The sequence below is a fragment of the Eschrichtius robustus genome, chromosome 1, assembly GCF_028021215.1.
Source record: "Eschrichtius robustus isolate mEscRob2 chromosome 1, mEscRob2.pri, whole genome shotgun sequence".
Classification (NCBI taxonomy): domain Eukaryota; kingdom Metazoa; phylum Chordata; class Mammalia; order Artiodactyla; family Eschrichtiidae; genus Eschrichtius; species Eschrichtius robustus.
In genome coordinates, this window is record NC_090824.1 from 195,776,665 (window position 1) to 196,065,022 (window position 288,358).

The 288,358-nt window shown below is 40.5% G+C and overlaps 2 protein-coding genes and 2 pseudogenes across 2 annotated transcripts; all 4 read right to left on the minus strand.

Annotated features, from left to right (window-relative positions):
* Positions 1-3,128: 3,128 nt before the first annotated feature.
* On the minus strand, positions 3,129-141,175 carry ST8SIA6 (ST8 alpha-N-acetyl-neuraminide alpha-2,8-sialyltransferase 6). The gene is made up of 8 exons (XM_068538990.1): positions 141,075-141,175; positions 140,508-140,606; positions 53,903-53,992; positions 29,532-29,618; positions 10,897-11,041; positions 7,362-7,474; positions 4,844-4,936; positions 3,129-3,597 (listed from the first exon to the last, which is right to left on the minus strand). The coding sequence occupies exons 1-8, from the start codon at positions 141,173-141,175 to the stop codon at positions 3,129-3,131; spliced, it is 1,197 nt and encodes a 398-aa protein (XP_068395091.1).
* Positions 113,138-116,018, minus strand: LOC137769006 (mitochondrial dimethyladenosine transferase 1 pseudogene; annotated as a pseudogene).
* On the minus strand, positions 119,409-119,756 carry LOC137761888 (small ribosomal subunit protein eS26 pseudogene; annotated as a pseudogene).
* A 118,483-nt stretch (positions 141,176-259,658) lies between the features above and the next one.
* Positions 259,659-279,860, minus strand: HACD1 (3-hydroxyacyl-CoA dehydratase 1). Its single transcript, XM_068539005.1, has 7 exons — positions 279,533-279,860; positions 270,194-270,315; positions 269,991-270,005; positions 269,826-269,914; positions 267,068-267,189; positions 262,477-262,655; positions 259,659-259,833 (listed from the first exon to the last, which is right to left on the minus strand). Exons 1-7 carry the CDS (start codon positions 279,787-279,789, stop codon positions 259,751-259,753), a joined length of 867 nt encoding a protein of 288 aa, XP_068395106.1. The 5' UTR covers positions 279,790-279,860; the 3' UTR covers positions 259,659-259,750.
* Between the last annotated feature and the right edge of the window lie 8,498 nt (positions 279,861-288,358).

Below are 288,358 nucleotides of genomic sequence, written 5' to 3' on the forward strand. Positions count from 1 at the left end.
TCCATGGGAAAAGATCTACAAATGTTCTCCACAACTTAAAAGTTTTTCTACTGACATTTAACCGGAACATGGGTATCATTAGGACAATGTTCCTTGCTCTCACACCATTTTGAATATTTCCGAAATCCTTATCAGTGACACTGAAAAGTTTACTGATTTTTTTTTTTTTTTTTTAAATTGTATTTATTTATTTTTGGCTGTGTTGGGTCTTCGTTTCTGTGCGAGGGCTTTCTCTAGTTGTGGCAAGCGGGGGCCACTCTTCATCGCGGTGTGCGGGCCTCTCTTGTTCCGGAGCACAGGCTCCAGACGCGCAGGCTCAGTAATTGTGGCTGACGGGCCCAGTTGCTCCGCGGCATGTGGGATCTTCCCAGACCAGGGCTCGAACCCGTGTCCCCTGCATTGGCAGGCAGACTCTCAACCACTGCACCACCAGGGAAGCCCCTACTGATGTTTTGATACTCTAGACAAAATATCCAAGGTTAAAATGGGAAGTTACATGGGAAAAACTTAAGTAGGCTCTAAATGTCGTAATCATATGTAATCTTTATTAAATAACTTATAAAGTCTCCATATTGTATATCTAATGATTTATTTCACTATATTCTATTATTTTTACTCATCAATCATGTATTTCCCATGTCATCAAAAAGAAAAGTTTATGTCTCTACCCAGCAGAAAACATTTTGAGGGAAACATTTTACTAAACTATAAAATATTAGAGTGTTCTGATCTATTTTTCATAATCATTGCTAGTAACATGATAGAAACATTACCAATCCTGAGAGCAGATTTTCAGAAATTAATTAAACCCATTAGAAGCAGTAGAAAACAGTCATTTATTTGTCACTACACAAAGAAAGAAAAATGAATTAGACTTTATGTAACTAAAAGCACGTTCCTTTTAGAAAATATCTCCATATGAATTTTGCAATCAATTTATGGCAGTAATAGGTTTCATTTGCTATAGAAGAACAAATGAAAATGTAAATTAAGAATGGCATCACAAATGGCAACTACAATCAAATTAAAAATGTACTTTATCAAAATAAACAATTTACAGCAGAGTGTTCCTACAAGTGAACCCTGAATAAAACAATAATCTGGCAAAGGTAAGAATTCAGAATTATATTCATAATTAATTTTTCATGCTGCTCAGTCTGCTCTGCTCCTATTTCTGCTCTTCTCGTGCTGGTACCAAGACGAGCACGAGAGTGTGCACGTAATTACTTATTTAAGTCAAATAACTTATGCAATGGATGCACTTATGACCTGTATTAACATGTATCATCAGGATGTAAGGGAGTTTTGCGAAATGCTAATATTCAATGTCTCCTTAAGCTTTATTTTATATTGATGTCTTATTTCTCATGTAAATGTACACTTTTCCTTATGAGGATTAAGTTTCTCTGTGCTTTAGTTCTTACAACTTTCCTATGAAATCAATCAGCTTGGTATTATTCCCACTTCACAGATGTGGGCCTAAGCCACCACCACCATGTGCTATATCCTACCCTCATGGGGCAGATCTTGGGGCAAAGACCATGATTTACCTTCAAACAGCCTCGTTTTCATGAATCAGAATCAAGTGGACAGGGCTTCCCTGGTGGCACAGTGGTTAAGAATCCGCCTGCCAATGCAGGGGACACGGGTTCGAGCCCTGGTCCGGGAAGATCCCACATGCCGCGGAGCAACTAAGCCCGTGCGCCACAACTACTGAGCCTGCACTCTAGAGCCCGCGAGCCACAACTACTGAAGCCCACACGCCTAGAGCCTGTGCTCCGCAACAAGAGAAGCCACCGCAATGAGAAGCCCGCACACCGCAACGAAGAGTAGCCCCCGCTCACCGCAACTAGAGAAAGCCCACACACAGCAACGAAGACCCAACTCAGCCAAAAAAAAAAAAAAAAAAAAAGAATCAAGGGGACAGCCTTCTCCCCATCATATTCCCTCTACCTAGAATCTTCTTCATTTGGTAAAGCCTTACTCCCTTTCTAGGCTTAATTCAGAAACCAGCTCTTCTCTGAAATAGACTCCACTGAAATTGACCGAATGGTTCCTGCCTCTATTCCCCATAGCTTTTGTGAGAACACTGAGCACACCCTTTCGTTGTTCACAACACCACATCTGTTTCTTCCTGCGCGAGTTAGTCTTTTTTAAATTTTTTAATTTTTGGCCGCACCGCACGGCTTGTGGGATCCTACGTCCCCGAGCAGGGATCGAACCCGTGCCCACTGCAGTGGCAGTGCGGAGTCTTAACCACTGGACCTCCAGGGAAGTCCCCAGGACTTAGTCATTTTTATACCCCTCTCGCGGAGCCTGGGAAAGGGTCTAGCGTGAAGCAGCTGTTCAACAACCTTAGCAAAGTAAATTGTATGAGTGACCGCCACAGACAACAGGTAAGTAGAATTGTAACTATTCCTGCCCTTGAAATAATCCTGTCAGTGAGAGAGGAAAAGGCTTAAGAGTGAGATAGGAAGCTAATATATATATTAAAGAGTGATTTTTAAATGTAGATAAAGGAGGAAAAGGATTGGCCTAAATCCAAACACGACATCAGCACAGCTCAAGACACAAGTGAATGTAATTAAAGGTGTAAGGTGTTCATTCCTGCATAACCACGGGTTTCTTGTTTAATTACACAGTTTTCTTATATGCCCTCTTTAAGACAGGAAGAAAGGTGGGAACGATATTACGGATAATAGAGGCTCCTGCCAGAGAAAGAATTCCAGTGGACACTGGCAGTTCAGCTGTTCTCTTCAGAAAGAGTCTTCAAGACAGCCTGCCTTTTTATTATGTCTGGTGAAGGTGAAAACGGCTGTTAAAAATATCAACGAGGAGATATTCATGGAGTCCCTACCTCATGCTAAATACTTGCAGAAAGTTTTCACAGATTATCAGATTCTCCTAATATGAGTTAGAGATCATGGTCCCCATTTTACAGGAAGAGAACTGAAGATCAGAACAATGAAATGAGTTGCTGAGACTGCAAACCTAGTGCCAGAGCTTTGATCCAACCAAATATTGGGACTCTTCCTACGACACCCTACAACCCCCTCTTTCGGTGTTTGGAACATTGACACTCACCTACTGCATTGTGTGAACATGATTCCCGTTTAAAGACATCAGGTTTAGGCTATTTCACATTTGCTAAATTGTAATCTGAGGATTCCTTTCACGTGAAGCTGGAGAATTTGTCTATACTCCTTGGGCATCTCATGGAAACCGCGCTTAGGTAACTTGTTATCGTAGTAGTGATGGCTGACAGGTGTGTTCTCTCCAGTTTTAGAGAAGGGCCAGAATCCATAGAGTTTCACGTTCTCGCACAGTTCAACTGCCACACTTGTGATCATCAAGCCGGAGGACAGGCGATACTCGGTCACACCTTTAGTCCTCCAGAAGAGGGCAAGGTTTTTCAGGTACTTGGGATGGAAAAATAAAACTCTTTGTCTTGCTTTAGACTCCTTCAGTGTGTAGTACACCTTAAAAGAGGCCGCAGTGTTGGCCCTGAAGGAAAATGCTGGCAGAAGGACGAATGCATCTCCATAGGTTGCAACGTCCTCCAGAAATATTGCTTTCTTTTCCTTTAAGTTCCCATATCTGCCAAATTTTTAAAACATCATGATTTTAACAGTAATCATCAAAGGAGCAGTTTTGGTAACATGAGGCTGAATTCACCATTGGCCAAAAAACAGAACCATTTATATCACTGTATATAAAAGAGACAAACTGCAGACTCAGAGAAAACTCATGTTAAGTAAGCATCTTGTAAATATCAGGGGTGAGGTCTTCATTTCTCCTTCTTGGCATATCTAGGCTTTCATTTCTACCTTCTTTTTTTTTTTTTCATTTCTATATTCTTATGGGGCAATACCCTTACTGGACATACATTTTTTATATTATTTTATCTTCCAACTCAGTAATTTTTTCCTAAGGTTGCTTCTTAATGATGAATTACCTTCCAAACGTATAATGCTGAAATGTTTTCTCAAACATAACACACTCTTAAAATATCTGTACATTAAAAAAAATTCATTGAGCTGTACATTTGTATATACATGTTATTATAAAATAACAGTTTCCTTTAGAAAGCCTAAAATATCTATATGCATACACACACATACACACACACACACACACACACACGCATCTTAAATTTCCTCCATGGATTGTGATAGCTCTATGTGTTTAATTTAAATAATACCTCAGTAAATATACTGGTGTGCATGACTGTGTGTGTTTAGAAAATAAGCCTTGGGGAGACAGGTACAATATTTTATATTCTCTTAAGCCATACTAGAACTATTTGAGGGGTGTATTCTACTAATAACAATTATTAGTCACTTCGGACGAAAATAGTTGAATAAAACTATATACGGGATTTTTATTAAACAGCCAACATTTTGTAGTAGTTACATTGTGGAAAATAAAATACAGGAATTATTTTTTAGTAATAAACTGCCCGAAGTGAAAACTTGATTTTGCCAGGTTCTCCTAAGGGTTACTCTCTGAAGCTTCTAAATAGACTAAGTTTTTTCAAGAAAGCGCTATCAAGACAAGAGTAACACTAAAATTCTGAAAGGAAATCTAAAACAGCAACTTCATTATTGTTTAAAAAGTTCTCATTGGATTAGCAACATTCAGCTTATGACATTAGAAGTACAACTGGACATACCTCTTATGAGCCACAACCTAAATTACCAATATATTCTTATATATTTTCCTAAAAAGCCATTCCAGCTGTATTAGAAGTCAGTCTCAGCAACAAGATTAGTGCTCAGACTAAGAAACAGGTTAAATAATGAGAAAAATGTTCTTGAACAGTTATGCAATTTGAGGTACTTACCTTAGTCTTATGATACTGGGATTTAGCGTCACCAGGTTGGTTTTAGTGCCAACATCACTGGTAAAATTTCCTGTGGTTGGGGGGAGGTTACACCTGAAATTTGGAAGGAAAACTATTCTCAAAATATAACTTGTGAAAAAAAAAAAGTACATCCACATACATACACACGTGATCATTCTCATTTTATTGGAGAAAATTGTTGTTAAGAGGGTCCTCAGAATTCATCTGATTTCCATCGAAAACCATTTAAGAAGTACTGAACTCTTAGTTGGCATTTCAATATTGGATAAAATAAATGAATTTGATAAATGCTTTCAGTATTATGTAAGCCCTTTATAAGTAACAAAACTAGAAATGACAATTACACCTTGCCTAGCTTTTGAAGAGTTCATGATCCTTTTATTAAAATTATTATTTATATTAATTAGATTCCCATGGAGGTATGATCACCAATTTACAGATTTTTAAAAATTGAGGCATTGCGACTAAGGTTATAGTGTCTGTCAGAAGCAAAGGTTATATAAAAAAAATCAAAATTTCCTGATTCCCATATGGACTGTTTTCCCACCAAATTAAGCTGTTAATAAATAAAGCCTTAATGTTCTTATAATGATGTTTTCATATTGATGTTCTCATCCTCTTTTGAGTACTATTTTCCTTTTAAATTGGAAAACAAATTAAGAATTGTAATTTTGAGTAAGTATATTCTTGTCACACAGAAAAGAGAAAGTATCATTTACAGAATTTCAAGTAGACCATTTCTTTAAAGCTATATATACAAAAGGGAGCATCTCTGAGGAAGGCTGTTTAAACTTGATGTGTTCTGTAAGATGAGGTTGAAATATTCTATTCCATGCTCTATGAAATATATGAATAAATGAAACATGTACTTCTCTCACTGATAAAAAAGATACATCAGAAAACAAATACGGCACCTTGGGAAAAATAAATATTAATTTAGATAATAGGCCACAGAAATGTCTTCATTAGTGGGCTTCCTGTAACAAATCTACTTTCTAGAACAGTCTCATATTCTTTTGAAGACTCGAAGATGATTTCCAATATGGTGTCATTGGAGACCCCTAGGGGAAATATTGGGTATTGTATATACACAGTACAGTAAAACCACTCAGCACCTATTTTTGCTCCTTACACACTTAACTGACAGCTCCCAATCTTCTGAAATGAAAAAAAAAAAAATGATAATCAGCTTCCAGATGGTTTTATAAACTATGAAACATGTACGACCAAAATAGACAAAGGCTTAAAAATTAAATAAATTTTAATGCCACCAACCATGTACAGCCCCAATTTGACCTTTCAGTTTGGAAGGCTAACTTCAAAAGGAACTCTATATTCAGAAAAATAGCTGGCCTCAACAAATGCAGAATCTAGAAATATACCTATTTATTTTAGAGTTATAAATTAAGTAGCTGTTGAGTTTTTTGTTTTTGGGTTTTTTTTTCCTGCTTGTTAAACCTAAACTTGTATTTCTTATATCTGCTATAAAGTAAAATGGATGTTTAGGCATAATATTCACCCCAGATGTTTTGGGAATTTTCAGTCTATAAAAAAGTCTATTACAAAAAGAATTATTTATCTTCCTTATGGCTTTTCCATACTGAGTACTTTAACAAAATAGCTAAATCATGCAGGTATTGGCCATTTTCACATTCATCATGAGGAACACATTCAATAATGGTTGGACTGCCAGGTCTGTTGTTCTGCCATTATCTTCAGCATAAAATTCTAAATGAGATTAAAGTGAGGGGGAGCTACTGATTCAGAATCGTGTTTCTTTTTCATGTGCTAAAATGGGCAGCATTAAATCAATAAAGATCAAAGGATCTCCTCTGATTTATGCAATCGGTGCTCCTGAAATAGGAAGAAACGGATTTCAACTGACTTTATAAAAAGGTGCACTTCAATTGACATCCACCCTCACAGGGATGAATCCTCTTTCCATAATATTCTGAAAGTGGAGATGCTCTGTGGCTTGTCTTATTAGTTCAGACACACAGAGAAACCACTTTTGTTTCTCTTTTGGCAAGCTAGCTTGTATTGAGATATAAACATTTTAAAAGATCAGAATTTAGAAGCTGCACATTTTTTAAAAATTTCAGGCCAGAAACCTAAATAAACAACAACGTTGTATGGCTATACAGTATCTAAGTCAGCATTTTCACAAGTATTACCTGAGAACAAAGTGTTCTTGAAATGCTCTGTTTAAAAAAAAAAAAAAAAAAGTATCCTTAATATACTGAAGGCTCTGACAAGTCCTGCAGTGAAGACCCTCTTTGACTATGATTTCATGCGGGGTTTCTGGAAAGTTAAGTGACCATAGCAACAGTCAGAGGAACTCATGATCCGTTTAACACTTTTGGAAACACACTAGATAAACTGTAGGCTTAAGCAACAGAGTTCAAAGGTCAAAATTTACACAGAGCATCTTTAGCCTATTCATTTAAAATATCCAGCTGATCTTGGATGTCAAAGAAACCAATTTGACAGAGCTTACCTAAAAACAAAGTCGGATTTATCGATTTCGGCTCCGCAGAGAGACTGATGCAGAATCCCCCCATTTCCAACCACCGCACACTGATTGTAGGGGTACCCCACAAAAGGCTGAGACTATCAGGAGAAAGGGAAAAACTGCCATAAAATAGCTTTAGTTTTAGAACCATAAACATCATCAGCTTAATTCAAGTAGCTTAATTTTTACACATGCTAAGGAAAGAAAAAGAACAAGAAGCAATACCACAGCATGTTAATCAACTTATGACATCATAAAAAAATCCTGTAAACCTGTTTCATTTCTCTTGAGAGGAATATATAGCATATCATAGACAAACATAATGTAATAATACAAAATATAATACACTTGTTCTTAAAATGTACTTTAATGTATATTACATCACATAATTAAGTAAATAAATTGAGGATGGCAAAATCCCACATGGGCCTTTCCGACAAACAGGACCATTTTCAGCCAAAAACAGAAAAAGCAATTCCAAAGTAGCATTAAATTCTCTATTCTTGGCCAGAAAATTAATAGATAATTTAGTGAAAGTTCTCTGTGCTTCTTAAATAGTTAGACCTTCCGGCTCAGTGATGACACGAGATTTATGCCTGCGATCTCTGTAAATGATCAGCCACGGTGCTTCAGGGAGGCCCAGTAACGCTGTGCTGACTTGTTTCAAATTCATTTCTAAGGCCGGAATCATTTTTGTCTCCTCCAAGGACCCAACTGGCCGACCCCAAAAGACTTCCCACTTTTACCAAATGCTCCGTGGTCTGAAACATAACTTTTCAATTTGACAGTGTACTTTGCCTTTGCTGGTCACTTTTCCGGAAGTAATGATGTGACCTTAACCAGCAGCAAGGGTGTCAGCTCAGAGTTCCGCAATGATGAAGTCCTGATTCACCTGCTTTGTCTCCAGAATGTGAGTGTAGGTCCTCAGGGGCAGAGAGCATGTTTATTACTTTTCATTTCCCCCCTCTTCTACTGCAGACCTCGCCCAGAGGATCACTGCTTTTCGATGGGTGACGACTGGCCCAATGGCCACCTGGGTGCAACCCCTGGTGCCATGTTGGAACCCAGCTGTACCAGCTTATGGGCACCAACTGGTAAATATTCAGGAATTTTGTCAGCCGATTGTGAAACCACTGGTAAATTACAATCGCCACGATGGGGATATTTACACTGCTACGAATCAGGGCACCCTCCTGCCCCGTGTACCAGCCCCACTGGCAACGCCCCAGGACCGGCATGGTTCTGAGCTGCCCAACAGATCCTGAATCACCCTGACTCCCGTTGTGCTCCTGAATCTGCATTGGGAGATGCCAATCGAGTGACGAGAACTCTCTTTCAGCACGTCTGCATTTGTCCATAAAAACGAAAAATCATACTGTGCTTCTGGTGCGAGAAGCACTTTCCCAGGTCGTAACTTGTTAACACATGGAATCCATCCAACAACCTTGTGAGTATTTTACAGATGGGAAAATGGAGGCATGAGTTTAAGGAAGGGCTAGAAAGCAGCAGAGCTGGGATTCAAACCCAGGCAGTCTGGTTCAGAGTCCATGGTCTTAACCACGACACATTATACAGGTGCTGTCTGTCATTCAAGGGGTGAAAGGTTAACTGAAGGATGTGCCTTATTTCCTTGCACAGATGTGACGCCCAGCAGAGTGACTGGCTCTTTAATGAATGGTTCCCACAGACTCTGGGCTCCTTCAAGTCACTGAACTTCTAGCGCAAGATGTTTTCAGACCGTGTTTACTAACCGATACCACAGTAAATTCTGAATTTTACAGACAGGGCAGAATGCAAATAGGCTCTTTATGGTACAATAGAAAAGATTACTGAGGGGAACATATCTCCAATTAAGCACTCAAAATAATGAACATTTTTCTCTGGTTTCTTGGTCAACTGGGAGGAAAAAATCCATATGCTTTGTTATCTTACGTTCAGTAAGAGTTCAAATAAATGACAATTTCAACGTTCCTTAAAATAAGTCTCCTAAGGAAACGCAAACCTGGGCGACTCAACTGCCTGCTTGTTGCTAACTCTGGTTGAAAACCAGCTTCGTGGTTTTCTTTTCAAGTAACTTAGCAAAGCTTTGGAGTAAGTGACTTCACAACATTTCGTCCAAAGCATCTATTGTGATCTGCTTGCTGTGTGCCCCACAGAACAGAGCAGGGTTGGGGTGTGGGAAGCAGCCTCGGATGCTGTGTCTGTGGAAGGGAATGTTGAAGAAACACAGAAAAGTGACCTCGCTTTGCAGCTGTTACCGTATTAACTTCAGAATTTCCTCCCCCTAGTTTTAAAAAGTCAGTATTAATCTGGAAAATGGATGCTGTTAATTGCATCCAGAACTATCAAGCCTATGCTAAGTTATTCTTTTCAAGGTGCCAATCAGAAGCAAAGAAATACCTGCAGCTCCTCTGTTCTGACCAGCCTAAAGCAAGGAGAACACTAGCAAAAATGGCAAGGGTGAAAGAGTTGCTCTCTGTGGAACTCCCCAAGGTCTTCCCTGATAAGGGATATAAATATTCTTTAGTTGCTATCTTTTCAGCTATTGGTAATTTCAGTGCATCACGAGGGGATTTTCAGAATGCCGTATGAGTTATTTTTTTGGTCCCCGTTCCCTTCCGGAAAATGTGCGATATTTTTTCTCTAACATTTTATATTGATTTTTCGTTCATTCCCAGAAAATTATACTTCCTTTGAATTGTAATATTAAAAAAAAAATTGGAACAACTTACATGACAATAAAATAGTTGAAACAAGTCAAAGGTCCAGCAAAATGGAATTAATTGTAAGAAGTGAATATTCTACAGTTGGTAAACTGCAGATATAAAGCGATCCCATTTTGACCACTGACTTGGCCTAATTGCTTTTCATCAAATCATAAAAAGATGCCTGAGAGTGTAGTTCAGCAGCAGTGGGATATTTTCCGGAGAAAAATTCCCCCCAAGTTTGGATTTATATTGTAATGATACAGTATCATTACTCATTAGTTTAAATAACAAATATGTAATGAATGCATCTGTGCACTGGGGAATGTTCTAGGAGCTTGGGATACATAAGAACACAGTAGATAAAAATCCCTGTCTTGTGGAGGTTATGTTTACAGACCGCAAATTCTTATGTATTTACTTCCCAAAGATTAGCCACATAAACCTACAGTTCTTTGTGAAGGAATTGATTTAGTCACTGAAACTGACAACTGGAGGAGTCTTATTGCAGGCGAAAAATGGTCATCTTCCCAAGCCCTGGTAATTACTATGCAGAAAGCCCAAGTACGTCATCTCATTCAAGGATGAGTCATGAAGACTCAAGGGCTGGAAGAGCTTATCATTTAAGATATAAATACCATTCCCCGCAGAGCCACAAGTATTCAAAACTGCCTTCTGAAAAGGGACTGCCATACATATCTTACACAACACAACAGTGTGGCATTTTAATGAATTAACTGCTCCATTCTTATATCTTAATCTGAGCCAAGATTCACCTTAAATGGTGACACAAACCACAAGAAATTCTCACTCACCACTGGCAACATTTCAAAAATGTTCTCTCTGATTTGGATTTTGCTTTTACTTTCCACCTCGTAACTCATGTTAGTCCCGACGGGAGTGTTATTTTGAGAAACAATGAAGTTTTGAACGGCATCACAACACGAAGCAAGTTTCACTCTGCGAAGGATAAGGATAAAAGTGAGTCAAGGAATAAGATTAAGAAACCCAAAACAGAGATGACGATGATAAACGCAGAAGAGGATTTTGCCATACTGACTTTCAGAGAGAAGATACCTCATTCGCAAAGATGACATTTTTATCTCATTCCATTCTAACTGTCCCTGGATGGTGCAAGAGTGCTGTGGTAGGATTAAATAGCAAAGAACATTAACGTACTTACACTCAGGTAGGGACCGAGTCACCCATAGGAAATACTGATTATATAATGGTTTAAATACAAAGACTTCTTTCTCATGATAATGTTGTAACAACAAAGAGAAAATGACAGAATACCTTCTAATTATTTTATTAAACAGTACAGAAACTAAATTAAGACCAGTGTCACAAATCGTCACCAAAGCAATATGTAATCATTTATTATGAGACAAGTTCAATGAAAAGAAGCATCATTCAATACAGTGATTTTTTTTTGAGCTTCACTGAGGTATAATTCACAAATACGAACGGGGAGTTCCCTGGCAGTCCAGTGGTTAGGACTCTGCGCTTCCTAACAGGGGGTCTGGGGTTCGATCCCTGGTCGGGGAACTAAGATCCCACAAGCCTCATGGTGCGGTCAAAAGAAAAAAATATTCACAAATACAAGTTGTTTATGTTCATGGTTTAATATGCATACACACTGTGCAATCATTACCATAACCAAGTTAATCAACATGTCCATCACCTCGCATAGTTATCTTTTTTCTTTTTCTTCTTTTTTTTATAGTAAGAATACTTGAGATTTACCCTCTTAGCAAATTTCAAGTATGCAATACAGTACTGCTAACCATATCTACACTGCTGTACTTTAATAGAGTGAATTTTTAAATGACATGAATTTAAAGCTGCCATTCTTTACAGAAAGCCCAGAAAAGTGTAATTTAGTACTGAGCTATATTTTGAAACTATTCCTATGGAGTGAAACCTTATTGTCAGAATGCAGACCCAGAAAGGTCCTGCCAGGGGTTGTCGGAATTTGCCCCCAACCTCTGGCAGGTGAATCCAGAACCACTCAGAATTTATATTTTGCTTATGTAATTCTCCGGGGATGTAGACTCCGTAGCGTCTCTTGATAATTATTCCACAGCTTAATCAACCCTGAAGTCAAGAGACTCTCTGATTTGCACAACTGAACTCTCTTCACTTAAATCCACCTCCCTGGTTAGTTTTTCACAGAATCTCTCCATAAAAAAACACTTCACGTAATTGAAAATGGTAATCATCAAGCAAAACTTGAACCTTTTCAATTTTGAAGCATTTAGAGAATTGCCTCTTCTCTCAGATTTTCTCCATAAGACCAGTTTTTGCATTAATGTCACCTTGTTCATCTTTAAACCTTTACTAATTTCTCCATTTTACTTAAAAATATTTATTAAAGTTGGACCCCACCATAGCACAAGGAACAGTGACTATTCAGCAGACAGAGCTGACTGTGGTCAGTACTGATACCCTAAATTCTGAACTGGCCCTTTCCCATCGCATATTTTTTTTTTTACTGGTTTTTGGTCCTGAAGGGTATACTTTTATATATGTTCCTACTGAATTTGGTTCTTTTGAAAGAATACAACGCTCTAATCTGTCATAGTCATTTTGAATTATATTCCAGTCTTCGTGAATGCCAGTAATTCTCAGGGTATGAAAAGTCAGTGCTGTGATATTATTTGTACCCTAAAAATCAAGATTTTCAAATTAGTTCGTATCAGTTAGCTGATATTATTAAAATAGTACATTCTTACTTGAATTCTATCACCTGCTTATTATTTCTCTTTGCATTTCAGAACCCACCATTTCTAACAGCTCATGGAGACCAACAAAAGAAAAAATTGAAAATGAAATGATGTGTAGTCAAAAATATGACACTAAGTATTTGTAATTATAAATTTAATTTCATAACAGTTCATGTGACATATTGCAAACTCAGAAATCCTTATGTGTTTATAATTTTAAATGTCTCTTTTATGCGGCATGTTGAGAAAGGCAATGGAATAGATTCTCATTTACCTTTTACAAGTAACTTAATTTCTCTAAGGATATTTGGTGCTTGAAAGAATATTGCATCACACAAAAAAACCACTAAGCAGGGTTTCCCTGGTGGCGCAGGGGTTTAGAATCTGCCTGCCAATGCAGGGGACACAGGTTCAAGCCCTGGTCCGGGGAGATCCCACACGCCGCGGAGCAACTAGGCCCGTGCACCACAACTACTGAGTCTGCGCTCTAGAGCCCACGAGCCACAACTACTGAGCCTGCAAGCCACAACTACTGAGCCCGCGTGCCACAACTACTGAAGCCCGCACGCCTAGAGCCCGCGCTCCGCAACAAGAGAAGCCACAGCAATGAGAAGCCCGCGCACCACAAGGAAGAGTAGCCCCTGCTCGCCGCAACTAGAGAAAGCCCGTGCGAGCAACAAAGACCCAACGCAGCCAAAAATAAATAAATAAAAATTTAAAAATGCAATTATTAAAAAAAAAAAAAAACACCACTAAGCAAAGTACCCTTTGTGGGTTTTTAAATAGTTCTTTTTTCTGGGAGTTCCCTGGTGGTCTAGTGGGTCGGATTCGGTGCTTTCACTGCTGTGGCCCCGGGGTTCAGTCCCTGGGCAGGGAACGGAGATCCTGCAAGCTGTGCAGTGTGGCCAAAATTTTTTTAAAAAATTGTTTTTTTCTGAAACTATGTTTTCAATTATTATATTATAAAACTTTCAAACCCTCAGGAAAGTTGAAAGAATTGGACAATGAGCATGTGAGTAACGACCAGCTAGACTCTACAAGTGATTTTTTACTATATTTGCCTGGTTGTGTATTTATCCATCAATCCATTTTTGTTGTTGTAGTTATTGCAATTCAACGTAAATTACAGGTATCAGTACAGCTCACCCCTAAATACTTCAGCATGTATATCATTATTTTGTATTTTGGGGCAGAATTTACATACAATAAAATCCCAAGTGCATTCAATGAGTTTTGATAAGTGCATATACCCCTGTAACCCAATCCCCTGTCAAGATACAGAATGTTATCAACCCCACTGGATAATTCCCTCAAATTCTTTCCCAGTCCACTTCCAGCCCTCCCCCGCCTCAAGGCAACCACTTTTGTGATTATTTTTTACCAAACATTAGTATTGCCTGTTCCAGAATCTATATAAACATATACATAAATCTATATAAATATAAATCTATATAAATCATATTAAAACAACATTGTAAGTCAACTATACTCCAATAAAAATGTTTTTAAAAAATTAATTAATTTTTTTAAAAAAAGAATCATATTGTATATACGCTTTTGTGTAAGGCTTCTTTCACTTGGCATAAATGTTTTTGCAATTCATGTATGTTGCCACGTATGTCAGTAATTTGTCCCTTTTTATTGCTGGAGTAGTGTTGCACTGTCTGAATGCACCAGAATTGATTTAGCCATCCCCCCTGCACTTTTAAAGAAATCACTATCAAAAATCAATGTTAAATACCTAATCACTCCTAATAACATCCCAGGAAAAACATCGGAATAATTAGCCAAAATGTCATTTCTGCAGCCTGTGTTGGGTCACTGACTAATGGGACATTGTAAGCCTTTATAGTTAGTGGCAGAATTATAAATGTATGCTCTTTGTCATTTCCCAGGTCACCTGCATATGGTAAAGATCCCCATGATAGCCAGTGTTAGTATACAGCTGAGATGCTTAGAACAAACAAAACAAAATGGCATTGTATTTCTATTATTCCATTTCCCATCATCCCTAAAAACAGAGTCAGTTCTAATCCTTGGTGACTCCAAAGTCAACTAGATGTGCTCACAATAATGGGCATGGCAATTTCCCCCTTCCTGTGTAAAAAGAGCAAGAGACATTAAGAAATGAAGGACACTTGGTATTCACTAGATGTGATAGTGAATTTCACCTGTCAACTGAGCCAAGTCAACACCCAGAGAGCTGGTAAAACATCTGTGAGGATGTTTCAGGAAGGATTAGCATTTGAGTTGGTAGATGGAGTCAAAAAGCTCGCCCTTTCCAATGCATAGTAAATATCCAACCAGATCAGCATTCACAAACCTCACCCTGTTAAAGCACTGTACACTCTCCAGAGCATTTTCACACCTATTATGACATCTGATGCCCACAACAACCAGGGAGATAGAAAATATAATTATTACCATTTTATTTATTTTTTAAAGTAGTAAATAGTCTTATTTATTTATTTTTGGGTCTTTGTTGCTGCGCGAGGGCTTTCTCTAGTTGTGGTGAGTGGGGGACTACTCTACATTGCGGGGCTCAGGCTTCTCGTCGCGGTGGTTTCTCTTGTTGCAGAGCACAGGCTCTAGGCGTGCAGGCTTCAGTAGTTGTGGCACACGGGCTCAGCAGTTGTGGCTCATGGGCTCAGTAGCTGTGGCACACGGGCTCAGTAGTTGTGGCTTGCGGGCTCTAGACAGCAGGCTCAGTAGTTGTGGCGCGGGGGCTCAGCTGTGGCACACGGGCTCAGTAGTTGTGGCTCACGGGCTCAGTAGTTGTGGCTCGCAGGCTCTAGAGTGCAGGCTCAGTAGTTGTGGCGCACGGGCTTAGTTGCTCTGCAGCATGTGGGATCTTCCCGGACCAGGGCTCGAACCCATGTCCCCTGCATTGGCAGGCGGATTCTTAGCCACTGCGCCACCAGGGAAGCCCCCATTCCCGTTTTAGAGATGAGAAAACTGGAGTTGAGAGAGTTTACGGGTTAGAAACACGGTGCCCAGGTTGTTCGTGACTCCAGCTTATGTCTTTTGACATTCACTTCTTTGCAGTTTATTTTTTGATTTTTTTTTTTAATTTTTATTTTTTTTAACATCTTTATTGGAGTATAATTGCTTTACAATGGTTAGTTTCTGCTTTATAACAAAGTGAATCAGTTATACATATACATATGTTCCCATAGCTCTTCCCTCTTGCATCTCCCTCCCTCCCCCCCTCCCTATCCCACCCCCTCTAGGTGGTCACAAAGCACCAAGCTCATCTCCCTGTGCTATGCGGTTGCTTCCCACTAGCTAGCTATTTTACGTTTGGTAGTGTATATATGTCCATGCCACTCTCTAACTTTGTCCCAGCTTACCCTTCCCCCTCCCCATATCCTCAAGTCCATTCTCTAGTAGGTCTGTGTCTTTATTCCCGTCTTGCCACTAGGTTCTTCATGACCTTTTTCTTTTTGCCCCTTAGATTCCACATATGTGTGTTAGCATACGGTATTTGTTTTTCTTTTTCTGACTTACTTCACTCTGTATGACAGACTCTAACTCCATCCACCTCACTACAAATAACTCCATTTCGTTTCCTTTTATGGCTGAGTAATATTCCATCGTATATATGTGCCACATCTTCTTTATCCATTCATCCGATGATGGACACTTAGGTTGCTTCCATGTCCTGGCTATTGTAAATAGAGCTGCCATGAACATTGTGGTACATGACTCTTTTTGAATTATGGTTTTCTCAGCGTATATGCCCAGTAGTAGGATTCTGCTTTTTTGGCTTCAGCCCCAAGCTCAGCTTCTGTTTCTGCCTGGCCTCCGGGACCTGGGCACTTATTTTCTTGCTTTTGGCCTCTGGTTTCCCTCCACATCCTGACTTTTCATCTCTGCCCTCAGGCTTTGCCCAACAGATAAGGCATCGTACCCTGAACCTGCCAGGGTAGGATTAAGGTTAGGGTTACGGTTAGGGTTTTGTCCCCATTGAGGGGCTAAGTAATCTGGGGAAAGAACGGGATGCAGAACTCTGTGCTCTGCCTAGAATTAGGCTGGTTAATTTTCAGGCAACTCAAAGTCATTCCTTGTTGGACCTCTGAAGCGTGTTGCCAAACACGATTTGACCAGCCGTCTTGAAAGGGAGGGACAAGCCACAGACAGTTCCTGTAAAGGTAAGTCCTTTTCTACTGCAGATGATGCATAGGAAGACTGCAACCTACTATTTTTAGTAAAATATTCATTGTAAGCTAGGAAAATGATATTAAACTAACAATAATAATAATAATAGTGATCAAGTATTGAGACTTTAACATATAACGGACTCTGTACTGAACATTCTACGTATTGAAAAGTCATAAAAACTCATGAAAGAAGGTATTACTCATCTTTATCAAACTGATAAAGAGACTGGCCGAGAGAAGTGACTTAACCTAATAAGAATGATAATGATGCTACAAATAAACACCTGCCCAGGTGCCTCTTGTCCAAGGTAAAATGGTCCCTAATGGGAACTCAGCATTCATAGGGAGATCAAATATAAAATCAACGACTATGGAAAACAAACAAAATGTCAATAAAATAAGACACATGAAGCCAATGTGAAGCTGAGCCTATGCTCTGAGCCCAGAAACCTGAGTATACTTTCCAGCTCCTGGTTCCTCTACTGAGCCCTGACTCATTTTAGAACCATCTAGAAAGATTCTTGGTTCTTCCTGATGAAGATGTTTTCCCATCAATATTTTGCACTCTACAGAATACATGGATCACAGGTAACCAGGGCTATAAATTAATCCCACACACAAAATTCCAATCCATACTTGTGATCAGTGTTATGAAGGAGAATCTCATCACAGGACAGCAGCAATGACTTCATCAGGGTGTTCAGGGAAGGCCTTCCTGAACAAGAGATGATGGATGTGGGATCTGAAAGGTTAGTGCACATGAACAGGGGCATGGGGGGCAGAAGGGACAGAGCTGTCAAGCCTCCGGGGCTGAAGCAAGTATCAGACATTTGATGAGACAGAAGACCAACGCAAGGGAGCAAAAAGAGCCAGGCGGAGTGTGGTGTGAGGTGAGGTCGGAAAAGTAGGTAGTGGCCAGGAAATATAGGGCCTTAAGGGAGTTTAAGTCTCAGTTTTGAATGCACCCCCCCCCCGGCCCAGTGGATTCCAAACAGGTTGGGGCAGGGGTAGGCTTGGTGGACGTGAGTTGTGACCATCTGTCATCACCCAATTTCCCTTTAAAGAAACCCATCCAAAGAAGATGTGGTACATATATACAACAGAATACTACTCGGCCATAAAAAAGAACGAAATCATGGCATTTGCAGCCACATGGATGGACCAAGAGATTATCATACTAAGTGAGGTAAGTCAGAAAGAGAAAGACAAATATCATATGATATCACTCACATGTGGAATCTAATTTTTAAAAAATGATACAAATGAACTTATTTACAAAACAGACTCACAGATTTCAAAAACAAACATACGGTTACCAAAGGGGAAATGTGGTGGGGAGGGATAAATTAGGAGCTTGGGACTAACATACACACACTACTATATATAAAATAGATAACCAGCAAGGACCTACTGTATAGCACAGGGAGCTCTACTTAATATTCTGTAATAACCTATGTGGGTAAAGAATATATGTATGAATATATGAATATATTCATATATTCAAAGAATGAATATATGTATAACTGAATCATTTTGCTGTACATCCAAAACTAACACAACCTTGTAAATCAACCATACTCCAATAAAATTTTGTAAAAAAGCCACCCAGCTATTGTATAGAGAACGGAGAAGGGTACCAGCATGACGGCTGATGACCATCGTGAAGATCACTGCAGTAATCCAAAGGAGAAATAGTGATGAAGCAAACAGGGGCCCCCAACCATAGTCAGTCATGGAGTGTCTCCTATGCACCAGCAAAGATGCCCATATTCTAGAGAGACACTTCTAAAATACAAACAGGACTCGAGGATGGATTGATATGGGGATGAGGAGGAAGGAGCTAAAAGAACAAATGGAGCAACACAGAAACCAAGGGTGAGAATCTTTCAAGGAGCGAGGAATGGTTTATCATTTCCAAATCCTGGTAAGAGGTGAGAGCTCAAACAAAATGGGAAGGGAAAATGCCTTTTGGATTTAGCACGTGGGGTCACTGCTGACATAGGTCAAATGTCGTTAAAGATGTGGGTGGAAGACAGAACGAGTATAGACAACTCTTTCCAGGGTTCAGTTGTGTAGTGGAGAAGGGTCTTTGGGTAAGAAGTAAAATGAAAATTCAAATCAAGATGGCATGTCAAAATACTGTGATTTTAGAATCAACTGGCTCACAATGAATATATGTTCCACACTAAAAACATAGATTGGTTTTGTTGTTGTTGTTTTTTCCTTTTTTATTTCTTGGCTGCATGCGGCATGTGGGATCTTAGTTCCCCGACCAGGGATCCAATCCACGCCCCCTCCACTGGAAGCACGGAGTCAACCACTGGACCGCCAGGGAAGTCCAAAAAATAGACTGCTTTTAAGAATACAATGATCTAAGAATTCCAGTGGTTCGCAGGGATTCAAAAGGCATGAAAACATTCTGTTTCAGCCCCAACAGATCAGAAGCATTAAGGGCTTCAAATAGACACTACCTCTTTTAGCAATATGCCTATACCTAAATTAAAACAGAACCACCCGTGAGATTGAACTAGCCTCCCAGACCACTGGGAGAAATTCCAGCAACCCAGAGTGGATCTGTTATGAGTTTGTGGGATTATCAGGTTGGCATCACACTGAAAGATAGGATGGGAGAATTGATAATCATCCCTGATTCAGGTTAATTCATGATACTAATCACACAAAGTCTTACCTTCAAATTCTTGGCTCTCTCACAACATTAGGAAGGCAGAATGGCCTAGACATTTAGAATTAGAAAGTCAGACATTGGTGACTGTCCTTAATGAATCCAGTTAGATACAGAATGGGAGGCATGGCATTCAAAAAAGCCACCCATTCATCATTAACATCGTAACATGAATTAGTACGTCCCACGGCAGGGGTGGTCTGGCACAGAGAAAGTGGAGTTTTGAGGAAGGATGAGGGAGAAAACATTTGGGAACATGGAGACTTGACATCCCATTGTGTCTCTGGACCCTGAGGCATCGCATTGAGAAGCAAGAGAGAAATGAGGAAGGAACTGGGATAATTTACAGAAGATGAAAAAGGCGGGGTGGAAGGAAGCCCAGGCACCTGACCCAGAGCTGGATTTCAATACGTTTTGAAATATACAATAAATGGACAGTTTCACACACTTCACAATGTTAGCTTTACCTCAACCCACTCAAAGTTCTGCTTCATAACCTGGCAGCCATAGGAAAATCCAAGAGGGTATATGATTCCCTGTTCAATATGGGATTCACAAAAGTTTCAGGTTAAGGAAGAGAATGAATAAAGACCAAATTCCATCCACATCTCAGATGACTGAGTTTTGCCCTTATATGTGTACACTGATATTCTGACATTTATGAAAGATCAGCTCATCTATCTGAGTGGAATATAAGTAAACCAAGGTAAAGAAAATATGAAAGACTATGACTGTCAAAGCAAAGGACAGGAACTCCACTGAAATGTTAACTCAGAAGTGAAGGAGATAATGTTGAAACACTGGAGACAGATCTCTACGTATACAGGGACATTGCACCAGTGTTTAAAGAATGTAATGTACCAATGAAGATACCCCAAGCAACGTAACAAGGAGAAGAGGGCTTGAAAGGCAGGGTGGTCTAGAAGAAGACTTCTCCGACCTAGGAGCATAAAGAAATATGGTTAATACAGAGTACAACTTGGGAGATAACGTTTTTGAAATAAAATTTAGAAGATCAGTGAATCCCATGTGGTTTGATGCATTTTTATGGCGAAGTTTATATTCTGAAGACTAGGACAGGAACTAGTCCCTAAATGTACAGAGCCAGTTTCTATTATTAAATACAGCGGATGTAATGACATGGTGTGGTTTTTGTTGCTTTTCTAAATGCACAGGCAGGCTGCATGGCATGACAAATAGAAAATGGTATGACAGAATATTAACACTGAAAAATGGTCTCGAGGCAGAGGAAACGAGGGAAAGAAGCTTTTTCAATCTGACAACTGACCCGAAACACCTATCACAAAGTGCAAACATCTTCTTAAATTTTTTTAAAAACATGTATTGCTTTGAGCTGTCACCATAGTCACCCTGCATGAATCGTAAGCAGCAATTTAAAGGGTATGAGGAGGAAGAGAACAGAGGTTCAGAAAAATGAACATGGTTTTGTCTAATCAAAAGCAGCCCCTGATAGAGATGACTTTTGCTTTTCTCCAAGAAATCTGTGCTACAAGACAAAATGTCTGGGACTTAATAATGTTAAGTGTTGACTGAATGAAAAAAAAAAAAAAAAAAAGGGAGTAAGCTCACCACATGCTATCCAAAATCAAACCATAGCTATTGCTTTTGGAGACATACTTTAGAAAATAGTTGCAAACTTTGTTGGTCAAACTACGCTTGGTTGCTCAGTTTTACAACTTCTTGAAAAATACTGATTAACTTAACCATCTATTTATTTGCAGAATTTATATCCTTTCACATGGCTAAACCATCAAACATGTAAGTGTCACATAGTAAAAAATTAACGTATGTGATATGTAGTCTGTAACTTTCTTTTGGTTAACACTGTATTTTGTCCAAGGAGCTCAAATAAAAATGAAAGCAACACATTGGCTGTTATTTTAGAAATATCAAGAAATCTACTAAGACAGCAATGGAATCTTTTCTTTTATATCCAACACAAAGAAAGACAAAGTTACTTTCAAGAAATTTTAATCGAACCAAACCTGAGGGGATAATTTGAGATTTATTAAAATTGCTACCATGTAAATAGGTATCTGTAACAAAGTAATCAGGTACAAAATACCTGTTTTACAAGTAATTTGAAACGCATCTCATTTGCATGAGCCTTAAAATAAACATGTGCCTTTATACAATAGCACCATTTTCTGCCACTATGTTTTCAGTAAATACTGATTATGTTCAGTCATTTTTGTATTCAAACTCACGTCTGTGAAACATAGGGATGTCTCAAGAAATCAAATGGTATTAGAGGTTCCAAAAGAAACCCAAAACAAAATAATCGTGCGACTATTTCTGGAAAAAAAAAAGTGAAAGTAAAATAAAAATTAAGCTCTGTTGCTTGTATACCTGTTAGCTTTCTATAATTGATTACACAAATGAACACAGTTCTTTTAAGTTAGAAAACAATTCATGAAAGCTAATGCAGTAATAACCATGCAAGTTACCAAGGGAATCTAAGACTGATTATTGAAGCTCAAAGATCTTCTGCTGGGATAAAACCTGCTTACCAAAAGTTTCCATACCTTCACAAAAGAGTTTTCAAGGGCGAAGTAGAGGAAGATGAGGAAGAGGAGTCGGGAGCATTTCATAACATGTTTAATTTGAATTTAAGTATTTCAATGTTATTGTAATAGGGAAGAGCACATCTGACTCCATACTGGATCTGTTTCTTTTACTTCAACCTTTGTATTCTATTGCTCTATTGCTTTTGCTAGAGCATCACTAAAGCGTTGTAAAAGATGGCCCATCTCTAGGAACCCTGCCTCGCATGCCTGAGGCTTAAGCTAAAATACCTTTGTTTCGCTCACAGGAAACATCCTGACCAGGCCCACCTGTGAGTGGCTGCAGGAAAAAAGGAATTAACGCAGCCCCTCCCGAGTCTGGCAGGAACCAGAAAATATTTGCAGCAATAACAGGAACTAGCGTCCAAACCCGGGCAAGATGGTTCTTTGGGACACTAGTCCAGCATCCTCTCAGTCTGCTGGCTTTCCAAATAAAGGCGATCGTCCTCGCTCCAACAACTCACCTCTCAATTTACTGGCCTGTTGTATGGCGAGAAGTACAAGCTCGGACTCGGTAACATTATTCTCAAATATCCAAGTGTCCTGCTCAAGCAAATGATTACCTACCCATCTCTAATCGTGACAGGGAGACAGTGTGGAAACCAATACAGACCTTCCTCCACTTACAATGAGATTACACCAGTAAACCCAACAGAAGTGTAAAATATCCTAAGTCGAAAATGCATTTAATACACCTAAACTACCGAACATCACAGCTTAGCCTTGCCTACCTTACACGTGCTCAGAACACTTAGATCAGCCTACAGCTGGGCAAAATCATCTATCACAAAGCCTCTTTTATAACAAAGTGTTGACTATCTCCTGTAATTTATTGAATACTGTACTGAAGATGAAAAGCAGAATGGTGGTCTGGGTCCAGAATGGTTGTCAGTGCGTGGGTTATTCACACTCGTGACCACCAGGCTGCCTGGGAGCTGCCCAGCATCACGAAATGATATCAGGTATGTATCACTATCCTGGTGCGCGGCTGTTAGCATACTGATGCCATCCCAGGCCTCCTGTCCTTCCAATGACCCTACCTAGGACTGTACTGGGGGTAAATCTCTTCTTTGTTGTCAAGGGCTTTGTAGTTCATAGATGTTGTTTAATCATCATTAGGTCCAAGTGGTTTCTGTGCTGTGTTAGTCTCCAAACAGTGATAAAGACCTTCGCGGACATATTCTTGGCACCCATGAGACTAGCTCCCCATCATAAATCTTGACTTAGGAATGCACTTGCTGTCTGCAAACACATACCCCCATACCCTAGGTTAACTATAAAATTGTCCCAACTGTCCCTCGGAGATGCAGAGTACAGCTGCACATGCTCTGGATCAACGTCTGCCTGATCCTACCCTGTATGTAAGTTACCATATAATAAACGGATCCACCGATTATATGGAGCTGCCTGCCTCATTCTTCAACCTCAAGATACCTTCTCAGTTCGGTGGACACTTTTTGTTCCCTCTGTCCTCAGACACTACAGAAAAGATCAAAATTCAAAATGTGAAGTACAGTCTCTAATGAATGCATATTGTTTCTTCACCATTATAAAATAAAGAAACTGTTAAGTAGAACTATCGTAAATGGGGGACCATCTATAATTTCTTAAACTGAAATCCAGGTTAGATTTTCCACAAATTAGTATACGTGTACCAACTTGTGCTTGGGGAAAATAATTGTAATAGGAAAATTAATTAATGATTTTAAAAGCAGAAGGCAGACAGCTTGACATTCTTAACTTTGTACAGTTATACGTAAATGAAATTACACGCCAAGGGAGAAAAAAGGCGGTAGGACATTTTCAACTCTTACTCAAATCCCTCTTTACGATCTCACAGAAATAACAATTCATAACTGAAGTCTAGAATTAATTTAATTAATTAATTTAGAATTACAAGTAGCGATAAATCTGAGCTATAGCCACACCTAAACTTAACGATAATCATGCTTACATGGAAGGTGAAACAAACAATCAATCCCCAAAGCAAACAGAGCTTCAGGTCTGGAAGAGTTCTTAGAAATATTTTAGTCCACTCTGGGGCTCCCAGGCTCCTTGAGAATCTGATGAAGTTAGGGATCTTTTTCCCAGAAACATGTGCAAAGTATCACATACAATTTCAAGGGCTTCATGGAACCACCAATATAGAGCTCAGATGTTTCCAGGTAAAGGTTGAGGGAAGTTAGGGACTCAAACCCCAGGTACAAGTTCTCAGACTCACAATTAAATTACTGAATGACTAAAAGGTTAAGAATCTATGAAAAGCGGACAAACATTGTTAAATGGAAAAAAAATTAAGACTGCTTAGAAGATAGGCTTTTCCAGGGCCATATTTCTTACATAACCTAGCTTTTAAACTTTCTTTTCTGGGAGAGCCCATTTTCTCTCAACACTTACATGTTTATCCCAGACCAAGGAAACAACATCTTCTGCATCTGGTTGTCCCAAAGTCATCTCAAACATAGCCTGCCCCAAACAGGCTTATCTTCTCAAAAGCAGTTTCCCCTTGAAATCTTTCTACTTGTCACTAGCACCACTATTACCCCAATCGACCAGACCCACATTTTCTCATGGTTCTTTGACTCTATTTTTCTTTCTCCTTCAATTAGAAAACTAGGAATCAATAAGCAACCAAGTTCTGCCCCTTTTTCAGTCATGTATACTACAGCTGTTTATTGGGTACCATCTATGTGATGGTCACAGGAGATACAAAGATTAAAAAAAATAAACCATGTCCTCAAGGAGCTCACAGCCAAGTGTCCTTTCCTTGTTATTTCTATAGCTACCAGTGATGTTTTAGATCTTCATCATATTGCAGTCATCTTTCTACCACCAGCCCCTGACTGCTCTGGTTTCCTTCAGTCTATTCACTCCCTCCTAAGACTTTGCTGACTGAATGCATTCGCTAAAATAATAGATTCATCATGTAATTCCCTTGCTGGCAATATCCCTATTGGGTTCCTGGTATCTACAGAAAGCCTGTGGAAGGATTTTACTCTGACAATCAGAGTCCTGTGCATCATAAGGCCGACCCCATCTACCTGTAAGTATCCCCTGCATCCCAAGCACCCTCTAGAACAAGTTCACTGCAACAGTGAAGCTGGTCTTGAAACTTACTCATGTTTATTCCTGGTCCCATCACTCCTGGTCTCTCCCTCTCTTTCCACTTGTCTTCAGAGCTACAGCTCAGTCCTGCCTCTTTCCACAAAACGTTTCAAGAAATTACATCCCACAGTGACCGAGCATTGATATACTACGGTGTTTGTATACGTCACTCATTTTAACATTAAATCATAAATAGTCACACTTTTATTTCTCGTCTCCAAACTGTTTCAATTTCTTTGAAATCAGTAAGAAAACCCTCCATTCCCTTGTTGGTTTTCACGCATCCATTTATTTAATACATATTTACTGAGGTTCTACTTTGTGTCTGAAACTGTAACAGGCTTAAGCCTACTGTGCTTTGACAGAGTAATCCCAAAACAAATATTTATTGATAAATAAAATGTATGCCCTATGCTAGCGAGTAGCATATTTATTTAAGGAAAGCTTTTAAAAGCTCTCTGATTTTGAGATCCTGTGACCACAAAGTCCCATAATCTTCAAATAGCCCCTAGGTGTCAACTTTGGAGAGTTTCAACAATCAGGCTACAGCTGGATTTAGAATATATTCACTTGCTCATATTTTTTAGAATTTAATGTAACTTTTGTTATTCCTGCTAAAAGAATATTACCACCTTTCACTTTTCTTCAATTTGGTATAAATTGCTATAAATAAATAAAATAAAATAGAATACTATTTAGTTACTTGACATCTATAATAATAGGGGACATTTCTATAATGCCAGCTTTATAAATAAGCCAGAAACTCCCCAGATTTGGCCAGCTATATCAGTAAAAACCGAGGAAAGTGAACGGTTTATTACGATTTAATTGCACAGATTTCTGATGAGGGTTTATATAATTTAGTTCACAAATATGCGCATAAAAAGAATGTACCAATATAATAAATATTCAAGTAAATAAATAAATGTCACCATGACTGTTCTCTTGAAAGACAACAAACAATAAGTGTTACGGTCCCAGATGTTTACTTAAATTGGCACTGAAGGGATAGATGATTACCATGGGGTAATCATCACAGTTATGGATGCACTTTTTACACTGAGATGGCTCTAAGGGAAAAATGGCCAGTCAATCTGCATACCAGCCGTCTATACAGCATCTATCCATTATCATTTGCACCAGTGACTTTCATACGGCTTTGGATTCAAAGAGACTCCTGATTTTTAGTGCCTGCATGTGCACACATACACACACACACACACACGAGGGAAAGAAGGAAAAAACCTTTAAAAAGTATTCTCTTTTTAACTGAGCTAGACGTTGTGCGTAAAAACTTGCAGAGATCATTCAAGGCTCAGAAGGAGGTCACCTTCTTCCAGAGAGGATTATTTTTGTAAATATAGCTATGTAGAAAGAACGTTTATTATGCGGGATTGGCTCGCATGATTACGGAGGCTGAGAAGCCCCACGGTACACGGTCTGCAAGCTGGAGGCACAGGAAACCAGTGGTTTAGTTCTCGTCCAAATCCGAAGCCTGGGAACCAAGGGAGCCAACGGTGTAAGTCCCAGTAGGAGTCCAAAGGCTGATGGCCAAGGAGAAGATGAATGTCCCAGCTCAAGCAGAGGAAGCACGTTTGCCCTTCCTCTATTTTTTTGTTCTATTCGGGACCCTCGGTGGATTAAATGATGCCCCAGGATTATTTTGTTTTTATCAGGCATCTAGGCTAAGGGCAGACCTAAATCCAAGGGAGGATGCAAATGACTTCAATTGGGCTTCAGTCTTTTAGAGAACTGGTCTCTTCTAGGGTATGCTGGAAGCCCTGCTCTATGTCTCTACCTCTCCTCCATGCTTCTGCTTTTGCATCCAGCAAGTTCCTTGTGAGGGAAAGCAGCTCCAAAGGCGTCTCTTCTCCTTCAGCTTCTCTCTTCTTCTGGATCTTAGTCCTGGAAATTCCCCCTGCCTTGGTAGCTCTCCATTGTCCTCAAAAGAAGTGTTTCATATACTTCGTTTTGTTTGTATTATTCTCAGAAGGTTGGCCCTAAATCAACTTTACCGCCAGAAGTGGAAGCTCCTTTATCCCGACTTTAGTTGTCGGTGTCACTACTCATCTAGTCCTTCCAGCTAATTATCTGGGATTAATCCTCAATAGTTCAATACCTCCATAGCTCTCTCTTTCTTTTTTTGCCTACTCTGCACTTGTAGAAAGGTCTCTCAAAACCAGACTCTTGGGCTTCCCTGGTGGTGCAGTGGTTGAGAATCTGCCTGCCAATGCAGGGGACACGGGTTCGAGCCCTGGTCTGGGAAGATCCCACATGCCGCGGAGCAACTGGGCCCGTGAGCCACAATTACTGAGCCTGCGCGTCTGGAGCCTGTGCTCCGCAACAAGAGAGGCCACGATAGTGAGAGGCCCGCGCACCGCGATGAAGAGTGGCCCCCGCTTGCCGCAGTTAGAGAAAGCCCTTGCACAGAAACGAAGACCCAACACAGCCAAAAATAAATAAATTAATTAATTAAAAAAAAACAAAAAACCAGACTCTTCTGCTACTCATTGACCCTGTGATCGCTTAGGTTACAATTGCCCGTGCAACTTTCTATCAGGTCTTCCTGTCACGAGAATCTCTCAAATCTAGTCTTCGGTAGGATTGTGTCTAAGTCCATCTGAGCTGGTATCACAGAATGCTATAAACCAGGTGGCTTAGAGACAACAACAATTTATTTTCACAGTTCTGGAGGCTGGGAGTCTAAGACCAAGGTGCTGGCAGATTCGGTGTCTGGTGAAAATCCACTTCTGGGTTCTTAGACAGCTGTCTTCTTGCTGTGTCCTCACATGATGGAAGAGGCGAGACAGCAGTATGTGGTCTCTTTTATAAGGTCATGAATCCCATTCATGAGGGCTCCTCCCTCATAACCCAATCACCTCCCACCGCCCAAAGGCCCCACCTTCAAATACCATCCTGTTGGTGACTAGATTTTTAACTTATGACTTTTGAGGGGACAAGTTCAGTCTATAGTGGACAACCTAGCATAAAATGTCCTGGAGATGAAATAGTTACACAGGAATCCCACACTCTAAACTGCCAGTTAGGAAAGACAATGGAATCCTACAGGAGGTCATGACAACCATGTGTCTACCCAGTGGAGGAAGGATGTTCATTTTCAGCTTTAACCCAATCAGGAAGTTACTCTCTTACCCAATGGGAGTTGCCCACAACCCGTCTCCAGGGGCACCAGAATCAAAGACAGCTGGTCCAATGACTCCAGCATGTACTGACTGAAGGACCCTGCATGCAGAAGAGCTGGCTTCCCACAGCAAACAGAACTGAGCAGCATTAGAGAATCTCAGGGGAAGGCCAAGTCTCTTTAATAAGGTTTTTAGAAGAGTCGATGCTTAACGTAAATTTTAAAAACAGGAACCGGTAAAGATAAAAGCATATTACCGAATTGTAATAACCTGGCACAAGACAAAACCTGTGTTGATGCAAAGCAAAGAATCAGCACGTGGCAAAGAAAAGCAGAGCAAGGTAGCCCAGGCAGGCACAGAGATACCTGGCCTGGCTGCACCCTATGAGCAGATAACGGGAGGAAGCAGTGCCAGAGAACTACCCAGGCACCCCCCGCAGGGTACTGTTTTGACACAATTTATTTCTGTCTGGATGGGCTCCGAGGTATTCAAGCACAAGACAGCTCTGTAATCATTCACTGATAACCTGGTCTTGTCAGGTTGACGGCACCTCCCTGGGTTATTACCTGGAGCATCTCATGCTCCTGAATGTTGCTGAGATTAAAAAGCTAATGAGAAAAATGGGAAGGGAATATGCAGAAAGGAACATAGTTTTTGTTCTAGAGTGTTGGGACCATAGGTGATTTTTTTTCTTTCTATGTTTTCCAAAATTCCTTTACACTGCTACATGTTATTTACAAATAAATGTCAAATACAAATGGTACAAAGAAGCAGCAACATCCTCTAAAATATGATAAAAAGTACAACAAAAACTTTCTTTTTGAAGTTGAGATTTCTGTAATTAATTTCAGCAACATAATACAAATTTCTATCTAAGAGCTGGGGATACAGGGCCTTGTGTCTCATGAGAGGATCTCAGAACGAAAAGTTCCTGATGGTCGCTTGGCCCCTTCTACGTTTCTTTTTAACAACGCATTGCTTATTTTAGCGACAAAGCAAATGTACAAAACATTTTTTATCTCATATTATTTATGAAGAAATTTTTTACCTAAACTTCTCATGTTCTTCTGCTTGTCGCTTCCATGGACAGCTCTGGATATTTGTGATAATCTGAAGATAGTCATCCTCTGAATACCTAAAAGTCAAATGTCAATGAAATTAGAAAATAAAGATCTCACTTATTGCTAAACGAATATATAAGTCTTCTAAAGGACACTTATAATCTACTCACTTTAGCCCTCTAAATCTTTTCTGAAATAAGGTGACGTAGAAATAAGTAAACATCACACCCATTTCAAAACTTCTAGGAGCATGCAATTCACAAAGAATTATTATGTTGATTTAGGAATATGTAATTTTCACATTCATAAGTCAAGTTTAGTATTACAAACCAACCACGACAGCACACTAATTCACATGCATATCTTATGGCTAGTTCACCTTAGCTTCTCATTAACAAATAAATATATTTTTATAGACACTTACCGTAAATATATAGTTTACCATCTTTTTCAGACTCTTAAGTTGATAGATTTACCTTGGGATATATGGATAACACTTCCACAAAATAATCATCTTAAATTTTAATTCTGAACAGTACACTAAAAAACCAGATTGGGCCAGGTTAAAAGAGATGTATATTGGCATAAAAATCTCCAGGCATAGTGGTACAGTTTGGCCGGATCCCAGTCCCTGGTAGATCTCCCTCTACCTGCAATTTCATCATTAAGTAATAATTCCCTGAAATCACAAAATAGCCTCTAGTCTTTAATGGTTATCAATTAAAATGCATGTATCCTTTTGAGTGAAAAAACCCTTAAATTTCCTTTCAGTTAATAGTATAGTCATTAGTTGCCAGCTATTTGAGATCAAGGCTTTGCAATAAAAAGATAGAGTATATGTTGATGAGTGTCTGGGGAAGGCAGTAAAGAATCTTGTCAGAAAAGGACCTTCTCCACCCCCATGCAGTATAATGCAGATCTGTCTCTAAAACGAAGTATTTATTATAGGTGGGGAAGGTAGTCAACCAATCAACTCCTTTGCCCTTGAAATTTACCTACCTTTTGGGTATCTCGCCTGTCAATGTTGCCACCAAGATTAATTGAAAATATTTTCTCTTGGTTCCCATTGGACCAGCTAAGAAAAGCTGAAAATCTTGAAAGACTTTGCAAAATACTAAAGGAGAACAAAGCAAAGAGCTACCACGGGAGAGATTAAAAATAGTTTGACTTGTATACAGGTTTCCAACCTCAACCATTTTACCTCACTCTCAAGGGCCCCAAGTCTTGTCACCAAGGGACTCGAGAGATCTATACTCTAGCCCCAAAGCTTTGTCTAGATGTGGCACTTCCCATATGGAGTGAGGATCACCTGCCTCCACATGGTGAGAGTTAATCTAAAGACCTTCTGCAAAACAGCATTAAGCTAAAAAAAAGAAAAAAAAAGAAGACATGCACATTCAGCAGCCTACTCAAGGCTCTCTCAATTTCTGGCTCTTCAAGAGAGAGACGTGACATTGTGACTATCCTCTCCTGTCTGGAGAAGTCTTATCCACCACCAAGGCGTGGTTTTTAGTCATTTGATCACATTGGAAACAGGACAACCATCAGAGCAATGTGTGTACCAGGGTCCATCATGCAAAGTAACAAAAGAATTGTCATCTCACATTTTTCTAGTTCTCACAGAACTAGAACAAATAATCCTAAAATTTATATGGAATCATAAAAGATCCAGAATTACCAAAGCAATCCTGAGGAAAAAGAACAAAGCAAGAGGCATAACCCTCCCAGACTTCAGACAATACTACAAAGCTACAGTAATCAAAACAGCATGGTATTGGCACAAAAACAGATGTATGTGTCAATGGAACAGAATAGAGAGCCCAGAAATAAACCCACACACCTACAGTCAATTAATCTTCAACAAAGGAGGCAAGAATATACAATGGGAAAAAGACAGTCTCTTCAGCAAGGGGTGTTGGGAAAGTTGGACAGCCTCATGTAAATCAATGAAGTTAGAACACACCCTTTTGCCATACACAAAAGTAAACTTAAAATGGCTTAAAGACTTAAACATAAGACCTGACACCATAAAACTCCTAGAAGAGAACATAGGGAAAACATTCTCTGACATAAATCATACCAAGGTTTTCTTAGGTCAGTCTCCCAAGGCAAGAGAAATAAAAGCAAAAATAAACAAACGGGGACCTAATCAAACTTACAAGCTTTTGCACAGCAAAGGAAACCATAAACAAAATGAACCTAAGACAACCTATGGAATGGTAAAAAATATTTGCAAATGATGCAACTGACAAGGGCTTAATTTCCAAAATATACAAACAGCTCATACAACTCAACAACAAAAAACCAAACAACCCAATCAAAAAATGGGCAGAACTAAATAGACATTTCTCCCAAGAAGACATACAGATGGCCAACAGGCACATGAAAAGATACTCAACATCACTAATTATTAGAGAAATGCAAATTGAGACTACAAAAACTACTATGAGGTACCACCTCACACCAGTCAGAATGGCCATGATTAAAAAGTCTACAAATAACAAATGCTGGAGGAGGTGTGGAGAAAAGGGAACCCTCCTATACTGTTAGTGGGGATGTAAGTTGGTGCAGCCACTATGGAGAACAGTATGGAGGTTCCTCAAAAAACTAAAAATAGAGTTACCATATGATCCAGCAATCCCACTCCTGGGCATATATCCAGAAAAGACAAAAATGCTAATTTGAAAACATACATGCACCCTAGTGTTCATTGCAGCACTATTACAATAGCCAAGACACGGAAGCAACCTAAGTGTCCATCAACAGATGAATGGATAAAAAAGACGTGAGATATATACACACACACACACACACACACACACACACACACACAACGGAATATTACTCAGCCACAAAAGGGAATGAAATAATGCCATTTGCAGCAACATGGATGGACCTAGAGATTATCATACTAAGGGAAGTAAGTCAGATAAAGATGAATATCATATGATATCACTTATATGTGAAATCTAAAAGAATGATACAAATCAACTTACTTACAACACAGAAACAGACTCCCAGACATAGAAAACAAATTTATGGTTACCAAAGGGCAGAGGGGGGGATAAATTAGGAGTTTGTGATTAACAGATACACACTACTTTATATAAAATAGATAAAACACAGGGAACTATATTCAACATCTTGTAATACCTATAATGTAAAAGAATCTGAAAAAGTATATGTATATTGTATATGTATATGTATATATGTATATACCTGAATCACTTTACTGTAAACCTGAAACTAACACAACATTGTAAATCAACTACATTTCAATTAAAAAATTTTTAAAGTTATAAAAGAGTTGTTGTCTCACAAAGCTCAACTAAAGAGAAATGGAAAGGGAAGGGCCAAATACAAATATCTAATTAAACCAGTGAGAACTGCAACTGTATCTTAAGTCATCAAAATAAAACATATGAAAAGTACAGTAAATGAGAAATTATTATCCTATCATAAAAACCAAATGTGTCAGAGTCTAAAGTTTTAAATTTCACTTATTAAATTAAAAAGAAATTAAATTTCTCATGATGTATAGCTAAGAAAATAAGATTAGTGAATTTGAAGACACAGCAACAGAAACCTGAAAATGAAACATAAAGGGGAAAAAAGGTTGAATGAAAAAGCTGTAGAGAATCATTCAGCTGTGAGACAACCTCAAGGGGCCTAAATGAGAAATTATGGTCCTAGAAAGAGAGAAGAGACCAAAAAAATTTTGAAAAAATTATGGTGGCAAATTTTCCAAATTCAAGGAAAACTATAAACCGACAGATCCAAGAGGCTCAACAAACCCAAAGCACAGGAAACATGAAGAAAACTACACCATGGCACATAATACAAAAAAATTCTTTAAACCAGTGATAAAGAGAACATCTTAAAAGTAAACGAGGAAAAAGACACATTATGTACACAGAGATAAAGATAAGAATTACAGCACACTTGTCAGAAACAAGGCAAGTCAGAGGCAGTGGAACAATGTCATTAAAATACAGTACAGGATTTGGCAGGACTGTCGATCTAGGATTCGAGAGTGAGCAAACCTTTCAAAAAATGAAGGTAAAATAAGGACTTTTTCAGGTATAAAAAGGCTAAAGGAATTCATACCAGCAAATCTGCAGTACCAGGAATGCTATCCAGAATATGTAAAGAACTCAAAGTTCAATAAGGCAAACAGCTCAGTTAAAAGCTGGGCCAACGATTTGAACAGACACTTCACCACAGATGGTAAACAGGTCGCAAATCAACCCATGAAAAGATGCTCAACAACATTAGTTACTAGGGAACTGCAAACTAAAATCACAATGATATGCTACTATGCATCCACTAGAATGGCTAAAACTGAAAAGCCAGACCACACTAAGTTTGGCAAGAAGCAGAGTAAGTGGAACTCTCATACACTACTGGTGAGAATGTAAAATCTACAACTATTTCTGAAAACCACTGGGTAACTTCTTCAAAGGGTAAACCTACATATACCCCATGCAACCCAGCTGTTCCATTGTTAGGTATTCCAAGATAAATGCGAACTTACATCCGCAAAAAGACTTGTATGGCAGCTTTATTTGTAACAGCCCCAAATCACTATCATGTGAACATCCATAAGAGGTGAATGGATGAACAGATGGTGGTATCTACTTACAAAGGAATAGTGTTGCTTTTATTTGGTGATGAAAAGAAATGAACCATTGATACCCGCAAAAACATAGATCAATCTCAAAGTAAGTACACTGGATGAAAAAATACAGACAAAAAAAGAGTACACAACGTAGATTCCATTCCAGAAAATGAAAACTAGCCTACAGGGACAGAGAGCCCGTGAGGAGTTGCCTGGAAATGGGGGCTGGCACACGAGGGGCAGCAGTGGTAGAGAGGAACGGATGACAAAAAGCACGAGAAACCTTTGGTGGGGGATGGATGTCTTCCTAATCCTGACTGGAGTAATGGTCCACGCATATGCCAAGACTCCTCACATGGCACGCTTAAGTTACAGTACACTGTACATCATTTACCCCTCAAAAAACTTTTAAAATGTTCATACTGGGCTAAAAAAATTGTATTTTCCACGGTGATATAAATACAGTAATGAGCATTATACATCGGCCATTGTTGAGGACCAAATATCTAAAATTCAAAATTCTAGTCACGCTGAACCTACAGTATATTGAAATGAATATGCTTTTTAAAGAGCTGAGAAGTTGCTACTTCCTATGTGTTCTCAGAGTCCTTAGACCAATACTCCTATAATAGCCTTTCTCACATTGAATTTCATTCCGTGTTTACACACTGGCTGCCCTTCTAGACTATGCCTTTCCCCACAGGACCTCGATGGCTGAGCATTTCTAGACTAACACAATCCCAGGTCAAGCTGATTATTCCGGTTAACCCAGGAAATGCGTGAGTAATTTAATTATAAATACAAAATGTAATGAGGTCATAAACTACTGTAAGTTCAAAGCAATATTTCCTTACTCCATGGATTATGGCTTCTACTCAGTAACATTCCCCAATGCTGACCTGCACTCCCTTGACCTGTTCACAAATCACCCTATATTAAAGCCTACCCCTCCTTCAGCATATTGCCTGAAGAGCCTCAGATTAGAGCTCAGTAGCTAGTCAGTCACTTCATCCAGTCCATTAACCCAACTCGTCCTTCCTACTTTCCCAGTTTCTTTTCTTTTCTTTTTAATAAATTTATTTATTTATTTATTTATGGCTGCCCTGGGTCTTTGTTGCTGTGTGCGGGCTTCCTCTAGTTGCGGTGAGAGGGGTTACTCTTCGTTGTGGTGCACGGGCTTCTCATTGTGGTGGCTTCTCTTGTTGCGGAGCATGGGCTTCAGGCGTGCGGGCTTCAGTAGTTGTGGCACACGGGCTCAGTAGTTGTGGCTCGCGGGCTCTAGAGTGCAGGCTCAGTAGTTGTGGCTTGAGGGCTCAGTAGTTGTGGCATGCGGGCTTCAGTAGTTGTGGCACACAGTCTTAGTTGCTCCGCGGCATGTGGGATCTTCCTGGACCAGGGCTCAAACCCGTGTCCTCTGCATTGGCAGGCGGATTCTTAACCACTGCGCCACCAGGGAAGCCCCCCAATTTCTTAGCATGAAATAAAATGAGTGTGCACGTGTGCGTATCTGGTTACACTTTTACCCTTTTTGCAATGATTAACCCATGACTGCCTCCATCTTCAACTTTGAACTCCCTCAATCGTGATCAATGCAGAATTTGCTGAGATTTCACACAGGAAATAGAGGAAAGGGGTTATGTTGTGAGAGATCTAACCTGTGCAACTTTTAAAAGCAAAAAACACAGTAAATCCCTATCTCATTTTGGCCAACTCTTGGACTTGAGAGTAAGCTCTTTTCTCAACTCTCTTTGCTGCCGCAGGATGGGTGTGGGGAACCTCTCTTCCTAGCTCCATACTTTCTTTCTCATTATTGTGCTAGAGCTGGCTCATACAAGCTTGGAAGAACTGCCTGGTAAATGTCCAGCAACGTTGTGAGCAGGTTGTTAAACCACTGGTAGCTTGAAATTAGCCAAGGTGGGACTATTTACATCACTGGAAGCAGCAAATGTGACAAGTCAGGGCTTTCTCCCCAAGCCAGTTGTTAAACATGAGCGCACCACTGCCCCTATCCTTCTCCACCCCTGTTCCACAACCTGTGAGACTGCTCAGAACTTTCCAGTCTTCCCCCAGTTTGAGCCTTATGGAGGCTGGCCGAGAAGGCCAGGTAAGACTTTGCTGCCACACCTGACTCATCAAGAAAACTGATTCAGAGGGGTTCTAAGCCTCAGTGAAACAAAACTATCATATTAGATCCAAGGAGCAACTACAAGCTTGGGAAATTACAGATGACTTTATTTCTCCAAAGGTTTTAAGCACTCTTATGTATATTATACTTTAACTTTGGCTTACTTGAAAAGCAGAGTTTGTGTCATTTTGACAATCATCCTTCCCATTATATCAAGCTTAGTCTAGAACATTAAAATTATCATCCACTGCCAGTTAGAATAAAAGTACATTGTAAAGTATGTATAGTCTTAAAAACGTTTTGTTTTCATGACATATGTCTCCCAATAAATTGTAGCTGGCTCCAATGTAACTTAATATTGAAAGATGCCAATCATAATGTATCTGATTTTACACGTAAGTTAGCTGCATAGAAGGGCTTTTGACTTTATAGTCCCTGATACTTAAAACCAAGTCAAGCACATTACAGCAGACCTATGTATCAATATTTTAAAAGGAGAAATACTCCTGGCCATTTTATAATCAGAAGACGATACTCAAGCTACTTACTTCCTGGAGTTGCTGTGTTCAAAGAATCTTTTTTTATGTCTAGAAATGAAGCATTATCCTCTGGTATTATAAAGGGGAAGACTAAAGAATAAGGAATGTTAAAGAGAGTTTTTTTCCCTATATGCTGGTCCTTTTCTACTGAACAATAAATCACCAACCAGCCTTTTGAGATAATTAAGACTACCACAGCACCATCATGATTTGTAAGGTGGGAGCATGGCTAGAGAAGGAAAAATCACATGGATGCTACAAGTGTGGGCCAATTTGTGAAACAAATGTGTCTCTATAGAATTTTCCTGTTGCGTAAAATGCTCTAAATCACATCATACTTTCTGCAAATTTACAGTTATAGTTGGTTTTCAATTGCATAGTATGGTCTTCACCCCAAAATTGTGAGAGGCAGCTACCCCTATGATATCACCCCCATTTTTATGGATGACAAAACTAAAAGTTCTGAGAAGATAAACAGCTTGCTCAATGTTGTACTGTAAGGAGATGAACTAAGAATTAAACTAACATCTTTTAATTCACACTCTGGCTCTCTTTCCAATATATCATGCTGCATCTCATCTATTTTCAGAATGAAACTGAAAATCAATCCCATCAGAAGTATTTTCTGGTACCAAGACATACAATAAATCATACTAAATAATGCAGCAAGTTATTTTCAAAAGAATAAATAATGTCTATTTCAGTCATTATTAATAATACTCAAAATGAGATACAGATTATAAATAACATATAAAAATGATACTAGGTAAATATAATATTAAAATTTAAAATATTTTTCTAAGACACATACTGTATGATATCACTTACAGGTGGAATCTAAAAAAAAAAAAAACAACTAGTGAATATAACAAAAAAGAAACAGACTTACAGCTATAGAGAACACACTAGTAGCTACCAGTGAGGAGAGGGAAAGGGGAAAGACAAGACAGGGGTAGAGAATTAAGAGGTACAAACTACTGTGTATAAAATAAATAAGCTATGAAAATATATTGTACAGCACAGGGAATAGAGCCACTATTTTATAATAACTATAAATGGAGCATAACCTTTAAAAATTGTGAACCACTACATTGTACACCTGAAACTAACACAATATTCTAAATCAACTATACCTCAATAAAGAATAATAATAAAATGTTTTTCTAGAGACGTCTCTTTGGAGATGAAGACCCACGTGCTGTGACTAGTTTTATTTCAATTAAGATATAAATAGGACTTTTCAAAAGGCAAAATTTATGGTTAGTTAACTTAATCATTAAATATTTATTGGGTACTTATTAGATGCCTAGACCTTATCTTGAAGGTATTCATTTATTAGTCCTATGTAAACAGCTGAGGTACTGATTTAGTTTCCTATAACATCTCTTCACGGTGAAAGCCAATCTTTTTGTCTACTGAAATGGGTGGAGACACCCCAATAATAAGTCAGTAGGCTTCTAAGTGGTATCCTGTGTAGATCAAATAGTCTTTTGTAGTTAGTTTCTATAAAACCCCTGAAGAGCTCAGGTCTACATGAAAATAAATTCTGCAAGTCAATACAGCGGTATAAGATTTTCAGTCAGTACAGCCAATCATTTCCACTGGGCATTACTTTTTAAAGGAATGGCTGATCTGAGAAAATATTTGAAGAGATTATAGTTGAAAACTTCCCTAATATGGGAAAGGAAATAGTCACTCAGGCCAGGAAGTGCAGAGAATCCCATACAGGATAAATCCAAGGAGAAACATGCCAAGACACATATTAATCAAACTACCAAAAATTAAATACAAAGAAAAAATATTTAAAACAGCAAGGGAAAAGCAACAAATAACATACTAGGGAATCCCCATAAGGTTAACAGCTGATCTTTCAGTAGAAACTCTGCAAGCCAGAAGGGAGTGGCAGGACATATTTAAAGTGATGAAAGGGAAAAACCTACAACCAAGATTACTCTACCCAGCAAGGATCTCATTCAGATTCGACGGAGAAATTAAAACCTTTACAGACAAGCAAAAGCTAAGAGAGTTCAGCACCACCAAACCAGCTTTACAACAAATGCTAAAGGAACTTCTCTAGGCAGGAAACACAAGAGAAGGAAAAGACCTACAAAAACAAACCCAAAACAATTAAGAAAATGGTAATAGGAACATACGTATTGATAATTACCTTAAATGTAAATGTATTAAATGCTTCAACCAAATGACATAGACTGGCTGAATGGATCCCAAAACAAGACCCGTATATATGCTGTCTACAAGACACCCACTTCAGACCTTGGGACACATACAGACTGAAAGTGAGGGGTTGGAAAAAGATATTCCGTGCAAATGGAAATCAAAAGAAAGGTGGAGTAGCAATTCTCATATCAGACAAAATAGACTTTAAAATAAAGACGATTGCAAGAAACAAAGAAGGACACTACATAATGATCAAGGGATAAATCCAAGAAGAAGATACAACAATTGTAAATATTTATGCACCCAACATAGGAGCACCTCAATAGGTAAGGCAAATGCTAAAGGAATGGCTGATGAATGTGTGACAGCTATAAAAGAGAAATATGTAGCAAGCAGACTGAACTGAGCTACACATGGTACTGACATACTGACATTTCAACCACTAAAGGCAAGAGAATTCAATTTACATCGTTTTTAACTCTGCGTGATGGTAACTTCTAATTAGAATGCTGTGATTATTGTCACTTGGCATAGGAGAAAGGGATCCAAACTTTTATTCTCTGCATACCTTTTAGTGTCCCTCACGCAAGTTAAGTATTCCAAAACAGCTTTAGGAATGAATTCCTAAAGATGCCAATGTTCTTCTTCACAGCGCCACTGAAATCTCCAAATTGCCACATTTGAAAAAGTCAGATATTGATTTTTTTTTTTAAAGAACACTTTCTCTGTCCTGGATCATTAACTTTCGGGGTTTGGACAGTAATTGTATGTTTAAGACACGTGCTAGGAAATACTGCCAGCAGTGACTAACTTTAGCCAACCAAGAGGGAAAGGGGTATCCATTTACAAAGGGGTGGGACGTGGTAAAGGAAAGGCTATACGGATTGGTGAAGCACACTAATGCTACAATAGGGGTAGAGTAGGAAAGCTGTTACCACCCTAAGTCCATACACTAGCCAGAAAGAGCTATAGCTAGAGGTGTAGAAGAGGGTCACAGGACTGGAGAGGTGGCCTTTGGTAGAGGATGAAGTCATCCCTAAACCACTCCCACAGAGAGGGATCCAGGGGGATAAATATCCCAAACTTTCTCTCTTCCCATTTTTTACTCTCATACCAATGACTTCCAGAAAGTGACCCTAACCAGAAGCCAAAAGTTATGAGAATCCAACTAAGCTAGCACAAGGAAATCAGCCTCCTGGAGCATACAGCAAGAATGAAAAAGGTAGAGAGTACATCTGCAAGATGAAATAGGAATACATAGCATAAGTGGAAAGCTATTCATGGTGCTATTTATCAGAATTATTTTGGGGTAAAAATTTACTTCACTGGACTCATTTGATATAATGCCAAAGTCAAGCAGTACCTCACAGTCCAAAAAAAAATATCATTTTAAGAAGCAACCTAAATGTCCATCAACAGATGAATGGATAAAGAAGATGTGGTACATATATACAATGGAATATTACTCAGCCATAAAAAGGAACGAAATTGAGTTACGTGTAATGAGGTGGATGGACCTAGAGTCTGTCATACAGAGTGAAGTAAGTCAGAAAGAGAAAAACAAATACTGTATGCTAATGCACATATATGGAATCTAAAAAAAAAAAAAAAAAAACAGTACTGATGAACCTAGTGGCAGGGCAGGAATAAAGATGCAGATGTAGAGAACGGACTTGAGGGCACAGGGAGGGGGAAGGGAAAGCTGGGATGAAGTGAGAGAGTAGCACTGACATATATACACTATCAAATGTAAAACAGATAGCTAGTGGGAAGCAGCCGCGTAGCACAGGGAGATCAGCTCGGTGCTTTGTGACCACCTAGAGGGGTGGGATAGGGAGGGTGGGAGGGAGACGCAAGAGGGAGGGGATATGGGGATATATGTATACACAGAGCTGATTCACACTGTTGTACAGCAGAAACTAACACAACATTGTAAAGCAATTATACTCCAATAAAGATATTTTTTTAAAAAAGTATCCCCTTCACAAATATCTGCAACATGCAGATACATCACCAGGGTGGAAAGAATGAATAAACAAGGACTGAGGCTGCTATTTAAGATTCTTGCATTTTCCCTCACAACACTATTGCTGTATGATTTCTGAAGATGAAAAAAAGATGACCCACTTTTCAAGTTTATGGAAAGAAATCTTCACATATAAGAGGATATCCAGAGTTGAAAATAACAGTTTAGTGATCTTATACTATCAATTTTTAGAACTAGGATCCTACATGTTGCAAGGAATCAGAAAGAACCAATAAACTGAGTGTTTCACCATCTTTTAAAGAGTAACATTATATAGTTAGAGTGAGTTACAAGAGTGAAGAAGCTAGCATGGATATTGCACCTGGTAAGATTTTTAAACCATATATGAATGGCTATGAACCTTTTGCCTTTTAAATTCTTCTGACTCACATAAGCAGAGTTGATCTCTTTCTCCTATGTCCTTTGCACCACCCTAAATCCACTAAATATCTCTATAGCACTTACCTTTTGTTTTCATGTATTTACTCAGTAAGTACTTACTGGGCATCTGTTATGTGCAAGGTATTGTTCTAGAGACCAATAATAAAAATAGTGAACAAAATAAATTTTTGTTAAAAAATGCACATTCTCATGAAATTTATATTGTAATAGGGGATTATGGACAATAAACCCAATGTATGGGCTGAACTGTGTTCCCCCAAATTCATACGTTGAAACCCTAACCCCCAGTACCTCAGAATATGACTATATTTGGAAATAAGGCCTTTAAATAGGGGATTAAATTGAAATGAGACCGTTAGGGTGGCCCGAGTCCAATCTACTGGTGTTCTTATAAGAAAAGGAAGTTTTTATTTACAGAGAGATACCAGGAGGCTGGCCTACATACAGAAAAGACTATACATATGGAAAAGACCATGTATGTATGCTTCATACATACAGCAAGAAGGCAAGGAGAGAGACTTGGTTTTGGCTTCAGAGAAACCAAACCTGCTGACATCTCAGTCTTAGACTTCTAGAACTGTAAGTAAATTTTTGTTGTTTAAGCCACCTAGTCTATGGTAATTTGTTATGGCAGCCCTAACAAACTGTACATCAAATAATACATAAATTAAAGGCATGTTGAAGTATAATGTACTTAGTACTGTGAAGAAAAATAAAGCAGGAAAAGAGGGAAAGAAAGTATGTGAAATAGGGCTGCAATCTAAGTGGAGTGGTCAGGGAAGACCTCCCTGGGAGGTAAGAGTTGGGCAGAGACTTGAAGAAAGGGATTAAGTAAGCGATACACATATGGGGGTTTGGGAATGAGAAGAACATTCTATGCAAAGGGAAGGACAAGTGCGAAGGCCAGAGGTAGAGGCAGGCACGGTATGTTTGAGGAGCAGCAAGATGGTCAGGTTGGTTGGAAATCACACATGAGTCACTCAGGAATCCACTTATGAAGGTGGCGTGAGATGAGGTCAGAAAGGTCACAGGAAATCTGATGGTAGAGGCCTTGCTATTCAAAGTGTGGACCGCAGACTGGCAGTATTGGCATCACATAGAAAGATTATTAGAAATGCAGATTCTCGGGCCCTGCCTCACACCTACAGAATCAGACTCTGTCTTAAAATAAAATCCTCAAAAGATTTGTAGACCTGTTAAATTTTTTAACAGCTTCACTGAGGTATAATTAGTATGCCATACAGCTCACCCATTTAAAGCAGAGAAGTCAGTGGGTTTTAGAGTATTCACAGATATGTGCAACCATCACTACAGTCAATTTTGGAACATTTTTACCACCTCAAAAAGACGTCTTGTACACTTTAGCTATCACCTCCTGCATATCCCATAAACGTTGGCCTATTGTGTCTTCATTTTCATCCGTCTCCAAGTATTTTCTGGTTTCCCTTTCTATTGCGTCTTGGACCCACTGCATAGTTAAGAGTATGTTGTTTAATTTCTACAGATTTGTGAGTTTCTCAATTATTTTTCAATTTCATTAAAATGTGGTCACATAACATACTTTGTATTAGTTCTACTCTTTAAATTTACTGGGGTTTGTTTTATAATCTAGCATATGATTTAGCCCAGACAATGTTTTGTGTGCACTTGAGAAGAATGTATATTCTGTTGATGGGTGGTGTACTCTATAGGTGTCTGTTAAGTCTAGCTGGTTTATAGTGTTGTTCAATTCTACTATTTCCTTGTTGATCTTCTGTCTGGTGTTTTATCCACTACTGAAAATAGAGTATTTAAAATCTCCAATTATCGCTGAATTATTTATTCCCTTCGTCAGTTTTTGCTTTGTGTACTTTGGTGCTCTGTTATTAGATGTATATGTGTTTATAACTGTTATATCTTCCTGCTGGATTGACCCTTTTATGATGATAAGATCTGCTTTATTTCTACTAACACTTTTTGTTTTAAAAGTTTATTTTTTTTAATATCAATATATCCACTCAAGCTTTCTTGTGGTTGCTGTTTGAAAGATATATATTTTTCCATCCTTTCACTTGCAATCTATGTGTGTGTTTGAATCCAAAAATGTGTCTTCTGTAGATAGCATAGTTTGATCATGCTTTTTAATCCAGTCTGACAATCTCTGCCATTTGATTGCATGGTTTAATCCACTCATATTTAATGTTATTACTGATACAGTTAGATTTACCTCTGCCATTTTACTTTTGTTTTTTTATGTCTCATGTATTTTTTGTTCCCCTATTCCTCCTTTACAGCTTTCCTATGCCTTAAGTGAATTTTTCTAATGTAGCATTTTGACATCTTTAATAATTTTAACTATATTTTTAGTGGTTGCTCTAGGGTTTACCATACACATCTTATCAGATTCAGCTTTCAGTTTATACTAGCTTAATTGCTCTAATATATAAAAATATTACTCTTATATCGCTCTCTCCCCTTTTTCTTCTTTTTGTGGAATTTTTGTTATACAATATTATATCTATTAATGTTATAAACCCAATCACACGTTTTTATAATTATTACTTTACCATTTGTAGTCATTTCCTTAGCCTGATGCAACTCTGCTCCCACCCATAACAGCTCCTTTGTGCTGTTACTGGCAAATATATTACATGTATATTTGAGAAGTGCTCTAAGGACCTTGTAGGCTGCTTTAAGAATTTTGTCTTTTATTTTGAGTGAAATGCGAAAACATTAGAACAGAAAAGTGACCTGATCTGACTTACATTTAGAAAGGTTCCCACTGTCTACTTTATTGAGAAGAGTCTCTAGGAGAGCAGGGGTGAAAGCCAGAAGAGCAATTTAGAGATGTTGGCCACAATCCAGGAGTGGAATAAAGATGGCTTGGTCCAGGGTGGAAGTGATAGAGTGAGTAAGAAATTATCAGCTTCTGGTTATGACTTCAAGGTGGCCAGTGAGATTTAATGACAGACAATGGGATGGATAAAAAGAAAGGCGTCAAAAAACTCCAAGCATTTAGATCTGAGCACTGGAAGAACAGACTTGCCATTAACTGAAATGGAGAACAGCGCTGAAGTACAAAGTTCAGGGGGGGTGGATCCAGGAGACCCTGTGAGATTTATAAGGTTTGAGATTCCTTATGAGTACCCCAGGGAGGTGATCACTGGGCAGAGGTAATACAAACCTGGAAAGAGGTCTAGGCAGGAAATACAAACTTGGGAATCATCAGTATGTAGATGGTATTTAAATCCATGAGGCTAAATGAGGTCCCTGAGGTCTGAGGATGAAAAGAAACGAGGTCTGAAGACTGAGTGCTGGAACGCTCCAGTGTCAAAAGTGAGGGGAGATGAGGAGGCATCTACAAAGATCGAGAAGGAGAAACTAAAGTATTGTAACTCTCTGACTTTTTTGTTGTTGGCGTTTTGTTTTTTTTATTGCTTTGTTTTTGTTTTTTTTTTTCTATTTTTCGGCCGCACTGCGTGGCATGCAGGATCTTAGTTCCCCGATCGGGGATCAAACCCGCGGCCCCTGCAGTGGAAGTGCCGTGTCTTAACCACTGGACCGCCAGGGAGGTCCCTGACTTTCTTAATATACTGCAAGCTGCTAAAGAGTAGAAATAATTTCTTTATCATTGTGTTCCTTAAGCAAGAGTTCTCAACCTGTTCTCAACCACGCATCCTTTGAAAAAGCTCCCAGGGAGTATGATACACATCTCCAGGTTGAGAATAACTGTCTCTGTGCCTTTCATCGTGCTGGACACAGAGAAGTTGCTGTGTGTTTCTGAAATTGAAAATTAATATATGACTAGAACATAAAAACACCCAAAGGTTTCAGATATTAGTTTTGAACTATGACAAAAATTAGCCATCCGCCGTGATCTTACCAAGAAAAGCCATACTGGTCCCCGAGTAACCATCAGGGTACAGCGGTTGCTGTACGAGATAAAGCTACCTGTGTATATTTACATTACGGATGCCTAAATAAAATAAGTAACAAAAAGTGAGGAAAGTATATGGTATGTTGGAGGAAGATTGCTTTTAAGTAGCTTCACATTTTAAAGTCAAATGCCTTTCTCTTCCTGTATTTGTGACTTGTAATTCTGTTCTCATTAAGGATGGAACCATACAGTAGTGAGAATAAAACAGTCAGAATTTCATCCAAGCCCTGGCTCTGCCTTTTCTAACTGTCTGATGTTCTGCAAGCCATTTAACCCTCTGATTTCATCTCTTTCACTTGTGGAATTAGAATAACAAAAGCTATTCTGAAGAAATACTGCAAAGACTGTAGATATACTTAAATTATCTTGCATACAGTAGGTCCACAAAAACGGTAGTTGTTATTACCACTACTGATAATTTTGGTAATCATAATAATTGTCATTATGATAAAAATATAGTAACATAAAGATTGTGAATTGAGTAGTCAATTAGTTATTCGTGGTTATGTGAAAAATTACTGCAAAACTTAGCGGTTTAGTTGTTTTACAACAATAAACTATTACTGCACAGTTTCTGTAGGTCAGGAATTCATGAGTAGCTTAGCAGGATAGTTCTGGCCCAGCAGCTCATTAGGATGTAAAGTCAAGATGATGGTCGGGGCCGAAGTATCTACTTCCAAGGAGCTTCACTGACATGGCTGAAAAGGCGGTGCTGCTGTTGGTGGGAGATCTTAGTTCCTTGCCATGTGGACCTCTCAGTGTCCCCATGACATGGTAGCTGGCTTCCCCCAGAGCAAGCAACCCAAGAGCAGGCAAGGCAGAACTATCAAATCCTTTTATGACCTGCCCTTGAAATCCCACATCGTTATTTCTGTGATACCGTACTGGTTACACAGGGCAGCCCTATTCAGTGAGGCAGGGGAAAAGCAAGTAAATACCAGGAGGAAATGATCATTGGGTGCCATCTTGGAAGTCTGGCTACTACAAATAGTAAAGAAACGATACCTTTAACATATTTGAAAGTGGTGAACAAAAGTATCAATGACAGATTTGCTTTCTTTCTCCATCCCACTTCTAAAATTGGAAATAATTCCTAATGTGAATACATAATCAAGATTGCAGTATAACGAGAAAGTCAGTGTTTCAGTTTTCCTCTGAGGGAAAATTCGGTTTTGTTTCCACCGACAAACACTTATAATCAAATAATTCACAATTCCAATCTTCAGCATGGTAACGAATGATACTAAGCAACTCTTGCCACGTATTAACTAAGGAATTCAGACTAGAATTCCTCTAGTTACCTTCTAGCAGCAACAACCACATGCAAAATATTTTATTTCCCACCTTTTCATTAACTGGTTGCCTGACTCTGAACAAGTCATAATCCCACTTTTATCTTTAAACTGAGGCAATTAGATTTTTTAGAAAAACAAAACTTACACATAAAAAAGTATACGGATTAGAAGAATTTAAGAGACTATTCCTTCAAGTTCTTAAATTGTATGATGGTTTACTTCTTATGTATTCTTTGAGGCACAGAATGATGGCTAAACCACCTTTTGATAGACTTGACACAACTGCAAAAAAAAAAAAAACTTTCCAGAGACTTCTATCATAGCCTCGATGTTAGCTCACCCGCCCCAACTTAAAAATTTATACCAGCAAACACAGCCACTCCTCTGGTTACCAAGAGATACATCACAAGATATTAAGAACATACCAAGCTGGTATGAATGGCGGTTTTGTGTTAACTTCTTCTTTCTGACCTCAATACCAAGGAAAGGAAGTAGGGCTAGATTTTAAGGGCTAGTCCTTAAAAGCTGACCACAAAAGGCAAGTTAAAGGGTCAGAGATGAAAAGACAGACAAAAGTGTGGGTATCTCTTTAAGAAGCAAAGAAAGCACCATAGATTTAAAGCTAGATGAACAAGTCGTATATCACTCTATGCCGAGAAAATCTTGTATTATGACCACAAACCGTTTTTCCTGACAGACAAGTGAAAACTTAGGAATACTTGCTTTGTTAACAGGCTGTCAAGTGATATGTTCAGAGTCACGTTTTTTTTTAAACCTGATCTGCCATAATTTATACTTCTTCTTTTCAAGCTGCAATTCAGGTCATGCTGTGCTCTCTGAGATAATAAACAGGAAGAACGCTTGGGGCCAGCCTTCAATTCATTTTGCCTTTCACCCTGCAAAACAGAGCCTTCGAACAGACATCTTCAGGATGCCCCATTAAGATGATCCTTTCAGAAAATTCTCTTGTTCTCAGTAATTTTAAATGGTATGGCATGAAATAGCTCATCAAACATACACACTCACCAAGCAGTGTATGGTTCAAGCCACACCTAGCCTATGCAAGCCTGTGTTCCAAACCTTAATTCTGAGAATCTGAATCTTACCAAGAAAAGCTATTTGAACACGAGCAACTTTTTCATGCCCTGGTGATTGTGCAGGAAGTTACAGGGCAGTGGCTTACACTCTGTGCCTAAGAAGAGCTCTAAATATCTCCTTTCACTAGAAGTATTATTTAAACTACTCAAGTGTTCAGAAGATATAAGAGATTGCTGTTGTTTAAGAAAAATGTTTCCTTCCTTCTTTAAGGAAGACCTGAAGGGCCTAGAGTCAACAGAATGATGGAAACGGCAGAGCTATTTAATACACATGGCGCAGAAATATCTGGTTGACGTCACTGATTGGCGCTCCGTTTCCATAGCACAGCTGTTGCTGTAAGCAGCACCCCAGCCAGGAACTACGTCCCCCACGCCAAGCACGCACCAGCTCCACTCACATTCTATTGGCCAAGCCCAGTCACATGACCCGAAACATCTAGGTGGGCTAGTTCCAGCCAGTGGAACGTGAACGGAAGTGATGTGTGTCCCCTCCAAGCTGGGTGTGCTTTCTCCATAGCACCCTCTCCTTCAGCAGCAACCCTGGGATCACCTGTTGAAGATGTCTGCATCATAGGATGGAAAGAGCCAGAATCCCTGAGTCAGTACTCAGAGGACAGTTGCCTGATCAGGAAGGAATATCTATACTGAATGCTGCATGAGAGAGAATACAAGATTGTGTTATGACACTGCGTTTGGGGAGATTTTGTTGGAGTAGTTCATCTACCCTGACCAGGTGGTGGAAACTGAAGAAACATAGATGTACATTTTCTTGGGATCCAGGATCATCTGGGAAAATGGAAGAGGAACACAGGAAGAAAAAGGCACAGGAACAGAGGCAGCAAAACCTAAGATGGGGAGGAATGAGTTCATTTCCTGGATCAGCCCCTCTGAAGTATCTGCTTTTGAAAACCCAGCTCAGTGGTCTGAAACAATGTGGACTAAGATGGACAACTCAGATATTCATACGGTCAACATTTTAAAATAATATACACATAGCACAAAAGATTACAAATAATCTTTGCCATACTGAAAAATGCAAACTAGCAGTGATAAGATGGCTAGGTAGTATGTTAAAGATTTTTTCTCATAAATTTATTTATTTATTTATTTATTTATTTATTTTTGTTGGCATTGGGTCTTCGCTACTGCATGCAGGCTTTCTCTAGTTGCGGTGAGCTACTCTTCATTGCTGTGCATGGGCTTTCGCTAGTTGCGGTGCATGGGCTTCTCATTGTGGTGGCTTCTCTTGTTGGGAAGCACGGGCTCCAAGCGCATGGCTTCAGCAGTTGTGGCACATGGGCTCAGTAGTTGTGGCTCGTGGGCTTCAGTAGTTGTGGCACATGGGCTCGGTAGCTGTGGCTCACGGGCTCTAGAGCGCAGGCTCAGTAGTTGTGGTGCACGGGCTTAGTTGCTCCGTGACATGTGGGATCTTCCTGGACCAGGGCTCGAATCTGTGTCCCCTGCATTGGCAGGCGGATTCTTAACCACTGCGTTACCAGGGAAGCCCCAGCTAGGTAGCATTTTTTTTTTTTAATAAATTTATTTATTTATTTATTTTTGGCTGCGTTGGGTCTTCGTTGCTGCACGTGGGCTTTCTCTAGTTGTGGCGAGCGGGGGCTACTCTTCGTTGCGGTGTGCGGGCTTCTCATTGCGGTGGCTTCTCTTGTTGCGAGGCATGAGCTCTAGGCGCGTGGGCTCAGTAGTTGTGGTGCACGGGCTTAGTTGCTCCGAGGCATGTGGGATCTTCCCGGACCAGGGCTCGAACCCGTGTCCCCTGCATTGGCAGACGGATTCTTAACCACTGCGCCACCAGGGAAGCCCAAGGTAGCATTTTAGTTCATGATAATGCTTTATCTGGGAGACACCTGGTAAAAAAGGTTTGGGATGGAGAAACCCAGAGGAACATTCAGGGAGAAAGGATGAGATAATAAAAAACAGAAAACTTCAGATTCAAAGTAAGAGACAGAGCCAGAGAAGTGAAAGATAGGTTTCAAAAAGGAGTTGAAGTTTATGGATAATTTTTTAAGAGCTAGAAATTAGAGATGGTAGAGGAAATGCTTTGAGGATCTAAGAAGTATATTTATTCATTCATTAGTCTAATCCCACAAATACTTACTGAGCAACTACTATGTGCTGAGCCCTGTGATAGGCACCATGGACAGACCCACAAACTCATAGTCTTGGAGCTCATAGTCTTAAACAGAAAATAAAGAATTGTGATACATGGTACCCCATCCCAATGGTCTTCCCAATGGCAACTGTTTAACTTCCTTTTATTGAAAAATGTAGTCAAGACCAGTGGGAGACAGAGCACTGTTTCCCTCCCACTCTAGTGCCCTCTTCCTAAATTCTGTTTTAGCATCTGAAATGGACAAATTGGCTGAAGAAAGAGAAAATTCTAACTCTTTAACAGACCATGACAGAAACAGAGCTAAATCATTATTTCTAAGAAAATGAAATTGCCTTTTATCACCATGCACCGAATAGCTTTCCTGACTGTCCCCTGTACGTCTGTAACAGCAGTGGTCGCACAACGCACGGTTCCAGACAATAGACAATACAACTGAACAAATTAGTCTCCTGAGTGCAAAATAACACTTTCATAACAATGGGTAATTCATGCCTACTTTCTCTAGACCTTTGCCGAACAGAATAACAGTGCAGGCTAATTACACGAGCTGGCTCATGTGCAGGTCATGAAAAGGCATCCCTCTAAAGAAGAGCCGAGAAAAGGTCTGAGCGCCAAATCCAAAACAATAGGAAAAAAGTGAGAGAGCAAACATGAGAACATATGCCCAGGCAATCTCATTAGCATGCTGCAGTTAACCATATTTGTGGACGCCCATAGAAGAGTTGTAAAATTCTCTGCCTTGAAAAACAATATCACCTTCCATGATTAAAGAACTTTCCACCACATTATCTCAAGTGCTTTGCTCCAAAGTACAGCTATGGGTCATGGTTACGTTAAGCACTTTTGTCACTTTGTGGAACGAAGACAGTTCGTATCAGAGAGAGAGAGGTGAAGAGAGTCAGTTGAAACTTTCACACGCTGACTCACATGTCGGGCAAGGAATACAACAGGCTTGTCGCAGGGAAAGGGGAGCAAGGACCAATTTTTCCAACTTCTACTCTCATGAGGCGTGGTGCCGCAAGACATTTGGAATTTGAGTCCCTCAGGAAAAGGTTCAGAAAGAGCCCAGCAAACAACAAGCAAAACAATGGCTCCAATATGATCAAAACAGATACGCGGTGGCATCTATATAATGCATGAGCTGCTTTACATCCACCTCAAAATTCAATGTATTTATTCTGCAAGAAAAGCAGCGTTTGCAACTGTTAGTTCTGGCCCATCTACCATAAGCAAGGATCCTGGCAGAAACAGTGGCCTGCTCAAACTGAGTCATTTAAGAAAAGCTTAAAGGAGGCACTTTTCCCAAAGTCCTGGGCTGGATGTAGGAAAATCCAAATACAGTTATCAGGGGATCATTAAGAGCTCACCCCTAGGCTGAAGAGTCCAGTGGAGGGAATGAAGTGAAAAAGGAGAGAGAGAGACACTTAACAAAAGTCATGACCTTCATTAAGGATGGAACACCTTCCTTCGGTCAAGGATGTAATTCGCCTGCAGCAACATCACAAGAGAAAAGCTTCTTTTCATTCCTCCGTCTTCCTGATCCATTTCTAGGCTCTCCCCTGAGTCAAATCCAAAGAAAACCAGCTGACAAAGGAGCCAGGAGCCTGTGGATGAAGCCCCTGTAGGTCGGCCTCCCAGGGCAGAGGGACACAGACCAAACTGTGGCGAAGGGAGAGAAGCGGGTCACATGCAGCAAATGCAAGTACGCAGCACAGTGGATTTCTCTAGGGCACTTAAGCTCCTCAGTTGTAATTTAAGGAAGAGAAAACAAACATTTCCAGAGGACTATCCATTGTAATAAACTGAGCTAACATACAGGAACATACAGGGTTGGATTGTCAAACCAGATTCACTCAAATCAGAAATCTTACTGGGTAGCAGGCTTTCCCACTAACTTCAAGGATCCAGGTTGTCGGCAGGCTCAGACAAAGCAGAGGCACCTGGGACGTCACAGGGGGCCTCCCCGGTCCTGGCTTCCTGCACTGGACGTGCGCCTCTGGCCCAGAAGGGTAGGTGAGGCCTCTAAGTGAGGTCCCTGGGTTCCTTACACAGCAGGAACGTTTAAACTAGGAAACATTTCACCGTACACCTAGAGAGCTGGACAGCCCACGTGCCGCTCTCCAGGGAGACCTGCCTCACGGATCCTGGGTTCCATTTAATGTAAGTAATTCCTCAGGCAGGGAGCAGACTGCTAGGACATTCAGTGGATAACGTCCCTTCCTCCCAGCGAGTATTACTAGTCTATTACCCAAGGTCTAGTTGAAAGGAGATTAGACCAGGCTGCCTACCTCAGTTTCCTTTCCCCCCCGGGTCACCCTCCAGGGATGGAAGTACATGGATTACAGGCAGCTTTAACTGCTTCCTCCCGTAAACCATTTTTAACATTAAAGGAGGAAGAGATGTGTGCGTGTGTGTGTGTGTGTGTGTGTGTGTGAGAGAGAGAGAGAGAGAGAGAGGTGTGGAGGAGGAGGAGGAGAGGAAGACAGAGGAGAGAGAATGACTGATTGCCAGACTGATTATTAGGAAGAAAAAGAGAAGGAAAGGCCGCTGGGTCTCCCTTGCGCAAGACTGCCATGAGGAACCCGCTCTCCCTCTCACCCTGAACAACTTTCCGACTCGGTCAGGCAAGTGCACAGTGACATGCAACTCTGGTAAGTCCCTTCCAGGGAGATTCACAGGTGCCGGCCCAGGCCCCGCCCGAAGGCGCGTCCACCCTGCCCCGCGCCGCCAGACTCTGCCCCTTCCCGGGACGGCCCAGGCAGCGCCTCTACCATCGGACTCTCAGGCCACGAGTAGCTCTTCCTTGCATGTAGCTCGGAGCTTTTCGAACTCCTTTTCCCCAGTTCGGAGAAGATGGTGCTGGAGACTCTCTGAAATACAGGATTGTCAGCAGGTGTGGGAAGCTGGGAGTGAACCACAGCTGGGACTGGGGCGGGGGTCAACCTGTCAACCTTCATGGGACTGTAAGCGGCTCGATACAGGTGTGCGTTGTTCTAGACTAGGGTCTGGAATGCCACGGGGTTCTCAAAAAGAGTGAGGGCCTAGAGAATCTGAGCTGGTAAAACTACACAGAGTGTCTAGTGAATGTGGATTCAGGGACAGATACGTAGAGTCCCCAGTGCCAGGGTCGGACCCTGGTCTGCACAGTTCAGCCCCTCACCCGACGGAGCTTCTCCAAGCCCAAGGTCATGGCCTCCATGTGAAGTCTTTTTTTAAAATTTTTATTGGAGTATGGTTGCTTTACAATGTTGTGTCAGCCTCCACTGCACAACAAAATGAATCAGCCAGACATACAGATACCACCCCCCGTTTGGACTTCCCTCCCATTTAGGTCACCCCAGCGCATTAGGTAGAGTTCCCTGTGCTCTACAGTATGTTCCCATCAGTTGTCTACTTTATACAGAGTATCAATAATGTATATGTGTCAATCCCAGTCTCCCAATTCCTCCCACCCACCCCTTTCCCCCTTGGTATCCATACATTTGTTCTCTACATCTGTGTCTCTATTTCTGCTTTGCAAATAAGATCATCTATACCATTTTTCTAGATTCCACATATATGCGTTATTGTCTGATATTTGCTTTTCTCGTGAACAGTCTTATTTTCCAAATGATTTCAAAGATGCCATGAAACATTTTTTGACACTTACAAAACACCTATTTTAAAATTAAATGAGGGCTTCCCTGGTGGCACAGTGGTTAAGAATCTGCCTGCCAATGCAGGGGACACAGGTTCGAGCCCTGGTCTGGGAAGATCCCACGTGCCGCAGAGCAACTAAGCCCATGCGCCACAACTACTGAGCCTACGCTCTAGAGCCCGCGAGCCACAACTACTGAAGCCCGCACGCCTAGAGCCCGTGCTCCGCAACAAGAGAAGCCACCGCAATGAGAAGCCCACGCACCAAAACGAAGAGTAGCCCCAGCTCACCACAGCTAAAGAAAGCCCGCACAGCAAGGAAGACCCAGTGCAGCCATAAATAAATAAATAAAGTTCCATTAAAAAAAAAATTAAATGCAAAGAGTAGAACTTACTTTCTCGTTTTGTTAGATAAAGTCTCCAAGCCGGCTTGCAGATTTTGGCATCTCTCTGTCGGCGGGAGGAACTTCTCGTTCAGATATGTGCTGTTTTGTGAAAGAGATTAAAAAATAGATTGATTTAAAAGGAGAGCTTATGAGATACGGTTAACAAAAAGCAGATTTAATTGATAAAGTGGGCCCAACTGAGGTCTGATTTTCATCCCTTTATTGGATTTCTCTGTGGAAAAGGAAATTGATATTTTCACCTCGGACAATGGGTCTAAATTAAAAAAGAAAAAAGAAAGTTGACTGACATGATAAAGTCAAACAGAACAGAACACTCCATGGGGGACTGTATTTTCAGGTTCTCATATTTTGAGGTTAGTATGTACAATGAACAAGTTATTGAATAGTTTTAATCATTGTGTATGTAAACAGGCTTTATTTTTAAAAGATGTCTCTGGCTAGGAAGCATGCAGGCACAGGAGATCAGTAATTCTCTCCCAAAAGAAGGCAAGATAAATCTGGCCTTTGATTATTACAGTAGCTGTGATACAGGGTCTGTTGCTATTGTTTTATGAACTTGGAAAAACTGGAGTTGGAACAAAACCAAATCACAAAGCGAATTAAGGAAATGGGTCATGGAGTCGGGCTGCCTAACAAGCCTTGCGGACACATGTGTGCTACTGAACTGATTGAAGCCTCTGTTTCTGCATCTCTAGTCCTTACCCCATAGCGCTATTGTCATGATATATACACGATAGAGGAAACAATGAAAAGCACCTGGTACCACGCCTACCACAGTAAATGCCCAAAAAAATATCAACCACCACGTTCCCTACACTTCAAAAACATACACACACAAAAAACAAAACAAAAAACAAAACAAAAAAAAACATACACACAACTCCAGCTTCCTGGTAGTGCATCTATTTAATCATCCTGAAGGTATTTGCTGAGGACCTAATACGTGCTGGGAGCCAAGCACAGGAGACTTAGGATACGGAGCTGGATAACACAGCAAATAGTCCTTTTCCCTAGTGGAGCTTGCAGTCTGTTTAAAGAGAACGATGTATATCAAACAAACAGCCACAGGAATGAATACCGAATTCTGATCTGTGGTTAGGATCCTGAGGACAGCAGTGGGTGCCATGGAGGACTGTAGTGGGGAGCTGCCTGCATCCTGGGGGCGGGGGGCCTCTGAGAAAGTGTCATTTGAGTGGAGATCCCCAGGGTGATCCAAGGGCGTTACTTTGGGAAGAGGGGGGAACATTCCAGATAGAGGGGAAAGCATGTGCAAAGGCCCCAGAATGTTTGAGGAGCTGAAAGGAGGCCGGTGGGGCTCAAGGCTGAAAGGCTAAAGGGTGTCTGGAGCAGTAAGTAGGGGCCACAGCACACAGGCCTGGTGAACCAGGCTTAGAATGGACCCTAAGAACACGGGGAGCAATAGGAGGTTAGGGGCGGGGAGTGATGGATGGGCCTGGCCTCATGTGTGTTTTAAGTAGTTGACTGAGAAATGAAACGAGAGGAAGCAGGACTACAGAGAAGGTGGGAAAGTTAGGAGGCTTCTGCAGGGCTCCAGGAGAGAGAGGACGGCAACTTGCTTTGCCGGCCAGGACGGAACAGACTATGATGTGCTCGCAGACATCACCCAATGGCAGTGGCTTTGCATCACAAAGGTCTGTTTCTTACTCATGAAATGCCCACTAGACACTGGGTAGCTCTCTAGGGCGGCCGTGCTCCCTGCAATCTAGGAATACTGCGTACTGCACTCTTGGGGCACCTTCCTTTCAACAACCCACTTCCATAATCGCTGTGGCAGGAGAAGAAAGTGCTGGAAGGTCTTACTCTGTATCCGGATGCTTCAGCCTGGCCAGAACTAGCTGCATGCCCGACCTGACTGCACAGTGGTTGTCAGAAAAGGGCAATCATCCTCTGTGCCCAGAGAAAGAGGCGATCGGGATCCAAGAGTGGACCAGAAGCCCACATCCACTTGCCCACTGGCAGGAAGAGAGGATGAGAGATTTGAGATCTATACTGGAGGTAAAACTGACAGGACTTCATAATAAGTTGGATATGGGAGGTGAGGTAGCAGGAGGTATCAAGGTAAAGATATAAACAAGAGAGATGCATAATTAATCCTCCAGAAGTGCTGTCTAAAAAGACAGTGCACAAAATACATATGGGCTCACAAAATCCCTCTTTATCTTTTTTCTTTTTTTTTGGCTGCATTGGGTCTTCGTTGCTGCGCGCGGGTTTTCTCTAGTTGCGGCGAGCGGGGGCTACTTTGTTGCAGTGCGTGGGCTTCTCACTGCCGTGGCTTCTCTTGTTGTGGAGCACAGGCTCTAGGCGCGCAGGCTTCAGGAGCTGTGGCACGTAGGCTCAGTAGATGTGGCTCGCGGGCTCTAGAGTGCAGGCTCAGTAGTTGTGGCGCACGGGCTTAGTTGCTCCGCAGCATGTGGGATCTTCCTGGGTCAGGGCTCAAACCTGTGTCCCCTGCATTGGCAGGCAGATTCTTAACCTCTGCGCCACCAGGGAAGTCCCTCCCTCTTTATCTTGATACGATTTTCTCCCCCTCCCCACTTCCTTCCTCCTTCTGTCTACGTGCCTCACCTTCTGTGCTTTCTGAATGTATTACCATACTTTCCAAGGATTTGTTTATTTCTAATTTGCTGTGTATTTTATTCAGGCAGCACCGTTAATGAAGTGAATTACCGAGCCAGCAGTGCTTTGAATTTTGAAGGCTTCGCAAGACTGAATTGTGAAACTGTGACACACAGGCACCCAGGGTTCGGTGTCAGAGCACTTTCCTTAAATCGGAGAGTATCCTTGTTAATAAAAAGTCCAAACAGCTTTGCCCAACTGAAATCACAGAAGGCCCATGGAAAGCACATGAGGGTACCTGCGGGGAAGTAGAGGTGAGAGAATGAAGCCAGAGGGACAAAAGGGGCCTTAGGTGTCAGCCAGAAGGGCCAGCCTTGAATCTGGGCTCCACTCTCTGACCTTGGCCTTTAAATCCAGGAGTTACCTTTTTAAAATCTTTACTCAATAAGGTAGTTTATAGGGATGCTACAGATTGAATGTTTGTGTCCCCCCAAAATTCATAGGTTGAAACCCTAGCCCCCAAGGTGATGGTATTAGGAGGTGGGGCTTTGGGAGGTGATGAAGTCATGCGGAGGGGGTGATCATGAATGGGATTAGTGCCCTTATAAAATCGGCCCAAGAGGGCTTCCTGGTCCCCTTCCGCCTTGTGAGGTTACAATGAGAGGATGACTGTCTCTGGGAAAGTGGGCTCTCCAGACACCAGACCTGTACATGCTATGATCTTGGACCTCTAGCCTCCAGAACTGTGAGAATTAATTTCTGGTATTTATAAGCCACTCGGTCCAGGTCTAGCAGCCTGAATGGACCAAGACAAGGGATTACATGGGATGGGTATAAAAACAGCTGATACACGGAAGTTACTAAATAAATGTTGTGTTCTTGTTCTCCTAAATGCATTCTGTGTTGTTTCCTCAGTTGTTGTTATTACCATAGGGGACGGTATGGTAATACTTCTCCCACCCACAGAAGTCATTTCACAGTGAAAGGAACAGAAAGAGGAGCCCCTTGAGTTCCCTCTCTCCTGCCCCCTTTTGATTCAAAGGATCTTCCTAGTTTTCTTCCTTTTCATCGAATGTCATTAAAATCTTCCTAGGAAAATGCTAAAATACTGACCTGTGGAACCCATAAACTTCAAATGTTTGTCTACATTAGGCATCTGGCCAATATAGCCCCTTTCAGTGCCTCTTAGACAAGACTCCTAGCTCATGCTGTTTTCAACAATGTTTGTTATTCAAAGTGACAGAAATACAAATTAACAATATAACCGCCATGTTTTAAGATGCTTGAAGACCTGACACCATAAGAGATGCCAGGACCCGTGGAGAAGTGGAAGGCATTAGACCTTCCAGGGAGAGGGCTAGACCATCAGTCCTCTCCGTTGTGGGAATAAATGAGAATTCGACGTTCCTTAGATCTGAGCTCGTGAGGAGAACCACAAGGGAGTTACTCGCTCTTGAGAGAGGAAAAGAAGAAACCTTCCCAGGTCTGAGTTGAGAGAGGTCATGATCCTATTTGAGAAGATGGCATCCACCACAGATAAAGACATTAGAATAAATCCTCCTCAACATCTGATTTGCAGACATCTCTCAGACAAGGCAAAGGGGACAGAGAGAAATACAACGAGATGAAAGTAGGAAATCCAAAGACCTGGGGTCACAAGTAACCTGGCAGAAGATGAGATGGCTACAAGTCGTGTGGGCTGATTTATAACCCGAGGAAGGATGACTGGGGACCAGGTTGGAATGGCCCATCCAAAAGGACTGGATGTTCAGGGAGAACTTGAAATGGTAAAGGAAGCAGCAGAGAAAGCACATCAGAGCCTGCTGCTGCCGGGGATCTCACATTTAGGTAGAAGTCTAGGATATGAATGGAGAGGGACCCCTGCCCCCCACAAACTAACTCAAGTTGGCGGTCTGAGCAGTTGGGTCTGGGAGACAAAAATAAACTCTAAGAACCAAAATCTCTGGGGCCAGACTCTCATGGGTTCAAAATAAGATAATAGATAATTATCTATTATAAAGATAATAATTATCTTTCCATCAACTCTGATAGCTTTTTTTTTTTTTTAATTTCAATTTGCTGGTGAAAGCCCTTTTAAAGAACTTCTTACCAGAATTAGCCAAAGAAGAGAAAAGAATCAGCCTACATACAATTTGCCAAATATACAGTGGAGAGTGCCTCCCAGGACAAGTCATGGAGGGACGGTGGCCATACTCCTGGAGATCTGCTAGAACCTGATGAACCAAGTTAGTGCTTGAGGCGTCCCAGACCAGAGAGCTGAGATGGCTCTAATTGCCCTGCCAATGTCTCTTTAATTGCTCCATTACAAGATCACAATCTCTGCTTGCACGTCACTAGACAAGCTTGCTTGTCTGCTCATTTGTGGCATGGGTAGCATCTCACCAGCATGCCCAAGTTCCTGCTCCTTCAACATTCTGTCACATCCACCTTGCAAATCTGCCATAATGGAGCAATACAGCCTCTGGCCTAATGCATTCCTATACCTGCCCCCTGAGGACTGCTGGGAACAAAATCACCCAGGTAGGTGGGTTGGTGCCTTGATAAGTTCATGGTGTCCAGTACGCTAGGCCCTTTCCCTTCTGCTCCATCCTCACGGTCCCCGAGGTGGGTGGTCCTGCATACACATCTGATCGTGTCATTTCCCTTCCGTGTCCCCCCTCAGCCTCAGAGGGACACACAGAGCCATCCAGGACCTGGTCCTTGACCGTAATTCCAGTCTCATCTTTTACTGACAGTTTGCTAACCATTAAATGGTACAAATTCCTCTTTTTCCTTTCCTTGCGAGTCTTAGATTATGGATTTTGATTGCTTTTATTATTTAATTACAGGATTTATTTTTTTGGTACCGGCAACCAAGCCTTCAGGCACGTTTTCATCACTGCAGTATGTCACGGGGGGAAAAAAAATCTTTAATAAGATTAGGGGAAAGATACACAAAAACAAGCATTTCTGCTATCATTGTTATCTAAGTGGCTGATCTGAAATTCTATCTTCATAAGTCAGACTTGAGTTGAAAACCAACTGGCAAGATTTCACAATATAGCAAGAAGCTTAGAGACTACAATGGGTACTGAAAACTAATAATAATTAAGGCTCTGAAAATGCAAAGAATATCTCTTAACCAGAACAAGTGATTCAGTCCCTACAAAGTAATGTCATCATTATTTAGTCGGTATCCACAAGGACCACTAAAACACAGAGTTAATGACTTTTAATTAATGTAATATGCATTCAGTCCCTGGACAAATAAAACATCCCAAAGAATCATTTGCTTGTAAGTGACTAAGGAGTTTCAAGAACATCCAAATTCTTTTTTTTTTTAATTAATTAATTTATTTTTGGCTGTGTTGGGTCTTAGTTGTGGCACGCAGGCTCTTTGTTGCGGCGCATGGGCTTCTCTCTAGTTGTGGCGCACGGGCTCAGTAGCCCTGTGGCATGTGGGATCTCAGTTCCCCGACCAGGGATTGAACCCATGTCCGCTGCATTGGAAGGCAGATCCTTAACCACTGGACCACCAGGGAAGTCCCAAGTTCTTGGGACATCCAAATTCTATTTACAGTGACCAGAAAGGGGGCAAAAACTGAGTTGTGAATCTAAATGAAAAGCTTAAAACCGAATCAACTTTATTATCTCTGAAGAAAGAATTTCTTAACAGATGGGGAACACAGCCTAAAAATGGAAAATCCAAAGAATAGGAATTGTTCTATCTACGTACCTTGCACACTCCTTCCCCGTTCCTGGGAAGAGATGCTGATGAGCCAGGAGTGCGTCCTGACCATCAGCAGAAACCCCCGTCCACTGGTGTGACAAGTGGCCTGCCAGCTCTAGGACAGAGGGGACAGGGGCCAACTGTGCTCACTTCAAGCTCATCAAGCAAACACCTAATTATCATGTGCACCCCGTGCCATGCAAGTTCCCCGAGGGAGAAAGGCAAGCATCCCAGCCTACCGGGAGAGTTTGATTACTCTCTTTAATTGACAAATTAATATTCTGGCTTATGAGTGTGGTGAACACAAGTCTGCCTTTGAAATCAGACCCAAGAACTGACGAAATCAAGTCTTGGTGTCTACAGAGATGAGGGGAAGACCCTGGCCAACCTCTTTGTTCAGTCACTCACCAGGCATCTGTGCCACAGAGAACTACGGCTACTGGAGAAAGGATGGGGACAAGACCGTGTCCCTGTCGCCTTGGAGCAAAGAGTCTGGTGCAGAGGGCAGACAAGTAAGCACACGCTTACCATGCTGAGTCTGCAGAATGGATGCTGGCTATTTCCCACCATCACGTTACTTTCAAGAAACCATGAATCTGTGTTTCGGTGGATATCATTTAATTCAAAATATTAAGAACTGCTCTGAAAATGGCTACATTAGAATTTCACTTCCTTATACATGAACACTGCAGCCACCTTAACTTGCAGAAATTTCTACAAATAATCTCTGCTAACTTGGTTTTTCACCTTGACTTTTACCTGTCTTTGGTTACCCTTGACAAAGATTAACTAACTCTCTTACTAAATCAGTTACCCTAAGGTATTCTGGTCCCTCCACCACTGTTGAAAGATAGTTTTCAAAAATGGACAATCATAAATATCATACAGATATGAAATGAACATGCATTAAAGATTTTCTTTTATTCCCCATGAGGGAACCAGTTCAAAGCAGAAGCCACAGAACACACAGACTTATAGATCAGAAGTACTGAAATGAATGTGCAAATAGAAGGAAGTCCATTGGACCGCTACCAGATAGGATGTAATTTGCATATTTAGAGATAATTATTTTGTGTTGCTCTGAGTTAACTACATCTTGCAGAGCTGTAAAATTGTTCCCAGGAGGATCAGCACCAGCTAACTCAGAGGTGTGTGATCTGAACAATGCCAGTGTACCCACCGAAGCGCACAACTTCCCCTAAACCATTAACAGTATCACTGCCTACCACTATAAAGTTAAAGGAAGGATCAAGAGTAATGAAGCTAAAAGACTTTCACTCCATCTAACTTGCAGTCTCCTCCACTCCACAGCTTGCCCAAGGGGAACAGGTGGACCTGGTTTAGGTATAAGTCCTCCGAGGCACACAGGGGGCACCGCCTCACCTAAGCAGGTTGAAGTGAGGGTTACCAGAAGGACAAGTCTGATATGGAGATTGATTTAAACTTCAAGTCCAGATGGGCAAGAGGAGGGTCAAAGTAGAGGTAAAATAAAATAGGAGCAGACTGAGAACAAATGGAAGAAAACAAGTGACTAGCACTGGACCATTCGTGCCTCTTTTCACTGGTCCTTGAGTGTGAGATCCTTGGGGCCTTGAGATCAACTCAAAAGTGTAGACAGGATGGAATTGCTCTCAGTACAGTGTTTCCAAGTCTTTTAAAACCCACCTCCAACAATATTTTCTTACTTGATACAGCCAAGATTATTCTGACCTTTCTTTTTTTTTTTTAAAGGATATTATCTATTTATTTATTTTTATTTCTGGCTGTGTTGGGTCTTCGTTTCTGTGCGAGGGCTTTCTCTAGTTGCAGCAAGTGGGGGCCACTCTTCATCGCGGTGCGCGGGCCTCTCACCAGCGCGGCCTCTCTTGTCGTGGAGCACAAGCTCCAGACACGCAGGCTCAGTGGTTGTGGCTCACGGGCCTAGTTGCTCCGCGGCATGTGGGATCTTCCCAGACCAGGGCTCGAACCCGTGTCCCCTGCATTAGCAGGCAGACTCTCAACCACTGTGCCACCAGGGAAGCCCTGACCTTTCTTTAATGTGGTTTGAATTTGCAAACCTTGGATAAACTGAGTATATTTTTGATACTAATATCCAGATTCCTTGATGCAAAAATTCTGATATGCTTTCCTGGTTAAGCATGAAGATGATAACAGCAACATCCATTGGATGGTCATCAGGTGCTATGTATTGTTGTAAACTCTATTCATGTGTCATATACTCCTCACAATGAATATACAAGGTAGGGACTGTGCCCATTTTATAGATGAGAGAAATAAGACACTGGAAGATTAAAGAACATATGTAAAGTCACTCTGTTAGAACTGGAGTAGAGTTTTGAACCCAGACACTACCTGTCTGTGTTCTTAGGCACTGTGCTATTCTACCTCCCCTTATAGAGAAAAATTTGTTCTTCAGTGGAGAGCTATCCATTGTCTACAGCACTCCCCACTCCAGGTTACCTGATTCTGAGTCTACAGGAACTGACAAATGGTCTCTCCTTGACCAAACTCTAGTCAAGCTCCTCTGAGGTCTTTTTCAACTAGGACCCATTTGTGGGTATGTCCTTAAGAGACCAGTTTTAACAAGAACCCTGCTAAGTCAGCTTATCCAGAATCCCCCATCCTCCCGGTGTGATCCCCCTTGCTACCTGACCAAATTCCTCATCCTCCACCATTCCCCAGGCAATATCCAATCACCCTGGTCTGCCTTTGGCAAGATTCCTAGCAGGCTGGTTTGGCGAGAATCATCCCTTACCCCTTGACGTTCCCTCCACTGACCCCCACCTGCTCCTTGGCTATAAATTCCCACATTTCCTTGTTGGATTCAGAGTTGAGTCCAATCTCTCTCCCCTACAGCAAAACTCCACCCATTGCAGTAGTACTGAATAAAATCTGCCTTGCCCGCCTGTCCTTTAACAGAGCTATTTTGCAATTCTATGTATTGAAGTTAAGTGATAGCAACATAAAACAATTCTTATCTACGGGCATGCAAATGGGTTATGTCCAGTGGAGAGACAACCCTTCCCCACAGTGGGAAAATCTGTTTTGTCTCCCTTGCCATGTTCATCTCAATATTCCTGACCTATAAATGCGTCTGTTCCTTTGAACTGGCTGTCACCCCTTACCAGCCTCTTCACCGATGAGTTAAATAAAATTTTAAAAAGTGTTCATTTTCATATCTGTATGAGAGCCACGATTTTACCTTTTTATTAAAATTATCTTTTAACACTCTGAATGAGCGTGCTGGAAGCATCTGCAAATTGAATAAACACGACCTGATAAAGAGGACAAACTTTGGTGGCACACATCACGGTTCAGATGCCTACTCTGCTACATACTCGATGCTTAGCCCCGTAAAAATTATTTAGCCCCTCTATGCTTTCAGCTTCGTGTGCAGAATGAGGTGATTACTATCTCCCTGATAGATCTGATGCAAAGTTTGTAACTGATAATGCATAAAAAACGCTCAGCACGATGACTGGAGCAGAGAGCCCACCTAGGCAGTGCTCAGCCGGAGTCCTCAAGGCGGCCGTCAGGATCACGGAATGCCTCTTGAAGCAGTGCTTCTCAAACTGCAACGTGCCCATGAATCACCTGGGAAATTTACTAAAACGCAGCTCTGGGATGGGGCCTGCTCTTCTGCATTTCTAACCAGCTCCCAGGTGACGCCAATCCTGCCGGACTGAGGATCACACTTTTGACAAAGCATGATAAGCCTCCTGGATCAAGTTCATCTGCTCTGATAGATTTTTCATAATAGGCTAGAGTAAGACCTGCAAGAAATGTGGGCCTGTCCTATGGCCAGAAGCATGAGCGGGGAGAAACAATGAAACACTTGACAGAACTACAAGAGTAAAATGAGCTAAGTTACCATGTCACTAAAGAAGAGGTTTTTTTTTTTTTTCTTTTTCAGATGAAGAGCTCAACCAAGGAAATATTGTAAGAGGAGATGTATGGTACTGAGAATATTTAACATAATTGCTTTCCTGAGTCAGACCCAGGGTTCATCTTCCCGGGAGCTCTGCTACAGAGAACACACACCCACCATCCCTAACACCTTCACTCAGGCTTAACCAGCCCGTCAAACGCACCGCTCCAACGGGCGTTATTCAAGCAAACTGGATGTAGCTGGAGGATGCAGTGTCTTCTGAAAAAAGGCCAATGGACTTGTGTGGGAAACATCTCTAAAATGTCCGTAAAATCCACATTTAAGTGTCCATATCAGCTATGCAACCCCAGTCGAGAAGTTCTTTGTCCCAACCAAAAAACAAATGAGGAAATTCCTCTGGCAACTAAATATCTCTTCAATAAAACTTGGAGAAGTGAATTCTGAGATAAGACCTTTAATGAGAAAATAACTTTTATTTACGTTCCGTACTGACTCTCTGGTGCTGTGTGAGATAGCACTTGATAATTTAAAAATACTTAAATATTAGAACCATAACCACTGTTATAAGTTTAGTCATCAAAGAGCAAAAACCCTCTTATAACCTGTAAGTTCATAGCTCATTTTAATATATTCATATTTCATACTCATTTTCAGGAAAGCATTAGTGAAACCGAGCAGGACCCTGCAGGGCCCTCCTGGGTACAAAAGCCCTTCCTTGCCCCTCCTCCCCATTACTAGTTTGCAGAAAAAGGCTTTAGTCTCCTAGGTCTTCCCTGAGTTCCAAAGAGCAGGCACAAGCAGTTACTAATAAGGAAAGTGAGCGAATGCAGAAACAAAGGAAGAGCAGTTTAACAAGAAAAGTCATGACAAGAGTTCAGTGATAAAACAGAGTCCTAATTCCTCCTCAAGGGATATGCATAATAATCTGATGCATATCTTTGTGGGTTTCTTCAGGAACCTCTCCCCCACCCAGGTGGAAGATGGTGACTACATGCTGTCCACAAGCACTAGACCCCAGACTGCTAAAGCCAGAAGGTCGATGACTGAGATTTTGGAAACGTCACCCTGTTACCTCACCACCAACCAATCAGAAGACAGTCATGCACCCTGCCGCCATCCCCCAAACGTTGCCTTTAAAAACTGTTCCCTGAAAGCCATCTGGGAGTTCAGGTCTTTTGAGCATTACCTGCCCATTCTCCTTGCTGGGCCCTGCAATAAACGCTGTATTTTCCTTCACCACAACCCGGTCTCAGTGGATTGGCTTTGCTGCGTGGTGGGCGAGGAGACCCAAGTTTGGTTTGGTAACATTAGGGTCAAACGCTGGGGACCTCATGTAGAAAACTGAATGGAATCTTCTTTAAAATAACAAAATGAGAATATACAAATCAATTTTCACTGCAAAGTAAAGGAGTTGTTACAGTGGAGGATTACTGGACTGAATGTCAATATTATGACATAGCATGAGTGTGTTTCGTGTTTGGTAATTGCAATCATTGTTGCTTCTGTTGTGGTCATCCATGTACAATGCTTGGTGTCAGTCTATTTATCTCTTGTAAAAAATAAAATACAGGGCTTCCCTGGTGGCGCAGTGGTTGAGAATCTGCCTGCCAATGCAGGGGACACGGGTTCGAGCCCTGGTCTGGGACGATCCCACATGCCATGGAGCAACTGGGCCCATGAGCCATAATTACTGAGCCTGTGCGTCTGGAGCCTGTGCTCCGCAACAAGAGAGGCCTCGATGGTGAGAGGCCCGCGCACCGCGATGAAGAGTGGCCCCCACTTGCCGCAACTAGAGAAAGCCCTCACACAGAAACGAAGACTCAACACAGTCATAAATAAATAAATAAATAAATAAATAAAAGAACGTGAATTTCTAAAAAAAAAACTTAGCAAAACTTTCAAAAAAAATAAAATAAAATAAAATAAAATACAATACAGTGTGTGTGTGTGTGTGAAAAAAAAAACAAAAAACAAAACCCTATCAGTGAGTGGCAAGTGAAAACAAGCTCAGGGTTCCCACTGATTCTGCATTATGGTGAGTTGTATAATTATTTCATTATATATTACAATGTAATAATAATAGAAATAAAGTGCACAATAAATGTAAAAAACAAAAGAATAACAAAATGAACAAAGTTTAATAGGGTGGTACAATGGCTTCTGATCAGCAGAGCAAGGAAACTCTGAAGCAATGAAAACTGATGCCAAGACTGGACTCCAGTATGGAGAAGCTCCCCAGTAAGTGTGGAGACTCCCGGGAAATATATGCTATCAAAACAGAAATACTCCAAAGGCTAGTTGCTGAACACATCTGATCAGCGAGCAAAATCTTAATTTACTGATCTAATCAAGACTGGTGGATCTTACAAAGGCTGTTTGGGCTCACTTGTGGAATTCAGGTTAGTGTCATCAGAATGAAAATCACTGCAAAAAGTCTTTCAGAAACCATGTCCAAACATTCGGGGGCACCTGAGATATGAAATAAAATTATGAGAAGAGTATGTCATAATAAAATAAAAATAGCAAGTGGAATGTCATCTCACTGCGGCAATTTTATAAATGTGAAACGAGGCAGAAGGCCCTATCACAGAATAATGATGATTTTTGAAATTCTGAAATGTAAAGAGGGGAACTACTTCATTCAGTCAACAGAAAGCTCACCGGAATCTTGCTGTCAATAAAGATTTTCTTCTGTGACCCATGTTGTGTAAGGCAATGATGAAAAAACTATAAACTGAGGGAGGCTCCTGGACTATTGGTGGTAATGTAAATTGGTGCAGCCACTATGGAGAACAGTATGGAGGTTCCTTAAAAAACTAAAAATAGAACTACCATATGACCCAGCAATCCCACTCCTGGGCATACACCCAGAGAAAACCGTAATTCAAAAAGATACATGCACCCCAATGTTCACTGCAGCACTATTTACAATAGCCAGGACATGGAAGCAACCTAGGTGTCCATCAACAGACGAATGGATAAAGAAGATGTAGTACATAGATACAACGGAATATTATTTAGCCATAAAAAGGAACAAAACAGTTCCATTTGCAGAGATGTGGGTAGACCTAGAGACTGTCATACAGAATGAAGTACGTCAGAAAGAGAAAAATATTGTACATTAATGCTTATATGTGGAATATAGAAACATAGTACAGATGAACTTATTTGCAAAGCAGAAAGAGAGACACAGATGTAGAGAACAAACTTATGGATACCAAGGGGGTAAGGAGGGGGTGGGATGAATTGGGAGATTGGGATTGACATATATACACTACTACGTATAAAATAGATAACTAATGAGAACCTACGGTATAGCACAGGGAACTCTACTCAATGCTCTGTGACCTAAATGGGAAGGAAATCCAAAAAAGACGGGATATATGTATACATTTAGCTGATTCACTTTGCTGTACAGCAGAAACTAACGCAACACTGTAAAGCAACAATACTCCAATAAAAATTAATTAAAAAATAAAAAAATTAAAGTACCCATTTTGCTGGTTAGGATTTGAGGTAAACAGACATGAAAAGTGCAATAAAGACAGACATCTGGTTGAGAAGTGAAGTTCTGGGTGAAGAGATGAATAGTTAGAATCTTCAAATATAGATTATCAAGCCTTACAAGGGTTACTGTGTTGAATTCTATTTGACCTTTAATCTCAAATGCCATTAAAAGCAACATAAGCAAAAAAAGAATGTTGGAATCTCCACTTCATGTGCTGTCTGACTATTTATACTTTTTATTTGATCTTCTAAAGCTCCCTTTGTTCTCATAAAAAAAACTATAAATTAGAATTTGTTCAAAAAGCAACCTCCAGAATTTTCCCTTGATTCCCTGTGACACGTTTCTATGTCTGCCTTTGACGTGATTGTGTCTTCCTTACCTATTAGTAGCTCCCTAATAAATCTGAGCAAATGGATGAATGAATAAATGATCAATGAACCTGAGATACTTGAAGATTATAATTTATCCAGGGAAAAAGAGATTCCAGAGCTGATCAGACTGAAAAGTAAAATAAAATTCTAGGAAAGGTTTTCCCTGGTGGCGCAGTGGTTGAGAATCTGCCTGCCAATGCAGGGGACACGGGTTCGAGCCCTGGTCTGGGAAGATCCCACGTGCCGCGGAGCAACTAGGCCCGTGAGCCACAACTACTGAGCCTGCGCGTCTGGAGCCTGTGCTCCGCAACAAGAGAGGCCGCGATAGTGAGAGGCCTGCGCGCCGCGATGAAGAGTGGCCCCCGCTTGCCGCAACTAGAGAAAGCCCTCGCACAGAAACGAAGACCCAACACAGCCATAAATAAATATAAATAAATAATTTTTAAAAAAATTCTAGGAAAATAAAAGTCAACAGGAAGAATTAGAACCAAAAGGATCTTCTGATTAACCCCCAGATAATTATAAGATTTAATTAACCAGAAGAACCCAGTCTCTGTTCATTCTCTTTAACTGAGATTTTACTGCAGTTAAAATGATGGCAAAATGCTCTCATTAATAATGAATGAAAGTGTCAGAGAACTGGCTCACCAAATTTACTGTGCTTAGGTAAATCATAACTAGGAAGGGTTATGAGAGTGTCCTAGGAGACCCATCCATCTCAAAATGGAGCAATATAATCACAGATGAAATTCAACAAGGAGGATGGAGGAGAGAAGATGGCGGAAGAGTAAGACGCGGAGATCACCTTCCTTCCCACAGATACAGTAGAAATACATCTACACGTGGAACTGCTCCTACAGAACACCCACTGAACGCTGGCAGAAAACGTCCGACCTCCCAAAAGGCAAGAAACTCCCCCCATACTTGGGTAGGGCAAAAGAAAAAAGAAATAACAGAGACAAAAGAATAGGGACGGCACCTGCACCAGTGGGAGGGAGCTGTGAAGGAGGAAAGATTTCCACGCACTAGGAAACCCCTTCGCGGGCAGAGACTGCGGGTGGCGGAGGGGGGAAGCTTCGGAGCCACGGAGGAGAGCGCAGCCACAGGGGTGCGGAGGGCAAAGCGGAGAGGCTCCCGCACGGAGGAGCGGTGCCGACCAGCACTCACCAGCCCGAGAGGCTTGTCTGCTCCCCCGCCGGGGCGGGCGGGGGCTGGGAGCTGAGGGTCGGGCTTCGGTCGGATCGCAGGGAGAGGACTGGGGTTGGCGGCGTGAACACAGCCTGAAGGGGTTAGCGCACCACAGCTGGCCGGGAGGGAGACCGGGAAAAAGTCTGCAGCTGCCGAAGAGGCAAGAGACTTTTTCTTCCCTCTTTGTTTCCTGGTGCGCGAGGAGAGGGGATTCAGAGCGCCGCCTAAACGAACTTCAGAGACTGGCGCGAGCCGCGGCTATCAGCGCGGACCCCAGAGACGGGCGTGAGACGCTGGGGCTGCTGCTGCCGCCTCCAAAACTCCTGTGTGCGAGCACAGGTCACTCTCCACACCGCCCCTCCCGGGAGCCTGTGCAGCCCGCCACTGCCAGGGTCCCGTGATCCAGGGACAACTTCCCCGGGAGAACGCACTGCGCGACTCAGGCTGGTGCAACGTCACGCCGGCCTCTGACGCCGCAGGCTCGCCCCGCCTCCTCCGTACCCCTCCCTCCCCGCGGCCTGGGTGAGCCAGAGCCCCCGAAGCAGCTGCTCCTTTAACCCCGTCCTGTCTGGGTGGGGAACAGACGCCCTCAGGCGACCTACACGCAGAGGCGGGTCCAAATCCAAAGCTGAACCCCAGGAGCTGTGTGAACAGGGAAGAGAAGGGGAAATCTCTCCCAGCAGCCTCAGAAGCAGCGGATTAAAACTCCACAAACAACTTGATGTGCCTGCATCTGTTGAATACCTGAATAGACAACGAATCATCCCAAATTCAGGAGGTGGACTTTGGGAGCAGGATATATTAATTTTTCCCCTGTTCCTTTTTTTTTGTGAGTGTATATGTATATGCTTCTGGGTGAGATTTTGTCTGTATAGCTTTGCTTTACAATAGCTTTATTTTACTTCACTATATTATAGCCTCTTTCTTTCTTTCTTTCTTTCTATTTTTTCTCCCTTTTACTCTGAGCCGTGTGGACGAAAGGCTCTTGGTGCTCCAGCCAGGCATCAGGGCCGTGCCTCTGAGGTGTGAGAGCCAACTTCAGGACACTGGTCCACAAGAGACCTCCCAGCTCCACGTAATACCAAACGGCAAAAATCTCTCAGAGATCTCCATCTCAACATCAAGACCCAGCATCACTCAATGACCAGCAAGCTACAGTGCTGAACACCCTATGCCAAACAACTAGCAAGACAGGAACACAGCCCCATCCATTAGCAGAGAGGCTGCCTAAAATCATAATAAGGCCACAGACACCCCAAAATACACCACCAGACGTGGATGTGCCCACCAGAAAGACAAGATCCAGCCTCATCCACCAGAGCTCAGGCACTAGTTCCCTACACCAGGAAGCCTACACAACCCACTGAACCAACCTTAGCCACTGGGGACAGATACCAAAAACAACGGGAACTACGAACCTGCAGTCTGTGAAAAGGAGACCCCAAACACAGTAAGATAAGCAAAATGAGACGACAGAAAAACACACAGCAGATGAAGGAGCAGGGTCAAAACACACCAGACTTAACAAATGAAGAGGAAATAGGTAGTCTACCTGAAAAAGAATTCAGAATAATGATAGTAAGGATGATCCAAAATCAATCTTGGAAATAGAATAGACAAAATGCAAGAAACATTTAACAAGGACGTAGAAGAACTAAAGAGGAACCAAGCAATGATGAAAAACACAATAAATGAAATTAAAAATACTCTAGATGGGATCAATAGCAGAATAACTGAGGCAGAAGAAAGGATAAGTGACCTGGAAGATAAAATGGTGGAAATAACTACTGCAGAGCAGGATAAAGAAAAAAGAATGAAAAGAACTGAGGACAGTCTCAGAGACCTCTGGGACAACATTAAACGCACCAACATTCGAATTATAGGGGTCCCAGAAGAAGAAGAGAAAAAGAAAGGGACTGAGAAAATATTTGAAGAGATTATAGTTGAAAACTTCCCTAATATGGGAAAGGAAATAGTTCATCAAGTCCTGGAAGCACAGAGAGTCCCATACAGGATAAACCCAAGGAGAAACACGCCAAGACACATATTAATCAAACTGTCAAAAATTAAATATAAGGAAAACATATTAAAGGCAGCAAGGGAAAAAAAACAAATAACACACAAGGGAATCCCCATAAGGTTAACATCTGATCTTTCAGCAGAAACTCTGCAAGCCAGAAGGGAGTGGCAGGATATACTTAAAGTGATGAAGGAGAAAAACCTACAACCAAGATTACTCTACCCAGCAAGGATCTCATTCAGATTCGATGGAGAAATTAAAACCTTTACAGACAAGCAAAAGCTGAGAGAGTTCAGCACCAGCAAACCAGCTTTACAACAAATGCTAAAGGAACTTCTCTAGGCAAGAAACACAAGAGAAGGAAAACACCTACAATAACAAACCCAAAACATTTAAGAAAATGGGAATAGGAACATACATATCGATAATTACCTTGAATGTAAATGGATTAAATGCTCCCACCAAAAGACACAGGCTGGCTGAATGGATACAAAAACAAGACCCATATATATGCTGTCTACAAGAGACCCACTTCAGACCTAGAGACACATACAGACTGAAAGTGAGGGGATGGAAAAAGATATTCCATGCAAATGGAAATCAAAAGAAAGCTGGAGTAGCAATTCTCCTATCAGACAAAACAGACTTTAAAATAAAGACTATTACAAGAGACAAAGAAGGACACTATATAATGATCAAGGGATCGATCCAAGAGGAAGCTATAACAATTGTAAATATTTATGCACCCAACATAGGAGCACCTCAATACATAAGGCAAATACTAACAGCCATAAAAGGGGAAATCGACAGCAACACAATCATAGTAGGGGACTTTAACACCCCACTTTCACCAATGGACAGATCATCCAAAATGAAAATAAATAAGGAAACACAAGCTTTAAATGATACATTAAACAAGATGGACTTAATTGATATTTATAGGACATTCTACCCAAAAACAACAGAATACACATTTTTCATAAGTGCTCATGGAACATTCTCCAGGATAGATCATATCTTGGGTCATAAATCAAGCCTTGGTAAATTTAAGAAAATTGAAATCGTATCAAGTATCTTTTCCGACCACAACGCTATGAGACTAGATATCAATTACAGGAAAAGATCTGTAAAAAATACAAACACATGGAGGCTACACAATACACTACTTAATAACGAAGTGATTACTGAAGAAATCAAAGGGGAAATCAAAAAATACCTAGAAACAAATGACAATGGAGATACGACGACCCAAAACCTATGGGACGCAGCAAAAGCAGTGCTAAGAGGGAAGTTTATAGCAATACAAGCCTACCTCAAGAAACAGGAAACATCTCGAATAAACAACCTAACCTTGCACCTGAAGCAATTAGAGAAAGAAGAACAAAAAAACCCCAAAGCCAGCAGAAGGAAAGAAATTATAAGGATCAGGTCAGAAATAAATGAAAAAGAAATGAAGGAAACAATAGCAAAAATCAATGAAACTAAAAGCTGGTTCTTTGAGAAGATAAACAAAATTGATAAACCATTAGCCAGACTCATCAAGAGAAAAAGGGAGAAGACTCAGATCAATAGAATTAGAAATGAAAAAGGAGAAGTAACCACTGACACTGCAGAAATACAAAAGATCATGAGAGATTACTACAAGCAACTCTATGCCAATAAAATGGACAACCTGGAAGAAATGGACAGATTCTTAGAAATGCACAAACTGCCGAGACTGAACCAGGAAGAAATAGAAAATATGAACAGACCAATCACAAGCACTGAAATTGAAACTGTGATTAAAAACCTTCCAACAAACAAAAGCCCAGGACCAGATGGCTTCACAGGTGAATTCTATCAAACATTTAGAGACGAGCTAACACCTATCCTTCTCAAACTCTTCCAAAATATTGCAGAGGGAGGAACACTCCCAAACTCATTCTACGAGGCCACCATCACCCTGATACCAAAACCAGACAAAGATGTCACAAAGAAAGAAAACTACAGGCCAATATCACTGATGAACATAGATGCAAAAATCCTCAACAAAATACTAGCAAACAGAATCCAACAGCACATTAAAAGGATCATAACACCATGATCAAGTGGGGTTTATCCCAGGAATGCAAGGATTCTTCAATATACGCAAATCAATCAATGTGATACACCATATTAACAAATTGAAGGAGAAAAACCATATGATCATCTCAATAGATGCAGAGAAAGCTTTCGACAAAATTCAACACCCATTTATGATAAAAGCCCTGCAGAAAGTAGGCATAGAGGGAACTTTCCTCAACATAATAAAGGCCATATATGACAAACCCACAGCCAACATTGTCCTCAATGGTGAAAAACTGAAACCATTTCCACTAAGATCAGGAACAAGACAAGGTTGCCCACTCTCACCACTATTATTCAACATAGTTTTGGAAGTGTTAGCCACAGCAATCAGAGAAGACAAAGAAATAAAAGGAATCCAAATCGGAAAAGAAGAAGTAAAGCTGTCACTATTTGCAGATGACATGATACTATACATAGAGAATCCTAAAGATGCTACCAGAAAACTCCTAGAACTAATCAATGAATTTGGTAAAGTAGCAGGATACAAAATTAATGCACAGAAATCTCTTGCATTTCTATACACTAATGACGAAAAATCTGAAAGTGAAATTAAGAAAACACTCCCATTTACCATTGCAACAAAAAGAATAAAATATCTAGGAATAAACCTACCTAAGGAGACAAAAGACCTGTATGCAGAAAATTATAAGACACTGATGAAAGAAATTAAAGATGATACAAATAGATGGAGAGATATACCATGTTCCTGGATTGGAAGAATCAACATTGTGAAAATGACTCTACTACCCAAGGCAATCTACAGATTCAATGCAATCCCTATCAAACTACCACTGGCATTTTTCACAGAACTAGAACAAAAAATTTCACAATTTGTATGGAAACACAAAAGACCCCGAATAGCCAAAGCAATCTTGAGAACGAAAAACGGAGCTGGGGGAATCAGGCTTCCTGACTTCAGACTATATTACAAAGCTTCAGTAATCAAGACAGTTTGGTACTGGCACAAAAACAGAAATATAGATCAATGGAACAGGATAGAAAGCCCAGAGATAAACCCACACACATATGGTCACCTTATCTTTGATAAAGGAGGCAAGCATATACAGTGGAGAAAAGACAGCCTCTTCAATAAGTGGTGCTGGGAAAATTGGACAGGTACATGTAAAAGTATGAAATTAGAACACTCCCTGACACCATGCACAAAAATAAACTCAAAATGGATTAAAGACCTAAGTGTAAGGGCAGACACTATCAAACTCTTAGAGGAAAACATAGGCAGAACACTCTATGACATACATCACAGCAAGATTCTTTTTGACCCAGCTCCCAGAGAAATGGAAATAAGAACACAAATAAACAAATGGGACCCAAAGAAACTTAAAAGCTTTTGCACAGCAAAGGAAGCCATAAACAAGACCAAAAGACAACCATCAGAATGGGAGAAAATATTTGCAAATGAAGCAACTGACAAAGGATTAATCTCCAAGATTTACAAGCAGCTCATGCAGCTCAATAACAAAAAAACCAACAACCCAATCCAAAAATGGGCAGAAGACCTAAATAGACATTTCTCCAAAGAAGATATACAGATGGCCTACAGACACATGAAAGAATGCTCAACATCATTAATCATTAGAGAAATGCAAATCAAAACTACAATGAGATATCATCTCACACCGGTCAGAATGGCCATCATCAAAAAATCTAGAAACAAGAAATGCTGGAGAGGGTGTGGAGGAAAGGGAACACTCTTGCACTGTTGGTGGGAATGTAAATTGATACAGCCACTATGGAGAACAGTATGGAGGTTCCTGAAAAAACTACAAATAGAACTACCATACGACCCAGCAATCCCAATACTGGGCATATACCCTGAGAAAACCATAGGTCAAAAAGAGTCATGTACCAAAATGTTCATTGCAGCTCTATTTACAATAGCCAGGACATGGAAGCAACCTAAATGTCCATCGACAGATGAATGGATAAAGAAGATGTGGCACATATATACAATGGAATATTACTCAGCCATAAAAAGAAATGAAATGGAGGTATTTGTAATGAGGTGGATGGAGTTAGAGTCTGTCATACAGAGTGAAGTAAGTCAGAAAGAGAAAAACAAATACAGTATGCTAACACATATATACGGAATCTAAGGAAAAAAAAAAAAAAAAAAAAGGCCATGAAGAACCTAGTGGCAAGACGGGAATAAAGACACAGACCTACTAGAGAATGGACTTGAGGATATGGGGAGGGGGTGGGGTGAGATGTGACAGGGTAAGAGAGTGTCATGGACATATATACACTACCAAATGTAAAATAGATAACTAGTGGGAAGCAGCCGCATAGCACAGGGAGATCAGCTTGGTGCTTTGTGACCACCTAGAGGGGTGGGATGGGGAGGGTGGGAGGGAGGGAGATGCAAGAGGGAAGAGAAATGGGAACATATTGTATATGTATAACTGATTCACTTTGTTATAAAGCAGAAGCTAACACACCATTGTAAGGCAATTATACTTCAATAAAGATGTTTAAAAAAAAAAAGAAATTCAACAAGGAAACAGCACAATGTAATAATCCTTGAAAAGAGGAAATACAATTACTCAAATGAGGTGTTGGGTTCTGAGCAGTGCAATCAAGGCTCATTTCACGAAACTCAGGAGCAATACTCAACAAAATGGAACTCTTGATTACATTACAGTGTATTAATCTCATATCTGCATATTCACAATTTCCCAGCTGATAAGATGTCCTGCTGCTATTTTACTGGAGATCTGGAATAATCCGAATCCTGTTAAGTCAGAGCTACTGGGTCTGGTTCTGGATTTTCTGCAACTTAGCAGGGCTCACGCTCTGTGTCTCTGTTTGTCACAGGGCCTCTTTCCTGCAACATCTCATGTCCCCCTTACACACCTTCCCCCTGGAGGATAGTCCTTCTCGCTCTTCGGCTAATTCCTAGTCCCATTTCCTACTCATCTGGAAAACTAGAGTTTGTGAGTAGGCTCATACATGGTAATGAGTTCTAATGAGTTTTTAATGGACCACACTTCACAATGAACATACCTGTGTTAAAAAAAAAAAAAATCTTTAATCGGGGAGGGATGGAGTGGGAGGACGGGGTGTATAGTATATAGAGGATGGATAAACAACAAGGTCCTACTGTATAGCACAGAGAACTATATTCAGTATCCTGTGATAAACCATAAGGGAAAAGAGTATTTAAAAAAAAAAGAATGTATATATATGTATAATTGAATCACTTTGCTGTACAGGAGTAATTAACACAACATTGTAAATCAACGATACTTCAATTAAAAAAAAAATTTTTTTTAAGTCTTTAAGGAATGTTTTTCTGCCCTCATCACCCAACCCTGGTGGCAAAGACAGCCCCCTTCTGGTCTAGACTGAGGACTGAATCACTGAGCCTCTGGAGGTGCTCTGGCCCCTCTTACTCCCCTGGGGGTACCTACAGCTACCCAACTCTCAACTTCCCACCCAATTCCCACTGGACAGATTTGCCTTTCCCTGTTTTCACCTTGGGGATCTCTCCGGGACATGGTGTGCAATCCCTGTGACCGCCCTCACATCACCGAGATTTGGCTTCTATTGCCCTGGATGACACCTGCCCTCTCCCAGCCTCCTCTCTGGCTGCTCAGAGCCTCACCCACACCCCACGGACTGACCGCTGGCCAAGCCAGCCCCAGGAACTCAAAACTGGGATTCAGAGCGGGTGAATCATCCAAGCAGAGGCCCTAAGATAGGGATTCGGCATCCAAAGCAGGCCCCAAGTTTTGGAGAGAAATGGGCTCCTCAAGCCACACCATGCAACACCCCGTTCCTGCATAAGTGTCAGGCCACGTGGGGGGCTGAGGTGTGACCTAAGAAGATCATGCACAGGGATGACCCCGAGTGAAGACCACTTTGCTGTGAATCCTTCATTTGAGCCTAGGAAAATCCAAGCACCGTGACATCAAAACGGCTGCGTCGAGGTATCTTCCTTTGGTCTGAACCTGCATTTTTCTTATATACAGACCTTTTGGGAACATTATCTACAAGAATTTTACAGGAATTAAGTGCATGTGAATACAGGCACACATCAGAGACATGGTGGGTTTGGCCTCAGACCACCGAATAAAGTGAGTATCACAATAAAGCAAGTCACACGAATTTTTTGGCTTCGCAGTGCATATAAAAGTTATGTTGACCCTATACTGTAGTCCATTAAGTGTGCAATAGCATTATGTCTAAAAAAGCAATGTACACTCCTTAACTGAAAATTACTTTACTGTGAAAAAATGCTAACCATCATCTGAGCCTTTGGCGAGTCACAGTAGTAACAGCAAAGATCACTGATCACAGATCAACGTAACAGATATATTAGTGAAAAAAGTTTGAAATATTGCGAGAATTACCAAAATGTGACACAGAGACATGAAGTGATCAGTGGAGGCTGTTGGAAAAATGGCGCTAACAGACTTGCTGGACGCAGAGTTGCCACAAACATTTAATTTGTAATAAATGCAGTACCTGTGAAGCGCAATAAAATGAGGTCTGCCTGATTCAGAGAATCCAGGAAAAGCTGAGATACATGCACACACAGTGCTAGCATTTTACTATCTAACATTCTTCTTTCAATTCTATCAAAACATGAGTGCATTTGTTAATTCAAGAAATATAATATTCAGAATGATTATTTTTCTTATAGCTGTGGGTTTTTCCTTAGGCAATGAATGCTTCCATCTGATTCAACTACTTATTATCATTTTTTTTTCAACTCATCTATTTCTTTCCCAGTAATAATACATATTTTCTCAACTTCTTAAATCTCTTTATTACATACAACTGAATGTAATTTGGAATTTACAAGTCTTATCACATTCTCATTCTGCCTGAGCAATTCTAAGTATAAAAGGTGCCGTCTGCATGTATTTCTTTGGAGTTCCTGCAACTTTTCGCTTAAGATTCCTGAAATTAATATTATGATTCTTTGATATCTTTTCCATCTAGTCATTTCTGGCTTCTGGAAAACACCAAAAAGCCTTACTTATCCAATTTCCCACCTGAAACTTCTTACTTAAGGGTTGCCTGAGACGGAAGTACTGACCATTTTGCCAAGGGAGTTGGCCCAGAGCGAAAAACAAGCAGAATCAAAAATGTTTTTGCAACAGTGCAATTAGTCACTCATCAGTCCAGCTTGTGAGTGACAGCTATAGTGGAGTACCTTAAGGAAATCAAGATATATCTACGATATTACTTTACCAGCCTAATAATTCACTTTATAGCCTACCAAGTATTTGCATTTAATCCTTGGAATAATGCTGTGAAGGATCCATTTTTTTTTTGAATTTTTCAATTTTATTTTATTTTTTTATACAGCAGGTTCTTATTCGTCATCCATTTTATACACATCAGTATATACATGTCAATCCCAATCTCCCAGTTCATCACACCACCACCACCCCCACCGCTTTCCCCCCTTGGTGTCCATACGTTTGTTCTCTACGTCTGTGTCTCTATTTCTGCCCTGCAAACCGGTTCATCTGTATCATTTTCTAGGTTCCACATATATGCGTTAATATACGGTATTTGTTTTTCTCTTTCTGACTTACTTCACTCTGTATGACAGTCTCTAGGTCCATGCACGTCTCTACAAATGACCCAATTTCATTCCTTTTTATGGCTGAGTAATATTCCATTGAGATATGTACCACATCTTCTTTAACCATTCGTCTGTCGATGGGCATTTAGGTTGCTCCCATCACCTGGCTACTGTAACGCTGTGAAGGGTCTTAACCACCAGTTTTGCATAATAAATCAAATTGACTGCTGATAACTTAATACATTCTACTTGTCCAGCTCACTTCCTCCAGTATTTCTCTCTGCAGTGATTCACCTCATTGCGATCTCCCTCCAACACAAACTCCTGCCTTCATTTCCCTCCTTCCCCAGCTCACACCCTCAAAAACACTCTCTCTCTCTGTCGCCCTGGCCCGGGAAATGCGGAGCCCTGGATGCACCCAGCTCTCTGCCATCTGGGCCATCCCTGGACCAGCCAAATACCGCTGGAGAAAAATCACTGAACTCTGCTGAAGGACTTCACTTGAAACGCTGCTCATTACTCTGTAATAACCTAAATGGGAAAAGAATTTGAAAAAGAATACATACATGTATATGAACTGTACATGGATACTCTGCTGTACACCTGAAACTAACACAACAATGTTAATCAACTATACTCCAATATAAAATACAAAATTTTAAAAATTTAAAAAAAAAAGAGGAAAACACTATGCTAAATTAAAAAAAGTCAGGCACAAAAGGCTACATGTTATATGATTTCAAGGACAGGGGATCTCCAGAATAGGTAATCCACTGAACCAAAATGCAAATTAGTTGTCAGCAAGGACTGAGGGACAGGGACTGATTAATGGCTACAGATTTTTCTTTTGAGGCAACGGAAATGTCCTGAAATTATATATAAGTGCCGATGGTTGCACAACATTTTGAATGTACTAGAAGGCCCTCAATTGTACATTTTTAAGTGGTTTATGTGATTATTTTACGGCATGTGAATTTCATGTCAATAAAAAAATGATAAAGTGAAAATAAAATAAATTCAGCTCTGCAAACTTCAAATTGGCATTGAAGTTTGGCAAGCCTACTATGTTTCCCTAATAAGCTTTACTCTCCTCTCTCAAAATCATTACTTCCTTATTTCCCTCTGCCCCAACTTCCCACACTCCCTAACTCCTACGCTCCCACCTCACAGCCTTACCTCATACTCCACTGCAAAAACAGAAACCCACAGAGGGCAACACCTTCGTACATCTTCCACTATATCTAAAACCTCTCGCCTTCTGGGCTTCCATTAGTCTACTCAGCACCACAGACTGGGTGGCTTAAACAACAGACATTTCTTTTCTCATGGTCTGGGAGGCTAAAAATCAAGGGGCCACTGGGATTGGTCTCTGATGAGACCTCTCTTCCTGGCTTGCAGATGGTCACCTTCTCACTGTGCCCTCACGTGGACTTTTTCCTGTGTGCACACGTGGAGAGAGAGCTCTCTGGCATCTCTTCCACTTTTTATAAGGGCATCTGTCCTATTGGATGAGGGCCCCAAGCTTATGACCTCATTTAACCTTAATTAACCCCCTAGAGACCCTGTCTCCAAACACAGTCAAATTGAGGGGTTAGGGCTTCAGCATATGAATTTTGGTGAAGACACAGATCAGTCCTTAACACTGCCCATCTTCTTCAGGTTACCATGAGTCACAACAGAAACAAAGTCCCTGCTCCCATCAAAAGCCGGTAGCCCCCTACCGGCTCTGGGTGCCCAGCCCTTAGCACCTTCTTAAGAAAATCACTGACCCACCCATCTCTTTCTTTTGTGTAACCAGAGCCTCCTGTGGATCCTTCTTCCAAGAATTCAGACGTCCTCCTCCCTTGACTCCACGGTCTTTCTCCACCTCCCAACGCATTTTTCTACCTCCCTTGGAGACAAGAATTCTCGAAAGAATTCTCTAAAATCGCTGCTTGCCCTTCCTCAACAACTTATTCACTCATCAGAGCACTCAAATCTGGCTAAAACTGCTTGCCTCACGCTTTTAAACATCTTCCATGCTCCAAATTCAATGGGCACATCTCTCTTTCCATCTTACTTGACTTTTCAGCAACATGTGACCCAACTGAACACTCTCTGTCCTGAAAACTCTCCTCTTATCGGGTTCATGACATCATACTCTCCCGGTCTCCTTCTGCTGGCCTCGACTCCTCTTGCAAACCTCCAAATACCGGCGTGCCCTAGAACTTGCTGCTGCTGCGAGTTCATCTTCTCTTCTCAGCTATTTCTAATGCTAAATGAGCTCATCCCGTTTCTTGGCTTTGAATCCCGTCTCTCTGGTGGTGACACCCAAATTTATACGTGCAGCTCTGACCTCCCCCTTGAGCTCCAGACTGGTTTATACGCTCCAAATGCCTGGCTGACAGTTCCTCCTGCACATCTAATAGTCTTGTCAAATGTAGCATATCCAAAACATAACCCTTGACTTCCGTTTCCCTTTCCAGGCTTCCCCATCTCAGTGGATGGCAATGAACTGCTCAAGCCCCAAACAGATCATCCTTGATTTCTCCCCTTGGCTCATTTCTCCCATCCAGCCTTTTAGCAGCTCTGCCTCAAATCTATCGACTTCTCTTTACCTCGACTCCTATCACTCAGGTTCCAGGCACACCTTCTCTTGTCTGGACTGGAGCCAGGGCCTCCCCGAGTGGTCCTTGGGCTTCCACCTCGCCCCACCGCCATCCACTCCCTATGCAGCTGCCAGAGGAAGCTTTCAAAGATGTAAATCATATTTTGTCATTCTCTCGCTCAAACCCTTCAGTGATTTCACTTATTAGAATACAACTCAAAACTGTCACCACAGCCCGTGTCCTACAACGTGATCTGACTTACCAGATCGCTCTGATAAATCTCCCCCTTCCTCCCCATGCCCCATTCTTTCTGCTTCTCAAACACGCCAAGCTCAGGGTCTGGTCACTCGCTGTCCCCTCTGCCTGGAACATTATTTCTTGTCCTTCAGGTCTTAACTCAAATGTCAGCCCCTCCAAGTGACTCTTCCTACTCTCATTTCTAGCATCGACTTTCTGTTTTTGCAAACTACTTATCACCACGTATCTGCCCAAGAGGGCAGAGCTTTGGTCTGTTGCCCCCCTGCTATATCTCCAGCACCAAGCACCTGCCTGGCATATACTAAAAACTCACTGAAAGAGTGAAATTGATCACTGACCCTCTCCCTCCGCCAGGCTGCCATAATGGCTTTCCCCAATCCCCCATGTGTCCCTTACCCCGTACATCAGAATCAGAGAGTGACAGAGAATTAATAAAGGGAGATAGATCTGAAAGGCTTCAGAAGGGAAAGACTTGGAGAAATTGGTTGTCAGCCAGAAATAATAAAGAATAGAGGTCTGAGTGAGTAGGTGGGGAGAGAGAGCATTGAAAAGGGGGAAAAAATCCATGTGGTCTAGGTGTAAGCGAGAGAGCTCTCTCAGCACCTGTCAAGTCTGAGTCTCTGGAGCGGGTGAGAGACAAAAAACTGAGCAGAGTAAACGGGATATGAACAGCATGGCTGAGGGTTCTGAATTGGATCCCTTTTTATGTATTCTAAGAAAAAAGGAAAATAAGAATGCAATTTTTATTTATTTTTTGCATGTTGAGCTCTGCTTCCTTTTGGACCAGCCTAAGGTTGACCTCTAGGGGCCCATATGATTCCAAGAGAGTTATTATGTACATAGGAAGAAACTGAAGTTCTGAGAGATTATGTGACATAACCACACTCATTCAGTTAATTGTGACAAAATGATGATTCAGAGGCAGGACTTCTGCCTACAGGGCCTGGGCTTATATTCCTACACACCTGCTTCCCTCCAAAACAAGAAAGGAGGTTAACTGGACATGCCTTGTTTCCAGTAAACAATGCAGCCTTCTATTACCGTTTCCCCTTTTTTTTTTTTTTGCCGCACCTCATGGCCTGTGTGATCTTAGTTCCTGGAACAGGGACTGAATCTGGGCCCCCTGCAGTGAGAGCACTGAGTCCTAACCACTGGACCGCCGGGGGATTTCCTACCATTTCCCTTCTAATTGCTCGGGATAATGTGAGTCAAGCTCACCAATTTATGGTTTCCAAAACATATCTTCATGCTCTCTTCAACTATCAAAATAACATTTGTTCCATTCTTAGTTTTCTATCACCTCTTCTCTGAAATCCCTTAAAGATGACCAGCAGTGGGTATACAATTACATGGGTAAGGAACACTTAGTTCCTGACAGATAAATTGTCTCCATCTGGACAACAGAATTTACTTGAAGTGACAAGGTGATCTCTTACTCCCTCTTCACCTGTCTTGGGTTTCCAGTCTCTTTACTGTGCCAGATGTTTCCTTTTCGAAGATCACTGTTCTTGAAAGGGAAGTTGGAAGCAAAATAGAAATGGAGCAGTTCGATTTCCCCAACTTCAAGGAACAATACCCAATTTGCCCCAAGCAACAAGCATATCCGTTTTTTTTGTTTGTTTTTTGCTTAAAAACATCAGAGGTTCATTCTATTTTTCAGCCTCTTCCACAACATTCTTACATGCCACTCTTTCGCACACATCTTTGTTACACACCCTAACATTAACTTTCCACGCACCTTCTCTGAACCTGAGATCGGCAGTCACACTACTTTACAAGATGCCTCCCAATTCTTCTCATTTGCATCTATATCATCAGCATTTTATTTTTAAAGAGTTTTTCCACCTGGCAAGCCTTAAATAGACGTATGTTTTCCAAACAGATAAAGATGAGGTTATAAAATGATAACCGTGAGACAGATCATTCTTTAAGAATTATCATCTCAAAGACCGAGGACTCTGAAATGCTTTGTAAAGAGGCAGCATGTGACTACTTGAATGAAGTCATGTGACTGCTTGAATCACTTGGGATCATCCCCCAAAACCCTCTACTGAAGGTCACCCCAGGAACAGATACTGATGAATACTTCTTGGAACCAATTTAAATGCTTAAATATTCAGGGATAGGGAGGGTGGGAGGGAGACGCAAGATGGAGGAGATATGGGGATATGTGTATACGTATAGCTGATTCACTTTGTTATAAAGCAGAAACTAACACACCATTGTAAAGCAATTATACTCCAATAAAGGTGTTAAAAAAAAATAAATGCTTAAATATTCAAATGCTACGAAATTAGTGCTCACACGTCTAGAGGAGGCTGTGGCATCCAGACTCCTCCTTCAGAACTAGGACATGCATCCCTCCAGCTGCTGGGACTCTGCTGATGCCCACATGGATCCTTCCCTAGGAACCATCCTCGGGTGAAAAAGCTGCCTTCTCAAAGGTGTGGGCTGCATCCAATGACTGATCAGTGCCTGACCCCTTACCTCAGTTCAGCCCAACTCAGAGGAGACACTCCAGCTTCCCATGCCCTGTGGCCAAGACCTTCGTTGCAGGATCATTAAAGTGTAAGTTCTGCCGTTGCCAATCCTGCTTCCCTCACACCCTCACTGGCATTGTTCCTGGGAGCACTTCCTAATACATTTCCTATACACAAAGCTCCATCCCGGAGTCTATTTCCCAGGGAACCCAACTTCCAACGATCCCTAATAGGATAAAAATTGTATAGTATGTAGTTTAATTCATCTGTGCTTCTAATTGGTATGCACAAAAAATCATGTTTATAAACTGTCCAATTAACTAGACCTGAATGAGCAAGATCCAAGAATTTAAAGGATGCATACAAAGTTAGAACAAGTCTTAAGTTGAATTTTATTTCCTCTTTGGGTACCCAGCCCCTAAAGTAAAAAGGAAACAAGTGGAGAAATATAAAGACTCTGCAAATGTTTGCTTTATACATTCTTTTTCAGAAGCTATTAGTGATTTTATTAATTTTAATATTTCAGAATTTATAATTTCATGCACATCGATAATTTCAATCTTAAATCTATTTACAGAAAGTAAGAGCATCTAACGATGATATTAATCAAGAGAACAACAGTCTTTAAGCCAACAGAAACAGTCTCAAATCATGCCACAAGCGAAGAAACTTGGTATTAAAAATAAAATAAATGGGGAAAAAAAAAAAACCTTTGGGAGAAAGCTCGTATTTGAAAGAGTCAACCACTCTAAACTTTTAGGAAATATCATTTTTAATCTCCAAAATATTGCAAGTATGCTCTGGGTTATCATTTTCCCTAAAGCAGCTCCCCACAAGTAGTAATTAAGAGTTGTTTTATGGGACAGAATTTAGCCAGTCAGAGGCAATTACTGTGAATCACAAAGACAAAATGTATATATCGCCTTCTGTCCTCCCACGATACTGATCTTCTCATTACCAAAGGGTAGCCAACAGCTACTCTCATGATTAACAGAGGATAACTTACTGCTCCATGGCAAACAGAGCCTTAAATAATGCTGTTCCTCCCTTCCTGCCGTGCACAGCTGAACAGGGAACAGGAACATCGACGTCGTTCCATCTTGCAACACATTGATTAATCAGGTAATACACATTCTAAACACTTAGTGAAATGGACTGTAAAAAAGCTATTTTACTCACTCTCAGGGACAACAATTTATCTTCTACTTTAATGGCAGTGCTGTTATCTATGTCTTTACAGCCAAAGGGACTTGAAAATGATCAGAAATGCCTGGGTTTCAGGGATTCGACACCACTTAAATCCACTAAATTTGGCTATAAGTTTCCCCCCCAAAAATAAACAAATATGGGACAAGATTAAGCATGCTAAGAGATAGAGAAAGGAGTGAGAGAAAATATAGAAATTATTTAACAATATGGACCAGACAGGATGATAGACAATTGTAATTTCACATTGAATAGAGCCAACTGGAAAGTGATGAAAATCTCTTCCGACACAACAGAAAATAAATGTGCACGGGCGCAATTGTTAATAGAATATTGTTGCCATTCATCTGGCAGCATCAGAGCCAACGAGCCACTCAGAGGGTGTCTGATAACAAAAAATATGTGCCTGACATATTATGCAGGCAAATTAGCAGGTAATTAGAAATACTGAAACCACACCAGAAGCAGAAGCCATCCCACAAAGTCCAACCATGTAAAACAGGTAAGTGGAAGCTTGTGAAATTTACTGTATTTACAACTGCTCCTTTCTTGTTCTCCAAATCCCGATCACCTCCTCAGGGAAACCTTCTGGAATCCTCCATAGTGGGTCCCCTTGTTACGTCTTCATAGCCTCCTATTTTCTTCTCCTTCGTATAACTTAATATTGCTGGGGTTCTGTGATTAATGTTTCCCTCCCCCAAGCAGACTGTCAGCTCCATGAGGCCAGAGACCCCATCACTGTTCGGTTCCCTGCACGCCTAGTGGGGTGTGTGATACAGTACGGGTGCTCCAAAAGTACTTTTCATGTATTTTTATTTTTTAGCAATAAAGTATTTTAAAATTAAGGCAGGTACATTGCTTTTTTAGACAATGCTATTGCACATGTAATAAACTACAGTATAGTGTAAATAGAATTTTTTTTGTCTTAAACAACAAAAGTTTATTTCTTCATGGTTCTGGAGGCTAGAAGTCCAAGACCAAGGTGTGGGCAGGGCTGGTTTCATTCGGGGGCTCTCTCCTTGGCTTGTAGAAGGCCATCTTCTCTCTCTCTCTCTTCACATGGTCCCTTCTCTGAGTACACAAATGTCTGTGTCCTAATCTCTCCTCTTATAAGGGTCTTATTAGGTTAGGATCCACCCATCTGACCTCATTGTACCTTAATTTCCTCCTTTTTTTTAACTGAAGTACTACTGGCTCATAACATGATATGTTTCACTTGTACAACACTATATTTCTACTTCTGTATGCTATGCTGTGCTCACCACCAAAAAAACCTTTTTTTATTATTAAATCTTGAATATATTCCCTGTGCTGTACATTACAACACTGTGATTTATTTGTTTAGTAACTGGTAGTTTGTACCTCTCCAAATACACTTTTTTCTTCTTAAATAAATTTATTTATTTATTTATTTTTGGCTGCGTTGGGTCTTTGTTGCTGCGCGTGGGCTTTCTCTAGTTGTGGCGATCAGGGAGCTACTCTTTGTTGCGGTGCATGGGCTTCTCATTGCCGTGGCTTCTCTTGTTGCGGAGCACGGGCTCTAGGCGCGCGGGCTTCAGTAGTTGTGGCACGTGGGCTCAGTAGTTGTGGCTCGCGGGCTCAGTTGCTCTGCGGCATGTGGGATCTTCCCGGACCAGGGCTCGAACCCACGTCCCCTGCATTGGCAGGCGGATTCTTAACCACTGTGCCACCAGGGAAGCCCCCCAAATACACTTTTTAAATGAGTGAATAATCTTCTCGACACATGAGTGGTTTATTTTCTTGTCTCTTTTTGGTTGTCACTAGCTCTGTCAACACTCTCACTTTCCCTTCTGCTACCACTGTGATAAGAATACAACAGCATTAGGACATGGAAGCAACCTAAGTGCCCATCATCGGATGAATGGATAAAGAAGATGTGGCACATATATACAATGGAATATTACTCAGCCATAAAAAGAAACAAAATTGAGTTATTTGTAGTGAGGTGGATGGAGTTAGAGTCTGTCATACAGAGTGAAGTAAGTCAGAAAGAGAAAAACAAATACAGTATGCTAACACATACATATGGAATCTAAGGGGAAAAAAAAGGTCATGAAGAACCTAGTGGCAAGACGGGAATAAAGACACAGACCTACTAGAGAATGGACTTGAGGATATGGGGAGGGGGAAGGGTAAGATGTGACAAAGTGAGAGAGTGGCATGGACATATATACACTACCAAACGTAGGAGAGATAGCCAGTGGGAAGCAACCGCATAGCACAGGGAGATCAGCTCTGTGCTTTGTGACCACCTAGAGGGGTGGGATAGGGAGGGTGGGAGGGAGGGAGATGCAAGAGGGAAGAGATATGGGGATATATGTATATGTATAGCTGATTCACTTTGTTATACAGCAGAAACTAACACACCAGTGTAAAGCAATTATACTCCAATAAAGATGTTAAAAAAAAAAAGAATACAACAGCAGACAGCATCCCGAAAACAAGATGACATGTCCAGGAATGGGGCCCACTTCTCCCACCTCTTTGCACACCGAAAATAGACCACTGTTCCACGTGCATTCAGGCACCCATGATGGGTCCTGATTTCCATAAGCAATAATCTTACTACATCTTTGCTTGAAATTATCTTCAGAGCAACACCATATAGATTCTACTAGGCCTCTACAGTTTAGTAAAGTGATGCCAAGATCCCAGGTATTAACTGAGTACCTGCTATGTGCCAATTCTTAAAAAACTATCCAAAATCACAAACAGGGATCTAACAAATTTTTACTGGATTCTTTGGTCCGGTGATGGTCATTCTCACACTTTCCACCTTTCTGCTTTGAAGCAACGTCCCCTCCATCCCCTCATGCTTTACGCCGATATCTTACCCTTAACAACCTTCATAGCATTATTCGCAAGTTCTGCTTTTGCCTGACTGTCATTACAACAGACACTCTATTTCAGTCTTGCCTGTACCCCCGAAATGTGTGTGTATCTGTCATCTATTGATTTATTCACCTTAAGACTTTGCCTTATTATCAGTTACAGAAAAAGGAAAAATGTATCTTCATTCTGCAAACGTTTCAACAGGTCTAACCTGAGAGTAACTCTCATTCCATTTACTCATAGTTATCTCAGTATCTTCCTTTTTACTCCTAGCTTGTGTCTATCAAACTAATTTTTTCTGTTTTTCTTTTAGAAAGAAAGAAATACAACATCCCCAGTGCCGCCATAAATGTGCGGTGATCTAAAGAACTCGCTTACTTGCACCAGTTATTTGAGACTCAAAACTCCATCATGCCAAAATCGTGTCAGTTCCCAATTTTTCCCACAGAACTTATTAATTTGCACACAAAAAGACTCCATCTTTTAGTACAGACAAAGTTCTGTGCAAGAAAGGAGGATTTTTAAAGGACAAAAAGGAAAGTGTTGAATGTCATGGTTTGATAAAGCATGATGCCAATTCATTTCACCTCGAGCATTTAGAAAGGAGGCATCCCGGGTGGGTGGGGCTCAGGGTTTAGCATGTATCCACACCACGTGGAGGGCTTGGGTCTCAACTCCAGAGTCTCTCGTTACGTGGTGAGCCCTTCCAACGAGTTCCCTGATACTGCTGGTCCAGAGACCACACCGGGCTCTAGACCAGGGCTCTGCACCACAGGTCTTCAGGTGTGGAGCTATGGAGACCTGCGCTGAGTGACAAGGATGGGACATAGTCAAAATAATGTCAGAACAGACCTCTTCAGAAATAGGATGGACCATCAAAGCATGAGGCTAAATAACAGAAAAAGAATCAACAGCTTTGTCTTTGCTATATTGTTGTTAGAGGAGGTGATGATTTCCTTTATATAGATCGAGGTCAAGGAGACAGTCCAGGTAAAAGCACATAGGACAGCAGCTGAACCCGCGTTCACCCAAGGTCCCAGCGTACATGGACCTTCTCTCCATGAACAAAGTGACAAGGGGTTTCCAAAGGAGACAATACTGACGACTGGAACCACTTTCCCAGGCAACCACTGGGAATCTTTCTGTTGATAAGGGGATACATTGCACTTGCCTTTATCCCTTTAGTCCAACAAGAGTCTGTTCTTGCCTTTGGAATTAGCCTAGTGTCTTGGTCTCATGGAGACCCACTTGCTCATGAAAGAAGACAACCCTGATTAGTGCTTCATCTTTTTGCCTCTGAATTCCAGTGCCCAAGAAGCTATTCCCATATCAGCTAAATTGGTGCAGCCACTATGTAAAACAGTACGGAGGTTCCTCAAAAAACTAAAAATAGAGTTGCCATATGGTCCAGCAATCCCACTCCTGGGCATATACCCGGACAAAACTATAATTCAAAAAGATACATGCACCCCTATGTTCATAGCAGCACTATTCACAATGGTCAAGACATCGAAAAAACCTAAATGTCCACTGACAGATGAATGGATAAAGATGTGAGATATATACACACACACACACACACACACATACACACACAATGGAATACTACTCAGCCATGAAAAAAGAATAAAATAATGCCATTTGCAGCAACATGGATGGACCTAGAGGTTATCATATTAAGTGAAGTAAGTCAGACAAAGACAAAGACCATATGATATCACTTACATGTAGAATCTAAAATACGACACCAATGAACTTATCTGCAAAACAGAAACAGACTCACAGGCATAGAGACTTGTGGTTGCCAAGGGGGTGGCAGGTGGGGAAGGGATGGATTGGGAGTCTGGGGTTAGCAGATGCCAACAAGTATATATAGGATGGATAAACAACAAGGTCCTACTGTATAGCACAGAGAACTATATTCAGTATCCTGTGATAAACCATAATGGAAAAAGAATACGAAAAAGAATATATATATGTATAACTGAGTCACTTTGCTGTACAGCAGAAATTAACATAACATTGTAAATCAACTATACTTCAATAAAATTACAAAAAAAAAAAAAAAAAAAGAAGAAGCTATTCCCAGACCAACTACTGTTTGGAAAAGAAAGAAGAACAAAACCCTGAAATCTCACCATCAGGTGACAAAAGCCCATCACAAAGGTCTCAGGGAGGTGAGAGAAGGAAGTCTTTCCTCCCCAGAAATCTCTACTGAAACTCAGAATTCAGCCCCCAAAGAATTTAAAGCTCTAGCTTCTAATACCATGGGCCACAAAGGCCAGTCTCATCATACCTACAATTTTCATTTTTCAAATGCTTACTGAGAGCCTCTTGTGGGAGAGGAAACATGCCTTCTTCAAACACTCTTTGACATAAATCACCGCAAGATCTTTTTTGACCCAGAGTAATGGAAATAAAAGCAAAAATAAACAAATGGGACCTAATGAAACTTAAAAGCTTTTGCACAGCAAAGGAAACCATAAACAAGAGGAAAAGATAACCCTCAGAATGGGAGAAAATATTTGCAAATGAATCAATGGACAAAGGATTAATCTCCAAAATGTATAAACAGCTCATGCAGCTCAATATTAAAAAAACAAACAACCCAATCCAAAAATGGGCAGAAGACCTAAACAGACATTTCTCCAAAGAAGACATACAGATGGCCAAGAAGCACATGAAAAGATGCTCAATATCACTAATTATTAGAGATATGCAAATCAAAACTACAATGAGGTATCACCTCACACCAGTTAGAATGGGCATCATCAGAAAATCTACAAGCAACGAATGTTGGAGAGGGTGTGGAGAAAAGGGAACCCTCTTGCACTGTTGGTGGGAATGTAAATTGATACAGCCACTATGGAGAACAGTATGGAGGTTCCTTAAAGAACTAAAAACAGAGCTACCATACGACCCAGCAATCCCACTACTGGGCATATACCCTGAGAAAACCATAATTCAAAAAGACACATGCACCCCAATGTTCATTGCAGCACTATTTACAATAGCCAGGACATGGAAGCAACCTAAATGCCCATCGACAGACGAATGGATAAAGAAGATGTGGTACATATATACAATGGAGTATTACTCAGCCATAAAAAGGAATGAAATAGGGTCATTTGCAGAGACGTGGATGGACCTAGAGACTGTCATACAGAGTGAAGTAAGTCAGAAAGAGAAAAACAAATATCGTATATTAACGCATATATGTGGAATCTAGAAAAATGGTACAGATGAACTGGTTTGCAGGGCAGAAATAGAGACAGTGATGTAGAGAACAAACGTATGGACACCAAGGGGGGAAAACGGCGGTGGGGTGGTGGTGGTGGTGTGATGAACTGGGAGATTGGGATTGACGTGTATACACTGATGTGTATAAAATGGATGACTAATAAGAACCTGCTGTACAAAAAATAAATAAATAAAATAAAATTCGAAAAAAAAAACCCATTCCTTCTTCAAGAGTGTATTCAGAATACACAGCCTGTTAGGGTTAAGAAACTCTTGCAAGCGCCCTATATATCCAAGCAGATCCAAGCCAACTCTTTTGAAATTCTACAGTTTCAGATTCACTCCTTCCCAGTGAGGCACTGAGTCTTGAAGAGATTCCCAGTGACTGTAATACGGCTGGCAAGTGTGCCCAAGACTGAGCTAGAATCCTGCAGGAACACCTCGGTGGAAATTAACATATGATACAGTTTGCCACGTGATGGATGGCTCAGCACAGAGCCATAAGGGTCTGATACGGAAAAAGAAATTTGATGGTGGGGAACATGGGGTACAACACACGAGGAGAAGCAGTGAGAATTCAGGATTAGGTGAGGTACTTTAGCGCAGAACCTGAAAAACCAGTTGGAAACAGTACCACCTAGAGGTGGTAGGTAGGCCACGGAGCACAGGGTGCTTGCAGCAAGGAAGGAAGTCTTCGAACGGTCTGTTTCACAACCTTGCCTCTAAATCGAGGGTGCATCTTCCTGCTGCCTGGCCCCACAGAGGCAAAGCCAGACACCTTCTAGGAGGTCAGTCAAAACAAAAGGCACAGCACAGGGAGCTCTACTCAATACTCCGTAATGCCCTATACGGGAAAGAATCTAAAAAAAGAGTGGATATAGGTAGATGTAAAACTGAGTCACTCAGTGGTACTGCAGAAACTAACACAACACTGTAAATCAACTGTACGCCAACAAAAAATTAATTTAAAAATAAATAAAATAAAAAAGAATGGCATGCAATTCACAACTTTAAAAAAATAATAACAAAATAAACAAAAGGCAGACCCAACGAGGGATGGAATCAGCGGGGTGGGTTTTCTCTATGCCTGTGAAACACCCTTCTCCTTGTACAAAGAAAAGAAGCAAGATCATTTTGCTTCTTGTCAGAGTGTTTTGAGGCATTGTTGTGACTTCATTTTAAGCTCTATTAACTTTTAGTATTATCCCTACAAGTTTGCCCTCACTTACTAGCTGAGTGACTCAATCTCTCTGAATGTCCGTTTCTTTAAATACTATAACACAAACGCTCTAACATGCATTCTATAGGCTGTTGTAGTGATAAAGGTAACAATATGTAAGAAGTGTCTAGCTGGGCCTGTCTCCTTGGAGCTGAGTGTGACCTGCCATCATTCCTTTCCCTCCCCTCTCACACCCTGTCCCCCTCATGAGCTGTCCTGATGATTGTTGGCTCTCTGTAGAGTTAGAGTGCTTATAAATCCTAATACTTTCATTCATTCAGTCAACAAACATTTGTGAGGTGACACTCAGTAAATGCTAGAGATAGAAACATGATGGCCAGCCCCTGCTTTCACACAGCTCTCAGTCTACCCAGGAGATGGACAAATGGACAAATAGAGTCAATTTCCCCCAGTGATAACGAGTTATGCCAAAGAAACACGGAGGGAGGAAGTTAGACAGAGGGAGGATAGGCAGTCTGGAGGGCTTCCCAGGGGAAGCGGCAGCTGAACTAGGTCTCCCGGGAAAAGCTGAGGAATCAGCCAGGCAGACGAGGGGGTGGAAGGAAGAGCAAGAACGAGGCACGGAGGGCAGAGCTGGGACGCCTCTGACGGCTCGATAAAGGGGCTGGGGAGGCAACACTGAATGACAGACACAGAAGGACAGTCACCACGCTGGCATCATGGGAGTCAAAGGCCAAAACCATCCAGAGGAGAAAGGAATGGGCAAACCGACGGAGCAAGTAAGCCAGGGACGGAGAAGTGTTCGTTGGCTACGTCGTTGCTGATCATCACGGCAAAAAGAGAGCCGCAGGGGCAGAAGTGAGTCTGGGGTAACTTGGCAAGTGAACTGGAGTGGAGTACAAACACGCTCTGTGGCTTCTGTCACCCGAGCTGCACTGCCACCCCACCACCTGGTGCCCTGTGGGGAAGTCACGGTTTCACGAGCATCTCAAATAGTAAGCCCAGAGGTGCACCGCTGTTGGCTTAAAGCCAGTACTTGCAGACAGGTCCCTTGGCATCCATATTCCATATTTTGAGTACATCTCCTGCCATTGCAATTTATGACCCCTTACATGTTTATTCAACCAGTTTTTCCCTTTAGAGTTATACCACTACCACCACTAACCCCACTATCCACACCTCCACATACTCCTGTGTATTTGTTCCACTTTCATCTGGACCTCATGTCTTACTGAGGCTTTATTTAGCATCTTATCCTTTGCTCTTGTAGCAAAGTATCTATGAATGTATTCCCTTCCTCTCCCAAGCACCTATACTCTTTGTAGATACTTTGTATCAATAGGGTTACACAAAATACTTGCTCCATACGACTGGGGGCTCCCCCTTGTGGCAGGAAGCAGACTGACAGCTCCCTGGCCAGTCACCAAGCCCCTTCCTTTGTCTTCCTCTAGCACTCAGGGTGGGAAAGCCAGAACATTGATCTTTCTAGGCTTCCTAACGGCCAGGCTGGGCATGTGACAATTACGGGCAGGGATTTCCTTTCCAAGTATAAAGGCAAAGAAAGACTCACTAGGAAACGAGAGCCTTCTCTGCCCTCAGCCCTTCTGAATTCATCCCAACTGCAATGCAGATGGTCCGGGGGCATCCACGATTTGCAGACATGAGGATGAGAAGGACACGCTGAGGATGGTGGAAAGGAGGGATGAAGGACGCTGGGGCGCTGGGAGCTTGGGGAGCTGGGACACCAGTCTGGACCGCTCCCCCAGGACTTCTTGCTAAGTGAGGAGCATAGAGCCCTGTCGCTGCCTCGAGTGCGGCCACAGCTTCTGCTGAGAAGCCCTCCTACCTGACAACCCTGGAGTCCGATCGGACGGGTTCTGGATACTCTTGACTTCTGGGTGAAAACCAGAAACTCGCCTGGGTGAGAAAGTATACAGTTGCATGGGTCACACCTGCCAAAGTGGGCTTATCCCCTCCCCCTATTAATATAAAATTACCGAAGGAGGGGCCGGTAGGGGAGGAGCAACGGGAGGGGAGAGAAATAAAGGTGTAACAGTGGCCAGCGCAGAGCAGGCAGGGTCCTGGGGCCCTGATAACAAGGAAGCAGCCTGAGGCTGTGCTGAGGCGGGTGTATGTTGAGAGAAAGCCGCAGGACAAACATGGGCGCTTGGCTTGTTTAGAAATGCAGATTCCTGGGACCTGGGATTCCGATGCCCTAGATTCGAAGTGGGGTCCGGGACTTTTCATCTTCAATGAGCGCCTCAGGTGAAACTTATGCACGTGGTTCCCAGTTTTAAAACTGCTGAAGGCCATAAAAACTGTGAGCTGGTGAAGGAGAGCCTGCAGTGAGTGCTGGAGAAGCTTGTTGCACGTGGAGCCTCTCTGGACCTCAGCTGTAAAATCGCTAACCACCTGGTTCTCAAAATCTTTTGCTGTGACACATCTCCTTTTTTTTTTTTTTGCTAATAAGATTGAATACAAATGCTTAATACATGAAATGATGAAAGAGACACATCTCCGGCGGAAACAGAGTGGGGAACCCGCAGTGTCACCGGATCCCCTCACCCCATCACCTTCCTCTGAGACCGCCTGAGGGTCCTGGCATCACAGGCCAAGTGGCCTCTTGACTCCAGCCCAGTGAAGACATGGGACTTTCACAGAATGACACATAAATGGGGGGAAATCTTTGTGGTCTTTGTTCTGAAGGTCAGGGAGATTCCACCTTGAGATGGAGGATTAAAAAAAAGAAAGTCGGGGCATCTATTTTAAAGCACATCTACAACCTTTCCATAAAAGGGATTTCTTCCCAGTGCTGTTGCAAGGTATGTGAAGCACATCCCTTCAAGATGTACAATGTGTACACCTTCAATAGTGATACACTGCTTTGAAAGCAGTCGTCTTAGTAAACAATGACAGTTTTCAAGGGGGGAGGGGCTTGTAATTTAGATTTGTTTGGATTTTTGACAGCCAGAGGCTATCCAGGCTACCATGAAGCAAGGAGAAACTAGAACAGCAAAGCCCATTGTAAAAACAAAGGAAGAATTCAGAAAGCCAGTGCTGTGCCCCTTTCAGCCTTAAGTACATCCCTGGAGGCAGGGGTTCCGACTCAGATCTCCGGGCTTACCACCACCGACCCCCCAACCCCCCACCCCACCCGCCCCCACCCCCCCGCTCCCTGTGTGACGGTGGGAAAGTCATTTCCACGGGCCTCGTTTTCTTCAGTTGTAAAACAGGAATGGACTAGCAAAGGTTGAGTCAGCCTCTATTATTCCAGGCCTGGCTGGAAAGGAAAAGAGGCACACAGCCCTGCCCACGGGGAGCTGACTTCTGAGTGAGAGAAGACAGACACAACCTGAAGGAAAATGTACCTCAGGCCATCTGGTGAAAAGCGGCACAGAGACCAACACGGCTGGGAAAGAGCGACAGGAGAGCGAGGTCAGCAAGCGGAGGCATCAGTGGCCAACAGGGTGGACCAGGGCTGGCTCCGTGAGCGGACAACTTGGAAGAAGTTCGAAATGCGGGGAAGGAACAGGACAGGGGGATAGATGCAGGTGAGGGTCGGGAAGCAGTGGTCCGGCCAGAGGATGCAGTCGGAAGAAGGCACCAGAGCACAGCGTGTCCTGTAGAAACAGCCGGGGGTTGTGTGTGGCTGGAGCACAGTGAACGGGGAGGAGACCTGAAAGGGATGAGGTCATGGAGGCCACGGGGCCAGATTTTACGATGACTCATGAACCACTGCAAGGACTTTGGCTCCTGTTCTGAGCGAGATGCGGGGAGGGTTTACAGGGAAAAGGACCCCTCAGCTCATTGTTTTAAGACTCCACTCTAGAAGGGCACTGGGTACCGCAGGGGCACTTACACCCATCCAGACAGGCACGTGGATATGGGCCTTTTCTACCCCACCAATTTGCTATGATGCAACGCATGTAAGCCTCGGTTTCAAAACACCGCATGCATTTCCGGCTTATTATTGTTGTCAGTTTATGACCTGTATGCTAAGAACATGCTAGCAGAAAAAAATACAGCCAACAAATACAGTTTCGTATTATGAGCTCATAAACAATGATGGAGATGTACTTTTCAGCTTGTCAAAGAATGGACGCCAGGTGGGTGTCATATTTAGAGCTGGCTTACTGGCCCAAGGGAGCAGATGTCTGAGACCATGGTCACATCCCAACTTTTCTGGCTTCTTCGTATGACTCAAGAAACTAATGAAATTTTGCCCTTTGCAGCAACATGGATGGACCTGGAGAGCATTATGCTAAGTGAAATCAGTCAGACAGAGAAAGACAAATACTGTATGATCTCAGTTATATGTGGAATCTAAAAAATACAACAAACTGTGAATGTAAAAAAAAGAAGCAGACTCACAAATATAAAGAACAAACTAGTGGTTACCAGTGGGGAAGGGGTAGGGGCAGCACAGGGGTGGGGAAGTAAGAGATACAAAGTATTATGTATAAAATAAGCTACAAGGATATATTGTATAACATGGGAAATACAGCAAATATTTTATAATAACTATAAATGGAGAATAACCTTTAAAAATTGTGAATCGCTATACGGTACACCTGTAACATATTATACATCGACTATGCTTCAATAAAAAATTTAAAAAATAAAAAGAAACTAACGAACATTCTACATCTAGAAAAAATAATAATAACCTCTGCCTTTTCTCTATGATGTAGAAAGAACCACATTTCTACATCAATTTGTTAAACATACACACAGAGAAAAACTTGCTTAATTTAATAATTGTTGAACACCAATGACCAAAAAAAAAAAAAAAAAAATCACAGGGCATCATCAATTTGTTCATAAGGTTGAAGCCTTAAGATATATAGCTTTAATATTCAACTATTGATAGTCAAAGAAATTCAAATTAAACAAAGAGATACCATTTTCATCCACCAAACTAACAAAACTAAAAACATAATAATACTTAGGGTAGGAAAGGTCTGATGAGACAAGAATTCGTATAGGAGTAGGAGTCTAAGTTGGCATAATCTTTCCAGACTTGACAAAATATCAATAGGTATCAAAGCTTTAAAATTGTTAGTATCTGCGGACAGGGATTATCCTTCTAAAATCAACCCCAGAGAAAAGAATCCGCAAAGTGAAAAAAGTATGGGCATAAATATGTTCACTGCATTGTTCATTCATTCATTATTCATTCAACAAACACTTATGGAATATCTACTCTGTTCCAGATACTGTTCTGGGTACTGAGTATAGGGGTGGAAGTTTAAGTGATTAAACTTCAAATCCTTCCCTTTTGGAGCTTACATTTTGCAAGGTGAAACAGACAGTCAATCATCAAATAGAATATATAACATATCATACATTGATAAGTATTATGAAAGTGAAAAGATGGAGGTCAGGATTATAATAGTGAAAAATAGAAATTAAAGAGAATGACTCAATTATGGAAGTCTCAGACAAGGGAAGAGCAGTCACTTAAAACATCTAATTATGGGAATTCCCTGGCGGTCCAGTGGTTAGGACTCTGCTCTTTCACTGCCGAGGGCCAGGGTTCGATCCCTGTTTGGGGAACTAAGATCCCACATGCTGCACAGTGCAGCTAAAAACAAACAAACAAACAAAATAAAAACACTAAACATCTATTTATACAGAATTTTGAGATTCCTAATAATATTAAATGAAAAAAAGAAACGTACAAAATGGCATTTTTTTTTTCTGTAAGAAAATACACCCATATGATAAAGGTAGCAAGTAGCCTTTCAATGGTGAGAGAGTAGTCATTTTCATTTTATTTTTTACAATTTTTGTTATTTTCTAAGTTTCCCACAATGAATTTATAATACATTTATAATCACAAAACCACAATTTTTTAAAAGATACACATTTAAAATCACTTTAAAGTGGTTTACAATAGCATGTTAAAGAGGGAAAAAATGCCAGGTAAAGAAATTGTTTTGCTCAAGGAAGCTAAGTGTGTCACACAGCTCTGAGATGTCCAAACCCTTAGCCGAACATATCTGGGCCATGTGAAAGCTGAAGACTAAATAGAACAACTTAAGCCATGCTGTCTCAGGCCTCATGGATCCTCCAGGCCTGGGGTTTTCAAAGGGTCATCTAAGGATCAGCTGGTCAGAATTATCCGGTGCACTTGCTGGCGCAGATGACTGAGCCCCACCCTTAAAGTCCAGCCTCTGGGCGGGGCCCAGGGACCTGCATGCCCAATTAGCTTCCCCAAGATTCCCCAGCACTTTGAAGTTGCAGCTCCCTGCTCCAGACCCCAGGGCAAGCCCTTCTGGATGTCACAGGGAGGAAATTCCAGACAAGAGAATGGTTTACTCTGTTTCTATGTTTGGTTTTCTTTTTAATTATGAAGCCCCCAGTTTGTCCTGTGTGGGCACCATCCTTTGTTTGAAATGACATATAAAATAAGAAGACAATTTTGATTGGAGCAGCCAGTACTATTTTTGACATTTTCTGTGGCAACAAAAGAGACTAGTAGTGACACATCATCCAACAGAGTGAAAAAGTCATTTTAGTCTTAGATGTTAAATGAATATACAACATCTATTTTTAAATTAATATAAAAACACAGAATGCAATAAAAGAAAAGGGATCAACCTTGAGCATAAGTTCTATCATACTATTTCTCTGTATTTTGGACAGTCTCTTTGGAGTGGGTAAAGTAAGCCTTAAGTTGCAAATATATACCTCCCCATATAACTCCTCATTAGGAAAACTAAAATAATGAAATGAGGGTTGCTGTTTTGAGATGATTTCAGATATATACACACCAGGTAATTTGATATTTAATGTGTAAAAGGTTACACTTTTTAAAAACTTGGAATGGCCCAACAATCCCTTCTGAAATTAAAACAACATACATATATTAACATGAAAATTCACTTACTTTAAAATTTTGGAAAGATATGGTACAATTTCTGATCAAACATGGTGGAATAAATGCATTATATTTAATCTCCACTTCCTTCTAAATTCCCATTAATTTTTTTCAAAAGAAATAACAAAGGAATAAATCCATAAGCGCAAAGAGATTAAAAGACAGAAAATGAGATTTAAACAATTTCTTGGAAGGTGAAAAGTTGATGGGTGAATCATAACCGACTTCGCGAAGCAAAAAAACCTCCAACCTATATGCCTACAGAGGGGAATACCAATAAGAAACATGCTGGTTTGAAGCACAGAACCTCAGAAAGGTACAGGAATTATGAGCATGAAGAACCCCAGAAAGCAGAGAGGGGCACTGTATACCGGAGGGTCAGTTAACACAGGAGGACCCTAGCTCCTCTCCAGCCACCCCTCCTGCACACCAGCAAGATACATGACTGATAGTCTCTGGAGAAACGAAACCAGAGAATCTACAAACTTGAAGACATCCATGACAAAGGAGGGTGCGGTCAGGCACTATAGTGGAAATAGGGATGATTTTAAGTGAAAGTCCAAGTATATATACCAAATGGGAGACCCCTAAACCCTCCTTCCACTGGACTCTCAGAATGCTGACAGCCAAGCTTATACCCCCCCCGAGTGGGGGATTGGAGTATCCTCAGGTGAGAAAAAAAAAAAAAAAATAGAAAAGATCAGAATGTAAGCTCTGGAATAAAGTCAGAAACTTTTATCTGTTTTGTTCTGGTTGCCCATAACCTAGAAGAGAGCCTGGCACATAGTAGGTGAAGAAACAGTCCCAGAGATACTTGTTGAATGAAAAAAATAAATGAATGCGTGAATAAATGTATGAATCAGCAATCAGAATGACGCCAGATTTTCCAATGACACACTGTAAGCTAGAAGACAACTGAGCAATGCCTTTGAAAGGCTGAGTGAAAGTGGTTTCCAACCTAGAATTCTAGTCTTAGATTAACTTTCATGAAATGGTAAGGAAGGATCAAAATGTTTCCAGACCTGCGAAGTCTCAAAGAGTTTATCTTTCGTGAACCCTTTCTGAGGAAGCTATTGGAGGGCGTATCTACCAAAATGAGGGAGTATATTAAAAAAGAGGTTGAGATTCAGGAAACAGGGACCCCCGTTTAAGGCAGCAACTAGGAGAATGCACAGAATGATCCTGAAATGAAATTCCAGCATGACAACAGGGCAGCAGGCCTAGAGGGATAAGTCCTCATTGGAGTAGGACAGCAGGCAGCTCCAAGAGGGAAATTTTCTAGAAAAAGAAATTAATGTGATAGATTATCTGATTGTTGGACTATATTGAGTGAGATTTCACACCTCCTTTGGAGAATGTGGAGTAAAATTTATGAAAGCTATCCACAAAACTAAGGAAACAAAAATTAAGCAGGAAAAGAAAAAACAAGAAGACCACACAAAAACTTACATATGGATGTTAACAGTGGTTTTTTTCCATAATTGCTGAAACTTGGAAGCAACAAAGATCTCCTTCAGTAAGTGAATGAATAATAAACTGTGGTACATTCAACAGTGGAATATTATTCAGCATTAAAAACAAATGAGCTATCAAGCCATGAAAAGACACAGAGGAACCTTAAATGCATATTTCTAGTGAAAGAAGCCAATGTGAAAAGACTATATACTGTATGATTCCAACTACATATATGACATTCTGGAAAAGGCAAAAATAATGAGACAGTAAAAGGATCAGTGGTTGCCATGGGTTGAGGAGAGGGAGGGAGGGATGAGAAGGCAGAGCACAGAGGATTTTTAGGGCAGTGAAAATACTCTGGAAGATACCATAACGTTGGATACATGTCATTATATGCTTGTCCAAACCCACTGAATGTACACCACCAAGCATGAACCCTAAGGTGAACTATGGCTTTGAGTAATTATGATGTGTCAACGTAGGTTCATTGATTGTAACAAATGTACCACCTGGTGGGGAATGCTGACAATGAGGGAAGCTGCGTGTGTGTGCACGTGTGTGCGCGCGTGTGTGTGTGCGCACGCGTGGGTGTGTGTGCATGTGTGTGCGTGCATGTGCACACGTACATGTGCGTATGCATGCGTGCGTGTGTGTGCGTGTGTGTGTGTGTGCTGGGGGGGAGGGCAGGCAAGGGGTATATGGGAAATCTCTGTACCTTCCTCTCAACTTTGCTGTGAATCTAAAACTCCTCTTAAAAAATAAAGACTTAAAACACGCACAAGGGGAACAAAAAGGAAATGGAATCACAGTGCAGAATAAAGCTCAGCTTTATATTTACAAACTCATGATAATGTAAACTGAATACAGAATTAACTTAAAAACGGATTCAACTCCACTACGGAAGTGGGGGAACGAGGTGTGAAGAGGTGTGTGTGGGGACTTGCCTGGTGGTCCAGCAGTAAAGAATCCACCTTACAACGCAGGGGACACGAGTTCCATCCCTGGTCAGGGAACTAAGATCCCACATGCTGCGGGGCAACTAAGCCCACGCGCCACAACTCCTGAGCTTGCGCACCTCAACTAGAGAGCTTGCGTGCCATGAACTACAGAGCCCACGTGCTCTGGAGCCTGTGCGCCACAACCAGAGAGAAACACACGCGTCGCAACGAAAGATCCCACAAGCCTCAACGAAGATTCCGCGTGCCGCAACTAAGACCCGACACAGCCAAAAAATAAAATAATAAATAAATCTTTAAAAAAAAAAGAGGTGTGTGTGTCCATCTGTCTGTCTTTTGGTGAGGCACATGGAGAATAAGAGGATTAAATCTATTTCTGCCATAAATAGACTTCAAAGAAATAATTAAATGTAAAAGTTCAATTATGAAATGACACTTTAAAAACTTTAAAAATTCATTAAATTTTAAAAATCAAGAAGCAGAAGTTGAAGCACCTTATGAAGAAATATGGAGGTAAATATAAGAAAAATAGCTAATGGATTGGAAGTTATTGCCACAGGGTGTGGGGAAAATGGGGCAGAGAATTGCTAATTTTCATTGTGTCTTTTAGTGTTGATAGATAATACTTACATAAATAGCACTTAATAGGTGCCAGGCACTAACAATAGTCTAAACCACATATATACTTTTTTCTAGGAAAAATTATTTAATAGTACCCTTTTGGTTTTCTAACTATTTAATACCCAACTTAGAAAACAATAAAAATTGACTTAAAAATAGGGCACAGAGGCTCTCAAACTATATAATTTAATTACACACAGGATTTAGGTGTTCCTAAATTATAAGGTAAAGTTCAATTCTTATTAGAGCACATGGCATTAATAATCTGGAACACCACAGACAAACAATAATGGGGAAGAATTGGCTTTGTGAGTTCTACCGGGATACAAACTGAGACTCATTGATTGAATATTTCCTCTATGCCAGGCTCTGATGAAATGTGGTAGAATAAATGCATTATCTGAGTGCATCACGTTACCTCATTTAACCTTCCAACCACCTTGAGAGACAGATGTAGGGTGTCAGTGACAAGGCAGGTAAAAGTCTAAAGTCACACATTTAGGACTGTGTTATGTACTGAATGTTTGTGTTCCCTCCCCCAATTCATATGCTGAAGCCTAAACCCCCAATGCGATGTTCTTTGGAGATGGGGCCTTTGGGAGGTGATGAAGTCATGAGGGTGGAGCCCTTGGGAAACAGATCAGTGCCTTTATACAAGAGGCTCCAGAGAGACCATTAGCCCCTTTCCCATGTGAAGCTTACAGCTGGAAGGTTAGATGAGTTCCTGCAGGTGGGACCCTCTGATGAGATTAGTACCCTTATAAGAAGAGACACCAGAGAGCTCTCTGACTCTGTCTACCTCTGTCTCTGACTCTGTCTCTGACTCTGTCTCTCTGTCTTGCATTCTGTCTCTCTCTGTCTTTGACTCTGTCTCTGTCTCTGACTCTGTCTCTCTCTCTGTCTCTGACTCTGTCTCTCTCTCTGTCTCAGACTCTGTCTCTGACTCTGTCTCTCTCTCTGTCTCAGACTCTGTCTCTCTGTCTCGGACTCGGTCTCTCTCTCTGTCTCGGACTCTCTCTCTCTCTGTCTCAGACTCTGTCTCTCTCTCTGTCTCTGTCTCTCTGTCTCGGACTCTGTCTCTCTCTCTGTCTCGGACTCTGTCTCTATCTCTATCTCCCTATCACGTGAGGACACAGTGAGAAGGGCTGCCATCTGCAAGCCAGGAAGAGAGCCTTCATCAGAACCCGACCATGCTGGCCCCTGATCTTGGACTTCAGCCTCCAGAACTCTGAGAAATAAATTTCTGTCGTTTACGCCATCTTACTTTGTTACGGAAGCCTGAGCTGACTACGAGAGGTGGGCTGAGGAGAGATGAGAATTTGGGTTCGTCTGACTCCACCCTACCTCTTAAGCAGTTTTATTCCTTCTGGCTCAAAATAATCTATCACACACGCACCCCATCCAGAGCTCCAACCACTAGACCATGACCACTCCTGAAATACCCTGCTGAAACCCACTGACCCTCAGCTAGTCTCTCCCAGACATCAGCTATGAGAAGCCAGAGGAATTGCACTCACCTTGAGAAAATCTACATTTCCAGAACTATGTTAAGGCCTGCTGCCTCTATGATCCAGCAATCCCACTCCTGGGCATACATCCAGACAAACTATCATTCAAAAAGATACACGCACCCCTATGTTCATAGCAGTACTGTTCACAATAGCCAAGACGTGGAAACAACCTAAATGTCCATCAATAGATGAATGGATAAAGAAGATGTGGTACATATATAAAATGGAATACTACTCAGCCATAAAAAAGAGTGAAATAATGCCATTTGCAGCAACATGGATGCAACTAGAGATTATCATACTAAGTGAAATAAGTCAGAAAGAGAAAGACAAATACCATATGATATCACTTACATGTGGAATCTAAAATATGACCCAAATGAACCTATCTATGAAACAGAAACAGAATCATGGACATAGAGCACAGACTGGTGGTTGCCAAAGGGGAGGGGGTTGAGGGAGGGATGGAGTAGGAGGTTGGGGTTAGCAGATGTAAGCTTTTATATACAGAATGGATAAACAACAAGGTCCTACTGTGTAGCACAGAGAACTATATTCAATATCCTATGATAAATCATAATATTAAAAGAAGAACATATATATATGTATAACTGAATCATCTTGCTGTACAGCAGTAATTAACAACATTGTAAATCAACTGTACTTCAATGTAAAAAAATATTGGAAAAAAAAAAGACCTGCTGCCTCCATTTAGGTCAGGGGATTCTTTCGCTGGAAGAGGCCCTCCCACCTCACAAATAACACACACCCATTCAGGTCACTGGAAGTACAGGCAAACCTCGTTATATGATTCCTCAGAATGAACAACTTTACACTTTACACTGCTCACAACTTTGTCTACGTCTTCGTGTTATGGGCTGAATTGTGTCCCCACACCCCCAAATTCATATGCTGAAATCCTGACTACCACCTCAGAATGTTACCTTACTTGGAGATGGGTCTTTGAAGCGGTAATTAAGTGAAACTGAGGCCAGTCAGGTGGACCCTAATCCAGCATGATCAGTGTCTCTCCAAGAAGAGGAAATTGGCACACAGGGAAGATGGGCACCTAAAACCAAGGAGAGAGACCTGGAACAGACCCTTCCCTCACAACCCTCAGAGCAAACCAACTCTGCCAACTCTGATCTCGGGTTTCTAGCCTCCAGAACTAAATTCAATTAAAAAAAGAATGAGAAAATAAATGTCTGTTGTTTAAGCCACTCAGTCTGTGGTACTCTGTTACATCAGCCACAGCAGACTAATACGGTCCATAACCGCACACACCCGTGACCTTGCCCAGGTTCCTTTCAAACTCTACTTCTAGTCGATCACCAAGACCTGAGGATCCAGACTTCTCATGTTTCTCCTTAAATTCCCATCCACTCCCATCACGTGGGTTTTAGGTCAGGCCCTGATGGTCTCCAGCCTGTTTCTCAGTTCCTTCCCCTTTCACTCCATCACGTGCACGGGGTTGGGGGGATGTTCACAAAAGACCCCAACCACACAGATGCTGGGCCCCTGGCACCAGGCAAGGTCCCCACAGTGTAGGCACCTGCTCAACCAGGTAACCGCCTCTGGTGTCCCTGGGAGACAGGGCAGGGGGCCGGGGCTGTGGTCCTCCTGATACTGAGCAGGACCCTGTGGGGTTCCTGGGCACGAAAGCCTGTGTCCCCCATTTCTTTGATTACAGAAAATAGGCTTCATTCAGTCTTCATGACCTTCCCTGAGTTCCAAGGAGCAGATTCAAACAGTTGCTCATCAGGGAAGGGAGGGGATGCAGGGACAAGGGGACAGCAGCCAAGAAACAACAGTGCAGCCTTGGGGCAGGGTCCTGGTTCCCCCTCAAGGGATACACTTAACAACATCCCCGAGCTGTTCTGCAGAGAGTGAAAGCCCCACCAGGAGGGAGAAGTTAATGGTTAAGGACGGACGGTACGCTGCCCACAGGCAAGCAGATACCAGCTTTCTAGCACCTGCCCACCACTCCTCCGCTCATACCCCCGGGTCCAGCCTCCCTAAAAGAGTTTCAGCTTCACAAAGACATCTTGTTCGTACACCTCCAAGCCTTCACACGTGTCATGAATGTCTTCTTCCCTTTTGGCCTGCTCGTGGGGTTTCTACTTAGGCTTCAAGACTCCACCCTGGCACCCTCACCTGTCCAACCGTCCCTGGGCTGCCACGCTGCCCTGGACACGTTTCCATGACAGCACTTACACGGGATGGGCATCACAGGTGGCAGCCGCTCCCCCTTGGCCGAGGACTACTTGAGAGCAGTGACTGATGCTTATTCGGGGCTATCACAGATCCGGGACCCCTGGGTGACCAAAGTGGAGCCTCAGAAAACACCTGGAATTAGAGGATTGATGTGCTTTGCCACAAACGCTGAGCTGGACTTAGCAACTGCTCCCTAAGGAAAGCAGGCTGTTTTCATCCAAATCAAATTAGGTACCACCTGCATATCCATCCAGCTGTGAGGTAAGAGCAGAAGTTTCGTACAGCGTGAATTATCTGCTGCATGGATGAATGAAGCCATTAAGAACCCTCAACCGGGTGCCAGAAGCAGTACTGCTGGGAAGAATATTTTCAAATATTCAAAATATTCTTTGAAATACTTTTGTGAGTGAGTCGGGAGAGAATCGTTTGGATACAAGTTCATTCTTAGGAGACTTGCTATTAATGAAATTCGTGGTGAGGGTGGTGGGAGTGTGTTTTCCTTGGATCTTGCTCAATGTTCAGTACAATCCCGCAAACATGATCTACCGACTGGGAACAAAGGGAAGATCTGTGCCTATGACTGCAGGGCAGACACACACACACACACACACACACACACACACTCGTATTAAATAAACCTGAGGAAAAGTAAGCTATCTGCGTTGGTTAGTTCCCACTTGGGTTAAGTAAATCGTGGAGTCTCAGTGTACTTTCTCTGACCTGGTTTGTGGTTTTCCTTGTAAGCTGAGAGGGCTACTTTCTGGAGGTGGCCACCGGCAGACAGCCTCAGTCCCTAAGGTCGGCACAGACTCTTTGCTCACCCACACAGACTGAACTGGCTCTAATCTCCCATCCAGAGAGAAGGTGAGGACTCCACGCTGAACAAGCTCTTGGGGGAGGGCGGGTTCCTTTCAAGAGTGGTCTGGATTAGCACCCTGGGGCCTGGATTAGCACCGTGGGGCCTGGATTAGCACCGTGGGGCCTGGATTAGCATCCTGGGGCCTGGATTAGCACCGTGGGCCCTGGATTAGCACCCTGGGGCCTGGATTAGCACCTTGGGCCCTGGATTAGCACCGTGGGGCCTGGATTAGCATCCTGGAGCACAGGGACATGGGCCTCTGGCTAGCTGTTGAAGCCGCACTCTCCGTGCTTGGTCTACTCTGCATCCTTGTTCATTACTCTGCCTTTGTGGTCTGTAGGGATTCCATGGTCCCCTCTGGGCTGGTCCCCTGCCTCCCAGGCTCTCATCCCCAAGGCCCTTCGTCCCCACATGTCTCAGTCATTCATGACCACTCCCTGACATCTCCTCCCACATTCCCTTAAATGTCTGGAAAGATCACCCTGCATTCAACATGGGATGCAGTGTGACCAGCCCCTGTTTCTCCATCTGGAGCACAGACTCCGAGGTCCATCAGCTGCCCCTCTTGGCTGTGTGGCCTGGGACAAGTAACTAAGCCCTCTGGTCTCAGTGTGTCCTTCTGTACAAGAATAGCAAGAGTCCTACAGAAGAGTGTCCCTGTGAGAATTCAGTGAAGTCGTACAGATGAGGCTGCTAAGACCAGCACCTGGGAGCCGCCCGATAATTGCTGTTCTATAATTTTAAAAAAACCCTCCTTGATTTTGTGGAGCTTAATACAACAACCTACGCATCACACATACTCACATCTGGGTGATTATTCTCTATCTTAAATAAACAGCATTTCAAACCTGATGAACTATTTAGAAAACATGAAAAAAGTGTAGGAAATCTGAATGCTAATGGGGGAAACTACGGAGTTTTTTTGTTTTTAATTTATTTAATTTACTTTTAATTCAATTTTTAAAGGTTACACTCCATTTACAGTTATTACAAAATACTGGCTATATTCCCTGTGTTGTACAACACATCCTTGTAGCCTATTTTATACCCAATAGTTTGTACCTCCCACACCCCCCTCCCACCACTAAGGGGGAACTTTGCACATCTGTCTATTTCTCAATGTTGTGGGTAACTACGTAGATTACCTAAGAAAACTTTTTAAACTTGGTGCTCTTCAGAAATACTTAAATTCTCTGCACATTCCAACAGTACAGCATTATTTACATGCGTCAGCTTCCACCCAGGTAGGCACACACACTACATAAAGCTTACACATAGCGCAAAACACTGTGGATGAAAACATGTATGTTCTCACAAAGTTTCCTGAACATAAAAAGCTCAAGTGCACAATTTAATGATATTTAGTAATTTTATAGATTTACACAACCATCACCACATCCTGGTTTTAGAATGTATCCATCACCCCCAAAAGATTCCTTGTAGCTAATTTCTACCCCACTTTCCACCCCAGGTGACCACTGATCTACTTGTGTCTGTCTCATATGTTACTTTGTGTATGGCTTCTTCCACTTAGCATAATGTTTTTGAGGTTCACCTGTGTTGTAGCGTATTATATTATATTCGTATTTCATTCCTTCTTATTGCTGAATAGTATTTCATGTACAGATACACTGTGTTTTGTTTATCTTTTCACCAGTTGATGGACATGTGGATTGTTTCCATTGTTTGAATATTATAAATACTGTTGCTATACACATTGGCATACAAGTCATTTGTGTGAACCTATGTTTTTATTGATCTTGGGTAAATACATAGGAGTCGAACTCCTGAGTCATATGACAAGTTTAGGTTTAACTTTCTAAGAAACTGTCAAACTCTTTTTCTTTTTTTTTTTTTAACATCTTTATTGGAGTATAATTGCTTTATAATGGTGTGTTAGTTTCTGCTTTATAACAAAGTGAACCAGTTATACATATACATATGTCCCCATATCTCCTCCCTCTTGCGTCTCCCTCCCACCCTCCCTATCCCACCCCTCTAGGTGGTCACAAAGCACCAAGCTGCTCTTCCTGTGCTATGCGGCTGCTTCCCATTACCTATTTTAGATTTGGTAGTGTATATATGTCCATGCCACTCTCTCACTTCGTCCCAGCTTACCCTTCCCCCTCCCCGTGTCCTCAAGTCCATTCTCTACGTCTGCATCTTTATTCCTGTCCTGCCCCTAGGTTCTTCAGAACCACTTTTTTTTTTTAGATTCTATATATATGTGTTAGCATACAGTATTTGTTTTATCTCTGGGCTTTCTATCCTGTTCCATTGATCTATATTTCTGTTTTTGTGCCAGTACCATACTGTCTTGATTACTGTAGTTTTGTAGGATAGTCTGAAACCCAGGAGCCTGATTCCTCCAGCTCCATTTTTCTTTCTCAAGATTGCTTTGGCTATTCGGGGTCTTTTGTGTTTCCATACAAATTGTGAACTTTTTTGCTCTAGTTCTGTGAAAAATGCCATTGGTGGTTTGATAGGGATTGCATTGAATCTGTAGATTGCTTTGGGTAGTATAGTCATCTTCACAATGTTGATTCTTCCAATCCAAGAACATGGTATATCTCTCCATCTGTTTGTATCATCTTTAATTTCCTTCATCAGTGTCTTATAGTTTTCTGCATACAGGTCTTTTGTCTCCTTAGGTAGGTTTATTCCTAGGTATTTTATTCTTTTTGTTGCAGTGGTAAATGGGAGTGTTTCCTTAATTTCTCTTTCAGATTTTTCATCATTAGTGTATAGCAATGCAAGAGATTTCTGTGCATTAATTTTGTATCCTGCTACTCTACCAAATTCATTGATTAGCTCTAGTAGTTTACTGGTAGCATCTTTAGGATTCTCTATGTACACTATCATCTCATCTGCAAACGGTGACAGTTTTACTTCTTCCTTCCGATTTGGATTCCTTCTGTTTCTTTTTCGTCTCTGCCTGCTGTGGCTAAAACTTCCAAAACTATGTTGAATAATAGTGGTGAGAGTGGGCAACCTTGTCTTGTTCCTGATCTTAGAGGAAATGGTTTCAGTTTTTCACCATTGAGAACGATGTTGGCTGTGGGTTTGTCATATATGGACTTTATTATGTTGAGGTAAGTTCCCTCTATGCCTACTTTCTGCAGGGCTTTTATCATAAATGGGTGTTGAAATTTGTCGAAAGCTTTCTCTGCATCTATTGAGATGATCATATGGTTTTTCTCCTTCAGTTTGTTAATAGGGTGTATCACGTTGATTGATTTGCGTATATTGAAGAATCCTTGCATTCCTGGGATAAACCCCACTTGATCATGGTGTATGATCCTTTTAATGTGCTGTTGGATTCTGTTTGCTAGTATTTTGTTGAGAATTTTTGCATCTATGTTCATCAGTGATATTGGCCTGTAGTTTTCTTTTTTTTGTGACATCTTTTTCCGGTTTTGGTATCAGGATGATGGTGGCCTCACAGAATGAGTTTGGGAGTGTTCCTCCCTCTGCTGTATTTTGGAAGAGTTTGAGAAGGATAGGTGTTAGCTCTTCTCTAAATGTTTGATAGAATTCGCCTGTGAAGCCATCTGGTCCTGGGCTTTTGTTTGTTGGCAGATTTTTAATCACAGTGTCAATGTGAGTGCTTGTGATTGGTCTGTTTATATTTTCTATTTCTTCCTGGTTCAGTCTCGGAAGGTTGTGCTTTTCTAAGAATTTGTCCATTTCTTCTAGGTTGTCCATTTTATTGGCATATAGTTGCTTGTACAGACAACTGCATTATCACCAAGATTTAAACCTCTTGATTTTGTTTTGTTTTGTTTTGAAAAGTGAATTTTATTACTCGGCAATTGGTTCTAACAAAGAAAGTCAAATACTATCAATTGTCTCAAAACCAGATTTATAGAGATTTGAAAAGCTTTTAACACCAGAATTAGCACTAGAACTTTTAAATATTTAATTAGGAAATAAGTTGTGAATATTAATAATACAAATAAAAATAAATAGCTGACCATCATTAGTACAGAGGAATGTTACAAAAAGTAGTTAGACTTTTTACCATTTAAAATCAAGAAAAGTCAGGATCATTTAGTTCTCTGATTCCAGGTAACATCCTGTGCCCATGTAGAGTGCTTCTTATGCAGTCAGGTTTCTTAAATGTACCAGGCATCCAGCAATGCTGTTATGTCTCATGAGTCAAGGCTTCCTCACCCAGGACCTACTACAGGACTTGGCAACTGTCATCGTTGAGTGTCCTGGAAAAGGTCCTTCACTGGAACACTTTATGCACCCTTTTTCAGGGAGCTACTGGAGGATGAGCTCCATCAAAAATTTTCTCTTTAACAGTTAAGGAAACTGAGGCTTTAGTTGCTCTGATGACCATCTGCTGTTTATCTACTCCAGCTGACAGCAGGAAAGAGGTGAGGTGGGGCTCAACCCACAACTGACTCTCCAACCGGGCAGCCTGTAAGGCCCAGCCTGGATCTACAGGCGACCTCCTCCAACGGGAAAGATGAGAAGTGTGTAGCAGGCAGGGGTGCCTGTGTTTTGCTCGGCATCCAGAGCAAGGGCAGCAGCGAGTGCCTGGTCCTGAGAATGCTGGAAGGTGCTGGGTTGCGCGGGTACGCTCCTCACCTGGCGTTACGCTGCGCTGGGCTGCGCCAGTAGGACAAAGGTACTACATGATTCTCAACTGACTTACATGGACTTAAATAAGATGTATAAACAAATTATTGGAGTTCAGTGGTTGAAGTGGGCTCTAGTCAGACTGTCCCGGATTTGAGCCCAGGATTTTCCACTTTACTGTGCAAACTAAGAAGGCAGAAGAGGTGATTGCCCTACCACCTCCTCCTCCCCCATTATGCTCAATTCCAGAGTACTGTTGCAAAAGTAGCAATGGTATGGTTGTTATTACCTCACCACAGTGTTCTGAGCTTAGAAGAAATGCTGCCAGGACTTTTACGGATTTCAGGATAATCCACAGCCATGAAGATCAGTGAAGTTCAGAAAAAGCAACTTTTAAAAACTCATTTGTGGGACTTCCTGGTGGCGCAGTGGTCAAGAATCCGCCTGCCAATGCAGGGAACACAGGTTCGATCCCTGGTCCAGGAAGATCCCACATGCCGCGGAGCAACTAGGTCCGTGCGCCACAACTACTGAGCCTGTGCTCTAGATCCCACGAGCCACAACTACTGAGCCTGCGTGCCACAACTACTGAAGCCCGCATACCGAGAGCCCGTGCTCTGCCACAAGAGAGACCACCGCAATGAGAAGCCTGCTCACCGCAACAAAGAGTAGCCTACGCCTGCCGCATCTAGAGAAAGCCCACGCACAGCAACGAAGACCCAATGCAGCCAAAAATAAATAAATAAATAAATAAATTTAAAAGTATTCTTTCTTTTTGAGGAAGGAAACCAATCGGGGGCAGTGGGGGCGGGTCTAGGAGGGTTTCATGGGCAATGTCAGGGCTTTGGCCTCGCCTTTGAGGGAAATGGAGAGTCACTGGTTTTTGTTTTGTTTTTTTTATTTATTTATTTATTTTTGGCTGCATTGGTTCTTCGTTGCTGCACACGGGCTTTCTCTAGTTGCAGCAAGCCGGGGCTACTCTTCGATGCGGTGCATGGGCTTCTCACTGCGGTGGCTTCTCTTGTTGCGGAGCACAGGCTCTAGGTGTGCGGGCTTCAGTAGTTGTGGCATGCAGGCTTCAGTAGTTGTGGCATGCGGGCTCAGTAGTTGTGGCGCACGGGCTTAGTTGCTCCACAGCATGTGGGATCTTCCCAGACCAGGGCTCGAACCCGTGTCCCCTGCATTGGCAGGTGGATTCTTAACCACTGCACCACCAGTAAAGTCCTTTTTTTTAAATTTCATGATATTTATTCTCTTTACCAAGCTGTAAAAGGGGAATAAGTCACACCTGGTGAGCACACGTATGAGAAGTTCAACATTGTGAAAATCAACATCCACTAGGGTGCCAGCCCCTGAAGTAGCAACTACAGTCTGTAACTCTCCTTGTCATACCCTTTTTTCTGATTTTTGCTTGAGTTCTTCTCTGAAATTGTAAGCAAAGAGGTGTGGGTCTTCATCACACATTTTTCAGTATACATCACAGAGGCTCATAAAATGTAAGACAGAGAGCTGGGTGGGTCGAAGAGTAGAGTCCACATCTGCCAACTGTAACAGCTTCCCAGTGCTTTCTAATCGCCAAGCTTCAGGGGGTAACATTCCAAGCCCTCGATGGCAATATTTCCTTCAGAACTGAAAGGCATTCTGAACGACTTTCTCCACCAGCCTGAATGGCTACTCTATCCTGCGCCGGGTAAGGGGGTTGAAATGCACCACCCCCAAGTCCACCTCTGGTTTGGGGACGAAAGCCTGACCTGGAATTGTCAAGATGTGCTGAACGTCGCAGAGGTACTGGGCCATGATGGAAAGGCGACTACGCTGCTTGCTTCCTATACTGGCTGTAAGTCTCTCTGCTACTTCCTTTTGAAAAGTCAAAGTCATCTGGGTTCTGCCATAAGCAAAAGGTCCATTTCTATGAGAAACATTTTCAAGCCAATTTGATAATCAGTGGAGTTGATACACTAAAAGGCAGATTTCCAATAATATGCACATTTGGAGGTTCATCCTCCCACCTGTCTTTTGAGACTTTCTGGAAAAGCCCTTTCTATCTTAGCACCCACTCCGCAACAAGAGAAGCCACCACAATGAGGAGCCCGCTTGCCACACTACTGAGCCCATGTGCCACAACTACTGAAGCCCGCGTGCCTAGAGCCTGTGCTCCGCAACAAGAGAAGCCACTGCAATGAGACGCCCGCGCACCGCAACCAAGAGTAGCCCCCGCTCGCCACAACTAGAGAAAATCCGCACACAGCAACAAAGACCCAACGCAGCCAAAAATAAATAAACAAATTAATTAATTATTTTAAAAACTACATTTTACAAAAATTTTGTAGTTGAAAATAATCATAAAATGTACTATATAACCAGTTTTTGCTGTACTGGTCAGTAGTGTCCAGTATATTCTTGTTGTTATGCTATAGATCTGCAGAACTTTTTCCGTCTTACAAAACTGATCTCTACATCCTTTAAAAAATAAGTCTTTATTATTTCTCTCTCTCTAGCCACTGGTATTCACCATTTTACTTTGATATTCTATATATTTGACCACTTTACATACCACATGTGTGTGGAATTCTAAAGCACTTTTTGTGTGTGAATGGTTTATTTCACTGGCATACTGTCCTCAAGTTTCATCCATGTTGTTCCATGCAACAGGCGTTCCCTTTAAAGGGTAAATAACATTCCATTGTGGTTTCCACCATATTTCATTTACCCATTCATCTGAAGATCAACATCTGTGTTGCTTCCACCTCTTCACTGTTGGAAATAGTGCTGCTGTGAACAGAGTTTGCAAATATCTCATCAAGTCTTTGCTTTCCACTGGGTATGTACCTAGAATTTGGATGACTTGGCCATATGGTAGTTCTAGTTTCAATTTTTTGAGGATCTGCCACATGTTTCCCATAGTGGTTGCTGCATTTTATAATCCTAGCAAGGGTGCACAAGGGTTTGAATTTTTCCCCATCCTCAAAAACAGTTGTTGTTGTATTTAATAGAAAAAAAAAAAGTGAGAAGAAATGGCACATCCACCACAAAACATACATAGTTAAGAAGTTGGATTTTTTCTCAGTAGGCATCACTTGTAAATAGGAATGAACTAGGGGCCAAAATGTAAAACCAAAAATGAAGCAGCTACGTGTAGTTCGTAATTTCTAGTTTGAATTGTAATTGAATATTGTGGCTTTATGTGTATTGTTTTATATTGTACTATTCCCATTATTGATGGTTCGGACTTTAAGAAGGAATTCCATAGTTTTTAATGTCACAAAAATGAGATATGTGAACAGTGTATTCGAGAAAGCAATATACTAACTAAAGTGAATGCTTGTATATATTAAGATAGCCTTACAACTTTTTCTCTAATGCCTTAACTGTCAAATAATTAAAACTTTTAAAAGCATAGGGTTATAGTCAGCATGCTAGACTGAGAGGTAAACACTGATGTGGTGAGAACAGGTACTGACGCTGTCAGTGTTTAGCACTATGCGTTTAGCTGAGTTTATGCTCCAAAAGTGCAATATTAGACACTAGCTAGATAGTACTGCTGCCTCGTGTAACTCCGAAGAGGAAACAGGATTTGATTAACTGAGTGCACATGTTTCTTTAATTTACTCATATTGTCCTTAGCTTGGATGCAATGCCATGAAGATTTATGTGGCTGCTATTTTTATTTACTTTACATCACTTTGATTAACACCTTGAATGGAGAGCCAAACATTCCCTCTTCACTGACCAGCAATGGCCCTTTAACTGCAGTAGGAGATATAAAAATTAAAAAAACAAAAAAACCATTTTGTGTGAAAATTGGTGATGACTGGCACTTAAGATCAGAAAAATAGTTCTTTACACTTGGCTGCCTTAAGATGCTGTCTGCCCAAAGCTCTGAAAGACTTTAAGATAGGCAGTAATACTACAATACTACTGAGTTGTTGCAGAATTGTTACATTTGATAATAAAACTTGCCTGTTTAATCTCAAAAAAGAAATGTTAAACTTTTTGTTTCTCTGAAATGTCTTATAATAGGTGATAATGTTGTTCACTCAAATTTCCATGGAAAAGAAAAAAAAAAAAAAACTACCTCTTGAGTGACATCCTGGTCTCTTCCTCTCTGAGGACTCTTGTGGGAAAAGAATACTGTAGCTCCTGCTCTGTTTCCATGTCTCTGTCGGGACAGGAACCCCGCCTGCCCTGGGGTGTTGGTGTTTTTGTCTGTGTTGCCATCCCAGGCCTGCGACAGGGGCTTGCGGCTGTGTTGTAGTGTCTGGGCCATGTCTGGGGAGTGCTTCCCGCCTGCCCAGCCAGGGACTAGCCACCCCCTTGAAGAGGCCTCCATTTCCTTCCTATGACCCAAGGCACAGGGAGAACCACCTCCCGTGACACCACCCTCAGGAGCTCTGGTGGCACGTGCATCCATGAGCCTACCCCTGGCTACCTACCCGAGGCCCGCCTCTACCCACAGTCCTGTACAGGAGTCGAGTAAACAGGATGTCTCTGAGCCCTTGTCCCCAGAGGGCCGGCCAAGGACTGCCTGCCAACCTGGCTCCATCAATCCTGCATGACCAAGTGATAATTGGTGGGCTCTGCTACCCAGGCCCTCTGCTACCTCCCAGCCTGCCATCTGGCAAGGGATGGGCCCTTTTCTGTGAATTGACTACCTGTGGAAATGTGACCAATTAGTGTGAAATGCATGTTTAGCAAATGTTAGGTACTGTATTTGAACCAATAAATGTGAGTCCTTCTGCAAAAAAAAAAAAAAGGGGGGGGGGTGCTTCCCTGGTGGCGCAGTGGTTAAGAATCCACCTGCCAAGGCAGGGGACACGGGTTCGAGCCCTGGTCTGGGAAGATCCCACATGCTGTGGAGCAACTAAGCCCGTGCGCCACAACTACTGAGTATGCGCTCTAGAGCCCGTGTGCCACAACTACTGAGCCCGCATGCCACAACTACTGAGCCCGCGTGCCTAGAGCCCATGCTCCGCAACAAGAGAAGCCACTGCAATGAGAAGCCCACGCACCACAACAAAGAGCAGCCCCCGCTCGCCGCAACTAGAGAAAGCCCGCGCGCAGCGACAAAGACCCAACGCAGCCAAAAATAAAATAAAAAAAAAAAATGTACTTCATTTTTTTTTTTAGACAGTACAAACCCACTTTAATGATGTGAAAGTTGAGGCACACAGGATGCCAGACCTGACCCAGGCAGACAGGGAGGAAGTCGGGAAGCTGGGCTTCAACCCGTAACGTTTGTCTCTGACCTGACAGTTACCTTCTGTTTGACCGCCCTGCTTTCTCCAGAGGAAGACAGCTGAAATCATGGACGTGCACGGGATCTCGAGAGGAAAGATGGCCAAGAACAGAAGTTGGGGAAAGGCTTGCACTTAGGAGAGGAACTCATACAGGAGGAAAAGAGGGAGCGGAACTGAGAGCTGACACTGTCAGGGAGGAAGGGGCTCCAAGGAGCCCTCACAGGGCTTAGTTAACAGCACTTCAGAGGGAAGGTTCAAGGTTCAACGTCAGGAGTAAGTAGAGAAGCAGATGAAAGCTGAGGTGGCACAGCACACCTGTTAAGATCGGTCAGTGTAAATTAATTCAGCATTTGTAGGACTTTGGGTAAACAGGGACACTTATGTCATGGTTGGCACTGGGATCTGCTCTTCAAATCAGGCCAGTCTCGAATAGTGAGAACTTTTCAGAAAACTCATCATATCCTTTTGCCCTTGGAGGCGGGGAGAATTTGTCCAAAAAGTGAAGCCAGGTGGCGGCGCTCCACCATCCACTGGGGTCTTCGGCACTCTTCCCCAGCATCTGTTTTCAGCTCTGACTTCCGATTGACTTGGTTCTGTGGAACACTGATCTGGCAGGAGTTGGTGCCGCTGGTGTTCTTGATGGGGTAGCTGAGGATTCAGAAGACTCTTGAGTTGGAAGCTGAAGATGAAATGGATGAGGTAGAATGCCTCCTCGAAGAAGTGAGTCCACAGGGCCCTCTGACATCTTCCAAAGGAAGGTCTTATCGGAAGGCTGGAAGGATAATCAGGATGCCACCTGAGTGCTCTGTCCCTCCCCAGCTGACGGTCTGGCCCACCAGAAATAAGTACAAGTTATTACAAGCTGGTGGTGAATATGAGCACGTCATCCCTGTGGTTTACCAGTTGAAACGACAGGATGGCTGTGAAAGCACTGGTGTCAGCCTCCAAAGAAAACACACTATGCCCAAGCCAGAGGGACTGGCTCCTGGAGAGCCTCTCACAAATCATTGGAATGTAACTGTGAGAGATCAAAAACCAAGTTCCCCAGCAAAGTAACAGAGATTCGAGGCAGATGTTATAAAGTTTAGGCAATACCCATCAGCTTTAGAGGAAACAAATTGCTGAGTTCCAGCTTCAAGGAAGAGTTAAATATTGCATCATATGATATCTCTCTTGATTGAACTATTAAAGCATTGTATCAAAAAACAAGAAAATATGACATTGTAAAGCCTTTGGAAATATAAGTTGTAAAACAGCAAATAAATTGAATTGCAAAAGTGAAAAAAAATATATTGTTTGTTTTTTTTTTGTTAGGATTGTTTCCTCACAGTACATTCTTCCATTGAGGTTTAAAATTATTTAATTTTCTAAACTGCCAAAGTATGAAACCATTATTTTACTTTCAGATTTATCTTCTCCCTAATCCAGTTTTTAGTCTTCAGTTAGAACTGACATACCGATTTATAGGTGGTCCTTAATGCTCTGATAGGAATATTTGAGACATGAATTATATTCTTGGAACTGTTTTGTACTGATGGGATTGAATTCACATTTTTATGATTGCTGAAAATGAGAATAAGCAAAAATGAAAATTTTCAAATACTGTTTTTTATAACTGTGCTTAAACTTTAAAATGTGATTTTCTTACATTCCAAGGCTGGTTTCATCCAACAAATAAACCATGATTTTTAGTCTCCCTTTAAATTCTTTGCCACTCAAAACCCGTCATTGCCATTGATTTGGGCTTTTTGTAGGCAGGCTTTTACGACAGTAATACAAGTTGCTCCATTTTGTTTTGACTTTTATCTAAAAATCATTTTACTAATTTTGGATTTTATGTTACAGAACTGTCAATTTGTACTTTGTGAACTTCACATACCATTCCTTCATCTAGGAGTACTACCACAGTAATGCTACCATGGTGCCAAGGAATTGTGATTGTAATTCCTCTATCCACAGTTTTAAAATGTGAATTTTAGGGCTTCCCTGGAGGCGCAGTGGTTGACAGCCTGCCTGCTAATGCAGGGGACAGGGGTTCGAGCCCTGGTCTGGGAAGATCCCACATGCCGCGGGGCAACTGGGCCCGTGAGCCACAACTGCTGAGCCTGCGCGTCTGGAGCCTGTGCTCCGCAACAAGAGAGGCCGCGACAGTGAGAGGCCCGTGCACCGCGATGAAGAGTGGCCCCCGCTCGCCGCAACTAGAGACAGCCCTCGCGCAGAAACGAAGACCCAACACAGCAAAAAATTAAAAATAAATTAATTAATTAAAATGTGAATTTTACATAACAAATAAAAGATCCGAAAAATTTTTTTAGAAAAAGGTAGACGGCACCTACCTTTTTTTTTTTTTTAAAGTATAATTTCCACTTTATTGTCTTCCCAGGGGACAGTATTTCTTCAGTCTTTAAGGACTTAGTTCCTCACATGGGCTTTGGTGGAGGTCGTGGTGCAGCACCCGCAGGTCTAAATCGGGGTGGAGGTGTTCGGTCCTTCCGGGCTTCCCAAGAACGACTCCTGACTACGTTGCTGTCAATGGCACAACTCACGCAGTAATGCAGTTTCACATAGAGCTTGGGAAGCACATAGGCGTCGAAAACGCTTGCTTCAGAAATGTCCCTGACGGCTGCGGCCTCTACGATGTTCCGAATGACAGACTTCTTAATGGCCTTATCCCTGGGCACGCATCCGGCACAGTTGGTGCAGCAGATAGGCTGCACGTGGCCACGGCCCTTTTTGGCATGACCATTATTCCTTCTTTTCTTGGTCATCTTGGAAGCGAGGAGGCGAGAGAGGTTTAAATATTGTTGAGATATGTATATATATGTATATTTTGTAGCAGCTTTATTTTCAAGAGTGAAAACCTAGAAATAACCTAAATGTCCATAAAAAGATGAACGGGTAACCTAACAGTGGTACATCCAGATAAGAATGCTACTCACCAAAAAATAAAGAGATGAGCTATTCGTTTATATCACTGATGAATCTCAAATAACTATGAAACAAAGGAAACCAGAAGAAAAACCCAGTAAACAGTTTATGATTCCAATCAGATAAATTCAAGAAAATGCAAGCGTATCTATTCTAAGGGAAAGTACATCAATGGTTACCTGGAGAGGTGGGAAGGGCAAGGAGAGATAATAATTGCACATGAAGTAAATATGGCCATTATCAGAACTCTGATGATGGTGTCGAGGTTCATACCTAGGTGAAAACTTATTAACTTGTAATACTTCAAACATATGCAGTTTAGTACATGTAAATTATACTTTAATATAGCTTTAAAAATTGGCTCAAGATGAAAAAATCTCTATGCCTCACTCTTTCTGGAAAATCGGTTTGGCAACCGTATACTAAATCCACCAACTCTCTCCTGCCCTCTGCAGATCAGTCTTCCCTCAGTGGTAGCAAATACGGAGAGCAATGAAGTACTTCCTGGACACCAAGCCAGGCTCAGTGGGAGCCGGGCTCCTCTAAGGGAGAGAGCACCTAACCAACCTGACCTAACTCTGGACCCCAAAAGGCCTCCTGGTGCCTCAAGAAAGCTTGGGACTTCCCTGGTGGCGCAGCGGTTAAGAATCCGCCTGCCAATGCAGGGGACACGGGTTCGAGCCCTGGTCCAGGAAGATCCCACGTGCCGCGGAGCAACTATGCCCGTGCGCCACAACTACTGAGCCCGTGCTCTAGAGCCTGTGAGCCGCAACTACTGAAGCCCGCACGTCTAGAGCTCATGCTCCGCAACAAGAGAAGCGACCGCAATGAGAAGCCACACACCGCAATGAAGAGTAGCCCCCGCTCGCCGCAACTAGAGAAAGCCCACACACAGCAACGAAGACCCAACACAGCCAATAAATAAATAAATAAATAAATAAGCTAAATGTAGCACTCATGATCCTTTGTATTTCTGCAGTGTCAGTTGTTACTTCTCCTTTTTCATTTCTAATTCTGTTGATTTGAGTCTTCTTCCCTTTTTTCTTGATGAGTCTGGCTAATGGTTCATCAATTTTGTTTATCTTCTCAAAGAACCAGCTTTTAGTTTTATTGATCTTTGCTAGTTTCCTTCATTTCTTTTTCATTTATTTCTGATCTGATCTTTATGATTTCTTTCCTTCTGTTAACTTTGGGGGTTTTTTGTTCTTCTTTCTCGAATTGCTTTAGGTGTAAGGTTAGGTTGTTTATTTGAGGTGTTTCTCGTTTCGTGAGGTAGGATTGAATTGCTATAAACTTCCCTCTTAGAACTGCTTTTGCTGCATCCCATAGGTTTTGGGTCGTTGTGTTTTCATTGCCATTTGTTTCTAGGTATTTTTTGATTTCCTCTTTGATTTCTTCAGTGATCTCTTAGTTATTTAGTAGTGTATTGTTTAGCCTCCATGTGTTTGTATTTTTAACAGATTATTTCCTGTAATTAATATCTAGTCTCATAGTGCTATGGTCAGAAAAGATTCTTGCTACGATTTCAATTTTCTTAAATTTACCAAGGCTTGATTTGTGACCCAAGATATGATCTATCCTGGAGAATGTTCCATGAGCACTTGAGAAGTGTAATCTGCTGTTTTTGGATGGAATGTCCCATAAATATCAATTAAGTCCATCTTGTTTAATGTATCATTTAAAGCTTGTGTGTCCTTATTTATTTTCATTTTGGATGATCTGTCCATTGGTGAAAGTGGGGTGTTAAAGTCCCCTACTATGATTGTGTTAACTGTCAATTTCCCCTTCTATGGCTGTTAGCATTTGCCTTATGTATTGAGGTGCTCCTATGTTGGGTGCATAAATATTTACAATTGTAATATCTTCTTCTTGGATTGATCCCTTGATCGTTATGTAGTGTCCTTCCTTGTCTCTTGTAATAGTCTTTATTTTAAAGTCTATTTTGTCTGATAGGAGAATTGCTACTCCAGCTTTCTTTTGACTTCCATTTGCATGGAATATGTTTTTCCATACCCTCACTTTCAGTCTGTATGTGTCCCTAGGTCTGAAGTGGGTCTCTTGTAGATAGCATATATACGGGTCTTGTTTTGGGATCCATTCAGCCAGTCTATGTCTTTTGGTTGGAGCATCTAATCCATTTACATTTAAGGTAATTATCGATATATATGTTCCTATTACCATTTTCTTAATTGTTTTGGTTTGTTATTGCAGGTCTTTTCCTTCTCTTGTGTTTCCTGCCTAGAGAAGTTCCTTTAGCATTTGTTGTAAAGCTGGTTTGGTGGTGCTGAACTCTCTTAGCTTTTGCTTGTCTGTAAAGGTTTTAATTTCTCTGTTGAATCTGAATGAGATCCTTGCTGGGTAGAGTAATCTTGGTTGTAGGTTTTTCCCTTTCATCACTTTAAGTATGTCCTGCCACTCCCTTCTGGCTTGCAGAGTTTCTGCTGAAAGATCAGCTGTTAACCTCATGGGGATTCCCTTGTATGTTATTTGTTGTTTTAATAATTTTAAATAATTATTTTTAAATAATTTTAAATAATTTAAAATAATTTTAATAATTTTTAATAATTTTAATTTTAATAATTTAATAATTATTCAATAATTAATAATTTTTCTTTGTATTTAATTGCTTTTAATAATTTTTCTTTGTATTTAATTTTTGATAGTTTGATTAATATGTGTCTTGGCGTGTTTCTCCTTGGATTTATCCTGTATGGGACTCTGCACTTCCTGGACTTGATTGACTATTTCCTTTCCCATATTAGGGAAGTTTTCAACTATAATCTCTTCAAATATTTTCTCAGTCCCTTTCTTTTTCTCTTCTTCTTCTGGGACCCCTATAATTCGAATGGTGGTGTGTTTAATGTTGTCCCAGAGGTCTCTGAGACTGTCCTTGATTCTTTTCATTCTTTTTTCTTTATTCTGATCTGTGGTAGTTATTTCCACCATTTTATCTTCCAGGTTACTTATCCATTCTTCTGCCTCAGTTATTCTGCTATTGATTCCTTCTAGAGAATTTTTAATTTCATTTATCGTGTTGTTCATCACTGTTTGTTTGCTCTTTAGTTCTTCTAGGTCCTTGTTAAACATTTCTTGTATTTTCTCCATTCTATTTCCAAGATTTTGCATCATCTTTACTATCATTACTCTGAATTCTTTTTAAGGTAGACTGCCTATGTCCTCTTCATTTGTTTGGTCTGGTGGGTTTTTACCTTGCTCCTTCATCCGCTGTGTGTTTCTCTGTCTTCTCATTTTGCTTAACTTACTGTGTTTGGGGTCTCCTTTTCGCAGGCTGCAGGTTCACTGTTCCTGTTGTTTTTGGTGTCTGCCCCCAGTGGGTAAGATTGGTTCACTTTGAGTAGGCTTCCTGGTGGAGGGGACTGGTGCCTGTGTTCTGGTGGATGAGGCTGGATCTTGTCTTTCTGGTGGGCAGGACCGTGTCCAGTGGTGTGTTTTGGCGTGCCTGTGAACTTATTATGATTTTAGGCAGCCTCTCTGCCAATGGGTGGGGTTGTGTTCCTGTCTTGCTAGTTGTTTGGCATGGGGTGTCCAGCACTGGAGCTTGCTGGCCGTTGAGTGGAGCTGGGTCTTAGCGGTGGGACAGAGATCTCTGGGAGAGCTCTCGCCAGTTGATACTACATGGGGCCGGGAGGTCGCTGGTGGTCCAATGTCCTGAACTCAGCTCTCCAACCTCGGAGGCTCAGGCCTGACACCCGGCCAGAGCACCGAGATCCTGTCAGCCACACAGCCAGGTACGTGGGGAGTTTCTTCCCTTTTGGGAAGTCTGAGGTCTTCTGCCAGCGTTCAGTAGGTATTCTGTAGGAGTTGTTCCACATGTAGATGTATTTCTCTGATGTATTTGTGGGGAGGAAGGTGATCTCCTCGTCTTACTTCTCTGCCATCTTGAAGGTCCCCCTCAAACTCTTTTTCAAAGTCATAGCACTTGCACTTCCACTGTTGACTGGCTAGTGCCAGCAGTCTCCAAGTCGCATCTCCCACCTGCATCTGTCGCCTCCAGCACAACTGTGATGCCGCTCGCTGATTCCACCACCACCATTGCCCCAGTGAGCCAGTGGGGGGGCCCCCAGGTGAGCTGGGATGCAGAGCTATCCCCCTGTGACCCGCTGAGGTTCATTCCCCGAGGGGAAATGGTTAATTAGAACACTCAGAACACCAAGGACATCTGCAGGTGTTCCTGCCCCTGATTTTGCCATAGATCCTGATCTTCAGGGGCACAGAGGGACTCGCCCTTGGCATCCAGGAGCTAAAACTCAAATGTTAACCAGCTTTATCTCCTCACCTCCTAAAGATCCAAAAAACAAAAAACAAAAACCTAATGCATTCTTAAAGGTCATCGACAAAGACTATGAATCCTTTTTAATGCTCTAGCATTTCAACATGTGACAGCCTTATTAAACCCTAAAAAGGAAAATTCACAAGTTAATTCTGCCACTAAAGAGAAGCCCCAGGGTGAAAACTCAAATCCCGACAATTGAGAGTAAGACTCCTTAGACAAGAAAGCTTATAAACATCATCGGCGGGAAGCGGGAGTGGTAGGATACTTTCCGTGAGGTAGATCCCAGGAGTTACTGATCTCACTAATATATTTTATTCTGTCCCCATTTCTCCAGCTTCACAGTCGCAATTTGCATCTATCTATGAGGTGCCCCGATATACCCTCACTCAATTATCTGTGGGCTACATCAACATCCCCACCATGGGGGACTTCCCTGGTGGTCCAGTGGTTAACACTCCACGCTTCCACTGCAAGGGGCACAGGTTCGATCCCTAGTCGGGGAAGTAAGATCCCACATGCTGCAGGGCGTAGCCAAAAATATATATATATATGTATCCCCACCATGTATGCAGACAGGACCTTCATGGGTTTGCTCTGTTCTCAAACACCAGCTATGGCCTTTGACTGCCAATATTCTACCGAGGCCAGAAACTCATGAAGTTACTGCACAAGACATTCAAACTGTGGTCCAGATTTTGACTAACCACAGTTGGGTCACCGCACCCCAAAAGATCCAAGACTCTACCACCTCAGTTTAATTTGGGGGCATCGTTTGGTCCCCAGAAGGCTGCTCCAAACCATCTCCAGTCAATAACCCTACTTCCCGGCCTTTCAAGCCCAACATCTACTTGCCTATTTGGCTTCTGGAAGCAACATACATCCCATCTACTCATTTCATTAAGATCTATTTAGGCAATCACAAGAAAATCAGGTCAATCTGAATGGAGGTCACCCCAATGACAGGCCCTGGAGGCCACCCCAAAAGCCACCCAGCTAACAATGCCAGCAGTGGCATCTAGTGGTTTCTTTACTGTGGAAACTCAACACACTAATTCTCATGCTTTCTGGAGTCTCCTTGCCCGAGAAAGATGGCCCCTCACCTGGCCCCATAGGCCACTTGCAAGGTCCCCTGAGTCCAGGAGAAAGGGAATCCATTTATTTTATGGACAAGAGCACCACCATCCCATGTGAATCCACCGGAGAGTTACTTCTTTCCATCCCACTGCCAAGACACGGTAGATAAAGGATGGGCCACAAGGTCAGTCACGCGGGCACTGGAGGAGTCCCTCAGTAAATGTTCATTGTCCATATTTTTACAGACTCCTTGGGGGTAGCTAATGGGTCCACTGTTCGGTCTAACCAACAAGCACAAACCAGATTTCATATTCAGGATTGTTCCCTATGGGGCCTTCCACACCGGGAATATGCTACTGCTTTAATATACTATATTGAAGTCTCCCATGACTCAGCTCATTCTAAAGGTCCCATGGAAAAGGCTCACTTTAATGCCATAGCTGACCAACTTGCTCACATTTATTAAGTAAACTCATATAGCACTCCCATTTCCTTGGCTCTAAGGGCCCAAGTCACCGTGGACCTTGGATTCTTAAACATGGTATCAAACACCATAGTATCCCAATGCCACTGGCTGTAACCAAAACTTTAGCCTCCCAATGCGATGTCTGTGGCCTCTTCTGTCCTGGCATCGTGGCCAATGAGGGTTATACCAAGGAGCAAATGTTCCTTCACTCATTAGCAAATTGATTGTATTGAGTTGTTGTCCCAATTTGTGGGCATAAGTCACTATGGCCTCACAGTGATTAATACTTATGTGGGCCTACTTTGGGTTTATCCTTCCCAGTATGCTACTGCTGACACCACTGTTGTAGGTCTCACCAAAACTCTGTTAGTTCCCTTTGGGTCCCCAGATATTATCCACTCTGATTGGGGTACACGCTACTCACTCAGTGTAGTCATGAGTCTTAAAACAGGCATCGCTGGGAATTCCATTCTTCCTATTGTCTACAAGCAGCAGTCCTAATAAAGAGTCCTAATAAAGAGATATATGACCTATTCAAAGACACCCTCATGGTATTACAAAATGGACAGTGGTCTCCCAGATAAATCTCTTTTGCCCTCTGCCATAGTTACCTGGAGCTCTTGACTGTTAAGTCTTATGACATCCTACCAAAATATAACAAGGGTCCCTCTTCTCCTCATTCTAGCCATAAAAGAGAACACTACTCACCTACAGATCTATTAAACTCAAGGAGAATTCCCTTTCCCACTTAATAACACCTGCTCATTCTGCCATCCTTTCTCAAACCTGGAGCCCAGATGAAGGCAGATAAAAAAATGGGACCTACTGAAAATGAGGGACCTTCCCCCCCAAACAGACTATTCTATATGCCTTAAGAAAGCTGTCTGCCAAAGACTGCTGCCCTCCCCTGTTCCCGATATGACCATTTTAAAGGTTAGCTAACAAGAGGTCCCCCTTTGTAGGAAACAGATGTCTTGGTGCCTTCTTTTAAACTATAACTGTGGGTCTCATCATACTCTGTGGTATAACAGACACACGTTTACGTATTTTAAACTGTAAAACGCAGGCTCAACATCCCCTGTCACTGTGTGCATCTTTCTGTGAGGAAAGGAAGATCTTAACTTTGTTCCCAGCATCAACATTCTTCAATAGGAGGTCAGCTCTGGCTCCACTGATTATGGCAATTTGAATGAGGGATTGTTACAGGACTCAGGATGGCAAAGCTCATGGCTTTCATAATAAGAAAAAATGAGAAATTACAACTCCTGGAGCCAAAGGGATACTGATTTTTAGTCACTCTTGTAATAATTCCTCAAATGTAAATTGCTTCAAGGTCTTAGGATTATCTGTGGACTCATAAGGCGCCTACAAAACTCCTGTATACTCACTATTCTCTCCCTCTCTCTCTTTCTCTCTGTTCCTGAATTTTTCCTGGAGAGCCATCCTCCCCTCCCCGACCTCGGGACATCCCACTTTGTGTAATAAACCTTTCTTGGGTCATAACAAGGACTACTGTCATGAGCCTCAGGAGGGAGCTGCCCCACTCATGGTGGAACTACTAGAAGAGCCATCACAAAAGGTGTGAAGTAGAGACCTCACTGTGGTTTTGATCTGTATTTCCCTAATGACTAATGATGTTAAACATTTTTTTAATATGCTTATTGGCCATTTACATCCTCTGTATATCTTCTTTAGTGAAATGTCTATTCAAATCTTCTGCCCATTTTTAAATTGAGTTGTCTTCTTGTGAGAGCTCTTGATATAGTCTGCATACAAATCTTTTATTGGATATACAATATACAAATATTTTCTCCCCATCTGTGGGTTATCTTTTTAATATTCTTAGTGTTGTACGTGGAAGCACAAAAGCTTTTAATTTTGATAAAATATAATTTATCAATTTTGTCCTCTATTGATTACACTTCTGGTGTTGTATCTAAGAACTCTACCTAATCCAAGGCCACGAAAATTTTCTGTGTTTTCTTCTAGAAGCTTTATGGTCTTAGCTCTTAAGGTTATGACCCATGTCGAGTTAATTTTGGGTGTATGGTGTCAGGTAAGAGTCTAAACTCATTTTTTTGCATGTAGAGATCCAGGGGCATGTAGACACTACCCTCACTCCACCATCTGGAAGTCCCGCCTCTAAACTTGTTAACTAATTTAAATAAGTTTCATTTTAAAGAATCTGTTACACTGAATAAAATTCATGGATTTCTAAATTACATTTACAAAATTAATTACATTTATAAAAAAAAAACCCTGAAAGTTCCACATTTGAAACTACCCCAAACACCAGCCCTCTACTGATTTTTATTGTTTTTATATTAAAGATGATATGAAACAATCTTTTAAACATGATACGTGTCTTACTCTCACCACTCTTGAGAAAAATGGAGGAAATCCGAGTGTTCAAAATTCTGTAAAATCTACACTTTTTTCAGATTGCTAGAGCTTTACTAAGAAACCAGCCTATAGTTTACATAGATGAGTAGTTAATACGCTATATAATCAATTTTTATGTGGCGACTTTCTAGCTTAGAATATGCATCTGTAAGGATCTTCCATCAGAAGTCCAGCATAAATATGAGGAACACTAAATCTTTGCTTTGGCCATGCATTTTTTTAAATCATTATTTACCCTAAAGTTACATTTCTATGAAAAGTTTCCAATGCTCTGTGAATTTTCAAAGAGTTCTCAAAACCCCATAGAAGCAGCAGTTCTATGTTGGACTGCAGAGATAAATGATCACTAATCTCTAAATTTTTTATTAGAAAAAAATTCTCCTAAGAGTACAAGTATCACAAAAGTTCCCGTCTACTTATTCAAATTCTTTGTTAATGTATCAATATGTTCTCCCTTTAAGAAATGATTGCAGATATGAGTTTTCAACCCTCCAGTTTTAATCCATCCTCCAATTACAAAATTTTATTTGATGTAATCACACACAACCACGCAATTATAAATCAGGTTTTCCTAACATTGGTATTTTACCAAGGGAAGCTCGTTAAATGGCTCTCTTGCAATGCAACATGGTAACGTGTACCTTCAAAAACCTAGTACCACTACTGACACAAGGCCAAGAGGACTCAAGCCCTAACACACTGGGGGTTCCAGATAACTGTGGTGAAAGAAACAGACAAGACGCAGACCTCACCGAACTACAATCTATCTCATGAATAAAATTCCCCAGACATGGAAAACATGAGTATTTTGCAGCCCCAAAATAAACAGGGAGTATTGGATAAACTCCCAAATCAAAAACACAAAAATGTGCCCACAAACTTAATGTGCAAATAGTAAAGCTATGGTGACAAATATAAACATGTAAAATACAGATGTTCCCCTGAAATAACAAAGTAGCACATATGCTATAAAAAAATACACTCCAGACACAAAATTTTGGATCACACATTATATCTCACAGAGTAAGGAAATAATGAGGCATAATATCAAAAAGAATACATGGAATATTGAGTATATCCTCCCGAGAGAGCACGTGAGGGTACCAGTTGAATCCAGCTAAGATTCCAGGAACCAGTGGGAGATTTTAATCAGTTTCAAAATTAATGGTCTTTACAACCTACAACTTTAGTTTTTTGGAATACCACAGTTTAAAAATTATGTGTTACAGAATTCTAGTGTTTTTAGAACTAACAACTGTAACTAACAAGATAACGGGAATTATTTTTCAATAATTTCAAAAGCTCAGGTTATGCCCTATAAAATTATCTTTAGAAATAATATGCCCATGGATATGACTGTTCCCAAGAAATTACTGACTGATTATCTACAGCATGTATTCTTAGTACTTCGTGGAACAAAATAAAGTTTTTTAAATCTGAAAGTACAGACAAGATAGATTTAACTGCCCTGGATAAGCTAACTCTCTTACTGAGTACAGATAAGTATACTAAAGCCATAACCATCTTCTTAATAGCAAAAGGAGACATGAAACAAGACACCAGGATGCGAGAACACTTCCCTAAAGTTTACTCAAAGCATCAATTGCCCTTTAAAGAGCCTCTTTTTCGGCCCCCAAATGAGAGGTCGCAGAACCTCTGCACCCTGAAACCACAGAGCAGCTTCTGCTAGTGGCTCTAAAAAGAATAACTTCTCCTGACAGATGAGGAGATGCATTTATTTCCTTTTCTTCTCGTCACATCCCTTCTGCTGTGTCCCAGCCTCACCTCTCAATATTTCCTCTGTTAGCACCTAATCCTTCCAAATGTTTGTGCTTCTCTGTAACTCCTGAAAAAAAAAAAAAAACTTTCTTCCTTCCCCAGGCAGTCAGGCTTTTTTTCTGTTGTTTCATCCTAATGCCTGTTGGTTCAAGGAAAATGTCTGTGAAGGGCACAGTGAATTAATACACAAGTCCAGACAGCGCTAAGGCCACCTTGATTTACATTGCAATGGAACCGCCCGGTACAAACAGTATTGTCTGCTGACTGCCTAATGTCACCTCTGAAGTCATAAAAGGAAACACCCCAGCTCTTGGTGAAGAGAGGCCCTGTCAAGCAGGCAATGGAGTGATATGAAACAGAAAATTAAATTCCATCTCCAGCCACCTCTGAAGTGAGAGTCGGGCCAATCGCACACCATTTCTTCCTGAACTCCGGATCCCCTGTCCACTTACCCTACAAAGCAAAGGAAAGAGCAGAACATTTCTTCATGTCTTGCAGGTTTATCCTGGCTTTGCTGTCCGCATGTCAATGGGCCCACAGAAGCCTGGCAGGGACTAAAGGCTGTGTTCTGAAGCCCTCTCTCTGGGTTGCCTCCCCCTGGACAATGGTGCCCTGCAGTTTACACCTGACCAGAGCAGCCAAAGGCATGACACAGGCACCAGGGAACGAAGGGACTGAAAAAATGTCAATCTGGGAAGCACCATACATCCGTTTTCAAACAGGGAACACCAGAAGTGCAGAAATGGAAGAGAACCCCCCTGTATACCTTTAAAAGAAGAGCTGCAATTAACACATAGGATTGGGAAGTAGGGAAGGAGGCAGAATGCAAGATGTAAAGCCTCATTTCAAAGGAACCCAGCAACCAGACTCCAAGCAACTTTAAAACATACTGAATTTTCAAAATCAGGACACACGGAGTACCATTACTTCTAAAAGCAAAGAAGTAAAGATACCAATTCTCAAAAGTAAAATTTAATAGCCTTCATCTACTTGGAGGGCGGGGTGCAGAGGAAAGGGGTAAAAGGGTAAAAATCAGCTAGCTGTTCCAGAGTTATGTTTAGCTCTATAGCCTTTTTTTTTTTTACAACCTCTAGTTCACGCTCACCTTGAATTTTCTGAAGCTCGCAGTTATGACCCCAGTGTGAGCATAGACGACAGAAAAATGTCCAATAAAACATCATCACAACTTTCAGTGTAAGACAGTGAGGCGTCAACAAGGTCTGATTCCCCCTCTTCCAGACTGTTTACATTCTTACGGAAGTACACAGGTCTACACAAAATGACAACCACGCATTTTGATGGCAACAGATAGCTGCTTTAGAAATGTGTCAGGTTGGGAGAGGAAAAGTTATTAGTAATAGGGCATCACGTGGAGAAATTACCAGCAGCTGCTGTAAATTTTCACCCCTGAAACAGAGCAGGTCTAGGGAGAAAAAAAACTGGAGCGGTTTTGATCTTCCTCCCACTGCCTGTCTTTATTTACCTGAGCCGGAGAGCCTGCCCCAACCGGAAAATCAGGTGGCTACTCCCACACAGGAAGGACCTGCTTCCTGAGACAGCAGGAGCTGGTTTGGGTGCTGCTGTACCAGTGCTTAGGCACTGCTGCCTTTCTACAGCCTCTTGAGATTACACCACCATCATATCATAGCATGTCATACTGTACCATATATTATATCATTATCATAACATATCATATCATTACCATATTATACTATACCATATCATACCATACCATATCACATCATTCCACACTACATCATATCATGCTATACGTATCACTACCATATCATGTCATTTCCATATCATACCATGTCATGTCATATCATATCATATCATTTATAAAGCAGCACTGAGGGAATGGAAGGGGATAGAAAGGGAATCAGCCATCTCACACACCCTGGGATGTGAAGGGGGTGGCAGATATGGGGAGAGCCCCAGGAGCCCGGCCCTTTCTGGATTTCTGGTGACATATGTCACCCACCATCCCTGGCAGCAGCAGAAGTCCAGGTTGATTAGGATCACTCAGGAATATATGCACTTTCTGACAGTCATGAGGTCAAGACAGGGGAGCAAGAGATAGCTTTAAGGTCCAGTATTTAAAAAGTCAAATAAGTAAAATTTATGTTACCTGTAGTTTGCCAGATTTGTTTTTCAATTCAAATTTTTAAAAAATCAGACATTTGTTTAAGGGCTAAATGGCTCAGCCTCTCATCTGGTGGACGCTCTAAGAAGGGGGATCTTTCAGCACTTGGTGGGAGCCACTGGGGGTTCTAAGGCATTCTTTCTGATGAGCACAAGGCCAGAGAAAGGACTCCTCATCTGGGGATATATAAATTAAAAAACAAGCCCCCCAGGAAGGATAAATTCGGGGTATGGCATTAACAGATACACACCGCTATATATAAAACAGATAAACAACAAGGATTTAATGTATAGCACAGGGAACTATATTCAATACCTTGTAATAACCTGTAATGGAAAAGAATCTTAAAAGATATATATACATATATATATCTGAATCACTTTACTATACACCTGAAACTAACACAATATTATAAATCAACTATACTTCAGTAAAAAAAAAAAAAAAAAAGAAATAAGAATTAGAATAATACCTACCTCATCAGTTCTATTGCAAGCAATAAATAAACTAACATATGTAAAAAGAGCCTCCCAAGTTATAAAACTTATTAAAAGATTCTCTAACTTAGGGATAGAACATTATTCTTAAGATGCAGAGAAAAATCATACTTCAGAAACACATTTACTATAAGAAACAGAAGAAACCTTTAGAAAGCATTTGCTTCATGTTCTCAAGAAAATACAAGAAAATATGAAGAAATGGAAAGTGGAGTTTAAAAGGTGACTTAGATGCTTTCTAAGATATAAACTGAGCTGGTAAGAAGCAGACTGAAAGAAGGAAAAAATTATAACATCTAAAAATGTAATATACTGTTTTAGACAGGGCAAAACAGAATTGACACGAAGAGAAAAATAATTCAGGAATGTAGAGGACAAATTTGAGAAGCCATACCAGAGAGCAGAGGAAAAGGACAAAGAGAAAAGCAGACTCAGAAAAGTGAAGTTGTTTACACGGGACCGGGATGGTGGTTAAGAGGTACAGTGACGGAAGACAGAAAGTGAAGACTGTCTTCTCAAAATAAAAGCAGACTCTGTGGAACACATCGAATAATCAAAGGTATACTACACAATTTTTTAAATTTAAAAATAACCTGGTCAGTGGATTAAAAATGCTTATAGACAAAATTAATCAAAAGAGGTCATTGCAAAGACATAGCACTGTGAATTTTTAAAATTTTCAGTTTAAGAAAAAATCCTGACAGGATCCAGTAAAACAAATAATCAAATAGGTTACTTTTGAAGAAATAAAAATAATATTACCTTATTTCTCTCTCAGAGTCCTAACAACCAGAAAATAGAGGAATATCTTACAAAAGTTTCAAGATGAAAATTTTTAAAAAGTGGAGTTGTGATGCAATAATTCACTACTCATGGATAAAAAATAAGAATTGCATTCTTAAATATCTGAAGTTTCAGAAACACTACTATCCACATTCCAAAGCTAAAACTATTAGAAGAAAGAAGACATGCCAACTGACCAAGAAAGGAATGGAAACAAAACTAAAGAAATGAGGAGAGGATCATTTAGAGACAAATGTCAAACACTGAAAAGAGAATCTAAATGGTATTTTTAGATTTGTAAGCAATTGTTTAATTCAAATTTAAAAAATAGTAATTTTCAAAGGAGAAAGTATATAATAGAATAATAGTAACTTAATAAAAAGCCCACCCCTTTTGCCATGTGCTAAAAGAAGTTCTAGAAGGAGGAAAGATTTAAATATTTTAAAATGAGAGATGTCCACTTATCTCAGGGTACTAAATATACCAATAAATTATCAATAAATCAATCAATTCAAAAGCAGAATTGACAATAAAAGTAGATATAAGTGACATGAATACAGAAAAGTTGAAAACTTCTACAGATTAAATAACCACAGACATAATTAAATGTTAACTATATTAGAAAGCCAATTTAAATGCATGATAAATAAAAGTTTGATGCTTCTGACACTTATAAACCTCTTGTAAATCAACAAGTAACTAGAATATCTTTATAGTAAAAGAGACAAGGCTATGAAGAGCCAATTTAAAAAAAGAAGAAGATGAAGAGGGTGTGGAGAAAAGGGAACCCTCCTACACTGTTGGTGGGAATGTAAGTAAGTTGGTGCAGCCACTATGGAGAACAGTATGTTCTTCAGGAAACTAAAAATAGATTTACCATATGATCCAGCAATCCCACTCCTGGGCATATACCCAGACAAAATTATAATTCAAAAAGATACATGCACCCCTATGTTCATGGCAGCACTATTCATAATAGCTAATACACAGAAGCAACCTAAATGTCCATCGACAGATGAATGGATAAAGAAGATGCAGTACATATATACAATGGAATACTACTCAGCCATAAAAAAAGAACAAAATAATGCCATCTGCAGCAACATGGATTCAGCTAGAGATTCTCACACTAAATGAAGTAAATCAGAAAGAGAAAGATAAATACCATATGATATCACTTATATGTGGAATCTAAAATATGGCACAAATGAACCTATCTATGAAACAAAAACAGAATCATAGACATAAAGAACAGACTTGTGGTTGTCATGGGTGGGGGTGGGGAGAGGGATGAGCTGGGAATTTGGGGTTGCTAGATGCAAACTATTACATTTAGAATGGATAAACAACAGGGTCCTACTGTATAGCACAGGGAACTATCAATATATCCAATCTAGTGGGATAAACCATAATGGAAAAGATATTGAAAAAAGAATGTCTATATGTGTAAAACTGAGTCACTTTGCTGAACAGCAGAGATTGGCACAACTTTATAAATCAACTATACTTTAATTTAAAAATTTTTTTAAATAATAAAAAATTTAAAAGAAGATGTAAATGGTCAACAAACATCTTAAAAATTAAACACAATGGTAAACAAATAAATACATATTAAGACAACAGTGAAATACTATTCTTGAGTATGAAGTTTTAAAAAGTGAAAAGAAACTCTAATGCACAGAACTGGCAACAATTTGCGATAATGGTCACTCTCATATACTGCTTACAAAAGAATAAATTGGAACAACTATTGTTGTTGGACAAGTCATAGCAACACTTTAACATCTTCACATATTCTTTGATCAAGCCCCTCCACTTCTAGGAATTTATCTGAATAATCAAGATTGTGTGTAAGGCTATAAATTTGTTCATATTAGAGTACACATCAAAATCAAAAATAATAAACAACTGAAGTGACCAAAGGGAAGAATAAATAAATTACAGTACGTGCATACGTTCAAACACCATCCTCTAAAAATTATGTTGCAGAAGAATACTAATGACATGAAGAAAAGCTCAGATGCTGTTTACAAAAATGTTACTAATCCATACCAAAATATGCATAGCAAAATTACTAGATATGTGCATATAAAATTACTGAAAATATGAATACTAGCATTTTTTTCGACATTGAAATGACAGGTGGTTTTCCTTTTCAGTGTGTTCATCTAAAAACATACAATAAAATCTCTGCAGTAATGCTCCCTACAATAATATGAGTTGGGATATAACATGACTGACTTTTGATGTCTGCCCTTTACTGAACCCCAGTTCTCAAGAGGGACAAATCAAGTTCTCCTGCAGGGAGGAAGGGTCACAGGGAATGGAAAGAAAGGTCATTAATGGCAATAGCAGGTGAACCTCTCTAGGAAAGCAGAGAAGTGGAAGTGGGGTCCCCACAACTCTGGTGGACTTGTAGTCCAATCCTCCCAGATGGGCCAGTGAAAGAGGCACCAACTCAGCAGGACATTCAAAGAACAGTGGCTTCTATCCAGAAAGTCCCAGCCAGCCACAGGATCCTGAATCATCACCGTGGATATTAAAGCCAAAATGGACACTGCCACTAAAAGATGGAAAACCATAACTGAGACCTAGATGATTTCCTTGGAGGGACCCTGGAATTCCAAGCCAGACAGTTACACACACTTGCTCTGGCCATGTCATTAATGTCACAATAATCCGATCTCTCATGTCTAATGACTGAATATTTGGGAGCTCACTTATCACATTATGGCAGGATTTTATTTGGTGTCTTTTATAATCAAAAATGAAATTAATATTATTTAAGAACACATATTAAATTAATATTTAAGAAAAAAAATTCCAACCACTTGGAAATTTAAAAGTACTCTCCTAAAAGACAGGCTGAAGGCTAGGCCTCTTGCACCAAACAGACAAGCTGTGAATGCAAAGGAAAAGTTCTTGAAGGAAGTTAAAACTGCTACTCTGGGGGTCGGGGAGAGTACTTTCCTAAAGAACTATGGGGGTAAAATTAAAATGTTCTAATGTAATTATAAATAATTTAGAATATATTTTTAAAAACCAAAACACTATGTATCCAAATTTACAGAACAGGTGCAAAGCTGCATTCAAAGGAAAATGCATAGTAGTAAATGTTGTTACAAAGAAAAAGGGAAAAATCGATAAATGAAGCATTCACTTCAAAACATTAAGTTGGAAAAAAAGGAATGATATTTTAAAAGATAAAAATAACACAAAGGAAAAAAAAACCAAACAAACCAAAAAACAAACAAAAAAAAAAAACAACCACATAAAGGAAATAGAACACAGAAATACATCAGAAGTGAGAAATAAATCCAAGAGCTGTTTGTTTGAAAAACAAACAAACCAATGACGCATACTGACAAAGTTTACTAGAAAGAGAAACAATCCATTGTGATGGGGTCATATTTTGAGAATTGTTAGTATATTTTTCTCTTTTGTCTTTCTGACTTTGACATGACTTTTCCCTAGTTATTCTGAAGCATTCTTTGGGGGAGTATAAAGAGATAAAGACTTTTTCCTAAAACAATGCAAAGAGAAAGAATAAGGTAATATTCAGCTTTGGACAAGCGAAATAGGATCTGCTACAGCCCCAAGAAAAGATTCTCTAAATTCCTCCCATTATGCCTCTTTAGCACATTAACTACCTTACCTGCAAGACTCAGCTCCTGGAGCTTTCCCAATTTTCTTTTTTTACTCCCAGTCCCCACAATGTACCCTTAAGGCTCAGGTTTGAGTCAGGACAAAAAAAAAAAGAAACTATGATGCAGGGGAAGCCTGCACACTTCCAGCCTAGAGCAAAGATGGAAAAAGGAGAAAGAAAGGAAAGAGAGAGCTTTGGCTTGGAGAAAGGTGAGGGTAACAACAAGGGTAGATGGGGCTTTGTCTCCTCCCCCAATTAGGACTCTGGAAAAAGATCACTTCTTGGGCAGTCTTCTACCGTGAAACTAACTTAACATAGGGTCACATCCACTTTGTGGGGCAAGTAGAGGGAGGTACTGATACTTAAGCTTCCTGAACCAGCCTTGGTCCGTGTATGTTTAGATAGGGCCCCAAAACAGTGGGGAGGCTGGCTGAAGCTAGCCAGCTAGAGCTGGGTGAGGTAGCATTGTAGCAAATGTTGCAGAGGACAACTCAGGATGGAAATAAAAGAGAATCTTCACCGGATCCCTGAAATGTAGCATTAATGGGAGCTCAGGTGAGACCAAGACAGTGGAGAGTACCAGCAGGTGGAAGGCCTGAGGGAGAAGAATGAACCACAAACTGCAGCTTTCATCGCTGGCTATCATCAGGGTACCCATCCAGCAGATGGGAAATGGACAACATCCCCTTGGAGAGTAGAGGGTCAAAGGATACCATGATCATGAACCCCACCTCTTAACTCTACCACCGCACCTCAGCCCCTCTCCCCCTTAGATCTGGGTATCATCTGAAAGTCAGAAAAGACGGTGGAAACAATCTGAAAGAGTGGGCATTTGCTCCCAGAGAGAATAAACATACCAGAAAGAGTTGCTTAAGTTGGCACATCTGACTAAGCTTTAACCTGGACACACACACATACACACACACACACACACACACACACACACACACAGACACTCCATCTTGCCCAGCACCTGTGAAAGACTACACAGCGGGCAGATTAAGAGTGTGGGATTCTGGATCCACATGGCCTGGGTCTGACTCCTGGGTCCACAGTTTGTCAACTCTGTGACTTTGGGCAGTTGACTCCCATCTGCCTGTGCCTGTTTCCTCATCTATAAAGTGAGTATCTTAAGAGTTTCTCTTAGTATTTTTTGAAGATTAAGCGAGCTAATAAATGTAAAGGACTTAGATCAGTGTCCACAATAAGCATTCAGTAAATGCTGGCTACCCTTATTGCTTTTAGTATTATTATTATACTATTACTTATACCTTCTACCTACAGTTGGGGCTCTTGGAAGAAGATCAGACCAGCTACAGAAAAATCAAAATTATAATTTCTCTACACAACCGAGTAGTATGGATTAAAATTTGTACCCCTGCCGCACAAATAATCAATCATAAATGATAAAGGGGATATAAAGTAGATCAAAAGACAAGTTTTGAAAAAATACAACAGAATGGTCCAAAATTTAAAACCTTAATAAAATGAACCACATTCTGAAAAAAATATGAATTACCTGTATTAGCTCAAGAAGTATGCCAAGTGGAAAGAAGTACGCCAAAAGAAGTACGCCAAAAGAAGCTGAAAAATTCATCCAAGATTTACCTCCAAAAAGGCCTATGACCAGATAATTTAATTAGTACTTTCTAAGTCTTCCCAAGGGACAACACCAGAATGTATAACAGTACCAGGACTTGGAAAAAGATGCAATGCTCCCCAATTCACTGGAAAACTACTACCTATAATACACAATCCTGTATAAAGTAAAAGTACAGACTAATATTTTTCTCTAAAGCTTTGTTACCCCAGGATCTCTCAGCGCCTCTGATACACTGTGAGATTCCAGTAGGAGGCTGCAGAAGGCAATGTCGTGCTGCACTTCAAGATTCCTTCTGGGATCCCCCAAACCCTTCTGATGGTCATGCAGGAACTACACCAGAGCCTTAAGTCATGCAGTCAGAAAATTAAGATGGTCCAAGATCCAAGAATACACAGAAAGATACATAGGGGAAAAGGGATTCACAAGACATAGAGGAAAAGAGACAGTATACAAAATGGGAAAAATAGGGACTTCCCTGGTGTCGCAGTGGTTAAGAATCCGCCTGCCAATGCAGGGGAGACAGGTTCGAGCCCTGGTCTGGGAAGATCCCACATGCCGTGGAGCAACTAAGCCCGTGCGCCACAACTACTGAGCCTGCACTCTAGAGCCCACGAGCCACAACTACTGAAGCCCGCGCACCTAGAGCCCGTGCTCTGCAACGGGAGAAGCCACGACAATGAGAAGCCTGCGCACTGCAACGAAGAGGAGGCCCCGCTCACCGCAACTAGAGAAAGCCCGCGGGCAGCAACGAAGACCTAATGCAGCCAAAAAGAAATAAATAAAATAAATAAATTTATTAAAAGAAGCAAAAATAGTAGCAAGGCTGAGGCTCAAAGCAGTAGATCCTGCTGGTGAAAATGTAAACTGATTCAACCCATCCAGGAAGCAACTAGCCAAATGTATTCAGAACCTAAAATGTACATACTCTTTGATCTAATCATTCAACTTCTATCAATCCACCCCGGAGAACTGAAAATGCAGATAAAGATCTACATACAAGGACGTACTTCATAGAATTACTAATAGCAAACAAAACAAAACAGGGAACAATCTAAGTGTCCAAAAATAAAAAGTTATATAGGTTATAGCACATTCATACGATGAATTATGCAACAATTAAAAGCAATGTTTTACAAAAAAACATTGTAATGACACATATATGTCTGATTTTTTAGGGAAAAAAAGGCAGAACAAAATACAATGTACAACCTTAAGTATATTTCATAAATACATGTACATGGGAAAAACTCCTGGAAGAATATAAACCCAAAACCTTAATATGATCTCTGGGTGGTGGGACTCCGAGTGAATATTTTTAAATCCATTTCTCATATCATCTAACTTTCTGCACTAAGAATGGATTACTTTTACGACAGGTTAAAAAGAAAAGATAAAACCCAAATAATTATTGCACATGGATTAATACTCCCAGGAGTGACAAAGAAAAAAATTTGTCTCCGTTCACTAAGGACAAACACATCAACACTGAGCACAGAATCCACGCTCCCAAACGTGAATCTTACACCGGTGCACTTGAAAGCATAAAGACACAAAGCAAACCAACCAAACCTCTCAAGAGACACGCTGAGCTGCTTCTCGAGGTTTTCAGCACACCATTACCGCGAGGGGAACTCAGCACCCATTTTTTTCAAAGTGCAGCTGCTTTCCTATCTCCCTTGGTTCGAAGAAATCCACACCGAGGGACAGGCTTTACAGGCGAGGTTGAGGGAGTATGAGAGTTACACGCGCGCGTAAGCACACACATCCTCTCTCTCTCTCAAATCCACTCAATCGTGTGGTCCCAACCAGACAACTCGAAGCGAGCCCCGCGGTGCAGCCGCGCCCCATCCCGGAGCCGCGGCCGCGGCGCCCCCGCCCTCCGGCCGCCCGGCGCCGCGGGTACCTGTTCGTGGTGCGCGGGGGCCGGGTCGGCGGGCTCCCGGGCGTCCTCGGCGCGGCGCGGGTGCCGTGGATGGCCGCCCTGCTTTCCTCCACCAAGAACCTGCACAGCCGGGAAGCAAACTAAGTTGGGGAGCAGTGGGCTGGCAGGCTCGGCCTCGCGCTCGCAGCCCAGCGGCCGGGACATCCTCGCGCGCCCTGGCTCCCGGCGCAGCTCCCAAACCCTGGAGTTTGCGAAGAGGCTCGGGGCGGGAAGAAAGGGAAAGCGCGGACCCGCGGGGAGAGCCCGGGTGACCAACGGGGAACCCGACGGCAGGTCCGGCGCCGCAGCTCCCTCGCCTCCCTGACCGGTCCCCCGGCGCCCCAGCCGGCGCCCGGCCGCGGCTAGCGTCGCCCCTCCGATACCCGCCACGCACCCAGCCCGCCTCCCGGACGCCCCCGTCCCACCCCACCCTCAGGCCGCCGCTGCCCGTCGGCTCGTCCTCGCAGCGGCCGAAAGTCCGCGCGCCCGAGAGGAACGGGGGGAGGGGGCGGCCGGGGTCCCCCCCCGGGGCGCGCGGCGGTGGGTTACCTGGGGCGGGCGGGCGCGTCGGTCGAGCACCAGAGCAGGCGCAGCAGCAGCAGCAGCAGGAGGCTGGCGAGCAGGGCGAGCAGCGCGCCTCCCGGCCGCATCCTGAGCCACGGGCGCAGCCGCCGCCGCCGCCGCTGCCCCGGCGAAGCGCAGCCCGGGCGGCCCCGACTCGCGCCTCCCGCCGCCGCCGCCGCCGCCGCCGCCGCCGCCGCCGCAGCCACGCACACCTCCAGCGTTCAAGGCGGCGGGGAGGGCGGGGCGGCGGCGGCGGCGCACGCCCCCGGCCCCGCCCGCCCGGTCTCGGCGGGCAGAGGTAGCCGCCGCGGCGCGGCTCTCTCCCCCGGCTCCCGCCCAGCCCCGGATCGCTGCGGCAGCACGGCTGGCGGTGGCGAAGCGCCCAGCTCGCCTCCTCTCCTCCCGGAGGCGCTCGGCGCTGCTGCGGGCTCCGGTCGCCGCCGCCGCCGCCGCGCGGGGTCACCTGAAGGTTGGGGCTCGGGAGCTGGACGCCGTGCTGATTGGGCTCCAACTTTCCCGCGCCCTCACCTGCCCCTGGGCGGCCGCGCGCTCTTCCCCGAAGCCCACGCAGCCCGCCCAGGCGGACCACACCTGGCTCTGCACCCCTGCGGAGAACAGCGAGGGCTCGGAGAGGCGGAAGAAGAGGGAGGGAGGGCCCACTTCCAAAACTTTGAAAACGGAGTAGTCGCTCTGCTGGATCGTCCCACGCGCAGAGGCTGCTAGGGACTTCCAAGCACCTCCCCTTGCTTGAAGGCAGATTCAGAGCGACGCCGAATGGATTTCCGGGGGCCAGGCCGTCCCTAGGGGTCGGGCAAACTACCGCCCGCAGGCCGAACTCGTCCCCTGCCCGTTTCTGTGAAGAGCTTCCTTGGACCAACCGCCTGCCCCATTCCTCTGTGTTATCAATGGCCGCGTGTGGCTGTATTTATTGATCTAGGGCCGCTTTTGCGCTGCAAGGACAGAATTGAGTCGTGGTCCCAAAGATCAGACGGCCCAGAGGGCCGGAAATGTTGACTCTCTGGCCCTTTCCTGAACAACGTGTCAGACCCCTGCTCTAATTCATGCTGGGCTGGATCATATGGGTTAGCATTTCATTGATTAGTTAGTATCTCATGTATTATATACTAGAGGAGATGATCCCATGACAGCGTGATATAGTCTGGCTTCCCAATTATTTATCTGGCCGTGGGCTTCTCCTCTTTCGGCCCTAAGCTGTTCTGTCTGCGCGTGGCCCCAGGGCCCATCGTGCAACCTCCCTGGGTTTTGCTACTGACTCTGAACCCTGGAGGAACATCCATAAACCCTAAACCCCATGGTGGTAATATGGGGGCTCACTGGACTATTCCATCTGCTTTTGTATATATTTTTCCAAAAGCAACCCTTGGACTCTACCACCTTGCGAAGACCTTGATAAAGGTGCTTTCAAAGGTTTTAGTGACCTTAGTAACAAAAATATATTTCAACTGAGCTCTCCTAGAGGCATAAGGTCTTAACCTGAAAAACCAATGTGAGAGCCTTTGAGAAGCCAGCAGCCCAGACAGCTCAATAAAGCTGTCGCCAGTGATTTCATCACAGAATAAATCACAGCATATATCAAGAAGAGAAATGCAAGCCTGCCTAGTTCCTTTCTACTAATTCTGCATTTACTCCAGTTTAAAATACGTGGGTGAAAACACACCAGAACTTTGCACATAGCAGTTGATCAATAAATGTTTGGTCAATGAATAAAACGCCTCAGAATTAATGCTCTTCTTAAAGACAAAAAGAAAAAAACCTGAAAATAAATGTGACTAGAAGTAGGATTTCCTTCCATAGCTCTATTCCTAATAAAATATGTATTAATCGATAAAGGAAAAGTTGCTACTTTTACTTAAGACTGACATTTTTAGGGATCCAGCTGCTTATCTGAGGATTGGTATGATAAAGTAATGCTATCTTCAGCTGGTGCTAAAATAATAAAGTAATCCAATTCTATGAGTTTGAAAGTTTAAGCACTATTAGATAAGCAGGATAGGGCACAATTATCTTGAAAATGGAAAAGTTGTCTGGATTTGGAAGATAGTCTGAATTTTCTTTCTCTTAGAGCTGAAGAATTGTGCAAAGTCTGAATTTTCTTTCTCTTAGAGCTGAAGAATTGTGCAGACAACTCACGCTGAAGATGGTTTCCAGAAAAACAGTAAAGGGCATTATTGTATCAGCCAGGAAGCTGCAATTTCACCTAATTTACTAAAGTTTAATATTTCAGCACAACTGGGCTCAAGGCAACAGCAGAAGAGTCAGCCTTGCACTGGGCTCCCTAAACACCCTTTCTGCAAATGAAGTTACTTTTTATCAAGCCAATGGCTATCAGCAGGGGACTCGCAAAAGCCCATTTTAATTGGAAAACCAAGTGTAAATTTGCAATGGGAATTCTGAACCCAGTGTTAAAATTTGACAGTAGGGATCTTTACCACAAGGTTTGTAATTGAAGACGTGGGTTGATAAAATATGAATTATCTTGCTTATCCTTGAGAGATCAAAGAACCTGACAAAAACATGATTCTTTAAATATTATCAGCACAGAACCAATACTGGGAAAATGTGCATTTGGTCACTTAACATTCATAGGTTTGACCAGCAGCCCCAAATATCTGAACCCTCAGAAACTCAGGCTGGTGTGCAGAAGCCCCATCGGGTGTGTGAACCTACCTTACTCTCCCAGTTTTCCCAGCATCTGCCTCTCATTTTGCCTTTGTTATTTTTTTATTTGTCATCAGGAGTGCCTTTACTTTCATCAAATAACTTACAAAAAAATACTGGGAAGTTTTGATATATAAAAAATGTCCAAGTCATTGAAAATCTTCCTGGAAGTTGGGGTTTCTCATTTTTGGGTATAAGGTTTTAAACATTTTCAAATGCATGGATTGGAGAATTCATGAAAAATCCCAAATATCAAGTGTCTACTATATCTACTAGAATACTCGAGTGGAAACTTTCAATACAGGGAAAGGAAGGAGTACTGTGAGAAACAGAGAAAACTGATGCACCAAAAAATTTTTCATTCATTTGGGTGACATTTTTATCTCCCTGTCTAGAAAGAATGGTTTCTGATGTCTTCAGGCTGCTTGATTGGTTTTAGTTATATTAGAGATTTGTGAGGACTGCAGGACAATGGCACATTCATAAATATTAAACTACTCCTTGGGGGGAGGAAATTCATAAGGATAGCGTAACCAAGGCTACATATTTTCAGTAAGTCAGAGGATATAAATAAAAGTAGAAATAACTTCAAGAAATCAACAACCTTGTGGGGGCGAGCTACATTTTCAAATATGTTTTGTTACAGATTTTTCCCGTTACTAATTGAATATTTTAAAAATTGAAGAAATTCCACGTATAAAGTCACTTTAAAGATAAGAACACCTAGGATGATACACAAATTCCATTTGGGTTATATATATATATATATATATATAAAAAACAATTTGTAGTATAACTAAAAGTACAAAACAAAAAAATAAAGTTATTATTCACAGTATAAAATAGACGTTAATATATAAAACATCTTCATGTCTAAATCTCCTTTCCCTGAAGTCCACTTAAAAGATCATAAAGGACCAAAAAAGAGAGATGGAAACTCCGCATTTATCCTAAAACTATAAAATGGCCACAAACCCGTTCCACAAGCCCCCAGAATGCCTACTAAAGATGAACTAATCGGATGAGAATACCAAGTTCAAGACTCATCTCCCCTATTTATGACTTAGATTTGTGGAAAAGAAATGGAAAAGTTTTTGAAGGTCCAACTAACACTCAATTTGGAAGAGCAAAGGCTGGGAGTAGGACCCAACAAAGATGAGTAGCCGTCAGTGGGAATGGCCAGGGCTACCATGTTAAAAGAAACATGGTGACCAATATTTCTGCTTTTCACTGAATACAGCTTTCTAGCCGTTCCATTTAGGAATGATGACCTAGAGATACCGCTAATCTTGAAGAGAGATGCTGCTAAAGAATTTTCCAGCTAACGATTAAAGTCAACTTACTAAAGAAAAATGAGCACCTATTCAATAAACAAATGGCCCTTGATACATTGGTTTTTATACCGAATTAGCCTGTCCCAGACTATCCTGCCTAATTCCAGAGTTTGCAAGACTGGGTAGAACTCCAGTTGTTTCAACAAAATTGGAGGGTGGGTGTTGTGTGTGCTAAGATAATATACCCAAGCCTGCCATATTGCTCTCCTCAACTTCTCTTCCCCACCACTTCATTCCATACAACCTAAACTATAAGCAGATAAATAATGAAACAAAAATATCCAATAGCAAGTGCTTAATGCAAAACTAAATTTCAACAAGTAGGCAAATAAAAAGGAAGAACTGCCAAAGATTTTCCATTCATAATATTTCTGGCAAGTAGCAGAAAGAAACAGGCTTAACTTATTTCAAAGACGAGTAAGCAGAAAAAAAATTATGCAAAAGTTCTGCAAAATATTTGACTAATGGAAAGAAATGTAACCAATAGAAAAGCAAAAGAGGAATATATGTTGGAACAAGACTTACTGCAGGGAACAGCAGAAAATTTAAGCAAGGATCACTTTGTACTCCCCAGGAAACGAAATATAAACGCTATGAAAGAAGAACACAAAGAAGAAAAACTGAAAGACAAGATAGCAAGGCAACAGGAAGGAAAGTGAGCTGGCGACAGGAAAAAACAAAACAAAAAAAAACCATTGCAGAATTTAGAACTACCTTTAGAAGACTGAGGAAGAGAATTTAGGTGGCAAAAATCTGAGTTAGTGCCACAGAGATTAGGCTGATGAAAATTGCAGAAAACACAAAGGAAAGGGGCAAGGAAAATATACTGATTAGGAAAACAATTATATGTATCAAAGACAGATATTAGATATATATCATGTAGAGATTAGGGGTTGTCTTTTAAAAGCATAAAAGTGAAGTATTAAAACATTTAAGGATATAATAGAAGAAAACTTTACCAAAATAAGGAAATGTCTAAATACGCAGATGTTTTGTGTTCTCATTGTCTGAACTCATTATGTGAACTCATGAGGATCCAGAGAAATTTAATAGAGAACAATTAACTTTATGATGTATCCTCTTGCAGAGATTATTTAAAAACAAAGAAAAAATTCTAAAACCATCCCGACAGAAGAAACAGGTAAAAATTAACCTTGTTTCTGACTTCCCCTCAACAACATTAGACTCAAAAGGAACAAACAATATTTACTGTGTTTTTGAGCAGAAAAGATGTGACCCCAAAATTCCATACCCAACTAAGATAGTTTTATATATAAAAGCACATGAAATTTTCAAATATTTAAGAACTCAGAATATATAATATTTCTATATGTACCCTGGAAAAAAATCAACTTGAGCTATAATCGAATCATAAAACGAATCAAAATAAGAAGTTCACAATGAAGAAGTTGTAATCAGAAAGAACTCAGATGAGCAACAGATCATTTTAAAAATAGAATTGAGCCTAAATAATGGAATTCCACAATAAAACTGTTACATTTTCTTTAAAAATTGCTACAGAAATATAATAAGTATATTATAAATCTGGGAAGGAAAATTCCAGTTCATGGCAGATTGTGGAAAATATAAAGAAGAGTAAAGGATGTAGTAAAAGTGCATTACTTTCATTGCCTTTCAGGGTGAAATAATCATTGTTTCGCACACACACAAAAAGATTAAAAAGAGAATATGTATGTAAATATTTTCCAAAGAAGGAGGGAAAAAGAAGCTCAGACCTTTTAGCTAAAGATAGAAAGAATACCTATTCAAGCAATACTTAGATCTGTTACAAACACTTAGAAATGTTCTATAAAATCTAATGATAAAAAAGGAATGCATAGCTAAGTTCTCAATAAAGAAAGGGAAAGCCCCAGTTACCAGAAATGAGGAACATACTGAAAAAAAAGAGCAGGAAGTGTGCGCTCTGACTGATCATTGCTTTGGATAGTATAGTATTTTCACAATATTGATTCTTCGAATCCAAGAACATGGTATATCTCTCCACCTGTTTGTGTCATCTTTGATTTCTTTCATCAGTGTCTTATAGTTTTCTGAGTACAGGTCTTTTACCTCCTTAGGTAGGTTTATTCCTAGGTATTTTATCCTTTTTGTTGCAGTGGTGAAAGAGATTGTTTCCTTAATTTCTCTTTCTGATCTTTCGTTGCTAGTGTATAGGAATGCAAGAGATTTCTGTGCATTAATTTTGTATCCTACAACTTTGCCAAATTCATAACTCTAGTAGTTTTCTGGAGGCATCTTTAGGATTCTCTATGTGTAGTATCATCATGTCATCTTCAAATAGTGACAGTTTTACTTCTTCTTTTCCAATTTGTATTCCAGATGCAGAGAACATTCTCTATATAATAGTTTGCATCTGCTCATCCCAAACTCCCAGCCCTTCCTTCCCCCTCCCCTCACCCCTTGGCAACCACCAGTCTGTTCTCTATGTCTGTGAGTCTGTTTCTGTTTCGTAGATAAATTCATTTGTATCATATTTGAGATTCCACATGTAAGTGATATCATATGATATTTGTCTTTCTCTTTCTGACTTACTTCATTTAGTACGATAATCTCTAGGTCCATCCATGTTGCTGCAAATGGCATTATTTCATTCTTTTTTATGGCTGAGTAGTATTCTATTGTATATATGTACATCTTCTTTATCCATTCATCTGTTTATGGACGTTTAGGCTGTTTCCATGTCTTGGCTATTGCTGCTATGAACATAGGGGTGCATGTGATGATACCTTCTTTAAATCCTGCCATGAGGTGCTCCAGTTTTCAGAGCCTGCACTGAGTTGATAGTTAGCTCTTAAAGCATTAACCCAAACCAGCCTATCTGTGATTCATGCCACATACTATTCAAAGGCCTTTCCTGTCTCTTAAGTGAAAGCTTCATCTTCACCTGTGCTTTGCTCCAAGCCATTGCAGTGAGTGTCTGGGTAACTGTGATGTCAAGGGTGCTCCCCACTCCACCTACCACCAGTGATGGGTCCCTGCTACTGTCTGACTGGTAAGTGGTTCATGCTTTCTAGGGCCACTTTTGATGCCAACTCTTGACCTGCCCACCACCTTGCCCACCTGAAGGAAAGCCCGAGGCAAAGGCTCGCAAGTAGAAAGCTTATTTGAGAAGTGACCCCAGAAGCAGTACTAAGCGATGTGGAAAGAGAAACCATGATTTGGTTGGTCCATTCTACGGGAATCTGGAGCTTAATCCCGGCAGGCACTCTCTAAGGAACCATCTGAGATGCACCTGAGAACGGTCCATCTGAAGGCCAGGCAGGGGAGGCATTTATTCATCAGCTTGTGTCCGTCTGTCAAGGGTTGGCTCCTGAGCTGTAAGCTCCCTCTCGGGTTGCATGGAAGTGAGGAGCAGGTGGGTTCCGGCAGGAATAGGACCATACACCCTGGCATCAGAGATGACCCAGGAAGAAAACAGGAAACATACAGAGCAACTAAGTTCACACCTGCACAAATATGGAAATCTCAGCAGTGGGTGCCAGATAACAAACCACGTCATATCCAAGGATCAGGAATTAACCCCGTGATGCAAAGTGATGAAATCCAGTGGTTAAGAAACAACTTTCAAGGTGAACTACCTGGGTCCTACTCATCGGCTACAGAATTTGGGGCAAGACACTTAGTCTTTCTGTGCCTCAATTTCCCCTTATTTCAAATGGGGATAATAGTATCAGGACTTCCCTGGTGGCGCAGTGGTTAAGAATCCCCCTGCCAATGCAGGGGACATGGGTTTGAGCCCTGGTCCAGGAAGATCCCACATGCAGCGGAGCAACTAAGCCCATGAGCCACAACTACTGAGCCTGTGCTCTAGAGCCCGTGAGCCACAACTACTGAGCCTGTGAGCCGCAACTACTGAGCCCGCGCGCCTAGAGCCCGTGCTCCGCAACAAGAGAAGCCACTGCAATGAGAAGCGCGCGCACCGCAACAAAGAGCAGCCCCCGCTCGCCACAACTAGAGAAAGCCCACGCGCAGCAACGAAGACCCAACGCAGCCAAAAATAAAAATAAATTAAAATAGTAATAATAATAATAGTATCTATGTCAGCCTGTTTTTATAATGCGTAAATGAGCTATATTATGCAAAGACGTTAGGAGAATGCCAGGCATATCATACACACGCTATGTAAGTGTTTGGTATTACACTTTCAGCAGCTGCCAAGCTAGAAGCTAGAAGGCAACGGACTAACAGCTTCAAAATTCTGAGCCGAAATTATTTCCAACCTAGAATTTTATACCAAGTAAGAAAGGAGAAACTGCCTAATTGCCCTTCAGGAGGAGAATGATAAATATTTTGTCACTTACTCATTCAGCAATTAAAATGAATGAACAAGGCAACATACCATAAGTCTCAAGAACTACATTAAAAGAACCATTAGCACTGTATGATTCCAACTCTATGACATTCTGGAAAAGGCAAAGCTATAAAGACATTAAAAAGATCACTGGTTGCCAGGAGTTAGCGCGGAGGGGAGGACAAATAGGCAGAGCACAGAGGATTTTTCGGGCAGTGAAAACACTCTGTGTGATACTATAATGATGGATACATGTCATTACACATTTGTCTAAACCCATAGAATGTACACCACCAAGCGTGAACCCTAATGTAAACTCTGGACTTTGAGTGATAATGGTGTCAATATAGGTTCATCAATTGTAACAAATGTACCATCTGGTGGGGGATTTTGATAATGGGAGAGGCAGGGGGTATGTGGGAAATCTCTGTACCTTCTTCTCAACTTTGCTCTCAGCCTAAAAGAGCTTAAAAAAAAAACGTCTTTTAAAAACAAATACAGGGCTTCCCTGGTGGCGCAGTGGTTGAGAATCTGCCTGCCAATGCAGGGGACACAGGTTCGAGCCCTGGTCTGGGAAGATCCCACATGCCGCAGAGCAACTGGGCCCGTGAGCCACAATTACTGAGCCTGCGCGTCTGGAGCCTGTGCTCCGCAACGAGAGAGGCCGCGATAGTGAGAGGCCTGCGCACCGCGATGAAGAGTGGCCCCCGCTTGCCGCAATGGGAGAAAGCCCTCGCACAGAAACGAAGACCCAACACAGCCATAAATAAATTAAAAAAATAAAAATAAAAAAAAACAAATACATATATGAAGTTTGTTTTTTTAAAAAAAGTACTGGCATTTATTCTCATGATGGAAAGATGGTTCACCACGAGGAAAATCTAATTTTATTTACCATATTATGTGATTATCGCAGGAAAGCCACAATCATCTTAGCCAAGGAAAATGAGGCATTTAATAAAATTTAGCAACATTACTGAGATTTTTTAAAAATCCTTAGTAAAACAGGATTTGACAGCAGCTTCTAGGAAAATGATAGAAAAAATAAACATCTTGAATCAAAAGTCAACCTCATGGTTTACTAATTGTTTAATAAAAACAATTTCTTTCTAATCAGGAATGAGACAAGGTCTCAATAAATATTTGCTGAGTGAAGTGCCTCTGTGATCCTGTGCAGGTTCTTGACATGCCAACTGACTGCTCAACACGCTAAAAAAAAATGTTAAAAACTCTGAACCCAAATGGAACCATATAAAAATACTCAACACTTTCGTCCATAGTTTAAAAATCAGTATCTATTGCAAGTTATCTATTGTTCCATTTTGATATTTTGCACTCAACATTAGGATTGATTTTATAGCTATCTCTAAAACTAGAGAAGAGAAAATTTTTAAATAAGTCTGATTTTACAGTCAGTAGCAATTAAGCAGAATGCTATTCCTTACTACTCATTTATATCACCAGTTTGATTCCCCGTCTACCTTCACGTAGATTTTAGACGTAATAGAAAGTTTCTAGCTGTATTGGCACAAGTGAGTCAACTTTCATTTTCACTGGCATGTCAGAATCCTTAAGGGCATCTTTCTCCCAGATGTGTCTCTAGAACATGGTCTTATAATTCAAAATTGAGGGAAAATATTCAGAAATATTTTGGAATCAGGCATAAACTTCAACTAACTTCCTTCCTGTCTCCTGTATAGCCTTCTTCTGCTGCAGCGTGATGAAGGGGACACAGGTCTTCCTCCACTTACACGAGGGTCACCTCCCGGATAAACGCAACCTAAGTTGAAAATGTCCTGTCAAAAATGCATCCGATACCCCTGACCTACCAAACGCCATAGCTTAGCCTCACCCACCTTACACATGCTCAGAACACGTGGGTCAGCCTACAGTAGGGCAGCACCATCTAGCCCACAGCCTGTTTTACAATAAAGTGTAGACTATCTCATGTGATTTATTGAATACTGTACTGAAAGTGAAAAACAGAATGGTTGTCTGGGTCCAGAATGGTTGCCGTGATCGCATGGCTGACTGGGAGCGCTGCCCAGCATCAGGAGAGAGTATCTACCATGTGTCGCTAGCCTGGGAAAAAGGTCAAAGTTCAGAATTCGAAGGTGTTGCACCACGGTAAAGTCAAAAGATCTTAACCAAACCATTGTAAGCCTGGGACCGTCTGTACACACGATGCACTTGTGAAACACGAGATGAAATGATTTGGCCACAGTGCCTTTGCACTGGCAATTCTGTTCCCTCTGCCAGAAAAACTGTTGCTTCAGATATGCCCATGGCTGACTCCCTCTTCCTTTAGTCTGATCAAATATTACCTTAATAAAATAAGAACTACCCCTCAGGTCTTACCCCTTGGTAAGTGCTGAACTACCCCTCAGCACTTCTTACCCCTTGGTTTGCTTTATGTTTTCCACAGTACTCATCACCACCAAATACATAATATATTTATTTGTATACTGTCAATCTCTCCTAATTACAAGAGAAGCTTCATAAAGGCACAGACGTTGCTTATTTTGCCCTATTCCTGCATTCCAGGTGCCTAGAACACACAGAAGGTACAAAATAAATATTTGTTAAATAAATGCATGTAATTCTGTAGTATCTAGACATTTTTCTGTAGCTAACCCAACTACTGCTAAAAATTCCAGTGGTCTTTAGAAATGCTGGGCACGATAACAGTAGTAATACAAGTACAAAATATAAGGAGAAGATTTAGGTACTAAACAGTGCAGAATAAAGTACAATGAAAGCCTAGAGAAATGTACTGGCCACAGACTGAAATTTTCAGCAAGTTATTTTCCCATGAAAACACTTCTTCCCATTAAAAATTTTAATTGGAAATACTTCTTTGGAAAAGATGACAATATATAAATAAAGAACTAACATTTTAATAGATCACTCCCCTATCCTCCTATTCTGATACTCAGAGCACTCTGCTATAAGAGAAAGAGCATGAGGGTTTTTAAAAAATTTTTATTGGATTATAGATGATTTACAATGCTGTGTCAGTTTCAGGTGTACAACAAAATGACTCAGTTATACATACAGTTATATCCACTCTTTTTTAGATTCTTTTCCCATATAGGCTATTACAGAGTATTGAATAGAGTTCCCTGTGCTATACAGTAGGTCCTTATTAGTTATCTATTCTATATATAGCAGTGTGTATATGTCAATCCCAATCTCCAATTTATCCCTCCCCCTCCTTTCCCCGCTGGTAACCATAAGTTTGTTTTCAACATCTGTAATTCTATTTTTGTTCTGTAGATAAGTTTGCTCATACTCTTTTTTTAGAGTCCACATATAAGCAGTATCTTATGATATTTGTCTTTCTCTGTCTGACTTCCTTCACTCAGTATGACAATCTGTAGGTCCATCCATGTTGCTACAAATGGCATTATTTCTTTTTTATGGCTGAGTAATATTCCATTTTGTGTGTGTGTGTGTGTGTGTGTGTGTGTGTGTGTGTGTGTACACACCACATCTTCTTTATCCATTCCTCTGTCGATGGACATTCAGGTTGCTTCCATGTCCTGGCTATTGTGAACAGGAACATGAGGTTTTTATTCAAACCAACCTGGTGTGTATCCTGGTTCTGCCACTCACTGGGGGTCATTCTCAGCAGGATACTTAACCTCTCTGACTTTCTTCATCGGAAAGTAGGGTAAATGAAGCTAATACGGACTCCATTCCTCCTCCTGGGCTCTCTAAGTGGAGGGGACCATCAGACAGCAGGTTTGTCCAAGCCAGAAACCGAGTGTCATGCTTCACACTTCTCCTTCCTCACCACCACCCCACCTGCCCCTGATCGACAGACCATTTCAATTCTACGTGATGAACATCTCTTGAATCCACTCTTCTCTCTCCATCCAGGCTGCCACCTGCCACTTCTGTCACCCTGGTCACCACCACCTCTCTTTAACTAGATCATTGCAGGAGCCTCTTACGGGCCTGTGATCCAGGTCTGGCCCATCACACACTCACCTCCAAGACATATTGAGGAAGTCATACCAAGCTGCAGGGACAGCTGGGAAATTTACTCAGCATGGTGGCAGTGGCATCTGTGAGGAAGGGTATCGATTGCAAAGCCCTGGCAAGACGGTCCCTGCTTCCTGGTCTCCACTGGTCCACATCCATTTTCCAAGCTCTGTTCTCTAGTCCTCCTGATATTTCCAGAACCAGCAGATAAAGATGCTTCCAGTCAGTTCCACTCCCGCCCGTGTCAATTACGCACGCCGGCAACCGAAAGCACCGCCCGGCACACCACGAAACGCGTGCCCCCTCCGACTCCTACAAGCCCTCCTCTCGCTTCGGGCGGCCTCGCGTTAACACCCACCCTTACTGCTTTGGGATGGTGCCCACTCGCCAGCCCAGCTTCCTCTTACCTTCTTATACTCCTGCCACACTTAGCCTCCTGCCGTTGGGCTAACGCGGCTTGTTTTCCCTTGCTTCTGGACATGCTTTATTGTCTCTGCCTGAAATCCTCCCCATCTGCACACAAACTTCCTTCTCTTTTATTGCCAGGGGACTCTGTCCCACAAGCAGGGAGCAGGGAACACGGTCAGAGGCGGTTCCATAGCTGCATTTTTACAGCCTCACGAAGAGACCCTTTTGACACTAGAAAAATCCTCGGGCAGGACCCAGTTTGGGCCACGAGCTCACCCGTCTCATGAAGAGGAGCTGTGATTATCTAACCAAGGTCTTGTGCCCACCCCCCCCCCCCCCCCCGGTGTGTGGCCCCGGGGGACAGGGGGTCGGGGTGGGGGGCGGAGTCTTTGTTCTCCTTCTGCCCCCTGGTGGTGTACATTCTCCAGGTAGATTACCCAATATTTTATAGTTTACCTTAAAACTGTTTTACCTTGAACAGCACGAATTTGAACTTCACGGGTCCACTAACATGTGGGGTTTTTTCAATAGTTAAGTGCTACAGTACTACACGATGCGAGGTTGGTTGAATCCTGGGTGCAGAACGTAGGAAACAGAGGAACTTCAGACACGGAGGGCTGACTTTAAGTTAGATGCAGATTTTTGACTGTGCAGAGGTTGGCATCTCTAACCCCCGCGTTGTTCAAGGGTCAACTGTACTTAGAAAAAGTACAGTTTTAGACTTAGAGTTTCTGATTGTGAGTGAGAGGCATAAAGGAGAGAGAATTGGGGGGTGGCATCAAGCATTTCTGGAGAAAACAATAAGGGAAGAGTGCTATCATAAAAACAGAGATGTTTTGGTAGATTGCCTATCTCCAAGAACCTAATGTACAGCACAGGGAACTCTACTCAATACTCTGTAATGACCTATATGGGAAAAGAATCTAAATAAGAGTGGACACATGTATATGTATAACTGACTCACTCTGCTGTACACCTGAAACTAACACAACATTGTAAATCAACCATACTCCAATAAAAATTTTAAAAAAGAAGAAAAAAAGAAAAGTTATAAAGTACGAAGGTGCTTACGTTTATACCTCAAGCTGTAACAATTTAACTTTTAATAAGTACAAAATAAATATTAAACATTGAACAAGAGACCTGGACCCTTTCCATTTCTGAACATTGATAGACAAGGTGCAGATGGTCCAATCTGAGCTAATCATTCTGAAAACTGAAAGCAATTCTTTAGTACTTCGAGAATAGCCCTCATTTTTACATACTAGGGAACAACAACCTGTAATAGCTTCTTTAGTTCGTTAACCATCACCTGCTTAATATCTGCTCATTGGTCTCCACGCTTTGCTCCCACCAGCCCTTTCACTAACCCAATCTCCACATCAAATGTCTTCTTGCTCATTTCTCCAGTACCAAAAGGGGAAAGGAAAAACTGAATGTGGCGTGGAAAGCAAAGCTCCTTGGAAAAGAAAAATCTATTCAGCTAGAGTAACTAGTGAAATACAGAAGCCACGGTGACTTACAAACCGCTCCAGGTTAGATATTCATTAGAAGCAAATACATGAACTATTGTGGATCTAAATATATAACTCATCCTGTGCAAAGGTCTTCCAAAGTAAGAAACCCTGGAACCTACCAAGTATTTATGTTGTTCTTCTAAATACATGTTTTATTTACCGTAAAATACATAAAATATTTACTTTTTTTTCTAAAAAGATATTGTAAATTATTCACAGTCCAATACATTTCACCATTTCTTTCTGCAGGTAAAATAGGTTTCTTGGATCACTAGCAATGTTTTAAAAAAGCAATCCTGAGGTCCTAGAAAAGCACAATTCAGTAAAAGCCAACACTCACACAGGAGACCTAATTGTTCCAAAAGCTATGTATGAAAAACTGGACGTCTCTACGGAAAAATCAAAGGTAGTCATTTAGGGATTAGCAAATAGCACTAGTATGATTAGAAAATAGCACAGAAATTAAGTATTTATTCTTCTGTACTCTACTAGAGTAGGGGATGAAAAATTACCATTTGGAAGCATTTTTGGTCTTGTGATCTAGTCACAAGAACAGCACTGGAATTTCTAAGTCAAAACCATTCTGATAACTTCTGATAACAAAGAAAATCCTTGACGAATAAAACGCTTCATTACAGACTCTTTCTTTTTTTAGTCATTGTCTTTTCCATTCTGTTATATATGGACATGGAAATAGTATTCACTGGTAGGGAGGGCCCTGCTTAGTATTCATATTTCAACTCTAAGTCACCATCCTTTAAGAGAACATTTTCTTATTCTCTTACATTCATGGAATGACTTAGCATGGCTCCAGACCAAATACATGGACCACTGTACTGTTCTCATTCATGGACCTTGTAAACTAGAATTCTTATTCTTTTAGAGTCTACATGATGTGCCAATGGTAATTTCACCTTTAAATTAGGAGATAGCCATACGTTTACCCACCTTAATTTTCCCTTGGAAAATGTTCCTTTAATGATGTTTTGCATATTTGAATGAGTCCCATTTTCCACCTGTGTTCAAAGGCACCTGATGCTGAGAGGTTGATTATCTGGGTTAGAGAAAGGATACACTTATATTTCACTAACTTTGATCACGGACCTTACATGTTCCACATCACTGACGTTTTACAAGCTATTTTATCACTTTATTAACTCTGTGAAGACTTTTCAATGACATTTATGGATATGTAATTAAAATATAAATTTAATCAGATTTATATTATAACTAAAATTATGGAGCCGAGACAACTTGGTCTTCTTTTTGTGGTTTCTCCGAGGAGCTTGCGGTACTAACTCTGACCCTCGTAGTCAATTAACTTCACTGTTTTTCTTCCTCAGGCACTTTTGTTTCTCTTTAACAGTTTTCTTTGACCACTTTGGTCTGCTCTGTTAAATTTCCAACGTGCACATAAAATAAAAGTTTGAAGGAGTTACTCAGGTCATTGGAGCCAATACCATGCTTTGTGTCTGGGTTACTGGAACCCCGCCAGCAGAGCCGGGATTCTCTTTTCTGCTTTACCCAAATAGCAGCCTAATTATCCTTTCTCTTCCAGCTGCAAAAGCCCAGCCAGTGGGAAGTGAAATGATTTTTCCCTAGTCCCAAAGCAAGTCATTAGCAGCTGTGGACCCAGGAATCTCTGCTGTCTCCGTGGGTGCTCATTAGATATTCCCCCATGTGCCATGGAGTTGGAAGGACATATTTTTCCACGCTCCTTCCTGAGATCAGCTGCATGTTGCTGCAGTTACCGATTACATTCCACCTTGGAAGTACTGATTTTGCCCTAATTATTTTAAATCTGTTCCAGAAAAGGGGTTAAATACATACAAAAACATTAGGGCTATGACTGGAGCTTATATTTTCAGTGAAAATACCTTAAAAATTAAAAGATTTTTACCCTGAGTTTGTTTTTTTAAAGTCGGTCTAACATAAGAATTTGTCAGTGATACAGGGATAGAGATATAGACCAGTGCCTCCAAAAAACGTCTAGGTATTTAATTAAAAGCAAGGATAGCTAGAGAAGTAAAATTTAATACAAGAGACTGCAAAATCTAAAATGATAGATGAAGGATGAGTTGCCATTTTAAGAATACACCTTTTTATAGTCAGTCATCAAGTTTAAACAGAGCTGAACAGATGAATACCATCCAACACAGGTAGGAAAGATTCCTCTGCTATGAAACAAGACCATACAATACACACCAGAGGGAAGGGAAATTCCTCATGCCTTTTCCTCATCAGCTAATTTTTTTTTTTTTTTTTTGGCCGTGTGGCTTGTGGGATCTTAGTTCCCCTACCAGGGTTTGAACCTGGGCCCCGGCAGTGAGAGCACCAAGTCCTAACCATTGGACCACCAGGGAATTCCCAGATCAGCTAATTTTTAATAAAGCACACTTTCAGAATTTATAATGTTTCAATACAGATATTGGACTGACATGAATTAATTTAAACCAAACACAATAGTAAATGATAGTTCTCACGCACTTTTTTTTCCAGGAATGACCAATTAACCTTATTTCACTGATTTTTATGTTTCTAGATATTTAAGAAATTTAAAATTTCTGATTTTTCTATGTCCTTTCTTTAAAAATTTTATTTATTTACTTTTATTTTTGGCTGTGTTGGGTCTTCGTTTCTGTGCGAGTGCTCTCTCTAGTTGCGGCAAGCGGAGGCCACTCTTCATCGCGACGCGCGGGCCTCTCACTATCGCGGCCTCTCCCGTTGCGGAGCACAGGCTCCGGACGCGCAGGCTCAGTAGTTGTGGCCCACGGGCCCAACCGCTCCGCGGCACGCGGGATCCTCCCAGACCAGGGCTCGAACCTGCGTCCCTTGCATTGGCAAGCAGATTCTCAACCACTGCGCCACCAGCAAAGCCCTCTTATGTCCTTTTTAATGGTGCTTTTCATTTAAGGAAATATATAAAGCCCATAGTTTTTCTGTTTGGAAGGCCAAGGTCCCTGAGGGCAGGAGTGTTACCTGCCTGGTTCACCCTCTGTCCCCGGCACTGAGAACCACACTGTGACTTAAGTAGGTGACAGCAAATGTTTGCAGAATGAATGACATGAGAGGACATATATAAAACACGGATTAAGAGTTCACCTGCAAAATATGCATTCTTATGATGTCTTCCAAGTATAAATAAATTTCACACTATCTTGAGCTTTTACAAAACGAAGTGACTTCTTGAATATGAAAAGAGCAGATCTGTGGAATTCACTAGAGCAGCAAAACACACAGAGCAAAATATTTTCTTCTGAGGCCGCTGGCAAGCTAGACAAAAATGTCATTTTTACTGAGGAAACGGGACAAGATCTGTTTTAGGAGTGGTGGCACCAGTATCAGCAGCATTCCTTCAGGAACAGGAAAGCCAGAAAGTAGGAAATAAAGGCTACCACCACTGGAAGAAACGATAAAGAACCACCGCTGGAAGAAACGATAAAGAACCACCGCTGGAAGAAACGATAAAGAACCACCGCTGGAAGAAACGATACAGAACCACCGCTGGAAGAAATGAACGCACCATTGAAGCCACACCCAGCCACACCTGAGGACTGAGCAGAGGAGGCAGAAAAGGAATGATTCTCATACAGAAACAAGAGGGTTTCATTATCAACATCCAAGAGTGGCCTTCACGATAGCCCTGGTTATGCTACCTTATCCTAAACCCAACGTGAGTCTCAGGACAATCAATTAAAGGCTCTGTTAAGTGACATGAGTATGTTTTGTGTCTCAGGTTTTGGGGGCGGAAGAAAGGTCAATAACATTGCAAAAGGCAGGCATTTTTCTCCTAACGTTCAGTCCTCGGTCCTTTCCCCTGGACTGTGGTCCTCAGGGAACATCTGCACACGTGGATTAGCTCCATTCCTCCTTAACTAACTCCTAAATTTGATGGGCGTTGTCCTTTCCTATTATTGAATAGGAGGAAACTCCTCTTCTGGAAGCCTGTTGGATAGCTCCACTTTGATTTCTTGCAAGTGTATCTGCTCCTCCTCCCAAACCACATCTTCCTCGTGGCCTCCTTCTTCCCTATGAGGACAAGATCAAGCCACTGGCAGGACACTCAGCCTTGATTTCCCAGATTCATCTTCAATGTCTTCCCCTCCCTTCCCACCTCTTCAACCCCATCCCACTGTCACCCCCTTCCCCCAGTACAACACCAGAAGAGGTTCCTTGACTGCTACACTGTTGGTGGGAATGTAAGTTGGTGCAGTCACTGTAGAAAACAGTCTGGAGGTTCCTCAGAAAACTAAAAATAGAGTTATCATATGATCCAGCAATCCCACTCCTGGGCATATATCTGGAGAAAACCATGGTTTGAAAGGATACATGCACCCCAAATATGTTCATTGCAGCACTGTTTACAATAGCCAAGACATGGAAACAACATAAATGTCCATCGACAGATGAATGGATAAAGAAGATATGGTACATATATGCGATGGAATACTACTCAGCCATAAAAAAGAATGAAATGATGCCATTTGCAGCAACATGGATGGACCTAGAGATTAACATCCTAAGTGAAGTAAAAGACGAATATCATATGGTATCATTTATATGTGGAATCTAAAATATGACACAAATGAAACAGAAACAAAATCACAGACATAAGAGAACAGACTGGTGATTGCTAAGGGGGAGGGGGAGAGGGAGGGATGGAGTGGGAGGCTGGGGTTAGTAGACGTAAGCTTTTGTATACAGAATCAATAAACAACAAGGTCCTACTGGATAGCACAGGGAACTCTATTCAATATCCTACAATAAACCATAATGGAAAAGAATATTTTAAAAGAAGAATATATATATGTATGTGATTCAAACTGAATCACTTTGCTGTATAGCCATAATTAACACAACATTGTAAATCAGCTATACTTCAATTAAAAATAAAAAAAGAAGAAGAGGTTCCTTGACTTCACTTAGCTCCACTTCTGGTCTGTCCTATATGCCACTACTCAAATATTTTCCTTTAAACTTGTTGTACGTAGGTCATCCCATACTGCTGTTCCAAAATCGAATCTTCAGTATTTCTCAAGTGCCTCGCAATTGAGATGAAACTCTACTGTCAACACCCAAACCACACTCCCCTGTTACTATCAGGATCTGGACACCAGTGTTCGGTATCCTGGGCTTGTCACTTACTACCTGGGTGATCTCAGATCATCTCTCTCCAAGCCTCAGTGTCTTCACCTGAAAAGTCTCCTCTCAGGGTTGTGTAAAGATGAAATGAGTTAATATACATTAAGCATTTAGAACAGTGCCAAGCACTTAGTATGTATTTTTGTCGGTGTTTCTTGTTACAACCCACCTTATAACCTAAAAATGGGACCGCTCACCATTTCCCAAACGTGTCTCCTCTTTTATCATTCCTGGTCTTTTGTTCAAATGGTTCCCTCTGCCTTGTGCCCTTTTCTCCACCTAAAATCTACCCATTTTTCAAATTCTACCTTGAATACCAACTCTTCCCTTGAAACTTTCACTTAAAAGATGTATCTTTTTCTGAATTCAAGACAAAGCATCCATTCTATCTTTATTCATAGTAAATGGAATAATACCGATTTTAGTATTTCTAAATCTCTATATAAGATGCATCCTATAGAACCACTATGTTTTAAAATTTACTTTCTATTGCAGCCATACTCCAAACGTTTTTATCATGTTATTTTATCTCATTTGTTTGTGACTTAGAATTTGCAATCATTCTCAATAGCAAAACCAGAAACAAAAACACAGTTTTAGGAAGAAATAAATTAGAGCTTTCTAAAAACATAACATCTTAGGATTTAGGGAGGTTTTTAAGAGACAAGATTTAAAATAGTTTTGAAGTATAAACACAAAGCATTGCTGAGGAATCTGAAGAAGCAGATAAAGCACTTCACAAGTATTGTGTAATGGTAATACACAATAAATAAACAATAAATAAATAAACCATTTACCACTATTTAACAGATGATTTTAAAATTTGGATGACTTTTTTTCCTCTTCAACTTCACTTTTTCTGCTGTATTTGGTGCACTGTGAGATTTTAAAGGTTGGCCTCTCATGGAGACAAATTACACCTGAGGAAATCAGTCCAGGTGGAGCCAATTAATTGTGGAGTCAGAAACTCCCCGGTGAAGTGAGCCTGGGTGTCCGCACCGTGTACCCCACTTGAGCTTCTTTTTCTCAAAGAGAAAAATGCCCCCATATGGCTTGGTACTTGGCCTTGGATTTTCTTTTTTTAATCCAAATGTTACGCACTCTCCTTATGGAAGAGCAGGCAGAACTAGGAAGACAGATGGTGCTCTCCTTGGCATCCGACTCTCTCACCTTTGAGATTCTCATCAGTAGCAGGTTCCTCTTCAGGTGGTCCCTTCCCCCTTCCACCTGTGTCAAATCAATGTCTCTCCCGCCCATCCTCGCTGAAACATTCTGTGCCCTGTTCCTTCAGGGCCAGGACCCTTGAGGGACCCATCCATTCTAATGTTTTCATGAAGAAAACAGAAGAAACGCGTCAGTAGGGGTCTCTGCCGGGCCCCTCTCTCCTTTCATCTATCGATTCCCTTTGTTTATCCTTCCCACTCTCCTCCTTCCAACATCCCTCCCAGATGGAGATGCAAACTATGATACACAGAATGGATTAACAACAAGGTCCTACTGTACAGCACAGGGAACTATATTCAATACCCTGTGATAAACCATAATGGAAAAGAATATGAGAAAGAATGTATATGTATGTATAACCGAATCACTTTGCTATACAGTAGAAATTAACACAACATTGTAAATCAACTATACTTCAATAAAATAAAATTTTTTAAAAAAGAAGATATTCTCCTACATTACCGTCTATTACATTTTAATGCATACTTTTCACATTCAGGGTCTTTAATCCATCTGGAGTCCCACCCTTGCATGTGGTATTAGCAGTTTTCATTTTCATTTTTCTTTATATGGGGCGTCTGTTTTCCCAGTATCATCTAAGATGCAGCCTTTCACTAATTTCTAGCAACATCTTTATCGTATATTAAGTCACTGAATTGTCTATTCTATTCCAACAATCTATTTGCTTGTTCTTATGCCAATATCGCCTTCTAAAATTTTGAATTTTAAAAAATTACTGTGGTTTCACAGTATGTCAATATCTGGTCAGATGAGAAGCCCCTCTTTTCTCTCTTTTCTAAAGACTAATTTAGCCATTCATGGACGCTTAATCTTTCACATAAATTTTATAATAAATTCAACCAAGAATTTGATTTGAGATTCCTTGAATATATAGATTAATTGGGGAAGAATTATAGAATTAATTTGGGAGGACATCTTTATAATATTAATATCCATCGACATTGAAAGTTTATTTAGATTTATTTCTGTCTTTTATTCGGTTAAAAATTTTTCTCAAAAAGGTTTTGTGTATTCTTTATTAAAACCTAAGTATCTTTAAATTATGTTGGAATTAAGAATCACATCTTATTTTTTATTGTATTTTTCTAGACCGTTAACACAAGCATTTAAAAATCACTGATTTTTGTAAATTGACATATCCAGCAACCATCCTAAAATCGCTTAACTGTTCTAGGAGCTTATATATTGATTCTGTTGTTTTTTTCTAGGTAAATTATATCACCTATAGTAATGAAAGTTTCATCTCTTTCTTAACCACTTCTTTTTCTTTTTTAATAGCATTCACTAGAATTATGTCAAACAGTAGTGGTGCTAGTAGACATTCTTGTCTTTTCCCTACCTTAAAAGGAGTATTTTTGCTTTGGGATATATAACAGTGGTAAAAAAAAAAAAAATTCTCCTTTTTCCCCTTTTCCATTTTGTTACAAAACCTCTGAATTTTGGGCTGGACTCACATACAGCCAGAATTAAGACTGCCTTTCCCAGCCTCTCTGGCCACTAGACATGACCTCGTGACTAAGTTCCAGTCAATGGAATATGAGTGGAAGTGATGTGTTCATCTTTGAGCTGTAACTTTAAAAGAGGAAATGGCATGGCTTTCCCTTCTTCATTTCTGACGGCTGAAATATGGATATAATGGCGATGGCTGGAGTAGCCATCAAGGATCAAACAGTTGAGGCCAGCACCCTAGGGGTGTCTCACCAACATGATGGAAGGAGCCTGGGCCCCCAGAAGGCATGAAATCACCCTACTAGTCCTGAACTGCTGTTACACAAACAACATCCTTGGGAGAAGTACTTAAATGCTTATTTATACCCTCAAGTTTGAGTGCCAAAACAGCTGAATATAAAATTCTTGGTTCAACGTTCATTTCTCTTCAATACTTTGAAATATGAAGCCATCGTTTTCTTGTACCCAGGGTTGCTATTCAGGAGTGTGCTGTTTCTTTGTAGGCGATCTTCTGTTTATCTCTAGAAACTGTTATAATGCGCTTTGTCTTTGGTGGTCTTAAGTTGACTCTAGCATCTAGGTGTGAGGGGCTTTGTTTTTGTTTGCTTTTTATTGTATACATCCTACTTGGCACTTTATGAGGCACCTGTGCTGGTCAGGGATTCCTCTTTAAACTCCTTTTAAAAACAGGCAGTGTGATAATTCATCTCCCTCAGCTGTAATCTACTAGCCCTGGGGGTTTAGAAGCACAGAAGTGAAGACAGTTGCACATTGCGTCTGGCACTCCTTGTCTATTTTTATAAATTCCGCACTTCTGTAAGGATTTCGCTCTGCCCTGATATTACTCCAAAGGCCCTGGCACTAGAGACCTGGGCGCTCACAGTTGATTTCTCTGATGAAGGATCCATCAACGATTGACCCAGGGTCATGTGAGGAAGAAGCAAGAACAGAACATAAGAGCTCTTCTCCAGCCTGTCCTCACTGCTTCTGAAGTGTCCTCCTCAAACTACCCCTGTTCCCTCCAACTCACCCTCCACCTTGACCCCATCCACATGCAGGAGTCGCCACACCATTCATTCACTCTCCCCAGAAGGTTCATGCCATTTTTGTTAGTTTCTCAAATCCATGATTTCTTCTCACTTCTAGTTTCCCTAAGGTTGACTTGAAGAGTGAAAGCCAACAACCCATCCTAGCTCACCATCTAACGGGAAGCCAAAATCAGACACGGGAATTTTTTAATGGCCTGAGGGAGATAGTGGCTTATTAACAGTAAACTTTTAGACCTGGAAGGAAGGGAAGAGACTTTAAGTAGATCCTGGAAAGAAAGATAAATTAAACCAAATGGGACCTGGCTGGAAGAGTCTATTCATACCCTATAGGTAGCTACAAGTTACTCACATCATCAGTGAGGCTGTCTCTGGGGAAAGATGTGACCTAGAGTAGATCAACATTTTGAAATTCCCTGGAGAGTCACCTCATCAGGCTTCACTTTGACTTCTTCTGGTGGTGAACAGCCAAAAAGAGAAGTTAAATAAAGCTTTCTTCTCTACTGCCCATCAGTGTATAATATTGCACATTAAACACGACTGAAATAAGACAGTTCTGGGTGTGCTCTGTTTTTGTTTCTCCTGAAATCTGTAGGGATTGTTCATTATCTAAATCGGGACTTGTCTTAGTGATTTTAGGGAGGTCATCATTTAGGCTGCCTTTTTACATGTAAAAGTGCAGGATGAATTAATGCCTGCATAGCTCACTGCTGCTGAGTCAACATGACTTTAAACCCAAGGACCATTTAGAAATCACAGCCTCTGGGCACTGTCTTAGCTCAATGCCCAAAAGACACTGTCTGGGGCTACAATTAAACTGACGGATGTCAGGGATGAGAGTAAAAGTTCTAAAATCTTGCCTGAGCAGTTTGATGGGTCTGAGTTTGTTCTCTTGCCTTTTCTAACGGAAAGGCAGAGACATCTGGTCTTTTAAACATTAGAAAATCCCAAATCCAAACCACGGTAAGGCCATTCTAAAGAGCAAAATCTGGACAATATCAACACAGGGTAATACTGTTGGCCGTCAACCTGGATTGATTCAGAAATAATACTTTCACGCCCTACCTTTATTATCTGCTTCTCAGACTTCATTCTTTTTTTTTTTTTGACTTTTATTGTGTACTTTATTTCTATTATTATTACATTATAATATAAAATGAAATAATTATACAACTCACCATAATGCAGAATCAGTAGGAGCCCTGAGCTTGTTTTCCTGCAACTGGATGGTCCCATCTGGGGGGGATGGGAGACAGTGACACCCGAAGTGTGTTTCTTATGTCCCGTCTACTCGGTAATCTCGGTTCGGTTGCTGTCACTGCAGAAAAAACCCTGCTCTGCAAAGATAGGATGCTGGAAATGGAAGCAGGTTTTTCAGTGCTTCTGTGGCAGTCTCAGGATATTCCACCTTGACTTTAATCCAGAACGTATGGAGATTTGAAGTTGTCAGACTTCATTATCATATCATCTGCCCCTAGAGACAGCTTTGCCCATTAGTATCAATTAAAATGTGAATGCTAACATGTAGATTTATAACTTCCTTGTCCTGACAGCTGTGCTGTAGCTGAAATGTATCAAAGAGGATGAATGAGCCAGTCTACTACACGAATTCTGACCCACTTCTCCAAATTGGCCAGAGCATCTTAAAAGTATTTTGGGGACCTTGCCAACCAAGTCTTTTCCATCCCTCCTCCTCACTCCCATTCTAACCACTGCTGCCATCATAAAAAGACCACATCTATAGGAATCACTGTATAAAACTGGGGCCACATTTAAAAGGCGGGGGGGATGAGAAGTAAAGACCTCATGATCAAGTACCAAATGACAAAGTTGCAAAGAAAAATCATTTGGCCTAGAATCTCCCCTGTTTGAACCAGAGCCAATGTTGCCAAATCAAACGATATATTTCCATGTAATCTATCTGTACAGATTCTTTTGTTTGTTTGGCTGCCTCGCACAGCTTGTGGGATTTTAGTTCTCCCCCGCCTCCCCGACCAGGGATTGAACCCGGGCCCTCGGCAGTGAAAGCACCAAGTCCTAACCACTGGACTGCCATGGAGTTTATCCGTACAGATTTAAGATGGGTCAGAAACAAAATTCTTGCCCTATTTTAGACGGTGGGGCGAGATGATGAAAAGAATGGATGTCAAAACACCACTGAAATTTCAGAACAGAAAATAGAGGAAACAAATTTGAAACTGACTACCGTTTCTAATAGGGACATTTCATATAACTTTCAAATCCATCTTTTCAACAATTAAAAAAAAGTATCCGTATTATGATGTGTGGGAATCACATAAAGATTTTTAACCCTGATTTTTATGTATTTAACATATATAATCAGAGGGCCTGCCCTAACGTGACTTCACTACCCACTGGTCTTTATAACTTTATTCGCATAATGTTACTATTCCAGGACACTTTTGCCCAGATATGACTTGATTGATCATTACAGGAAACTCCGGAAAGACCCATCAAGGCTTCCCTAGGAAGCATCACCACTTACTTCTGCTTCCCAGAGACTCTTTAAATTCCTTGCCTCAGATTTCTTGCTTCACTGTTCCCACCCATCCTAAACTGTTACGTCAAGATCCTTATCAAGCCTCTGCTTTGAGAGCCCCACCTTAAACCAAGCTTCAAACTCTTAATAAAATCCGGCTTCCCTCCCTCCCTTGAGACCCTATAAAAACTCTGCTGAGATGCTGTGGTAAGCAGTCAACTCTGTCTTATCAGCAGGTTGCCTAGGTGATACTTAGGGAGCATTGAACAGAAGATAACATACATAATATTGCTACGTGTTCATTAAAAGCACTTAGAACTTTCAGAGAAAAGAATGATATGAATGACAAATTATTTTTCACTTGTGTAAAGATATGTCTGCAAGAGAAGCTGGGGGAGAGGACTTTGAATTGCTGTAAATAGTATATGTGTGGGGTCTTATGCTACACGGAGTTACGTGAACTTCACACAAAGCAGCAACCTTCTACTGCAAAGCACTCTCTACTTCTCACATCCTGCTGTCTTGTTTTGAGGATGGGGCGCGGTAGGCGGTGGGGTTTAGCACTGGTCATCATGTGATACACTGAACACACATACATATACAAATTTGCTTATGTGTTTGTCTCTAAACACAATCCAAACTCAAATGTAAGCTTCACGAGGGCAGGGATGGTGTATTCCCCGCTGTCTTCCCAGCACCTGGAACAGCGCCAGACTTAGAGTAAATGTGGGAAGAAGGAAAGAGGGGAGGGTGGGAGGGAGGAAGGGGGAGGGAAAAAGAGAGACAGAGAGAGGAGGGAGGAAGGGAGGGAATAAGGAAGTAAAGAAAGGCTAAATTAAATGAGGAAACTTGGTGCAATGTCAAGTGCCCTGATTTGGAAGTCAGAACTGAATTCAAATTTTTCCTCCAACTTACTAGTTCTATGACCTCAAACAAAATACTGCAAGTCTTTGAACCCCAAGTGTCTCATCTGTAAAATGGAGGTAGCAATACTTACATTGCATAGTTGAGAGAATAGGAAATGTATAAAAATATCTGAAATGTATCTGGTATAGTGCCTTGCAAGGAGTAAACCACTAATAAATATAAGATTGATACATAAAAAGGAAAAAAAAATCAGTAGTTTTTTTTCAGGAAAGAATGCTGGCTAAGTGTTCTGAGGGAGGGGGACCATTTGCTCATGTATTTTAGCGAGAAATGGAATTTTAATTGGAAAAAAAACACCTTAAGGAGTCTTTTTGGTTTAGAAATTAAGGAACCTTTGACAAGTCAAAGAGACTTCGGCACTAGCTGTATACACAAGAGAGGTTGTTAACTGAAATGATTCTTTTTTTTAACTTTTTATTTTATATTGGAGTATAGTTGATTAACAGTGCTGTGTTAGTTTCAGGTGTACAGCAAAGTGATTCAGTTATACATATATATGCTTCTATTCTTTTTCAAATTCTTTTCACAATTAGGTTGTTACAGAATATTGAGCAGAGTTCCCTGTGCTATACAGTAGGTCCCTGTTGGTTATCTATTTTAAATATAGCCGTGTGTATGTGTCAATCCCAAACTCCCTAACTATCCCTCCCCCCATCCATCCTCCCTGGTAATCTTAAATTCGTTCTCTAAGTCTGTGAGTCTGTTTCTGTCTGAAATACTCTGTGTGTTGCATATCGTACTTACTTCCTGAAATGAATCAGATCCTTTTCAGACAAAGAAATTTAAAAAAAAAAGAAATCAATTACATAAGTCGATTGTTATACCATGAGATAAGAAATTAGAAGTTGCCATTAATCACTTTGAATAAAAAATAAGTGATAGAAGATTTTGGTAGTCCCACACTACACAGCGACAGAATAACAACAGGCAGATCTTTAAAATGTGGAAGTTCATTTCCTTTTAATTCCTCCAGTCTGTGTTTCTTGGCTTATTATTCATACATTCGGTGAGCTTGAATTTCTGAGAGGCTTAGCTTAGGAAAAAAGGTCATAATTCTCAGTATTTATTTTGAAGGAGATTGGAATAATTTATTCCATAATATTACAAACATAGACAAAACAGCATTTTCTCCTGAGATCCTTGATATTTTCCAAATCCCAATCAATGATTTTCATTGTATTTTCAAACAGTATGATGTCTATTATCTAATATGTTTAAGGGGGAAAAAGGAACAAAGCCATTACAGAGAAAAACAAGGAAAATCTCACCTCGGGTTTTACATGTTTTAAAATATCTACAGCAGCACATTTGCTCCCAAATTACCCAGAGGCAGAAAGATAGCAGTGGCGGCAATCACAGTTTTTCAATTTCCCTGAATCACTCCCAACGAAAATAGGCAGAACAATTGAGACAGCAAAACAAAAACCCACGGACAACATCTGCAACCAAAGTGACAAGCTATTTCCAGGAGCAGGAGGGGTCAAAACAGTAGCAGCAACAAGATGTGTGCTGACAACTACAGAAGGAAGCAGAGAGACAAGGGGCTTCCAACCAACAGCCCAGAAACCGGACTGCCATCAGGTACCCACTCCCGAAAGGAAGAGTCCCCTCTCAGCATGGGAAGCTCTTCAGGTCCATCGGACAAGGGCAGCCAAAACCATGAAGGGGCTTTGCAGGCAGGCTCCAGATGCCCTGCCAACTCTCAAATAGCTCAGATCACAATGCGTTTAAAAAGATAAAGAAGTCTTTGTAATTCTAAAAGCTAACATTCACAGTGAAGATACGACAGGTATGGTTATTTCTGCCCTCAAATACTCAGCATCACTTTCATAAAGCGACTACAGGATAAATCCCCAGACGGAAGAGAAACTGCTGGGCGCTGCATGTAAACAGAACACATCAGGGACGCTAAGGGCAAAGGGAAGAAAGGAGCTGGACTAAGGTAGGAGGCAACATAGCTCAGAAAGAGCCGAACACACCAAGTGACAAGAGAAAATGGAGCCCTAGAGCATTTGATCTAGGAAAGATATTCCACACACCCTCCCCTGGAAGAGCACAGAACAAACGTGACCTACAGCAGTGATTGGGGTTGAATCCACGTGAGAAGAAAGAAAGTTAATAATGGACAGAGAACTATTCCTATAGACAATGAAATCATGCCATAAAGACATGACCATAAAACAATAAATACCTGAACCTAATATTTCCAAATGAGCCAAGAGAATTTGAGAAAATGATAGAAGCTATGGAAGAATGCCATAAGTCAGGATTAGAAATGAGATGATTGGACAAAAGAAAAGTTTGAAAAGTGGGCTGAGGGAGGTTAAGAATTAGAAGGAAAACAAAAAAATAATCTCAGAAATGAACAAAAGTAAGAAGAGCACAAGGACAAATCAACATCATAAGAAAAGAGAAGATAGAATAGGAAGAAAATTAAAAATAGAAATGAAATAAAGGAAACGATAAAAAGGACTGGAGAGAAAGTAATAGATTATTCAGGAAAACGTTCCTGATATAAAGAAGATCTGAATCTATATATTTAAAGGGCACGTGAGGACCCTGGAAAATCAACCCAGAGTGGCCAAAATGAGACATATTTTAGTAAATCTATCAAACTTAAATAAAAGGGAAAAAAGACCCTTTGGACATCAAAGCAAAATGACCAAGCCCCTCATTAGGGAAAGTTTATAAAGTGACATTAGACTTCTCAATAGCAACATTTTATGCTACAGGATAATGGAGTAACATTTATATTACAAAAGCTAAGAAAATGTGGCCAAGGATTTTATATCCAGTAAGACAGATATTCAAGTTTAAAGTCATATACAAACTATTATGAACATGCAAGAACTCAGGAGTGTGGTTCTCATGCGCCCTTCCTGAAGAATCCACTAGAAAATGACTCTGACGACCAAATGACTGAAGAAGAATTGGCATAATGACCGGCTGTGAGCACTGAATATATATTTATATGTAAAACTAACACTAAGTGACAGCCAAGGAAGACTGTGTAGATTATAACTGTCATATGATACAGCACAACTGTAAATACTTACAATTCAAAACTTTCTTTAAAAAGCAATCCCTGTAAATCAAAGCAAAATGAAATGAAACCTAACTGTTCATCCAGTTGATGGTAAAAGCATAGAAAGAAGAAGTATTTCAAGTGACTTTAAAATATGGCAATCTGGTGCTACATCCCTCGTGGCATATACCCTAAAAACAAACAAAATAAATTTTAAACTACTGTTAGTAATAATACTGGTATTGATATTCTGCAGCTATTTTATATTCTGTAGGAGAAATCTAATAAGTAATTCTATGAATGTTGTTAGGATCCAAGATTTTCAGCATGAGAAAAAAATATAAAATCAAGGAATTAAGTTAAAACTCTATAATCTAAAATTCTGATTGGAAATGCACTACTGTATACAATTAGTAAAATTTTAAAATATATACATATGCACATATTTGTCATAGTTCTGTCCATTAAAAGGGCTTAAGAGCAATAAGGTAGCAAAGATCATCCCTAGAGTCCAGGTTATAGCCTATAAATACTATTTTGTACTAAAAGAAACCAGGGCTTCTTGGATAAATGGCTGATTCCAGGTCTAAGGCAAGAAATGTACAAGATGAGCCTAAAATATCTTGTAATGCCAAAATGAGCCTAAAACATCATGTCAACGACACTGAAGAGTCTTTAACTGGCCAACAAGGGAACAATTTGAGCATCAAAGAAATATTAAACTGCAATGAACTGAAACACGTCAAACATGTTTCAATCCATTCGTCAGTAGTGAGACTAAAAAAAATCTCATTGGTCACATTTGGAAGGCAGTCACATTTGGAAAGAATCAATTAGTTATTTTGAAAACTGATGAGGGTAAAATGAAGCCAAGTAGTTGTCTCAGGACAATCATCAAAGAGGGGAAATTTGAAAGTATTTTAGGTAAGAAATGGAGTGATAAAATTAGAATACCACCACAATTGCAAACTTTAATGAGTTAAGGAATCTAGATCTAGTCAATGATCACCAATTATTGATCACTGATCTAGGCAATGATCAATGATTATTGATATCATAGAGGGCCAACCAGACAAGCTGCCTTTTGATGGAAGCACACAAAGCCACTCATGAAGTATTACCATCAAAACCTTGAACCTGAATGATCAAAGCTCTAAATCTCACTACTCAGTTTACAGGAAATGCAAGAAAGAGAAAGATGTTAAACCATATACTACTGGGATGCAATTAGAAAATTTCAGAATATGGGAAGTTTAGCAGACAAGTACACAAGTTTCCTTAAGAAATCAATTATAATCAATTAAAGAGAGAGGAGGAGAGAGGAGGAATCTATGGATAAAAAAAACTTTAAAAATGTATCAACAAGTTGCAATGTATGGACCTTATTTGGCTCTTGATTCATACAAACTCACTGTACAAAAATTATGACTCAGACAAATTTGAACATTAATTGAATAGTTGATACTATTAAGAAATTATTGTTAATATTTTTAGGCTTAATAGTGATGTTCTGCTTGTATCTTAAAAGGCTCCTTATGCTTTAGGGATGCATAGTAACATATTTTTGGATCAAAGAATATCAAGAATATCGTAAGATTTGCTTCAGTAAAAAATGAACTTGCTCATTGTACTTTTGATTTACATTTCTCTGATAATTAGTGACTTTGAGCATCATTTTGTGTGCTTTTTGGCCACCTGTATGTCTTCTTTGGAGGAATGTCTATTTAGATGTTCTGTCCATTTTTTAATTGGGTTGTTTGGTATCACCTCACACCAGTCAGAATGGCCGTCATCAAAAAAGTATACAAACAATAAATGCTGAAGAGGGTGTGGAGAAGAGGGACCCCTCCTACACTGTTGGTGGGAATGTAAATTGGTACAACCACTGTGGAGGACAATATGGAGGTTCCTTAAAAAACTAAAAAGAGAGTTGCCATATGATCCAGCAATCCCACTCCTGGGCAAATATCCAGAGAAAACCACAATTCAAAAAGATACATGCGGGACTTCCATTGTGGTGCAGTGGTTAAGAATCCGCCTGCCAGATCCTTAATGATACAACCACTGACAGTATTGAAAGAAGACATTCGTTATACAATTTTAAACTGTGTCTCAGTATTGGATCACAACATCTATAATGGCTTTAATAATACTCTTATAGTTATGCTGCAAGCAACATAACTCTACTAGATTGTATTATATGCAAGATAATTTTAAGATAATGTGTGTATTAAAGAATATTGGTCTATTGAAGGCATTTAGATCAATGTAAATAAAACTATCACAATTTTGTAAAAATAAATAAATTCATTAATTAAAAATTAAAAAAAAAAAAGAAAGAATCCGCCTGCCAATACAGGGGACACGGGTTTGATCCTTGGTCCAGGAAGATCCCACATGCTGCTGAGCAACTAAGCCTGTGCACCACAACTACTGAGCCTGCACTCTAGAGCCCACGAGCCACAACTACTGAGCCCACATACCACAACTACTGAAGTGCCTAGAGCCCATGCTCCGCAACAAGAGAAGCCACTGCAATGAGAAGCCCGAGCACCGCAACAAAGAGTAGCCCCCGCTCGCCGCAACTAGAGAAAAGACCGTGCACAGGAACGAGGACCCAATGCAGCCAAAAAAAAAAAAATTAATTTTTTAAAAAAAGATACCTGAACCCCAATGTTCACTGCAGCACTATTTACAATAGCCAAGACATGGAAGCAACCTAAATATCCATCAACAGAGGAATGGATAAAGAAGATGTGGCACATATATACAATGGAATATTACTCAGCCATAAAAAAGAAGGAAATAATGCCATTTGCAGCAATATGGATGGACCCAGAGATTATCATACTAAGTGAAGTCAGACAGAGAAAGACAAATGTCATATGATATCACTCATATGTGAAATCTAATTTTAAAAATGATATAAATGAACTGATTTACAAAATAGAAACAGACTCACAGATTTTGAAAACAAACTTATGGTTACCAAAGGGGAAACATGGGTGGGAGGGATAAATTAGGAGCTTGGGATTAACGTATACACACTACTATATATAAAATAGATAACCAACAAGGACCTACTGTATAGCACAGGGAACTCTCCTCAATATCTTGTAATAACCTATAATGGAAAAGAATATGAAAAAAATAGATACATGTATATGTATAACTGAATCACTTTGCTGTACACCTAAAACTAACACAACAATATAAATCAACTATATTCCAATAAAATTTTTTTTAAAATGAACTTGCCTCAAAATAATCTACTGAGGGAGAAGAGTATAAATGGGCCATGACTGGCCTTGAGTTGATAACTGTTCAAAGTGAGTGATGAAACTTGGGGTTTCCTGTATAATTCTCTGTATTTTTGTGTATGTTTGAAATTTTCTATCATGAAGAATTTAAAAAACATACATTGTCATTTTTTTTTCATTCCAAGTTCATCTGAACAAGTCCATCTACAATGAGCACGTTAGATTAACTTTCCAGGTTACCAAGCCACTTGAAAATGGGCTCTAAGTTGAAAGAATAAATCATACAATAAATGTTGTGACACACTTCTTTTCATGCTGGTATATATCATTTGTCAATGATTTCAATAAACACTAGGTGGCATAGTGATTGCTTTATACTAAAGAGGCAAAGGAGAAAATGGATTGTCCCACTGCCATGGATAATATCATCTATCAATGCTATGGCATGGTGACATCACTTTTTGAAATTATCCCATTTCTTAACAGACAAAAATATCTTTTTTCACTTAAAATGTTTATTCTGCCTCTGCATTACAAGCTCACCTAAACGTAATTTATTAAAATTTCTCTTTACATAGTAATTTTCACTCTTGCATTTTTTTTTTTTCACCTTTCAGTTTAACAGCGCTGTGTCCTGCCAGGAAGAAGCTGAAATTGAACATTGCACAGTTAAGTAGGAGGAAGAATTTTATATTCTTCAAGCTGGGTTGACACGAAGTATTCCACATGCTGCAAAAATTAATATGAAGTAGCCTTGAGCCTTCTCTCTAATATCTGCTTCTAGCTTCTCGTTCCCATCTCATTAATTGGTCCCAAATCTTGTTTTAGCTCTCTCCACGTTCCTGTCCGCTGATTTTTTTCTTAACCAAAATAATATTATCATTCTATTTTTACAGTGCACGGCTAATTTAGGGAATCCCTGAGATTTTAATTAATGGATGATACTTAAAGTATTCAGCTTCAAAATCCATTATTTTGGACAGGAAATAAACTTACCCAGTGGGAAAGAAGGAGGAACAGTAGATTTGGGTGTCTGGATGTCCACTGTACCACATGGCATTGATCCACTCAATTCATTTCTCTGTGTCTGTTTCCTTCATTCAATCTTTTATTGAATGGATATTTATGTACCTGCTAGGGGACCAGCTTTGTGCTAACGCCAGGAATACAAATACAGTGGTAAGTGCAGCAGTATCACATCCTCATGGTGATGTGTTTGAATTGAGACTGGAAAGATGTCTAAGAATTATCAGAGTGGAGAGCGGGGGAGTGTTTGGGCCAAGAAAAAGTTCAGTGGTGCTGAGGAAAGGAACTGGTATAAAACGAAGAAATATGATTTAGAATGAAAAAGAAGGATAAGAAAATTGGCACGCCTTGTAAGTAGAATTGAACAAAGTAGTAGCCCATTATTAGATCTTTCCAGTTCTAAAGCAGATATATAATTGGTTAGCAATTGGGTCAGAGCATCTTGGCTTTACCATTTACTATTGCTATGATCATATGCAAATTCTTAATATTTCTTAACCTCAGTGTCCTAGTCGATAGAACAGTGATATATATATACCTGCCTCAAGATTGTTTTGGGGCTAAGATAATACATTGAAAGCTTATGTCTGGTATATGTGGAGCATTCTGCATATAAATGGTAATGATTATTATTAGCTTATCCTTCACCCTTCTCCAAGAAGCTCCTGCATTTTTTGTCTGATTTTATTCCAACAAAAGCCTTGGGAGAGATTTGTGAGATTTATGGCACTAGATGATTTCTGTTTTACAAATGAGAAAACTTGAACTCAAAGGGTGGCAAAGGAAATGAATGGAAAAAAAGTCTCCTGGCTTCCTGTTCAACCTTCCTTTTCCCATCACATGACACTTTTCTGACCATTTTAGCTTCCCTTCGAACCAATAAGGAATCTTAACACAGACTGGGGACTTGTCCAGATTTGTTTATCTTACAGCTTAAGATTTCAGGTCTTCCTTTGGGTTTTTCCTATTAGTCCAACAGATGGATCTTATACAGAAGCTGTTCCTCTCATGCTAAGCCTTCTTTTTAAAGTGTTAAGGTTATGAATATCCTGTCAGTCAATGACTTGTTAAAATGAAGACCAGCAAGTGTTTTTAATCATTTTTATGTGTGCATCATACTGTCTTTTCTGTCATCCTTCCATTACTTTGGATCTATGAGCTAAAGCTTTCTTTACAAGCTGTTTCTCAAGAAATCGGTAAAGCTTCCCTTAGCAATTGCCTCAACTGGATGACATACTTGAAATAAAAGGTCATACTCTCTTGGACTCTGAGTTCATCTTCCCTTGAAAATTCAATCGAAGTAGGGTCATTCCTAGCGTAATCGTTACTTGAATTGCAGATGATCAAGAAACACCTGAAAGCTACCATGACTGGAAGTGCTGGAAAGTGAGGGGGGAGTAGAAAGATGGATGCCGAGAGATGCATTGCAACAGTCTTCCCGACTTTTAAACACTGCAGCGCTGACCTGCTATTTAAAGATGACTATCTGGCAGTGCCTCTCCTGAGCTGCTGCACAGCTGGAGGTGCAGACACAATGACTCCAACTGAACTCTCTTCCAGGCAAAGTTGTGAGTTGATCCAGAAAGAGGAATCAGACATTTTCTTCCCGACAGCACTTCGAAGGGACATTCCATTTACGGGCTTCCGTAACTCTACCAAGGAAATATTTCTTCTGCTATTAACCTAAAATTTGGTTGGGTGTTAAGTTTGTAGTAGAGCTGAAGATGTTTCCTAAGTATTAGATACCCACTTTTTGTGTGTTGACAAGTGTGATAAGCTAATTTTCCTCAAGTTGTCACCCGTTTCTATATACCAAACGTCTCACCACCTTTAGAAAGCTTTTCCTGATTCTCCCCACGCCAATCGGATGGGATCTTTCTAGAACGCAAGCAACTACCTCCACTCCTCCACAGTCCATTGTCATTGGTACCCTCCTTGATTTGTGATTGTTCGTGTCCTTGTCACAGCTCTTACTGGACTATCCATTTCCTGAACTAAGCCTTTGTTATCTCAGCTTTGTTGTCTGTGGCTTCCTGCACATGGCAGGTAGGAATCTAGGAAATACACTATAGAATTGAATTCTCCTACCTCAGACCCAAAGCACTTTATGTACCGGAAAAATTACGGGGGAAACAAAAAGCATTCCTTTGAAGTCTTTGAAAAAAAAGATTTTAACAGTGATGTAGTATACTTCAAATTATGGATCTCAGATTCCTAAGCTTTTAATGCAAGCCATAAATTCAGGCACCAAATTGTCCTTGCTACAAATGGAAAGAGTGGATGAAGTTTGGGTTGGATGCTGATGATACAGGCTGTTTTTTTGATGAGAGAAATCTGTCTATCAAGAGACTCAAAGTGCCACCTGCTGCATAATCATTACCACTCAGTTCAGGGCCATCAAAGGTCTTGTTTTAAGCATGTTTCCCTGAAAATTATCCCTGGCCATTCGCCTTGAATAACTATTTTTCAAAAATAAGATGTTTATTGAAAAAAGTAAAGACAAAAGCAAGAAAGCATGAATACTAATGAAAGCTACCCTGCTGGCAAAGATTCACAGAACAGGCACAGAAACGCCCTTGGTTTTGTAAGCACACTGCCTCTTTCCATGGACCTCGGAATGATTTCTACTATAAAGTCAAATTTGCAACTAGGGTACCATCATTGATAGGGTTCTATGCTACAAGTCAATCAATAAATCAGCAGGTCCTTTAATTTCTTACACGTTATAAATTAAAAATGTTGCATAACAAAACACTTACAAACTCACGTGGAATACCTACTAAAATGTTTTAAAAAGAGTGGTTCACCAGTTTGCATATAGTCTTTCCGTGCAGAATGAGAATGAGATCTCTCCTTGTCTCTGCTGACCTCTCACTGGACCCTGAGAAGGACCAGCCATGACCGACACGTTTATTATCTCTCTATTCCCTGACTTTGGACTTCATTTGCCTTGTTGTCTTTATGCTGCTTGAATCATGGTGCTGCTTCTGCTATTCTCAGTGGAGGACTTCTCATCAAAATCTACACAATTGTCCTCCTTCTATTACTAAAACGAGAATCAAATGACTAATCTCCTTTGACTTCTATGTGATAACTGCCTTCAAATTCACATGATACCAGTTGCTCTGTTTCTCCTTAGGAAATGACACGGGTGATCTGGATTGTATCTCATGGATGATATAAATTTTGCAGTACTGTGTGTTTTCCTTTTTGCTTTGGCTTCCTGGATGCTCAGAGCCCACCTGGTAGCCCAATTTAGTCAACATTTCTGACATTATGGAAGCTAATTAGCAAAGCTCTGTTTGTTACTCAAGATGTGGGAAACCAAATGTCTTGCATTGCTCCACAAAAGTCTCCAGCTTGTCTTATCTTACTAAGGTGCCTGTATTTTCTCTGACCTTGATCTTTTTTTTATTACTCTCACATCCTATATTGCCTTTAAACCATATCAAAATCTTCATAGAGTAAATAAGGATATAAACTTATAAATAACTACTTCAGTTATAGAATGCAGTTCAGAGAGTTAGTCTTTTTTTTAGGAGGGGATACCAGGACAAAAGATTCATATCTCTCTAGAAAAATATATCTGAAGTACAATAGCATCCACCCTAATAATTATCCTCTAGTTATTTGCCTACAATCTCACCAGCACCTTGAAACTGTCTCTCTTAAACACAGATCACATCATATTACTTTCCTGCTCGGACACCTTAGATGGTGCTACCTACGGAATAAAGTTCAAGTTCCTAAGCATGGCATTCAAAGTCCTTCACGACATGCCACCATCTTATCTGTCCAGCCCTATCTCCCAGCCTGCCTTCAGTGTATCCTGCACTTGTGCGAATCTGTACAATGTATTTCTGGACAAGCCCTACCCTTCCCTCCCCACCTTCAAGCCTTTCCCCTTCTCCTCTTTCCAAAGCACACAGAAAATAACTCTTGTTGCCCTTTTCTTCTGGTCTAACATACTTCCCAGCCTGGGTTAATATTGAGAAAATCAACTTGTTAATGACTACTGCTATGAGCACTTCATTTTATAACAACAACAACTGGTTTTCTTATTTTTTATTAATACAGAAAATTCTCGTTTCACAGTTCTTCTCAAGTTCAGCTCCAGAACTGTATCTTTTAGCCCCAAATTATCTCCCTTCTGTGATTAGTGTTTACACTGTAGAATATTTAGAAGCAATCTACCTTAATGATCAAAAGGTTTACCTTCAGAGTCAACTGAATTGGGGTTCAGCGACTTAATGTCATTTGAAAAATAAGATGATAATACTCATTACAGTTTTTAAATGTGTCCATAAATTCTTTGACAACCCTCCAATTCAGAGGCACAGTCAATGTACCCTCCTCTTGAAACTAGGTACATTTGTGACTTGTTTGTAACCAACAGAATACAGGAGAAAAAGTTACTGGGTAATTGTTAAGATTAGGCCAACAAAGTTATGCAGTTTCTCTTTTGTTCACTGAGATACTCACTTTTGGAGCCTTGAGCTATCGTTTAAGAAGTCAACTACCCTGAGGCCACCGTGCTATGACGAAGCCCAAGAGACATAAAGAGGCCATATTTTACATGTTTCAGTAGGAGGTCCCAGCTGAGGTCCCAGCCAACAGCCAGTATCAATCGCTAGACATGTGAGTGAAGATACCTCCAGATGATCAAATGATTCCAGCCCTCAACTGTCAAGTCATTCCCTGCTCACTGATCCAGCCATCATGGAGCAGAGACAAGCCATTTCTGTTGGCCTTACCCAACTTCCTAAGCCACAGAACACACGAGCATAATAAAACAGTGGCTTTAAGCTGCTCATTTGGAGAGCAATTTACTATGCAGCAATAATAACTAGAAGAGACATTTGGTTCTAGAAGTAGAATGCTACTATACCATAACCCTAAAGCATGAGACACTGGCTTTGAGACCACTCTTTGCAAGCAGCTGAATGGATCTCAAGGAGACTGTTAGTGGAAGCCTGACAAGGCTAAAGGAGACCATTGGTGAGGATTTGAAAAAAAGCGAAGAGAATGGTGCAAGAAGCTAGAGAAAAGTGGAATCTTACTACCTAGTGGTACAAAGTTTGGCCAAACTGTCATATGTGGTAATGTGAAAAATTGGAACTATACCTAAGGAATTTGATGATTCAGCTAAGCAGATTTTTTTGCAGAATATTAAAAAGGCTACCTGGTTTCTTCTTGCTGCCTGTGATAAAACGCAAGAGGAGAGAGATGAGCTAAAAGGCAAACTGCTTAGCATCAAGCAAAATTTGAGGCGCTGAAAGTTGCTGGACTCAAAAGTAAATGTCTCACGTTGCTGGCATCTCCAAATGGCAAATGATGGCCAAGTTAAGAGTATTTCTAGGGCAAAGATCAAACCTAAAGGGGGAAGTGTATAAGATCATTTGTTCAGGCCTTCAGGAGATTTAAGGCTGTGCCACATGGAATCTTTCAGACATACAAAAGGACTCCTAAGGACCTTAAAGGCATATATCATAGACCCTCACTCCTAAAGGACTTTCAGTAATCTTAAGAACCTTGTCACTCAGCAGCCTCTCCGGTTCCTTAAGGTAAAGAAGGGTTTGCCTTAAAGATACCTGTGGTTGTAGCTTTTGTCAAAGGTAGTGAACCCTAATAAGATTCAGAGAAAACCCACAAAGTTTTAAGGAAATTATACTGATAAAAACATGTCAGCTTGTGAGGGAGACAGAAACAGTACAAAATGAAGACAGGCCTTGGAACCGAAACCCCAAACCCCTGTGGATAGGAAGCAGGATGGAGTTTACTTAGTTATAAACATGGGGCAATTATTACAGACAAGGAAGAATGACTCAAAAGATGGAACCAAGAGCTCAGAGGAAAACGTCAAGAAGCACAGAGAAAAATTCCTCGAGTAGAACTGAGCTCTAATCAGGGGCATGGCGGCCCAGGCCTAACTGGATTTCAGAATTGCTATGGGCCAGCAACTGCTGTGTGCTTCCCATTCTCTCTGTTTTTGAAGCAAAATGTATAGAGCAGTTACCCTACGCTGTCCCGCCACTGAGTGATGGTAAGTTGGGTGTGTGTAGGGTAGTTTGTTCCTTTTTCTTTTTGGCCAGGTTACACAGCTTGCAGGATCTTAGCTCCCCAACCGGGGATGGAACCTGTGCCCCCTGCCGTGGAAGCACAGAGTCCTAACCACTGGACCGCCAGGGAAGGCCTGGGTAGTTTGTTTCTTTAGTCCTCAGGACTTAAGATAAAGAGGAACCAGTCTTGAAGAGCCATACCTGAGAAACTGTACTTGAGGAGTCTCATCCATGCATGGACTTGATTTTTATAAGGAGACCCTATACCTCAAGCCTAAGCCTGATGACACTATTGTGCATGAATAAAAACTGTGCCTGTAGCTGTTCACAAACATGTTTGAAAATTCTTTGACCCCCTCTCTTCAAGAGGTGGGGTCTACGCACCCTCTCTGTGAATACAGGGCAGACCTGCAGTTCACTGGCAATCAACAGAATGCACTTCAAATAGTGATGAATGGCACTGGAGGCTATTCATGAAAGTCAATGCAGTTTCCTCCTTGTTAGCCAGGGCACTCACTTTTGGAGGTCCTGAGACAACTATGCTCTGAGGAAACCCAGGCCACACAGCAAGGCCAAGTGTAGGTGCCCCAGCCAACAGCTAGCATCGACTACCAGATATGTGAGTAAGGACACTTCCAGGTGATTCCAGCCCCAGATTTCATGTTGTCACTGCTGAGACCTGAGACTTCATGAATCACAGACAAGCCATTCGCTCTGTGCTCTGTCTAAATTCTTGACCCAGAATCTGTCGGCATAATAAAATGGTCGTTTCAAGCTGCCAAGTTTTGGGATTATTTGTTGCACAGCAATACCTCAAAGGATTATTATGAGGATTAAATGAGACGTGTACATAAAGCAACAAGCTTGGTGTTTGACAAAATAAACCCTCAGTGAATGGGACTTGTCAAGGGCTAACTCATCAATTTACTGGGCTTTGCTAAAAATATTTAGCATATAAGAGATGCCTAATATATACTCGTTGACTTGGAGTGATTACAGAGTTGAGGACAGAAAAGATGAAGTTGCAGGGAAATCACAACCTCATTTTCCTCACCTGAGAGGAAATTTTTTTAAATGCTATTAAAAGAAACAATTTTCCCTGTAGCAGTCTACCAAATTCTAAAATTTATCTCAGTGAAAAATCAGATTGTGCAATTCATTTAATTCTTGTCTTCTCCACTAAGTCTAAGGTAACAAAACTATAAGTACCTGCATTCAGTGAATAATAGTTAATTTGGTACCATATGGTATCACTTATATGTGGAATCTAAAATATGACACAAATGAACCTATCTATGAAACAGAAACAGAATCACGGCTGCCATGGGGGAAGGGTGGGGGACGGATGGAGTAGGAGGTTGGGCTTAGCAGATACAAACTATTATACAGAGAATGGATAAACAAGCAAGGTCCTACTGTATAGCACAGGGAACTATACTCAATATCCTGTGATAAACCATAATGGAAAAGGATATTTAAAAAAAGAATATATATATATATATATATATATATATATATATATATATATCTGAATCACTTTGCTGTACAACAGTAATTAACACAACATTGTAAATCAACTATACTTGAATTAAATAAATAGTTAAGTTGGGAAATGATGGATTGATGGATACCGGCTAGCAAATATGGGGTATGGATAATGCAGTGGTCCACATCTATCCCAGCCTTCACTGCAACTCTGAAGTATGTGAGGTTTTTTCCTCAAACCCTCTCCACAATCCAACCTTGTCACTGTCATCCTCTCTCCATTACTGTCATTTACTACCTCTCATGGTCAAAGACTCTCCAAAGGAATTTCTGTACCTAAACCATATTAAAAAATTTTTTCTGGAGACAAAACCCCACCTAGAATTTTGGGATATATGGATCACAAGTAAGAAAGGCTTTGACTTATAAAATCACATTGGGGGGGCTTCGCTGGTGGCGCAGTGGTTGGGAATCTGCCTGCCAATGCAGGGGACACGGGTTCGAGCCCTGGTCTGGGAAGATCCCACATGCCGCGGAGCAACTGGGCCCGTGAGCCACAACTACTGAGCCTGCGCGTCTGGAGCCTGTGCTCCGCAACAAGAGAGGCCACGATAGTGAGAGGCCCGCGCACCGCGATGAAGAGTGGTCCCCGCTCGCCGCAACTAGAGAAAGCCCTTGCACAGAAACGAAGACCCAACACAGCTAAAAATAAATAAATAAATAAATTTATTTTTTAAAAAAACCCAAAATCACATTGGATTAAAACAATCCCTAATTTCTCATCTACCTTGTCACAGTTGGTGCAAGAGATAATACAAAGTGAGAGGGTGAGGCTTGCTTAGCTTCTAACCTGTGAAGTCTTAATCTTCCCGTGGCTGAAGCAAAATGACCCCTGCAGGCATTTTACGTAGAAGGAATCTGAAGAGCTCTAGCCCAACCAGTGACAACATTCTAATGTCTGTGTTCCACATAACATTGAGCAGAGTTCCCTGTGCTATACAGTAGGACCTTGTTCGTTATCCATTTTAAATACAGCAGCGTGTACACGCCAATCCCAAACTCCCTAACTATCCCTTCCCCGCACATCCTTCCCCCCCCCGCCCCCCGCCCCCGGTAACCTTAAGTTCCTTCTCTAAGTCCGTGAATCTGTTTCTGTTTTGTAAATAAGTTCATTCGTATCACTTGTTTTTAGATTCCGCATATAAGGGATGTCATACAGCCTGGATGGGAGGGGAGTTTGGGGGGAGAATGGACACATGTATATGGATGGCTGAGTCCCTTTGCTGTGCACCTGAAATGATCACAACATTGTTAATCGGCTATACTCCAGTATAAAAAGTTAAAAAAAAAATAATGTCTGTGTTCCATGTCTGATCAATGGTCTTCACATCATTTCCCAGTTGAAAACCTGCCTGAAATCTTAGCTCTTTTTGGACTAAGGTCCTGCCTTGCTGTTCCTAATCAACTGCTTAGAAAATTCTCATCTCCCTCTTAAACCCCTGAGAAGTGGCTGGAGGCCTTACTAGCTGTGATAGACTTCCCTAACTCTTAAGGGTCCACAATTAGGGCTCCAAAATTTATTGTGTCAGTGTTCTCCCTCACCGAGCCAGCTAGCCTTTTGGAGCACTCAAACACTTCTGCCAGACCCCCTAACTAATAGTTTGCCTGCCACTGGGTTGATATCCCCTCAGAATACTGTATTCTGCCCCCAATTGGAATTTTCCCAGCATCTGCCCCATCCAGCAGATGAGACTTGTTTTGTTCTAGCTGCACAAGTCATGTGGGATGAAATAATAGCGATGTGAGGGTGAAAACCTTCTCAGTTTTTTAGATGGTTCTATTTTACAGTTATAACATGACAAATTAAATATGCAAATTCCTTTGCTCCTTGAACTGTTCCTTAGAGAAGCAGAAAGAGGCTTCAAAATATCTGTAAAATGAGGTGAAAGGACATAGCTTTCAGTCATCTGAGTAATGATTTCCCTGCCGAGAAAAGGGCAAACCGTAAATACTTTCATTTCATTTAATACTAAAGATACAGAAAATGTGACTTTTTAATTAATCTCTAAAACACTGTCCAAAATCTCTCCTGGCTCTAGGGCAATCTTTTAATAGAACCAAAAAAATAACAAAAATAACAAAAAGAAGGAGGACAGTAAGAGGAAGAAAAGCTTTTCACCCAAAGACTGGTCTCATGCTTGTTTTTAATTCGAGTACTCTCTGAGGAGCGGGGGTGGGGAGGAAGGGCAAACTGTTACGATCTGTGGTCCTTCTCCATTGGGAGAAACTCTGGAAGATAATGAGACAGAATTGCTTGACAGGGCTCCCCAAGGACAAGGTCAACAACCTTCAAGTGGCAGCTCCAAAAGCACAACTGTAAGTTTCTTAGATTTCTCACCCATTACAGTTCTAGGAAAAGGAGGCTAATTTTGCAAACAGCCAACTCAAACTTCCTGTTACATGTGCCTCTTATAAAATAACAAGAAGAGGAGTATATGACAAGAACACTTGAAGAGCCATGCCAGTTTTTCCAGGTACTTGGAGAGATTTGGAAGAGATGTTTGCAAAGTTTTGTCTTCAAATAATTAATTTGACTCTTAAGGACAAAAGGTACTATTGCAAGTGTTACCAAGGCTACTACCAACACTGTTCCATGAGAGATACCTCTGCTGTTGGTTCTGCTGTGCCTTGTGGAATATGTGTAAAGAGGCATATTATTTAGAAAGGATTGGCATTGGTAGATGGAAGAACCAATGAAAATGGGAAGAAAATCTCTGGCCAAGTGAGGCTAAGTCATTGGTACAGGAGGTGAAACATGATGTTGACCACAGTTTCATGGTATCACCCTGAAAGTGATAAAAGTGCCGTGTACATCATTTCCTAAGGCGGGCGCCAACAATTCCTCCCATCTGTGCACGTGCATGCCATTCCTTCCATCGAGAGGTGGACTCTTATTTCCCTCCCCCTTGAGTCTGGGAAGGCCTAATGGCTTCCTTTGACCAAGAGAAAACAATGGAAGTGATGGAACTTCACTTCACTGGGACTTCTGAGTCAAGGCTTTAAGAGATCTTGTAGCTTCTACTTTCACCTTCTTGGAAGCCAGCTACCATATAGAGATGCTTGGGCTAGACTGTAACCATGATGAGGGACCAGATGGAGAGAGAGAGGCCAGCCAGCCCCAGACATTCCGGTCCAGCTGAGGCACCAGATGTGAAAGAAGCCCCCAGAGCTCCCAGCTGAATGCAGCCAAGACCCAGTGGAGCAGAAGAGCATCCCAACAGAGCTCAGAGAACCCAGAGCAGCGTGAGAAATTATAAGTGGCTATTGTTTCAAGCTAGTTTTTTTTTTAAATTTATTTTATTTACTTATTATTTTTGGCTGTGTTGGGTCTTCATTGCTGCGCGGGCTTTCTCTAGTTGCGGCGAGTGGGGGCTATTCTTCATTGCGGTGTGCGGGCTTCTCATTGTGGTGGCTTCTCTTGTTGAGGAGCATGGGCTCTAGGCGCACGGGCTTCAGTAGTTGTGGCTCGTGAGCTTCAGTAGTTGTGGCTCGCGGGCTCTAGAGTGCAGGCTCAGTAGTTGCTGCACACGGGCTTAGTTGCTCTGCGGCATGTGGGATCTTCCTGGACCAGGGATTGAACCCGTATCCCCTGCATTGGCAGGCGGATTCCCAACCACTGCACCACCAGGGAAGCCCTCAAGCTAGTTTTGAGTAATACGTGGGTGACCGAGACAGACTCTCTGTCCCCAGTGACAATGAAGAGATACATGCCTGGACTGGTGAGAAAACTACTTATGTGAACAACTTCTGTGGAAGCAAGTGGCTTGCTGGAGGGAGGAAATAAAAAGCTAACGATGAAGAAGGGGTGGACAAACTAGAATTGAGCTGAAGGATTTTCCTGGACACTTTTAAACTCCGGCCGTGTGGTGGAATCCCAGATATCTAAGTGATACTAAACAGAAGCAGTTGCTTCCCAAGGTTTCTCATGCCAGCCTGAAAAATAAAAGGAAGCAGTTATAGGACATCTTAGTTTAGGTTTCCACAGAAGACCCTGAGGCAAGGATTTGAGTGAAAGCAGTTTGCTAGGTGGTATAAGGAACACAGACAGGTGAGGGAGAAAACTGATACAGAGAATGAAGGCAGCCAAAGTTAGTAAGTTAGTTACCAGAGCTGGAGACTGGGAATCTCTGGGAAATGGTACAAAATACATTACCTCAGGTGCAGGTCCAGCTGTGAGAGAGTTAGATGAATATGCTCATCTATTGACAGATAGATAGATAGATGATAGATACATACATAGACAGACAGATCGGTCTTGGCAATGACTTTTTTGAATCAGACGCAAAAAGCAAAAGCAACAAAGCAAAAATAAACAATTGGGACTACATCAAAACAAGAAGCTTCTGCACAGCAAAGGAAACGACCAGCAAAATGAAAAGGCAACCTACCGAATGGGAGAAAATATTTGTAAATCATATAGCTGATAAGGGGCTAATATCCAAAATATACAAGGAACTCATACAACTTAATAGCAAAAAAACCCCACAATCGATTAAAAATGGGTAGAGGATCTGAATAGACATCTTCCCAAAGAAGACATACAAATGGCCAACAGATACGTGGAAAGATGCTCAACGTCACGAATCATCAGGGAAATACAAATCAAAACCACAATAAACTATTACCTCACACCTGTTAGAATGGTTATTATAAAAAAAAGACAAGAAATAACAAGTGTCAGAGATGTGGAGAAAAGGAAACCTTTGTGCACTCTTGGTGGGAATGTAAATTGGGGGCAGTCACTATGGAAAACAATATGGAGGTTCCTCGAAAAATTAAAGAGAACTACCATATGATCCAGCAATTCCACTTCTGGGTATTTATCCAAAGAAAACAAAAAACACTAACTCAAGAAGACATATGCATCCCCATGTTCATGGCAGCTCTATTTACAATAGCCAAGAGATGGAAGCAACCTAAGTGTCCATCAACAGATGAATGGATAAAGAAGATGTGGCACATATATACAATGGAATATTACTCAGCCATAAAAAGAAACGAACTTGGGCTTCCCTGGTGGCGCAGTGGTTGGGAATCTGCCTGCCAATGCAGGGGACATGGGTTCGAGCCCTGGTCTGGGAAGATCCCACATGCCGCGGAGCAACTGGGCCCGTGAGCCACAACTACTGAGCCTGTGCTCCACAACAAGAGAGGCCGCGAGAGTGAGAGGCCCACGCACCGCGATGAAGAGTGGTCCCCACTCGCCGCAACTAGAGAAAGCCCTCGCACAGAAATGAAGACCCAACACAGCCAAATAAATAAATAAATAAATAAATATTTTTTAAAAAAACAGATCCAAGATGTGACTGAACAATTAAGATTCTAAAAAAACCCGACAAAATTACATTTGCAAAGAGGAGAAAGCTATTGTTTAAAAAAAAGAAAAAAAGAAACGAACTTGAGTTATTCGTACTGAGGTGGATGGGCCTAGAGTCTGTCATACAGAGTGAAGTAAGTCAGAAAGAGAAAAACAAATACCGTATGCTTACACATATATATGGAATCTAAAAAAAAAAGGTTCTGAAGAACCTAGGGGCAGGACAGGAATAAAGACGCAGATGTAGAGAATGGACTTGAGGACACGGGGAGGGGGAAGGGTAAGCTGGGACGAAGTCAGAGAATGGCATGGACATATATCCACTACCAAATGTAAAACAGATAGCTAGCGGGAAGCAGACGCATAGCACAGGGAGATCAGCTCCGTGCTTTGTGACCACCTAGAGGGGTGGGTTAGGGAGGGTGGGAGGGAGACGCAAGAGGGAGGGGATATGGGGATATATGCAGACGTATAGCTGATTCACTTTGTCATACAGCAGCAACTAACACAACAATGTAAAGAAATTATACTTCAATAAAGATGTTAAAAAAAATTAACACATCAAAAAAAACCCCCAAAAACAAAAAAAACCAAAAACAAACAGAAAGAAAATACAGCATGTATATGTATGTATGTGTATGTATGTATTCCACTACATATATATATATGTAGTGGAATATTATTCAGCCATTAAAAAAGAAGGAAATCTTGCCATTTGTGGGCAACATGGATGGATCTTGAGGGCATTATGCTAAATGAAATAAGCAGACAGAAAAAGACAAATACCATATAATCCTACTTATACGTAGAATCTAAAAAAATAAACAAACAAAAAAACTGAGCTTACAGTTAAAAGGTATAAACCTCCAGTTATAAAATAAGTAAGTGATGGGGATGTAATGTACAGCATGGTGACTATAGTTAATGATACTGTGTTGCATATTTTAAAGTTGCTAAGAGAGGATATTAAAAGTTCTCATCACAAGAAAAAAAATTTGTAACTACGTATAGTGGTAGATGTTAACTAGACTTAATGTGGTAATCATTTCACGGTATATATCAATACAAACATTGAATCATTAGGTTGTATATCTGAAATTAATATAATGTTATATGTCAACTATACCTCAATAAAAAAAGATATTCATCAAAATAATATTTATAATAGTAACAACCGGGAAACAGAATATTCAACAATGGAGATGGTTAAGTAAATAATGGCATATCTATCCAATGGAATATGACAGTCAATCATATGTTCATTAAGTGTTTTCAATTATCTTAGAAAATGTTTATGTCCTGCTATTATAAGATAAATAAAAATTATTTATAATTATATAAAAACAAAACAAAGGGCTTCCCTGGTGGCGCAGTGGTTGAGAGTCTGCCTGCCAATGCAGGGGACACGGGTTCGAGCCCTGGTCTGGGAAGATCCCACATGCCGCAGGGCAACCGGGCCCGTGAGCCACAACTACTGAGCCTGCGCGTCTGGAGCCTGTGCTCCGCAACAAGAGAGGCCACAACAGTGAGAGGCCCGCGCACCGCGATGAAGAGTGGCCCCCCTTCGCCGCAACTAGAGAAAGCCCTCGCACAGAAACGAAGACCCAACACAGCCAAAAATAAATAAATAAAAATAAATAAATAAAACACATGGTGCTATTGAGATATGAGTTTAAGACAACTTAAAACTTTTTACATATTAAATAATAGCTTATGTTTGGCAATTCATTGTCAGACACTGTAACTGAAAAATGACAAAAATGTTTAAACAAACAGAAAATACTGAAGAGCAGAATTTCCTTCTGTTAGCACTGTTAACTTACATAATGCTAATAAACATCTACCTTTTACAGAGTGATGCTATCTATAATGTATTGTGATCATTATTTAATCTGTACAGCAACTTTTATTTTACAGATGGCAATAAAGAGAGAATAAGAAGATGGCCCGTGGTCTCACAACCAACAAGGAATGTGGGACCCCTCAGCTTATCCTCACAGTGTTAACTCAAAATGAGAATTTTGGTCGCCTTTGCAACACCAGAGACAATTTCCTCTTTTCTATCCCAGAGCGTCAGGTTGACAGTGTTGCTAAAGATTTAAGATGAAGATCACACTCCCAGTACAATTTAAAAATAACATACAGAGACCAGAGTTATGTCAGCAAAATTTCTTAAGTGTTTAATGCTAACATTTCAATGATTTTTTAACTGGGAAAATGAAAAATACTAATAGTGCAAATTCTTTTTAATAGTTTTAATTAGCAATAAATGCTTATTGCATAATATGCAAAAACCAGAAGAAAATTTAAAAGACAATAATTATACCCAGGTACACAGTATAAAATTTTAACAGCTGTACAGAAATGGCCCTTTTTAGAAGGACCCTAAGATTATCTGATCCAGTTCCTGCTTTGAGTAGCTACAGCATTCTTTACCCAGTGAGGGTAAGTAACGTTCCCAGATCATATGGCCACGAAGTGGTGCAGAGTCAACAAGACCTGTCTCTTCCTTCCCCACATACCGATCCTTTCTACAATGTGATGCCATCCTCTTAATCTTGGTGGGGCGAGAGGACACAGCCGGTTGGGGGAAATGCACAGGTGAAGTCATTGATCACCAGCTAACCAGTGTAGACATATAAGCTCCATAAAGGATGCTGGCAATTTACAGACTAGTCAAAAAGAGACAGCTTTTTTCCATGTGCTTTAAAATAAATTTGAAAACAAGAATGCCCTTTGGAGGACAAACTTCAACGTGAACAGATGTACAATCCATCAGATGAGTGACTACGCATTTGTTCAGCCTACCTCTCCTGATTGTTGCCCTTCTGATATGACTCACTGACGCTTTGGAAAGCATCTATTATGGTTTGAATTTCTGCATCTGTTTCCGGAAGTTGCAGGGGAGAACTGGAATTAATTTTGGATTATTGGTACTGCTGCAAAGGACTAGAAAATGGTTTGCAGTATTTCAAAACAATGGCTAATACAAAATTATTTGTAAAACAAGTCTCAAGCATATTTTAAACCTTAGATTTGATTCCTCCTTTATTTCCCAATCTGGGTATCACTTCCAAGTCTATATACACTCATAGAATTGGAATTAATTATAATATCCATCCAAAGAATATTTTTGGTAGCATGACTATCTTGCTACCTTCAGACACGGATAAGGTTATACCTCTGTAATTTTCAAATTAATCACTCAAATACCCACTTGCCCGGAATTGTGGAAGAATTCTGGAAGTTTCTTCATTCTACTGGGTTGGCCAAAAAGTTCATTCGGGCTTTTTTCCATAAAATCTTACTGCAATAAAACGTCCAGTCTGGCTTTCAAATAGCAGGTAGAAGGAATTATCCCTCTGATCAGTCCTTACTTCATCACCATCGCTTTTGTTGCTACCAGAGTTTTTCAAAGGTCACGTGCCATGATCACTGTTTAAATGATTCCACGGGTGATCCAGATCCGTAAGTTTTCTTACAATGAGAGAGACCCCTTTCCCTTGATGGTACTTCACCACGGGGCTCTTATGAATGTGGTTATTTTATTTGCATTCATGTTCTCTGCCACTGTGGCCCAAGCCCACCCGGGTAAGCAGAAGAAGCAAGAGATTTGTAGCCTCATCCAGAGGTCGTGCTGGAACCAACCCACCGTACCCAAGGAGCCATGGGGAATCTGTGGCCGCGACTCCAGACATCCTCTCCCTGATGTGAGCTCCATCTTGGAAATCTTTGGTACCCTTGCAAGCCAAGCAGACATCAGTCAGCACCCCGTCAATCCTCAAAGAGGTTCTGATATACTGACCTTTAATAACAGAAGCAATAATAATAATGAATAGTTGGGGTCTGTTCTCAACGCTTTGTTCATTTAACCCTCATAGAGATGCTGTGAAGTAAATATTAATTTTTGCCCCATTTTTCTGATGAAAGCATGGAGACACGGAGAAGTAAGGTAACACAGCTAGCAACTAGAAGAAGTGGGATTTGAACCTTAAAGTCTGGCTCAGATTCTGTGCTCTTAACCACATCACATTTAAAATCAGAACGGAAGAGACTGAAGTTTCTTTGCTTCCTGGAAGTTCCTTGGGTCCTGGGTAAGGCTGTCCCTCTCTCTCCAGCCCTTTGCCCCCCAATACCTAGCCAGTTCTAGAGCAGAGACTTCGTCAAGCAACAAAATGTACTGGATGATCCTTTCTGCGGAGCAATTAAGCCCCTGTCCGCCTGAGTAGGCAGAGTTCACCCAACCAGCCCTTCCAAGAATAAAGAATAAAAGTCACCAGCAAAGGTGAATTTTTGGTCTCTACCTAGATGAGAAGTATCTGGAAACTTTTAAAACAATAGTTCTGAACATGGAAACTTGCATGGAAAAAAACTGCATCTTTATTTTCACTATCTTTTAACCAAAATCTAATATTTTAATCAAGTATAAATGTGGGCAACAATCAACAATAGTATTAGCAATACTGGGGACTCTGTGACCAGTTGCAATACCATCTATTTTCATACCACAACAGTTCTCAGAGATTCCAAAAGATCACTTAACCTAGTTACTACCTTGAAATTCTACTATGAGATTCACTGCTAAATCATGTGAGGTATGATGTTAATAACAAAGCACCTATATTATTAAATTGCAATTTATTTTTTAACAGTTTGGTAACCATATTTAATAGTTTGGTAAAAATATTATTGGTGTCCTTTGTAATCCTATGTATTTAATTCATTTTAAAACATTCTGAGACATTCATAGGCACAAGAAGATTCAGATACCTGTTTAAAATGCATTTCTCATGCATCTATTCCTTTTCAAGTCCTTTTCCCATTTAGGTTATTACAGAATATTGAGTGGAGTTCCCTGTGCTCTACAGTAGGTCTTTGTTGGTTATCTGTTTTAAATATAGCCAGGTATACATGTCAGTCCTAAACTCCCAACCTATCCCTCCCCCATCCCTCCCCCCCCACGTCCCCGCCGGGCCCGGTAACCAAAAGTTCCTTCTCTAAGTCTGTGAGTCTGTTTCTGTTTTGTAAATAAGTTCATTTGTATCATTTTTCTTTAGATTCCTCATATAAGCGATAGCATATGATATTTGTCTTTCTCTGTCTGACTTACTTCACTTAGTATGACAATCACTTTGCTGTACACCTGAAACTAAGACAACATTGTTAATCAACTATACTCAGATATAAAATAAAAATAAAAAACATAAAAGATAAAACAGTATTTATGTACAAACCAAAAATAAAATAAAGTAAAATAAAATAAAATGCATTTCTCTCTCATGTTGCAGAGCCTGGATCCCTTTCAAACAATCTCTGAGCATCCCAGCCCTTGGGAGTTGGCCTCATTAATTCCGTGAAGAAGCAGTTGCTATCGTCCATCTTTAAGGTCCATTCAGAGGGTCCAGAAAGAGCTAAACAAATTTGGAGGTCCCCCCAGCAAGTTCCAGAACCTGAGGTTTAGAAATCAAAGTATAGCATTCCTTTCTTCTCTCTTTCTCTCTCTCTTTTTTTTTTTTTTCTTTTTTCTTGGCTTAAAAGAAAGTTTATTGTCTCATAGTCTGGAGGCTAGAAGTTTGAAATCAAGGCATGGGTTGGGCCATGTTCTCTGACAGCTCCAAGGGAGCATTCTTCCTTGCCTCCTCTAGCTTCCGGTGTTCGCTGGCAGTCCTTTGTGTTCCTTGGCTGGTAGCTGCATCCCTCCGGTCACGCGGCCGACTTCTGTGTGTCTTCACGCCATCCTCCCTCTGTACATGCTGCTATTTACAGGTGTTCTCCTCTCTTACAAGGACACCAGCCATATTGGTTTAGGGGCCCATCCTATCTGAGTATGAACTCATCTTAACTGATTTGCAGTAAGTCTACTTCCAAATAAGGTCACGTTCTGAGGTTAGGGCTTCAATATGTCTTTTTTTTAAAGACTTGACTTTTAGAGCGGTTTTAGGTTCACAGCCAAAGTGAGAAGGCACAGAGAGCTCCCATTTACTCCCGGTCCCTCCCGCATCATCAACAGACCCCACCAGGGTGGTACGCTGGTTACAACCGACGAACCTACACTGACACCCCACCCAAGGCTTACAGTTTACATTAGGGGTCACTGTTGGTGCTTCACATTCTATGGGTTTGGACAGAAGTGCAGTGACATCTATGCATCATGACAGAAGCACAGCTTTCTGTGAGGGGCCGGGAGAGGTAGAGCCGGACAGGGCAGGTGTGTGGTGCTGCTTCTGTCCTGGGCCCCCGGAGAAGTGGGGAGGAGCGGATAGGCCTGGGGCTCCCTGGCCCCGATGGGTGTGGACCAAGAGCCCAAGCTGAGCGGAGGAGACCCGCAGCTGCAGGAGCAGGATTTCCGTGTCGTGTGAGGCGCCTCCCGAGAGGCACAGCCTGCAGCGGGTAAGAGCACGGGCCCGTGAGCAGGACCCCCGATCAGCACTCTGGCTCTGCCACCTGCTAGCTGTGGCCCTTGAACAAGCTTTATAACCTCTCTGTGCCTCGGTTTTCTCGTGTGTACAATGGGAACAGCCACGCTCGCTTGACACGGTTGTTAAATGTGAACTCGAAGTGTTAATACATGGGCAGTACCTAGAACCACACCGGGCACATAGTAAGGACTCCACGAGGGTACTCTGAGTATGATCTCTCCCACTGCCAATGTTATTATTTACTGTTTCCTTCATCATCAGGATGATACACCAGGTGGGAGAGCAGAGAGTGCTTTTCAAAGTAAAATACCAACTACTTGAATGAGTCACCATTTCGGATGAAGCGTATCATGGCTTTTCTCCATTAAGAGGCTGTAATGAGCAGGGTTCTCCAGAGAAACGGAACCAATAGTCTGTGTGTGTGTGTGTGTGTGTGTGTGTGTGTGTGAGACAGAGAGAGACAGAGAGAGGGAGAGGGAAAGAGGAAGTGAGAGAGACACAAAGACAGAAATTTATTCTAAGGGATTGGCTCATGGGGCTGGTAACGCCAAATCTCAAAGGGTAGGTAGACCAGCAGGCTGAAAACCCAGGGAAAAGGTGACATTGCAGCTTTAGTCCAAAGGCAGTCTGGAGGCAGAATTCCTTCTTCCCCAGGAAACCTCTGTCTTTTTTCTCTTAAGGCCTTCAACTGATGAGATGAGGCCCACCCACACTCTGGAGGGTCATCTGCTTTACTTGAAGACTACTGAGTTAAATGTTACTCACAGCTAAAAACACCTTCCCAGCAACAAACTGACTGGAGTTTGACCAAATATCTGGGTACTGTGGCCCAGCTAAGTTGACACATAGAATTAACCATCACAGAGGCATAATCACAATTGATCATTTGGGTTTTTGGAATACAGTCATAGACAAATGCTCCATTTTGGTCTGCTGGGTCAAAATCCATCTCCACCTAGAAGCAGCCACAGAGGAGAACAGAGAAATCTATTGTGCAGGCCATCACTTCTGATAATACACTCATGTTGTCTCAGAGAGTGCACGGAACTCTCCAAGAGCCATGTTTCAACAGCCAAGTCAGGGCCAGTAAAGGTTTGAGCCTTGAATTCAAAGTTGCTGAAGTTCTCTCCTCTGCCTGCTGGAATTTGCCAAGAACAGGAATCATCCGCGTACCCGTAAACCACGGAGCAATGACACTGCCGCTGCCCTTGCAATACAGCGCGTCTGTTGTAACAGCATTTCATTGGAAGCAAGACTGCAAATAAGCCCAGGATGGCATCCCCCCACCTACTCATAAACGTATTTCTCCTGATGAATTGCATCTTCTGGAATCATCTAAAAGCTTCTCCAATGAATGCCCATTTGCGATAGGGGTCTTTCAATAGCTAAGGGATTTCCCAATTATGAAGAAATGTCAGCCTCTTCTACAGGGCTGTGGGGATCTGGGCCAAGGTCCAAGGTCCTTGGATATTGTCCTTGGACAAAATGATAGAACTGAAATAGTTATAATGATAATTCAGTATTTAATGTTTGGAAAGTTAACCTAGGTGGTGGCCACAGAGATGAGCCTTTCATATCCCCTTCAAGAGAACCTACTGAAGGGAGCATCTAGCTGCCACCCTTGGGACCTGGCATGGTATCTTTGCTGAAGCCAAGCTTCCCCTGTCTGGTTCCCACAGCGAGGGCACCAGACGTAGCCCATTCCTGCCCGAGGTGGGATTCATCAACACGCACCTTTTGCTTTGGGACCCATCAGTTTGATCAAGTCTTTCTCAGTACTGTGTTACAATCTGAGGCTCTTCCTACCCAATCCTTCCCCCTCCCTCCTTCCTTTCCTTCCTCTGTCCTTTCACAGGGATCAGACCTGAATCACAGTCTGAATCTCTTCCCTCCTCCTCCTCCTCCCTCCCTCCCTTTTCATCCTTTCCTGGAGGGTCACCCAATAAATCTCTGGCATATCTAAGCTCACCCTGAGACCTGCTTCTCAGAGGATGTGAACTGACCCAACCTATTTATGTTCTGTTGCTTTTATGATGCAATGTCCAGAGGGTAATATGTGCCACTGCAACATGCCCTATTAGCTATGATCCAGGAGGATCATACATCCTGGTTTGCCCAAGGCAGTCCCAGTTTATGCTTGCTGTCAAACATAACTACCAATAACTCCCTGCCTATTCTCAAAGACTCCCACTTTGGATAATATTGTAAATTACATGGTTACCCCAGCTATAGTCTATAGTCAAAGATTAGTCCAATAAAATGTTTCCCAAAGCATATTTTGTGGAACACAACTCTTAGAAGATGCTCTAGGAAAAAGGGTTCGCTGGACAAATAAACTCGGGAAATATTGTTGCAAGTTCACGGTCCGAATAAGGGTGTTAAAATCTTAGAGAGGTTCTGCCGTAGAAAACCTTGCTTAACTTTGTTTTACTCAATGTTTCCCAAGCTCATTTGCCCAGACAACATTTTTACCTTGAATCCCTAATAGTGCTGAGTGAACCACTGCCAAGACTGAATTCTCCCTACTCGCAGCTACACTTGAAAACAGCTCAAAATGTTAGGAGGCTCAGAGCACAGCAGCTGGTTCACTTAGAGGCACTGGTTTTATAGAAGAAACAACTGGGCCTCGGTCTGCGCTGGCTCCAGATTCACCTCTGAGTACAATTCACATTAGCAACTGTGATCCACAAAGGCATTCTGGCCCTTAGTTAAGTCATTTGGGTCTAAATGTAGCTTTTAATGGCTTCTAATTTTACTCATAAAATTTTTCAATCATAAAAATCCTCATTTTTAGTGCCAAATTGGGAATTTTGTTAGCAAATCACTTGATCCAGTCACTAAGGTGATTTTAAAGAGCCCTTTCCATCTGGCCAGTTCTCTTGCTCCCAGCCCTGCCAAAACCATAAACCCAGTTTTTCCATTTAGAATGCAGGGCTTGGCTCCTTCCCCATTTAATGCACATCTAGCTCACTCCACCTCTTAGTTCACCCTGTTTTATTAGGTGCACATATATGTGTTATTTAAGACAAGAAGTTAAGTCCTTTAAGGCCAACATCATGCTGTAGACAGCTACATACTCTCCATACATTTAGACAAAATGCTCTGTGCCTAGCAGTTAATAGGAAGGAAGGAAGGGAGGGAGGGAGGGAAGAGAAAGGAAAGAAGGAAGAAAGGAAGGAAAGAAGGGAGGAAGGGAGGGAAAAAGGAAGGAAGGAAGGAAGGAAGGAAGGAAGGAAGGAAGGAAGGGAGAAAGAAAGAAAGAAAGAAAGAAAGAAAGAAAGAAAGAAAGAAAGAAAGAAAGAAAGAAAGAAAGAAAGAAAGAAAGGGAAAGATTAAAACTATAAAAGATGGCTTGATGTTTGTACTAAAAGACTTAACTTGATATTTCATCAAAATAGTGCTTATGTTCTGTTGATGCCCCAAAATACTTTACATGGTATAATTATATATATTTTTCAAGAGTTTTAAAATAAAGAGTACAGGGAAACAAAAATGAATAAAGTACTATGTCTGCTACGTTTTTGTTCAGGAAACCCTGATTCATTTCAGCCTATGCCATCTTTTGCAATCTCCCAACCAACTGAATTAGACACTAATTATGAATTAGGTTGAAAGCTACACTCAGTACTCTTGATACGTAGGAAAGAAAAAGTGCCTAAATAAGAATAATAGTAATAGGGACTTCCCTGGTGGTCCAGTGGTAAAGAATCCACCTTACAATGCAGGGGACACAGGTTCCATCCCTGGTCAGGGAACTAAGGTCCCACATGACGCAGGGCAACTAAGCCTGTGCGCCACAACTACTGAGCTCGTGCGCGTCAACTAGAGTCTGCGTGCCACAAACTACAGAGCCCACGTGCCCTGGAGCCCACTCGCCACAACCAGAGAAGAGAAAATCTGCACACCACAACTAGAGAGAAGCCCACACACCACAACGGAGAGCTCGCATGCCTCAACGAAGATCCTGTGTGCCGCAACTAAGACCCGATGCAGCCAAATGTAAATAAAACAAATTATTTTTAAAAAATAAAATAATAATAATGATAGTAATAATAACAATAATAACTATTCCTTAGGTAAGGACAGAATTCTTTTGCTGCTCTATAAATACCAAGACCTAAACATAATACCAAATTCCCTGATTTGAAGAAAACACAATAGTCCATTATTTTACTATTACACTTTTTATTCTGGGTTCTAAATTATCCAATGGGATAAAACGGAACATCTTATTCATGCTAAACATTGATCCATTAAACTAGAAATTTTAAAAACTGAAGAGTTTGTTGAGTTCTAAGTATTACTTCTCATTTTCTGTCTTTAAAAATTTTGGGGGCTTCCCTGGTGGCGCAGTGGTTGAGAATCTGCCTGCCAATGCAGGGGACACGGGTTCAAGCTCTGGTCTGGGAAGAGCCCACGTGCCGCGGAGCAACTAAGCCCGTGTGCCACAGCTGCTGAGCCTGCGCGTCTGGAGCCTGTGCTCCGCAACAAGAGAGGCCGCGATAGTGAGAGGCCCGCGCACCGCGATGAAGAGGGGCCCCCACTTGCCACAACTAGAGAAAGCCCTCACACAGAAACGAAGACCCAACACAGCCATAAATAAATAAATAAACAAATACTTTAAAAATTTTGGGAAATTATTTAAAACATAGTATCATTTTCATACATTTCTGATTAGATTCAAAAGAATATGCCCTAATTTGAAAAAGTACATGCACTCCAGTTTTCATAGTGGCATAATTTACAATTGCCAAGGTGTGGAAGAAACCTAAGTGTCCATCAACAGATGAATGGATAAAGAAGTTGTGGTGTATATATATATATATATATGTGTGTGTGTGTATGTATATATATATATATACACACACACACACACATATATATATATATACACACACACACACATACATATACACATACACAATGGAATACTACTCAGTCATAAAAAGGAATGAAATTTTTCTATTTGCAGCAACATGGATGGACTTGGAGGGCATTATGCTAAATGAAATAAGTCAGGCAGAGAAAGAAAAATACTGTATGATATCACTTACATGTGGAATCTAAAAAAACACAACAAACTAGTGAATAAAACAAGTAAGAAGCAGACTCATAGATACAGAGAACAAACTAGTGGTTGCCAGTGCGGAGAGGGAAACTGGGAGTGGCAATATAGGTGTAGGGGGAAAAAAGAGTTATTATGGGATTATATGAAATCATGTGTGTGAAACTTTTGAAAATTACAAAGCACTATAAAATTTAATTAAATCTTTTATTCAATTAAAAAAAAAAAGAATATGCCCCAAACAAGACAGTGGTGATACCATTATACAGCATCAACTAAATACGAAATTATTTTGTTTAATCAGAAAATAAGATAGATAAACAACAAAGTCCTACTGTATAGCATAGGGAACTATATTCAATATCCTGTGATAAACCATAATGGAAAAGAATATGAAAAAATATGTATGTATAACTGAGTCACTTTGCTGTACAGCAGAAATTAATATAACACTGTAAATCAACTATACACCAATAAAATTTTTTAAAAATCAAAATTAAAAAAAAAGAAAAGAAGAAATTTGACTACTGGTTAAAAATGATGTCTGTCTAGCAACCTCTGACCTAGCTTTCCAAACTCCCCTTAAAATATGCCACACAAAAACAGAAGAAAATAAAACCCAAAACCACCAGAAAAATCTAGTACTGGAGATAATTTCAACTTAATATAAGTCCAATGGAATTGCAACCAAAGGAGCCTGACCTGCTGAATGGAATAAGGAAAGATTCTTTATTTCTGCCTTAGGATCATTGGCAGGTTTGATGATAGAAGCTCTGCTCCACGGAGAGCAGTGGGCAGTTGCTACTCTTCTGCCTGAGTGCCCTTTTGACATACTCAGAATGCTCTTGGCCTTTCTTCACCTCTATTGCACCCCCTACTCCAGTGCCATCGGTTCCTCTCTTCCAAAATCCACTTGGAGACTGGAATCACCGTAGACTCAGCTGGGAGGAAAAGTAGGTGGAGGTCTGCAAGCAGTATTTTTCATTCTAGAAAATTCATCCGCCCAGATTGGGTCAAAACCAAAGCATTTATACACCAATAGCCTAGACCCTCCTCCCTCCCTCCAAACTGTCTATTTGACGTTACTACACTTGGCAATCCCGCTGACATCCGAAGTCCAGAGTGAGCTCAAAATCTTCCCCCTTAAGTTGGCTATCCCTCCCGTGGGCCCTCTCCCAATAAAGGGCAAAATCATCCACCCCGACAGTGATCCTAGAAAATTGGCAGCAATTTTCGATTCCTCCTTCTCCTTCATCCACATCCAAGTCCATCAATTCTGTGTCTTCAAACTCCCTTGAAAGTGTCCACTGCTGCCCGTCAGCACCACCGCCCTGCGTCCAGCCGTCATCCTACCTTCCTTTCTTCCATGGCTTCCAAAGCACCTCCTTACGGCCACTCCCCCCTCTCCCTAGTCCAACCTCCAGGGAGCATCCAGAGTGATCTTCTCAACTGCACATCCAATCACAGCATCTGCCTAAAACCCTTTAGAGGCTTCCCATGTGTTTTAAGAACGCATCCCAAGCAGCACTATTTACAGTAGCCAGGACATGGAAGCAACCTAAGTGTCCATCGACAGAGGAATGGATAAAAAAAGAGGTGGTACATATATACAAAGGAATATTACTCAGCCATAAAAAGGAATGAAATAGTGCCATTTGCAGAGACATGGATGGACCTAGAGATTGTCATACAGAATGAAGTAGGTCAGCAAGAGAAAAGCAAATATATAATATCACTTATATGTGGAATCTAGGACAATGTTACAGATGAACTTATTGGCAAAGCAGCAATAGAGTCACAGATACAGAGAACAAACTTACGGTTAACAAGGGGGGAAAGGTGGGGGGATAAATTGGGAGATTAGGATTGACGCGTACACGTTACCATGTATAAAATAGATAACTAAGGAGAACCTGCTGATTAGCACAGGGAACCCTGCTCAACGATCTGTGATGACCTAAATGGGAAGGAAATCTAAAAAAGATTGGATATATGTATGTATATAACTGATTCACTTTGCTTTACAGCAGAAACTAACACAACATTGTAAAGCAACTGTACTCCAATGAAAATTAATTAAAAAAAAAGAAAGAAAGAAAACATCCCAAACCCTCCACAAAGCCTACATGGGTCTACATGGACTCCTCTTGGCTTTCACCACCTTAGACTTCTCTTAGTCCAAATGCTCTGAGCTCTTTCTTACCTCAGAAGCTTTGCACGTTCTGTTTCCTCTGCTGAAATAGCTTTTTTTCCATCCAACATGAAGCTAACTCTAGATCATCCTTTATGGCCTCAGCTTGAGGAAATTTCCACAACGTCATAAACCCTCATTTCTAGTTCAGAGGCCCCGTTATATGTCACATCCTGCATTTTTCTTTCAGACCACAAGCGTTACTAGAAGTTACTTATGTAATGAACTGTTTAATATGTGTTTCCCAATTGGTCTGCAATTCCATGCCTGTCACAGGAGTTTCTCCAGTGTTTACAGGGACTACATATAGCAAAGACCTCAGTAAATATCTGTTAACAAAAGTGAATGAATATGCTATTTTCAAGAAACCCATATAAATAAAATAACACAAGCAAATAATAAAAGAATAGGCAAAGATAATGCTTTTCATTAAAAAAAAAAAAGTAAAATAATTTAAGGATCAGAATATATTCCCAACTGCAATGCCTCTCCTTTCATATTAGACGGAATTATTGTATTGATACTTAAATTTAGCTTGTGAAAGTGTAGTTTTATTTTAAAACCCTGAATTAGCATTTTAGTACATAATAATATGTGATCTCTAATAATTAGGTTGTAATATAAAAACTATTTAACTTATTCATATAATACCACATGCACCATCTGGATTGAATAAGAAAGACAGAGCCCGATGGTTAATTATGTGTCAACTTGACTGGGCCACGTGATGCCCACATAATTGGTCAAATATCATTCTGGATGTTTCTGTGAGGAAGTTTTTGAGGAGATGAACATTTAAATTGTTGGGTTCACATTAAAAAGAATGAAGTAATGCCATTTGCAGCAATATGGATGGACCTGGAGATTATCATACTAAGTGAAGTAAGTCAGACAGAGAAAGAAAACACCATATGATATCGCTTATATGTGGAAACAAAAAAAAAGATACAAATGAACTTATTTACAAAACAGAAACAGACTCACAGAGGTAGAGAACGAACTTATGGTTACTGGGGGAAGGGGGTGGGGGAGGGATAGATTGGGAGTTTGGGATTGATATGTAGACAACCAACAAGGACCTACTGTATAGCACAGGGAACTCTGCTCAATATTCTGTAATAACCTAAATAGGAAAAGAATCTGAAAAATAGATACTTGTATATGTAAAACTGAATCACTGTGTTGTACACCTGAAACGGACACAACATTGTTAATCAACCGTACTTCAATATAAAATAAAAATTTTTTAAAATAATAAAATAAATTAGTAGGCTGAGTAAAGCAGATTGCTCTCTCTAGTGTGGGTGGGCCTCCTCCAATCAGTCGAAGGCCTGAAATAGAACAAAAAGGCCGACCCTCTCCCAAGGAAGAGAGAATTCCTCTTTACTAAAACAAAGACATCAGCTTTTTTATGCCTTTGGGTCAAACTGAAACATCAGCTCTTGCTGGGTCTCGAGTCTGCCAGCCTTTAGACTAGAAACACACCATCAGTTCTCCTGGTTCTCAGACCTTCGGTCTCAGACTGGAGCTACGCCATTGGCTCCCCTGGGCATCCAGCTCGCTGACTCACCATATAGATCTTGGGACTTGCCAGCTCCCTAATCGGGTGAGCCAAGGCCTTATAATAAATCTCTTTTTATACACACATGCCTACATCCTATCTGTTGTTTCTCTGCAGAATCCTAAGGCATGCAGGTACCAGTGAAACTGGCTAGGCAAGAGAAATAGTAAATTAGAGAAATATCAGTGGAATTACTAAAGCACCAACAATGAGTGAGCGCTTCCAGGGCACGGAGGACACACAACACGGGCTTCCAGACCTGACTGGGAAGGTCGGAGAAGGGCTGAACTGTGTTATGCTGGTAAGGGCACAAATTCATGAAATAAGATCTTTAATGTGACTCAATTTGTACTCAGAGTCCTGGGAAAATTGGGGTTTCACATGTCAAATACCTGGCACATCATAGCTTAACAAACTCTGGTGTTATCACTCTTGAATATAACTCCAGTGGTTCAATTTTAACTGGAAGAGGCTAATAACCAGATATTTATACCTAAGTTTCTCTTTATATTGTCCCCCACCTAGATCATATTTCCAAACTTTACTGTAAGAAACAGCTGAAGAGGTTGTAACATGCTAACTCCTGGGCCCACCCCCTGGAGATCCCAACTAAGTGGTCCTGGATCCTGGCCCAAGAATCAGCATTTCAGCAAGCTCACAGGAGTTGTGGATGCAGGTGGCCCACTGACTACAGTTTGAAAATCACGGATGTAGAACTTATAAATAGACCTGGGGTAACCATGCCATGCACGGGATATTGTGAAATTAAACTGTAAGTAAAATAACCTTCCAGAAAATACATAAAACTCTGAGTGATGGAGTTCTTAGCACTCAGTTTTCTTTCATACTTTTCTATACGTCATGACTTTTATGTTGAGATGAATGCTTTTAAAATCAGAAAGCAGTGTTTTAAAAATAATTAGTATTAGAATACACACTATTGCTTTTAGTACATGCTTTTAGTTTGGGGTCCACTCACATTAAACATGGAATATTGAAAATATTCAAAGGAAAATACGCTAAAGTATTAGAGGTGGTTCTACTCCTTGGCGGAGAATGAGATTTTTTTTTTCTTCTTTTACTTTCAGCACTTCACCCCCTTTCTATTGGAAGAACATTAACTTTATTTTTTAAATAAAATAAGAATGTTTTCTATTCAAAAAGTTATCCTCCCTTCTCAAACCATTTCATAAAGTACCTGACAGTTTTGACGGAAATGATATCAAGTCCTCATCACAATTCCCGCTCAGACACTGAAAATAAACTGAGGCAAAACCGGGAAGGCTGTGAAATTGTTTTTCTTTATGTGTGTCTCCAACCTCCTCTTTTTGTTATGTTCTCCCTCTTGCACCGGAATAAGTTTCTCCACTCCACCCCGATTTTTCAGGCCTTGACTTTTCCTACTTTTAAATCCCCTCCTCCTATCAGAACAGATGTAATAATGAGTATTATCTCATTTGTATCTTGAACTTACTCAAACTCAAGTACTGATTCTCTCAGGGAGCCCCTTGTGCCCAGAGAGATCCCACCCGCCCTGACCCCCTCACCTCCTCACTTCTTTGCTTCCTTTGGCAGAAAGAACAAGGGGCCCAGGGGGCTTCCCTGGTGGCGCAGTGGTTGAGAGTCTGCCTGCCAATGCAGGGGACATGGGTTCGAGCCCTGGTCTGGGAAGATCCCACATGCCGCGGAGCAACTGGGCCCGTGAGCCACAACTACTGAGCCTGCGCGTCTGGAGCCTGTGCTCCGCAACAAGAGAGGCCGCGATAGTGAGAGGCCCGCGCACCGCGATGAAGAGTGGCCCCCACTTGCCACAACTAGAGAAAGCCCTCACACAGAGACGAAGACCCAACACAGCCAAAAATAAATAAATAAATAAATTTAAAACAAAACAAAACAAAACAAAACAATAAACCTTCCAAAGGCTTCTCATCACACTTGGAATTAAAAGCCAGAATTCTTAAAAAAAAAAAAAGAACAAGGGGCCCAGAAAGTCACCACCCCCTGCCCCGACCAACCCCACCCCACTGCCAACTTCAACACTCACAGCCTGGGTGTCACTGCGAGCCTGGAGACCACAGCACTAATCCCACTGTACCCTTTGTCTCTTGTTTAATCCCCAAGCAGCTCCAGACTCCCAGGTCACACTTTACACCCTGCATTCTCATAATCCCTTTACTGTCCTCTCCTCCTGCACCTCCTTATCTCCTCAAAACCCTTCCACAATGCTCTTTGGAGCGTATGGTCCATTCATCAGCAAAATCCACTGAACGGCAGCCTATCTCTAAACACAGGTCTGCGGTAATGCAACAAAAATCACTGTGCTATTTAAAACCGCACTATAGGGCTTCCCTGGCAGCACAGTAGTTGGGAATCCACCTGCCAATGCAGGGGACACGGGTTTGAGCCCTGGTCCGGGAAGATCCCACATGCCGTGGAGCAACTAAGCCCGTGTGCCACAACTACTGAGCCTGAGCTCTAGAGCCCGTGAGCCACGAGCCACAACTACTGAGCCCACGAGCCACAACTACTGAGCCTGCGCTCTAGAGCCCGCGAGCCACAACTACTGAGCCCATGTGCCACAACTACGGAGGCCCGTGCACCTAGAGCCCGTGCTCCACAACGGGAAGAGACCACCGCAGTGAGAAGCCCGCACACCACAACGAAGACCCAACACAGCCAAAAATAAATAAAAAACAAACAAACAAACCAAAAAAACCGCCCTATAAAAACCACAGAGCTTACGGAGAAAAACAGCATGGGGGCAAAACATTCAAGAACTTTGTCAGTGACATATTAGAAAAACACAGGAATCAAATAAAAACAGTAGCACCACTTGACACCTGTGAAATGGTGAAGAAAGACATATACGTTCCAATGAACGTGGCATTCTACCTTGAACAAGACTTCCAGGTGCCTGTGGAAGTGGATGTCGACGGGCTGCAGCTTGTGGGTGGTTGTGAGGCAGTGGGAGAAGGGCCTGCTGAAACCAGAAGGAATTTGTAACACCTAATGTGAGGGCGGCTCCTAACCCATGTGGGAAACCGAGGCCCTGGTGGAGGCTGCAGGGTGTGCATTTCGTGTCTGCCTAAGGTGCTCCAGTCAGCCTGGAGAGCTCTTCTGAGTTTCACTTAGTATGGCTCACAGATGAAATTGCATCTAAGTAAATGCAAAATTCACCTTAGACTGAAATGGTTCCCTAATATGTCAACTGTGCTGAACAAATTCCCATTTCAGAACAAGTGTTACAGGAGAACTGACTATAGTCCATTCTTGCTCAGAACCCCAAACCCACCCTTCCCCTGAGGACGCTGCATCTTCTCCAGCCCTTTCAAGTGGCGGCCACTGTGACTCAACCTCTCGCTCTTGATCCACTAGACGTACAGATGGGCTAAGTGTCCTCTTTGCTCCTCGTTGCTACACCTGGACCATTCTCTCCCTTCTCATTTGCCTTGAACACCTTTTCTCTATTGATTTTTTCAGGCATCTTACCTCTGTCACTTCCACTATGGTAACTCTAGGACCTTCTCATTACCAGTTATTGATTACCATGTATTAGTACTAATACATGTAATTACCATGTATTAGTCAGGGTTATCCAGAGAAACAGAACCAATGAGACATAGATAGATAGACAGATATAGGTAGGTAGGTAGGTAGGTAGGTAGGTAGGTAGGTAGATAGATAGATAGATAGATAGATAGATAGATAGATAGATATAGATAGATAGATAGATAGATAAAGATATGTATGTATATAGATAGATTTTCTTATGAGGAAATGGCTCACATGATTATGGAAGATGGCAAGTCCCACAGTCGGCCATCTGCAAGCTGGAGACTCAGGAAAGCTGGTGTTATAGGTCAGTCCAAGTCCAAAGACCTGAGAAACAGAGGAGCTGAAGATGTAGTTCCCCATCCGAGGGAGGAGAAGACCCTCCTCCCTCAGCTTAAGCAGTCAGGCAGAGGGATGGTGATTCCAACCTTCCTCTGCCTCTTGCTCTTTTCAGGCCCTCAGTGGATTGGCCGATGTTCACCTGCGCTGGTCACCTGCATCGGGGAGGGCAATCTGCTTCACTGCGTCCAATGACTCAAATGCTAATCTCATACAGAAACACCCTCATACACACACACCCCAAAAATGTGTAGACATCACTTCAAAATATGATTAGAAAGTAGCCAGGTAAGCTTCTTTTGTTAATACAATTATGCATCCAATAACACATGTGGTGGTGTGAGCATTTTCTAAACATCCTCATTATGCAAGTATTCTTTTTTTTTTAATTTTTAATTGCAGTATAGTTGATTTGCAATGTTGTGTTAGTTTCAGGTGTACAGCAAAGTGAATCAGTTATACATACACAGATATATATATATCCATTCTTTTTTAGATTCTTTTCCCATATAGGCCATTACAGAGCACTGAGGAGAGTTCCCTGTGCTATACAGTAGGTTCTTATAAGTTATCTATTTTATATATATAGCTGTGTGTATGTCAATCCTAATTTCCCAATTTATCCCTCCCCCCCCCCTTATCCCCTGGTAACTGTAAGTTTGTTTTCTAGCTGGTTTTAAATCAGAACAAAACATGAAATGCAAATATCAGACTTTATAAATTTGTAAACAATATAGTATGAAAAAAGAACTGAAGAAACGCTCATCCTCAGACTTGTGGCAGAGATACAGGGGTAGCCGAGAGGTGAGTGAAGCTAGGATTACATCGGCTGGTCTAGAGGAGCAGAATTTAGAGGATCTCCAGATACAGAACTAGTTGTCCCTGCCTGCCTCAGCAATAATGCTGAGTGAACAGCACCTTGGGGAAGATGAAAATGGGGCTGGAAGGCAGAGAGCAGTCTTTTAATAGATTCTAAAGTTCTGATCTCATTCTCAAAACAACTGGCACCAGAAATAAACTGAAAGTAAGTAAAGCAGCAATGCAATCCTGACCCTGCTCACTTACTGCTGAGAAAAGAAATCAACCTCTAACCCTAAAGGGTAAGGCTTTTCTGGAAAAAAATTATTCTCTACTTCAATCTCTAATGCTCTTTTGTCACATAATGATATGCAATTGAAAGTTACAGATATGAAGGGAAGCTGGAAAATGTGACTTTAAATCAACAGAAAAAAAATGATCACTAGAAGCAGATCCCCAGATGACCCAGCTGTTAGAATTAGAGACAAGGATTTTAAGAGAACTATCACGAATATGCTAAAGAACTTTAAAGGAGTGGTGCACAAAATGAGAGGAAATTTCCATTATAAGAGGAAAAGCCTTAAAAAGGAGTCAGATAGAAATCCTATAACAAAAAATATAATATCTAAAATGAAAAATTCACTGGGAAGGCTTAATAACAAACTTGACACAGCAAAAGAAAGAATAAATGTTCTTGAACAGGTCAACGGAAATTATCTAATCTAAAGCACAATGGGGAAAAAACATGAAAACAAGAACAGATCTTCAGAGAATTATGGAATGATACGTAATTTGAGTCCCAGGAAGAGAACAGAGAAAATTACAAGGCAGAGCTACATGTGAAGAGATAATAGCAGAGTTTTTCAAAAGTGAAGGAAGACATCAACCTATAGATTCAAGAATCTCAGATCCCCAAACAAAAATTGTTCGACAAAGAAAGAACATTACACCTATGCATATAATAGCCAAACTGCTGAAAACCATAATAGAGAGGAAAACCAAATTTAGAGAGAAAACTTTAATAATATCCAGATTAAAAGGATACTTTATGTTTCAGAAAACAACTTCTATTCAAAAACAATGAAAACTAGAAGACAAAGGAATGACATTTTAACATGCCAAAAGAAAAAGAAGACTGTCAACTTAGTTTGCTATACTCACTGAAAAGGTCCTTCAAGACTGTAGGCAAAATAAGCAAATTTTCAAGCAAACAAAGTCTGAGAGAATTAATCACCTGCACTATAAGAAATACAAAAGAAGTCCTTTGGGTTGAAGAGAAACGATCCTGAATAAAAGCCTAGAAGGAATGAAGTGCATCAGAAAAGGTAAATATGTAAGTAAAGATGTAAAAGTATTTTTAATGCTTCAAACTTTTTTCTTTAAAGTCTTTACAACAACCATAACTATAAGGTAGTGTGGGATTTTTAACATGTGCAAAAATCAAATATATGACAATAATTCCATAAAAGTCACAAAGGGGAGTAAGTTATAGTTTTCAAAGGTTTCTTACATTGTCTAGTAAGTGGTATTACAGACGGATTTTGATATGTTCAGTTTGCAAAGTTTGCATTTTATAACCTCTGTGTAACCCCTAAAATAATTCAAAGAGGTATCGCTAAAAGCCAATAGAAGAGATAAAATGTAATACTAGAAACTACTTGATTAATCTAAAAGAAGACAGGGGAAAAAAGGAACAAATGGCAAGTGGGATAAATAGAAAACAAGTAAGAAGATGGCATAACTACATCAGTAGTTAAACGTAAATGGACTAAATGTTCCAATTAAAGTAAGAAATAGTTAAACTAGATAAATAACAAAGTCCAGTCATTGCTGACTACAAAAGATACAATTTAAACATAAGATAGGTCTATAGTAAAAGGATGGGAAAAAATTCCTTGCATACACCAATCATAAGAAAGCTATTGTGCCTCTATTAATATCAGAAAAAGTAAACTTCAAGACACAGATCAAGAGGATATTTCATAATGATAAATAGGTTGATTCATCAGAAAGACAAAACAATCCTAAGTCTACATGTACATAATAACATGGTGAAAAATGATAGAAATAAAAGAAGAAAGACAAACATTTATAAACATAGTTGAGCATTTTAACACACATCCTAGTAACTGATAGAATAAACAGATGAAAAAACAAGCAAGGATGTAGAAGGTCTGAACAACACTATTAACTAACTCAAGCTAGTCAACAGAATACTGCATCCAAAAACTGGAGAATATGCATTCTTTGCAAGTGCATGAGAACAGTTAACAAAATAGATCATATGCTTTTTCAAAGGAGTTTCCTGATAAGTTTCAAAAGATTGAAATTATAAGACTATGTTCTCTGATTCCAATAAATTAAACCAGAACTCAATATTAATAATAATAATAATAATAAAGTAACTAGAAAATCCCCTGATATTTTTAAATGGTGCAGCATACTCTTTAATAAGCCATGGATCAAAGAAGAAATCACAGTGGAAATTAGAAAATGTTTCAGACTAGATAATAATAAAAATATGACATATCAAAATCCATAGGATGGAACAAAATTAGTGCTTGGAAACAAGTTATGTAACTTAAATGCATGTATTAGAAATGAAATATTCAAAGTCAATGATCTAGGAAGCTTCTACCTGAAGAAGCTAGAAACAGAACAGAAAAATAAAACAAAAACACTGTAGGAAGAAATAGTAGATAAAAGAAGAAACTCCTAAAATAGAAAAAAAAATGATAGGGAAAATCAATGAAGCAAAAGTTGGCCCTTTGAAAGATTAGTAAAATTTATAAACCCTAGAAAGAAAAATATCAGGAATGAACACAAGGACATCACTCTGGATCTTTGATATTAAAGAAATACTAAAAGGACATTATGAAAAATTTTTCTCTATAAATTTGAGAAATTCCCTAGAAATAAACAAATTCCTTTACAAATACAACTTTGTAAAAGTAGCACAAGAAGAAACAGAAATTAAAGAGTAATATATCTGTTAAAGAAAATGAATGCCTAATTAAAAAACCTTCCTGGAAAGAAAATACCAGGCCCAGAATTCACTGGTGAATTCTACTGAACTTTTAGGAAGAAGTAATTACAATAATACAGAACTTCTTTCAGTTTACAAGGAAGAAAGAACATTTCCCAATTCATATTATATACTCACTATAACACTGATGCCAAAACCTAAAAATGACACCACAAGAAAACTACAGACTAATATTCCTTGTAAATGTAAACACAAAAATCCTTAATAAAATATAAGCAAATCAAATTTAGCAATATATAAAAACGATAGTACTACAATAACAAGTGAGGTTTATTCCAGGATTCAAAATTGGCTTAACATTCAAAAAGCAAATAAATGTGTAATTCACTACATTAACAGAATAAAGGAGCAAAAATATGCAATTAATTCAGTAGATGAAGAAAAAGGCCTTGATAAAAGTCAATACTGGGCTTCCCTGGTGGCGCAGTGGTTGAGAATCTGCCTGCCAATGCAGGGGACACGGGTTCGAGCCCTGGTCTGGGAAGATCCCACATGCCGTGGAGCAACTGGGCCCGTGAGCCACAACTACTGAGCCTGCGCGTCTGGAGCCTGTGCTCCGCAACAAGAGAGGCCGCGATAGTGAGAGGCCCGTGCACCGCGATGAAGAGTGGCCCCCGCTTGCCACAACTGGAGAAAGCCCTTGTATAGAAATGAAGACCCAACACAGCCAAAATAAATAAATAAATAAATAAGTCAGGAGCTCTTAAATAAATAAATAAATAAATAAATATTAAAAAAAAAAGTCAATACTGGATCATACATAAAAATAGCAAGGTCATACATAAAAACCACCAGCAACCCCGTAATAGAAGGGAATTTTCTCAATTTGATAAAAACGTGTCTTATAAAAAACTCATAGCTACTATTTTTTTTTTTTAATATCTTTCTTGGAGTATAATTGCTTTACAATGTTGTGTTAGTTTCTGCTTTATAACAAAGTGAGTCAGCTATACATATACATATATCCCCATACCTTCTCCCTCTTGTGTCTCCCTCCCACCCTCCCTATCCCACCCCTCTAGGTGGTCACAAAGCACCAAGGTGATCTCCCTGTGCTAGGCGGCTGCTTCCCATTAGCTATCTATTTTACATTTGGTAGTGTATATATGTACATGCCACTCTCTCACTTCGTCCCAGCTTACCCTTCCCCTTCCCCATGTCCTCAAGTCCATTCTCTACCTCTGCGTCTTTATTCCTGTCCTGCCCCTAGGTTCTTCAGAACCTTTTTTTTTTTTTAGATTCCATATATATGTGTTAGCATACGGTGTTTGTTTTTCTCTTTCTGATTTACTTCACTCTGTATGACAGACTCTAGGTCCATCCACCTCTCTACAAATACTCAATTTCGTTTCTTTTTATGGCCGAGTAATATTCCACTGTATATATGAGCCACATCTTGTTTATCCATTCATCTGTCGATGGACACTTAGGTTGCTTCCATGTCCTGGCTATTGTAAATGCAGCTGCAATGAACATTGTGGTACATGACTATTTTTGAATTATGGTTTTCTCAGCACATATGCCCAGTAGTGGGATTGCTGGGTCATATGGTAGTTCTATTTTTAGTTTTTTAAGGATTCTCCATACTGTTCTCCATAGTGGCTGTATCAATTTACATTCCCACCAACAATGCAAGAGGGTTCCCTTTTCTCCACACCCTCTCCAGCATTTACTGTTTGTAGATTTTTTGATGATGGTCATTCTGACTGGTGTGAGGTGATACCTCATTGTAGTTTTGATTTGCATTTCTCTAATGAATAGTCATGTTGAGCATCCTTTCATGTGTTTGTTGGCAATCTGTATATCTTCTTTGGAGAAATGTCTGTTTAGGTCTTCTGCCCATTTTTGGATTGGGTTGTTTTTTTTTTTTGATATTGAGCTGCATGAGCTGCTTGTATAATTTGGAGGTTAATCCTTTGTCAGTTGCTTCATTTGCAAATATTTTCTCCCATTCTGAGCGTTGTCTTTTCATCTTATTTATGGTTTCCTTTGCTGTGCAAAAGCTTTTAAGTTTCATTAGATACCATTTGTTCATTTTTGTTTTTATTTCCATTTCTCTAGGAGGTGGGTCAAAAAGGATCTTGCTGTGATTTATGTCAAAGAGTGTTCTGCCTACGTTTTCCTCTAAGAGTTTTATAGTGTCTGGCCTTACATTTAGGTCTTTAATCCATTTTGAGTTTATTTTTGTGTATGATGTTAGGGAGTGTTCTAATTTCATTCTTTTACATGTAGCTGTCCAGTTTTCCCAGCACTACTTATTGAAGAGGCTTTTCTCCACTTTATATGCTTGCCTCCTTTATCAAAGATAAGGTGACCATATGTGCATGGGTTTATCTCTGGGCTTTCTGTCCTGTTCCATTGATCTATATTTCTGTTTTTGTGCCAGTACCATACTGTCTTGATTACTGCAGCTTTGTAGGATAGTCTGAAGTCCGGGAGCCTGATCCCTCTAGCTCCATTTTTCTTTCTCAAGATTGTTTTGGCTATTTGGGGTCTTTTGTGTTTCCATACAAATTGTGAAATTTTTTGCTCTAGTTCTGTGGAAAATGCCATTGGTAGTTTGATAGGGATTGCATTGAATCTGTAGATTGCTTTGGGTAGTATAGTCATTTTCACAATGTTGATTCTTCCAATCCAAGAACATGCTATATCTCTCCATCTGTTTGTATCATGTTTAATTTCTTTCATCAGTGTCTTATAATTTTCTGCATACAGGTCTTTTGTCTCGTTTGGTAGGTTTATTCCTAGGTATTTTATTCTTTTTGTTGCAATGGTAAATGAGAGTGTTTCCTTAATTTCTCTTTCAGATTTTTCATCATTAGTGTATAGGGATGCAAGAGATTTCTGTGCATTAATTTTGTATCCTGCTACTTTACCAAATTCATTGATTAGCTCTAGTAGTTTTCTGGTAGCATCTTTAGGATTCTCTATGTATAGTACCATGTCATCTGCAAACAGTGACAGTTTTACTTCTTCTTTTCCAGTTTGGATTCCTTTTATTTCTTTCTCTTCTCTGACTGCTGTGTCTAAAACTTCCAAAACTATGTTGAATAATAGTGGTGAGAGTGGACAACCTTGTCTTGTTCCTGATCTTAGTGGAAATGGTTTCAGTTTTTCACCATTGGGAACGATGCTGACTGTGGGTTTGTCATATATGCCCTTTGCTATGTTGAGGTAAGTTCCCTCTATGCCTACTTTCTGGAGGGTTTTTATCATAAATGAGTGTTGAATTTTGTCGAAAGCTTTTTCTGCATCTATTGAGATGATCATATGGTTTTTCTCCTTCAATTTGTTAATATGGCTTATCACATTGATTGACTGGCATATATTGAAGAATCCTTGCATTCCTGGATAAACCCCACTTGATCATGCTGTATGAGCCTTTTAATGTGCTGTTGGATTCTGTTTGCTAGTATTTTGTTGAGGAATTTTGCATCTCTGTTTATCAGTGATATTGGACTGTAGTTTTCTTTATTTTTATCATCTTTGTCCGGTTTTGGTATCAGGGTGATGGTGGCCTCACAGAATGAGTTTGGGAGTGTTCCTCCCTCTGCTATATTTTGGAAGAGTTTGAGAAGGATAGGTGTTAGCTCTTCTCTAAATATTTGATAGAATTCGCCTGTGAAGCCATCTGGTCCTGGGCTTTTTTTTGTTGGCAGATTTTTAATCACAGTCTCAATTTGAGTGCTTATGATTGGTCTGTTTATATTTTCTATTTCTTCCTGGTTCAGTCTTGGAAGGTTGTGCTTTTCTAAGAATTTGTCCGTTTCTTCCAGGTTGTCCATTTTATTGGCATATTGTTGCTTGCAGTAATCTCTCATGATCCTTTGTACTTCTGCAGTGTCAGTTGTTACTTCTCCTTTTTCATTGCTAATTCTATTGATTTGAGTGTTTTCCCTTTTTTTCTTGATGAGTCTGGCTAATGGTTTATCAATTTTGTTTATCTTCTCAAAGAACCAGCTTTTAGTTTTATTGATCTTTGCTATCATTTCCTTCATTTCATTTACATTTATTTCTGATCTGATCTTTATGATTTCTTTCCTTCTGCTAACTTTGGGGGTTTTTTGTTCGTCATTCTCTAATTGCTTTAGGTGTAAGGTTAGGTTGTTTATTTGAGATGTTTCTCGTTTCTTGAGGTAGGATTGTATTGCTATAAACTTCACTCTTAGAACTGCTTTTGCTGCATCCCATAGGTTTTGGGTCGTCGTGTTTTCATTATCATTAGTTTCAAGGTATTTTTTGATTTCCTCTTTGATTTCTTCACTGATCTCTTGGTTATTTAGTAGTGTATTGTTTAGCCTCCATGTGTTTGTATTTTTTACCAGTTTTTTCCTGCAATTGATATCTAGTCTCATAGCGTTGTGGTCGAAAACGATACTTCCTACGATTTCAATTTTCTTAAATTTATCAAGGCTTGATTTGTGACCCAAGATATGATCTATCCTGGAGAATGTACCAGGAGCACTTGAGAAGAAATTGTAATCTGCTGTTTTTGGATAGAATGTCCTATAAATATCAATTAAGTCCATCTTGTTTAATGTATCATTTAAAGCTTGTGTTTCCTTATTTATTTTCATTTTGGATGATCTGTCCATTGGTGAAAGTGGGGTGTTAAAGTCCCCATTATTGTGTTACTGTCGATTTCCCCTTTTATGGCTGTTAGCATTTGCCTTATGTATTGAGGTGCTCCGATGTTGAGTGCATAAATATTTACAATTGTTATATCTTCTTCTTCAACTGATCCCTTCATCATTATGTACTGTCCTTCTTTGTCTCTTGTAATAGTCTTTATTTTAAAATCTATTTTGTCTGATAGGAGAGTTGCTACTCCAGCTTTCTTTTGATTTCTATTTGCATGGAATATCTTTTTCTATCCCCTCACTTTCAGTCTGTATGTGTCCCTAGGTCTGAAGTGAGTCTCTTGCAGACAGCATATATATGGGTCTTGTGTTTGGATCCATTCAGAGTCTAAGTCTTTTGGTTGAACCATTTAATCCATTTACATTTAAGGTAATTATCAATATGTATGTTCCTATTCCCATTTTCTTAATTGTTTTGAGTTTGTTATTGTAGGTCTTTTCCTCCTCTTGTGTTTCCTGCCTAGAGAAGTTCCTTTAGCACTTGTTGTAAAGCTGGTTTGGTGGTACTGAATTCTCTTAGCTTTTGCTTGTCTGTAAAGGTTTTAATTTCCCCATTGAATCTGAATGAGATCCTTGCTGGGTAGAGTAATCTTGGTTGTAGGTTTTTCCCTTTCATCACTTTAAATATGTCCTGCCACTCCCTTCTGGCTTGCAGAGTTTCTGCTGAAAGTTCAGCTGTTAACGTAATGGGGATTCCCTTGTGTGCTATTTGTTGTTTTTCCCTTGCTGCTTTTAATATTTTTTCTTTGTATTTAATTTTTGGTACTTTGATTAATATGTGTCTTGGCATGTTTCTCCTTGGATTTATCCTGTATGGGACTCTCTGCACTTCCTAGACTTGACTGACTATTTCCTTTCCCATATTAGGAACGTTTTCAGCTCTAATCTCTTCAAATATTTTCTCAGTCCGTTTCTTTTTCTCTTCTTCTTCTGGGACCCCTATAATTCGAATGTTGGTGCGCTTAATGTTGTCCCAGAGGTCTCTGAGAGTGTCCTCAATTCTTTTCTTTCTTTTTTCTTTATTCTGCTCTGTGGTAGTTATTTCCACTATTTTATCTTCCAGGTAACTTCTCTGTTCTTCTGCCTCAGTTACTCTGCTATTGATTCCTTCTAGAGTATTTTAAATTTCATTTATTGTGTGGTTCATCATTGTTTGTTTGCTCTTTAGTTCTTCAAGTCCTTGTTAAATGTTTCTTGTATTTTCTCCATTCTATTTCCAAGATTTTAGATCATCTTTACTATCATTATTCTGAATTCTTTTTCAGGTAGACTGCCTATTTCCTCTTCATTTGTTTGGTCTGGTGGGTTTTTACCTTGCTCCTTCATCTGCTGTGTGTTTCTCTGTCTTCTCATTTTGCTTAACTTACTGTATTTGGGGTCTCCTTTTCGCAGGCTGCAGGTTCATAGTTCCCGTTGTTTTGGTGTCTGCCCCCAGTGGCTAAGGTTGGTTCAGTGGGTTGTGTAGGCTTCCTGGTGGAGGGGACTGGTGCCTGTGTTCTGGTGGATGAGGCAGGATCTTGTCTTTCTGGTGGGCAGGACCGCATCCTGTGGTATGTTTTGGGGTGTCTGTGACCTTATTATGATTTTAGGCAGCCTCTCTGTTACTATTATTCTTAATAATGAACTATATGAATGCTTTCCTCCAAGGTTGGGAACACAATGATGTCCACTCTTACCACTGCTATTCAGTATTGTACTCATGGGTCTAGCAACTGCATTAAGGCACAAAACAGAAATAAAAGGCATAACAACAAAAAAAAGCATAACAATTGGAAATAAAGAATTAAAACTGTTATTTACAGATAACATGGTTTTGTACAGAAAAATTCAAAGAAATCAACAAATTGTTAGAACCAACTGAGTTTGACATGATAGTGGGATACAGGGTCAACACACAAAAATCAGTTATATCTCTATATACCTGCAACAAACAATCAGAAAATTTAACTTTTAAAAGTTACCATTTATAATAGCATCAAATTACATTAAATACTTTTGAATCAATTTAATAAAACATGTGTAAGACCTCAAAACTGAAAACTACAAAATACTGCCTTAATAAATTAAAGAAGACTTAATAAATGAAGAGACATACAACTTTCATGGAATGGAAGCCTCAGTATCATTAAGATGTCAGTTCTCCCTTAATTAACCTTGGAAGTCAATGTGATCCCAGCAGATTTGGGAGGGAGGGGTGGAATAATATGGTTGATGATAATTTAAAATGGTACAATCTCTTCAAAAAGTTTACTTTGCAATTTCTAGTAAATTTAAACATAGAGCTACCCCATGACCCAGGAATTTTACTCTTTGGTATATATTCAAGAGAAACAACTATATGTGTCCACTGAAGGACTTGTCAAAAAATGCTCATTAAAGCTTTATTCATAATAAATCAAAACTGGAAACAATTCAATTGTCCATTAACAAGAGAATGTATAAACCAATTATGGTATATTCACACAATGGAATACTACTCAGCAGTAAAAAGAACAACCAATGCACATACGTTAGAAAATAAATAAATCCCCAAAGCATTATCTATTATGATTGAAATAAGCCAGGCATTTAAAAAAGTACATACTGTAAGATTTCATTTACATGGAGTTCAAGATTAATCAATACTAATCCATACTCTTAGAAATCAGAATAGTAGTAGCATCCGGGCAAGTGTGCTCTGACTAGAAAGGGGCACACGAGAATTTTCTAGGATAGTGGAACTGTTCTATAGCTTGATTTGATGGATGTCGCATATATGTGTATACATATATATTTATAGTGGTCACATATATATGTATATACAATTCTCAGGCTGTTCACTGAAAATTTTTGCATTTTACTGTATATAAATTATACTTCACTAAAAGGTACTGAAAAAACATATATTCTTGCCCACACTTCCTATCCTCTTCCCTACTCTATTTTTCTTTATGAAGCCTATCCCATTTTAACTTACTACATTATTTCTTGTTTAGTTTTTACATTGCCTATCTCCCCTACAAGAATATAAGTTCTAGAAGGGCGGGGCTTTGTTTGGTTCATTATTGGATCCCAGTGATGAGAATATTAGCACATAATAGGTAGTCAAAATATTTGTTGAAGGAATAAATGGTATCTGTATTTTTAGGCCTTATATCTCTAAATGTGGAATTAAAAGCTTTCTTTCCAACCTGAGGAATGCCATGTGGTGACCAACAAGTGGGAGAAAGGGGGACCATCTCCTTGCTTTTCAAATCATACTGGTCCTAAAAGTAAACCTCTTATATTCACATAGGCATGCAATCTCTCATCAAAATGGGGGCTCTGGGAATAATAGAGTGATGATTTGTCCTCTCCTACTTTTCTCTTTCTTATAATACTGTTCTTCCTCTCATCCTTTTGTCACTAGAATTTCAGATGCTGCGTCTTGTAGCAGAGGCATAACTAGCATATTTGACAATAACAGCATAATTTTTCAATACATCCCCAACATGATGAAATTACTTTTAATAATATCCTTGTAAAGAAACAAATAATAATAACGGCCAGAGGGAAAAAACAGTGAAAAACTTCTTTAACTCTCTATATATGCTCAAAGCAGAAAAACATTGCTAATAAAAATTTAAGTAAATACGATAATACAAAAAAGGGAAAGGTAAAGGATTAATACTTTTAAATTGGATTTATACTTTTATCTTGAAAAACACGGGAAAACTGATATGCACATACTGTTCAACCTGCATAATAAATAACAAATAATATTATGGTTTCTACTTTATTTTATTTTTTAAATAAATTTATTTATTTATTTATTTATTTATTTATTTATTGCTGCATTGGGTTTTTGTTGCTGCGCATGGGCTTTCTCTAGTTGCAGCGAGTGGGGGCTACTTTTCATTGCAGTGAGTAGGCTTCTCATTGTGGTGGCTTCTCTTGTGGAGCATGGGCTCTAGATGTGAGGGCTCAGTAGTTGCAGCGCACAAGCTTAGTTGCTCGGCGGCATGTGCAATCTTCCCGGACCAGGGCTTGAACCTGTGTCCCCTGCATTGGTAGGCATATTCTTAACCACTGCACCACCAGGGAAGCCCTCGGTTTCTATTTTCAAGTCTAAATGACTTCATCAAAACTGATTTTTTTCTAGATCACAGCAAAAATAAACGAAATAGAGATTAAAAGAATAATAGAAAAGATCAATGAAACTAAAAGCTGGTTCTTTGAAAAAGTAAATAAAATTGATAAAACTTTATCCAGATTCATCAGGTAAAAAGGGAGAGGCCCTGAACCAATAAAATCAGAAATGAAAACAGAGAAGTTACAACCAACACCACAGAAATACAAAGGATAGTAAGAGACTACTATGAACAGCTATAAGCCAATAAAATGGACAACCTAGAAGAAATGAACAAATGCTTAGAAAGGTATAATGTCCCAAGACTGAACCAGGAAGAAATAGAAAATATGAACAGACCAATTACAAGTACTGAAATTGAATCAGTAATTTAAAAACTCCCAACAAGGGGCTTCCCTGGTGGCGCAGTGGTTGAGAATCTGCCTGCCAATGCAGGGGACACGGGTTCGAGCCCTGGTCTGGGAAGATCCCACGTGCCGCGGAGCAGCTGGGCCCGTGAGCCACAATTACTGAGCCTGCGTGTCTGGAGCCTGTGCTCCGCAACAAGAGAGGCCGCGATAGTGAGAGGCCCGCGCACCGCGATGAAGAGTGGCCCCCGCTTGCCACAACTAGAGGGAGCCCTCGCACAGAAACGAAGACCCAACACAGCCATAAATAAATAAATAAATAAATAAATAAAAATTAAAACAAACAAAAAAACAAGTTCCATAAAAAAAAAAAAAACTCCCAACAAAAAAAATACCAGGACCAGATAGCTTCACAGGTGAATTCTACCAAACATTGAGAGAAGAGTTAACACCTATCCTTCTCAAACTATTCCAAAAAACTGCAGAGAAAGGAACGGTTCCAGACTCACTGTATGAGGCCACCATCACCTTGATACCAAAACCAGACAAAGATACCACAGAAAAAGAAAATTACAGGCCAATATCACTGATGAATAAGATGCAAAAATCCTCAACAAAATATCAGCAAGCCAAATCCAGCAATACATTAAAAGGATCATACACGACAATCAAGAGCAAGTGGGATTCATCCCAGGGATGCAAGGATTTTTCAATATCTGCAAATCAATCAGTGATACCATATTAACAAATGGAAGAATAAAAACCACATGATCTTCTCAATAGATGCAGAAAAAGCTTTTGCCAAAATTCAACATCCATTTATGATTAAAAAAAAAAACTCTCCAGAAAGTGGGCATAGAGGGAAACTATCTCAACAAAATAACGGTCATATATGACAAACCACAGCTGACATCATACTCAATGGTGAAAAGCTGAAAGCATTCCCTCCAAGATCAGGAACAAGACAAAGATGTCCACTCTCACCACTTTTATTCAACATAGTATTGAAAGTCCTAGCCACATCAATCAGAAAAGAAAAAGAAATAAAAGGAATCCAAATCGGAAAGGAAGAAATAAAGCTGTCACTGTTTGTAGATTACATGACACTATACATAGAAAATCCTAAAGACACCACCAGAAAACTACTAGAGCTCATCAATGAATCCCATAAAGTTGAAGCATACAAAATTAATACACATAAATCTGTTGCATTTCTATACCCTAGCAATGAACTATCAGAAAGAGAAATTACGGAAAGAATCTCTTTTACCATCACATCAAAAAGAATAAAATACTTGGGAATAAACCTACCTAAGAAGGTAAAAAACCTGTACTCTGAAAACTATAAGACACTGATGAAAGAAATTGAAGAACAGATGGAAAGATATACCATGCTCTTGGATTGAAAGAACTAATTTTGTTAAACTGTCCATAATTTCCAAAGCAATCTACAGATTCAATGCAATACCTATCAAAATACCAGTGGCATTTCCCACAGAACTAGAATAAAAAATTTTTTAATTTGTATAAAAACATAAAAGACCTCTAATAATCAAAACAATATTGAGAAAGAAGAACAGAGCTGCTCCCTAACTTCAGACTATACTACAAAGCTATAGTAATCAAAGCAGTATGGTACTGGCACAAAAACAGACACATAGACCAATGGAACAGAATAGAGAGCCCAGAAATAAACCCTCGCACTTAGGGTCAATTAATCTATGACAAAGGAGGCAAGAATATAAAATGGAAAAAAGACAGTCTCTTCAATAAGTGGTGCTGGGAAAACTGGACCGCTACATGTAAAAGAATGAACTTAAGAATGTTTTCTAACACCATATAGAAAAATAAACTCAAAAGAGATTAAAGACCTAAATGTAAGACTGGAAACCATAAAACTCATGACATAAATCATAGCAATATTTTTTTGGATCTGTCTCCTAAAGCAAAGGAAAAAAAAGCAAAAATAAACAAATGGGACCTAATTAAACTTAAAAAACTTTTGCACAGCAAAGGAAACCATCAACAAAACCAATAGACAACATACTGAATGGGAGAAAATATATGCAAATAACATGACCAATAAGGGGTTAATATCCAACATATATAAACAGCTCATACAACTCAACATCAGAAAAACAAACAACCCAATTAAAAAATAGGCAGAACTGAATAGATATTTTCCCAAAGAGGAAATGCAGATGGCCAACAAGCACATGAAAATATGCTCAACATCACTAATCATCAGGGAAATGCAAATCAAAACCACAATGAGATATCACCTCACACCTGTCAGAAAGGCTATCATCAAAAAGAACACAAATAACAAATGTTGGCAAGGATGTGTTGAAAAGGGAACCCCTGTACACTGTTGGTGGAAATGTAAATTGGTGCAGAAGCTATGGAAAACAGTATGGAGGTTTCTCAAAAAAACTAAAAATAGAACTACCATATGACCCAGCAATTCCACTCCAAGGTATATATCCAAAAGGAACAAAAACACTAATCAAAAACACTAACACATGCACCCCCAATGTTTATAGCAGCATTATACTTGCCATAGATATGGAAGCAACCTAAGTGTCCATCAACAGATGAATGGATAAAGAAAATGTGGTGTATACATATATGGTATATGTATACACCTCAGCCATAAAACGGAACAAGATTTTGCCATTTGCAGCAACATGAATGGACCTGGAGGGTATTATGCTAAGTGAATTAAGTCAGACACAGAAAGACAAATACTGTATGATATCACTTATATGTGGAATCTAAAAAATACAACAAACTAGTGAATATAACAAAAAAGAAGCAGACTCACAGGTATAGATAACAAACTAGTGGTTACCAGTGGGGAGAAGTAAGTGAGGAGGGGCAATATAGGGGTAGGGGATTAAGAAGTATGAACTATTATGTATAAAATAAGCTATAAGGATGTATTGTACAGTACAGGGGATATAGCCAGTATTTTATAATAACTATAAGTGGATTATAAACTTTAAAAATTGTGAATCACTATATTGTACACCTGTAACTTGTATAATATTATACAACTATACTTCAATTTAAAAAACTAATCTTTTTGCATATTCATGCAGTAGATAGCCTAGCTAGGTTTGTCAACTTATCTATGCTTATAGGTGATCAAAGCACATTTTATTGATTTTAATTGCAAAAATTTTATTTCACATAAATCAACAGATACACAAATAGTTAGAAAAAGTCTTAAAGACAATAAGTTTGACAGAGACTTTAAAAATCTTTTTTATAGAGAGATGTTAGTCAAAGGGTACAAATTTCCAGTTATAATGAATAAGTTCTGAGGATCTAATGTACAGCATGGTGGTTATAGTCAATAATACTATATTACTGGGCTGGCCAAAAAGTACATTCGGGTTTTTTCCATCTTACGGAAAAACCCGAACGAACTTTTTGGCCATCCCAATATGTACTTGTAAATTGCTAAGAGAGTGGATCTTAAGTGTCCTCACCACAAAAAATAAATGGTAATTGTGTGATGTGATGGACGTGTTAGCTAACCCTACAGTTAATCATTTTGCCTATGTAAGTGTACCGAATCAACACATTGTACGCCTTAAACTCATACAGTGATATACATAAATTACATACCAATAAAGCCATAAAAAATTAAAGTAACAAAAATAAATTAAAATATTTTTCACAGTAAATTCCAGACATTGGAATACTGTCCATATATTTGTTTCTTTGGGATAGATTCTAACAGCTTTCTGTTGTTTTTTAAAAATAAATTTATTTATTTATTTATTTTTGGCTGCACTGGGTCTTTGTTGCTGCGTGCAGGCTTTCTCTAGATGCGGTGAGCAGGGGCTACTCTTCTTTGCGGTGTGCGGGCTTCTCATTGCATTGGCTTCTCTTGTTGCGGAGCACGGGATCTAGGCGCATGGGCTTCAGTAGTTGTGGCATGCAGGCTCAGTAGTCGTGGCGCATGGGCTTAGCTGCTCCACGGCATGTGGGATCTTCCTGGACCAGAGCTCGAACCCCTGTCCCCTGCAATGGCAGGCAGATTCTTAACCACTGCACCACCAGGGAAGTCCCCTAACAGCTTTCTAATGTGCCCACAGTCAAGAAATTTTAAACAAAATTAAATCCCTAAGTGGTCACACAGAATGACAGATTGAAGCATTCAATTTCTTTATCTTTGTCTTTATAATCACTGTACTATCATTCTTTATTTTTTTTTAATTTTTATTTTATTATTTATTTATTTATGGCTGTGTTGGGTCTTCGTTGCTGCGGGCGGGCTTTCTTTAGTTGTGGTGAGCGGGGGCTACTCTTCGTTGTGGTGCGTGGGCTTCTCATTGTCGTGGCTTCTCTTGTTGTGGAGCACGGGCTCTAGGTGCACGGGCTTCAGTAGTCGTGGCATGCGGGTTCAGTAGTTATGGCTCACGGGCTCTAGAGCGCAGGCTCAGTAGTTGTGGCGCACGGGCCTAGTTGCTCCACGGCACGTGGGATCTTCCCAGACCAGGGCTCGAACCCGTGTCCCCTGCATTTGCAGACTCTTAACCACTTCGCCACCAGGGAAGCCCTCATTCTTTATTTTAATTCATTGTTTAAACACAGGAATATGTCATATCATAGGGTTTGGACACACAAATTACGCCACAGATGAGCCCCAAAACTTCTGAATGATGACAAACTTACTCTGAAAACAAACATGTAGTTGAGCCCACGTGTGCCTGGGGCGATTACAAAACTGCGTGTTCTCCAAACTCACTTCTATGTAGAATCCAATGCTTATTGGAAAGGAAGAAGCTAATATTTCCTTATTTGAGGCATACATACATATCATTAAAACTCACCAGTAAACTACAGCAATTGTTTAGAACTTAGACCAATAAAAGACTTCGGGGGAGAGGAATATTTTACCAATGGCGTTGTTCAGAATTGCTCTTCCATGGTGATAACAAAAAGCCAAACCCCTTTTAGCCAGTTTTGTTTTCCACTTCTCTACAGACAACACATCCTCTTACTGCCTATTCTGGGGCTGGCTGCTCCCACTGCCATGCCCTGGGAGAACTCCTGAACTTCAGAGAACATTTTTACTGGGCCCTCTCCTGTCCTTTAGTCTCAATGTCCCTTGACATCCCCACCCACCCGGGCGTGTGGAAAGCAAGTCAAAGCCTCTTAGCCCAAGTTTCACTGCGCAGAACATTCAGTGCAGGGAATGGAAGAAGTGCTGGGTAGAGCACAGAATCATGAAAATAAAGTGTCAGGAACCTCAGCCCTTGGGTGATGATGCAGGGCAAATGTTGGGGGAACTCAGGACTTTGCACAATGGCATGGATGATGATTTGGATGGAAAATGGAACTTCAATTGACAGAAAATAGTGATTCTGATTCCCGGTGCAAGAGAACTCAGAAAATGAAAAGAAGAAAACAAGTGTTTGAAAACGGCTCTTTGTGCAAATAATACTAATTAAGTCATTCATGTGAATGAATTGCCGTTTTCCCTAATTGCCATTTCCACCATGCTGCCTATTAACAATGATCTAGACCACCACATATGTCAGATGGACTAAGTTTAATTGGACAGTGTATACCATCATCAGAGTTTATAGCTCATGTGGCCTAACCTACCCTATCCGTCCATAAGTTTATGGACTTTAATGGAACATTTGCCTCATGAATTTTTTTACCCCTATAAATGTTGAGCTCTAGGAAGCTTTGTGCTTTCCACAGTTGGGAACTTATTCACCGTCCTCTCCTTCTGTTTAGGTCTCTCTCCATGGTCATCCATTGCCCTGTTGCCCTTCCATCTGTTGGAACTCAGGCTAACTTCGAAAGACAAAATGGAAATGTCCAGTGTTTCAACAAGAAATTGTTTGGCGTTGTCTCATGGTAATTAATTAACAAGGCACAGAAGAAGGAGCTCTGCCCTCTGCAATGCTTACGTTATTATCCACCAACTAAAGAGACCATAAACCATCACTCACTGAGCCATACGTCTGAGAGCCATAGGTTCCAAGTTTCCTACAAGCCCAGCTTTCAATAGTCTGTCTTTCAACTTTCGGTTCAGAAAATATGGTTTCTGGACTCAGGGCCCATGACTGTCCAGCTGCACATTACCTGAGTTATGCTACCCGAGACTGCAGTGAAGTGTTTCTGATGGCAATGGGGCCAGGTGCTCTGTAGTCCTGTTCACTGTTAAGCATCTCTCAGAGAGAAGAAACGGTGGCAGTGGACAGACCACTCTGTCTGCACAGACCAAACCTCCTCGTGCAGATCTGGCTACGCTGACGTCATTGCTGTTTCAGAATGCTTGCTCTTTCAAAACAAGGAAATGATTTGGGAAGCTACGGTCCACTGTGACAACAACAGGCAACAATTTTAAATGATGATTGTGTTAGATCCGGATCGTAACTGTGACAAATGACCACACACTGAATGGCTTAAAAACAACTTATATTTATTATCTTCAATTCTGAAGTCAGACATCCAAAATGGATTGGTAGAAGGCTCTAGAAGAGAATCTGTTTCCTTGCCTTTTCCGTCTTTTAGAGGCAGCCCACATTCCTTGTTCTTGGTCCCCTGGCTCACTCTGATCTCTGTTTCCAAGGTCATATCTCCTCAGATTCTCCCACCTCCTTCTTTCCCTTAAAGGACTATGGTAATTATATCAGACCCATCTGGATAATCCAGGATATTCCAGGACAATCTCCCCATCTCAAGATGCCTAACCTAACCACATTTGCAAAGTCCCTTTTGCCACATAAGGCAACACATTCACAGGGTCCAGGATTGGGAATATGGACATCGCAGAGGAGAAGGTGGCGATTATTCTGCCTATTGCAATCATCGGGAAATTTATGCCAAAACAAGGAAAAGCATTCCTAATACGACATTAATTGAAGCAACTGAAATTATATGGCATATGAAAATGTACACATGGAGTAGACAATCAGGGTTAAATGTGAAAAAAGTTTTGTAAAAATAGCAGGATAATACTAGATGCTTTCACCATTCCACCTCTAGCCAATCATTTTCTTTAATGGTATGTCTAAGCGGGGGAGGAGGGAAGATTTGAGATTCATAGGAACACACAAAGAAGGACAGTAATTAAAATTAAAAAATAGGAAATATGTTTCCTTTATCTCAACAAATAAGAAGAAGTCTCATTTTCCTTCCTAATTTTTAATGAATGGGACATAAATAAATGAATGAAAGCAAAACCAAGGTTAGCTTGGTCAGATGGAATAGAATCACTTCACTTCCATGATTCAGTCAAGTAGACAAAGGTAGTATAGTTATTCATAATATTAAAAGAGAAGGCAAAGGTGATATATGAATCTAGAAACCTAACAGCACCATTTCTTTAGAAATTCTGTGTTTATAATCTGAATTTAATTGTTATCAATTTTTATAACAGCTTTCTTGACATATTTTATGTACCATAAAATTCACACTTTTCAAGTAAATATAAAATGCATGGTTTTTAGTGTATTCACAAAGTTGTGCAAGCATCACCAGTACCTAATTTTAGAACATTTTCATCACCCCAAAAAGAAACTCCATACCCATGAGCAGTCTTTCCCCATTTCCCATTTCTCCAGCCCCTGACAACCACTAATCTACTTTCTGTCTGTGAATTTACCTACTCTGGATAGTTCAGTTAAATGAAATCATACAATATGTGATCTTTTGTGACTGGTTTCTATTACTTAGCATAGTGTTTTGAAGGTTCATCCACATTACAACGTGCATCAGTATTTCATTCCTTTTTATGTCCCATGAATACTCCATTGAATGGATACAGCTCATTTTGTTTATCCATTCATCAACTGACAGACATTTAGGGTGTTCCACTTCTTGCTATTACGCATAATACTGCTGTGAACATTTGTGTACAAATTTTTGTGTAGAAACCGTTTTCATTTCTCTTGGGTATATACCTAGGAGTGGAATTTCTGGGTCACATGGCAACTTTACATTTAACATTTTGAGGAACTGCCAAGCTGTTTTCCAAAGTGGCTGCACCATTTCACAACCCCGCCAGCAATGTATGAGGAGTTCAATTTCCAGATATTTTCATTAATACTTGTTATTGTCTGTTTTTAAAAGTATAGCAATCCTGGTGGGTTTGAACTGGTTTCTCATTATGGTTTTAATCTTCATTTCCCTAATCATAATGATGTTGAAACATCTCTTCATGTGACCATTAATGATTTGCATACCCTCTTCAGAGAAATATCTATTCAAATTCTCTGCCTATTTGTTAATTGAGTTATTTATCTTTTTATTGTTGAGTTGTAAGAATTCTTTATATATTCTGGACACACATCCCTTATCAGATATATGATTTGCAATATTTTTGCCATTCTGTGGATATGTTATTCATTTTTCAAAACCAAATACACTTTATGCATGCTTGTTCAAGATTATAACAATGCCAGAAAAATTAACTGTGGATGTTATTCCTTTCACATTTGTATTTTTCTCTCCATTTCTTTTTTTCCCTTTAAAGTTCAGTATTACCATTCTAAAATTATTTAATATGTGATTGTCAAAGACAAGTCTTACCTTGACATTCAGTACATAGTGGAACTCCTCTCTATAAAACACTTGTTCTTTTTATCCTGCACTGCAGTTTTCATTTCTTTGTATCTTTAACCACCCCAAAAAAAAAAAGATTTTTCTAATACACGCTCTCACCTCTTATCTCTTACTCATAAAATCGAAGATAATATCCCATCTTGTAGCTCTACATAGTCCCCATGGGTTGCTTCTGTCAAAATTCAGAACAACTGAGCATGAACTTCCTGCTCTATCTGCTAAAGGCTGCTTTTTTCTTTCCTGCTGTCAGTAGTTGCTGCTGTGCTTTTTAAACACGAAAATCTTTTTTAGAAGCTACAATCCCTAATTGTGCAGGTGATCATCTCTGTCTACAGTGTCTCAAATTTTTAATTTTTTATTAAAAGGATCATCAACCAAAATAACTGTCCTGTAATAAAATGATTCCAGGTCTTTCTTTCTTTCTTTTTCTTTTTTTTGGATCTGCCCATTATTCTTTACTCCATCTTCAGAAAGCTACTGACATACTTTAAAATCATGTCACTTATTTCTTTCAGCAGCTTTTTCTATGACAAGATAAGTGTAATCTGACCTGAGATATTCATTCTGCTTTTAATACTTTTTCACTCTTTGGACCTTTCTTAAAACCTAAACTGTTAGCATTTAAGGTCCTTTCTCAGTACTCTCAGGAGGCATTTTGAGAAAATGGTTCCCATAGAAAAATACATCCTCACTATGAAAGGGGAGTTATGTGCATCCTTTGGTGATCATGCAGCATGAGGTACTAATATTTGATAAGGCAAAGCAAGAGTCTCCTCTGTTGTAAAATTACTGTGCATAACTTAAGTTAAATTTCTCAATTGTCATTAGAGATTGTAAGGACATTTTTTTACCCTCAAAGCCTATATAGTAGATTCCATTATCATGTCTGTTCATTTGGCTCTTACTCATATAAAATTACCAGGAAGTTTCATTGCAGCTTGTGAATTTGGCTAGCTAAATTTTCAATGAGGTAACTAAGAGGATTACTGGGCATCCACATAAAGAAACATTACGTAAGAGACTACTAAAAGCAACTATATACCAATAAGATGGACAACCTAGAAGAAATGAACAAATTCTTAGAAAGGTACAATCTCCCCATACTGAATCAGGAGGAAATAGAAAATATGAACAGACCAATTACAAGTACTGAAATTGAATCTGTGACTTAAAAACTCCCAACCAACAAAAGCCCAGGACCAATGGTTTCACAGGTGAATTCTACCAAACAGAGAAGATTTAACAACACCTGTCCTTCTGAAACTACTCCAAAAAATTTCAGAGAAAGGAACACTCCCAAATTCTTTCTATGAGGCCACCATCACATTGATACCAAAACCAGACAAAGATACCACAAAAAAAGAAAATTACAGGCCAATATCACTGATGAACATAGACACAAACGTCCTCAACAAAATACTAGCAAACCTAATGCAACAATACATTTAAAGGACCACACACCATGATCAAACGAGATCTATCCCAAGGATGCAAGGATTTTTCAATATCCGCAAATTAATCAGTGTGATACAACACATTAACAAACTGAAGAACAAAAACCATATGATCATCTCAATAGATGCAGAAAAAGCTTTTGACAAAATTCAACATCTGTAAATGATAAAAACTGTCCAGAAAGTGGGCATAGACGGAACCTACCTCAACATAATAAAGGCCATATATGACAAACCCACAGCTAACATCATCCTCAACAGTGAAAAACTGAAGGCATTTCCTCTAAGATCAGGAAAAAGACAAGAATGTCCACTCTCGCCACTTTTACTCAACATAGTTTTGGAAGTCCTATCTGCATCAATCAGAGAAAAAAAAGAAATAAAAGGACTCTAAATTGGAAAAGAAGTAAAACTGTCACTGTTTGCAGATGACATGATGCTATACATGGAAAATCCTAAAGACTCTACCAGAAAACTACTAGAGCCCATCAATGAATTCAGTAAAGTTGGAGAATACAAAATTAATACAGTAAGTCCCCTACGTACGAACCTTCAAGTTGCGAACTTTCAAAGATGCAAACCTGCGTTCGCGTGTCCAATCACGTAAGTTAGTTCACATGTCTGGCGTACACTGTCATGTGCGTGCATCCTCTACAAGTGGCTGTGCTTTTGTGTACTTTACTGTACAGTACTGTATAGAGTAAAGTAGTACAGTATGTTTATTTCAAGCTCAGGATGTCTGGAAGCAAGCGTAAAAGCAGCGGTGATGTAGCTAGTACTGCTAAGAAGCACCAAGCGATAACAATGGAAACAAAAGTGAAAATAATTGAGACAGTGGAGCGAGGTGAAAAGATGGTAGACATCACTCATTCTTATAACACTGAACTCCTTGCTGTGCAGCACGAGGAGCTTACTAATGAAGACCTGATGGAATTGGAGGCCCAGAGTAAGGACGAAGAGAGACAAGAGGAAGAAGAAGTAACTGAAGAACCAAAGAGATTCGCAACGCAGGAAATGCCAAGGGGATTTTCTTTATTTGAGGAGACACCGTTAGTTTTTGAGGCACAGGACCTGAACATAGAATGGTACACGAAGGTTTCAGCAGCCACTCAGAATGCAATCCAGTGCTACCATGTCATCTATGATGAGAAAAAAAGAGCTACTGACCAGACATCACTGGATCATTTTTTTCAAGAGGGTAGGTAGAATTCAGTCCAGCAAGGAACCAGAACCTGTGCCATTAATGTCAGGCGTGAGCGAAATTGCAGCTTGCCCTCCATCTCCTATTGCTGACAATCCTTCAGCTCTGCCATCTTCCATGTTCTCCCCCTCCTCCAGTCAGTAACTCTTCTTTCCTGTTCACTTGATGCCAGGCCCTGTATGCCAGCTGTTGTACTGGACTACTGTACTTTTCAAGGTACTATACTGTAAGATTTAAAATGTTTTCTTTATTTTTTGTGTTTGTTGTCTTTTATGTATTATTTGTGTGAAAAATATGATAAACCTATTACAGTACAGTACCCTATAGCCGATTGTGTTAGTTGGGTACCTAGGCTAACTTTGTTGGACTTACGAACAAATTGGACTTATGAACAAGCTCTCGGAACGGAACTCGTTCATATGTAGGGGACTTACTGTACACAGAAATTTGTTGCATTTCTAAATACTAACAATAAAAAAAAATCAGAAAGAGAAATTAAGGAAACAATCCCATTTACCATCACATCAAAGAGAATAAAATACCTAGGAATAAACCTACCTAAGGAGGCAAAAGACCTGTACTCTGAAAACTATAAGATGCTGATGAAAGAAATCAAAGATGACACAAATAGACTGAAAGATACACTATGTTCTCGGATTGGAAGAATCAATATTGTCAAAATGACTATACTACCCAAGGGAATCTACAAACTCAATGCAATCATTATCAAATTACCAATGGCACTTTCCACAGAACTAGAACAAATAATTTAAAAATTTGTATGGAAACACAAAAGACCCCTAATAGCAAAAGCAATCTTGAGAAAGAAAAACAGAGCTGGAGGAATCAGGCTCCCTGACTTCAGACTATATTACAAAGCTACAGTCATCAAAACAGTATGCTACTGGCACAAAAACAGACACACAGATCAATGGAACAGGATAGAAAGCCCAGAGATAAACCCACGTACTTACTTATGGTCAGTTAATCTACAACAAAGGAGGCAAGAATATACAATAGAGAAAAGATAATCTCTTCAATAAGTGGTGCTGGGAAAACGGTCAGCTACGTGTAAAAGTATGAAAGGAGAACATTCTTTAACACCATATACAAAAATAAACTCAAAATGGATTAAAGACCTAAATCTAAGAAGGGATACTATAAAACTCCTTAGAGGAAAACAGGCAGAACACTCTTTCACATAAATCACAGCAATATCTTTTTGGTTCCGGATCCTGCATTAATGGAAATAAAAACAAAAATAAACATATGGGACCTAATTAAACTTAAAAGCTCTTGCACAGCAAAAGAAACCATAAGCAAAATGAAAAGACAACCTACAGAATGGGAGAAGATATTTGCCACTGATGCAACCAACAAGGGATTATTCTCCAAACTATACAAACAGCTCATACAACTCAATATAAAAAAAAAAACCAAACAACCCAATCAAAAAATGGGCAGAAGATCTAAATACACGTTTCTCCAAAGATATATACAGATGGCCAAAACGGCACATAAAATGTTGCTCAACACAGCTAATTGCTAGAGAAATGCAAATCAAAACTACAATGAGGTATCAATTCACACCAGTCAGAATGGCCATAATCAAAATGTCTACAAATAATAAATGCTGGAGAGGGTGTGGAGAGAAAGGAACCCTCCTACACTGTTGGTGGAAATGTAAATTGGTGCAGCCATCATGGAGAACAGTATGAAGGTTGCTTAAAAAGCTAAAAATAGAGCTACCATATGATCCTGCAATCCCACTCCTGGGCATATATCCGGAGAAAACCATAATTTAAAAAGATACATGCAACCCAATGTTCTTTGCAGTACTATTTACAATAACTGGGACATGGAAGCAACCTAATGTCCATCTACAGAGGAATGGATAAAGATGTGGTATGTATATATATATATATATATATATATATATATATATATATACAATGAAATATTACTCAGCCATAAAAAAGAATGAAATAATGTCATTTATTCAGGTCCAAAATGGATGGACCTACAGACTATCATACTAAGTGAAGTAAACCAGACAAATACCATATGATATTGCTTATATGTGGAATCTAAAAAAAATGATACAAATGAACTTATATACAAAACAGAAACAGACCCACAGATATAGAAAACAAACTTATGGTTACCAAAGGGGAAAGGGGAGGGGGGGATAAATCAGGAGTTTGGGATTAACATACATACACTACTGTATATAAAACAGATAAACAACAAGGACCTACTGTATAGCACAGGGAACTACACTCAATATTTTGTAACAACGTATAAGGAAAAAGAATCTGAAAAAATATATATGTATGTATAACTGAGTCATTTTCCTGTACACCTGAAACTAATACAACATTGTAAATAACTATACTTAAATAAAAAATTTTAAAACATGTAAAATAAGACAAATCCTTTTTTCAAATAACATCTTTTCAACTGTTTGAAGAGAGCTGTAATATGACTTATGGGTCTTCCGTTCCTTTGTTCTTTTCACTGTTCTCAACTTGACTTATTGACTTTATTCTAGAATTATAGAATAAACCAGAGCAAATACTTCCCCTTTTCATTGACGTGTGAATACATTCAGTAAAGAATGTTAAATGTTCAACTCAATGAAGGATTACATCTTTTTATATTACTTAATCATCACCCAGATAAAGATACAAAAACATTTCCAGCACATGAGATGCTCTTTTATTCCCTTCCCAATAAACAAGCACTCCCAGCAGCTATTCCCTCCAGCTTAGCACAGAGTGGGTAGACAAAAATACCCAGTTCCTAGTTTCTCCCTTATATGGTCTAAACCACACATTTAACCTCCTGAAATATCCAGCTGCTGCTTGAAGCTCGGGCTTCCAATTAGCCTGATTGGGGAGCTAAAGGGGCAGGCAATTAGAAGTCCTCCAAGAGCCTGAATGGGTATGTGGGCATCTCTCATGCCTTTGGGACACTGATGAGTCTTGGTACATCCTATTCTTCCGGGAGCCATTAAAAATAAAGACAGCAGCTTGGACAAATACAAAGGTGTAAGATGTAACCAGGAGGTTGGGCTGGGCTGATTGGAGAAGTTCAACACCTACATGAGGGCAGACTACCAAGACTGCGAGGGCAGACGGTTTTGTTTAATGTGAAGAAACCAACACAGAGAGAAAAGGAAAGTGAAGAAACAGGAGAATATGTTCCCAACAGAAGAATAAGTCTCCAGAAACCGATCTTAATGAAAGGGAGATAGGTGATTTATCTGACAGAGCATTCAAAATAACAGTCATGATGTTGCTACTGAAGTCAGGAGAGCAGAGCATGAACAAAGTGAGAATTTTAACAAAGAAACAGAAGATATTAAAAGGTACCAAACAGAAATCAGAGCACTGAAGAACACAATAACTGAACTGAAAAATTCAACAGTGAGATTCAACAGCAGTCTCGATCAAATGCAAGACAGGATCACCATATCTGAAGGTTTGTCAGTGGACATACAAATCAATTAGAGGAGCAAAAAGAAAGGGAATGAAAAGGCGTGAAGGTAGCTTAAGGGACTTATGGAACACCATAAATGTTATTCTCACTAGATTTTTCTTTCATTTTGTTTCATCCAAGCCTTCAGAAAGGTGGCACATTTTAAACTTAAGTCACAACATTTCCACTTTCTATTGCAAAACTGCTACATGGCTTTTAAAGGGACTAAACCATATAATACATTAAATCTATTTATCAAAATGATAAATGAGTAGGAATGCATTTAAAACACATCGTTAAGAGTTTTCTGGAAAAGCACTGGGCAATATTATTCCCTAGGAAGTAATGAACTAAAAATGAAAACAAACTTAATACTAATAATTTTAATTTGCATAATGCCTAATAAAAAGTGCTTTCAAAATGCCTGAAGGAAGGTTTGTGAAGCACATAGAAGTAGTAGAAACTACACTACTTGTTAAATTAAACGCCAGGGAATATGATTTTTATTCCGTTGGTCCACATGCCTTAACCTTTAACTGTCTTCGTATCCTTAGATGTTCAAGAGGAATAATGTTAACGACCTATTGCATTTGGTCATGATGAAGAAAACCTTAAGACTATGTACTCTAAATCACATGATGAATATAAATTACTATCTGATTAATAATGAATGATTCACAGCCAGGTTCCTATCCCTGCCCTGACATCTGAAGGTTCCAAAACTACCTTGAAGGGGCCATTTGGTACCTTAAAAAGAATAGCAAAATAACTCAAAAGTGTGAAGTTTCAAAACCCATTATTTTAAGAGCATGATCCTAATACAGCAGCACAAAATAAACGCTAACCTTTCCCTTTCTGTGACACAGCTGTCATCTTAGCTTTGACCGTGACTGTTAATTTAGTCGATGACTACTTCAATTCCAGCTGAGCAAAAGAAACTGTCGTTCATTAAAATCCATTTCTCAGTTCAAACAACTACCAGCCATACAAGCTGTCCCTGCAATTAAGGAAATGTAAAGTGATCCCCCGCAGAGAGGAAGGAAGTCAAGTCAGAAGCTAGGCCAACAAATCATTTTCTCCTTACAGCTTCCCAGAAAAGCTCTGGCAGGGGACATGACCAGACCATGAACCAGAATAAATAGGTGAAGGTTAGTTTGTATCATGCCTCTATATATTCACCACACAAAAGAATTCTTTTTCCCTGGACTGCACTAAATTCTGGATTCTGTCCAGATTCCATACACTTTCACTAATTCTGCTACAATCATGTTTTATATTATCAAGAAATCTGGAGAGTCTTAAGAATGATCACAATATTCGGTAGATCAAGTCTACACTGCTTTCCTTCTGAATTGCCTTCATTATAAATTTAAATAAGCTTCAGGCAGTTATAATTCTACTTCTCAATGCATTCTCATAAATGAACCATCAATTTATTTGCACTTGAAGTAATTCTTTTTTTGCCTTTCAGCCTAAGAAAATATGAATTCTGCACACAATTATTGCAGTGTTTATTCAAACAGTCATTTATCCCATGTCTTCCTGAAAAACAAAATTATTGCATTAAACATAACCCTGCTACTTTCCTGATAGCATTTTTGCATGTCCTTAATCTGAATACCTTTCTAGGTTGTTTGCTTGATTTGTTTTAGGGAAAATATGAGAACCTGAATTTAGTTCATTGCCATGAATGACTCATTTGGAAGCCTTGTTTAAATCAGATATTAATAATCAAATACAAAATTAATGCTCTATCAAGTCTGACAATTCAGAAGCTGCTTGGAATCCACGAACTCAATAGAGAAACGTGGGCTAATTATTGCATGAACCCCAAACAATTTACCAGCTCGCTAGTTCTAGCCCAACCACCACAATTTATCACCACCTCCTTTGTCCTTCCTCACGTCTCCCTCTTTCTGACACAGACATACCCACACACAGACACTTACACCCATACTCAGCCATTATTTGAGAGATTTAAGTCAACCTAATAACAAAATTATATGCAGAAAATTAAGTGGTTGATTTCTCCTTTCATCACACACATCGTCTCCCCATCTCTGGAATATCTTTCAACTACCTACTGTGCAGAGTTGACACAGAGATAAATACGCAAACCAACGGGATAAAACACAAAGTCTCAAACAGATCCCACTATACATGGATTTCTGTGGTTACGAATTTTAGAGTGAAACATCACAAAGGGAAATAGAGGGACTTCCCTGGTGGTGCAGTGGTTGAGAATCCACCTGCCAATGCAGGGGACACGGGTTCAATCCCTGGTCCGGGAAGATCCCACATGCTGCAGAGCAACTAAGCCCATGTGCCACAACTACTGAGCCCACGCACCGCAACTACTAAAGCCTGTGCGCCTAGAGCTCGTGCTCTCCAACAAGAGAAGCCACTGCAATAAGCACGCGCACCGCAATGAAGAGTAGCCACCGCTTGCTGCAACTAGAGAAAGCCCGTGCGCAGCAATGAAGACCCAGCACAGCCAAAACAAAAAACAGAGACCAAAAAACAAAGGGAAAGAGAAACAGCTTGTGTACACAAAAGCACTTCTGTCCACGGGGAGTGGGGTATGGGCAACCTACAATCACAAGACAGTAGAGAGGAAAAGAAATTGCAGCAAAATGAATAGACAAAGATAAATGTCTCTACCAGATAAACAGCTCTTTCAAATTTATAAAGAAAACATCAAGCATTTTATAGATGCAAACAGTGAAAAAATGTTCATCTTAGAAGACAACTCTAAAATATTGGGTTGGCCAAAAAGTTTGTTCAGTTAGTGAAGCCATTGTTCAATAAAATTCTTGGTGAAAATGAAAAATGTCTCTTATTTTCACTTAAAACTGAGTGCACTTTTTGGCCAACCCAATACCATTTTACACCTAGTAAGTTAGTTTCAGGAAACGTTTTACAAATGCTGGTGAGACTGGAATAAAAGGGTAAAGTTAATAGCATTGAAAATTAGTATATACAGATGGCCAAAAAGCACATGAAAAGATGCTCAACATCATTAATTATTAGAGAAATGCACATCAAAACTACAATGAGGTATCACCTCACACCGGTCAGAATGGGCAGCATCAAAAAATCTACAAACAATAAATGCTGGAGAGGGTGTGGAGAAAAAGGAACCCTCTTGCACTGGTGGTGGGAATGTAAATTGATACAGCCACTATGCAGAACAGTATGGAGGTTCCTTAAAAACCAAAAAATAGAACTACCATATGACCCAGCAATCCGACTCCTGAGCATATACCTGGAGAAAACCATAATTCAAAAAGATACATGCACCCCAATGTTCACTGCAGCACTATTTACAATAGCCAGGACATGGAAGCAACCTAAATGTCCACTGACAGAGGAATGGATAAAGAAGATGTGGTACATATATACAATGGAATATTACTCAGCAACAGAAAAGAACAAAATAATGCCATTTGCAGCAACATGGATGAACCTAGAGACTGCCATTCTGAGTGAAGTAAGTCAGACACAGAAAGACAAATATCATATATCGCTTATGAATCTAAAAAAAAGGGGGTACAAATGAACTTATTTACAAAACAGAAGTAGAGTCACAGATGTAGAAAAAAAACTTATGGTTACCAGGGGATAAGGGTGGGGGAGGGATAAATTGGGAGATTGGCATTGACATATAGACACTACTATATATAAAATAGATAACTACTATATATAAAATAGATAACTAATAAGAACCTTCTGTATAGCACAGGGAACTCTACACAATACTCTGTAATGGCTGATATGGGAAAAGAATCCAAAAAAAAGAGTGGATACATGTATACATATAACAAATTCAGTTTGCTGTACACCTGAAACTAATACAACATTGTAAATCAACTATACTCCAATAAAATTTTTTTTAAAAATTAGTATAAACATCTAAAAGCAACACAACAAAAAAATGCATCCAGAATTATTAAAACATTCATACTATTGAATCCAGTAATGTAACTGATTGATATTTATTCCAAGGAAATAATACAATAGAAGAAAAAACTATCTGCTGAAATGTGTTCACTTCAGAATTATTTATACAATAATGCAATTGCATAATTATAAGAAAACAATTTAAGCGATGAAAATATTACCTGTTAGAATCTGCTCACTGCAGCCTTATTTATAAAGGTGGAGGAAGAAGGCTTAGAATCAAATCAAATTAATATCCAAAAAAAGAGAAATTACATAAATAATATCAGTTCCATGAAATACGATATAGCTGTTTTAAATAATTATAACTGCTATACATAAATCTGAAAATTACATAAGTAAAAAATTACAAACATTTTTCATAAAATAAGTGAAAAATTACAAATATTCTTTTTAAAATTACAAATGTAAGTAAACGATTGCAAATATATTAAAATACAGAGTGGAATTATGGGCTTTTTTCCCTTCAAATTTTCTTTGAATTTAAACATATTTATTATTTTTTTATTTCTATTTTTTGAGCTTAATGGTTTTTAAAATTTATTTAAGGGGAACGTTAATAGTTTTTGGTTATACAACAGCTATGTCTACTGAGCAGTATCCTGGGTTTTGAGATTCTAATAAAACTGTCTTAGGTATATTTCTTTCATGCTGTGAGGGAAATGCAAATTAAAACCACAGTGTGTATTGTATTCACCTACAATAAATGGTTATAATCAAAAACAAACAAATAAAAATGCTGGTAACAATGAGAAAGAGATCTCTTACACATTGCTTGTGGAAATGTAAACTGGTACAGACAATATGTACAGTAGTTTGTCATTTCCTCAAAAAGATAAAAATATAATTACAGTTTGCTCAAGAACTCCATTCCTAGATATGTGCCACAAATAACTGAAAACAGGTGTTCAAACAAAAACTCGTGCACGAATATTCATAGCAGCATGGTTGACATTGGCCCAATGATAGAAACAATTTGAATAGCCATCAGTGGGTGAATGGATAAGCAAAAGAGGGCAGATCTATAAACTTCCATATTACTCCACATATACAGAAATAGAGTAAAATGGTGCAGCAGCTATGGAAAACAATATGGCAGTTCGTCAAAAACTTAAACAAATTAACGTATGATTGTCAATTCCACTTCAGGGGATGTACCCAAAAGTTTTGAAAGTAGGGAGTGAAATAGATGTTTGTACACCCATATTCACAGCAGCATTTGTCACACCGGCCAAAAGGTGGAAGCAACCCAAGTGTCCATGGACAGATGAATCAATAAACAAAATGTGATATATACACAAAGGGATATTATTCAGCCCTAAAAACTATGGAAAGTCAGACACATGCTACAACATGTATAAGCCTTAAAGTCATTATGCTAAGTGAAATAACCCTGTCACAAAAGGATGACTATTATGATTCCACTTCTATGAGGTATCCTCCAGAGAAGTGAAACTCAGAGACAGAAGGTAGAATGTGGTTGACAAGGGTTGAACAGAGTCAGTGTTTAATGGATGCAGTTTCACTGGGAAAAAATGAAAAAGTACAAGAGATGGATGGTGAGGATATCTGTACAACAATGTTAATGTAGTGAATGTCACAGAGCTATATACTTTAAATGGTTTACATGGTAAATGTTATGCTCGATAAATTTAATCACCATGGAAAATGTGAATGAAGTACTGATACATGTTACAACATGCATGAACATGGAAAACATCCTGAGGGAAAGAAGCCATACAGACAAGGTCACCCAGATCATACTCATCTTGTATGCTTTAAACCCATCAAGGTTGTGAAAATGAGGGAAAGTCTCAAGAACACTTCCAGAAAAAGAAAACTGGATCAGAATGGAAAAAGACATTTTCATGCTCTGGGGCAGGTGGTAAAAATGGAAGTGGACCTGTGGCTTGGATTAGAAGGTGAAAACCATAATGATTTCTCATTTGGGGTTATGTGGGTGTTCCCTGGGAGAGTGTCCCTTTTGGGGGGTAAAACACAATGGAAGGTGTCATTTAAATTGGCATAGGTGGTAAGTTAATGATGACCAGGGAATCTGAACTTATAGATAAAGAGTACACTGTACTTCTACAGCAAGTTTTCTATATGTTTGAAATTATTAGTAAGTAAATAACTTTTGAAAACAAACATGTCAATACCAGGCCAGAAACGTAGGTAAGACATCAAACTTCATGACAGGGGCCAAGTCCTACACAGATTCAGTTCACCCCAAATGGTTAAGCTAATTACTCTTGTAGGAATCCACATATCATCTTTCCACAGTACCTCTTAATAATACTAGTAGTCACTATGTCTTGGGTGTTGTGGATGAACTGGGATACAGTAGAAACAATGGGATTTTTAAATTAAAATTTTCCACATCAAATCACCAAAAGGTAGAAGTAATACATGAATTGAGTAAAGTTGCATGATACAAAAGCAATACACAAAAATCAGTTGCATTTCTATACACTAAGAAGGAAGTAGAAGTATCAGAAAAATTCAGAAAACAGTCCCATTCACAACTGCATTGAAAAGAACAAAATACCCAGGTGTAAATTTAAACAATGATGTGAAACACCTGCACAATGCAAACTGTAAGACACTCATGAAGAAACTGAAAGAAGAAATATTCTGTGATCAGGCATTGGAAGAATATTGTTAAAACGTTCATGCAGCCAAAGCAGTGTACACATTCAATTCAATCTCTAACGCAATTAAAATGGCATTTTTCACAGAAACAGAACAAACAACCCTATCATTTGTGTGGAACCAAAACAGACCCCAAATAGCCAAAGCAATCCTAAGAAAAGAGAGCACAGCTGGAGTCAACCCGGTCCCAGACTTCAAACTACACTAGGAAGCTACAGGAACCAAAACAGTGTGGAATGGGCACAAAAACAGGCACCAGAGGAACAGAACAGAGAACTCAGAGATAATCCCACGTGGATGTGGTCAATTTATGACAAAGCTGCCAAGGACATTCACTGTGGAAAGTCCCTTCAAAAAATGCCAGGGACTTCCCTGCTGGTGCAGTGGGTAAGACTCCTCGCTCCCAATGCCGGGGGCCGGGGTTCGATCCCTGGTCAGGAAACTAGATCCCACGTGCACGCCACAACTAAGAGTTCGCATGCCACAACTAAGGAGCCCACATGCCGCAACTAAGGAGCCCACCTGCCACAACTAAGACCGGGTGCAGCCGAATAAACAAATATTTTTTAAAAAAATGATACCAAGTAAACTAGATACCACATACCAAAGAGAGACACTGGAAACTGTCTACACCACACACAGAACTACCTGAAATCCACACTTTTCCACATCAAGCCCTTCCTCTGTGGGCTCCTCTGAAAACGGACCCCCCTCACCCGTCAGCCACATACAGGAAGCTTCTCCCCATGTTTTCTTCACCTCTCACTCCCATGACGGCACCTCCCAGCAGGTCCTGAAGACACTGGGGTCCTGTCTGCGTGGACGGGGCCCAGTGTTGCGCAGAAGCTGAAGCCCCAGCGTGTCCACAGGCGACCGACCTCCTGTCTGCGTCCACTCCGCCAGGCACGGTCAATCCCGGGAAGCCAAGCCAAAGCGCTGGCCCATCCCAGATCCAGGTCAAGCACAGGTGTGAGGCTAACGGGCCCCGCAGGAGGCCACTTGTTATTAAGAGACCCCGGGAGAAGCCGCCATGGGTGCTGTGGATGCCTTGGCGCAGGCGGGCTCCGCTCTCCCGCCTCCGTCCTCGGGGCGGGGCTGCCACGGGCGGCGTGGGGTCGCCCCGCCCTCCCCTCGGGCGCCGCTGGCGGGAGTGGACGCCCAGCCCGGAGTTCCGGCTCCGCGGGAACCCGGGCTCCAGACCCCGCGCTGGGGGCGGGGCCGCCAAAAACATTTTTTGAAAATAAAAACGAAGGCCCTTTGGTAAATAGGCACCAGCCCATAGGCACCTTACAGTGAAAGCAAGTCTGTGGTGTATGTCTGCTTCTTTGAGCAATAAGGAAGTTCTTCACCAGCTTGTTTCCTTTACCTCCAGGGCCCCGGCATCCTTCATTTGCTTTGGCTTCATGACCAAGTCTCTGCCAGTGGAACATCTGTGAATGCCACGGCCACGTCTGGCCCGTAAAACTTGCTACTCGCGAATCTGTGTGTCTCTCCTGCTGTGCTAGCTGGGTACAGACAGGCACGTTGGTCTTGGGCGTCATACGTAAAACCTGGCCCAGGCAAGGGCTAGAAGGAGGCTGGGTCCCCCAGTCACTGTTTGGAGAGAGCTGCACACCAATCCGTTTTTGACTTTATGGTAAGTTGCTGAGACATTTGGATACACTAGTTAAGAGCTAGTTTTCCTCTACTACCCCCTGACTTTTAGTTTGAGGATTTCGAATTAACTTTAGCAAGCAATTAGTAGGAAGTAAGCTAGACCTTTGTCAGGCAAAAATTCCACGTTAGAACTCTGTAGCTCCCGTGCACATAACCCTGATTTTATTCTTTCTATTTCCATAAGGATGTTAATTAGACTTACTGTGATGATCATTTTGCAGTTATACTTGGGCTGAATCATTATGTTATACACCTGAAAATTATATAATGTTATATGTCAATTATATTTCATTTTTTTAAAAAACTGTTCTAATTTCTTATCTGCCATGCCCCTTCTTATTTAAACTTTATCTTTTCATCTAAGCAAAAACTCATAGTTTTGGTGTCCAACTATCGTATCAATAAGCATTTGAAAATGCCCTACCCGATATCGTATGGAAGCAGGAGCATTATTTGTTGACTACTCCACAGCCAGTTACACCGGGAGGGTGTTTGGTAGAGATTGGTAACCTGTCTAGCAGCCAAAAAGAAGGTCAAGAGCAAGGAAAAGGAAGTCTGAGAGCTTATGGCCATGAATTGCATTCATGTGTCAAAACTCAGTCCCTGTGTCTCTCTTTTTTTTTTTTTTTTGTATTCCCATAAAACTTTATTTTACAAAAACAGGGCTCAACCTGGCCTAAAGGCAGTAGTTTGCCAACCTAGAGCATACTGAGAGAATGATGGTATGTGATGAAACCGCTGAGGTAGGTACTACATTCTTATGAGGCTGATGTTAATTTCTCCATTTTATGGATGTGGAAATTGTGGTTCAGAGACATGAAGTAACTTGCCCAACGTCACCCAGCTCATAGTTGGTAGATCCATAATATAAAAAAAGAAAAGAAGGGAGGGACATGATCTTTGGAGTCAAACAGATTGCTTTTATATCATGGATCTACCAACTATCAGCTGGGTGACCTTGGGCAAGTTACTTCATGTCCCTGTGTCTCTTATGGTTCAAAGAGTTTAAAAGGCAACGTGGTTCAGAAAATTTCGAGGGTTCAAAGGCTTTGGAGAGAAGGCTAAAAAGAGTGGTCTGATTTCTTAGCACTGCCACCAGATTGAATTGTCAGAGTATATTCTCCTCAGCAGGGGTGGTTAACACTTAGAGACACATGCCACCACTGGCCGTCTCCTGCCCGTGCAGACATCACTCATGATCTTGGCACGATTCTGAGTCCCTGGCACAGAACCCTGGCAGCCACTAACCATCAATTAGTTGGTAGAACATGAGAGATTGCGGCACCTGCTCCAAAGGCTGGGAATTTTCTCTAAAAATCTTGCAGTTGTAGTTCCAGGCTGTTTGCCCTCAGACAGTGGGAGGGCCTTCTTGAGCTGACAAAATGATTTAAGTGCCTTGAAACAGGAGTACAGACTCAGAAATAGGAACTCTCAAAGAGAAAAGGGAAATACTTTCAAAATCTTAAAAATCACAAATTGTACCATTAACTTTACCTGATACAAATAAAACAGAAGTGTGTAACTTTCTGTCTGTAATGAACTTATCAATTCAATTAATCAAAACTGATGTGTGATCAGAACCAAAGTATTATTTATTCTTACACTTACTGTATAATACTTGAGAGATATTTTAGAGAAAGTACTATTAAACAACACCCAGAATTAAATATAAACTTTAATACGACAACATGTATGCATTGTCTGACCCCCTCTTCCCTACAGGTCCCCTTTCTATCACGATGTGCCCCCATCAGAATGACCATCATACATTTGTCTTGTGTCTCCTTCTATTTCGTAATCTAGGCTCTGCCTACACCTCCATCCTCATGTTCATCACCTCTCAGAAGATACCTGTGTACCAGCCGCACAGAACTACTTGGAGTTTCCCAAACTCCCAAACTCCCCCAGAACTGCACGCTTGAGGCTGCAGTCGCCTCTGCCTAGGACACCCCGTCCCGTCTTTTTCCATTTACATAAAATCCACCTAATCCAGCCCCAGCCTGGCCTCCTCTGCAGACTGTTTCCTGGGTTAGCTGCCCCTCTTCTGTGCTCCCCCTCACCCCACAAAGCACTTGACACACGCATTTTTAGTTGCAGGCTGACTTGTTTTTTCTTTTATTTAACAGACTGACTGTAAGGCCCTTGAGGGTAGGAACAACCTTCCATCTTTCCATGCCCAGTGCATGGTGTTGGTATATAGATAGTTGTTTAAGGAATTTTGTTACATGATTGCTTGAGTGAATTCTGAAGATCAGAGCTGTTTTGAAAAATGATGCCCAGATCACTCGTTAACCTAAGCCCACACCTCAGAGCTTTTTCGTTTGCTAGAACTCAGTGAAGTGGAATGGTTACCAAGATGTTGTAGATTTTGGATTTGTTAAGACTAGGCGCTTTTTTTTGCGATTACAATTTACCAGAAGTAGTTTACCAGAAATTTCTAATGAGGTGCTTCTCTTGACACATCAGATGCTATGTTATAGGTAAGTGTTAGCAATGGGAGCATCTAACCCCTATGTTCATAGCAGCACTATTCACAATAGCCAAGACATGGAAACAACCCAAATGTCCATCAACAGATGAATGGATAAAGATGTGGTACATATATACAGTGAACTACTACTCAGCCATAAACAAGAATTAAATAATGCCATTTGCAGCAACATGGATGGACCTAGAGATTATCACACTAAGCAAAGTGTAAGTCAGACAAAGACAAATATCATGTGATATCACTTCTATGTGGAATCTCAAATACGACACAAATGAACATATCTACGGAACAGAAAGAGACTCATAGACATAGAGCACAGACTTGTGGTCGCCAAGGGGGCAGGGGAGGGGGAGGATGGATGGGGAGTTTGGGATTAGCAGATGCAAATTATTATATAGAGAATGGATAAACAACAAGGTCCTACTGTATAGCACAGGGAGCTATAACCAATATCCTATGATAAACTATAATGGAAAAGAGTATGAAAAAGAATAGATACAGATATGGATATACATATCTGAATCACTTTGCTGTACACCAGAAATTAACACAACATTGTAAATCAACTATACTTCAATAAAATAAATTTTAAAAAACACACAGAAAAAAACCCAACGGGAACATCTAGTATGCACTTGTGGAATTCAGCCTTCAGTTGACAGACTCCATTAATTCAATAAATATTTCAATATCTGCTCTATGCCAAGTTGCTCTGGGTGTTGGAAATGCAGTAACGAAAGAAAAGAAAGACTAATCATGCCCACGTTGAGTTTACAGCCCATATTAGGGAGAGACACAAACTATATAAATACATATTTTGTCAAGAGTTATGAAAAAAACTAAGTTGGAGTCTAGTGGCTGGAGAATGCAGGGGAGGGAATACGGTTGCTACACCATGTGGTAGTCAGGGACGGCTGCTCTGGTAAAGTGACAAAAACCTAAAGGGAAGGGTAACAGCAAGTGCAGTGGCCCTGAGAAAGGAGACTGGATGGCATTTTACAGGCACAGCAAGGTGTCAGATTTGGCCGGAGCAAAGTAGCAAAGGAAAGTGAGGCAGAAGGTGGTAGTGAGGCAGCAGGTTACGGAGGGTTTGTAGGCTATGTTTAGAACGTCTGCTTTTACTCCAAGCGAAGTGGGGAATTACTGGAAGATTTTGAGAAGAGGGACGACATGATCCTACTTTTGTTTTAAAGGTAACTGACTGCTAATAACCTAGGTGGGAAAGAATCTGAAAAAGAATGGGTATATGTATATGTATAACTGAACCACTTTGCTGTACACCTGAAACTTACACAACGTTGTAAATCAACTATACTCCAATATAAAATAAAAATTAAATTATAAAAAGATAAGTGACTGCTGTGTTAAGAGCAGATTACGGAGAGCCAGGGGTGAACTGGGGAACATAGTTAGGAGACTACAGTAATGACATAGGCGAAAGAAAATGGCAGCCAAACCCAAAATGGTATCAGCAGTGGAGATAGGAAATGTTTGCATGCTGGATATACTTTGAAGGTTAAGGCAACAAATTGTGAGTTATGAGTGAAAATATTATGCTGGTGATGACTGCAAGGTGAGGAAAATAGATGTGCCATTTACCAACAGGTGGGATTCCATTAATGTGTATCTTTGGGGGAAATATAAACAATGCTTACTGTGTTTTATTTTTCTGTTAGATGATAAGATCATATTTATAACTTACATGCTTAAAACTTAAAGGACTGTTTGAGGGTGTTCTTTTTCCTCTTCCATCTCTCCCCAGGCACCAAACCCTGGAGCTTCATTCTTGGCAAGGTCTCCAATGTCTCATCCACCTTCGCTTTTTCTCTCATGTTCCCTCAGTCAAGTCTCTCAGTATTTCTTGCTTGGAATAATGCAGCAGCCTCTTCATTGGTCTCCAGCCTTCGATCTTTGATGCCTCCAGCTCCTCCCACGATGAGGAAGCACAGGTGGAATTGTCAACACCACGTTCAAAAATCTCTGATGGCCTTTGCCTGCTGAATAAAGACCATGACTCTCCACGGGGCAAGAATCCACACAACGGCCCTTTTAGCCGTGCGTCTTATTACGTAGCCCACCGTGTGCCTGTTGGTTCTGTTGTATATGCTCTGGCCTCTTAGTTGTATAGGTTTGTACTACCGCCCCCCCCCCCTTCCAAACCTGCCCCAGCCCCAAACTCACTTCTAACTCTGCATATTGGAATGTTTCCAATCCTTAATGCCCATCATTCCAATGAAGTCCTTTAAGCTTCACCCAGTAAGAATTCATCTTTTCCCCGGTACATAGAAATGTGGGTGAAGATTTGCTCTTAGACTCTGAGATGCTGACCAGCGAGCCTCCTGCCAGACTGGCCAACAGCTGGAGAATGAGACCATGGACTCTTTCCTTACCATATCTCCAATACAGGCAAAGAAATAGATTCCATGACCCCTTTTTCATAGACCAAAATAGCTATAACAGATGATCACAGCCCATATTCCCATGGCAATGACTTTTAGGCTGGGAATGTACTCTAAGGGGACATACTGTTTGAGAAGAACAAACTGAGCTACCCAGGGAAAAAAAGGATCTGACCTAAGGTTGTCCTTTGTCATCCAAAACAGAAGATCCTCACCTGTAGTCTTCTTCTAGAACAGGGTCAGCAAACCTTACCCTGAGAGGCAAATTCCACCTACCACCCCTTTCTGTAAATCAATTTTTTTAATACAAAAGAAGTTTCCTCCCCAACATACTCGCACTTCCTTGGGCCTCTACCTAGTAGTCTGTATTGGTTATTTATGAGTATGTGTTTCTATACCTCCTTTTGGGCAGTGGCCTACTGTATGAGAATGCAGAATTTGTTTTATTAACCACATTTCCACAGTGCCCAGCAGAGCACTGCTCAGAATAGATCCTTAGTAAATATCCATGGTAGGCTGAAACAGCAAATTGCTACTGCAGTGACAACAGTCTTAATATTGAGAAAAGATTTGCAGAACTTGTGGTTGGTCCCTGCCCACACATAACCAGTACACACACACGTTATTTTTCAAATGCATTTTCTTTTATTGGATATTATTATTATCATAGTCTGTTTAGAACAACACCACCAAAATAATGTAAGTTTCTTAAAGGTCATATTGATACTCTCCATAAATATAAGCCTCTCTGGAGTAACATTTAGAAACCACTGTAAGATAAATTAGATGTTTTTTTCCTTTGAGGCCAACCATGTTTTCATCTCTGTGTGCAAATTAAAAAAAATATATTGATTTTTTTCCTCTTTCTTTTACTAAGAAGAATTCTTTAAAATACACTAGGCAAACTGCTTACATGCTGCAGAAAGCCAGATGTCTTAGGGCACTGAAATAGAAAAACTAGTACTGTGTCTCATAACTTAAGGCTATCTGAAGGGAAAACTGGTGAACCTTGTGATTTGGAAACTTGGGGCTAGCTAGTTATACTCTGCTTAACATCAGGGATGCCTCCAGTACCCACTTAATATTATTGGTATAAATGTCTTTTCCTACTCGATTGCTGCCCTCGGAGCCGCACTTCACTCCCGTGTATTAAAATTACTGGTATAAATATATTTTTCTTCACTAGATTATAAATTCCTTGAGGGTTATATTCCCGAAAGTCATTGAAGTTTATAGATGGGTTTTTCCTCACTAGACTTTAAGTTCCTGGAGGGCAGGAACTGTCCTTCATGTATCTTCCACCAGCTCTTACCATAGATCTTTGCACAGAGCATTCACTCAACAAATGTGAAATGCATCTTGCCCCTTGGCTACTACTCTGTTTGACTTCCTTTCTTTGCTAAAGGACACTACACCCTATTCCCGATTTAGAATCTTGTATGAACTGTAACGGAGGTTCAGCAGCTGTAGCAGAGATCCAAAGTAACAGTATTTGAAATAGTCCAGCTGTAAGCTTCCCAAGACTTACTCCTCGGGGGTAGCCCTACCTGGGGCAGGTGACGCTGGGATACTGTGTATGGTTGTGCAGGATGCTCATTTTTCCTGATGTCTGTTGCACCACTCTGTGGGGTCACATTCACACTGTGGTCTCTGCGATGTGTACCCACTAATGTCATGTCCAGCCGCACAGGTGTACCCAGCGGCCCTATGGCTGCTCCATGATGGCAGAGGTCCATGTTCCTTTTCCTATTGCTCTGCTATTCGTAGCGAGTTCCAAGATGCATCACACTCCAAAACGGACGGCTGCCACTGCATCCACATGCCAGTAAGAGCATGCTTACTGGAAGCCGCATGTGTCACTTCTCCTCACATGCTAGTGTGACTAGAACTTAGTCACACAGGCGCACCGCGCTGTAAGAGACCCTGGGAAATATCCTTATTCTCAGTGGCAAGTTGTAACTCAAGGGTTCAATGACCATAAAAGAGAACAGATTTGGGGGATGACTACAAGTCTCCATTACAAGCCAGTATGTCACCTTTTGTTTTGTCACTTACATTTTTAGTTCTGCAATCTTTTTCCCAGCTCTCATTCTCCTCTGTTCCTGATAACCAGGAATACTTCATTGGCTGCCTTAATTTCTGCAGTATCATCGGTGAAGAATGACAGCTTTGTTTCCTTCTTCCTCATACTTTTACTCCTCTTATTCTACTAGGCAGGACCTCCAGAACAAAGCTGAATTGAAAATGTAATAGTGGACATACGTGTCCTGTTACAAGAAGGAAAACATTCACTAGATCACCCTTCAGTATGATGTCTGCTGTAGGCTCTTTGTAGGTACTACGTATTGGATTAAGAAAATCCCTCTTTTTCTCAATTTAAAGAACAGGGTAGCTATAACCAAGAGTTTTTGAGAGATGAAGTACCTTTGGGACCTCCAGCATCCCCTTTCTATTTCCTCTGAGATTTCTTCAGATGCTTAGAGAATGTTCTTCTGCTCTAGCCTTCCTACTAAACAAACTCTGGCTTTCAGTCATTAGGGTATAAATTTAAGATGTCTTACCTCTATCCGTCTAACAATGTTTTTGTCGTTGTTTCCTTTATTCATTCATGTACTCTCTGTTTTATTTTACAAAAGATTTTAGAAGATTTATAAGGACCATACATTAAACTGGAAAAGTAGAAATAGATAGCAATTCAGCTCATGGAACATCTAGCTAGTATAGAAAATCACCACTAAGGTGTAGTTAACATAAATTTATGCAGGTCGTACACTACAGTATTATTAAATTTGACCTGTAAATTTTTCAGATGTTCTTTATAATCAGTTTTGCATTGACTATAAGAAACAATCGTATCAGTTCTTCACAGAAAGTAAAGATTTCCTAGCACTAGGATTTGGAAAAAAATATTTAATGCTCTTCACATAGGTAATGTAGAGGATATTATCCATACTCTGAGAGAAATGCACAAGCAGACTGCCTGTGATGGTTTATTGTTTCCGTCAAGGTAAGCAGAGGGCATTATTCCAAAGCAAAACTCACTAAACACAATTTTTCAAGCTACCCAACCATTTTGGACTAAGTTGCCTGTTACATTCCACAGGGGGTAGGGCATGCAGATTTTTTGTTAGTCATAATCTTAAAATTTTCTTCAAATAAGTTTGTAATTCTCTCAGCTAGGACTTTTTTTTAATATGAGTTGTGCAGGGGACATTTCAGTTGTAATTAATTTCTGGCAAAGGCTTCCTGTGACTGCTTAAAGATGGATATAAATGATTTGTCACTCTCCCCATTAGGAGGTGGCTTCATGTCCCCTCCCCTTGACTCTGGGCTGGCCCTAGGTCTGCCTGAACAACAGGATGGGCTGCAAGTGATGCTGGACCAGTTCTCAGTCTCACCTTTATGAAGACAGCTTCCCCTCCTTGCTCTGGGTGCGCAGCCTCTGCACCCAGCTACCCTGGAGAAGCCAAGGCCAGACAGAAAGTCCGTACCCAGGAAAGCCAGTTAAGAGCCCCAGCTCAGCTCCCAGGTGACAGCCACATGTACAAGTCATCATGGATGCTCTGACCCAGTTGAGTCCCCAGGTGACTCCAGCCTCAGCTGACATCACATGGAGCAAAGAAACTGCCCAGCTGAGCCCAGTCAACTCAGAGGCCGGTGGGAGAGTTAAATGACTTGTTTTAAGCCACTACGTTTTGGGTAGTTTCTTTTTTTTTTTTTTTTTTTTCTTTTTTGGCCATGCTGCAAGGCTTGCTGGATCTCAGTTCCTTGACCAGGGATTGAACCCGGGCCCTCGGCAGTGAAGGTGTTGAGTCCTAACCACTGGACTGCCAGGGAAGTCCTGGGGTGGTTTCTTCACTCAGTAATATACAATAAAAATGCTTCTCATCCACATTTCAATTCACTGCACACAGTCTTCCTTCAGGCACTCACATACCCACAAATCTGTTCCGGTAAAGTTCATAATTTAACAAATCATTGGGAAACACGATAGACACTTCCCATTCTCGCCTTACTGAAATTCCTGCTGCATTTGACTACTGACCACTCCCTGTTTAAAAAAAAAAAAAAAATACATGGGTAATACTTTCACATGGCTCAGAAACCAGAAAGTTTAAAATTGTCACCAGCAAGAAGTCTCCTCTCAGTTTTTTTCCACACCTGGCCAGTTCCACCCCCATCTCTGTCGCCAATGGGTAAAAGCCATCTGTATTTTATTAGATATCTTTCTAGAGTTTCTGTACATACACACAAATACATATGACGTTTCTCCTCTTCCCACTTTTTAAACAAAACATGCACCTTACACACACTAGACCACCCCCTTGCTTTTTCCCACAGTAGCAAAATATCTTGGGGATTTTTACATGGAGGGAACTCGATTTTTAAATCATATTCTTTAAGAAAAAAGAAAATCTTCTCCCATATGGCTATTTCTAGATTAAAACGCTGTTTGTCTCACTAAAGGATTTCTAGACCGCCTACAAAAAGGTAAGAGATTTTAGAATCTAGGTGGCTCTTTCCTCTCTAGATGCATAAATGACCCCCCAAAACACCATTTCTAACAGAGGCCTGCCTTTACAAGGGGAAAAAATAAGCAAAATTAGATCATAATGGATTTTTCCCATTTCATCTTGTAGGGTAAGGCATTTTTGATTGTCATGTAGGTAACTGACCCTAAGCTTCTGATTGCTGAAGCATCTACTTCAAGACACTGTGTGTCTTGAATACACACAGTGCCAGATACACAACTGGATGAAGTCAGGACCCCTGCATCCGTGAAGTTCCCCTTTTCGAAAGCCCTGGGTGACCTACATAACTGACCACTTGAGTGACCTCGCTTTTCCCCCCGTAAAGGCAGAACCCAAGTCTGCTCTCTTTCTCTCCCCACGACCTTGCCGTGTGGCCCTGGGATGTGTCCTTGTGACCCTCCAGGACCTGTGGGTCATGAATCTTGTTTTGCCAAAGTTCCCTGATGGCTGTTGAGGCGCCTTTTGTAGCCATAACGAGAACCACGAAGGCTGGGCTGGCCACACCATCACAAGATGGGCTGCAGCCAGTGAAGTGTCTGTGGGGCTCCCACAGGTGGCACAGGCCAAGGTGAGTGCCCTGGGCATTTCTGGGCCACAGCACCGTTACTGATGGGCTGAGACACGAAACACACCTCCGCCAAACACATATTCCAATCTCAGAGTGAAAATAGACCCATGCTTGTACTGGAAGAGACACGGAGACAAAAATAGAGGAAAGAATGGGAACCGCAACACACTAATCACCTCCACGTGCGACGAGGCCAACAGTCTCTTCCTCTGTCTCACGATAGTATCGTATACTCAGACCACGCGGAAATGAAACGTTCCCCTGACACTGACACAGGCCGCACCCTGCTTCGGTGAGAAGAAGGAAGGTCTTGTTCAGTGAATGCTGTTACAAGTTGAGGTTCATGCGGGTAAAAGTTCAATTAGATTCTTACCCTACCCTACACCAGAACACTCAAAATTTCAAATGGAAAGAAAGTTACACAGGCCGTAGAAGAATAAGAAATTGTACTTAAGGTTTTGAGATGTCTAGGTCTTTTTAAGCAAAACATAAAACCAGGGAAAATATTGGCAGATTTTGTACATAAAAATTGAAATCTCCTATAAGACAGAAGCCATCATAAACAAGCTAAATATAAGCACATCATAGACAGAAACACATGTGACAAAGAATGCATGTAAATAACTTATACATGCTGTTCCATACCAATAAAAAAGACTATCAATTCAAAAGAAGAGTGGGCAAACAATATGGAAGGGCAATTCACAGAAAAAAATACAAATAACCAATAAAGATCTGAAGATACGTTCAATTGGAATAATCAAGTAAATATAAAACGGAAAAAATTGAAAAGATTTACACTATTTAGTGTAAGAATATGAAGAAATACGTGCTCCCATACCTTGCTGTTGGGATTAAACTGACATAGATTTTTTGGAACATGATTCAGTAACATCCACCAGAATTTAAAATGGGTGTTCTCTTTAACCTAACAATTTTACACATAGGACTCTCTCTTACATGTATACATCTGTAAAAAGGTCTAAAAGTACTTGGGGCTGTTACTTAACCTCTCTGATCCTGATCCTTCAATGGTAAAATATTTATTATAATATGTGTACCTCATTTGGTTGTTAAGTGAGATAAATTAACACATGGCCTGGTACACAATAAATTTCAGTAAATGTTATATATTGATATTATGATTATCAGCATTACCATCTCATGTTATTTTCGTGTACCTATCAATGATTATAAATTATTGACAAAAATGTCCATCAATGGAGAAATACATATTAAGTAGCATGCACATATACATATGTACACACATGAAATCTCCAAGACATGCAAAATAATACATGTTTAGATTATTTCCGTTTATGTAACAATTTGTGTGTGTATGTGTGTAAAGGGGAAGAGAAAGAATAAATGTGTGTTTTTTTAAGGGTCTAAAAAGATACCAAACTGTTATTAATGCCTGAAGTATTGGCACAAAGGGAAAAACTGAAGAGAAACTTACACTTTTTTACTCTAGGTCATTCTGTATTGTTTGAATTTTGACCTTTCTGAACAGCCAGTAGAAGCTGCAATGTTCCCTCCAAAACCAGTGAACTTGACTCATCTGAAACCATAACAGCTGGACCATATGCCTTCAGTCAACTCTGACCAATGAGGTCATCTAGCTTTTCAGATTAGACACGAGAGAAGATGATCTATAATCTAGATTTTGCACACCATTTAGGATGTCAGAGATTTATATCTAATTTTTTTAAATGGGGACTTATGATGAACTTAAGGTGTTTGGAAAATCATCTCATTGCTAACAGTGGCAGATTAATGAGGCGTTTCAGAACAAAATTATTTCATCCCATTCTGATCAAGGAACTCTTCATCTGAGAAACCTCTAACACTTTTATATTCTTCTATTAATACCATACAAGTTATTAATAATATGCTGACATAACAGAATTCTCTAAAAAGATCTTCTGCTGTAAAGATAGTCTTTTCAGCCCAGGGACTCCTGTCAGTGAATCAAAGCCCGCGCCCCACTCCTGTGAGCACTGCCAGGGGGCCAGGCTGGCTGGAAAATATCTCACTACAGCTTCTGCCTTATTTGAAATATTCACTATCAAAAGGCTTGTCCATCAGGATACCACTTATATCCTAAAAGAGACCAACGCCTAGGTAGCTCCTTTCCACTGTTCCCCTACTAAATGAAATTATACCTTTCTCCTTCTAATTCAAGATAAGAAAAATAGCTAAATCGAAGCCATCGTTCAAATCGATAAAAATAGAAAAAGTATAGGAATAGAAAATTCCACCAAAACAATTCTCTGGAAGTGATATTAAATTCTACCCCAGAAATAAATGGGTTTCATATGACTTCAGAAATTTCACCTGGCACAATATAGTTGTTACAAAACCGTTAAAAGCAGATTGTCATTAACTGATTACTTCTATTTGCCAAGCTCTGTGCTACATGGTTATAGATGTTATCTCATTTGCAACTCAGACAATTTCTTACCCCATTTCATGGATGAGGACTCAGAAGCTTAAGAAAATTAAGTACTTCCCCCAAATCTAGCACAGGTCTCACTCCCAGGTCCCAGTTCTTAACCATTACAAGTGTCACCATTCTTTCACTGAATGTGGCTGATGAATTTAAAAATACCTGTCATCAGAATCTAGTAAAAATAACCTACAGTATTGTTTATAATTTTATTTTGTTAATATTTGTCAAGAAATAAATCCATGTACATTTTACCCCTAAAGAAATATTTATAGCTTTAAATTAATCCATTTCATTCACTACAAGACTAGAATTAGTACTAAAGCAACTCAGCCTTAATTTCATAACAGTTTAAAATAAATGTGGCAATGATTTCTTTTCTTCTTTTAATGTTTACTGAACGAAACACGTATTTTAAAATAAGCAAACTCCGCTACTATATATAAAATAGATAACCAACAAGGACCTACTGTATAGCACAGGGAACTATACTCAATACTTTGTAATAACCTATAAGGGAAAAGAATCTGACAAAGATATATATATCTGAATCACTGTGCTATACACCTGAAACACAACATTGTAAATCAACTATACTTCATTTAAAAATTAATTTAATATTTTTAATTAAAAAAAAATAAAATAAGCAAACTCGAGTGTTCACAAGGTACATATGCATCTAAAATATTTTTAAACACTTCTTCAAAAACTATCTGAATGCATTTACATAAAGCAGATAATTCCATAAGCATAATAATAATTAGGAATTTTTCAGAGCTAAAAATGCTTCATAACTATGAACATGTACAGCCTGTGAAATAACCAACATTTTTAAAACCTGTTTCTAAAGGCCTTTTTCACTAGCTATGCTCATACCTAACTTTTGCTACCTATCACACTGTTAGTTCATACTACCTAGTACAAATAGTATCAACTCTTCTGCAAAAAAAAAAAAAAAAAAATTATCCTCAAATTTTGAACTTTCTGAAATTTTAATTTCCATTTTTAAAATGTGATACATTTTTTAAAAATTTATTTATTTATTTTTATTTTTGGCTGTATTGGGTCTTTGTTGCTGTGCGAGGGCTTTCTCTAGTTGAGGAGAGCGGGGGCCACTCCTCGTTGCAGTGCGTGGGCTTCTCATCGCGGTGGCTTCTCTTATTGCGGAGCACGGGCTCTAGGCACACAGGCTCAGTGGTTGTGGCACTCGGGCTCAGTAGTTGTGGCTGGTGGGCTCTAGAGCGCAGGCTCAGTAGTTGTGGTGCACGGGCCCAGTTGCTCCGCGGCATGTGGGATCGTCCTGGACCAGGGCTCGAACCCACGTTCCCTGCATTGGCAGGCGGATTCTTGACCACTGCGCCACTAGGGAAGCCCCTAAAATGTGATACATTTTTAATGCTACAAAATCAGTTTCTATAAATTATCCCATATATGTTGATTTTGAAACTGAAACAAAAAAGTAATACCTAATCTTAGAGCAAATGCTTATGCATACAAGTCACAAAGTTGTAGCTTTGAAAAAAAAATTTGATGCTCAAATATCAACATTCTCCCAGCTGAAAACTAAGTCATTTTTTTCTTCTTGAGTACATTTAATGTAAATTAATCTTTCCATTTCCTCAGTTCTTAAGATTAATTGCTGTTGTAAAGGTTTTAATGAAGTTCAGTTAGAGTATACTCAATAAAACTAGCTTCTGAACAAACTCACCTAGCCACAAGTCTATTTTAGTCAACTGATGATTAAGTCATAAATCACTCAGGCAAATTATAATTACTTTCTGTTGTGCATATTTCTCAAAAACAGGAACACATACGTTTTTCACAATCTTGAATATATTCCTAAGAGGCGTGTGTGTGTGTGTGTGTGTGTGTATGTGTTTAGGTTATCGACCAAAAAAGAAAAGACTAGAAGTTCTGTTCAATGAACAATACTACTGAACTAAAATCATTTAGCATAGTTTTTAACTACTAAAACTATGATGTCCATTTATTTCATATCATTAAATTCAGTACAAGAAAAAACCCTGATTATTACTCTGGATTTTACCACTGTTCTCTGTCTTATTGCCCTACACTACTTAAGTGAATGGACAGATCAATTACACGGCTATAAAATAACATATGCTTTAAAGAGCACATACAAAATGTCTTACTACCTCACCCTATGCAAATATCGAGTTTTTCATTTGTATAAACTTAAAGCTATGGTGTTCATTTTGGTTAGAGACAATAGAACAACATGGAATGCTGATTTTTTCTGTTATATTAAGTACACGGAATACGGCATTTGTAAGAAGTCACCTCCCTCTGCCCCGATATTTCTCTGTGGCAGTGTTTCTTAAAGGGGTGGTGGAAACTCTCAACTGCCTGCATCAAGCTACCCAGCACCTTGCTAGAAATGTAGATTCCTCAGCCCTACAGCCACTGATGCAAAGCCTCCAAGGGAGGGACTCTGGGGTCCTAGGATCACTCTTACAAAAGCTGTGATCTGAAACCCATTTTTCTACAGTCTTTATCCTAAAAAGTAAAACCCACAAAATGTTAAGTGGATTTAAGAACAACTGCATTTAAAAATATAGGGGTAAGACACTATCCTAAATCAAAAAATAAAATGTATTTTTATTTTTCTAGTGGCGTATAGTTGATTTACAGTGTTGTGTTAGTTTCAGGTGTACAGCAAAGTGATGCAGTTATACATACACATATATCCACTTTTTTAGATTCTTTTCCCATATAGGCCATTACAGAGTATTGGGTCTTCGTTCCTGCCCGCGGGCTTTCTCTAGTTGCGTCAAACGGGGGCTACTCTTTGCTGCGATGCGTGGGCTTCTCACTGCGGTGGCTTCTCTTGTTGCGGAGCACAGGCTCTAGGCGTGTGGGCTTCAGTAGTTGTGGCTCGCAGGCTCTAGAGCTCAGTCTCAGTAGTTGTGGCGCACAGGCTTAGCTGCTCCGCGGCATGTGGGATCTTCCCGGACCAGGGCTCAAGCCTGTGTCCCCTGCATTGGCAGGCGGATTCTTAACCACTGCACCACCAGGGAAGCCCTCAAGGTCTATTTGATTCAAGCCTGACTTGCCTACTCAAAGGAACGTTTTTGGGAGATTTTCAAAAGAAAATGTTGTCACAGGAGACAAGTGCAAAGGACTTTCAAATACTCTCTTTTTAAAATCAACCTACCATTAAAGTACTTTATTTTCTACACAAAAGACGGCTTAGAATTAGTTGAAATAAAAGATCCTGAAGATAAACTAAATCTAAAGTTTAGGCATGCACTGAGTATATTAATATAGTCCCTGAATAGTTCGATGTATTTCATTTTTATTAAAGTTGATCACAATTCCTACTTTAAGATATTCCGCCATTTAAGGGAAAAAAAGAGTATTACAGCTGCTGGTAGGGAGTACAAGTTGAATTAGTGCAAATTTTAGGAAAAGGATTGAAAATATTTTTCATAAGACAGGCATCTAACAAGATAAATATGTGAGCTTCTTATACTATGTTACCAAAAGGAAAAAGTCCCTGAAAATTTCTTCCATATAAAAATTCAAAACGGGGCTTCCCTGGTGGCGCAGTGGTTGAGAATCTGCCTGCCAATGCAGGGGACACGGGTTTGAGCCCTGGTCTGGGAAGATCCCACATGCCGCGGAGCAACTGGGCCCATGAGCCACAACTACTGAGCCTGCGCGTCTGGAGCCTGTGCTCCGCAACAAGAGAGGCCGCGATAGTGAGAGGCCCGCGCACCGCGATGAAGAGTGGCCCCCGCTCGCCGCAACTAGAGAAAGCCCTCGCACAGAAACGAAGACCCAACACAGCTAAAAATAAATAAATAAATAAATTTATAAAAAAAACATATGTACAGAAATAACTTTTAAAAAAAAATGCTACCTTATAGCTTGAGAGAAATAGACCTTGGGTTCAAGAAATGCTAATACATTATTAACAGTTATTATAATTCTGTATTTAGTTTCATTTATAAATATCACATAAATATCACTGGCAGGCATCATAATGTTAAATCATTAAACTAATTTCTAAATATTGATTTCAAAAGCTTTGAACATATGTTGCAAAAAAAATTTAGTAAAACTTATTTTTAGTTTAAAAACTAACAAAAGTGTTTTTTTTCCAGGTAATACACCCAATTATTTTTTTTATGATCATCACCTACCCAGGAGTTGATAATAAATACTTGCATAGTTCTTGGAGAAAACGGACCTGGCACAATCTGAAGACAAATATTGGCAAATACCATGTGTCCCAAGTTACAGTTTAAGAAATAACACAATCTGCAATATTTCATGAAGCTGTTTATTCTTATTATTAAAACTTGGACTCAAGTAATCCTGGTTATTCTGGAAAAAGCACCTTGTTGTAGGGATCATTTAATCATCCTTTTCGACAATCACCTCTCCATGAAGCACCTTTCTTCTCTGACGTAACATATGAAAGTAGAGTTGTGGAAACACTTAATTGAAAAAAGAAAACAGAGAAGGTAAGCTATGGTTGGAAATCTTTTATGCTTGAAACCTCTTAAACATGGCAGACTTCGAAAGCAAGCACATCATATACAATTGCTACGACCCCCCTAATATTTACAGGGCTCAGGGTAAGCATACAAGTGGAGGGCCACATACCATACGCCTAAATATTTTAATGCCATAAACTATCAGTCCTTTCAGCAAACTTAAATATTTTGATAAATATATCTTCATAATGACCTGGAAGGCCATGTTTGAATTTAGAATTCTATAACTCTTCGGAATACCGTGCCAGAACAGTGCTGCACAAGGAAAGCTGCCCCACCTGGCCCCTTCTCTCCGTTCCATCGGCTGTCCTGTACCATGAGGGGTCTCGGGAACATCTGTGTGGATGTCCAAGCCCACACAACCCAGCTGCATCCATCCACCTCACAAACAGCTGCCCCCTGATCTCAGGGATGTGTACACAGGTAACAGTGTTAACCCTCAGGAGAACAGACGGGGGAAGAGAGTTATGCAGTCTAGATGCACGCTCAGTGCCATCTGGGTTGCAAATTCCATGGTCCCGGTTTTCCAGGACGTGATCTGAAGGAAGGGGGTCCTGTGTGGAGTGGTGATCAGCGGTGAGCCAGGACAGGGCCCTCTATCTAAAACTGGGCCCAGAGCAAAAGCCCCTCTTGGCTGGGCATAAGGGTAGTCTGGTACACACACACAAAAATATATATGTATTAGGTCAGTTAGACAAATGGCCATCCACCCTGTCAAATTTGGAGAATTACTTTGAGCCAATCTGAACCAGTACTTTAAATCATAGGGTAAATGTTGGTGCATGAACAAATTAACATCAGCTACAAACAATACAAGTATACAAATATCTCTGAAAATGATGAGCAGAATAGCCAAAACTAATGAACCTAATGACAAAACAAGCTTTGAATATTTTGCTTAGGCAACTGTGGGTAACTACTTTTTGAACTTAGCTCAAATGGAGCCAAAATGCATAAAAGACTTCATTTTTTTATTTAGGTATCCAACCTTCATTAATGTAACCATCATATTATACCTAAGGGCCTAAATATATTCAGGCCATATAGACTTAAAGCTAACTGACCGATTTTTGCAAATACTTCTATAACATCTTGAGTAGTTTAGTAGAAGTATGGGCTTGAGTTCAAACCTTGATCTTAGTTACTAGCTGAGCGATTTTTAAAGCAATTCACTTATTTAACCTCTCTAATCTCTAATGTCCCCATTGATAAATGAGAACTAAAAGGACTTCTTTTGAGCCCTAAGTGCCCAAAATGTACTTTTATACTTGTAATTAGCAAAGGATTTAATAAGCAAAGTATAATTAGTTGCTATTACTACTAATACTAATAATCAGGTGGAAAACGCCCCCCTGGCTGGCTGATCCTCCAGCAGGCAGGGCTCTCAGGTAACTGACAGCCTCCTAAACTGAGAAGCAGCTACTGGCAAAGCCTGGTCTTCACAGGACACCTGAAAATGCACAGTCACAAGTTACTGGTTTGATGGTTTCAAACCATGATCTCTTGGGCCCTGGGCTTCCACAGAGATGCCTCAGTGGCTGTGAGGAAAAAGGCAACCCAAGACCTGAACCTGTAACTATGATAGGACAGGTCCAGCTCTGCTCCAGGTGTGCTGCCATGCACCAGATGTTGTGAAAAGCAGGGGAAGAAACAAGTGTCATAGGCACACCATCCCCGAGCCCTGCTGAACTTGCCCTGGTGGATAATCGGAGGAGAGTCAGGCTGAGATGGGAGAAGGTGAGGGGAATAAAATCACTATATGACCATCAAGGCAATTTTGATTTTGGAAAAGCTTAAAAGTTGGAGGTCCCAAGGAAGTGGCCAAATTTTATGTTCATCCTCTTTAGATGAAATATTTCATATTGCGTCAATGTCGATTTTAGATTCTATAAACATTTCTCATTTCTCTTTTCCCCCCGCACTGACCCCAGAGTCTCTAATTTTATTGAGGAGGGCAAATAACAGCTTTGCTTTATCTTCATATTTCCTGCTAGTGATTATCAAAATCTGACCTAAAAATACACCACTTTGTATTTAAATGAAATGAATAGAGTCTCACCAATTCATTGCAACTATTGAAAGGTGAGGAGAAATTAGTGGAAAGACTGAGTTATTCAAAATATTTTAAGAAAAGCAGTTTTTTTTATTATTTTCTAGTACACAGGGCAACACACATAAGGCTAACAAGTACTCCTGGATGATCTGTCCAAGTATGTGCTTAATGAATAGAAATGACCTCAGATTTTCTTGGATAAAATGTTCATGTTTGATACATAATTCTAAATGCTTTCAAAGAGTTCACTGCAGGCTTTATCTTTTCTTTAAAAACATAAATCATACTAAGCTTATTTTTAAGTGATTTTGAGAAGGCAATCATTTGTGTGTTAATTTACTTACCTTTTTTTCCTCACAACTCACCCTTCAGTTATTTCAAATTATGAATACATGTGGCACTGAACGGAGGTTTTGATGTATTTGTAAGACATTATTCCTCCTTATTAATCTGGCATTTTATGACATCTTCTGAAAAACTTTCACAGCATATGCTAAATCAAAGTATAATACTAACAGAGACATACTTACATGGTATATACGAGGCCATGGTTATAAGAAGAAAATAATAGTAGTCAAAAGAGACATTGTATTTATTGGGAAGTCTTATTGAGAACATTCCTGTTTTCTTCACATATGGTAAGGCAGCGTATATTGTAAGAAGTTCACCAGCAACTCCAACAGGATATAAGATGATAAAAAAATTATATCTGGAGAAAGAAAAACCTGACAATTATTTTCTAGAATAATTACTGGATTTTATGTCATGATTCTTTTGCTACTACTTTATTTAAGCTTAAAAATTCTCCTTTCTATACATACTTATATTAACCTCACGTAACAAGGTTAATTTTTTTCACTTTAATCATTTGCTTATTAATTTAATTATCATCGTTTTTTTTTCTTACAGTAGTTTCCATTTTAAGTGGCAAGATCTTAATAAAGTAAGAAGTCAACTTACTTTACAGGGCTGAAATAACAATATATTTTAAAGTCAGTGACTGATAGATGCAGTTTTTTAAGTATGATAAAGTATACAAGTATTATAACTATTACAGTGTATTGTAAAGTAAATGTAAGCATTGTAAGGCATTGTAAAAGTAACTGCTTTGACACCTGGAATCATACTGATTTTTTTTTCCCTGCAGCTAGTCATTTGTTGATCAAATGCTGTGTTTTTAAAAAAGACCAGTTATGATCCTAATTTTATATCTAAATCTTGAAACTGCCAAAGTCGTTGTTTGGAGACATTTGGAAAACGATTTGTGGCTACTAATTAAAAGAATGACTATTTTAGAAAACTGATAAAACCACCTGAAGCGTCAGTAACTACTAAGGAATATACTGTCTAAACCTGCTTTCATGACAAAACAAGGAAGACAGGTCGTTTCCTGAATTTGCACATTAAAGGAATAGTCAGCTTGCTTAAAAGAGAGTTGAGAGAGTTCTAGTCAAAATCCCAGTCACAGTTTGTTCATTTGGATTGCGGAGCACCCTCCAACACAGAGTGGGCCCAGCATCACTTCTGCCTACAGTTAGAGGAACACTGCACAAGTGTCCACTGGTGGACCCGCAGGACAGCCTCAAGTGCCCAAGGTAACGACATTTCTTAAGTCTCCTTGTTCCTATGTGCCAAGGATATGCAAGGGGGGACAGAGGGGGGCAGAATTATTTGCCAAAATAGATGAACTGGTAAAGAAAGAAAATGATCCTTCTACTGTCCCTCTGTGTCCCCTCCTTGCCTTGTGCATGCCACCTGCTTCCTCACCAGCCTTGTGTAGTTATGTGTGTATTATTTAAATCAATTTTTTCCAACCTCAATTTCCTACCTCAATTTAAAAGTACATAACTGAGCATTTTATAGTCCCTTCTTAAGTAAGACATTCAAACCTCTTAAATTTTTTTTTAACTTTATGTGACTCTCAGATGATTTTTTTTGGGGGGTAAGATTGTTCTTTAACTGAAAAAAAATCACACTAAGTATAAACTAGGTTAAAGCCTTAAAGACGTGATTATTTTTAATGAAATGGGAAAAAATTACACAACTTATTTGACTTTATTTGCACTTTAAAAAGGCTCTATGTCACCAACTCTCTAAGCTCTGATGGCAGCATGACAGATTTAACTACTTATTCAGAAAGAGATATGATGTTTCCTTACAGATTCCTAACTGTCATCAAAAAATTTTTTGAAGGGAATGCATTTTTGAATTTAAAATGGAAATCATATGAAAATATAACATTATGCATTTATCTATTCAGTGGGTTTTTCTAGGAACACGTCTGACAGATAAATAGAATCAAAGTATATTCAAACCATCACAGTAGGGCAACTCTTTATAAATAAGAAGCCATTTTTAAGCTTTACTTGAGAATAGCTTCAACACTGGAACATAAATATAAATGTTATTTTAGGTTATTTAGTGGGGTTGGCAAATATATGGCTGGTTGGGATCTTTAAGATTTTTGACATGAAACACAATTATTCACGATTATGCTTAACTGACGTGATGTGCTAACATGTGCATTCAAAAGTTGAAAGATTTTATAGTAACCTGTTTAACATTAAGGCCATTGACAAAGGATTTCTAACAGCAAATTTAAACATGCAATGGTAGAGTTTGGAACTTTTCCAGAAATTCAAGACATGCAAATGCATTCTAAAAGGCGGGCAAAGCATTAAAGACCATTATCTCCCGCAAACAAATTTTATAAATACAGCGAATAAAAAGAGACTATATTATGAATTAGTATTTTCAAAGGTGCTAGAGTTCTGAAAGACTGAGCTCATTCAAAATGGCATGAGATGCATTCTGGGATTAGAATCCAGCTACATTCCAAACTGCCAATCTTGCCAAACGCTTATAAATGGTAGTGCAACCTTCTTATGACAGACGAAACGTTTAAGCTCAAACTATAATTTTGAAGTATTTTGTCATATTCAAAATGGTAAGCCACAAATATCTAAAAAAGAGCTAGAGAATATAAAAACGTTTGAAAGGATATATAATTAAGAGTGATTATCCTTTGTAGGGGGAATATAGGCAATTTAAAAGGTTTTTATTCTTTTAGGTTATTTATATATACTAATTTATTATATTTGAACATGTATAATATGAGTTATTAAAAAAGGAGTAATTACTTAATAAAAAGTGTTAGGCTTTTTGTATAAGGGGAGCAAAAACAAGTCTGACACTAGTTACGAGTTACCTTTATAAGTTAGCTATGGATTAATACAAATATCAGAGTTTTAAAAAATAATGGAAATATGGATATAGCATTGTTTTTAATATCACAAAGCAGTATTTACAGCATCAGAAAACTGGGAATAATCTAAGTTCTAGCAATATAGAACTGATCAGTCATACTATGGAATATTATGCAGCATTAAGAGTTAGAGAGCTAGATCTAAATGGACCTGTACTGATTTAAAAAAAGAATAAATGATCTCCAATATATAAACAAAAATCAAGTATCATGTCATCCTATTTATGTTTTTAAAAACTCACATCTGTATGTTCACATTGCTGTTATTAAGAAAAAGTCTGATGGTAAACTCCTAACTTTCTCTCTCCGAGGGAAGGGAGTGGGGCTCAGGTAGAAGTACAAACAGGAACTTTCCATGTTTATTCTATATACTAAAACTATTTGAGATTTTTTCACAATGAAAGCATATTACTTTTGTAGCTTAATAAAAAATTTAACGAATGAAAATACTGTCGAACTCTTGTATTCTACCTATATGGGATACCTACCTATTTATCTATCTATCTAACTTATCTATCGTATCTATCTATCTATCTATCTATCTAATTTACCTATCTACATAGACGTATATAGGATAGACGTTTCTTAACCCAACTGCCTCCCTGCACTTCTCACCACCTGGCATTTCTCACACCTGTTAGCTGTTGTATTTTCTGTCCCCTCCATCTTGAGAGGACAGAGATTTTGTTGCACTCACACCTGCACCTCAGGTATGCAGTAGGTACACAGCATATGTTATTGTTATTATTGTTATTTCGACTCTAAGTGCAACATGGAGAATGAAATGAACAAATCTATGCTGGTTTGTGATTTGTTCTCCAAAGGGCACAAATAATAAGTTGTTTTTATAATAACTTTGTAAAATATCAGCTGCTCGAAGAACACATACTTTAAAAAGGACGGAACATCTTCTGCTTTAAAAACTGTTGCTTTGGGAGAGCTATGTTTAGAACCCTTGAAATATAAATTTTGTCCTCATAACAAATAATACAATTTCAAATAAGGGTGACTTTTTTGTTTGTTTGTTGTTGTTCTGGCCATGCCGTGCGGCATGTAGGATCTTAGTCCCCCAAGTTCCCTGACTGGGGATCAAACCCGTGCCCCCTGCAATAGAAGCAAGTAGTCTTAACCACTGGACCGCCAGGGAAGTCTCTAAGGGTGACTTTTTAAAATGTCTGTCTCTGCTACTTTATACACACACAAAAAAGTTGACATTGTATATATAAGATACTAAAACTTGTGGACACTAGGTTGAATATTAAAGTAATTTAAATCAATCAGTGATTGATGTAAGGGCCACTGTTAGCAATTACAAGAACAGTATGTATTTAATTCAATGAAAGTCTGTTGTGTTAAAATAATTTCTATGCACTGGAAGTTTCAAATAATTTTTTAATATGCATTTTGTTACTAAAGCTTGCCTATTTTAAAAGTTTATTTTTAGTGTTTTAGCTTATTTTCCTAACCTTGTTTTGTAGAATAAAAACTTTGTGAGTTGTCAAAAAAAAAATTTAAGTCAATCAAACAAAATGCCATATTTTTGGCCAAGAGTTGATTTAATGTAATCCCAAAGATGTGTATTTTGCTTTCAAGGAAAAATGAATGACCGATTCAGAGGCTAAGGACACTAATGTAGTTTGGCATTGCTTTCACTCAAGATATATGTTAATATGACTGTTGCCTGGTCATTAAATTAAGCCTTTAGAATGCAAGTTATAACACTGCTAATTTCAAAAACAGCAGCCTCCTGGCAACACAGGGCTAAGACACACATTTTAATTCTCTGTGTTAGTTCAGCACACCAAACACGCATGCACAGGACCGAGAGCAACTAAACTGCAAGACATCGTCGCCACCTGGCCCATTTAATGAAGTATGGCAAGTGGTCGAGAAGACTGAATGTGTAGAAGGAATAGCGAGTGATCTCCGTCACCGTCCACGCGACCAGAAAAAGCACCACGCTCTCCTCATTCTGGATCTGCAGGATTACAGAGAAAGCCACAGGGTTGTTTAACCTTGAACTTCTTTCTCCACGAAGATATTTTCTGTTTATTATTTAGTACGTGCCTTTTATTATAACGGAGAGCTAGGGTTAGACAGATGCAATACAGAAAACGCAATGCAATCACCATTACATAAGTCTTTACAAACACGCGATTTAAAATGTGCTGTAAGCACAGGAATGGTCAAATTTCTATTGGGTTCTCTGTCTCACCCTTCACTCCAGCCAGTAACTCAACTATCCCAGGACAACATCAGCCCCTCAAAACCAGTATGGGAACAATCTGACCCTTGGACTTTCTATTGGTCGTCAAATCACACCCATCCTACTGCAGCACTAACTCCCAAATCTGCCCACTCACTGCAGCCCTGCTACCACGGTGTCAATTCAGGACCTGATCACCTCTCATGCAGACAGTCCCCTATGCAGTCTCCACTTCAGAGGTGGACGTTTTCTCTTAAAAGCAAAACACAGAAGCAAACCAACAGAAACAAAATTGGAAGGTGCTAGTCCCGGGATTTAAAAGCTTCATGGCTTCCCCACTGCTTACCAGGAGGAAAGGGTAAAACCCTCCCACCTGAGCATGATGTTCAATGATCTTTACAGCTGGAGCTCAGAAATCTCGACTTCTGGTGCAACGACTCAACCCCACCCCCAGCTCTCTCTGGGGACACAAAACTTTGTATTATTTCCAGAATATGCTCTGAATGTGTCTTAACACACGCCATTCCCTCTAATTATCAATAGAATGCTCCTCCCTTTTCATTTTTTATAAATTTATTTACTTATTTATGGCTGCGTTGGGTCTTCGTTGCGGTGCGCGGGCTTCTCATTGCGGTGGCTTCTCTTGTTGCAGAGCGTGGGCTCTAGGTGCATGAGCTTCAGTAGTTGTGCCTCAGGGGCTCTAGAGCACAGGCTCAGTAGTTGTGGCTCGCGGGCTCTAGAGCGCAGGCTCAGTAGTTGTGGCTCGCGGGCTCTAGAGCGCAGGCTCAGTAGTTGTGGCTCGCGGGCTCTAGAGCGCAGGCTCAGTAGTTGTGGCACACGGGCTTAGTTGCTCCGCAGCATGTGGGATCTTCCCAGACCAGGGCTCGAACCCGTGTCCCCTGCATTGGCAGGCGGATTCTTAACCACTGTGCCACCAGGGAAGTCCCTGAATGCTCCTCCCTTTATCAATACTTCCCATGGAAAACCCTTTCTCACCTTTAAGATCCAGCTAACCACCACGGCCTCTGGAAAACTTGTCCCAAACCCCTCCTCTCACCCTGAGCAGTCACGTGCTCCCCTTCCTTGTTCTCACAGTACTGTGTTCATATCTGTATTATAACACTTGCCAATTTCTATCAGGATTTGTCTGCCGAACTCTTGTATATCTACAGCACTCAACTGATACACTCCTTCCTCGGGGAAGCCTTCCTTCGCTCCCTAAGTCAGGCCAAGTCTGCCGGTTACTGCAATCCACACTGGCCTCTTGTTTCAAAGCACTAACACTAGTATAATCAAACAATTATTTCTACAACAACTTGTGTACCATCTCTCCCAATTCCAGGCTCCATGAGGTGGGAACCATATGGGTATTATAAATAGCCAGATTCCCGGCACAGTGTCAGGAACAGAATAGGCACGTAATTCATACTTGTCGAACGATTCAACATCTGTAGGGCTGCCCCCTACTCCCCGACGGTCAGTCCCCCTGACAGCTGAGACTGACTTGTTCATTTCTGTAAATCCCGAAGTAAGCACAGTGCCAGGGGTATAGAATGCACTCAATACATGCTGGTTGAATTAATTAAAGATGCGTGGAAAGATGCCCATGGGATACCACTGTTGGAGAAGATTAAATAGTAAAATCAAGCAAGAGATTTTCTGTAGGCTAAAAAAGAGGCAGAAGGGATACATTGGAAGACTGGGATGGACACATACATACCACTATATATAAAATAGATAACTAATAAGGATCTACTGTAGAGCACAGGGAACTCTACTCAATACTCTGTAACGGCCTATATGGGAAAAGAATCTTAGAAAAAAAAGAGTGGATAGGGACTTCCCTGCTGGCGCAGTGGTTAAGAATCGCCTGCCAATGCAGGGGACACGGGTTCCAGCCCTGGTGCGGGAAGATCCCACGTGCCACGGAGCAACTAAGCCCATGCGCCACAACTACTGAGCCTGTGCTCTAGAGCCTGCGAGCTACAACTACTGAGCCCATGCGCCACAACTACTGAAGCCTGCACTTCTAGAGCCCGTGCTCCGCAACAAGAGAAGCCACCGCAATGAGAAGCCTGCGCACTGCAACAAAGAGTAGCCCCCGCTCGCCGCAACTAGAGAAAGCCCGTGCGCAGCAACGAAGACCCAATGAAGCCTAAAATAAAAAATTTTTTAAAAATTGGAAAACCCCATTTTATATGGCTATAAAAATGCCAATTTTTGGTTTTGCTGGTGTCTCAAAGCCATTCTACGAACGCACTAAGTCAGTGTACAATCACACTTACATCCAAACCCAACCTTTCTTTGGCCAAGGGTTCTGCTTCCTGAAATACAGTTAATATTTTGGATTCCTATTACTAAGAAAGCTTTCCTGCAGGCTCAAGGAGACGAAGTGTCGTGTCACTTACTGGTTTTATACTGTGAGTAACGAACCACACCATAAAGATTCTTGAACTCACTTGGACCCCAGCCACAAGCACAGAAGTAGGTACAATTCCTTAAAGAAAAAAACAAGTCAACCACTGCCCTAAATGCAATCTATGCCAAACATAAAAATTAAATCAAAAACTCACCAATTAAACAGTGGACTACCTGTAAGCAAACACACAAAAAAAATCACATGTCAACAGCATACAACATAAAATAAATTCCTGTCATCGCTGGTTTTAAATGCATCTGTAGGGAGTAAATAATCAGCAAAATAAGACTGATTTTGCTCAACTGATATATTTTCAAATAAATATGACAGTGACAGAAAAACAGCGTCGTCGGAAACCTACCTCAAGCAAGGCAAATGTCTGGAAAACTTTAAGTGTCTTCTGAATACTTTTATATAAACCTTTGTGTGTTCCTTTTTCCATATAAAAACGTACCATGGCAATAGCTAGTACCAGCCACCTAGAGAAAATAAAAGCATTTTATAAAATTCTATCACAACGAATTCCACTGAATCCTGTAAAGAAATGCCATAATTTATACAGTAATAACATGTATGTGCTATTATGCTCTCAGTTCATTATTCTATTTTAAAAACCCATAGGAAGAAATGACAAATATCGTTTTACATTGACTCTTCAAGGAAATAAGGAGAACACAGTCGAGATCAACTACATACAAATGTCAAACAATGTGCATTGTATTCTTGGTCTCAGCAGATAAACTGACGGACTGAAGAAATAGGTTTCTGTACCAAAAATGAAGTCATTATAAAGCATTTAATAATTATATAAAAATTTGAGGTAAAAAGCTGTGTGTGTATAAATATGTATTTTATACGAATATATAGTATATATTTATAAGTAATTATAGGTAAAAATCTTTAAAAAGAATCCTTAATTAACATTTTTATAATTTTCTCTAAATAAAAACAATTGTGGTGCCACAGAAGGGACACATATAGAAGGTCAGACATAAGCCTGCTTTTAAACAGTGTGTTTTAAAACTAGTGGTTACCAAGGGGGGGAGGGAGCAGGGGGGAGGGGCAAGACAGGAGTAGGGGCTTAAGAGATACAAACTAGTAGGTATACAATAAATAAACAACTAGGATATATTGTACAGCACAGGGAAATACAGCCATTGTTTCGTAATAACCTCAAATAGAGTATATTCTATAAAAATACTGAATCTCTATGTGGCACACCTGAATCACCTATACTTCAATTGAAAAAAAAGTTTGTTTTCGAAAAAGAAAAAATACATATGCCCCCTCCCCCCTTTTAACTTACACTTATACATTAAATATAGTTGCTGTGAATTAATGGTACTTAAAAATACAAGCTACACCTGTGGAGACCAGCTTTCTCACCCCGGTACTCAATCTCCAAGAGCCACTGATGAGAGGTAATTTTTTTTTTCCAGTTTCCATTGCAATTACAAAAGCACTTTGAAGTTTAAAAAAGTTGTGTCACCTGTAACTTTTAAAAATCCTTAATAATACACCCATGGAAATGAATAGCTATCCCAGGCTTTTGAAAACAGTGGTCTCCAAAGTGTCTAGTTAAATGGATTTATGAACTATAAAATTTATAATAATTTTATACAGGTTTAACTTTTTAATTAAAGAGCACTCAGTAAAATAGACGAATGGCTTAAAGGTGCCTGCAAAGAAACGACCGACTGAGTGGGGTGAAAATGCAGACTCGATCAAACAGCAAGAAAATGCAGAGAGGCACTTCCACCCTGGGAATCTCTTCTCCTCAGCACACAATGCGGTTAAAAACAATGACCTTAAAAATAAAGAATTAAAAACAAAAACAAAAACAAAAACAAAACAATGACCTTTAGTGAGATATGACAAGAAATCAGGCAAGTGCCGGAAACTACAAAGACCTTTGCAATGCAGAAGTATTAAGGATAATAACAGTGATAATGATAAGTACACTTTCAGCGCGCTTTCAATGTTCCAGACACTGTCCTATATGCATATTTAATATATTAATATTTCATCCTCACAATAACCCCATGAGGTAGCGACTACTACTATCCTATTTCACTGCTGTGGAAATGGGCAGAAAGGGCCCTAGAGCCAGTCAGCTGGGACCTCAACTCACCACTCATCTCACAGCCTATGCTCTTGAACTACTCTGCTGTACTGGTCTGGCTCTAAGCATATACTGTGCCTTGGGATATTAGCTAATCACAATAATTCACGTATTTAAATGATAAGTAATTTTTAAAGCTATACAGAATGTTATGCTCAAATATTTTAACTGATAGTAGTACGCTATCAAGAAAGTTTGAAAGCCACTGTTTTATACAAGACAATCACCATGCAGAGATATCCTGCGACTTACCCTAAGGCTTAGAGTAAGTAAGTTAATGGTGGAGGTCTCCTAACCCTCACTGCTCTTGCCTTTCTACTGCACCATGGCTTTTACTGGATTCAACTCACGGTTCCATCCCGCATCAGAGCCAACACTCAGCCCTGTGCTGGGCTAATCTGAGTGTGCTAATCTGGATAATGTTTTAGGTACCTTCCAGGTTTAAAATGTTCTGATTTCATTATCCTCAATTCCAAGTCCTTACACTACTTCTAACAAGAAAACAAAAAGCTTAATATTTTCATTCACATTTTCCCATATACTTGTCTTTTCTTTTAGACAAATCCAAATCAGATTTTTACCAAAGACCGATTTAAGAGGTAACTGTTAACCTACCAAAGAATTCATCAAAAGATTAATTTAGATGGCAAGTTTTCTACATTTTTAAAGGCATCATATAAAAATCCATGCATTTTAACAGCATAACCAATTTTACTGTTGTCCCATAGGTGGCAGTATTGTACCAACTAGTACAGTATTACAATACTATCACCACTAACCTGTTGGAAATAAAAGAAATCAACACTCTGGGGTTAGAAAGGACCATGGAACTATCTATGCTAACCTCCCATCTGTTTTTTGGTAAATATGGCCACGAACTCATCTGAACTAACCCGTGCTCACCTCCTAAGCCCCCCCCCCCCCCCCCAATCACAAAGGGTGAGAATCAAAGTCTCTCTTGAGTGCCCTACATTCAGCTAACGTTAGGCTTCCTATATCCGTCAGTTTAGTAACTGTAATTTTAAAAATTTCCCAAAGCAACCGGAGTGTCTACAATTAGGAATTCTTTTTTGGACAGTTTTGTTTTTTAAATATGCCAGAGCTACTGATTGCCTAAATATGAACCCAAACAGACACTTTCAGTCCTTGACAAAACACTCTCTTTGGAAAATATAAACATGTGTTCCACATGTAGCAGGTTTCTCGCTTGCTTAATTCATTTATTTATTCATTCATCTTCAGGATCAATACTGTGCTAGGTGCTGGGGAATTAGGGATAAACAGGACATAGTTCTGGCCTCAAGGAACTCTTAAGTTACTAAGTGGAGACAGAACACTGCAGCAACGAGAGAGATGTGGCATAACTTCCTAAACACCTTCTAACACTCACTAAATGCCTTCTTCTCATGCCACTATGGCTACAATTACCCTGAAAAATCTTACTGAAGGTGGAGCTCTTTCTTCTAGCTGCCTTCTGGTGCTTCTTTTTCTCCTCAGATTTCTTGGAGACCACCTGCTTTTTGAAGAACTTGGTTATCTACACCTATACTCCTTTTTTTTTCTTAATTTCAACACCGCTTTAAAAATTTTTTTTATAAACAACTTCAAACATATACAAAGGTATAGAGAATGAATGGTACGATGAACCCCCATTTGCCCACTGCCCGGCTTCAACCAGTATCATCTTATTAACAATCTTGTTTCATCCAAACCTCTATTCACTTCTTTCCCCACAAGCCTTCCTCCCTGATTACTGTGAATCAAATCTCATACATCCTATAATATGATTCATAAATGCTTAATTATGTATCTCTAAAAGGTTTATTTTTCATAAACATAACCAAAACACCACTATCCCATGTGAAGAATTGAACAATAACTTCTTCAGTCACAAAACTTAGCGTCAAGATACAAATTTCCTTAACTGTCTTATAATCTTTTAAAATCATGATTGAAATAAGATTCATACATTGCAATTAGTTGCTATGTGTTTCATGACTCTTTTAAATCTATAGGTTTCACCTCCTTCCATCCATCCTCATCTCTCTTCCCCTCTTTCTCTTGAAATTTATCTGTTGGAGACCCTGAGTGGTTCCTGCAGAGTTACCCTCGGTCTGGGTTTTGCTAACTGGATACCCACATGTCATTTATTATGTTCTTCTGGCCCCTGTATTTCCTGTGAGTGCGTAGTTCGTTCTAAAGGATTGATCAGACAGATTCACGTTCAAGGTTAATTTCTCCGTTGTGTTGTGTACTTCCCCAGGGAGCCCGAAATTTCTGGCTGTCCCTCTTCTTTGTGATGTTAGCACTGATGATCATGGTCCAGATCCATTATTTCGGCAGTTACGGAGAAATCATGATGTTCTGACTTTATCGCTTCTTCTTTAAACCTCCTTCAAAGTAACCATTTGGAGGCTTGTACCAGAGATGATCTTTGACGTTCATACAATCCATACTTCCGTGTGGTGTTCACTGACAACTCTAAACTTCCTTTCCTAGACTACATGCAGACTCGTATAGTAGCCAACATGTGTTTCAATTTATCACACATAAGGCACTCATGCCAACAGAGTTAAGCTGAAAGGTTCATAAAAGAAAAAAACCAGATAAACTGGACTTCGGTAAGATTAGGACCTTCTGCTCTTTGAGAGGCACTGTGAAGAGAATGAAAAAGCAAGCCATACCTGATAGAAAATATTTACAAATCACATATCTGATAAAGGACTTGTATCCAGACTATATAAAGAACTTTCAAAATTCAATAGTTGAAAATCAAACAAAAAACCCATAAAAAATGGGTAAAAGATTTAAACAGACCCTATACCAAAAAAAGGTACACAACTGGTAAGTAAACCCATGAAAAGATGCTCAGGGTCATTAGTCACTAGGGAAATGCAAATTAAAATCACAGTAACACAATACACCACTTAGAAGGTATAAAGTTATGACGACTGGCCACACCAAGTGCTGATGCGGCTGTGCAGCAACCGGAAAGCTCATTCACTGCCCGTGGGGATGTACTGTACAACCACTTTGAAAAAACAGTTTGGCAGTTTCATAGGAAACCAGCAATGTGACTACCATATGACACAGCCATTCTACTCATAGGTATTTACCCAAGGAAAATGAAAGCGTGTGTCCACACAAGACTTGCATACACATGCTCACCACGTCATCTGTCATAGCCCCAAACCGCAAAGAACCCAAATGTCCATCCACAGATGAAGGATAAACAAGTTGTGGTAGGTTCATACATGGATCCACCTACCTCGGGAATATAATATATGTCTGTTACTTAACACTTCAAGAAATGTACGTGCCTGAACCTTGGGTTTGGTGCTCTGCTAACGCAGACTATGTACACTGTGAGAATATCTTACATAGTTTCTTTCTGCATGATGTGCATTTTTAAATTCACCACTAGGAGGAGGAATTATCATTTCTAAATACCCACTGTGTGTGTCCAGCACCCTGCCGACCACTTCATATCCACTATTTCTTAATTCCTTGTAATAACCTAGCAAAGTAGTTGGTTTGCTCCTTTGACAGATGAGAAAACCCAGGGTCAGAGAGGTTATGGAACTTATCTGAGGTCACCCAGCTAAAAAGGAGTGAAAACATAACCTTCAATTAACACCTTCCTGTACTGTTTACAGGTTAAAATCCAAACATGTTAGCGAGGCATGTAATAAGGCCTGTGCAGTGAGCCAGGCTCCCCGTCCATCTTCCTTTCCCAGCCTACACTGCAGGCCCACTTGTGGTCACCCCAACGGCATGTCAGCATGAGTTGTCCCCTAACTCCTGCCCTTTCCTCATCCCTGCCGAGTAAATCCTACTCATCCTTCAAAGCTCAGCTGGAATGCGATGGTCCCCCTCCGCCCCCAAAGCTTTCTCTGATCCTCCCTACCTGTCTGACTTGACACCTCTGCGGAACTTACTTCATCCTGTCTTTTATTGCAATCTACAAATGCCCCAGGTGGCACTTCTACAAGGACAGGGCCTAAAATATTTAGCTTTTGTCCCTCACTTGACCTAGGATAAAGCACTAACACATGCGGGCTTCGAAAGTGTTTGTAGCAAAGCAAAAAAATAAAAAGAGAGAGAGAGAGAGAAATGCTCACTTTCCTAGTCAAGCATCTGTTGTGAGCAAGTACAATAAAAATCCTCACATCCTTTAAATTACATTATTACTTAATTAAATTAATTACATCCTGTAGTTCTACTCCAGGAATTCATCCTAAACAACAAATTCAAGAGAAACAAAGCAAAACGTCATTAGAGGCATGATTTAGTCCATTACTGTACCTTAACTCTATTCCCTCTTATGTAACCATGAAAGAGTGTAATTATGAAAACTACATAGAAATATTTGGTGAAACAGTGAGTGAAAACAGAATATCCTACACAGCAGATACTGTAACTACAATACCCTATAATGTGCATTCATTCACTCAACAAATATTTCTTGAGTGCTTCACGGAGCTGACACTGATACAGGATGACACAGACAATAGGCAACAGGATGAATCAGTAAAATTCATCGTACAGTTATACAGTAATAAGTACGATAGAGAAAAATAAAGCAGGCAAGGGGGATAAGGAGTGTTTGTGTGTGGTTGCTATTTGAATGAAGATAGCCACGAAGGCCTCCCTGAGAATGGAGATTTGGGTAAAAATCTGAAGGAAGGAACTCACATGAGCGATAACAAGGAAAAATGAAAGGCCATGCTAAGCTTATAGAATTAGGCAAGTTCTTTTCTACATTTATGTAAAATTTTATTTCTTAAATATTATTTTGATTGTTTTCAAAACTATTACAAAAAAATTAATAAACCCTCCAAAGTTCTGCTAAAAGAGAAAAACAAAACAAGCAAATGAACAAAAAGAACCTTTGCATTAGCGGATGTAAACTAGTATATATATAGGATGGATAAACAACACGGTCCTATTGTGTAGCACAGGGAACTCTATTCAATATCCTGTGATAAACCTTCATGGAAAAGAGTATAAAAAAACAACGTCTATATGTGCATAACTGAGTCACTTTGCTGTACAGCAGAGATTCGCACAACGTTGGAAATCAACTCTACTTCAATACAAAAAAAAAAAGAGTTGCTAAGAGAGTGAATCTTAAATGTTTTTATTCCCAAAATAAACATGGTAACTATGGGAGGTGATAGATGTGTTAACTAATCTTATGGTGCAAATCATTTTGCAATACATACATATACCAAATAATCACACTGTACACCTTAAACTTACAGTGTTCCATGTCAATTACAACTCAGTAAGGCTGGGGGGGAAAAAAAGCGAAAAAAAAGCCAACAACAAAGAGCCTCTTGCTATCCAAACCACTAAATGTACACGCGTGTGTCCCACTTTCAACACCACAACTTCGCCAACTCATTTACCCCTCTGCCCCAACCCTCCAATTAAATCGGGAGGCTTTCTTGCATCTCATGCCTATTTCCAGAATTAATCCCACTTAGAATATCTACCCTCTACATAAGCAAATCCTATCCCTTCTTCAAATCTCAACGCCTTTAGAAAGCCTCCAAAGAGTTAATTATATGGATTATTCCATTTCCGTTCCCCTTGCCTTTAAACAGAGATAAGAATGGCAAGGGACCTTCTCAACATAGGCAGGGAGACAAGTTTCGGGGAAGCAGTAATTTGCTGAGCCAGGGAGGAAGGTTAGGAATGAAGTGTGAGAACACAGCTGAGAGAACATTTAATTCTGCTTCAGGTCGGGTAAGAGACCCAGAATACTTCAGAGGTGGCTTGGCTAGAAGTCACAGCAGAAACATAGGGATTATTATCCAAAGAATGAACAGCCTGAGCAAAGATGGAGAGAGCCATGAAAATAAAACTGCATGGTGTTTGAGAGCATAGTGACTTACAGGAGATTTCAAAAGCAATAAAACTGGAAAGAGGAAATCAGGGAGATATTGCGAAGGGCCTTGAATGACAGACAGCCTAAATCCCTTCCACTACAGTGGAGGTAATGGGGGGGTCACCGAAGGCTTTAAACTGGAGTTACGCATTGGTTTTCATTTTTTGAAAAGGTAACTCGGCCTTCAAAAGGGAGAGTGGCCTGGGAAGGAAAGAGACAAGACCAGTTAATAAATGGTAGGTGACCCCGAAGTGTTTATTAACTGGATGAGACTAGCACAGAGGAGAGAGGATATTTTCAGCCTCCAGGGTATCTAAAGGCTGCAGCACACAGTGGGTACTCAATTGTTCTCCAGTAGCTTTGACTCTATTAGTTTTCCCTTTCAAGATTATAAAATTTAGTGAAGTGGAAAGAAGTAGCACGGCTCTGGACTCAGACTGTGCCGAAATCCAAGTCTGACACTTGCTGGTTTTGGGAACTTGAGCAAGTTACTTCACCTATTTGTGCCTCGGTTTCCTAGTCTATCAAATGTAATATCATGCACCCCTCACAGGACTGCAGAGGACCTGAAATGACATACTACACCTAGAGTGACCGACACAGTGCCTAGCGCACAATGAATCCTCAATAGATACCAATATTCTCATTAACTGTGTTTGGTATTAAGCACATAATAGGTACTCAGTACTGCATCAAATCATTTATTAAATCTTTGTCAATCACATTTTTCTATAAGCCCTAGAGAAAGTTAAAGGTATTAAACGTTTCCCCAGATTTGTGTAGGTTAATAATACTTCATGTGATAACGGGAAAATAACTTTTTTAAACGGCAATGCCATTGAGAAACGGAAGAGCATTTTCCCAGCCGGTTTTGAAAAGCGGTCGACACATGTCACTGTGACAGCTCTCTGCAGAGAGATAGTCATTGTGTAACCTTAACTTGTAAGTCGTACTCAAAGCCACAAATAAAAGTACAGGGTATCAGTCACGGAGCCAACAAGATGCTGGACACGAGTGCTATGCTCCGATCCGGCAGGGTTTTTTGAAAACCGTCCCAAGTAAGAAGCTCTCGGGAGCACTATTACTTAAAAAAAACCCAAAACAGCAAAAAACCCCGTAGCGACACGAATAGTTAGGAACACTGCCCAGCCATCGGCGGCACGAGGACACGCACTCCAGGGGCCGGCGGCCGAGGACGCGGGTCTGGGCCCCCGGCCGGACGGCTCCGGGCTCCAGGGTGGCGGGACCCCGGCGCTTCTCCAGGAGCGGCAGCAGTAGCGGCGCCCGAGGCGGCCGGGCCGGAGCCGCCTCCCCCGCGGGGCGGCCCCGCATTCCTGCCCGGGTCTATACTTAACCTCCGGTCCGCGCCCCGCGGCCGCCGCGCACGCCGTGCACCGTATTAGGCAATGCCCGGCGAGCAGGGCCCCGGCGCCCCTGGCCCCCCCCACCCCGACCACGCTCCATTCAAGCCCGGAGGCGGCGGCGGCGGCGGCGGCGCCCCTCCCCCACGGCCGCCGCGCGCGCCCCCGCGCCGCGACCACCACGCCTCCCGGCGCGCACGCGCGCCCGGCCCCTTGCCGCCCCCTCCCCGGAGCCGGGCGCGCCCCTCGGCCCGCTGGCGCCCGGAGCGCGGAATGCCAAGCGGCGGCGGCGCGGGGAGGGCCCCTCTGGGCGCACGTACCCCGCAGTCATGGCGATGTTGTAGAAGGTGAGCCAGGAGGTGGCCAGCAAGCCCCGGCGCCTCCTCTTGCCCGCGGCCTCCCTCTCCTCGCCGGCCTCCGAGGCGCCGCCGTTGGTGCCGTCCTCCTCGCTGGACGCCATGGTGGCCGCGCAGCCGGGGGACGTGGACGAGAGGGGCAGGGGAGCGGGAGGGGGCCCGGCCGAGCGCGCCGCTGAAGCGCCGCCGCCCGCTGCCGCCGCCTCCGTCAGGCGCCCCATGTGCAGCGCGCAGGGGTCTCGGCGCCGCCAGCCTGGCCGCTCGCAGGGGGAGGAGCGGGAGCCCCGGGTTACCGCCCCGCCCCGCCCCCGGCCCGCGGGAGCGCGCGCCGCGCGGGGACCCGGCCGCCGGTCCTGGGCGCGGGGGCGCACGGGGGTCCCGGGAACCCCTGGGTGCGAGCTCAAGCTCCGCTTCCGGGGAAACCCATCCGCCTCGCCAGCTGGGGGAGCCTCCTCTTGGAGACAGCCGCGGCGTCTCGGCGCAGACGACGGGCGCCTTGCTAGTTAGTGCCTTGAGTCGAAACGCACCTGGACTTGGCGTGGCCCTGCCCCGCCCAGACTTCTGTAAGATTGTTTCTGGAGGTGGAGAGAGGCCGTGGGATCCTCCCGCCAAAGACTCATTCTTAAGAACTTCTGGGGAGGAAGCGCCCACTTTTCACCCTGTTTCACTTTTCCCAGCCAGTGGAGCAGGCATGGGGCGGGGGGTGGAATAGGAGTGCCCCACCTGCGTGGATTCCACTGGAGCCAGTGTTCTGTGGGCGTGCATTGCACTGCAGCGCGGGATGCTGGATGTTAGAGGGAAACTGGAGGAAATAGGACGTGACAAGATACCAAAGGAGAAAAGTTTGCGCAGACAGAGGCAACCTACGGATGGAAAGCTAGCAAGAGCCCTTACCGCAGGAAACGTAGTATCCCACTGTTATGCACTCTGTGTCTCCTTTTTTAAAAATCTTCCAGATACACATGCTTTCTCCTAACAGTTCTTTCCTCTTTCCCCTTAAAGCACACAGTTAAGAAGGCAGGCTCTGGAGTCAGATGACTGGAATTCAAGCCCCAAATTCCAGGCTCCACCAGTCTTATTAGCTGTGTGAACTTGGGCAACTAAATCTCTCTATGCTTCAATTTCCTCAGTGGGAATAATTATAAAACCTACCTCGTGGGGTTGTTGTGAGATTTAAGTGAAATCATCCATGTAAACCACTTACAGGCCTGAAACAGCTTGAGTCACCCCAAATCAGTGTGTGAGCGCCATTCGGGCAACTCGGATCTCTGGTGATCCAGTGAAAGAAATTCTGAGCAGAGCAAGGGAAGCGATCTACTTGTTAGGTCGTCCTCCGGGAACCTGAACCTGGCCCTGTGCTGGAGACCACCCCCGAAAGACCACAGAGACGAAAGTTGGACCTGGTCCACGAGGATCCTGATCTGGGCTCTGGGCACCTCCCCCAGACGGAACTACCAGCCTGATCTGAGAAACTTAGATCTAATTTTGAGGAAGATGTTAACAATGGGAGATGGGGAAGTCTGAGGTGTGTCTGGGGAAGAAATACTGGCTGAAAATTGTTCAAATTTGATGAAAACTATGAACTACTGTTTTTAAAGGCATTTACATTGGAAAAAGAAGTAAAACTATTTGCAAGTGACAATATTGTGTTATTAGAAAAGCCTAATGAATCCACAAAAAAGCTACTGGAACTAGTTGCAGGATACAAGGCCAATGTAACAAAAAATCAATCCTTTCATACATTCTAGAAATGAACAACTGGAAATTGAAATTTAGAGTAAAACTATCTAATGCTTATCAGCATCCCAAACCATGAAATATAGAGGGATAAATTTAACAAAACGTGCAAGACCCGTACACTGAACACTATAAATCGCTGTCAAGAGAAAGTGAAGACCTAAATAAATAGCTATTCTATGTTCGTGAATTGGAAGACTCAAGTTGTTCAACTGTCAGTTCTCTCCAAATCCCAGCAGAATATTTTTTAATTTGACAAGATAACTCTAAAATTGATACAGAAATGTGTAGTAAGAACGAAGCTGGAACACATACATATCTGTTTTCAACAGTATAAAACTACAGTTTACAGGACAGTGGGGTAGGCATAAGGATAGACATACAGATCAGTGAATAGAGTCCAGACCCCCATACATATGGTCAACTGGTTTTCAACAAAGATGCAAAGTTTAAGTCTTTTCAACAAAAGGTGCTGAAACAACTAGATATCCACATTAAAAAAAAACCAAAAACCAAAAAACTTGATCCTTACCTTACACTATAGACAAGTATTCATTTGATATGGGTCATAGACCTAAATATAAAAGCTAAAACTCTAAAACTTATGGAAGAAAACAGCAGAATCTTTGTGACCTTGGGGAAGGCAAATATTTCTTAGATACAATGACCTAGAAAAAAGCATTTATCATAAAAGTAAAGACAGATGGAACATCAAAATGTGAAACTTCTGTTATCCCAAAGACACCATTAAAAAAGTGAAAATATTCACAATACATGTATCTGACAAGGAACTTGTATCCAGAATATATAAAGAATTCTTATAACAATAATATAATAATTTTTTTAAAATGAGCAAAAAATTTGAATAGACATGTCACAAAGAAGATATGGAAATAATAGTACATGGAAAGATGCTCGATCTTTTTAGTCATTAGGGAAATGCAAATTAAACCCACAATGAGACATCACTACATCTAATATTTTTAAATGTTGGCAAGGATGTGGAGCAATTGGCGTTCTCATACATGGCTAAAGAGAATACTACTTTGGAAAAAAATTTGGCAATTTCTTAAAAAGATCAACATACACTTGCTTACCATATGACCCAGTAACTTCATTGCTAGGTATTTAACCAAGAGAACGAAAATAGGTCCATACAAAGACTTGGACACCAACGTTCATAGCAGTTTTATTCATAGTTGCCCCAAACTGAATATAATCCATGTCCATCAACATGTGAATGGATAAACAAATGGTAGTATGTTCATACAATGGAATATGACTCAGCAATGAAAAGAAACAAACTACTGAACATGCAACATGAATGAATCTAATAAACTCTATGCTGAGCAAAAGCAGATAGAAAGATTACATAGTATATGACTTCATTTATATGAAACTAGAAAAGGAAAATCTAATATACAGTGACAAGAAACAGGAAAGTTGTTGCCTGGTGCTGGGGATGTATGCAAAGAGAACAGACTGGGAATAGACACAGGAATCCTTTCGGAACAATGTAAGTGTTCTATTTGTTGTGGTGTTACACAGGTGTATACATCTGTCAAAACTCATCACACTAAACACATAAAGCAGATGCATTTTATGTATATAAATTGTTACTTAGAGTTGGTTTTAGTGTCATGCATAATAAAGTGTAAAATTTACAATATTGATATGTTTAGCATAAAACCCAAATTTTGTGGCAGAATGGGTTTGTATATTACAGTTAATAGTTTCTCCAATTATTTCTTTAAAACATTGAATATGACATGAGATGTAACATTTTCAGAGTCGCTATATTTTTAAACAAAGTTGAATATAACATTTTGGGGAAAAAACTTTGAAATATCCTAAGAGTAAATTACATGCCAACGGACTTCTAAAACTGTCCCTTTAAAAAGTAAATAATTTACTGTATACTACGTACAAATAGGGGGTACCAAAATGAATGAAAAATGGGGCCTGTCCTCAAAAGACCTACAGTGCTTTTTAGTGGATAAGAAACTCGTACAAATAAATGTATCCAAGATAATGTCAGAAACATACCACCTTTCATATGCCAGGCACTTCCACTGATTTAATCCATACAACAATCTTTACAGATAGGTATTATTATCCACATTTTCAAATGAGGCAATTGAACTCTGGAGGGATTAAGAAACTTGCCCGAGGTCAGAATCTAATAAGTAGAGATTTTGATGTTCTTCCTGACACCAAAGCTCGTATTCTATCATCAAATGCAGAGTAAAAGAAATCTGAAAAGTGAATCGCGGAGTGCTATGGGAATAACTTGTCTGGGGGCTCAGAAAATCACTTTTGAATACTTGAAGAATGAGTATGATTCCAACAGACAGATTGCAGGAGGATCTTGCAGGCTGAGTGCTCACCATGAACATGGGGGTGGGAAAAACAAGGAAGCTTGACGATAAGTGAGTTGTGCACTTTGACTAAATCTTAAAAGTATCAGGCGAGAGGTAGAGTAGAAACACGTTGAGAACCACTCTATTTTAAAAGGCAGGAGTGAATTTCTGAAGACTTGAGAGAAGGAAAATCATACTGAAGAAGCCTCTTTCCCAAGGTTAATCTGGCAGCAGTGTACTGAATGCAGAAGGCATGAGGGATGCAGGAAATGAGATGAGTTTCAGTCTGAGAGAGAAATGATAAAGCCCAGAGCTAGGTTGGTGGTTAACTTCAGCATGAAGAGGGCAATGAATAAGGAAATACCTTGAGACACAGCAGAGTCCCAAAAAAAAGGGTTTCATTTGCTTATTTGTTGAAGCAAAGGTGCCATAAGATATGAAGAGCCTGATTGTCTATGTGAAATAGGCTATTTCATGAAGCAAGATCCCTGTGGTTGTGAGAGGGTTAGCGAGTAAGAACATAGATGGAGGAATTAGGTTTCAAAAAGAGAAAGGACCCTTCTTTCTCAGACAGGCATAAAGGAAATGGAGACGGAGGTATTTTGAGGCAGGGAAAAGAAAGTTGAGGTGGGAGCCTGCTTGAAAGCAAGGTGTCCCCAAAGCAAAGAAGATTTGGAATAGCTTTCTACATATAACACTGTTTCACTTCTCAAAACATCTTTTATCAATCTACACATGAGCCCTTGTCTTTAGGGTAAAAATGGATTAGTCAGCTTGGCTTCAGAGCTGTCTACTATAATCTGAACCCAGGGGAGCCAATCGAACATTTCTCTCTTATGAAGTGCCCGTCACCAAAATACTCTGACCCAACAAAGCAGGTCTGTTCATTGTCTGTAAACTGATCTGGCTAACTTTTAATCCAAACTTCCATTCTTTTCTCCCTACCCAAACTGCTATTTTCCCTTTCCTGTTTGTGTAAGTCTCATTCACTCTTCAAGGCTACATTCAATACCAATTTTTTCAAGTGTCTTTCCCTGATTGCTTCAGCTCATACTGGATCCTTATTCTTCCACAGAATTAGTTTGTACTGATAATGTGTCATTCATTTTAGTAGCTAATTATATACTGTCTTCTGCTTTTACTTAACACTCTTGTGTGTGTTTTGGCTGTGGGGAAGAATTGCATACCAGTGATCAAGAACTATTTTTAAAAAATCCTTCTCAAAGGCTAATTAATGTTTTGCAATATTTAATACCTTTACTGAGGTATAATTGACATACGGTAAAGTGCATATATTCAAAAGGTGCAATTTAATAAGCCTTGGCATATGTATCATCTGTGAAACCTTCACCACAATCAAGATAGTGGACACGTACATCATCCCAGAGAGTTTCCCTCTGCTCCTTTTAATCCCTCCTCCTACCCCACCCCACCCCATGTGGTCTCCAGGCAACCACTGATCAGTTTCCCATTACTTTAAATGAGTCTACATTTTCAATAATTTTATATAAATGAAATCATACATTGTGTACTCTTTCCGTCTGGCTTCCTTCTCTCAGGATAATTATTTTAAGGTCCAGCTTTATGGGCTTGCAACTGGTGTAGTCCCACAGGATCCTGTGCTTAAAAGGGCCTGACACTTGGTTTAATGCTCTATTGTCACTGTTTTGAAATTCTTAATAATATATGAACAAGGGAACCCATATTTTCATTTTGCTCTGTGTTCTACGAATTATGTAGCTGAATTATGAATCACGAATTATGAATTAGAGATTCATCCATGTTGTGTATCAGTAATTCACTCTTTTAATTGCTGGGAAGTATCCTATTATATGGATATACCACAGTTTGTTTATCCATTCACCACATAATTTGTTTATCTACTCATGCTTGGATATTTTTTTCCAGTTACAAATAAAGCATCTATGAACATTCGTTGACAAATCTTTGTTCGGATCTATGCTTTCATTTTTCTTAGGTAAATACTTAGGAGTGGAATGACTGGCTTGCATGGTTGCTATATGCCTACCTTTTTAAGAAACTGCCAAAATGGGCTTCCCTGGTGGCGCAGTGGTTGAGAATCTGCCTGCCAATGCAGGCGACATGGGTTCGAGCCCTGGTCTGGGAAGATCCCACATGCCGCAGAGCAACTAGGCCCGTGAGCCACAACTACTGAGCCTGCGTGTCTGGAGCCTGTGCTCCCAACAAGAGAGGCCACGATAGTGAGAGGCCCACGCACCGCGATGAAGAGTGGCCCCCGCTTGCCGCAACTAGAGAAAGCCCTCGCACAGAAACGAAGACCCAACACAGCCAAAAATAAATAAATAAATTTTAAAAAATAAAATAAAATAAAAAAAAAAGAAACTGCCAAAGTGTTTTCCAAAGGGGTTGTACCATTTTACATTCCCACCAGCCATGTAGAAGACTTTCAGTGGCTCTGCATCCTGGCCAACACTTGGTATGGTCAGTATTTGAAATTTTATATTAATGTATTCTAATTGATGTGTTGTGCTATCTCATTGTGGTTTTAATTTTCATTTCCCTAATGACTAATGGGCTGATCCTCTTTTCATGTGCTTGTTTGTCAATTGTGTATTTTCTTTGCTTTAGAGACTATTCAGATCTCTTGCCCATTTTCTTAGTGGTACAATCGTGTTCTTATTGTTTCGAGAGTACTTTATATATTCTGGATACAAGTCCTTTATCAGATATATCATGGGCACATATTTTCTCCCAGTTTGTGAGTTGCTTTTGTTTTTCTTTTTTGTTTTTTTTTTATTTTTATTTTTATTTTTTTTGCTTTTGTTTTGATGAAGTACTATTTACTAATTTTTTTCTTTGATAGATTATGTCTTTGATGTCATATCTAAAACTCTTGCCTAACCCAAGGTCACAAAATATTTTGTCCAGTTTTCTTGTGGAAGATTAATAGTTTGGAGTTCTACATTCAGGCCTATAATCCATTTTGAGTTAATTTTTGTATATGGTGTGAAATATAGATTGAAATTCATATTTTTGCTTATAGAGAACCAAGTGTTCCAGTACCATTTGTTGAAAACCTATCCTTTCTCTGCTGAATTGCCTTTGTATGTTTGTCAAAAATCAGATGTCCATATATGTATGGATGTATTTCTCAAATGTCTATTTTGTTCCATTGATTGATTAGTCTATCTTTATACCAGTACCATACTGTCTTGATTATAATAGCTTTAAAACAAATCTTGAAATCAGAGTTAATGATTTGTGTCGGTGACAGTGTTAGTGACCGTGTTAGTGACGTTAGTGATATAATGTGATATGTAATGCGTGTTTTCAGCATATAGTGATAAAACTTAACTAGGCTTGATGTGGTTATTTCAACAGGATAAGAACAATGATATCATTAATGGGACGTGATGTCATTAACTGAAGAGAAAAAAACAATTAAAATTTTTAACCAGTTTTTCTATTTGTAAGTATCACAATAGGAATGAATATGAGAGAGAAGAAACTGGTAGAGTCAAGAAGAGAGTATTTATAAAATGCAGCTGAAGTGAGTAAGGGAAGTACAACTAAAAGCAAATACAAAGAGAACGAGAACTGAAATGTTAAGAGTGAGAAACCTCTAAACACAGAGGTACTAATCTAGAAAATGATAAATTGAGCACTGTATTTTGGGAGGAATGTTGGAATTAATTTAATTTTTTATTGATGTGAAAACTGAGGCACAGTGATGTCATTACCTAGAGCTTACAAGCATCTCCTCTAAAATAGAATCAATCCTACAAATGTGGTTCTAGGCAGAAAGTTGAAAGTCCAACCTTTGTAAGTAAAATCCTTCTGTTCTATAGTCATATTATTATAAGTAAGAAATTCATTCTCGAAGAACAATTTCATACCTTACAAAATTGATAATGAAAACGAAATGAAAGATACACATATGCTATTATAAACATTAATTATGTTAGACTAAACACAATATAAAAAGTAGTATTTTAAGTGCTCCTTTGGGGAACATTTGCTACATAGGCACAGATATAGCAAGGGAACTTTAGAATGAAGCTGCCTTTTTCCTTCTTATATATTTCCTTACAGTAAGCACATTCATTTTTCACTGTGCCCAGAAACTTGGAGCTACCTTCATAATTGGAGTCATCTGTTTTGAAAATCTGTGGCTTATTTTAACACGCCTGGAAGCCTCTGAAAAGTCTTTGAATGGTAAATGCTGGGGAGGAGCAGATTTCTTAGTGACGTCTTCATTTTCAAAGATCCTTCATGATACACCAGCTGCAAACTGAGTCAGCGGAATCACCATAAACCCTCACCAACTGTTGAGTGTTGCTAATCCAGTTACCCAGTCATTAGCAGTTATTAGGTTAAAGAAGATGTATAATCTTTATAATAAGAAAGGGGTCAAAAGTGGAAGTCAAGTGAGCTATAATAAATCAAGGGAGTTTATGTTTATTATAAAACTATCTTTTGTTGTGAAAAGGCTATTTATAGACCCTTGCATTTTACAGATTTGTCTGACCTGCTCAAAAAAAACATGTTAAACCATGTTACTCAGAAGAAGCAGTTGTTTTAGAATTATTTATTAGGAGAGCCTGGGGAGGTGGGGCAATCTTGCTGGGGAATGACCTGAGGGTGTGGTTTTCAAACATTTTTACCTTCACTCATATTTTTAAGTGATTGTCTAAAAATGTTTCATCAAAAC

What these genes read in the sequence shown, in the direction of transcription:
- HACD1 (XM_068539005.1), bottom strand. Translation starts at nt 279,789, where the DNA reads ATGGGGCGCCTGACGGAGGCGGCGGCAGCGGGCGGCGGCGCTTCAGCG. An exon ending in AACATCGCCATGACTGCGGG is followed by an intron (nt 270,316 to 279,532) that starts GTACGTGCGCCC and finishes TATTTTCTCTAG; the next exon opens with GTGGCTGGTACTAGCTATTG. An exon ending in CATGGCCTCGTATATACCAT is followed by an intron (nt 259,834 to 262,476) that starts GTAAGTATGTCT and finishes TTTTCAATTAAG; the next exon opens with TGTTTCCACAACTCTACTTT.
- ST8SIA6 (XM_068538990.1), bottom strand. Translation starts at nt 141,175, where the DNA reads ATGCGGCCGGGAGGCGCGCTGCTCGCCCTGCTCGCCAGCCTCCTGCTG. An exon ending in CCCCCGCGCACCACGAACAG is followed by an intron (nt 53,993 to 140,507) that starts GTACCCGCGGCG and finishes TTCACAAAACAG; the next exon opens with CACATATCTGAACGAGAAGT. An exon ending in TTATCTAACAAAACGAGAAA is followed by an intron (nt 29,619 to 53,902) that starts GTAAGTTCTACT and finishes TTTGACTTTTAG; the next exon opens with GTATTCAGAGGATGACTATC.